This window comes from Phodopus roborovskii, unplaced genomic scaffold (assembly GCF_943737965.1).
Source record: "Phodopus roborovskii unplaced genomic scaffold, PHOROB, whole genome shotgun sequence".
Classification (NCBI taxonomy): Eukaryota; Metazoa; Chordata; class Mammalia; order Rodentia; family Cricetidae; genus Phodopus; species Phodopus roborovskii.
In genome coordinates this window covers 34,668,349-34,956,706 of record NW_026126540.1, presented here as the reverse complement: position 1 = coordinate 34,956,706, position 288,358 = coordinate 34,668,349, and the positions used below count along the sequence as shown (strand labels likewise).

The 288,358-nt window shown below is 38.3% G+C and overlaps 1 protein-coding gene across 3 annotated transcripts; it reads left to right on the top strand.

The window, feature by feature from the left end:
• Positions 1-87,323: 87,323 nt before the first annotated feature.
• On the top strand, positions 87,324-281,031 carry Magi3 (membrane associated guanylate kinase, WW and PDZ domain containing 3). Of its 3 annotated transcripts, XM_051198764.1 has the most exons (22): positions 87,324-87,799; positions 177,654-177,770; positions 197,416-197,535; positions 201,862-202,071; positions 205,642-205,819; positions 211,704-211,783; positions 233,977-234,034; positions 238,262-238,356; positions 240,659-240,847; positions 243,365-243,970; positions 245,643-245,674; positions 247,913-248,069; positions 250,611-250,702; positions 251,749-251,941; positions 254,863-255,039; positions 260,395-260,580; positions 269,026-269,128; positions 269,833-269,959; positions 270,518-270,661; positions 278,032-278,170; positions 278,902-278,992; positions 279,525-279,649. In XM_051198764.1, exons 1-21 carry the CDS (start codon positions 87,478-87,480, stop codon positions 278,949-278,951), a joined length of 3,375 nt encoding a protein of 1,124 aa, XP_051054721.1. In that variant the 5' UTR covers positions 87,324-87,477; the 3' UTR covers positions 278,952-278,992; positions 279,525-279,649. The 3 variants fall into 3 exon arrangements, with proteins under 3 accessions (XP_051054721.1, XP_051054720.1, XP_051054719.1); XM_051198763.1 differs by lacking the exon at positions 278,902-278,992 and having other exon boundaries at positions 243,419-243,970; positions 279,525-281,031; XM_051198762.1 differs by lacking the exon at positions 278,902-278,992 and having other exon boundaries at positions 279,525-281,031.
• Positions 281,032-288,358: the final 7,327 nt, after the last annotated feature.

The following is a 288,358-nucleotide window of genomic DNA, read 5'->3' as shown; positions in this document are numbered from 1 at the left end:
TCAAAACTCCAATACCGAAGCCTTCCTGACATGCCTGTGAGCACAGACTGTGAACTGCAGACATCTGGTGTGGTGACAGGGACTAATGTGCGCTGTGCATTCAGGGCAGGGCACTGACTGACGCATGAACTTTCACGGACTCCCCCAGCTCTAGAGGAAGATGAGAAATGTTCCAAAGGACCCCTCCCTGGAGTCCAGAGAGTATGCAACTGAGTAACTTAAAAGGTGGGAAGTAGCAAGCCTTACCTAAAGTAAGGACTGGGTCAGTGATGGGATCTTTTTCAATTGCAGTTGGATGAAGCTTCAGAACTGTGGGTGAAAAGGTTGCCGTCTGCACACTGGGACCTGAGGGCCAGAACAAAGCAGCCGTAAAATCGTTGAGTCTAGAAAGGGAGACAGAATACAGTAAAGCCTATTCACAGTGGGCCTCCAACTCTCCAAAATACGTGGAGAAATGAAAAACGGTAGAAATAACTCGGAGATGCATTTACTCAAAGTGAAATGAAAATAATAGATTAATATTTTTAAAGTCCTTAAAATACATTAAGACAACCCAAAGAAATAAAAAAAAGGGGGGGGGGAGGCTAGCACTCATTAAAAAAAAAAATGAGAATGTGAACCCTGAGCATCAGATGAAATGAGAGCAGGTGGGTATGAAGTGAGGGTTGGGAAACCCAGGGAAGAAGGACTGTGCAATCGCTGAAGTAAATACTGATAAGACAAACTCCAGACTGGACACATTTAACAGATGGCCAAAGACTTGGAAAACACACTGAGAAAGTCAGAGAATGCTGCCCAGAATAATAGAGAGATTAAAGCTAAAATCTGTCAGCAAGGAAGAGAGGTTGAGCAACTCTAGCTGGAGCAGGAATTCCTGAAAAGGAGGGCAGAGAGCAACAGATAAGATGTTTGTTTGCTCAGAGATGGTGGCTGAGAATGTTCTGGACTTTCAAGACAGAAGTGCACAAGTTGTACAGAAGATGGATGCAGTTTTACACTTTTATGACTCAGCTGTGAGTCTCTGGAACTTCCTTCCCTTCCATTTTTTTTACCCTGGACTTTGCTTTGGCCCTGCTGGCCTCTCCACTAATCCCAGGACAATACAAACCACTCCTACTCAGAAGCATTCAATTTACACTTCCTGTTGGGAATGCCTTTTGTTCTGCAAACACAACACCTCCCATCTTAAAGGGAAGGGGAGATAGTCTATTCTGGAGCATATATGAGTGATCATGGCCCAGGAACACAGGGTTAGTTTGCCTCAAATTCCATGTCCCCACAAGGACACAGTTTCATGAGGTTTTTATAGTTGTACAGAACAAAGAAAACCATAAATCATGGGAAATTTAAAATACATTGGTGTGTACATCTGAGAGGTGGGGTACAGAGAGATGGGGGAAGCTTTGCTATATGCCCCAAATCCTATCTGATATCTTTTTAGCTTTTGGATCGATGGAGACTAGTAGTCTGCTAAGTTAATAGATTCTAAAAAGTTCCTGTCTATTAGTCACAAGATGTTAGCTCCAACACAGAGCTAGGTGAGGAATGGCTGTTCTGGAGGGCTAGAGCAAGCCCAAGATAAGGCAATTAGCCTCTGGGCCTGCAACATTCTAACCTTTCACAGTACTGACTTTCTAACAGCCAATCAGTCTCTGTGGATGCAGTTCCTTTTCAGGAGAATTCTTTCACGTTTTCCACAAGGTAATCTATTTGGCTGTTCTTAGATTTCATATGTTACCTTCTCAGTGAAACCTTCTTCATTAAAAGCAATAAAAATTTGCTTAGGAAATGAATGACTGAATGGTGGATAGACACCCATTGTCCTTTCTTGTACTCACAGCCTTACTCACCCATTCAAACCTGGCACTTATTATAGTGTTGGGCACATAGGTACAGTCCATTTAAAAATCATAAAGTGTGTGTGTGTGTGTGTGTGTGTGTGTGTGTGTGATGGCATGTGTGTGGAGGCTGGAGGACAGCTTTCAGGAGGAGTTGGTTCTCTCCATCGACCATGTGGGTCTTTAACACAGGTAACAGCCAGGCTTGGTGGTAAGCACCTTTACCAACTGAGCACTTCCCATTTAATGTTGTTAAATTCCATGAAGAGTCCTGCCTGTGTCCTTAAAGCTGCCATTATTACGTGTACTTATGAATCAATAACAGATGTACTCAATCTCTTTTCCCAAAAGGTTTATCATTCTTTATAATAGAATAATGAAATCATGGAGTTCTAAAGTTGAAAGAGGAATTTAGAGCCATTAGCTCCATTCTCTGTGTTTTACATATGAAATATGGAGTTCAAGAAAGGTGAGGTGGACACGTGGGCCAAACAGCTGAACAATGTCACAATTAGAGACCAGCCTTTGATTCAGAGTCCAGTATTCATTTTACAATGCTACCCATCTTTATCCGGAGTGCATTACCAGTGAAATTTGGTCATAAATAATTCTCCCAAGGAGCACTCTCCCACCCCTGTGTGCACGCACATTGTTTCCAGGTAACAATGGGTCACCCGACTTGCTTGGAAAAGTCCAGGCTTCCAGGTGCCACTTCATTAAAAATGTCATTTTAACGTGTTTTTATTTCTATGGCTTCTTGTCATTAAGAGCCTATCATTAAAGTAATTAGAAGAGTCTTGCCTGTTAATCAGTCTACATTTCAATAAAACAATTTAAAATTCACAGTCCAAAGCTGTTACCTTATTATTTAAGCATGAGTTCTATTATATAAATTGTCACCACAGCACTGCCAGGCAGTTATTTATAGACAAAAATCTGTTAGCTTTTCCTTGGTAAACCAGTGTCACAAACCAGTGTCACACTATGCTGAAGTTATTGAAGAAATTACATGGAGCCAGGAGATGGGTGGGTTTGGTCCCCATCCTGACCTCCACCTCCCTTCCTACAGTGTCATCAGGCTCTGGGAGATTCCCAAAGCTTCTTTTGGGTGTGATGTACGGCAAGATGGTTGGGCAGGAACACAATTTTTGCAGCAGCAGTGAGAATTCATGTGCTAAATTTTGGGTGTCATGCATACATATATATACACACAGAGAGACATATATATGTGGTGATAGCGAAGAGGTTTTTTGTTTTTTTGTTTTTTTTTTTTTTTTGAAGCTGCTATAATTCTATAATTCAGGCAGACTGCATTCTGCTGGTGGAATGAGTAGGGCTTCAGGCACTCAAAAGCAATGAAAAGGATCATCTCCGAACCAGCTTCTTTCATTGCATTGTTCTGTTTCCTGCAGGCTTGTGTCTCCAGAAGCCTTGGAGTTTCTCTGTGGGGCTTCTCAGACTTCATTCCCTCAGGGGGACCTCAGCTTGACCCAGGAGACAGTCCTGGCTGGAAGTCCTCCAGAGAGCATGTGCAGCCTCTGGAACCAGTCCATAAATTCATCTCATGAGCCCACTGGCCTGGTAACTGCTCACTTTCCTGGTGTTCTACATGCAACAAGCTTATTTCCAGACTTAGGGCACCAATACAGCTAATATTAAAGCCCAAGGTGCCTGGCGGTGGTGGCTCACGCCTTTAATTAATGCAAGCACTCGGGTTCAAGGCCAGTTTGGTCCACAGAATAAGTTCCAGGACAGCCAGGGCTACACAGAGAAACCTTGTCTTGAAAACAGCAATAACAACAATGAACACTACACAATCAAAGGTAATAATTATTTTTAAAATCCCAGCTGGGATTTTTAAGTGTTTGGAATTTTTTTGTTGGTCCATTGGTTTTTAAGATAAGTACTCATATATCCTATACTTGTCTTGAATTTAATACTAGTAGCCAACGATGACCTGAGTTTTTGATCCTCTTACCTCTGCCTCCCAAATGTTGCCATTGCAGGTGTACACCACCACGCCTTGTTTGTGGAGCTCCAATCCAGGGCTTTGTGCCAATTAACCTACATCTTTATCCTCTTTAAGGAGCTTTGAAAGTAATTATAAACTTTTTGATGTCATTGTTGCTCTGCATAAGGGACTTCATGACAAGTGTATGAGTTGGTAGAAATATACAGGGAAATATGGAACATTTGGCATAATTCTGAGATGCCCTAACTTCCATGTCCATATTCCTTTAAATGTGGGCAGACCTGTTTGTGCCGGGCACTGGTGGTGCATGCCTTTAGTCCCAGCACTCAGGAGGCAGAGGCAGGTGGATCTCTGTGAGTTCAAGGCCAGCCTGATCTACAGTGCTAGTTCCAGGACAGGCTCCAAAGCAACATAAAGAAACCCTGTCTCAAAAAACAAAAACAAAAAAAAAAAAAAAAAAAAATGTGGGCAGATCTGTGACTACTGCATGAGTGGGGAGCAAGGGGCACCAGACTAACTTCCATCTTGACAGCAAACTCTCCCTTGATATCCTTGATGAAATAAGCTTCTAATTGGACACAGCAGAGAGCTCAGGGCAGCCTGTGACTCATGGGGAGAAGCTAAGAGCTTGCAAAGAACTTGGAGGTAGACCTCTGCTGAGATTCCGATCCTGGCAGTCTTGGGAAGGAACCAGAGCAGAACACCCAACTAAATTGTGCCTGAATTCCTCACTCATAGATACTTGTGTTGTTTAAGCTACCGCCTTTTTGGTGTCGTGTTAGGGAGCAGCAGGTAAGTAACATGCTCTGACACAAGTGGGGCCAGAGCTCAAAGAAAGAAAGAAGTTACAGAGAGCTGAACAGTTGAGTGTAGTGATCCATGTTCACAAGGCCAATGCTCATGAAGCGGAGGCAAGGGGCACCTAGAGTTTGGGATCAACCTGGCCAAATACCAAGTCCTGTTTGGGCCGGAGATGCACCTTAGCTGTCGAGTGCTTGCCTAGCATATACAAAGCCCAAGGCTCAATCCTTAGCAAGCAAGTGGGGTGGGAGGGGGGGGGAGGATGGGGGGAGGGAGAGATGGAGGAGGAAAGAGAGAGGGCCTAGATTTTAGTTCCTGCTGTGTCACTTAGCATCTGTGGGGCTGGGGAGTTAGTCCCATCTTTTCTCTAAACCTCCGATTCCATGGTTCTAATTTGAAGGTAGTATTTCCTATGTGCTGGAGCTAGTCAGATACATTATTTGCTAGCATGCCTGGTTAAGTGCCATTCCCTTCCTCCGTGTTACACAGACTTCGCGTATTGGTGCCATTAGGACCCTCACTTGAGGCTCTTGCAGCATGCAAGGCTACCAGGCTGGTTTTGCTAGCTGCTTTGTTTCTTTCACTCAGGACTCTCTGGTGTGGGGAGACTGAATGACCTTCTATCTAGTCCTGAAAAGATGTTTAACTCTCTTGGGTATTTTAAATACTCTCCTCTTGCTGCGTGATAGGATTATTTGATTTTTTTTTGGGGGGGGGAGGAGGAGTCTGAATAAAAAAAAAAATAGGGGAATATGGCAATGATGAGTTATTAAAAATGCCTTTTCAACTAAAGAGACATGAAATTCCTTTAGTGACATGAATATTTGACCTCAGGAGAGATTTCCTTATCTGGCCGAGGACACTGAGCTGTCAGTCACACACATGTAGCAATTGTTGCTTTCTCCATCTGCAGGAACACCCTGGGAAGTGTGAGGTTTTTATCTGCCCCTTGGATGCCATGAGTGAGCAGTACATCATTCGCATCTACACTGTAAAGCTTTCTTAGACTCAGGTCAGGACAAGCTAAAAGAAACTAATTTCTATCCAAGTGACCTTTCTTTGTTACGCAGAGAATCAGTGAGATTTTATATTTCAGAGTAGAGTAGATTGGGAGCCTCAGAAAAAAGAGCTGTTTTGAAGCCATAGGACAGATATCTGTATGGCAAGTGGACAAGAGGACTGAGTTGACTCTTTAAAGAAATTGTCCTTAAAGGGGAAGAGTCCTTCTTCCTCGATGCCCCTTTCTTCCCTGCTGTCCTCTCTCCCTGTCTCCCACCCTCCATTAAATAATAATAATAAAAATAATAATAAAAAAGTTTTTCTTTGTAGCCCTGTCTGGTCTACAGTTTATAGATCAGCCTGGTCTCAAACTCACAGAAAGCTACCTGCCTCTGCCACTGTTGTGCCCAAATTCTGAACCCCCAAATCACCAAGAGACCTAATCAGATGTGAAAGCAGAGTCTTTAATTAGTTAATAAGTTAACTGTATTAACTCGGGTCCTCTGTCCATCTGACACAGCAGGTGGAGTAAGAAGGCCCGGGATGGGGGGGGGGGGTACCGTGTGGCAGGGAACTTATTGGGGTAGAGCAAGGGGAGTGTTTGGGGTCAGCAACAGTCTCAGGATTGGTGCACTTCTGTGTTGATTGGTCAACTGTAGCTGCAGCCAGGTTGCTATGGTCTATAGACTTCCCCAGGGTGATTGCTATAGTCTGCATTCCAGAGCCGGCCAGCTAACCCTTGCCACATGGAGGATATCTGGCTTCCTCTGGTGACTGGGGCAAGGTCAGAAGCTCAGCACTTGTTGCCCAGTCAGAGGCCTCCCCCTTGATGGCTGCCAAAGCAGGGGGCTAGATGAGGGTTTGGTCCCTTTACCACCTGGATGCTGAGACTAAAGGTGTGCACCAAGGCATGTGCCGATGCCAGTCCTGCCTTTCCTTTTCTTCATCAAGAGAGCAAAACCCAAACGTGCTCCTGCCATTGCCTTGTGTACATGTGGGGTGGTTGACCTGGATACAAATCCGGACTCCGTTACAGCTCATGTACTTGGGCAAAGAAAGCATTTCACCTCTCAGGGTCTTGATTTTTCTCATCAGTAAAGGTGAAAAAACTAATAATGAACTCAAAGAGTGGATGCAGAAAAATCTAGTGAGATAACACAGGTGAAAAATCCTCATTCAATGACTTTGTTCTCAGTATCTATAGGATAGGATCAGTCAAAGAAGAAAATCCTTTTTGTTTTGTTTTGTTTTTCAGGACAGATTTCTCTGTGTACCTTTGTTTGCCAGACTGGCCTTGAATTCACAGAGATCTGCCTACCTCTGCTTCTAGTACTGGTGTGTACACTGAGATAAAAACGTTTTTCTCTTTTCTATATGTGCTAACTTTTCCTCACGTCTCAGTAATACACTTATCTGACCACTAATATATGGTAATTCTATTCTAAGATGCAGTGGAAGTCAAAGGTTTGCTAATGGTTTCTTTAAGTAGAGGAAATGCCTGCTACTGTTGGCCAGAGAGTCATGTGTGTCAGTTTTTCCGACTCTTGTAGTTATTCCATCAAGGAATGCAGCTCAGAGGGGGCAAATTGCTCAAGACCACACAGCTCATAGAGGTAGGAATCAAACTCAGCTTTCTGAGATAGTTAATTCAAGCCATGGTTGCTTCTGTGACTCCAGCTGCCTCTAGCAATCATCTCTACTGTCAGTGTTTAAGCTACTAACCAGTAGAACCAAAGAAGATGGGAGAAAAAAGTTTGCAACCAGGCCAAGATGCAGCTACAGCTGGGACAGCTAACTCTCAGCCCTGGTTTTGGCTTTAAAGAAAAAAGCTCCTAGTGATGGTGCCCTGTATAACCCAACATGATGGCTGTTGCTGGGCATACAATGCTGAACTCTTTGATTTTGCAGCTTAACAGAGCCCTTCAAAGGCAAGTGGGCCATTACTAGAAAGTGATTGTGTGAACTCCTGTATCCTGTCGATATATGCTTATGAGAAATAATCAATGAGAAAAGAAAGGGCTGTGACGGTGTTGCCTATGGGCACTTTTACTTCTGACAAACCACATGGTTCTTTAGAGCGGTGTGATAAATAAACAGCTTTGTGTAGTTTTATTTTCTTATTTTCCTTTCCAATCACTATGATCCATGAGCCTCCCAAATGCCTATCCCATCCAAAGCATCAGTAATAAATCATAAATATTTATAACATTTAATCATGAAGCATCCAAAGAACTAAAGAAGTGTTACATTATTCAGCAACTCATTAGGCACCCTGCATGCTGATAACCCAGGGCTGAGGCCTGTGAATGGTTTCTCCCATCGCCCATTTTTTCTCCCTTCTATAGGAAAACCATTCCTTAATGTTCACACATGCACCTCCCTTGTAGCAGGTGTGGACCAACGTCAATTAGACAGCATCATCCTTGGTGTTCTAGAAATGTATAATTTAACCATAAACAATAGCAAAGTGCATCCTCTGTGCCATCCCATGATAGAAAGAGAAGGGAAAACCAGAGTGGGGGGTAGAGGTAGAAGAGAGGAAGACAATTACTGAGCCCTCCTGAGAGCCAGGCAATAATGGCTGAAACATCACATTTCCATTATTAATGACTCCGCTACATTTCCATCCCCACATTCCCTTTGTTTTATTACTTCTGAAGGGAGAATATTAGATTTACTATTTAGTCTCTAGGAAACATTAGCAATAAGACCTGCATAAACATGGCACAATGGTCCTTTCAGAGACAGAACCCTTATAATGGGAGTGTTCCAGCAGGATGTGGTGCTCCCCCTACCAGAGAGACACAGAAACAGAGACATTTCTGTTACTAAGTGGATTTTAAAGTTTATCTTACTTTGTATTTAAAGATCCAAGATAGGGTCAGATGGTATGGGTGCACGCCTTTAATCCCAGCACTCGGGAGACAGAGGCAGGCAGATCTCTGTGAGTTCGTGGCCAGCCTGGTCTACAAAGCAAGTTCCAGGACAGTCAGGGCTACACAGAGAAACTGTCTCCATGCCCCACCCCCCAAAAAACAGTAATAAAGATCTGTGATTGGTTTTTAGCACACGGAGTAATGGCTTTCATTGTAACATTATGCATATTTATCAGATACCATTCCTCCTCCCTCTCCCTTGCTGGTTCCTTTTCTCTCTGCCAAATGATTCTCCCTTCGGCTTTCAAGTCACAATCTTCTCCTTTCTACTCTCATGCCCTTCATTTATGTGTGCATTTATACATACACACATTTACATGTCCACACACACTCATGCATGTACATATAAATTTAAATTCAGGTTCTCCGTGTGAAGGAAAACATGTGTCTTTCCACCTACGATCAGGCCCAGTTCCATTTGCTTGCTTTCCAGCAAGTGTCATAATTTCATTCCTCGTCACAGCTGAATAAAATTCCAATGTGTGTGTATCACTTTTCTTCGTCCGTTCGTTTGTTGAGCATCTAACCTGGTTCCCTAGCTTGGCTATTATGACTAATGCAGCAACAAACACGAACATGGCTCTATCTCTGTGGCATGCTGACTCAGTGCTTCACGAGCATGCCTAGCAGCGGTATGTCTGAGTCATATGGTAACTCTATTTTTAGTTCTTTGAGGAACTGACATGCTAATTTCCATGGTGATAAACCAGATCACATGCCCATTAGGTTTTTTTTTTTTTATTATTGTTTATTTTGTTTTTGAGTTTATGTTTCAGATAAGGTCTCTCACTATGCTGCCCAGGATGCACTCTCTAGCCATCTGTCCAGTTTCAGCTTCCTGAGAAGTTTGGGCTACAGTGTATCTACCACTACATGCAGTGGGGATTTGAGTTTTCCATGAGAAAACATAACATCCTCTCAGGAGACAAAATCCAACCCTCTTTTTCCTTCTACACTAGAAATGTAAAGGTTGGAGTACTCATTTTCCTAAGCTCCCTTAGAGTTAGCGTAAGGGTGGCCATGTGACCCAGCTCCGGCCAATGAGATGAGAGAAAGCTCTGTGGAAGACTGGGCAACGTTTTGAGAAAAGGTTGTTTGAAGAAATAGATAAGCTCACTGGAAGTCTTGTGCACTGCTGGTGGGATTGAAAAGTGATGTAGCTTCTTTTCTTTTCTGTTTAAAATTGCATTTATGAATTTAATTTTTATTACTTCTTTCCAGTTTCACGTGTGCACCCTTTGCACACTGTTCACTGTCACCTCCCATGTCCCTACTACTCCTGTATCCCACCCTCCCCTTAAATGTCTATTTCGTTTTGTGACCCACCAAGATTACCTTGGGCCATCTGTGTGACTATCTGTTGAGATTGGTGGATTCAGCAGCAAGCATACAACTAAAGATGGGGATATACCCCCTCTCCCAGAATCTACTGATAGATGATAGTTTAGAGGTAAACTCCATGAGCCCCTTTCATTTCTCTGAATGGTTGGTCTTGTGTTAACCCAGAGCTGGTCACTACAGTTGATGTGAGTTAATTATAGTAGTTTTATGAGTCTAGGGAATGATATTGCACATAGCACTTCAATCTATCTTACATACTTCCCACCCCTCATACTTATTTTTAATTATCTATCTACCTATCTACCTACCTTCCCACCCACCCATCCATCATCCATCGTGTGTATGTGTGAGTGTGTGTGTGTGTGTGTGTAGGTCAGAGAACAGCTTATAATCAGCTCTCTCTTTTCACCATGTGAAATCTGGGGATCAAACTCAAGTTATCAGTGTTCCTGGCAAGCACCTTTGCCTACAGAGCCATCTTACCATTTTTTTTGACAAGTTTGGCAGTTCCTCAAAAACAAACAAACAAAAACAAAACAACAGCAACAAAAAACATGTGGCTGGGAAATTCCTAGCTATATCCAAGTAACTGAAAAACATATTTCTATAAAAAAGCTCAAACATAAATACAGAGCATTATTCTTAATAGCCAAAGAGTGGAAATAGCCCAAATGTCCATACACAAATGGGTTATAGCCATACAATGAATGGTGACAATATTGTGCTAGATGAAGCCAGAGACAGAGCCCACATATTATTTATCTAATTCAACTTATCAACAATGCCAGAATTACCAAAATAGGTAGTAACTCCATAGAAACAAAATACAGACAGTGCCAGAGTTTGTGGATGATGGAGGTGATGGTTACTGACAGCTAATAGGTAGATTTTTATTTGAGGGTAATAGAATTACATAATGTTCATGACTCACTGAAAACCATTGGAATATGTATGTTTAATGAGTGGATTGTGATGGTGTATGGGTTACCTAAAAACAAAACAAAACAAACAAACAAAAAACCAGAGAGACTCAATGGGCATGGGATAAGGCCTCTAGTCTATTGCCCCTCACTATGACCTCTCTCCATCCTGGAATGCAGACTGGAGGACAGGAAGCAGAGAAGGCGCATTATGATCTAGGGAACAAAAGCCATTTGCCAAGGAGAATGAGCAGTTTTCAGACTCCAAGGCCTCTTCCTGTTTAAGATGTTTTAGGTTGTCTGAGTCTGGCATCTTCCTGTTTAAGATGTTGTGGGTTGTCTGAGCCTGGCAGCTGGATGCAATCCTAACTAATATACCTCCCAACTTTGAAATTTTATGAAAAGCCAATTACTGTTAAAATTGAAAAGAATGGAGTTCTGAATTGTAATATCTGGAGAAGTATGAAACATTAGATCAGAAAGTGTCACATATAGAGGGTTCTGCATTTATAGGGCTATTTAGTGATTGTGCTGGAGCAAAAAGTGGCTTATGTCTTAAGTTTATTCTGCTGCAGTATGACACAGTAATGAAATGTGAAATCTATTCAGGCCATCTTTAAGAAAAATACAATAAATATGAGTAAGTCCCACAATTACTATTTCATCAAGCCGTTCTCTGCAGTCATAAATGAAAAGTCTATTTTTGGATTTTTTCCAAAAATGCCTGAAAGAAAATCTCATAATGGTAGATCCTCATTAGGCCTCTAGGTAAGACAGAAGGCATTTTAAAACTGTAATTTGTTAAGTAATAAATAGCCATAATCTGCGTTTAAGGGAAGCCATTATGAATGAAGAAAGCATGAAGTATGCAGACATTTATGGTCTTCTCTGAGATATTAGCAGGTCTCACTGCCACTTTAAAACAAACTTTCTGAAATTTGTACCTACAAATTTTCCATTTAGTTTCACAGGTTTTTACTGTCAGCCCCTTCCCCCTAAAACGAGAAACGGCTGGGTGGATAAAGGTGTTTACTGCTCAAGCCCAATGACTTGAGTTCAGTTCCCAAAACCTACATGAAGGTAGAAGCAGAGAACCAACTCCACAAAGCTGTGCTCTGACCTCCACACATGTGTCATGGCATGTGCCCCCCTACACCAACACACTATGCACCCCTGTGCTCCAACCTCCACACCAACACATTATCCCCCCTACTCTGACCTCCCCACACATTGTGTCATGGCATGTGCCCCCCACACCAACACATTATACCCCTGCACCAAATTTTAAAAATGAATGTCCTGCAGTTACTGATTTTTTTTTTGTACTGCGCCAATGTTATAAAATTCCAGGCTTCTGAATTTTAATGTTGTTAAATGAATTTATAGTAGTTAGATTTACTTGTCAATGCTAGAAAATTGAAATATAGTTTGATTTTCACGCATGATCATTCTTGGATGTACTTCATTCATGTGGAAAGAAGGGTAGTCCCAATGTTTTCCACTCATTAGGCATTTTAAATTACCAAAGATTTTGTTCAAAGACTGAAAAATCAAATTAACCACATAATTGTCTGGCCAAATAACAGACAATTATGGGGTGAATTTTTTTTAATGGAGGTGCATTTAATAATAACACAAATTCAAATGCATAGATTCAGGCACTTGTCTCTTGATAACAATTTGGGAACCAGAAGGAGACAGACTGGCTTGGCTTCTGTTAGTGCCTGTTTCTGTAGCTGTGTAGACGGCTCTTAACCACACTGCTCCTCATGGGTTACATCTTGAGGAATATGCTTCCTAGCTCTTTTCCTTTCAGATCCAATCAATGTATTCTTCTCAGTTGTATAAAGTGTGTGTGTGTGTGTGTGTATACAAAGTGTAGAAATTGAATCGCTGCTTGATGTAATGGATCTAACATATTCATCTTTCGTCTTTCTAACTGTGGAAACAGGGCTCTGGCTTTCTTCTGTAACTTTTTGGATAGTAGTCAATAGAGAGTCCACACTTGATATAAACCTCTAAAACTATAGTCATTAATTTTACAAGGAGCAAAACTCTAATTTCAAAGACTTACACTTGCTATACTTACTACTTTTTATCCCCTATGGAAATACTATGACTGCTCATTAGATTAAATTCTTAGCATTTTGACAACCAACTCTACACAGGTATATGACAGGGAGCCAAAAATGTCAGCTGAGGATATTAGCAAGTCAGGGGCTGGATGTTTTCATTAAGATTGGATTGGCTTTATCAAGCTGATACTAGAAGAGAGAAATATGTCACAGAAGGAATAGCGGAAGCGAGGTAGCTCACCATTTGTGGCAACATGTGAGAGCGTACTTCCTAACTATAGGGAGGGGACATATGGAATTCCTCTAAAGCTTGAAATATTACACTTTTTAGGGAGGAATAAAAGAAAATAAATATGTTTAGCTCTACCGGCGTCCTTGCTGATGAAAATAATTGCAATAATTAGTCACTGCATCAAAAATGCATTGTGGAGAGTCGCTCAGCCGGAACAATTACTTTCTCCATCCACCCCACTGCCCTTTCAAATCTCACAGTCACATTCCACAGTCGTCCCCCACACAGAAAACTGCTACTTCAAGAGATCAGTTGTGACGCATGTTTCTATGCTAAGTTTATAAATATACACAGATGTGGTCACAGGAGAGTCTCGAGGTTCACATCCAAATGCTACGGCTACCTAAAATAGCCATGTTTCTATTACATACTCCTTAATGAGTGTGCTGTGTTTTATGTCTTTATTCTATTGTGGGTTTTTGTAACCGCTCAGAGCTGTGACGATGCCACGAAGAAGACTCCTCCATGCACTGAATATGTGTGCCTTTTCTTGAAACCTAGAAAGCCAGGGACTTCCAGGCTTGTGGTAGGCATCAGATCTGATACCTGAGGACAGAATGCCGCCCCCTTCCCCTTTGCAACCTCCAGGTCTTACACAGCTTAGATCCTGAGTCAAACCTGAGAGATACTAATGACCAATTTCTCCACACTCCTTAGACTGAAAGGTCGATAAAGCGATATTAATGGCATCAAGGATGATAATGGTTACTTTAATGACGAGTCGAACTTTAATATTTTAAAGAAATTACCGTCACGTCGAGGTTATTAAGATGTAGGGCTACATTAAGGAATAGAACTACTATGAACATGTGAAAGAAATCAACTACTCAGAAGGAAAAAAAAAATCATCCTTGGCAAATACCATTTGCTTCCATACTCTTTTCTAATTGGTTAGTGGGCATTATCATGAGCATCAGTTTTTATGAGAAGCCTTCACATAGATGGTCTCCAACCTCATATGTAGCCTACGATGACTTTGAACTTCTGATCCCCCTACGTGGAATTATAGTGCTGGGATTACAAGTGTGCACCACTGTGGCTGGTTTATGCAGTGCTGGGGACTGAACCTAGCACCTCATGAATGCTAAGCAAGCACTCTACTAAACTGAGCTCCACCCTCACCCCAGCCATGGGATATATTATTGCTATTGTGTTCATCATAAAGAACATGATTTTCCTTTTCCTTCCTGGTTAAAACTTATAATTAGTCAACTTTTCTGCCACTTAGCCATTAGGAAAAATCTAGAACTGATGGTGATCTGATTTGGAAAGAGATTTCTTAATATGTTAACTTCAAAGGAACTTTGAACTTTCAGGGCCCAGCCTAGGGTTAATCCAGTAAATAGCACTTAATGTCACGTTCAGGTTTTTTTTATTAAGTCTTTAATGAGCACTCACCCATCACAGTTGCACTCTGAAAGGCACATTTCTCTGTGTCGTTGTTTGCATCTTTTTCTCTGTGTAGTTGCCATGTTTTATGACACCAAAAACCCAGTCTTTCATCTATACATGACTGCATGTACCATCTCTAGTTCATGTGTTGGACCTCTTAGGATCTCATTCCTGGTCATTTCCTTCAAGCCAGGAAGGAACTTTGCCACAGAGATGGTGTGTAAGAGTATGCCTCCCCTACTTATGATTCTCTTGACTTCATCTTCCTCCTCAAGAGGAGAAAGTGAAAGATTCTAGGTCTGGGTTCATGGGGACACTACGGCTGATTGCCTTATTGGGTAAGAGGGTTATCAGAAGAATTATGAATACCATGGACAGATAGGCAGACAGCATGCCAGGGCCTCAGAAGAGAGGTCGGTCTCTCTCGGACAGAGTGGGGGGGGTCCCTTTTTATAGGTCTCAAGTGAAGGGGGAGATTTTATGCCACATAGTTAGTGAGAAGTCCACAGAGCAAGTCTGAAGCCAGGTTGTCTCTGATTCCTGGGTGGCAGCAGGAGGGGACCCTGAATTTCTGGTTTTTTGTTTTGTTTTGTTTTAATTATTATTTCCTATTTTACATATCAATCCCTGGGTCCATACATTTCAAGAGGGACATAGGAGATATGAGGAAGAGGGGCATATGTAGTTGAGGTGTGCCCTTTATAGACGAAAGTAGCTCTCAAAGTCCTGGAGTCTGGCAGCCAGAGCCAGTGAACTTCCTTGGGGGAAAAGACTTCTTTCTGGGATCCAGGCACCTGGGGAATCTCTTATAGATTTAGCTCTCTGGGTAGGAAGCAGGCTGCTTTCTTCATGGAGACTCAGAAAACGGAAATCCACTGCTGGTGGTAGGCATGGTCTGCCAGCCTGTAGCCCTGAACCTGAGAAAAAGAACGGCAGAGACAGGAAGCAATGAAGTTTGGGACTTGGTGTGGAGGCTGCTGGGCTGAGAGCTCCACTCTGCTAGCTTCAAAGGGAGTTCACTTCTTGCATCTCTGAGAAGACATGAGAATGACATCCTTGTTGTGTCTTCTCTCTGGTCACAGTCCCTCTGTACCACATACCTTTTGAAGGTATATATGTGTGGACAAAGATGTAAGTATTGGCCGGAGCATGAGTGCATGAGAAAAAAAAAAAAGATTCCATCTTTCCAATCCTGAGTGAAAGAGCATTTCTAACAACTCAGCTTCTCATACATATGAAAAATCTCTTAGCTAGAAAATACCATCCATTAACTTGCTCAAGGTCCTTTTTTACAAAAACCTTGTGACAATTATTTTCAGAGCTCCGTGTCAGGAAAGATTTGTCTTTCTTGAATAACTGGCCTGTTTTTTTTGTTTTTTGTTTTTTTTTTTTTTTTTCTTACTAATAGATGAAAAATAAGGGAACTCATCACATTTCCCTTTTTACCTTGGTTACTGGGAAGCTTGAGTATAAACGCTACCACTTTTTTCCCTCCTTGTTTTTGCTTACATAGAAATTTCTCCCTCTTGTCCTTTCTTATTTTTCCTAGACTGTATCTGATAAACTCACCAAAATTTGCAAGGTTTAGAGCAAATTAAGAATAACTAAGTATTTACCCACTGTCTATCTTGAAGTTCACATGTGTAGTTTGTGGTGTAGACCATTTGTCTGTTTGTTGTTTTTGTTTTTGTTTTCTTCACATTTCCTGCCCTGCTCAATCTCCACCCTCCCCCCCAGGTGAGAAGAGGAAGGGAAGTTTCCAGTGGGTTTGGGATTCAGAGGGCTCCTGTGAAAGAAAAGCAATACACTTGTTGATACAGGTTTTCTATTCTTGGGTTTTCTTTTCTGTTTTTAGTTTACGGGATAAAAAACACATTTGCTTGATTAAAAATTTCATCAGTAATAACCATGTTACACATCATTTTCTGCACTTGAAACTGGACCCTACTTCTTCCAGTTGGGCACTTGGGGGCTGCCATACTTAACATGTCCATAAGTCTTGATTTTCTGGGATTTTTAGACTTCAAATACTCTGTTTCTATCTGAATGGGGTTGGAGGAAACATTGTACATTTTAGTGATTTGGTTTCCCTAGTTCATCTCATGGAAAGATGAGGACAAAAGTTTCAGGCCAAGCTCTGTTTCCTATTGAGAACTTAGAAAGTTTACTCATCACCTCTTCAAAAAGAGGGAAACCATGCCTGGTCCTGAAAACCTAGCTAAATACTCAGTGCCAGCGACGTGATGGTTACTGGAAGAGAGCCTACAACCACTAACTTACTAACTCAGCACAATCCTTAACAACAATACGTAAACATTTGTCCTTATACCCACAGATAAGTGTGGTCTTCGCTCTTCATCAAGAAAACTTCTCTCTGCACTACACAGAGACTACTACAGAAAACCACAACCAGACAAAATACAGAATGATGGAGCCCAGTCCCAGGGGATGCATCTCCAAACCATAAGGCTCAGGGAACATGGAGGAAGATGGATGATAGATTGCAAGAGCCAGAAGATCATGGTTTACTGTGAGATTGTGTCTCCTACAGTAATGTCAGAAGGCACATCCATAGTCTCACCAACATGACTTGCCTAAACATAAGCTGGACAAGGATGATACCAATGGACAAGGGATACCAAGGGGAAAAGCCCATGAGGCCTGAACCCTACACAAAGAACCATAGGCAACTGAGGAAAGCTGGCAGCAGAAGAGATGGGCTTCCCCAGGGAAGAGCATAGCAATTGGTTCTCCAATACAAAATGGTCAGCTCTGAAAACATATACACAAGTAACATTATACAGAGTAGGTTATATTTAGGAATGCATATGTACATTCATATACATATATACATGTAATAACAATTAATTTTTTAAAAGGCCATGAATTTGAAGAAGACAGTGGAAGCATATATGGGAGGATTTGGAGAAGAGGAAGGGAGAAATGTAATTGTTTTATAGTCTCAAAGAGAAAAACACTGTAGCCATCAGAACCTTACATTTTAAGAGGGGTTTGGAGGACATGAACTACTATAAAAAAATATAGCTGTAACCTGCTGTGGGTTATTATTCTAGTTTCATTTCTGTTGCTATGCTAAAATATAACAAAAGGCAACTTGGGGGAGAAAAGGTTTATTTGGTTTACAATCCCAGGAAAAATAAATGTTTACATGCTTAGCTGCTTGCTTATGCTCAGCTCAACTTCTCCACTCTTTCACAGTTCAGAAGCCTATGCCTAGGGAGTGGTGCTACCCACAGCAGGCTGGGCCTTCCCACAAGCATCCCACAAGCCAACACAGTATAGACAATTGCTCATTGAGACTCTCTTCCTGGGAGAACCTAGATTGTATCAATTGTATCAAGTTGACAAAACTATATCATAAGTGTGCTAGGTAGTAGTAGCATCTTGGTATTCATACCCTGATTGCCAAGATTTTCTTGCCGAGACCATTATTAAGGCACGACCACATTTTTTTCCTTGGATATAGAATTGTTCCAAGGCAAGATGTTTTAGATTGGTAATCACCTTCTTTGTGCTAGTTTGTAGTCAACTCATCCCCAGTAATGATCTTATGATAATTTGGTGTTGGGCCTGGAGAGATGGCTCAGTGGTTAAGAGCACTGGTTGCTCTTCCAGAGGACCCAGATTCAATTCCCAGAACCAACTGTCTGTAACACCAGCTCCAGGGGATCTGATATCAGGAGATGGAGGAGACTTGCATTTTATAGATGGGAAAACCCAGGAGTTCAGAGGTATCCAAGGTTGCATTGCTTGGGAAAGTTAAAACTCCTTCACCAGCATCCTATTCCTCCTAGTTTAAAAAGAACACGGTGATGTTTGTATTATGGCTTGCTGTGCAGCCTAGCCCAGAATGGTTACATAGATTAATCGGTCTTAAGTGATTCAGAAGCACTAAGTAAACATGGGTGTGTATAACAAATGAACAGTCACATACCAAACAGCTTCCAGTCCTACATATATTTGAAGAAGGGTGCTCTAGGAAGAATTTTAAAAGCTAAGCTCCAGAAGTATGAGTTTATGCAACAGTCTTATTAATATTCTAAAAAACTATTTAAAATTGATGAGAACACTACATTGTATCACTAAAAATCCAGAGGAAAGTAATGATTCTTTTTAACTACTGGTGCTGCCCAAATGCTGGGTCCAGGCAGCTCCTAAAAAAGCAAACAGTAAACTGCTTTAGGATTTCTACATAATCGTTAAAGTAAAAAAAGAGTACAAAATACAGAGGGCCGAGACTGCTCAGCGGGCAACCACACAGATCATTGTGGGAGCAAATTCCACATGAGGAATACATTTGGAGGATTTTTCTTTTTAGTCTTTGAATTATCTGAGCCATTGTTTCTGAACTACCTTTTTCAAAAATAAGATATATGCACAGATGCCAACAATTTAAAGAATTGCAATAAAAAAGATATCTAACATCTGGGCCAAGGTGATACACATCTGTAATCTTAGCACTCTGAAGGCTGAGGCCAGGGGATTAAGAGTTCCAAGACAGCCTGGGCTACATAGTCAAGCTCTGCCTCAAAAAAAAACAAAAAAAACAAAAAACAAAAAAAAAAACAAAAAAAAAAAAAAAGATTCCTCATCATTGGTCCTGTTGATACCATGTGTTTTGTTTTGTTTTGTTTTGTTTTTTCTCCAAAACAATAGTCCAATTGATGCTTCTGTTGGTAGAAGCATCAGGGAAAGACCAGCGTCTAGGAAGTGTCCTGATTGCTGATTGGCATGGGCTCACCAAGAATAGTGTGATTTGTGCTGTTTTTCCTTTTCCACTTCTGTCTGTCCGCCTTCATTTCTTGGGGAGTCCTGAACCCATTGCCAAGGAAGCACCCTTAAGTCTCTGAAGAATTTCAGCTTTTTGTCAGCCCCAGTTTGCTTCAGCCTTTATGGAAGAAAAACCCAAGAATTTGCATTGCAAATTCCAGTGGTTTGCATGGTAGAAGGAAGCCCAGACTGCTTTTTGTTAGATAATTAAGAATGGTTTGTATCTTGTACAAACATTCTTCTTGTTCACTAAGAGAAATGTAATGGGATATGCAGATGTGGAATTCCTTCAGTTTAGTAAAACTGTTGAGAACCGGTACTCTGAAACAAGAATGTGAGCCAAAGCAGCCAAACCTGGCACGCTGCTAGTTTTGTATCGGTAAAGTTTTACTGAAATACAATCACACTTTCTTGTGGCTACTTTGCCACTACCACTTTGATAGAGTCTAATCATTGCAACAAAGTCCATACATAGTGTTCTGTGAGCACTAAAATATTTACTCTTGGACTCATTACACAACAGTTTCACTAAACTCTGACCTAGGAGACCCTGGGGTTCTTGCCCTGTCCCCTCTGGGTCACACATTTTGGAACACTTTAGGAATTCCACATCTGCTGCGTGGAACCAAGGGCAAGGTAGAACCAGAGTATTGGTTCTCAACCCTTTAAAACAGTTCCTCATGTTGTGGTGACCCCTAGCCATAAAATTATTTTCAATGTTACTCCATAATTGTAACTACACTACCATTATGAGTCATAATGTAAATCTGTGTTTTCTGATGGTCTTAGATGACCCCTGTGAAAGGGTCAGTGAACACCCCTAAGAGGTCAAGAACCACTGTTCTAGCGTTTAGACCAAACTCTTTCCAATACAGAGCCCCCTTCAGAAGGATTCAGACCATCCTTTATCTGGACAGCTTTTCTTGTATGTTCTACACTGTGTTTCCTTGAAATTCTTACCTTGCCACCACCACCATCTCTAACCTAGACCATGGCTGAAGTATCCTAGCTTGTCTCTCTGGTTCTGCCTTGCCCTTTCTACCATGTGGCAGCCTACCCTCACCCTTGAGTCATTCTTATAAAGTATAAACTCAATCATATCATTCTCTAGTTCCAAGTTTGGCTAGTGTTCAGAATAAACCAAAATGTTTACCTTGATCTTTATGACACTAAACCCTGTCCTTATTGTTTTAAACCTTGTTTCCTGCTACTCTTTGGCCACACAAACTTCTCAGTGTTTTCCAAACAAGTGATGTGTGTTCCCACCTCAGGGCCTTTGCACTGGATTTCACTTCTGCTCCCAGGCATCTGTAAGACTTGCTGTGTCCCTCATTCAGATTTCTGTTTGGCTGTCACCATTTCAGGGAGGCCTCCTCCAACTGCTTTACATGCCACACTCCATGCCTTGTTTTATATATATAATATATATATATGTATATATATATATATTCTGATTTATTTTATTTCATATCATCCAGTGCTATCGTTATAAATATATGTGTGTAATTCTTTTTATCATTTGCTTCCAAAACTGCCAGTTTTACAGCATAAGAATTTATGTGCCTTGTTCATTTGTAGTTCCTATGCCTAGGGCAGCAGCTTGTGTATATCAGGTACTCAATATTTGTTGGACACATGATGAATGTGATTGTTCTTTGCAGCTTCTACAAATACACTCAGTCTTCTGTGTGACAACCCTTCTATTCGCATGGGCAAGCTCTGCTTTCTTCCCAAATTTCGCAGTATGCAGGGGCATGTCACATTCATACGCATGCCATTTCAAATTGTTTCCATAGGTCCTGTGCCCCTTAAGCTTTTATTTTACCTCCACCTGTCCATCATATTACACCTGCTGTGGCCACTCTGTTTCTCTTTAGGGATCTTTATTTTCTGGGGTTTTCCCCAGCCCTAGTAAAAATAAATAAAATATCACACGTATGGATAGTTACTATTCATTTTAGCTGCTCAGCATCTGAGTCCCTCTTTGTGATTGAGGAATCCCGACGTTGTGAGAAGGAGCTCTGCATTCAGCACAGAATCTGAACTCTTCCTATGTGCCCTTTCCCAGCCATCTGTGCAGCAAGAGTGCTGGCGTGTGCTCTGGGCACCATCAACTAGATGCTCTGACTAAACACTACAACAGAAACCACTGTGGCTAAGAAGCAGCCACTGCCCCATGCAGCAGCAAAGAGTGTCTTAGCTTCTCTATTGCTAGGATAAACCACCACTTCCAAAGGCAACTTGTGTAGGAAGAAGGGGCTTACTTTATCTTATAGCTTACAGTTCATCGTGAAGGAAAGTCAGGGCAGGACCTCAAGACAGGGACCTGGAGGCAGGTATTGAAGCAGAGAGCCTAGAGGAACCTACTGACTGGCTTTCTCCTCATAGCTTGTGCAGCCTGCTTTCTTATACAAGCCAGGATCACCTGCCCAGGGCAGCACCACCCTCTAATGTCAAGTATTAACCAAGAAAGTGTCCAGTAGGCTTGCCTACTGGCCAATCTAATGGGGGCATTGTCTCAGTTGAGGTTCCCTCTTCCCAGATGACCCTCACTTATGTTAACACTCAAAAACATATAAATAAATATTTAAAAAACAATAAAACAAAGCAAACTCTAACTAGCACAGGCAGCATTGTCTTTCTGTCCAAGAGGCTGTAAGGCAGAGGTTCTAGAATCCTCAACCTTTACTACCTCACTCTTATCAGAGGACTTTTTTTTTTTTTTTATTAAGTTGATTGTGTGTGCTAGAATGTTAGTTCTTACAGAGCAGAAAACTCTACTTGGGTTATTTAATGTCACAAGCACTGCACAGCACATAGTAGGAGATCAATAAATATTTCTGAGTTGAATGCACACAGATGATTTTTGTTTTAAGGAATCAGGAGGAAGTATGATTTCAGAGTGAACACACATGCTCAGGGTGAGTATGCAAGATGCATTCCCCAGGATTCTGGATATGAGCCTATGGGCGCACACTTTAATATAGGGGAGAATTGTTTATGAGCTAAGGATATGGGGAGGTGGACTCATAGGAATTGATTGAAAGTTTTCTAGAATAGGGTTTGCTTCTTTTCTCATCCTGTGTAATAGATTTTTGGATGTGTAATAGAGTCAGATGCGTAGTAGGAACAGACAATTTTTCAAGGCTAATGATGCAGAGATGCTACTATAATGAAACAAAGAATAGTTAGAAGTATTGACTTTGTTGGTCTCAGCAGTAGGCCTAGTTGGCAGTGTTGGTCTCAGGCAGTTTGGGGTGGTCTCATGTCTTTACTGTTTGTGTGGTCTCAGGATGGCCTCTGGAATACTGTGTTATCTTCCTTCACAGTTGCTGGCTGTTTTCCCTATCCTCTTTTTCTTTGCCTATCTTGCCTACTTCAACTTTCCCCTCAGAGATTCCCTTAATCTTAGGGAATTGAAGAGGGGTAGAAATGTATTTCCACAACTGATTCCAGCTGCTGTTGGACATGTGGACCATCATGGAGAGGAGAATCCCTAGCTGTTTTCAGGGAAGACTAGGGCAGAGCAGGAGTCTCCAAAGTTGGGAATGGGCTGGAAATATTTTAGGACCTTCATTTACCATAGAATTGAAATAGTCGAGACCCAAATATAAAGTGGATAATGATGGCTACCAAGTGCCCCAAGAAGGTAAGAACTGGGTTAACTGGACAAAGTGACTGTTACTGTTATCTAAATGGCACTTAGGTTTGGTAGAGACAATCTTTTTGTCTACATCAGCTTGCTGAAAACTCAAGGTTTTAACCAGTAAAGTTGTGGGGAAGTAAAAGGTTACACTACACTGATAAGATTGTGAATTGTTGCAAACATTTTTACATCTGAGCTCAACTAAAAGGCTGAGAAGCAATTGCTGCAAACCTTTTTAAATCTGAAATTCGATATACTTTAACATGTGGGAATTCATCCCACACAAGTACACTAATTCTAATATGTTCTTTGCAGTATTGTTTATAATAGCAGATTATTATCAAAAGGGAATTAAATGTCAATCTATAGAATCTATAGAGAACTAGTTAAATGTATTTTGATTTTTTATGAACTAGGGATAATATGCATTGACATGGAGAGGTGTCTGAGACCCAGAATAGCCAGATATAAATAGTACCTAGTGCTAGTTCACAGATTCATGAGATTTTTTTTTTTTTTTCAGAAAGATATATTCAAGAAAGTTTCCACGGTGATTGCTCTAGGGGAGGGGGAAGTATTTGTAGTTGGGAGAGGGGAGATTGCATTTTTGTTTGTTTGTTTTGGTTTTTCTAGACAATATTTCTCTATATTACTTTGGAGCCTGTCCTGGAACTAGCTCTGTAGACCAGGCTGGCCTTGAACTCACAGAGATTTGCCTGCCGCTGCCTCCTGAGTGCTGAAACTAAAGGCGTGCGCCACCAACGCCTGGCTGTTTGTTTTTAGTCATGTCTTTCTCTACTATTTGCCTTTTCCTCATATGCAAAGCTATATTTTTTCAACAAAAATAAATAAAATTAGGCATTTTTATTAATGAAGTGTTTTTGTTTTGTTTAGTTGTTTTGGATAATAATATATTACAAGAAATATATTTCAAAATAGATAAGCCCATATTACTCCGTGGCTTTATCAATTGTCAGAATCTTTTTGGAAAGAGATTTGATAGTATGTGACAAAGTATATTCATATTAATTTATTTTGATACTATAAAATTATTTTTTCAGTGTATGAGAGAGAAATGGAGAGAAAGAGAGGCGGAGGCTGTGTGTGGTGTATGCACACTTGCATGGGAGGCTGCACACACCCAGAGGCCATAGGAGGACATAGGTATCTTCCTCTACTGCTGTCTTCCTTGTTCCCTTGAGTCAGGATCTCTCGCTGAACCTGGAGCTGGCCTGGCAGCCAGGAAGTCTCAGCCATCTTCTTCCTCTCTTCCTACCTCCACTCCACACAGTGCTGGAGTTATAGGCTTAGGAAGCCAGGCGTGGCTTTTTTTTCAAGTCACATTTGCATTTATTTATTTATTCATTTATTTATTGGGGGGTGCCCTCCATTTGACAGTCAGAGAATAACCCCTATAAGTTCTCCCTCTGCCGCGTGGCCTTGGGGATCAAATCCAGGTCATCAGGCTTGGCAGCAGATGCTTTACCCGCTGAGCAATCCTGCCAGCCTGTGGTGGTTAATCTTGATTATCCACTTAATTGGATGTAGAATCAGCTGAGACACATGGGCAGGTCACGAGTACATCTCCAGAATGGAAGTGCTGTTCACATCAGAACCCAGCTTCTGGGGCCTTTCAACATGAACTGAAGGTCAGCCGTTCCCAGGAATTCTCCAGGTTTTCAGTGCATACTGGACTACTTAGGCATCCAGCCTCACGGGCTGATCTGTTTCTTGGCTCTTATCTTCTCCAGTGTACAGACAGCCATTGCTGGGCTGCCAGGCCAATCTGATAAACCTGCTTTTGTAATATATATTAATTGTGTTGATTCTGTCTCACCAGAGAACCCTAATACAATTGTCATTTCAAGTGATGGTCACACATATTTTGTCATAAATAACATCATAATATTAATAGGAGAAAGTATCACAGAGGAAAGAATAATCACAACTGTGCTAGAAAATCCGTAGAAAAAAATACCAATGACAAAATGTCATCAGTGGGTAGCAGACTTTTTCTACCTACCCTCACTTCTCACATTTTTCAACGTCTATAAAATAAATGTTTATTATTTTTAGTGGAAAGGTATTCTCTGAAGAAGGAAATGAAATACATTTGGTATGACTTGTTCATAGGCACTTACTCAGGTGCTAAGTTAATCTACCACTTCAATTTCTAAATTAAACACTCACTTATCATTTCTAAAAATTGGCTATAGCATTTCACCAGGAATCAGTCATCAAACTTGTCAATTTTTATTATCCAAAGGCGTTAATTACTCATCATCAAGTGATGTCAATCTTGCCTTCTAAGTAATGATCTACATTACCCTTCTTTCCATCCCCACTGCCCACACGCTCAGCCCCATGCGTCCCTCGCGTTCCATCTTACACTCTGTCCCATGGGATTTACAATGCCCATCTGCATTTTTAATTTGCCTAAATCACTCTGTTACTCTGTTGGCTGCGATCAGACAATGTGAACTTCTCACCTGACCCCACCTCACTTCCGGTCCTAAAAACATACCGACTTTCCCACTTCCCTGGGCTCTCCTGCCACACCACACCCATACACCATTACTTCTTATGGAACTTTCTTCACTGGGTTCTTTTCCACCTTCCTTAATCAGCTCTCGCAGGAGAGCCTGCCCAGGTTTTCCATTGTTATGGTTTGGATATAAGCTATACTCTTAAAAGGCTTGTGCACTGAGTTTTTGGTTCCCAGTGCAACTGGGTTTAGACCTGAGGCTCTGAGGGAGTTTGAGGGTTCTGACTTCATCGGTGAATTAATCCTTTGATTGATTCATAACGTGATGGCATCACTGGGAGGTGTTGGGAGTGCCCTGGGCATACAGAGCTTGTACCTGCTCCCTTCCTGTCTCAGATTCCTGGCTCTAATGGCGTACGATGCTTCGCAACACTGCACACTCATCTGCCAGGCTATTCTGCCTCACTACAGGCCCATAGCAATGGATCAAAGAGCTGAAGCCTTGAAAACTACAGGGCAAGATAAATCTTCCCCCCTTTAAAATAGTTCTTTCCTCTCATGATACACACTTAGATACAGTTTCAAAATCACTTTCCTGAAGCAAATAAACCAATACCACTTGATAGTTTTCAAGGTGTTTGCATATGTAGTGATAACTTTAATCCTCAAGATAGCCTGTCAAACAGGAAGGAAACACAGCATCCCCATTTTATGACTAAAATGAGCCTCACTTAATCTAGAAGGAAACTGCTACATGATACAATACCACATACATATGTGCATGTGCACACAGACACACACACAGACACACACACACACACACACACACACACACACACACACACGGGTTAAACTGGGATCACTGATGAGCTGATGGGAAGGAAGGGAATCTAGCTGACAGAGGGTTGTGAGAACTAGCCTGAAAGATTTTTTAGCCTATGTAAATACCATTTATTGAATTCTCACTCTGTTTCAGATTCCATGCTAGACACTGTAAATTGCCTTACCTAGCAATTAAAACAGCCAGATCTGCCTAGTTTGAATCCCAGATCTACTACTCAATGTCTGGATTTGGGCTTGCTACAGTTTCTCTTTCTGTAATACAAAGCTGAAAAAGGCATTTCCTTCATGCATGGTTCATACTCAGCCTAAGATGGTGTGGTTTTTTTTTTTTTGTTTTTTTGTTTTTTTGTTTGTTTGTTTGTTTGTTTGTTTTTCTTTTTCAACTATGTTAGTTATTTTTATCACACAATCAAGTTGCCCAAGACTACCTACCCATCCTGTAAGTGATAGCCCCAGGCCAAGCTAGTTGGATACTGAAACCTGTGCCCTTTCTACATTCAGAAAAGCCTAATGGCTAAGACAGAAGGAGGGCCCGGAGGTCATAAAGTCATTGGGCAACACTTTCTATTAGCTATCTTGAGCTAGTTGCTTAACTTTGTTTCTCAAAGATAGTTTCAACATCTCAAAATGATCAAACAGGCCAGAGATGGCTCAGGAGAGATGGATCAGCAGGCAAGGCTTTGCTGCTAGAATTAACCAGAATAGCTCCCTGGGAACCACATGGTGGACAGAGAAACTTGAGTCTAGCAAGTTGTCTTCTAATATCTTCACATACACCATAGAATGTACACACACACACACACACACACACACACACACACACACACACACACACAATAAATAAATAAATAAAATAATGATCAATTACAGCATGTTTTATAGTTATGTTATCGACTTATATACAACAAATGGCCTTATACATTAAGTTTGCTTATTGTGCTACCAAGATGCTGAAGGTTTTTGTTCGTTTGTTTTGGTTTTGGTTTTTTGTTTTGATTTGTTTTCTTTTTTGAGACAGAGTCTCTCTATGTAGCTCTGGCTATTCTGGAACTTGCTCTTAGACCAGGCCTGCCTCTGCCTCCCATGTGCTGGTGTTTGCCACCATTCCTGGCCTGGGTACTGAGATCTTGAAGGATGTAATGACCAGAAATATTATGGAGACCCTTTGTGGCAGCTCTGTAGAAGGCCCAAGATTCAGGTACAGACAGAGCTGCCATCACAGCCTGGATGTGGATAGTGTGAGGACCCTGCTGTCTTAACAGAAAGGCAGGAAAGAGAGAGAAGAAAGAAGGAGACAGACCAGTCAGCTCACATGACTGAAATACTTCATCATATAATTTTACTATCTTTAAAGTGTTAGTCACTAGCTCTTAATCATGACACTGATGTCTACTAAGGCTTTGAACTTTTAATCCATGTTACTGATGAAATTAATATAATATAAATGATGGATATTTTCTAACCTTGCTGGAGAAGGGATATCATTACTAATTCAGTTGGTACTTTAAAACTTGTCAACTGCTGTTACAACAACTGTCAGCTGTAAATCCTTGTCTGCCAAGAAGAACCAAGGTATAACAAAAACTCTGTTGAATATAACACTCTTTAATCTACAAGGTCCAAACAAGGCAGAAATGATGCTTAGATATTTGTTAAGACAAGCATGGTATGTACTCATTCATATATGGATATTAGACATAGAGCAAAGGACTACCAGCTTACAACCCACACCTCCAGAGAAGCTAGGAAACAAGGAGGACCCTAAGAGAAACATACATGATCCCCTGGAGAAGGGGAAAGGGACAAGATCTCCTGAGCAAATTGGGAGAAGAGATGGGGGTGGAGTTAGAAAGAGAAGTGAGAAGAGGAGGGGAGAGGGGAACATGAGGGATCAGGAAGACTGAGTCTGGGGAAGATAGAGGAGAGCAAGAAAAGATACCATAATAGAGGGAGCCATTATAGGTTTAAAGAGAAATCTGGCACTAGGGAAATGTCCAGAGATCTACAAGAATGACCCCAACTAACAATCTAAATAATAGTGAAGAAGCCCTTAAATGTCTTTCCCTGATAATGAGATTGATGACTACCTCATATGCCATCTTAGAGCCTTCATCTAGTAGCTGGTGGAAGCAGAAGCAGACACCCACAGTTAAGCACTGAGCCATACTCCTGGAATCCAGTTGGAGGGAGGGAGAAGTGATGAGCAAAGGAGTCAAGACCATGCTGGAGAAACCCACAGAAACAGCTGACCTGAACAAGTGAGAGCACATGGACCCCAGTGGTAAAGCTGGGAAACCAGCATTGGACCAAACTAAGCCATTTGAGCATGGGTGCCTGGGCAGTCTATGCGACCTCTGACAGTGAATCCAGTATTTATCCCTAGTGCACCAATGGACTTTGGGAGCCCATTCCCTGTGGAGGGATACTCTCTCAGCCCAGATTCACAGAGGAGAGCCTAGGCCCTCCCACAAATGATGTGACAGAGTTTAATGATCCCCCAAGTAAGGCCTCACCCTCCCTAGGGAATGGATGGTGGCTGGAATGGGGGGGGGTGTCAGTGTGGGGCATGGGAAGATGGGAGGGAAAGGGAACTGGGATTGATATGTAAAGTAAGATTGTTTCCAAAATAAATAAATAAATAAAAGTTGGTGGCCAAAAACATATTTTAGAGATAGTCATGCCTACTCTCCTTCTTGAAGGTTAGGGGTGGGGGATAGAGACATGAAAATCAGAAGTTCAAAGTCATCCTAAACTACACAGTGAGTTCAAGGCTAATCTAGGATATATGAGATTCTGCCCGTGAGCCCCCACCCCCACAAAGTCATTGTATGAGGTCTTAACTCTGATACAGGGTCTAGCACATGCCAGGTAAGTACTCCAGCACTGAGCAATACCTCCACTTCTACTTTCCTCCCCTGGCTATCAGTCTCCAGCTAGAAATCCTAAGATCATCCTTCCCATCTGCCAGAGTCTGACTCTCAAATTATGGCAAGCTCAGAACAAATGGGCTTTGCTTTTCTCATTTGTTTTATTGTAATGAAAATAATGACAAGACTCTTGGTTTTCAAATATCAACATAAAATACTTTTGTAAAATAGTAGCCATTGTGGAGTATATAAACAAAACTACAGACTTTGCCCACAGACTATTCACACAGAGTAAAGTAGGTGCATGGTGGGTACAGAAAAAGATGTAGAAGTTACATAATACAGTCATATGGCATACCATAGTTCATAAATGAGAATAACATTGTCACTTAAAAAATAGCTAGTGGGCAGTGGTATCAAATATATAATGTCTTAGGCTGGCAAGTGGGGAAGGGTGACTGCAGACAGGACTAATGACCTGAGTTCAATCCCCAGAATTCACATAACAGGAGAGGACTGTGTCCCACAAGTTGTTGTCAAGCTGCCACATGGCCCATCCCTATAGAAAAATAAAAACAACCTTTTTAGTGTGATAAAAAGCATACATATGATTTTTCTTTCCATCCACATCTCTTCTGTCATGAAAGAATTGCTACCGAGTGTTCTCTGTTCCTTTCTCTGTCTGCTTTGGTTCTTTTGTTGCTTCTTTTCTCTTCAGTCAGCTTTATTTAATAAGTCTTTTGCTTTGAGGGGGAAAAATGCATCTCTTCCATCACATACTTCACTAAGCCACAGGATCAGCTACATCATTTGTGCAAAATGAAAATGCAAGGTCTTTAGTTCAGAAGTCGCCAGCAATGTTTAGACAGAGGCAGCTGAGCATAGACCTTCCTGAGATGCTTTTGAGGCCAGGTCACATACCTTTAAAGCCAGGCCTGCCAGCAAAAGGTAACACATCCTCCTCTCCCGTTCTTTGGCTTCTTTTCCCCTGGCATTGCTAAGGAAATAAACTCTGAAAATCACAATTTTTTTCAAAGCAAAAAAAAAAAAAAAAAAAAAAAAAAAATAAGAACAACAACAAAAGCAAAAAACAAAAACAAAACCCCCAAACCCAGAAAAAGAGCAGACCTGTTCTCTGGTCTTTCTATGCCTGCTAACCCCAGTGTGGACTGCAGAGGGACCAGGCCCCGAGAGCAGAGCTCTCCCTCAGTGAAGAGCCTTCAGCAGCATCACTTTCCCAGCTCTCACACTGGAGATCAGAAAGCCCAAGCCTTGGGGACCTCCAGTTGGCTTTTGCAAGAGGCTGGGAGGCCACCCAACAGCAAGACTTAGATGCTCTTTTTAAGTAAGGATAGAAATCTGTTGGTAACAGATAAACATCAGATACTAGAAGTCCATAAACTGGGTTAAATGAATCATTAGACACTCTGTTATTTGCTAAAAAAAATAATAAAAATGTGCATCGAATAGCAAGTGGCCATGAATATTTAATCACAGCTGATGCCTTTTTAATGTGCAGAGTGATGCAGCTGTTATAATGTACAACGAAGATGGGGTGGGGGGTGGGGGGTGGAGACAAGGAGGCTCCCACTGCCTCGTTACTGTGGAGAGTCAGCCTTTTTTCTTTTCTTTTTTAATTAGGAAAAAATGAAGCTATGTTGTTTCATGGTTTCAAAATACCAACCTTCAGCTAATAAGAGTAGATGATGATCCTTCAGTAAATATGATTATCAGACAAAAAAAAAATTCATTATTCATCCTCCTCTGGAATATTTATTGGCATAAAGTTTAGGCAGTACAGATCCACAAAAGACCTGAAACTCTTTCAGAACAAGATTAAACTAGGACTGTTTTCTATAACACTAAAGTGGCATGTAAGATGACTTAACTGTCACAGCCCAAGCACCCTGAACTCCGATGTGACATTTCCACTTTCACAATTGGTGGGACTTGAGTGAAGTGGGGTGATTTAGTACAGTCCTTGCTTCATGCTTCTTTAAGATCTCGACTACTAGAGATCAAGGCATGGATAGGGCAAGCCACAGCCTGGCTTATCTCCCTTCAGCTCCGCTATCACATGGCCTTTGCGTTGGGGGCCACCAGGAACACTTCATGCCAGTGTGTTCCTATTACTCAAGAGCTCTTGATATCTCTTCTCCTTCCTTCAACACTGCTGCCTTAGCAGCATTTATCTCCCCAAACCCATTCACTAAGTGCAGCCTTGCTTTTCCATAAATGTTCGTTAGGCATTATGAATTAATTAAGATGAATCATGGATTTCCTCCATGTAGGTGCCATGTAAATCTGTGAGCCTCATACTAATAGATAAGAAAACTGAGCCTCCAAGAGGTAACGTAACATGTTCAAGGTCACACAGCTGTCACCCCATTTGTTCATGTTCACAAAACTAGGTGATGCCCAGCCAAGATCAAAGAACACAGCTTCTGGGTGCGGTTCTATGGTGTCTTCTATCTAAACAAGTTTTATCTACACATTATTTACTTCCTCGTCACTTTGACAATCCCCAGCAGCAACAACCTAAAGAAGGACTGATTTGTACTCATGGTTTGAGAGGGGCACGGTCCACTCTGGAGGGGAAGGCTTGATGGATGTGATGGAAATATACATCCCAGTGACCACAAAAGAGTTTGGTGGTGGGGATGGGCTGTAAGCTCAATATCTAACTCCCAGTGACATACTTCCTCCAGGTGCTCCCCCCTCCCCTAAACCACAACCAACCAAGATAGCACAGCTAACTGGGAATCAAGTGTTCAACCATGTGAGCTAGTGGGAAACATTTCATGTTCAGACCATAACAGCTGAGTCATAGCTACATGTAAGACATTGTGCTGAAAGACAAGGGGGTGTGAAGAATTGTAAAAACCCTTGCCACCAAGCCTGAGAATCTGAGTTTGACCCCTGATACCCATTGGTAGAAGGACAGAACTCTCACAAGTTGTCCTCTGATGTCCACGTGTGTGCTGTGGCACATGTAAGCCCATTGTGTTTAGTTACAGCCAGGTTCAAATCTGTCTTCAGGACATCCTCATTTCTGCCTCTATGCAAGTTCCTCTAAGCATCCAAAAGAAGAACTTCAATGTAGTGCTGTACAAATAAATAAATGGATGCAACTGAAATTTTTTAAATAAAATAATAGTTTCAAAGGACTGGCAGGGTAAAAGCAGTTACCACATAAGCCTGATGACCTCGGTTTGGTTTTTGGAACTTTGGGTGGAAGAAGAGAATTGGCTCCGAAAAGTTGTCCTCTGACCTCCACACAAGATTAGTGCCCCCTCCTCCTGCCTTCTACCTCACATACCCATAGTAATAATAAAATAAATAGTTTCTAGAACAATCTTCAGCCCTAGGTTCTTCTAATACATTCTGCTTGCTGACACACTATGAAAATAATTTATTTAAAGTCTCTTTGGCATAAAGTATTTTTAGCTATTCTCTATTTTGCACAGAATTACATTCAACTTCCCCTGCAAGGCACTTAAAGGAACTGGTACAGAGGAAAGAGTGAGGATGTCCTAAAGACAGGGATTTGAATGTGGCTGTAACTGGGCGCAAGGGGCTTGCATCTTGGTGAATGCCGAGTGAGACAAAATAAGCACAGCCAAGACATAAAAAAGTGGGTAAAGATTTATTACCTGCAGCAGGCAAGGAGGCCAAGGGAGTCTTTTCCAAACCAACACTCGCCTCCAACAAAGGAAGCATGGGGCTTTCATTCAGAGAACCCATCCACACTCACATGGAGTGGGCCCATTCTTACACATGCGCAGCTTAAGGTCACCGAGATAAAAATGATGGACAGGAATGCTTATGGACATGCTCAGCTTGCACCAGAAAGTTTTAGCTGAAAATGAAACAAAGGCTGCTTTGTGGTATAGTGACCCAGGAACCATCCCTGAAGATGCCTTACTTGGTGGCTAGCAGTGCATTGAACAACTAGTCTTACTTCCTGTGTTCAAATCCCGTGGTCCGTCTGTGTCTCACTTTTCTTACCCATAAACCTAGGAAGTAGTGGGTTTGTTGGAAATACTCAATAAAGTAAATAAAAGGCTCAGCATGTAATGAGTGTGGAGCAGTCCCACTTTACCACCAAACCAATCTAATTTTCTATTCCTCGAACCCTTGACTTTAGCCAAGCTATCTTGTTGCCTACAGACACAGTCACATATTCCTGCAGTCTTAAATGTTCTCCTCAGGCGAGAGTATCCTCCCTGCCCCTCACCCCTCGCCCCCATGACAAAGTTGTAGTCGTCCTTGGATCCCCAGCTGAAGGCCTGCTGCTTCTGCATGGCCTTCCCAAAACCGTTCCCTCCTGTATCCCTGAAGCACTTATTGTCTCATGTCACGGCTTTAATAGACCATGCTGTTATTAAACTTTTCATGCTTGTCTTATCTCCCCAAAGGTGTTATAAGCTTCTTAGGGGGCAAAGATGAGGCCTTCTTCTCCTCTGCACCTCCCACTGAGATGATTGCTGCATGACACCAGTGACAAGTGTTCCATAATTACAGGCAGCGTGTATGAATGAAGGCTGCATCATATTGCATTTTGTTGAATTATACTTGTACACCTGGGGGGGTTGAAATGTGAGAAAATTATACTGCCATTGCTCCTCTCTCTGATGCAGTTTGCCTTTAAAAATATTATCTGTCCAACCTGTTTTGTTTTTATACATACAGTATTTCTTCTCCAATATTTCAACATACCATTTAAAATCTGATCTGAAAATAAAAAGTATTAAAGCATATGTCTCAAGTGGACTGGGGGGGCACCAGCTATGACTAATGTCTTCAATTTATAGTATATCCAATTTGGAGAAAACCATGCTTTTTCATAAGGTTGCATAACTGCTTACAAAAACATTTTCAGCCCTAGGATGTGTTGGGGGAGGGGGTGTTAGCCCTTCACTAAACTAGGAAAAATGTAAAACCCAAGGGCACAGCTTTTCTTGGTATACATCTGCCCTACACAGAGATAGCATTCAAGTGCATGTCCAACTCAATGCCCCCTTCTCATATAATGTGAAATGGAGGGCAGAAAGTCAATTGGCCCATTCTCAGTGAGAGTAGTTCTGGCTAGATGTCCTTATGAACTATGGCGGTATTGCCAACTATTAATCAAGCTTGCCCAGCTATCAGCCTTAAGATTAAAGGGGATGAATGAGAGATGATGTCGTGTATATCCCTATACCTATCTGTTCTGAATTAAATATACAGGCTGGTATGTTACAACTTCCTAATATTTGTTAATGTTCTTCAGAAGTAGAATTGTTTCTCAAATTAATCAGAAATACTAAAACTCCAGTTAATTTGTTGACTATAGGCTTACAAGGAAGTAAAGCAGTTTGCACTGGCGAATACCTGAAGTTTACACTGTGCTTAGTTATCTTTTCCATTGGCATAAATGAGAATGTAACATCTAGGCTAGGGTCAACATGTCAAATGAGTCTGACTTACAAATGAACTAAGGGCTACTCAGTTGGTAAAGAACTGGTCTAGCATACACAAAGCATGAGTCCTACCGAATAAAGCAGGTATGAGTAGTGCATGACTATAATCCCAACACCCAGGAGGTAGAGAAAAGAGGATCGGAAGCTCAAGGTCTCAAGTTGTTGGTTAAGGGAGTCTAAGAGACTCTGAAAACAATATAGGTTATTGCTGTTGCCCTTGGTTGTCTCCCAGAAGTTGAAGATAAATCCCTATTGCTGAAGACACCATGTGTTTCAGACACAGGACTCTGGAGAATAGAGCTGGGTCTGACCTGAAAGCCTCCTCCCTGAGGTGCTATGCAAGTCATCAAGGGAAGAAAGCATTCATTAGTCCTTCCCAGCTGTGGTGACTATGAACCACAACACTGATCAGCACAGCAAGATACCCCTGAAAGGGCAACAGTAGAACGTATGCCTTGGCAGTAACCAACAGTTCTCTAAATGGTCTTTAGGCTTGTTCAACAGGAGGGAAACCGTGCCTGTTACTATAAACCTAGTTAACCATCGCTGGTAGTAAGCCATAGATCGCAGAGGAGAACTTCTTGATGCCACTTTTCTAAAACAATATCATTCTTAACTGCATTCTAACTACTTATGCTTACAGCCACATGTAAGAGTAGCTTGCACCCCACATCAAAGAAGCTTCTTGTCACTGCAGATGGAGACCATTATACAAAGCCATAATTAGTCAGACTACAGAGAACAACTGACTGTGGGGTGCCCAGCCCCAATTAATATATCTATGATATAACCCTACACTCAAGGCATGAGACACATAGCAAAGGATGGAGTAGGGAGAGTGTAAGAGCCAGAGGACCAGGAAGTTTGCTGTAGGACTGAATCGTCTGGATATGACATGTAAGCTGCGCCCATGAATTCACAACAGTATGGTAGCTTAAACAAGACCTGAACAATGACAAAACCAGTTGATATGCCAAGATGGATGGGGAAATTACACAGGACCCCACTCCCTAGATGAAGAGATAAGACAATTAAAGAATGCTGAGACAGAGAGAGAAAAAGAGAATTAGCTTCCCCCAGAGATGAACCCTCTAGTTATCCAATCCCAAGCTGTTAAACCTGAAATATACACATCCAGACAACACCAAATGGATTCAGCAGTTTGCATATATATGTTTATTCACACACACACACACACACACACGTACACACACACACACGTGTGTGTGTGTAACAATAGTTAAAGAATAAGAGGCCATGAATTTGAAAGGTAACCATGAGGGCAATATAGAAGAGGTTGGAAGGAGGATGAGAGGGAAGAAGAAAATTATATATTTTAATTAAATAAAAAAGTTCAAGATCATCCTCAGCTACATAATGAGTTGGCAGCCAGCCTGCAATGTGAGACTGTCTGGGGGGAAAGAAACAAACTGAACAAAGAATGTATAATCTCAATTACACAAAAATAAAACTCTTTAAAATTTATGAACTATAACATTGATAATCCAGGAGAAAGGTTTAAAACTCTCAGTTGCATAACTGTTCAAATTATTTATTCATGTTTTAAGAGTGAAAAAAAAAACATGAAAGTAACCCTTATGGTCTCTGCCAAGCTAGTAAGAACAGATATTAAGTTGTAAACATGTACTTTTTCTTCACTTATAGATTTATTTTGCTACTGAAGTGAGATATGAGAAGTAAGATCTATAAAGTAGAGTTTTTAATCGAAAACACACACAAAAAAAATGTTTGTGCGGACAGGAATGAAACCTGACACTTTAATTACAAGTTCAGTGGAAAGTTTTGGAGTAGACTGTGAGCTTGAACATTATTATGTTGTCATTATGAATTAATGACTGTAAAGGAAATCAGTTTGTAATAGAAATGGTGAATTACATAGAAAACTTACAGAACTGCTGTCTCCTGATAGTCAAGAGTATCCCTCATAATTTACTTGGTTAATAAACCTGAATGGTGGAAATTTATAAAGAGACATAGGTTTTTAAAAATGACATATTAACACTGGCTAGATTGTTCTTAGCAATTCCAATCATGCTCATCATGATATCATTTGAAATATGAAAAAAACTAAAAGTGGGAGTCATAGCTCAGTCATTAAAATCACTACTGCTCTTCCAGAGGACTCAGCTTCAATCCTCAGCATCCACACAGCACATGCAAATACATGAAGGCAAGACAATTATAAATAAAAAATAATGCAATAAAATAAAAATATTAAAAACTAGAAGCAATGTGAGTATGGGAATGCATAAATTATAGTAGATTCAGTTGGTGAGTTAAATACTTATCTAAAAGGATAGGTAAAAATATGTCATAAATTAAAAATATAAAGGATGAAAATTTCCTTTTTTTTTTTTCTTTTTAAGACACGGTTTCTCTGTATAGCAGCTCTGGTAGTTCTGGAACTTGTTCTGTAGACTAAGCTGGCTTCAAACTCACAGAGATCCATCTGCTTCTGCCTCCCAAGTTCTGGGATTAAGGGCCTGTGCCATCACACTCATCAAGGATAAAAATTCTTAATTTTTATATATGTCAATATTTATTTATGCTATGACTACAATCTGGTAAAAGTTGTGCAAGAGAAAGGAGAGACTACACAGAAATGTTATGGAATTTACATTTGTATGGTAAGTATAGAGTTTTCTTTTTTCTTAAATTTTATTTTATGTGTATGAGTATTTTGCCTCCATATATTTATGTGTACCAAATGTATACAGTGCTACAGAGCCCAGGACAAGGTGTTGGATCTGGTTGTGAACCACCATGCAGGTGCTGGGAATTGAACTCAGGTCCTCTGGTAGAACAGCCAGTGCTCTTAACCACTGAGCCATGTCTCCAGTCTCTACTCTCTAAATCTTATACAATGTTTTAAACTCTACGTATAATCTTTCAAAATTAATTTGTATCATTAAAGAACTGTCATGTGTAATGTATTTATTAGTTTGAACTTATAAAATTGCCAATTTTCAACCTCTTTACCAAAATAGTAATATATGGTTCAACCTAATAGTGCCCTCTCATTGTCTACCTTAGGAAATGGATCTGTTGAGAAATAAAATTGCTAATGCCTAGTCTTTCTCTTATTTATTTTTAGCTGTGGAGAGGCTGCTCTTAGCTAATGCCTATTCTTCACAGAATTTTTTGTTGTTGTTGTGCTAGAACCCAAGCAAGGTGAGCAAGCACTCTGAGCTGACCTCCAGTTCCTGTAACTTCTATTCTAAAACATTTCCCAACAGTCTAAGTCTTTTTGGAAATTATCAGAAATCAATTACTTGAAAACCAAGTTTAGAAGCTGGGACTCTAAAGTAATTGATCAAAGATGAAGGGAAGTTTTCCATTTTTTATTAAAAGGAACTCAGTTCGTGAAGACAGTTGTGAGTTAAGATAGAGCCACTGTGATCACATCTTTTTAAGTGAATTTGAAATTAAGTGTCATGTTCATTTTTTAATTATCCTATGGCCAGTATAAAGTAAAACATTCGTAATTTAATAAGTAAATTTGCTTCTAACCTGTTCTGGGAATGACATTTAAATTGCTTCGTACTCTGTGATTACTCAGAGATAATTAGTTCTCTAAATATTACTGTAATGAAAACCATGGGCTTAATGAATCATACAAATTCAAACTGAATCTTTACTGAATCTTTAAGTTCAGCATAAAAATTGTTTAACGACTGGTTAGGATTTGAAAAATTATATAGGGCCAGCCAGGCTACACAGATGTCCACGGGGACTTTTGTATACAAGTCCTAATTAAGAGGAACCAGTCAACCTCTGTTTGAGGTGTGAATAGATATACCCTGCTCTACAGTGGCTTTTGTTAAGTCTTCAACATAATGGATCAGTTTCTGGCTTTCAGCAAAGCAACTTATAATCTTTTACGATATGTTTGGCAATAAACTGTATAAATACTTCTTAAAGGAAGAGACCAAAGCGTTTGAGTGTGTGTGTGTTTGTGTATGTGTATGTGCATGTTTGTGCACACTCGCACATATGTGTTCATGCCCATGCTGTTTGCATTGAGCAGTGTTCTCAGTACATGGTAAGTAACAAAATGTGATAAACAAATGTTTGAGTTGCTTGAGAAACTGATTAAAAACAGAAGTACAAAGAAAGTCCTTGATGAGGAAGCTTTGTGGGTCTTCACCTTGGCTCAGGCCTGTCTCAATGACTTGGACAGAGATGAATGTAGTATACTCAATAAATGCTCTAGGGAGTATAAACCTGGTGGGATAAGCCAATGACATCAAGATATTAAGTCATCTTAGACTTGGAATGAAGAGATGATGCCCATAGGAAGAAACTATATGGCAGTAGATATAAAAAGTCTTCGACTTGAGTTTCTTAAAACATGAGTTGTCAACTGGTGTATTGTTTTTTTATATATAAGATTTTGTTTGCTTCAAGGAGGGCCTTATCAGATATTGTGTCCTTTTCAGTTAGTGAAAGACAAGTGGACCTTGTCTCCTGTGACAGCCACTCTTCCAATGCTTCCTGTTTTCATTAAAACCCCTCCCCCTCAAATGTTCCACCTCACCTTGACCAAGTGTGTGATGCTCATCTCTGAAGACTTGGTTGTATGGTGTCTCCCTTCTTTGCAAGGGAAGAATGCACAGCAGGGATTTCTTTACTGCGACCACTAGGAACATTTAGGCATTAGGCCTAGTTGTCTGTTCAATCAATCATTCATCCATTCAGTAAATGTTGAATGAGAAGCATGTTACCCCTGCACACTGTATTAAGCACTTGGATGCAATGGTAAGCAAAACTGGAAAAAGGTGCCCCTCTCCGAATCCTGCTATAGAAAAAGATCCCCAAAGGAAGTGCACACTGTGTTGAAATCCTTCTAGTTTGAGAGATCAAGGAAGGCATTTGAAAAAGATTACTTGGTAGACAGGCCAAATGCCCAGGTTATACTCAGCAGCTCCATTTAGGATCTTAGGTACATAACTCCACCTGTCTGAACTTCATTTCTTCACCTCTAGAATGAAGGATTCAAACTGGATGTCTTAGGTTTCTATTGCTGTGGTTAAACACCATGATCAAAAGAGTTGCTTAGGATGGAAAGGGCTTATTTCATCTTGCATCATTCAGGGAAGTCAGGGCAAGACCCTGGAGGCAGGAACTAAAGCTGAGGTCATGGAGGAGTCCTATTTACTTGCTTGTTCCCTAAGGTTTACTCTTATACACCTCAGGATCAGCTGTCCAGGGATGGTACCATCTATAATGGGCTGTGCTCTCCAATATCAATCACTAATGAAGAAAATGCACCACAGGCCTGTTCTCAGATAAGGCTAACTTATGTCAGGTTGACGTAATATCTAGTCAGCACACTGGGTGATATATCTAAGTCCTTTCTATTTCTAAAATGGGTTTTGAAAATTGGTGTGGGAAAGATGGATCCACAGTTAAGAGCACTTGCTACTCTTTCAGAGGACCTGAGTTCAGTTCTCAGCATCCACATTGAGCAGCTCCCAACTCCCTATACACCAGCTCCGGGAATCTTATTATCTCTTCTGGCTTCTGTGGCACCAACATGTGTATAGACAGGCAGATAGACACAAATAATAAAACTAAATCTTTTAAAAAGTATTCTTAGTAGCTTTATTGATGCATAGTATACATAGAAATGCATCCATAATAAGTATTCTAACAAAACTGTGCATCCATCATCACATTGTGATTTTAAAACATTTCTACTGTTCCCAAAACTTGTGTCCACTCACAATCACTTGCCTCTATTACCTCCATCCCCAGTCAACAACTGGTCTGCTTTCTAGCTCAATAAATTTGGACATTCATGCAAAGTAGTATCCATATGTGTTCAGATTCTTTCATTGAACATGATGTATTTGAGATTTGGTAACACTGTAAGAGTTATCATTGTTGAATTGTGTATCATACTTTAATTTCCTTTCATCGGTGTATTCTGGCATTCTGCTCCTTAATTCACTAACCATGGAAGGCCACCTGCTCCATTTCCATTTTTTGTTTGTTTGTTTGTTTGTTTTTGCTATAGAGAATACTGATGCTCTGAACCTTTACTCACAAGTCTATGTGAGGACATTTGTCTTCACTTCTCCTTGGTAGATACCTAGGAGTGTGCTTTCTGTGTCATTATGGTACCAGCCCCTGTCTGGTGTGTGTGTGGGGGGGATGTTTCTGTGACTATATGTATGTATGTACACTTGAGTGTGTGTGGGTGCCCATGGAGTTCAGAAGAGGGTGCCTTCTGGACTTGGAGTCATAAGCATTTGTGAGCCACGTGATGTGAATGCTGAGAGCTGAGCTCCATTGCCCTGGAAGAGGCACTGAGCTTTCTCGACAGCCCTCTGCTGTTTGTCTTAACATTGCCATATAAGCTTTGGAGTCAAGTGGTTGGTATTTTGGAAAAAACAGAGTAGAAATTTCTTTTTGTCTAAATATACTTTAATAACATTATTGAGGCATATTTTGTGTATCACTTTAAATTTCTAAATATCCAACTCAACGATTCTTACAGTTAATTCATCAAACAGTACAATCATTATCATAAATCAGTTTTAGGATGCTTTTAATATACCAATAAGATCCCTCAAGCAAATTTAAACTTAACCAATTTCCCCTGACTCTCAATTACTTTCTACCTCTACTTTTGCCTTTTCTGAGTCGTTCATGTAAATAGAACTACATAACATATTAACTTTTCTCTTATAGCTGCCAGGAATTGTAGATAACAGATTTTGAGGCTTACCCACACGGAAACATATATCCATAGTTTGTTATTTTTCATTTATATGTATGTCCGTCCACCAATTATGTGACCACAATGTGTTTCCAGGTTGGGGCTATAGTTAATACTGACACTACAAGCAATCATGTCCAAGTCTGAGTCTTTATATACTTTCATTTCTCTTGGACAAGGTATCTAAGAGTTGAATTATGGGTAATGTAATAAACATGATTTTTTAAAAAGAAGTTGCCAAACTATTTCCCAAAATGGCTTCACCATTTCATATCCCATCAATAATATATGTGGATTTCTGTCCTTTCCAACATTATTTGTTACCTGTACTTTTTATTACAGACATTCTAGTTGATATGAAACAGTATGTCCTTGTGGTTTTAATTTGCATTTCACTAATGAATTCTCCACCTATCACAATATTTTGGGACTTAATTTGTGCAGACCATCTTCAGAGAAACACAGTCACTGTGAGTTAGAGTGTCATGGCTATACCATGCCCACGAGGAAGCGTTCCAGGCCCTCTGTTTGCCCCGTACGTCCTTTCTATCCCTTCTTCTATAATGTTCTCTGATTTGTCCATTTTTTGATGGGCTGTCTGACTCATTGAGTTGTAAACACACACACACACACACACACACACACACATCTGGAGTATAAATCACTTATCAAGAGTTTTTCAAATTCTTTACTTAGTCTATTGCTTGTCCTTTTATTATCAAAGCCCACTAGGTATTTTATGTGGAGTGTGTTGAATCTTCAGAGAAATTATAGTGTTCCCCCCACCTCTGGCAACAAGATTCATTCGTAAGCACTGAACCTGGAGTGAAGATGAGTTAGCTTCCTTTCCTACCACAAGAGGATCGGTGCTCTCCACAGGCTGACAGTGGGATGCAACTGGTAAGGAAAGTACACTGGAGCACAGTAGGAAAGCAGCAGCCATACCTTTTCTTTTATTTTTGAGATTATACTATAATTACATTGTGATGGGTATTTTGAACAAGTTAATAACCAAAGATAGCTATTCTGGTTTCCTTAAAAATTCATTTTTATAGCTTAAATAGTTTACATTCTCTCAAATGCTCAAAAGATCTTCATTGTTCTGGTTACTCTCCATAGACACAATGTTTCTGACAAAATGTAGCTACAGAATTCAATTCAGGGGCTGTGATACATGTGGTATGGGGAAGTCAAAAGTCAATATTCATCATTTCATAGTTTTTGAACACCATACAGCCCTTTATATCATCTACATTGAAAATGAGATATATGGAAAATGAATATTCTTAAAAGCACTGTTGCAGCAAAAGCCATATTTCAAATTGCAGAACATGTTAGGAAGATATGGCAATCAAAACAGCATTGTATGTGTATTTAAAGAATGGAATGTAAACTTTACATATGGACTTTGATGCCATGCTATGGGAGATAGCAATTTTTTTAAAAAAATAAAATAGTGCTGGGAAATTCATATCCACACAAAAAATGACTTTGGACTCATACACTATATACAAAAAAGTCACTCAAAATGGACTTAGGATCTGAGCTGTAAGACTTAAAGCTACAAAAATGCAGAGGGACATATAGGGACAAAGCTTCATGATGCTGGATTTCACAATATTTTTTTATGTGACCTCCAAGGCACAGGCAATGAATTAAAAATGATATATGGACTGACCACAACAAATTTAGAAACTTCAGTATGTGCATGGTAATTATCAGTGGCACAAGGCAATCTACATACAGTGAGAAAATATTTTCAAACCAGAAATCCAAAGAGGTTGATCCAGGCTGTACAAAGAATTGGTGCAACCCAACAACAAAAGACAAAATAACCCATAAATGGGCAGAGAACTTTACAACTTGACATTTCTCCAAAGAAGTTAAGCATGCATATATATATATATATATATATATATATATATATGTGTGTGTGTGTGTGTGTGTGTGTGTGTGTGTGTGTGTGTGTGTGTGGTCACAGGCATGCAAATAAGTGTTCAACATCTCTGCTTGTTAAGGGAATGTAAATCAAAGCCACAATGAACCATCACCTTGAACTCACATGAGAGCCACCATTACAAGAAAATGACAGAAAAAAATTAGTGTTGGTGAGTGTGTGGAGAAATTGGAAACTTGGTATACTATTGATGCAAAATGATGGAGCCATTATGCAATCGGCCATTTTCCAACAAATTAAAAAATTACCATAAGATTTTATAATCACATTTTTGAGTGAGGCTGAAAGCAGAATCAAGAGATGTTGGCACACTCATGTTTATGGCAACATTTTTCATGACAATCAAGAGATGAAAGCAACCTGAGTATCCAGTGATGGGTGAATGCACAATGAAGATATGGTGTGACAGAATCTTATTCAGCCTCAAAACATAAGGACAACGTTTAGTCACACACTGGAAAACATTCTGTTAAATGTTGCAGCACAGATGAAGTATAAGGACATCCTCCTAAGTGAAACAAGTCACAAAAAGATGGCACTGTATGATTCCATTTACATGTAGAATGTAAAGAGGCAGAATTCAGAAATAGAAAGTAGAGAGGTAGTTGCTGGATACTGAGGGTGGGTACAGTAGTATTGAGTTGTTCAATGGATACAGAGTTCTAGTTTTTGCAATTCAAAAACATTCTAGAGATGGTGCTGTGACAATGTGCATATGGTTGACCCCACCTGAACTGTGCACTGAAGAATAGTTAAGATGGAATTTTTAATCTTAGATAATTTTATTTTTCCCAAGAAACAAACATCTTTAAATGTTGGTATTGATTGTTCTCTCACTATTGTCTCTAGAATGATGGAAAAGTCCTCAAAGCTTGGGGAAACTAATGTACAAATCTGAAGAGATCTAATCAGAAGTACCTATTGTACAGAGTTAGCACCTGATTAAGATAGCAAATAAACAACTTTAAAATGGTTTAATGTCATGACTTCGTTTAATTTTTGTCTATTTGAACAATAGCAGTTTGCTTTTTAAAAAATATACTCATAAAATATTGAAAAATTAGTCTCTTTAGCCACAGCCCAAGATTTCACAGATTCTTTTCTATAATGAATTTTATTCTTCATTTTTAAAATTACGTATATGCACATGTGAGTGGCAGGTGCCCTTGGAATCTCAAAGAGGGTGCTAGGTCCCCTGGAGTTGGAGTTACAGGCAATTGTAACTAACCCAATGTGAGTACTGGGAACTGAACTTGGATCCTCTATAAGAACAATGTGTGCTCCTAATGGCTAGGCTGTCTCTCCTTTCTCCTGCTTCTTATTTAAAGATTGTGTGTGCATGCTGTATGTATGCGTACATGTTCATGTGTATGTGTGTCTTCACTAGATCCATGACTGTGTCCATTGTTATAATACCTTTCACTCTCCAAGACTGCTGCAGTTTAAAGTTGTTCTACTTCTTTCACAAATGAGGTCAGAGCTGGGGATCTTCTTTCAACACTCTTCACCTAACATTCTCAGACAAGGTCTTTCCATAAACCCGGAGCTCACTGATTGGCTAGATGTTTTAATCAATGATCTCCAAAGATCACTTTTCCTCTGCCTCCCTAACACTGGGATCAGAGATGTGCACCACCTTACCTGGCTTTTTATGGGAGCACAGGGCCTAAACTCAGGTCCTCATGCTTTCACAGCAAGCACTGTACCAACTGAGCCATCTCCCCAGCCACTATATGAAAGGTTTTAAAGAAATCTTTAGAGAAGTTCAGAACATCACACAGTTTGAAGAAAGAACGCCTCAAGTATTTGGTGACTGCACTCTGCATTTGGATCATTTGCAGCTTTCTTTACCTCCTCGATTTAATTGCAAACACCTTCAACAGAGTGACAGCAAACTAATTAGCAATTCCTTTTCCTCAAAAAAAAAAAAAAAAAAAAAAAAAAAAACTCCTAATCAAGGAAGATAATCATTTTTGATTAAACAACAACCAGAGTTATCAAATGTAGATTTGCAATTGATTACAGAAAAAAATAACATCATAGTGTGTGCTTTTCCTCTTAATAACAGAGAGCATTATTGCCCCTCCACTCAGCTATATTTAGTTTCTTGGATTAATTTAGGCTGATCCATCTCTTTTGATGGTGTGCTCACCAGGGATGCCTATATTATTTCCCAGAAGAAAAATCTCCATGCAAGTAAAATATTCAGATGCAAAAGTATGCACGTGATAAAGAAGAAGCCTGGCAGTTGCCCAAATGTTTTAATAACTTGGGTGCCACCAACATTCTGTTATTCAGGCTTACAAATCTCTTAGGAAGTAATAGGATCAAGGGGAGTAATACTCAGTCCTGAAAGATACAAAGCTGACTGTCTCTAGAAATAACCATCTCATCTTAGAGAAGTTAAAATTTTAATGCATTCTTTTTCATTCATCCAATAAAGGATGGAGCAGGCACCTACTATGTTCCAATCAACATTGGATAAGCTATAGTCCCTGACTTCAGGGAGTCTCCAAGCCAGCCTGGGAGACAAACAAGTTAACGGGCAATTAAAAAGCAGTATGACAAAAAATGGGCAGGTTAGACGTTAAAAGGGGTCTTGATGTTGGGGGACTTAAAGAGGCCTAGATGTATAGGATGAGTTCACCCTAAAGGTGAGGTAAGAAATTGAAAATCATGGTCAGAGTTCCAGGAGGGAGAAAAAGCAAGTTTTGGGAAGGTGCCTAGCATGTTTGAAATAGAAGAGAGAAGAGAAAGTAGCAGGGAAAAACTCTCTTGAAGAACAATGTTCATCTTCTGATTTGCATGCTATTCTAAGAGCAATGCAAATCTACTTAGGATCATTGAAATGATTTCTTAGGAGAAAATATATTATATTTGCTTTCTTCCTTTCCATATGCCTTATTAGTATACTGCATGTCAGATTGTGTGTGCTTAGAAAATGCAGCCAGGTGTGCTGGTGCATGCTTGTAATCCAAGCACTCTGGAGGCTGAGGTAGGATAATTTAAACTCAAAACAAGCCTGGGATTTATAAGAAAAACAAAAAAGAACAGAGAGGAAGGAAGGAGACGCAGTGCATAGGAAGAGTAAGGCAGTTACATATTATTCTCCATCGTTTGGGTTGCACGTCAATTCTCTACAAATAGATACAGGAAGGAGAGTGATGACAGCAGCTCTTGAAGCTTGGTACTGTAACCAAGTTTGAAACTGCCCTTGAAATGAAACAGGAAAAATGACGATAATGCCAACTGTTGGTGTTAAATCTTAATAAGGATAGGACCCAAAACACCATTAAAAGAGTTCCCTTGGACAAATGGCTGGGTGTGTGTCTATGCCAAAGACAAATAGAACAAAGAATCTTTATCCTAAATTACCAATAAATAACTAAATTGTTGTGGGAAAACACAACTTCTAATCCCAGTGACCAGAATGTATTGTCAGAGTAGTGCGACTGCATTTTAGATAACAAAATGGTTAGCCAGTTGCTTTGTAGTCCAGTGCAATGTTTTGGTAAAGAAACATGGCATTTGCTTCAAATACACCTAAATTTAAATCCAGATTCCGGCACTTACTGCCGCTTTTGCCTCTCATTCCTCACGCCTGGTTTCCCCCAGTGCCACTGAGTGAGAAACAAGCTGTCGTCACATCACATTCTACAAGCAGTGGGGCTTAAAAAAAGCAGCTGATGACAGGGATCCTTTGATTATTTAGAGAGATAAATAAGCAGTTCCTTATTTTAGTTGAATAACAACAACAAAATGTCTCAAGTAGAAAACATGAACTTTTTTTTTTTTGGTTTGTTTTTGTTTGTTTTTTGCTGTTGTTTTTGGTTTGGTCTGGTTTTGTTTTCACCCAAATGACAACCATAAAAGTGAGATTTAGATGCCATGGTGGCTGTTTCTGAGGAAGATGGTCTAGAAAAACATTCTGTTAGATTGTTCTATACAAGGACAATGAAAGGAGCTGGTAGAAATAGATAACATATGATGTATGTATGTATGTATGTATGTATGTATGTATGATGTTACAGTGGCTTGAATGAGAAAAGTTACCCACAGATTCATGTGTTTGAACACTGGATCCACTGTTTGGGGAGTTTTAGGCTATGTGGCCTTGTTGGGGGAAGTATGTCACGAGGGCAGACTTTGAGAAGCCTGTTCTCTTTGATTCATGCTTGAGATTAAAAATGTGAGCTCCCATCTTCCTGCACCTTCTGTCATGCCTGCTGAAAGGCTCTAGCAGGCCCAAGCATGGCAAACATGTCACTGATAGGCTTTGCCTTTACCCCATCCCACCCCCACATTCTCCCTACCTTGCTAAACCATTAGATTGCATTCCTAAGCCTAGACACCAAGGCCAGTCCCTTATTTGGTCATGTCCTCCTAAGGCTGACTACCAAGGTCCAGCAATCAAAAGCTCTCTTTTTGTTACTCTAATTAACATGCCCAATCAAAATTAACCAACTCATTTTAACACAGGCTTTCCCCTTTTCCCTTCATAAACTGTCATTTGCCCACGGGTCATGTCTGTCTCCTCTCTATCCAAAGGCAAATACACTTCTCCTTCTATAAACTGCCTTGCCCATGGTGGACAGCAACAGAAAAATAACTAATGCAGATGCATAGATACCAGTGGGGAATATGGCAGGCAACAAGGAACCCCCAGAATGTGTTCTGATGGAAGCCTCTGGCATCCATACACCCAAAGAGTCTGGGATGTTCTGGCCCCTCCCCATCTCTCTCCAAACCCTGCTGCATCTCACAAAGCTCTCACCAAATGATGACCCTCCCCCAGGGATGCTCAAGACCACTCCCACAGGGTATTTAAACTGTCCCCCAGAAAACAGCCGCATAGTTTCCTGTCTCTCTTTCCTGTCTCCTCGGGGGGGGGGGGGAACTGGAAAATCATCCAGGAGCATTGTTTCCATTTAATGTGGTCTTTTTCTAATTCAGTTTGATTTGGTCTAATTTAGATTGTTTCCTTGGTGGAAAGGCTTGTGGGAGTGCAGAAATTTTTCAGTATGTAAGCTCTAGTAGGGCTGCAAGAACAGAGAAAACAGCACATCCATAGTATTATGAAGACAAAGAAGAGAAGAGATTCCAAATTCAATCAAAGGGATGAAAAAATAGTTGTGTGGAGAAAGTTGTATTTGAGATAGTTTTGGGAGATGCAAATATCTAATGAGTGATGAGAAGCACATTTCAAATGAAGGATCATGGACTTCAGAGATGGATGGGGTTCAAATCTAGGTCTGCTATTTCCTAGTCGTGTGACTTAGGAAATTCATGTAACAGATTTCTTCATCTGTGAAAGCAGGATAATAGTTCCTACCTGACACTGTTTTTAGGTTGATACAATACAATGCATGGGATTGAGAAACTGAGAAATTACAGCTATTGCTATACTTACAAGTTTTAGAAAATCCCATCTGGGAAGAACATAGGGTATAAGCTGGTTGAAGAGTATTGTGAGGGGGAAGCCTGGAGTTAAGTGTTGGGCCAGATTATAGGGACCTATAGATGACAGACTAAGAACTGGAACTTTAGTTTTAAGAATTCCCTCTTTCCTTCCCTCTCTCTCCTTTCCTCCTTCCTTCCCCCCCCCCCTCCTTTCGTCTCTTCTTTCTTTTCAATTGGCTTTTTTAGGTCAGATAAGCATGAAATGGTAGACAATGTATTAAAAGGACAGAAAAGGAGATAGAGCTGTGTAGGCTAATAGCCAAGACAGCAGGGGTTAAAGAAAGAGCCATGCCTATCTGTGAGAAGTTTTAGAGGAGACCACACGACCCCTGAGACTGAGGAGAGTTTTCCACACAAAGTAAGACAGTTGTAGCAAAGGGCATTGAAGGTTGAGGGAGGAGGCCAACAGTGCAGACCTGGGCAATGGACACTTTTTCAGGAGTGGCTTGTTTAATTCTGTGCTGTGAAGCAAGAACATTAAAGCTGAGAAGGCTCCTGGAAAACCTCTTAGGCTTCAGACAGAGGCAAGGTTACCATGGTTGACTTCGGTTACTAAAGAAGTTTGTAAGATGTTAAGAGTCTAACCAGCTTCTCTGTGTTTACAAAATTCTTCCTAGAGATGAGTGGTATATGACCTTATGGGTGATATCTTTGCTGACTCTCTTCACTAGCTCCAAGACTGTATTCATTGTTATAATACCTTTCGCTCTCCAAGATTGCTGCAGAGTTTTAAGTTGTTCTACTTCTCTCACAAATGAGGTCAGAAATAGAGGCAACTAAACACCTCAACAACACGAGAAGTTAGAAAAAGCATACCCCCAGGAAAAGCAGGTCAGTGGATAACAGACACCAAGAGGTAATTGATATTTGGTGTAGAATCAGGTCATTTGTGAGAACCCATGTGTGGCCAACAGAAAACAATACTTTGTGAGTTGGCTAACAATTTGCCAGGACATATTAATGATGCAGTGCCCTTGACACTATACACCAGAGACAAAGTGTTCAACCTTGCATTCTGTGTGCACATTGTAGTGACACACATCAGTAGAAATAAACAAGGGGAAAAAGAAAGTGATTTTAGTACATTTTAAATAACAAAAATGATGAGGGTTCTATATGTAGAATGTTTTCCATCCTCAACAGTGTCACTCTGGTAGGCTTCCTTGGCAACTGCTCAGGCAGAAAAGTGTAAAGTTCCTTGTAAGAAAGACTATGGAATGTGGGGCTGGGTGGTAGGGTGTTGGCCTAGCATGTATGAAGCCAAGAGTTCTAGTCCCAGTATATCATAAACTGACCCGTATGTTGAGATTCCAGCCTCAACTTTATAGCAAGTTGGAGGCCAACCTGAGACACAAGATCCTGTCTCAAAGATAAAAGGAACATGGAGCCTATGAAGATCTAGGCCTTCAGTCAAATATAGAGCAAAGGATGCTAGCTTCATAGTGAAGTAAATTTCTCTCTTAAAAGTAATTTTCTTAATTAAAGACACCAACGCAAGTTTATGATGCAGAGGATGTGGAGAAAGGGGAACACTCCTCCACTGCTGGTAGGAATGCAAACTCATACAACCACTTTGGAAATCAGTATGTCCGTTCCTCAGGAAAATGGGAATCAGTCTACCAAAAGATCCAGCAATTCCACTCTTAGGCATATACCCAGAAGATGCACTTTCATACAACAAGGACATCTGTTCAGCTATGTTCATAGCAGCATTATTTGTAATAGCCAGAGCCTGGAAGCAACCGAGATGTCCCTCAACTGAAGAATGGATGGAGAAAATGTGGTACATTTACACAATGGAGTACTACTCAGTGAAAAAAAAAAAAAACAAAAAAAACAAAACAAAAAAACAAAAACCCAACAATGGAATCTTGAAATTCATAGGAAAATGGATGGAACTAGAAGAAACTATCCTGAATGAGATAACACAGTCACAAAAAGGCAAACACGCTATGTACTCACTCATATATGGATTTTAAACATAGAGCAAAAGGTTACCAGTCTACAATCCACACTGCCAGAAAAGGTAGGAAACAAGGACCCTAAGAGAGACATACATGGTCCCCTGGAGAAGGGGAAAGGGACAAGATCTCTTGAGCAAATTGGGAGCATGGGGAGAGGGGAAGAGGAGTTAAGAGAAGAGGACAGGAGAAGGAGCCATTATAGGTTTAAAGAGAAATCTGGCCCTAGGGAAATGTCCAGAGATCTACAAGGATTACCCCAAATAAGAATCTAAGCAATAGTGGAGAAGCTACCTTAAATGCCCTTCTATGACAATGAGATTGATGACTACCTTATATGCCATCTAGAGCCCTCATCCAGTAGCTGATGGAAGCAGAAGCAGACACCCACAGCTAAACACTGAGCTGAACTCCTGGAATCCAGTTGCAGAAAGGGAGGAGTGATGAGCAAAGAGGTCAAATGCTGGAAAAACCCACAGAAACAGCTGACCTGAACAAGGGAGAGCTCATGGACTGCAGTCTGATAGCTGGGAAACCAGCAGAGAACCGACCCAGACCCACTGAACGTGGGTGTCAGTTAGGAGGCCTGGGCAGTCTATGGGTCCTCTGGTAGGGATTCAGTATTTATCCCTATTCAAATGGACGTTGGGAGCCCATTCCATATAAAGGGATACTCTCTCAGCCTAGACACATGGGGGAGGACCTAGGCCCTGTTGCAAATGATCTGACAGACTTTGATGATCCCCCATGGAAGGCCTCACCCTCCCTGGATAGCAGAAAGAGGAAAGGATAGGATGTCAATGGGGAGCAGGGGAGGAGGGGAAGGAGAGGGACCTGGGATTGGCATGTAAAACGAGCTTGTTTCTAATTTAAATTTTTTAAAAAGAAAGAAGAAAAAAAGTAATTTTCTTTTTAGGATTGACCCGAGACCTTGCACATGCCAGGTAAACTCTTAGCTAACTGAGTTATCTTCCAAGCCCAGAAATGTTTTAAATGTAAGGAAGATTACATAGAAATGTACGTTAAAAGTGATTCAAATGTGTGTGTGTGTTTTGCATGTATGCATGTTCACATGTGTAGGAGTTTATGTATGTACAAGTGCACACGAGCAAGCGTAAGTGTGAAGGCCCAAGGCTGTCATCAGGATCTTTCTCCATCTTGGTCTTTGAGGCAGGATCTCACATCTCTCAACTGAACCAAGAGCTCACTGTTTTGGCTAATCTGGCTAGCCAGCTTGCTCCCAAGATTCCCTGTTCTCTGCCTTTTGTGTGTACTAGAGTGGTTACCATACCCTGGCATTTATGTGGGTTCTGGGCACTTGAACTCTGGTCCTAATAGTTGTATGGCAATTGCTTTATCCACTGTGTAATCTTCTCAAACCAACACAAGTGTTGCTTGGTTTTTGTTTTGTTTTGTTTTTGTTTTGAACTAACCTGCCTCCATCTTAGTCATGAGTCTTAGAGTAAAGACAAACCAGGTTCATTTCTGTTCATTATTAAATCTGTTTCTCAAGGATTAAGCTATGTCCCATCTGTAACCTCAACTATAAATGGTTTGTACTGCCTGTTCTACGAAATAGCAATCATGTCTTTGTTTCAAATTGTTGTTATGACCATCTTGCAACCAACCTTTGTTTCAAAAGGTTGTTAGGACTACCCTGTTATGACCACCTTGTTTTGCTGCTCCTGCCTGTTAAATTCTCCATTTGAAAACCCTCTACCCCTGAGCTATGAAAACTCTTACCTTGCACATATCCAATGCTGACTTCTGGAACCCTGCCTTGGAAGGAGGCAGCCTGTGTACACAAAATTTTTAAAAAAGCTTGTTTTAATTAATTGTTTTTTAAAAATTAATTTGGCCATGATGATTTGGGTTAGTGGCCTTTCTTCTCATATCTTTGGGATTAATAATGTATGTGTGTGTTGCTAGCATGTATATATGTAGGCTACATATATGTCTGATGCCTACAGAGGCCAGAAGAGGGTGTTGGATCCCCAGAAACTGGAATTATGGATGGTATGAGCTATCATGTAGGTGCTGGGAATTGAACTAGGGTGCTCTGTGAGAGCAAAAAGTACTCTAAACCCCTGAGACATCACTTCAGTCCCAGAAACAAGCTTTTTGTTTTTTCTTTGTTTAATATAAGGAAACTCATCCACATCTTGTTGAAAACAGCAGCTATTTGGTATTTGTATAACTGGAATATTAAAATATAGAAAGTTCTCTGTATACACTACAGCTATGCAAATATTGCGATTCTCAGAGCCCACCCAGAAGATGGATGGGATGGTGGGGAGGGTATGAAGGAAGGATGGAAACATAGTGTGTCTCTTTCCCCAATCCTGCTTTTCAGAAGTGGCTTCTCTTACCATGTCCTCAATCTTAAGGCTACAGGAGGGACAACAAACAGCCACAGCCTTTCTCTCCCTGCCCCTCCCCCCTCACTGGACAGGAGGAGATCAGGCTCCATCAAATCCTGACATCACCACCAAGACATCCTGCTGTCTGATCTCATTGTTACTGCTCTTCCGGTTTTTTCACAGCATGGTTACACTGAAAGGCACACAACATTTGATTCTGGAATCTAAAGCAAAACAAAGTTTTATGTGGAACACTTCACCTAATGGAAAACTCTAGGAGAATTACAGTTTCCAAATTACAGGCGATACCTGTAATTACTCCAGCTCCAAGATGAACGAGTCTTCCAATAAATAGATTTGATACGAAGAATGTCATGTAGGTGTTAGAATGCATGGTGTTAGAATTTCCCCTTTGGAAGGAACACATAGGTGAACTAATGACATGGGTGTTTGCAAAATCATCACAAGGGTTAAAATCTAAGTGGCACAGTTAAAGTTAAAGGGGTGATAATGAGCAAAAATTGCTTATAGGCTTAGTAAGATTAATGAAGAAATTTTAGTGAGATATGAATTAACCTTCCCAAATTAATAATAATATTATAAATACTGAAGAACAGATAGGCATGGTCATCATGAAACACAGTAGGGACAACTGAACACAGAAATCAAAGGTGGGTGGGGGACATTATGGCATGGTACACTTCTTCTCTTTACTTTTAGGGTAACAATATATCAAGTTCTAAAATGGTTCTTCCCACTCACATTTGAAGGTCAGCAGGCCGAGTTTTTATTTTACTTTTTTAAAAGAACTTGGGATGCTCAGCTATTCTCTCCTAGGTTCATGTAGGCTTCAACCTCATTACACACAATCCAACAAAACATAGCTCTCCCTAGAGGGTAATAACAGCTTAGAGCTCTATATTGCAGTAACAGAAGGACAGAGCTTTTCCTGAGAAAAGCATACGCAGAGACATTACTTGTATTTTAATGGAATCGCAATGCAGTGCAAGTGGATTTTTATTGCCTTGGCTCTTTTGTGGGTATCTGTAAAAAGGAAGATGTATTCTTTAAAAACATTTTAATATGGTACCCTGTTTTCAAATTTTTAAGTTTCCTTTAAGCCTTCCTTTTTGAAATTGCTTTCTCCTATACATTTTTCTTGTCCATTTTGTTCAGTAACATTGTCAACCAAGGGTGACTGGAATGCCAATATAACTTTAGATGGTAGAGATCCACAGTAGATTTGGGTCTGCTCTATGTCAGAAAAACAAAAACAAGGCTTTCTTGTAAGGGAACTTTGGTGAGAAGTTTAGATTTACAGAAAAGTTTGTGAAGGTGATACACGGGGCTCTCATGCTCTTAGTCCATTACTTCTCTTGCTAACTCTTTATTGACTGTGGTAGGTTTGTCACGATCATGATGGTGACCATCATCGTCTTCATGATCATCATCTTCTGCGTGTATGTGCACATACACATACCTGTGGATGCCAAGAGTCAGCTCTGGCTATCTTTTCCTCAATTACTCTCCACCTTTGTTTTCTGAGACAGGCTCTCTCACTGAACTTGGAGCGCATCCATTCAAATAACAGGCTGTCCACTGAGCATCAGGGATCTGCCTGTCTCTGCCCTACCAGCTTTGAGATTACAGGTAAATGCCTGGGTTTTCATGGTGCTGAGGTCCTCATGCTCAGACATTTGGCACTTTAATGACAGAGCCATCTCCACAGCCTCACAATGGTATGCTTATGTAAACTATGAAAATGATGCTGGCACATTACTTAATAACCTCTAGTCCTTTTTTAGCTTTCTTCAGTAATTCCGCCACTGTCCTGATACAGGATTCAGTCTAAAGTAGCACTTTGCACTGAGTTGTCGTTTACCCTAAATCTCTGGCCATGGCTAATTCTCATCCTTCCCTTGTTTCCTCAGGCACTGGCATTTTGTGGAGTGCCCTTCAGTTTGGTGTTTGCTATTCTTCTTCACCATAAAGTCACCAGTTTTTTTCTTTCTAGACTCTCTATTCATTGCAAGTGAGTTTTATAATCCAAGCTACACTTAAGGGAGAGTAGATGGGGTAGTTTACCTTTAAAACGACGTACATGCACAATTTTGAATATATAATAAAGTTCTCATCTTTCATTCAAATTTAGTTCAACGTGCTTTTAGGGTGCCATAAAGAGATATTTTGGAGATTTATGCAGCAACAGTTGTAATCTCTGGATATAGCAGTAGGTATTACCATCATATGGAAAGACACAAACCTTAATCTTTGCAATGATTACAGATACTAGGAGATGGGTTATTGCTACCTTACTTGAGTTGTTATTAAAACGATTGTTTATTTTAAAGCATTTTGTAACAGCTGATGCAATCTCTGGGTGAATTTTTCTTCCGAGACTAAACATGTTATATTACAAATCACACATAAGCTAAAGATTCATCTTCCTGTATCATATGCAAGGGTCACATAACAGTTAAATGCACATCACCAAGAACACTGCTCATCTTAAGAGTCATAGACACACAAATAAATCCCCCCTGCCCTTCTTCCCTCTTTCTATCTCTCCAGTACTGGGGATTGAACCCAGGGACTTGTGTATGTGAGGAAGCATGCTACACTGACCTTTAACCACAGCCTTCTCATTTTTTTTAAAGTTTTTATTTGAAGGCAGGGTCTTGCTAAGTTTCCCAGGTCAACCTTGAACTTGCCATCTTTCCACCTCAGTTTGCTGAATAGCTAGGACCACAGTAGTATGCCACCACTCCTAGCAAATTACTCTCTCTCAGAGATTATGAATGTCCTACTTTGCTTTTCTGTTGCTGTTACAACTACCATGACCGAAAACAATTTGGGGAAGAAAGGGTTTATTTCATTGTACTTTTCCAGGCCATGATCCATCAGTAAGGGAAGTCATTGTAGGAACTCAAGGCAGAAGTTTGAAGCAGACACCATGGAGGACCACTTCATACTGGCTTGCATCCCCCTCCATGCTCCAACAACTTTCTTGTACAACCCAGCCCCACGAGCTCAGCCCTCCTGTATCAGCTACTGACCAAGGAAATGCCCCCACAGACATGCCCACAGGCCAATATGATAGAAATAATTCCTCAATTGAGGATCCTTCTTCCCAGATGACCCTATTTTGAATCAAGCTGATAATAAAAACCAGCCAGTAGAATGCTTTAAGATATTTATATATCTTAAAGACAGCTGACCTCTATTTTACACATACTTTACCCTTTTACATGTAAGAGTAGTTCAGGTTATGATTTTCATTAGAACCTCTACTGTCATGGTGTCTTTAAAAATGTCATTCTCAATTTCTATTTTCTCCTTACTCTGCTAGCTTTCCTTAACCTTTGATTAATATTTTAATTGTCACAGTTTGTATGGTAAGTGACATGAGGAAAATGCATTTTCTTCAGTTTAAAGGAATTATGTGACTATCTCACAAATCTATAATTAAGGTCTTGAATTAGCTACATTTTCCTAAATTGGTAATTTATATCTATCTCTCTTTGTCCTGATCAAATTATAGCATCACAAAGACACAGTTGTGCTAGTTAGAAATGCCTATCAACATAATGACATATTCTTCTTTCATTTTATGTACTGATTTCTGTTTTTTCAACATTCATTGATACCTTACAGCAATGAGCTAGGTGCTGTGGGGAAACAGTGCAAGAGATTTCCAGGAGAGAAGCTCCAAGGAATGTCAAAAGTATTACTGTATGAGGCATAAACTACCAACATAAAGTCAGTACAAATAAGACACAACAGAAATAGAAAGCAGTAAGAAGGTAAAGGTCTTGCACATGCAATGACAAGGCCAGAGACATAAGTTAGAAACATTAACTCACAAGCACTGCATTGGATAGATAATTGTATCAGATGAGAAGGAAGGATGGGTGGAAAGAAGAGAGATGAGGGGCAGAGAAATGTGTAGCAGGTTGTGAAGCAGCAATATGATGAGAAATAGAAACAGAGAAGATGTAATAAAAAAAATAAAGCAACTATGAAAAAGTCAGGCAGTGGTGGCCCATGCCTTTAAATCCAGCACTCGGGAGGTAGAGGCAGGTGGATCTCTGTGAGAAAGGGGCCAGTTTGGTCTCCAGAGTGAGTTCCAGGCCAGCCAGGGCTACACAGAGATATCCTCTCTCCAAAAACAAAAACAAAACAAACAAAAAACCCAACTATGAAAATGAAGCCAGTAGGTATGGCTATTGACTAAACATGAAGAGCAAGGGATAGGAAAGATGCAAATAAAGTTTTGCTGTTTTTAACAAGGCGGTGCTCGAGAAGCACAACTGTGTGGTTTTTATTCTTCATTTACATTCCTTTGCAGCCTCTTTTATAGTGTATTCTGTATGTGCTGAGAGCTAGCCTACTGCCACATTTATCCATCTTGAGGCTTCCCTGTGATTCACTCATCATAGCAGCCTCTATCCCATTCTGGAATAAGTTTCAGTATAAATAAATGAATCTGCATTCATTATGCTTGATTATATAATTGTGCCTCCCTCTCAGCAAATGTCTCAAGGTAGTAAGGGGCTGGCTTCTGTTCACTGCTAAGATCTTGGTTTGGGCTTTCTGAAGGGATGTTTCTGAGCTATCGTGTATTTGCTTTATATTTTACAATATCCATAATAGATCTTAGAGTTTTACAGAAAGCAACTTTCTCATTTTTGTTTATAATTGGGTAAACTAATAACTGTTCTGGTTTTCCTTAAATAAACATTAGTGACATTATTCAGTAAACAAAAAACAAAAAAAAAACTCTGCTAATGCTTGCTCCTTTAGTCTCAAAATTGCCCCTCGTATCTGTGTTAGCAATATATGAAAATTTTAGTAATAATTATAATGGCACAACCACAACAAACACTTACTGATTATCTATTATGTGTTTTTAAAAGATTTATTTATTATGTATACAGTGCTACAGATGATGGTTGTGAGCCACCATGTGGTTGCTGGGAATAGAACTCAGGACCTCTGGAAGAACAGGCAGTGCTCTTAACCTCTGAGCCATCTCTCCAACCCCTTCTATTATGTTTTTAAAATTGTTTTTATGTATATGGATATTTTGTCTGCATGTATGTCAGTGCAGCATGTGTGCACTGTGCCCACCGAGGGCAGAAGAGGGCACCAGATGCCCTGGAATTGGAATCACAGACGATTGTGAGCTGCCATGTGGGTGCTGGGAATGGAACTGTGTCCTCTGGAAGAACAGTCAGTGCTCCTAACCTCTGAGCCATCTCTCCATCCCCAGCATTAACTGTGTTTAAGTTGCTGTGTTGTATCAGTTACATATAACCCTGAGAATAACCTGTGACAATCCCATCTGAAAGATGGGACACTTGCACAAGGCTACACTGTGAGTATGGGAACCAGCCTCAAACTCATCAAGTCTAGTCTCTAAGTCCATGTGCTTGGTAGCTGTATCCTCATTTCCTCCACATGGGGTTTAGACTTGGAAGAATAGAGCCCTGCCATATATCTCTAATTTGCCTGAAGTTAGGGTTACTTCAGTAGAGAAAACAAAAACTTAGTAGCCTATCGGCATTTTCAGAGGCCTAAATCATCAAAATTCTGTAGAAACATAATTCCCTACCCACTAAGACATTTGGTTTGCTAATTTAAAAAATATTCACTTTCCAGAGGAAAAAAAAGAGCTATTTATTTGTATTTAAGCTGAAAGTAGTAAAAAAATTGGGTAGATTTTTTTTGTGTGTGTGCAAGAACAAAACAAAAAGAATACAAGAAGTAGAGGGGCTGGGGAGAAGTCTCTGCTGGTAGAGTTCTTGCCATGCAAGCATGAGGACCTGAGTTCAATTCCCAGAACTCATATTACAAAGTAGACATCTGGGGCTCTCTGGCCAGCTAGCAGTGAGCTCCAGGTTCAGTGAGAGACCCTACCTCAAAACAAGGTGAACAACAACTGAAGAATGATGTCTGGATTGGCTTCTGGCCAACACATGATTGAGCAAGCGTGTGCGTGCGCGCACACACACACACACACACACACACATACGCACACGCACGCACACACACACACACACAGAGGTGTGCGTATGCACACTTAACAGGTAACTCAGGTATTTGCTTATTGCAACAGTCAAATGGAATTCAGGCACAGGGACAACTGGAATGAGGAAGTGAAGGACCAGAAAAGGAAAAGCTCTGCAGAGACACCACTGTTTGTAAGGCTTGTCAAGATAAAACGTTGATAGCTCTCCTCATGGATGCCTATAAGAAGCATAAATCTTTTATTTAATTTCAAACTCTGAAAGGACTGAATTATTTCTGAAGACACTGAAGTCTGGAAATACATTTCATCAAAAACTCACTTGTCAAATACCTTTATAGAGAATATCGTCACAGATCATGTGCTCTGAAGAGATGGTCTGACATATGACAAAGATCCATCAAGTGAGTGAGCCCTGAGTCATTGTCACATCACATGTGCACCCTGCTTGCTTACTGCATACACTGCACTGGGTTTGACAGAGAAATCAAGCAAGCCTGACATGCTTGCATACATGCTAACATGTGTGCCTGTGGGGGGGGGCACATGCATGCATGTGTGCGCACACTGGAACTTCTGTGCATGTACTCATTAGGGACTTTAAGACAAAATGATCTTTCTAGAGGAATAGTGTATGATTAAAAATTTTAAATCAGATTTTTATTTCAATTTAAAAACCCTCACCTATTAAGTTGTCTGATACTTTTGTCCTCTTATTTCTCAAAAGCTAAATAACTTTTTTAAGTACAAATTATATTTTATTAAATGTATCCCTAAATATACCAGTAAATATATGTGTGTGTCCATATATGTGTGTGTATATACACATACATACATTATATATATGTGTGTGTGTATGTGTGTGTGTGTGTACACCCCCATACACATCTGAGTGTGTTAGAGAGAGAGAGACAGAGAGAGAGAGAGAGAAAGAGAGGAGAGAGACACACTTTTCCTGCTTTTGCTTTTGTTGTTGTGAGTCAGGGTCTCATTATGAATCCCTGGCTGACCTGGAACTCGCCATGGAAACCAGCCTGGACTCAGACTCACAGAGATCCTCTTGAGCCACCACGCCCAGCTCTTGCCTTTTTCTCTCAAAGAAAGAAAAGGGGGCGGGGAACCCAAAGCACTGCTCTTGCTTGGCCTCAGCTAGGACAGATCTGCTCAGAGGCATCCATATTCTGCCACTGAACATGAGCATCCCATCGTTGTGAAGGCAGGAATGTCTGCCACAAGCTGCAGAAGGATTTTGCCTCAGGATCATGCTCGCCAGGTCCCCCAATCTGCTCTCAGAGAGGGGCATATGGAGAGGTGGCAGAGTAGAGGCATGTGTGTTTTCAAAATTGCTTCAAATGTGAGAACCAAGGAAAGATAAGGAGCCAGATAAGCATCTCCCAGAGCTTTGTGCTAAGACAGATCTCAAGCTTCCCTGCTCCACGCAGGGATGTGTCTGAAATGAAATGCCAGCAGCCCCAGACCTTCTCTCTCAATCAGAAATCCTAGGCAGTGGAGCCCAACAGGATGCTGCTTATCTGCCCCTCAGATGAAAGTGAAAAGGTTGGAACCACTGGATTAAAGCGCTGGCAGCTGCAGAACCACCTGGGAAGTTTGTTTCCAGTGCAGGTTGAATGGTCTGCCTACACCCAACTCAAGAACTTCTTTCCCCACAAGATTTCCAAGTGATTCTTAGTTCACTAAAGCAATAGTTCAATTGGTCACTTTGTGATGTAAAGGAATAGACTGGGTGTAATGGTGCACACCTGTAATCCCAGCACTCTGGGAGTTGTTGACAGGGGGATCGCCATGATTTCAAAGCCACTCTGGTGCGTGCGTGCGTGCGTGCGTGCGTGCGTGTGTGCGTGTGCGTGTGCGTGTGCGTGTGCGTGTGCGTGTGCGTGTGTGTGTGTGTGTGTAGGTGAAGGATGGGAGGGGAGGAGGGGAGGAGGGAAGGAGAGAGAATTAAAGAGGTAGATCTCAGACAGACTTCTCTGGAGTTAGCTTCATATAAGGGAACACGCTCAGGCCTCAGTCTTGTTTCCCTGCCTCTAAACTCCAACTATTCTGTACACTGCCTGTGTGATGTCCATTATGTCAGTCTCATCATCCTTGTCTGTAAAGGCTCTTAATAATACATAGTCAAATTCCACTTTGACAGGATCCAATAAGATTGGCCACAAATGTTATACTTCGACATTCATCTCCTTTCTTTCTTGTGCTTTTCTCTTCTGAAAGTATCTTCATCTTCCTGTCACATGCTTGGCATTGCCCTCTGTAACTTTAAAATCAGAATTCTCCAATCACTGCTTATTACTCCATACAATGAGCACTGAAGTTATTTGACCTCCCTGTGCCTCTGTTTCCACATCTTTAAAATGGGGATAATGGTAACGTTTACTTCCTAACAGTGAGGATTAACTGAGTTAATATATGTAAAGTACTTTAAAAGGTGTCTAGAACACTTAGAATTGCTGAGAGATTACTTAAAGAGACTCGCAAGTACACTTCTGAGCTCCAGAGAAGCTAAACTTTCCAATAATAAACACATTACTTCTCTTACAAATATTTGCTTACAGTATTGAGGCTTTGAGACACACAGTTCCTGTTGTCATGGAGCACATATCCTAGAGGGAGAGGCAAACATCAGCCACAGCATCACACACATGAGTAGTGCATAATGACCAAGGTGAGCAATGGGCGCCGAAGGCCAGATGGGCTGGGACTCAGGAAGGAAAGAGAGAAGATGGAACAAAGTCAAATATAGCATGGGGAAGTGGGAGGGATTTACCCTGGCTGTTTCTGACTGCTCTGTGAAGATGAGATTCCAAGAGGCAAGCTGGAATACTGGAAAGACCAGTTAGAAGGTTTTATGAAGGTCTTGGCAAGAACCTATAGCAGTTAAGACTAGCACAGAGCAGAGGAAATGGAGCTGCTTAGTTGTGCAAGAAAGGAAGTGGACAGGATTCAAGGAATAATTGAAATGGAAGATGGGAGGACAGGGGATTCAGACAATCCTGAATGAAAGCCCTTCACTGTCTGCAAGGGACCTGGCTGGCTGGAGAGTGGAGTGAGCACAGTGGCACTGGGCATGTTTAGCTCTGTGCCACTGAGAAGGCCAAATGGGACTACAGGGCAGGACAGGTTGCTCTGGGATACAGTGAAGAGATCTGGGCCATAAAAACAAACCAGCTAGTAACAGGCTTGTAGACAGCAACTACTGCCAGGGAAACTGTCTTGGGACCTCACTCTAGATGGCTGGGAGACAGGGGGTGAGCATGCAGACGAGGCTGACAGGCCAGATCATCTGTAGAAATAACCCCCCCCCCCCCCGCTTTAGTTTTCTCCCTTTCCTCTTAGTTTAAGATAGTAGCCTGGTTTCATTATTTCTAGCTTCAAGGAGATTGACAGAACCTAATATACAAGGATCCTTCAGTTAAGACTTTCAGAGTTTTGAGTAAAGGTCCAGATAACAAAGAGAATCTCCACAGTCAGGGAAGAGAGCCTTTAAAGGTTTGGAACTACAGAGGTGAATATCAAAGATTACTTTGTATGTCTTCTGGTGTGTGTTCTAGATTTTGCTCTGTCCTAAAATGGGATGATTAACAATAATAGGTTGTATTTCTCATCAGGCTGGTGGGACAATAGCAAAAATGTCTCAACACTGGATAAAACAAAAAGGTAATATGTTTTTGTTGTTGTTTTATAGGTGTGCCAGTTTGGTTTCTGAAGCTAAGAGAAAAATGTGCTCTGACTTTAATGAAAACAAACCCATCAATACCATCCTCTAACCCACTTCTTTGATTGCCTTGTTTTGAGTTGAGATTATAGACTCATCTTGTTTTATAATTTCCTTTGACTGGGGGCTGTAGAGATAACTCAGCAGGAAGAGCACTGACTGTTCTTGCCTCTAGAAGATCCAGGTTTGGTTTCTAGCACTCACATGATAGGTCACCACTGTCTGTAACTTAGTTCCAGGGGATCTAATACCCTCTCTTGACTTCCACAGGCTTCTGCATCAATTGGTACACATACCTACAGTTAGGCACACATATATATGCATAAAATAAATCAATTAAAAATATTCTCTTCATGCAGTGGTGGTGCTTGCCTTTAGTCCCAGCACTCAGGAGGCAGAGGCAGGCAGATCTCTGTGAGTTTGAGGCCAGCCTTGTTTACAAAGCTACATAGAAAAACTCTGTCTAGAAAAGAAATATTCTCTTAACTGAATGATGATATAAATGATTTTTAATTAACATGTAGTTAAATCATAATAAATTCCCTTTTTGGCATAAATAAATTACATTTAAACTTTAAACAACAGTTTAATACTTCTACTTTTCCATTTCAATAGTTTTTCAGCTCTATTAATGTTCAGAAAACAAATTAACCATTTAAAAATGCATTAAAACTGGATCTAATGGTATATTTTTCTTTTGCCTCAGGCTCCAATCTTAATCAGCATAGTACAGTACTGGTTTTCATTTAAGTTTCTGATATTTTGCTTAACATGCTCATTTTCATTAATTAGATATTTGGAATATTTTATTCAAATTAATTATCATGTTTATTGCATTTTGATAATCACATATGTTTATTGTATTATATGTGTGTATGTTAGGTTAATAAGTGAGTGAGTGCACACATGCTACCATATGCAAATAGAGGCCAGAGGACAACTTGCATTGTGACATGGTCCTGGAGATCAGACTCAGGTCATCAGTTATGACAAGTGCCTCTACTCACTGAGCCATCTTACCTGTGCATTGTTAATTTCATTTTTGGGGGGGGCAACCCCTTAATTTTATATGAGGCAATTGTGTCACTCATCTCATCCTGGCTTTCTTTCTTATTATTATTACTATTTTATTACATTTATTTATTTATTCTGTGTGACACACATGCCCCAGTATGTGTGTGTGGAGGTCCGAGGATAGTGAGAGTGAGTTTTCTCTTATGGGTTCTGGGGACTGAAGTAAGATTGGTAGGCTTGATTGCAAGTGCCTTTGCCCATTGATCAGGTTCAGTGATCCTGGTTTTATTCCTTAAAATGCCTCTTGGTGGACTAAACATCATCCCCACTCTCTGGAGAAGTAGCAAGAGATAAGAGGAGATCCAGGAGAGTACAGGGCCATCTAAGACTTTCCAAAAGAAAGAGAATTAGAGTGTAAACAACACAGAGAAGTCAACTAAAACTAAGACTGGACTGTGCACTTGCCAGATGACCTCAAGGCATTGGAAGCTAATGTGATGGAGGACAGGGCTGATGTGGATTAAGGAGTGAGGTACACACAGGTCAATCAGATCTTTCATTACAGGCAATTCTCTGAAGTGTGACTCTGAAAAAAAGGGGAAGGGCCCTCAGAGACTGCCAATCGACAGTAGAGTCCAGGGAGGTGGCTGCACTTCTACATGATCCTTCACACCAGAGTTCAATACACAGCAGAGCTATGAGGATCATGGGAGTATTGGGTCCTGAAGAGGCTGAGAAGATGTGGGGTCCCAGCTAGTGGTGAAAGGATGGGCTCCAAGTCAGGAGTGTAAGTATCCTGTGCTGCCACATTACCCCCCCCATACATATACACAACATATATAAATAACAGCGATAAGTTTTTTAAAATTAGAGTGGGTGGCAGTTTGATTGGTAGAGTGCTTACCTAGCATGTGTGAGGACCTGGGTTCAGTTTTCAACTTGAGAACAAAATGTTAGCAGGTGAAATAGTGTATAAATAATGAACTTGGAATCTGTTTCCCAGCCAAGGCCAAGTTGTAAGGCACTGTGATGATATTGTTAACTGTCCTGTCACCCTGTCAATAAGATGACTGCACTTCTACATCTTTCTGAAAGGATGCTGTTAGGAGTTTCTGGGTCACAGGAAAAGATTTATGATCATTTCTTAGCTGGTGTGCTCTTTAGTGCTGAAGTGAATGAGAGGTCCCTGCCTTTGCTGTGTTTTCCTTCCTACTTCATTCCACCCTGATGTTCACTCCCTTTATGAGAATTGCCCTTTATAATCTAGAGCTGCAATCCTTATCTTTGCCTCCCCCTCCAACATCGATGTCATGGTGTAGTCAGTCATGGTCTCAACAGGAAACATGGCAAATTCAAATTGGGCTCATTCAAAGGTACATTTACAAAGGATGACTTACAAGGATGTGGGGATAGAGTACCACAGGAGGGAATTGAGAGCCTGTCTTTCACCAGCCCTAAATGTGAGGAATGAAAACAGGCAGAGCCCCCCAGGACCTAGGAGGGAGTATTATGTAGAGTAAGGCCTCACTGGGAAGAAACCAGAGAAGTAAGTACTTGGTCCTTGCTTTCTTCTCTCCCCCCTCTGCTATTGATCCTCTATGAATCAACTCAAGCTGGTGGTGGTGGCATATGCTGAATTCTGAGAGTTTGAGGCCAATCTGGTCTATAGAGCAAGTTCCAGGATAGCCAGGCTACACAGTGAAACCCGTCTCAAACAACAACAACAACAACAAAACCCAAACAACAAAAACTCTCAAAAAAGAAACCAGAAGTCAGGAAAGGTATGGGTGCGGCCTCTCAGATCTGTACTCTTGAGTTGAGGCAGAGAGGAAAGGATGTAAGGTGGGGCTTCAGGGCAAGACAAAAATACATGACACTGTGTCCTGTGAGTAGCTCAAGCTCAACTTTGCAAACCAAAACACACCATCTTCCTACATTATTCATTAGCCTGATCTTCCTCCTGGAGTCCTTAGTTACCTTGGTTACTAATTTCACCACCCTTCTGGGTGATCAGCAACTCTACTCATTCTGTCTTGCTTATGCACACTTGCATATTCACATGTGGAGACTTTGTGCTCCTGGTGACAGGGCCCAGGAACCCCAACTCAGCAAGAGTCTCACCAGAAATACCAGGTAACATTTATTAAGCACCTGTCTATCAAGCACTGAATGGACCATTTCATGTAGATTGTCTCACACTATGAAGTAAACACTGTTAGATACCCATGTTACAAAGTCTAAGAGGAGTCTAACAACCCAATGTCTCTGACATGAGAGCTCTCTCTCTCTCTCTCTCTCTCTCTCTCTCTCTCTCTCTCACACACACACACACACACACATGTTTAAAGTTGAATGAACTGAGCAGAAGCAGGTGGATCTCTGTGAGTTGGAGGCCAGCCTGATCTACAGAGCAAGTTCTACAGAGCAAGTTCTAAGATAGCCAAGGAGGCTGTTATACAGAGAAATCCTGTCTCAAAAAAAAAAAAAAAAAAAAAAAAAAAAAAACTACCTTCTGTGATAGCACAGCATTCTGATTAATGAAAAAAAAAAAAAAAAAAAAAAAAAAAAACAAGTCAAGTGATGGCCATGCAGTAAACAGTAAACAGACTTCCTTCAACATCCTTGAGAATTGGTTCCAGGATCTTAAAGTCACTTATATAAAATGGTAGCTATATTCACATATCTTCCTAATTAAATAAAACCTAATACAATGTAAGTGCTGTAACAGTTGTTACCTTGTATTTCTTAGGGAATAAAGACAAGAAAAAAAAGTACAGTCTAGATGCAATTTGTAAATGTATTTATTCAGTATAGATGCAATTTACTGGGTTGAATCAATGGGTGACTAATGCACAAATACAGAGGGCCTCTGTGATTCAGAAGAGTAAAGCTTGGGCTTGAACTGTGGAATTTTAATGAATGGAATGAGAAAAGATGCCATGCCAGGTGACTACGCCAAGGAACAATTGGAGGATTACAACTTGTTTGTGAACTTGTAGAGAAGACCTTGGCAAAATCAGGCATTCAGACATAATGAGATAAGGCTGAGGAGAACAGAGGGACCCCAGTGATAGATGACCTTGAAATTCAAGAAATGAGAACAGTGCTGAGGGGGGATTAGTTTGCCACTTTAAAAAAAAATGTATGGATCAGACTGGAAATGGAGAATTGTGCCAAGAAGTATATAGATGGCACAGACTAGAAGGAGGCAGTAAAAGTGAGGATTAACATTGGATATGAATACTTCTATGCAAAAGTCACCCACAGCACTGAGACTAATTGCCATGGAGATGACAGGGCTGGATTTCACTTAAAATGCCTTCAGTCTCTAGTTGACAGATGGTCTTACTGTTGACCAAGGAATTGGAGTTAGGTAGGACAGAAAAGGAGAAAAAATAGTCTCAAATGTAGATATATTGAGTTTGATATGAAGGCCTAATTGATGTGCTAGTCACTCAATTCAGCCAGTTTAGAGATTGTGCTGACTAGTGTTCGTCAACATGACACAAACAGAGTCACTTGGGAAGATGAAATCTCAACGGAGGATTGACTCCCTCAGATTGGCCTGTGGGGCATTTTTTTGATTAATGGTTGATATTGACCACCTAGCCCACTGTGGGTGGTACCACTCCTGGGCAAGTGGTCCTGAGTTGAATGAAAAACAAAACAATCCCCTGCACTCCCCCCACAGAAAAAGAAAGAAAAGCAAAACAAAGAAAAAAGAAGCAAGCCAAGCAAGTCATGGAGAACAATGCAGTAAGCATTTCCCTATGACCTCTGTTTCAGATCCTGCCTCCTTCAGGTCCCTGCTTAAGTTCCTGCCCAGCTTCCCTACACGATGACCTGTGATCAGGAAGTATAAGCCAAACAAACCCTTCCTAAGTTGCTTTTGGTCATGCTGTTTATCACAGCAACAGAAAGCAGACTAAACTAGGACAGAGATCCAGACCTAGAGACCAAGAGGCACAATGGTAAAGGTCATAGATCTGCACTGTGCTCCTACTACGGCAGCTTAGCAGAGCTTGTGGAGAATTTTTCTTTCTTCATCTTTTGTCTGTTTTGGTTTTCCTTCTATTCGTTTTCAGTGCATAACCAGACTCTCAGCAAGTCTCATCCTGCTGTGATGTGTGTATGCTGGGGCGGGGAGCAGGGAAACACTCTGGGTATCATAACACACCAGGGTACCGAAGCCTGTGATTGAGGACCAGCACACTGCGCCTCTAATTGATAATATTTTCTGCTTCACAGTAACTGAGCTGAACTGCACAGACTTGGAGGAGTAAATGAAACAAGTGCTTTATGAAACTACAGGCAAACCATTTAAATCTATAACTACTATGCTTATGTTTCCTACTTCCTTGTCTACAGTAGAATGGAAGTGGGATCTGTGAGCTGCACACAGCCATCTCCTTTTATGTTCCCAAACAATGCTGCAAGTGGTATTATATCCTTACTCTGGCTCACAGGAGACTTAAAGGGCTGAGTTGACAAAACAGGAAAACTAAATCATTTATAAGGATGTAAACAACTAGATTTTTTACCACCGCTGCTATACCCCAAATGCCAAAACACAAAACAAGTTCGTAGAAACCAAAATACTGATCTTTTTGCTCAGAGGAACAAAGATTTGAAACGTTAAAACTCTTTTTCAACTGGAAAGAATAACAACTTCTCTGGCTTGCCTATAAAGCTTTGTCATTCCATATATGTATATGATCCAAAACTTAAAATTGTATAACCAAGTACTCCTAAAATTTGACTATTGAAAATATTGCATATTGCTGGGCAGTGGTAATGCGTGCCTTTAATCCCAGCACTCAAGAGGCAGAGGCAGGAGGACCTGTGAATTCAAGTTCAGCCTGGCTGTCTACAGAGAGTTGCAGGACAACCAAACTTCACAGTGAAAACCCATCTCAAAAAACAAACAAAGAAGAAGGGGGGGGGAGGAGGAGAAGAAAATATTGTATAGTATTTGTTAGTTTACCTTAAAGCTTCAGCTAAGAACAAAGACTAAATATTGAGGCAGATAGCTGCAGACATGTTATCTAGGGTATAATAGTCTGGCAGGTCTTGGAATACAACATTTGATTTTCTAAAATATGGTCTGGTAAATTCTTTGTAAATTACCTTGCTCTGAGAACTCAGTTGCTCTGTTCACTTGTGGTTGATGTAACAGAACTCACATACAGAAGATCTGTTGTCCTATAGTTAAAACTAGAACTTTTCATATTCAAAAGTAACTCTACCTAGTCAGTGCATGAGCACACACACACACACACACACACACACACACACACACACACACACAGAGAGAGAGAGAGAGAGAGCACTTCATCAACTTTATACAAATACCATTTATTTTCTTTACATAACTGTTTACTTCCTATGTGCTAGAAATGATTGTTGTAGAGAGGAAGCTTGACAGGCTGGGCGTGCCAATATATACTTGTAACATCAACACTTGGAAGACGGAGGCAGGAGAATCAGGAGTTCAAGATCATTCTCAGATACCTAGTAACTTTGAGTGACATGAGTCCCTCAAAAATCTTAATAAATATTTTGTTGTTCCTGCCACCAATTATCTTACATAATACTAATTTAGCAAGTGCTTTCTAAACAGTAAAGATGTGTTTTAGTTGTTGCTTGAGCAATGACAGTGCAATTGTCAACTGAACATGCTCTGAGTTAGCCAGAATAGTATAATGATGACACTGGACACTTCCTATTCCTGCTTTTTCAAATGAAGGGCTCTGGTATTTCACCCTTAAACAGAGTGATTTCTCTCAGATGTGGTTTTTAGATTCAGAAGATTTTCTATTTTTCTTAAGAAGAGAAGAAGCCCTTAGTGAGTTTAATGCCAGATTGCCCTGATTAAAATTCTGGCTTCTCCTGTCATAGCTGAGTGATCTCCAGCTCCTATCTATTCATCCTTTATTCCTCAGAGTCCTTCCTATAAAAACTAAAGCAATCAATGCTTGCTTCATAAGGTTTCTTGCTAAGAGTAAGAGTTAAACACACATAAGGAATTTAAGGATGATGCTGGACATATGGGGAATGCTCATGCTTTACTTATTATTATATAAACATGCATTCACATTGTAGTATACCAGCTTAGGCTACAATGACAACATATCAGTTTTGGAGACAGCAAAGCAAAGATCAAGATGCTAAATAGGGCCTGATTTTTCTGAGCTTTCTCTTCCTGGCATCCATCCATCACAGTGCCCTCACATGGTGGGAGGAACAAGTGAACTTTGGGATTTCCTTTTAAGGCTACAAATCTTATTTATGAGGGTTCTGCCCTCTTGAGCTAATTGCCTCCCATTCTCACTGAGGAATGAATGGCAATCTCATATGTTCAGTTCCCACCTGTCTACTTTTCTGTTGCTGTTTTGTGCATTATCCCGACGAAAGCAGATTAAGGGAAACATGTGTAAGCTCATGTTTCAAGATCGAGTCTATCATTGTGGGGAAGTCAAGCCAGCTGTGCTTTGAAACAGCTGGTCATACTAAACCCACAGTCAGAAAACAGAAAAAGATGAACGCAGGGATGCTTGTTCTCGGCTCCTTTTCTCCACTTACAAAGTCTAGTATCCCATCCAGGGAATGTCAAAGAATTCACAATGAGGCAGTGTTCCCACTTCAGTGCACAAAATCAAGACAACCTCTTACAGGCATGCCCAAGAGGCCTGCCTCCAAGGTGATTCCAGATTCTGTTGGGTTGACGGTTATCACCAACCATCACAAAGCTGCTTTGCGCATGTGCTTCTCCACGAGAAGCCCTGCCTTCCTTACCACAACCTCAAAGTCGAACCCACTGGAGAGCACATCCCTAAAACAACACACAGCCTTTTCTCTCCACACTCTGGTCATCACTACAGTTGAAAATCACTGAGGCTGTGACAAGGAGGGGGAAAAACATTATCACCTTACTGGTTAAAAAGTCCTTGTTCTCTGGACATTTCTCTAGAGTCAGTTTTCTCTTCAAACTATAATGGCTCCCTCTATTAGGGTATCTCTTTTTTTTTTTTGCTCTCATCTATTCTTCCCCTAACTCAATCTTTCTGGTCCCACATGTTCTCCTTTCTTCCCCTTGTCTTTCTCCTAACTCCATCTCCACTCACTGCACCCCCCCAAACACCCCCCCCCCCCGCTCCCAATATGCTCAGGAGATCTTGTTCCTTTCCCCTTCTGTGAGGGACCTTGTATGAATCTCTTGGGTTCCTCCTTGTATCCTAGTTTCTCTGGCAGTGTGAATTATAGGCTGGTGTTTCTTTGCTTTATGTCTAAAATCCATATATGAGTGAGTACATACCATGTTCCTCTTTTTGTGACTGGGTTATCTCACTCAGTTCTATCCATTTGCCTGTGAATTTCAAGATTCCATTGTTTTTCTCCACTGAGTAGTATTCCATTGTGCAAATGTACCACATCTTCTTTATCCATTCTTCAGTTGAGGGGCATCTAGGTTGCTTCCAAGTTCTTGCTATTACAAATAATGCTGCTATGAACATAGTTGAACAGATGTCTTTGTTTCATGGATGTGGATCATTTGGGCATGTGCCTAAGAGTGGAATTGCTGAGTCCTGTGGTAGACTGATTCCCATTTTCCTGAGGAACCACCATATTGATCTCCAAAATGGCTGTACAAGTTTGCTAATGATATAAGCAACAGTGGAGAGGCTGCCTTAAATGCCCTTCCCTGATAATGAGATTGATAACTAACTTATATGTCATGCTATAACCTTCATGTAATAGCTGTTGGAAACAGAAGCAGACACCCACAGCTAAACACTAAGCCGAACTCCTGAAATCCAGTTGCAGAGAAGGAGGAGTGATAAGAAAAGGAGTCAAGACCTGCAGAGACATCTGACCTGAACAAAGGGGAGCTCATGGCCCCTCAGACTGATAGCTGGGAAATCAGCATTGAACCAACTCAGACCCCCTGAACATGGGTCTCAATTAGAAGGCCTGGGCAGTCTAAGGAAACTCTGACAGTGGAACCAGGGATGTATCCCTGGTACATGAAAGGACTTTGGGAGCACATTCCCCATGGAGGGATACTCTCTTAGCCTAGAAACTGGTGGGACAGAATTTGATGATCCCTCCAAGAAGGCCTCACCCTCCCTGGGGAGTGGGTAGGGAATGGGATGGGAGGGGGGATCGGGGGCATTGGAGGGAGGGTGAAAGAGGGAACTGGGATCGATATGTAAAATAAGAAAAATAATAATAAAATGAAAAAAAAGTCTTTGTTCTTACAGAATGGGATGGAGAAATGGTTCTTCATTTGTTAAGGGCAAGGTAGGAGATAAAACTTTTCTAAAGAGAAAAGAGAAGGTGCTGGATGTCACTTAGCATTTCCTTAGAATTTATGAAAGCAAAATGAGGTTACTAGTATAAAAATTGCTAAAACTCCCCAGTAAGAGCTGGCATGAAATTCTGGTTAAACAATCCCAGAGAAGCTGAACATTTCCTAGATGTGAGAAAGCAACCCCAGAGAAGAATTACCTAGAGGCAAGTTTACATGCTGACAAATGTACTTTATTTTAAAAATAGATTCATTTTAATGTGCCTATATAGTCTTATTTATTTTATACCATTTTAAAATTATTTTTTCCCCAGGATGTTAATGGACACAACCATCTGGATCTCATTCCTGTATAACACATCCTTTTGTTTATACCTTTAAAATACAAGTTTAATGATCACTGAAAAGCAACTATGTACCTTGAGAGATGGGTTGATTCCAGGCCTGTAGCAGGAAATGAAGAGAGCTGGGTATATCTTTCTATGCTGGAGAGCAAGGAAAGTCTCTGGGATGAATAAGTCATGTCAGAAAGACATGGGAAACAGCACTGGCAAGACACACAGATACAGAGACGAAAATCAGGGAAGCAAGGAAAAAGAAAAAAGAAAAAAGAAAAAAAATGGAGTACAGCAGCATCTTGATAATCTTCTACTACAAGAAGTGACAGGTGCACAAAGTTCCTTTTATTATTCTTACTATTTTCTTTTATATTTGTTTGAATTTTTATTACCAAATAAAAAATGTATATGATGTAAGCAATATTTAATGTAAAGCAATATAAATTCATAAATCCTTGATGACATGAGACTGCATAAGTAAAATACAAATAATGGACAATTCTACATCACAGTGATAATCAGCTACTATTAACAGCTTGAGTGCTGCATATACATGATGCATAGACATATATGCAGGCAAAACACTCATACACACACGATGGGGGATGTCCTTTCTGTATATACATTTCTCTTATTGGTTGATGAATAAAACACTGATTGGCCAGTAGCCAGGCGGGAAGAATAGGTGGGACTACCAGACTAGGAGAATTTTGGGAAGAGGGAGACAGAGAGAGGCTGCTGGGAAGATGCCATGCAGCTGCCAAAGAAGTAACAAGCCAGATTATGAGTAAGCCACAGCCTCATGGAAATACATAGTTTAATAGAAATGTGTTAATAATTAAGAATAAGTAAGAAGCCTAAATCATTGGCCAAACAGTTTATAAATAATATAAGTCTCTTTGTATTTATTTGGGCCTGAAGAGTGGTGGGACCAGGTGGAACAGAAACTTCCATCTACACACATAAAATAAAAATAAATAATTGTTGCTGGTTTTCTTGTCCCGCCAGGTCCCACCACCCTTCAGCCCCAAATAAGCACCTAGATGCTATATTCGTTATTAAACTGTTGGCTGATGGTTAGAGCTTCCTATTGGCTAGCTCTGTCTTAATTATTTACCAATTTCTATAAATCTATGTATTTCCACGTGGTCTTGGATTCCTGGAGAAGGGTCCAGACCTACTACTCCTTTGCTGGCTACATGGTATCTCTTTCCAGTCTCCCTCTGCCTACCTTGCCCAGAATTCTCCTCGTCTCCTAGCCCCACCTATCTTCCTGCCTCTACTGGCTAGTGGCCAAACAGTGTTTTATTCATCAACCAATAAGAGAAACATATATATAGAAGGACATTACCCATCAAATAACATTAAAAAAATAACTTTATTCTTTAATATCTCATATCTGCCTTGCCTGAAAAGACCATTTTAGTTACACTGACACACTGTTCTATAATCTCCTAGGCTTTCATAATTAGCAAACCAAGACTGGGCTCCTTCCAACATTCTTTTCATAATTCTATCTACTACCGTCTGTCTCCATGGACTCTTCTGCTGTAGCCACCCTGGATATCCTCAGATTCAATCCAGACTGGTTCTTACAGAAATGTTGTAATTTATAACCCAAATGAACCAAGACCTTTAAATAATATATTTGGGGATTTCAAAGCTTAGAATTCTTGATACAATCAGCAACTTGTCCCAGCACAGGACCTAATTTTTGTGAAAAGGCCAAGCTGTTATATAAGCATTTGCCAAGGTCAGTGAAAAGAAATTAAGAGAACACATTTCAGCCTGTGAGGGATGACTTGGAAACTAAAAGACAGTGGGGGGAGTCTGCCACCACAGGCCACAAGAACTCTGGCCAACAGAAGCACCAATGGCATGCTTCTCCTTCAGTCCAGCCCAGGAACGCTAGCAAAGTTTGGGCTTTGCAACCCTGCAGAATCGGGCGGGGGGGGCGGGGGGGGCGGGGTCCAGCCTCTTGTTTCACTGCACTTGCTTCCATGTCTGGGAAAAGCTGAAATCTTGGTTATAGAAAGTGTACCTCATTGTTTCTAAACTTGAGCAACCCTGTAAGTCTACCAGGTTGGTAATTAGACAGTCTTACAGTTGGAAAGATGCTTAATCACAATTGATGAGCATTTCCCTCTGGTGTTTATTTTTCCTAAAAATCTAAAACTAAGCCAGTTAGACACTCATAATGCAAAACTGAATTCTTGTGATTTCCCAAGCCTCCCTGCCTGCATCTTGGGTATTGATCCATTAGATTCTGCAAAACTTTAAAACAATTTCCTTTGGTACAGACAAACCCCTTAGATCAAAATAAGCATGGGCTAGGACCTACTGTGCAAACCACATCAATCCTAGAAACCCAGGAAATCTCAGATTCATGCTGAAGGAGTTTTTGCTGAAGAACCTGTAGTAGTTAACTCATCATAATGGGCCTTTGTTTTATTTTAGTATTTGATGGATCTAGCTGTACATCCCATGCTGTCCTGAAAATTGCTGTGTAGATTGAATGCATGGTCTTCTTGCCTCAACTTCCCAAATTCTGGAATTACAAGATATGCACTGATGTTTTCACCTTTAGTAGTAGGTCTTGTCTCAGTAATTGGAACTCATCCCTCTATAGCTCAGATGGTGGCATGGTGCCTTTCTATAAGGGAGCTTTTCTCTTTCTTTCCCTTTCATGAGTTTGATCCTGTGTAATGTATATAAGCAGCAAATGAAGTTTAATTTCTTGTGGATATAAACTACCTCCAAGAACTAGAATATTCTTTAGCTTGAACATTACATACACTGAAATTTAGAGGTTGATTTGAGTTGAAATTTAGAACTAATATAATACGTAAGTGAAATTCAGGACTGGTAGAATGGACTTGAGAGTTTTATTTTTGCCATTTGCTATGTACAAAACCTTGGCCAAGGTAGTCAGGGTTTGCACAAACCAAAAACCTTGATGTCATTTCCTCTGCCACTGCCTTTCCCTATTCCCCTCCTTCCTTTTACTCTACTTCCTTCTCTGTTTTGAATGAATTATTTTTATTTTTTAATATAGGACATATACTTATAGAACTTTTATAGCCATCAATTCTCTCCTTTTATCTTTACATGAATTCTGCGGATCAAACTCAGGTTATTAGGTTTTTAGGACAAGCATCTTTACCTGCTAAGCCAACCAGCCCAATAATTCTAATTTTAATAAGTATTTGAGTTGTTTTCAGTTACAGGCTAGTATGAATAATTCTTATGTTGATCTTTGAGATAACATGAGTACATATTCTATTGTGCATATACCCAGGAGAAGAATTAATGAATGATAGACTATACAGAGACTAACTTTAGTAGAAATTGTTAGTTTACTGAAGTGGCCAAACCAATTTCCCTTCTCACAGGCAGTGTTTGGAAACTCCCACATGCCTCCATACTGTTCTTGTTAACACCTAAATCAGGTTGGTCCTTTACATTTTAACTGTTCTGATGCAGTTGTTGATAGACTGCTGTTTAATAGTGTTTTGATTTTTTTTTCTTGTGATAATGACATAAGGAAGGAGACTGGATATGGAGCAAAGATAGTTCTAGTTTTGTCTGACACCATTGTTGTAAGTTTTAAGTAATTAAGTGACCCTTCTAATCTGCTACCAAGAGGACAATGATAACAGCAACTTCCAACATATGAAAATGAAATGATATACTCTAGTAAACATCTCTGAAAGAACTTTGAATGGGAAACATTTGAGCAAATAAGCATTTATGGAACTAATCTAAGCAGGGCAGTTTTCTAGGCCTCCAAGGTAACTCAGTGGCTAAAACAAAGATTCCTGTCCCTGCTGGAATTTTTCTAGTTTTATGTTAACTTGGCATAAGCTATAGTCATCTAAGAAAAGGGAACGTCAATTGAGAAAATGCTGCCACAATGCTGCAGGCAAGCCTGTAGGGAATGTAGGGAATTTTCTTTCTTTTCTTTTCTCCCTCCCCCCTTTTTTTGTATTTATTATTCTCACATACATTACAACCTAATTGCAATTTTCCCTCCTTCCTCTTCTTCCACACCTCTTCTTCAGAAAAGAACAGTCCAACCCAACATAGCATAACAAGTTACAATAGACAAGGCACAAATCCTTATATCAAAGCTGAATGGCAACCCAGTAGGAGGAAAAGGGTCCCAAGAGCAGGCAAAAGGCTCAGAGACACCCCCTGTGATTCGTGTGGGAAGGCTGAGTCCATTATGGATGGGCTGGTGGTCCTTAGTTCGATAAGAAAGCAGGCTGAGCAAGCCATGAGGAGCAAAACAGTAAGCAGCACTCCTTTGTTGTCTCTGCATCAGCCCCTGCCTCCAGATTCCTGCCCTGTTTAAGTTCCTGTCTCAATTTCCTTCAATGATGAAGAGTGCTGTGGAAGCGTAAGACAAATAAACTTTTTCCTCCCCAAGTTGCTTTTGGTGTTTCATCACAGTAATAGTGACCCTAAATAAAACAAGTAGAGACAAACAGGACATAGGAGATGTAGTAAACAAACTGTAAAGTGTGCCATAAAATTCAAATGCCCATGACAGTAACAGAATTAAGGGTACAGAGTTGGGGAGTCTTCACTTTGAAGTAAGAAGGTCAAAATGGAATCCACCGAGACCAGGTTTTTGAGCAGACTTAGAGGTAAAAAGTACACTGGGAAGACACCTGGAAGCAGAGCTCACCAGGCTGTAGAAGGGCTGTCTGGAAAGTTGCAAGAACTGGAAGCAAGTCAGTATAGCAACAGTAGAGTCGATTGCAGGGATGGGAGGTGAGGCTGGTAAAAACTAAGGTTCAAGGGGCTGAGCACATGGGTTCAATCACCAGCTTCGCAGAAACCTGTGTGGTAGGCATGTCAGCACTTGGGAAGCAGAGGAAGGAGGATCAAAGATCAAGGTCATCATACTGGGTAGCTTACTCAACAGAAAATTTTCTTTCTGTTTTAAAAGCTGGAAGTCTGAGATCCAAGATTTCACTTAACCCTTCTTTCTTTCCTTCTTCCCTCCCTTCTTCCCCTCACTCTTTCCTTCCCCCCTTCCTCTCTCCCTCCCTCCCAAGTGTCCTTATCGGGGTTACAATTGCAGCAATGAAACACCATGACCAAAAAGCAAGTTAGGGAGGAGAGAGTTTATTTGGCTCACACTCCAAAGCAAGTTGGGGAGGAGTTTATTTTATGTAGCTTACACTTCCACATTGTAGTCTAACCACTGAAGGAAGCCAGAATAGGAAGTCAAATAAGGCAGGAACCTGGAGGCAGGAGCTGATGCACAGGCATGGAAGGATGCTGTTTATTGACTTGCTCCCCATGACATGCTCAGCCTGATTTCTTACAGAAGCTTCAATCACCAGCCCAGGTGTAGCCTCACCCACCACGGCTAGACTCTCCCCCATCAATCACTAATCAAGAAAATGCCCTACAGGCTTACCCACAGCCCCATTCCATGGAAGTATTTTCTCAATTGAGCCCCCCTCTCAGATGACTCTAGCCTGTGTCAAGTTGACATAAAACTATGCAGCACACCAGGTGATAGGATTTCAGTCTTTCACTAAAACTGAATAGATTCACACTGCATATACATACTCTGTTTGTTGGTTTCTTTCCTCCACTGTGGACATGTAGGCTGACTCCATATCTTGACTCTTAGTAGTAGTACTTTAATAAAAATGGGTGTGCAGGTATCTTTGGCTTTGGTCATAATGACGGGACTAATTTATGTCTCTACCAGCAGTGTGCAGGGTTCTCTTTGCTTCACATCTTGGCCCACACTTACACCTTTCATCTTGCTGATGATAACCATCTTGACAGGTGTAAGGGAGAGCTTGCAGTCTTCATTTGCATGTTCCTAAAGACAGTGATGCTGAGCAATTTTTTTCAATTTATCAATTGGTTGTGTGTATGCTTTTGTTTGGATCCCTCTCCAGTTTTGAATGGAGCCAAATATCCACTTCACTTTGATGTCTTTGTAAGCATCAGATATGCCTTGGGACCCTGTGTTTGAATGGGAATAGTATTTTTCAGCTCCTGTGTTATATTTCCAGTCAGTCTTACTGTGAAATCTGGGAGCACATGTTTGGGGGCACTTCCCTTAAGCTTAGTTGGGTAAGTAAGACATTCTGCTCTGTTGAAGAAAGGAGTCTCATGTGGAGCTTTGTAGTACAATCTGCTAGAGGCACTGCTTATATCTAGTCTGTACTGAAAAAAACAAGGCTCAAGGGTCTGCCATATTCTAATTAGCCAAAGAACCTACAAGATTTCACATAGCAGTGAAGCCCTTTATAAAACAAAGTTCCCAGATCCCTTTATTATTTAAGAAGCACATTCTACTACTTATAACTATATACTCTCCAGATTAGAAGAACAATGCAATGTTTTTGCCAACTTTAGGATCACCCTGTGCTGCTCTCTTAAGACAGTGACTCAGAACCTTGAAATTGCTATTGTGCCTCTGTAAGGGCTCCTGGGTAAACAGATGAGAGGCACCTGAATACATTTAAACTTAGTTACGAACTCTCCCTCAGTTTTTACTTCTAACCTTCTCCTTACTGGGGAGGGACTTATCAACAAAGCAATTATACTCTACAGAGATTCTTACAAAGCACAATTGTAACTTACATACCAGTGTATGAAATTAAAATGAAATTAAAGCTATAACTTTTTTTTTTTTTTTTTTGAGACAGGGTTTCTCTGTATTGCTGTTTCTCTATCCTGGAACAGAGGATCCACCCGCCTTTACCTCCCAAGTGCTGGGATTAAAGGTATGTACTACCAATGCCCAGCTAAAGCTATAACTTCTGATATTTACAGCATCCAACAAATTTCCATATCTATCCTTTCTACCCTGATCCACATCACCATCACTTATTAATGGGTCTTTGTTCTAGATTTTTCTGGAAACATAGAAACAACTGACTTGAACTTGGATCCAGAGTCTTTCCTGTAGTCACAGCACGGATCCCTTATGACACCAGCTGTATGAGAGAGGAGTCCCCACACACCAGCCAAGTAATCAGTTCTGCATGGATTCCAGCCACGTGTTCCCTTAATTCCATTCAACCTTGACACTGTCTTAGTCTGAGTCCTTTCAGGCTGAGGACTCTGCTCTCCTCCACCTGTTATTTGTAAGCTGAAGATAACCACAGGTTTCACCCACACTTCTGACTGATCAGCAGGTAGCTGGAGTTCCCTCAGCTTCCTTCTTACAGAGTCCAGGGGGACATGCTTATTGGTATTAAGGCTTTCCAGAGGCCACAGTGGGAGCAATACACTCGTCAAGGGTTGAGGGAAGGGACCCTGTCTGGGTGTGCCCCCCTCTAGGAACTTCCCCTTGTTCCAGTTCTCTGAACCTTGTCCTGTACAGTTTTATGGAGGTTTCACTGCACACATGTGACTGACATAGGGACACCCAGTCTAGGAAGGTGATTGGCAGAGGCTTACAGGAGTGGGAAAGCCTAGCAAAGCTGTCTGTCCAGATTCCCCTTGGCCTTTTCTGTGCAGCATTCCTTCTTGCTGGGTGTGGGCAAGACTGGGGATTTTATGACCTTGTATTAGACAAGGAGAGTCAGAGAACTAGAGAACTTTATAGCCAGCTCCAAGATGGAAAGGAAGGGGAAATTAGAGCAAATGGCCAAAAACAGTTATGAATGAGGCCCAAAACAAAATGTAAATGTAAGAGTTTTTTTTTTTCTGCTGTTTACTTTTTTTTAACTTGAAAATATGATTGTTGAGTGTTAATTTTGTAGATGACAACATGGTGTTGCCAGTCAAAATTTGGACACATCCATAAAGAGTTTCCAGGATTTATCCTGGGAACAAAAACTATGATTTTTCTGCTCCCTTTAGAGAAGGAAAAGTCAGTTTTTCTGGCCTGCCTCCCCAATGGGACATTTCATTTCTATTGTCTGCCCTGGGGAAGGAGTCATGAACCAGGAACTAAGGAGGATATCATTCTGTCACAGTTGTCTGGCTTCCTGGCTTTAAGTCTCACCCAGCTCCCTTCTCAGCATGGCAACCAGAGGCAGAACAATTGGAAACAATCCAGACCAGATCACAACACTCCTCTCCTCACAGCTCTGAGTAAAACCCACGTTCTTCCTTGTATACTTGAATGCATCTGCAATCTCTGGCCTTCCTGACCTCATTTCCCAATTCTGTCTGCTTTGGAACCATGCTGCGTGCACATTGACTCCATCCCTCCTGTCACATGTGGGACTGTAGGATCTGCAGAATGTCTGGATCTGTGTGGTTGTCTTCCTTGTCATTTGACCTCTGCTCTCTAAGTCATGCTTTCTCAGCCCTTAGGTGGATCCAACCATATCCACCTATTACTGCATCTTCTCTCTTCTGCTTTGTGGATAGCATTTATCATGCCTTGAATTTATCTGGATTATTTACCTGTCTCAGGCTTACTGCCCTTCTTTCTTTTAAAAAGCAGGAACCCTGCCATTGTAGTGGTACACACCTTTAATTCCAGCACTCAGGAGACAGAGACAGGCGGATCTCTGTGAGATCAAGGACAGTCTGGTCTACAAAGTGAGTTCCAGGACAGCTAGGACTATTACCCTGTCTTGAAAACCAAAACCAAAACAAAACATTGTAGTTAAGCTAAAAGTCAAAAGATAGGCGAGGCATGCTGGCATATACCTGTAGTCCCAGCACTTGGGAGGTTGAGCACATATGGTGAGACCCTGTCTTACAAAGTAAGCAGGGTAGAAGGGGAATAACAACTAAAGGCCTGTTAGTATCTTCTATTCCATTCAGTGTTCTTTGTGTTCTGCTTTGTTAGACAAGCTTGTTGTCTGACTGCTTGACGGCCTTCCCTGTTGAAAGCATGAGTTGCTATTGACCTTTAACATGCCTGTGAATTTGGCTTGTATTCGTGTGATCATTTGCAGTTAAGTGTATCTATGTGCTTATGTGGGGAGCATAATACTGATTTTAGACAATAAATTAACTGAAATAAAAATGTCCATATTATTCTATTAGTCTCTGAACACATTTGAGCATTATATCATATAGATGACAAATAAAATTGCTAATCAAACATGAAGATGCAACATTAACACTAGGTTAGGCTAGTGATGGTGGATTATGTTGCATATCATGCAACATAGTGGTGCACACACACACATGCATGCACACCCATACGTAAGTATGGAGGCTGTTTGGTATCTTCTTCTATTGCTTTCCACTATATTTTCACTGATCTGGAGCTCAATGATTTGTCAAGATTAGATGTTGGTCTCAGTCTCTCAAAGCCTGGGCTTATGAACATGTGATGCCTGACTTTTGTTTTCTAGTTGGTGCTTGGACTGAGTATAGATCCTCAATCACTTTACCAATGGTTCCTCTCTACTGCTCCTATATGAACATTTCTAAGGTAGTAATGGTCCTCTTACACCATGCTGGTATGAACAGGATGCCCACAAAGGCCAGAGGAGGATATTAGGTGTCCTGCTCTATCATGCTCTACTTCATTCCCTTGAAACAAGGTCTCATGCTGAACCTGGAGCTTGTGGGTTTTGGGCTAAGCCTGACTGGCCAGCAAGCCCCAGTGATCCTCCTGCCTCTGACCCACACTGCTAGAGTTACAAGCATGGCTATGCACAGCTTTTATGAGGGTATTGGAGATCAGAATTCAGTTGCTCAAGTTCTTACCCAATGAAATAATTTCCCTGGCCCTTCTTCTTTCTCTTCCTTCCTTATTTTTCTTCCTTCTCTGTTTTCTCCTCTCTCTCTCTCTCCCTCTCTGTACTGAAGATTGAACCTAAGACCTCATTCATGCTTGGTAAGTCTCTACTACTGAGCTACATTCCCATGAAGACTTATTATGAAAGTTTGACCTTAATTTAGGCTTGTTCTCACCTAGCTCTTAAAATTTAAATTAACCTGTTTATATTAATCTTTGTTCTGCCACATGGCTCCTTACCTGTCCTCAGTACTGTATGACTGATTTCCTCATCTTCTCCCTGGCAAATCCTGCCTAACTCAATTCTTCCCAGAGTTCCTATCTCTGCCCAGAAGTCCCACCTATCCACTCCTGCCTAACTATTGGCTGTTCAACTCCTTATTAAACAAATTAGAAGGTGCCTTAGGTAGGTGAGGTTAAACAGACACATCTTCATACCATGTATAAGAAGAATATCCTACAGGCCTGTTTACTAAAGATTTTATAGTTCAGAATTTGAACAAACAAGATGCTTATAATAATTGGCAAGAGATGACCACAGTTTTCTCATGTATTTTGCACAGAAGCTATTCATTCTACCATATGCTGTTTTACCTTCTCATCTCCATACTTTTGTTTTCTTGACAGTGTAGCTCAGCCTGGCCTGTAATTCACTATGTAACTCTGATCTTCCTACCCCAGCCTCCCAAATACTGGGATTTAGAGTTGAGAGCTACACAGTTGACTTTGAAGAATATTTTATTATAATTTGTGGCAGAAAGCCGAAGCTTAGCTTATTTTGTACAGAAGGCAGATGTTTATAATACCTGTCTGCTCCAGATGTAATATTTCATATAACTGATGAAGGCTTGCTTTACCATCACAAGGATTCAGGGTTCCCTCAAAGGAATTAGTGAGACTGAAACCACAAGTGAACCCAGAATTCTTTCTACACTTGCCTTGCTTTGTTGCTGAGCCATTATAGCTGGGGACACAATTTGCATAGACTGAGAGGGCCCCGGATATGAAAAAGGAGTAACATTGGATTTATACTTTGTTCTGAAGTTTTCTACTAAATGGGTATTTAACTCTCATTAGAAACAGCATAAACACATGAATAAACTTTTTCACTTTTTGCTAAAACAAAATACTCCCCCCTAAACAAAAAGACAGAAACAAATCAATATACTATATTTGTGGAGGATACTATGGTTTTCTTCCCTAAATACTAATCTCATCCATTTTATTTATTTATTATTTTTATTTTATTTTATTTTATTTTGAGACAAGGGCTTCTCTGTGTAGTCCTGGCTGTACTGGAACTTGCTCTGCAAACCAGGCTGCCTTAAATTTACAGAGATCTGCCTCCCTTTGCCTTCCAAGTGTTGGGATTAAAGGTGTGTGCCACACCACCTGGCTTTTTAATTTAAAAAAAAAAAATATATATATATATATATACATATATGTGTGTGTGTGTGTGTGTGTGTGTGTGTGTGTGTGTGTGTGTAGGTATAGGCATTCATGAATGCAAGTGCCCATGGAGTCCAGAAGAGGGCATCAGATTCCCTGAACTGGAGTTACAGGTACTTTTGAGCTGTCTGCCTTGGGTGCTGGGAACTGAAGTAGGGTAGTCTGCCAGAGTAGTATGCACTCTTAGCTAATGAGACATCCCTCTTCTTCATCCTCACTGAGCCTCTTCAGCTTTGCTCAGCTGTACCTTCTGAGTTCCAGAGGGAATGCTGGATATGTAATTTAATTACCTTCAGCAGAGATTGGCTTATTAAAGACATTTGGTCCTTGTGACCAGTAAGGTAGAGAAGAAGTCCTGTTGGGAAGAACATTTGCGAAAGCAGATAATGAAACATCTTTCCTTCTTAGGACATTGTTGCTTGAGGATGTGATTTGGATCTGATAGCCATCTGGGAACCTAACATGCTTTTCAGTCTATAAATTAGAGATAATCCAGAGAAACTCTGGAAAGTATTAAGTTCAATTGTTTTATTTGCTTTTGTTGGGCCTGGCTTCATATTGTTTGACTTAGTAATATTCCCTCATGAAAAACCATAACTCTTAATCCAACAATTAGGTTTGGGAAAAAATGATAACAAGGGGCCATTTTAGAGAGAAAACCTATGTGACATCTGTGACTATGTAGTAATTTCCAGAAGTGTCCTACCATCAGTAGCTCATGGAGTAGGCAGACTATTCATAGAACAGGGGACAATCAACCCACCTAAGATGGATGGCATTTGCAGAATTGGAAAGGTACCCAATGATGCATTTAGCCTTATCACAAATATTATGATATGGCACAAGACAAAATAACATTTTGTAGAGTGTTTGCATTGTCATCTATGTGGAGTGCTTGACTCAGCTGTGGACATGTCTCTCCACAACTCAGCTAAGCATTGTTGTCATGCCTATTTTGCACATGGGGAAATAGAGGTTAGGTGACAGTAAGGAGCTTCCTAGGAATAAGGAAAGCTGGGAGGTGAGCTTGACTCTGAAGCTCAGGTCCCTAGTCTCTTCAGTTTTCTGCCTGAGAATCAATTTATGGTTAAGACACTCAGCAGATGTTAAGTGACTACTTAAAACAAAGGAAAAAGAAAAAAAGACATGTAGCAGGCAAACATTGTTGGGTGATTACTTAACTATCTCCTCCACCCTCAAAAGTGACCTCTACTTTGTTTGAAGGTGACTCATGGTCACGTTAATGGCATTTCCTTTTGCTAGTGACTGGTTTAAGGTGGCCATGTGACCATTTTTCTAGGCAACCATGGTGGCCACAGACTAGGTAGGATTTTTCTCCTTCATAACATTTGGAGTAACATTTCCTTACCCTCCTCTCTTGCTTCATATAATGACCCCTGAGGATGTGATGTCTGGAGCTGTGGCAACCACTTTGTAATTAAGAGGTGACAGACTTGGAGACTAAAGTTCATGTGGATATGATGGCAAAGAGTAAACACAAAAAAGATCTTCAGTCCTTGATAACAGAGATCTTCCTGTCTAACTAGTCCTGAAACTACCAATACTTAAAACTTCATGCTAAAGATGTGATAAATGACCTCACACTCTAAGCTACAATTTGCCAGATGTTTGCTTTCTTGCTGCCTAAGCCACCCCAAACAGATACAGTTTAGTCAGAGAATTGTGTTTTAGAGTCTCAGCAGAAATAGATGTTAAGGTGATCGTGTTTTTACCCAGGAATTTATTAGCATTAAATAGTTGCTCATGAAACAAATTGAATTTTATCTCAGATGGGGGTTAATCTGAGTAATTCACATGTTGCCTGCGATAAATATTTTCCCCATTGGCTTCCAGATGCTGAGTGTGTAGGGATTCAAAAGCCATATGACTTCCAATCACTTGGTCAGAGGGAGCCTCAGCAGGATGAAGGGCTGCACAATAGAAATCACCTAGTTTCTTTCTTGGGTGACTGACTGCTCAGCAGACTGCAGTCTAGGACTGAAGGTTACAGTTCCCTGTCTGAAAGCCTTTGGTCTGGGTCTAGATAAAGGTCCCTTCTCTGCCTGGCAGGTCCCCTGCCTGAAGTTCCAGGTCTCCCCTTTCCTCGTGGTTTCTTGAGCCCCGCCCACATTTTGTGCTTTTTATTTCCCCAATTCAATTGTGTGAGGGAAATCACTGCAGCTGTTTTAATCTTGGTTCAGCCTGTGAAGTTCCTCAGAATTTAAATAAGGACTATTGAGACAAAGTGTCCCAGTTCAGAGAAAACACTTTCCTAGAAATCCAGGAAGACTACTTGGATGAGGTGGGTTTTTTAAGAACGGAGGGCATTCCAACAGCCAATAAAGGAGGAGAAGAGTTTAAGAAGTGTTCTGAAAAATTGGAATTGGGAGGGATCTGAGGTCTCCTTTGTTCACAGTCACTTCTCCTTCCACCTTCTTTACTGACACGTGAAGCGGAGATCCGGCCAAGGTCAAGCCACCAGGGTCAGGACTTAGCTCTGCAGGCACCAGGCTCGTTTTGAATTCACCTCCTCCCTGCTTTCCACAAGGGATCTGCTTGGCAGGCTCTTCTGTTAAGCTGCAATCTCCTCGAGAGCAGGATCACTGTTTTCTTCATTCTTGGAGCCTGGTGGCTAGTGTAATTAATGATCTTCACTCTCAGCTGGGGATGCTTGTTTCAGACAGGCTGTCTAACTTGCCTGAGATCACACAGCAGTCAAGTGACGGGCTGTATTTTACCCTCCATAGCCGGACTCCGACTCCCTTGCCATAATGGATCGTTCCGGAACATTTGTTGAACGAACGAACGAACGAACGAACGAACCCAAAACGGTCGAATCCCCCGCCTCTAGGCCCGGCAGCTTGGATAGCTCGGGTCTGGGCTCCCAGGCTCGTCGTTCTGCTCCAGGCTCCGAGGCCACGCCCCCTGCCCAGCTGGGCACGCCCCCACCCTGGGGACTTGGGTCCTTCCATCCGCTTGAGTTTCCCTTGGCTCCAGGCCCTGGGCGGAGGGCCTCTCCCGGCCAGGCGACCTGTGCCCGCTCCCAGACCAGCCCTCTCCCTTCCCCTCCCCTTCTCCCTCCCTCACACTCCAAACTTCTTTTTCCCCTCCCTCTCCAAACTTCAGTCATCCTAGTGCCCGCCTCCTCTCCTCAGCGCAGCCAATTAGAATCAGCTGAGGGCACGCCCCCGGCCTACAGAAACCCAATCCCCCGTGCGGAGTCGAGAGCTGGGCGCGTCCTCAGAGCTGGGCTGGTGACGACAGCGCGCCGGGCGCTGCGCTGCGGGAGGGGGCGGGGCCGGGCCGGCGAGGGCGGGGGAGGGGCCAAGCGGGGAGGAGGTTGCGGCGGGTTTGAAAGCGCCAGTTTCCTGGCAGCCGGGGCAGGCGTTGGTCTCGTCGCTCCCGCTCCGCAGCGGCCGCGCTCGAGCGAGCGGGCGACCGAGCTCCGTGCGCGCGTCCCGGACGGAGCTCCGCGTTCCAGCTGCTCCCTCGGCTCCCGCCCCTTCGCCTCAGCCTTTCCCGCCGCGCGGGCGCCGAGCCCCGGCCGTCGGCTCTGACCCCGCCCGGAGACCCCGCCGGCGCCGCCCGCGGGGCGCGCGCTCCCTCCGGCTCTCCTCGGCTGCCCGCGTGAGGGGCGGCCCGCGGCGGCGCGCGGCCGGCGGGCTGAGGCGGGGGGTCAGCGGCGTGGCCCCTCTGGCTGGGCTGTGCGCGGGGCCCGGAGCGGCACCGCGGCCGCCCGCGCGGGGGCTCCCCATGGTGCAGCGGAGGTCGGGATGTCGAAGACGTTGAAGAAGAAGAAGCACTGGCTCAGCAAGGTGCAGGAGTGTGCGGTGTCCTGGGCCGGGCCCCCGGGCGACTTGGGCGCGGAGATCCGCGGCGGCGCCGAGCGCGGCGAGTTTCCCTACCTGGGGCGGCTCCGCGACGAGCCTGGTGGCGGCGGAGGCACCTGCTGCGTGGTCTCGGGCAAGGCGCCCAGTCCGGGCGATGTGCTGCTGGAGGTGAACGGGACGCCGGTCAGTGGGCTCACCAACCGGGACACCCTGGCTGTCATCCGCCACTTCCGCGAGCCCATCCGTCTGAAGACCGTGAAGCCAGGTGCGCTGTCGCCTTGGGGACCCGCGTCCCCTTGGTCCCGACTCCGAGGGGAGGGGGAGGAGGCGGTGCCCGGGTTTCCCATTTTGTGGCTGGTAAAACTGAGCTCGGTTGGACAGCTGTGTAGGCTGTCAGGGAATTGCAACTAGAAGCTGGCTTCCTTAATCCAGCTCGGTCTCCCACCGCAGAGTTTCTATTGGCATTTGTATCTTTTTATTTATTTATTTATTTTATTTTTTGCCTAGAGAAGGCCATCCCTTTTCTGCCCCCCCCCCCTTTGTGGGGAAGGTCCTAGAATGGTAGTCCTTTTTGGAACGGTTCTGTGTCTTCTAACGGGGAGAAAGGGCTTAACTATGGAGACTTGTCGCTGAATCGAGTGCCGAGGTTATCACCGAAAGCTCCAGGGACAGCTCAGCTGGCCCGGTGCGTCGTGCACAACCGCAGACGTCTGGGAGCTGACAATCCAACTCTGTGGGTCTAGGTGGCTCAGGTGTCTGAGTACCAATGAGGTACAACGTGTGGTATGTGGTAGCAAAGCTGTTGTGTAGTCAGGGTTTGGAAGGAAGACCTAGGTGCTCCAACCTAGGAAATGCTTTTGTAAAGCTTTCAGATCTCCAGAATTTCTTGAAGCTTTGGGTAAAAAAAAGAATCCGTGTTGCTCTGGTATCTTTGATGCTCGTAAAATGTGGTGCAAAGCACGTTACGCTTATGGCATACTCACTAGTTGGAAAGCATTGATCAGACTGCGTTCAGTCTGGTCTGGTCGTATGTAGTAAGTTTTCTTACAAATGTGTAAGTGAGAACATTGTTGGCCCTTTCAGTGTTGGTAAAATGTGGTTCTGGCTTCTGAGATAGTTGTAGACAAGAGAATTGTGATTAATTATTGTTATAAGAAATCAAATTGTTTCTACTGAACATGGGGTGTGGGCTAGATTTTGGTCTTTCCCTTTCACTACAAAATGCTAGACATTTCTAGAAAATTTAATATGTTCTCTCTTTTCTTCCTCTTCTTTAGCTCACTTTAGGACTATCTCTTTAGTAGTCCTTGAGCTAATTGCAACTGATGGTTTGAGGCAATATATGTGTATTGTGTGCTTAAGTCTTACTGACTTAAACGAAGGCTCTTTCCTATTCTATCATATCCATTTTATGATTTGTGTTTTTGTGAGTTTTTTTTTCTGTTCATTTTTAGAACTTTGTCAGACTACAAACAACCTTTTTATGGTTTTGAGGATTGTAAGATTCTTAACTCTTCTACAACCACATGTAAAGGGTTGAGGGAAGACTTTTGGAGCTGTATTTTGGCCTGTTGGTTACTGTTTGTAATACTAAAAAGATTATACAGGAAACATTTACTAGCCACTTAGATCACTGGTTCTCAACCTGTAGGTCTTGACCCCTGGGGGTTGTATGAATATAAGCTATACTGCATGTCAGGTATTTACATTATGATTTATAATAGCAAGATTACAGTTATGAAGTAGCAATGAAATAATTTTATGGCTGGGGGTCGCCACAACATGAGCTGTATTTAAAGGGTCACAGCATTAGGAAGGTTGAGAACCACAGACTTAGATAAATAATCCCCATGAGCCAGCAAATGATAAGAACATGTGCATCATTGCTCTGTTTTGTTTTGGTCACTTCGGGCATTACTGAGACAATAACTGTTTAAAAAGCAGCCATAAAGTTGATAGGTTGTTGAGGAAGCTGGTATATTCCAGATCATTGTGGCTCTTTAAAAAGACTAAGAGAGGTGGCTCCTTAATAAATACTAATCTGATTTACATGTTGTACACATTTCAACTTTCACACTAAATTGGGAGAAAATACTTAAGGATTTAGAGAGTTGTTATACACTAGTGTTAGTTAACTATTGATCAGATCTTCTGTGCCCCATAATATAGTCAGCATTTTTGTACTAGTAAAATTTTGCTTTCTTGGCAACCAAAGACCTTGTCCTAATTTAAATATTTAGCCAAAATAAAGGAAATAACAGGTATCAATGGCTGCAACACATCTTATTACTAACAGTTCTGAATGTTATGCTTGCTTTAAAAAATGTGCTCAGCATTGTTAATTTGTAGTGGATACTACTATTTCTGTGTCATTTTAGATTTGAAACTGTTCTAAGCAATTATATAAAATTATAATGAAAAATATTTGTTAGGTAGTATATTAAACGACTTTCTTAAATGGCTTTGCTTAAAAGCAGCATTTGTAATAAAACACCAAGGATTTTGTAGGTTAAACACAAGCTTTAAGCACTAGAAATTAAGAACCTGAAGAGATTATTTGCAGAACTTTGTATTTGGTTAAAAACAGCACAAGTTTATCTCCAGAAGATCCTGGATACTGTATGGTTGTGATTTGTTTAGAAAAGCATGAAAATACAGTGTAAGGTGTTCTAAAGAGAAAGTTGCCCTGCCCCCACTCCCATTTTATCTAAAGTCTGTGAAAGAGATGGATTTTTAATTTAAAGCATTATACAGTAGATATAGCACCTTTGACTGGTAACTGTTCATAAAACTGCGTTCTTGATAGTCATCCAGAAGCTAAGACAGTGACAAAGTAAAATGTGGAAAATGTCATTTCTGTAAGATGTCATGCTGATGAGGAATGATCTCATACTGTCTTCTAGGATGAGCTGGGCTGTAGACATGGCTGCAGCAGCCCTACTTCCTTACTCCAGCATTTTTCCCCCCATTCTGGAGATGCTCAGGGGAGCCCTCCCTGCCAATGCTGTTAATACAGGGATAACTTCTTTCAGATTCTCTTCACTTTTGATTTAGTGTTGTTTATTTTCATTTGTTATAGTTTTTAGTGGTTAATTGAAAAGAGCTCTTTAAAATTTGTATCCTTCTCTGAATTAGGGTTAGTGTTTCAGTGTTAATATAGTACTTAGCAATCAATACTTTAACATTTATAGGTAAATCTTTAGTCCCATGTATTGCTTGGCCCAATTAGTCACCAGTTTCTTAATTATGATTGATGGTTTTTGTTTTTGTTTTGTTACTGTTTTTTTTTTTCAAGAGAAAAGTTGTCATTTGAATTTGAACTTCTGAACTTTGGACCATTGGTGAAACTTTTTATGGTATAGTCCTGTTTCTAACACAAATGACTGTGATTTTACGTTAGGTTATATTCTTAAACAATTTTTATTTGGGTTACTATGATAATTAGTTAATATTGTTCTAAAATTCCCTTAACTGTGAATGTGTAGTGTTTTAGAACACAATAAGTATTTGCTTCTTAGACACCTGTAAATATTTCATCAGTTGTAAATTTCACAAATTTTATTCTAGGTAAAGATTAAGTATTGCATTATAGACTGTAAGTACGTGAAATCATTGTGTGCTGCTTTATTATGCACACAGTACATTGGACTACCTTTACTACAGTATCTAGAGATGCAAATCACAGGAAACATTGTGTTTAATGCAGTTAACTGTGTGTTTAACAACTAATTTGAATCAGTTTGTAGCATGTTAATTAAATTCAGGTAAAAATGGTCACCACTACTCAGGGATTAATTTTGTTAAAATGACTCACCCCTAGAAATAAATTCACTAAAGTGAAGAAGCTTCACTGGATGCTGTAAAATAAGGAATGTGTATGATAATGCAAATAATAAGAACTCTGCTTTACTTCTCAACTCTTGGATCTTTTTGTTAGTTTTTAGTTAGTGGGTAAGTTGGGATATCATTGAATTTTGCTTAAGTGGCTTAATATTCAAACAAGGAGAGAGAGGAGAGAGAGAAAGAGAGAGAGACAGAGACAGAGAGACAGACAGACTTCGGAACTAGAGATTAGGTGAGGCAATCTTTTTGTTGGAGACAGTAACCCTATCTTAGAGTTACCATTGCCCTGATGAAACACCATGGCTAAAGCAACTTGGGAAGGGTAGGGTTTATTTGGCTTACACTTCCAAATCACCTGATTTATTACCTAAGGAAATCTGGTCTGGAACTCAAACAAGGCAGGAACCTGGAGACAGCTGATGCAGAGACCATGGATGAGTGCTGCTTACTGGCTTGATCTTCATGGCTTGCTCAGCCTGCTTTCTTACAGAATCCAAGATGGACATCTCAGGGATTGTACCACCCTCCATGGGCTGGGGCCTCCCCAGTCAATCACCAATTAAGAAAATGCCCTACAGGCTTGCCTACAGCCTGATTTTTATGCAGCTGTTTTCTCAGTTGAGAGTTCCTCAATTGACTGTAGCTTGTGCCAAGTGGACATAAATCTAGTCAACACATTCCCCTTTAGACAGTCTTTCCTAGGTGATTTTTTTTTTTTTTAGAAATTCTTTAATTTCTTGCTGTTTTGTTACAAACACACATTTAATATTTGACCCTTTAATTTTCAGATCACTTTGTTTTGTTTCAGATCATTGCTAAAACTGAATTTCATTGTATTTCTGGAAATACGTGTTATTTTTCCTCTGTGGGGGATACTTTATAAAACTACTTGCTATGATATTTTAGTTGTTTTTAGAAGTTTATTCTCTAATTTATGTAAATTCGTGGTAAACATCAAAATTTGTTTATCTGATTTATAAGGTTAGTGCCTAATCTTTAGGTGAATAATGCCATATAGTGTCTTTAGTCTGTAATCTTCCCAAGTCCATTTGAAAATTTTGTGGGTTCTCAGTATTTTGTGGTTTAAGACTGTTTAGGAGAATAGTTTCTTCCCATCCTCATCCTCCTTTCCTTCTTCCTCTTCCATTCTCTTCCTTCTCTTGACAGGCTTTTTCTTGCTGTGTATCCCTGGCTGGCCTTGAAATTGTGGGAAGTTCTCCTGCCCTAACTCCTGAGAGTAAAAATGTGTGCCTGTGTGCCATAACTTCACTTTTTCTTTCTTTTTTATTAATTTTTTCTTTTCTTTTTTTTTTTTTTTTTTTTTTTTTTTGAGACAGTGTTTCTCTGTGTAGCCCTGGCTACCCTGGAATTCACTCTATAGGCCAGGTTGGCCTCAAACTCAGAGATCTGACTTCCTCTGTCTCCCAAGTGTTGGGATTAAAGTGTTGGGATTAAACAAGGAGAGGAGGAGAGAGAGAAAGAGAGAGAGACCTTAGTTAGGGTTTTATGCCAATTTGACAAAAGTTGGAGTCACTTGGGCAGAGGTAATCTCAGTTGAAAAAAATGCCTCATCAGATTGGCCAGTGGGAAAGCCTGTGGTACATTTTCTTGATTGGAGATTGATGTGGGAGGGCCCAGCTCACTGAGGTCAGTGCCACCTCCAGACTGCTGATCCTGGGCAGTGTAGGAAAGCAAACTGAGCTATCAGGGATGAGCAGACCAGTAAGCAGCACTCCCTTATCACTTCTGCATCAGTTCCTACTCCAGGTTCCTGTCCTGACTTCCCCTCAGTGGTGAATTGTGCTATAGAACTGTAAACTGAAATAACCCCTTCCCTTCTGAAGTTGTTTGGGGTTTTATCATAGCAGCAGAAACCCTAACTAAGACACCTTCTTAATGTCTTGGATTTGCAGTATGAATAGTAACTTATCTACTAAACAATTCTGGTGTTTTACCCTCTTTGTTATTACTGTTTTCTTTTTTTTGTTGTTGTTGTTGTTTTGTTTTTGCAGAGAGTTTTAAACATATAATTATTTTCTTTTCATAAAACTTGGGGCTGGCTATACCTATGCCTATAAAAATTGGATTTTACTGGACATGATATTTATTAAACTAGCTTTATGATTAGAAAATTCATTAAGGGAAGAAAACAAGTTTTTATTAGCAAATACTTTATTTTCTAAACTTAAATAGAATAGCTTTGGTACTTTATTTTCTAAACTTAAATAGAATAGCTTTGATTTTTTTTCCTTTGGATAAAATAACTTTTAAAACTGTGCTTGAATAGATAGAGTAGTTCCAGAGAAATACTGCTGTTTGGACCTAATCATCCAAACTCATTATCCAAACTAATTATGCACAGGAAACTTGTGATAAATGGCTAAGATCTCAGCAGAAGACAAAAAACAAAAACAAAACAGAAAAAAAAAACCCAAGAACAACATAACAAAAAATAAAACTTAATTCACATAGCAACAAGACAGACTGGAAAATAAGAGTCATTAAAGCTTCTCATCTTTTCTTATGGTGTCAAATCACAAAACATGGAGGGACTTTGATATACTCTGTGCTCCTCTCTTTGAGCCATTGCTATAAAGAGAGGGCAGTGGAGTGCAGTGATTGGACAGGGACAGGGACAATATCACTAAAGCAGAAACCAAGAATGGGAGAGAAGTGAGTGTCTCAAAGGAAGGAATGCTAAGCAGACAACATAGGATGTAGCCTCTTTTAAAACACTTAATATCTTCTACTTTGAAGCCCAACAGCTGGACCTAGTTGATATAAAACAAATTTAAAAAACAAACGAAAACCACATATATGCTGTAGAACAAAGCTGAGACTGATTTTTATCAAATATTTTACTCAAATGTTATTGCATTCGATGTTTTTACATCTGAAAACTGCTTTTATATAAAAATTTAGATGTTTGGCTGGTGAGATGGCTCAGCTGGTATAATCGATTACCAACAAGCCTGTGAATTTGATCCCTGGGACCTAAATGGTAGAAAGAGCCAGCTCCCCCTTAAATTGTCCTCTGACAGCTACACACATGTAGTTGGCTTTGTGTACACACACACACACACACACACACACACACACACACACACACACACACACAAAGTAATTAAAGAAACATTATTTTGGGAGTGGAGGGAAGGTTCAATTGTTAAGAGAACTGACTGCTCATCCAGAGGACTTGTGATTGATTCATAGCACCCACATGGCAGCTTTCAAATGTTTGTGACTCCAGTTCCAGGGGTACAGCACCCTCACACAGACATACATGAAGGCAAAACACCAATGCATATAAAATAGAAATAAATTATAAAAGTTATTTTTATGTGGATTAGTGTTTTGTCTGTATGTTTTTCTGTGCACCATGCTGCATGCCTGGTGTTAAAGAGACCAGAAGAGGGTGTCAGATTTCCCCTAGGACTGAAATTATAGAAAGTTATGAGCTGCTATGTGGGTGCTGGGAACTGAATTTGGTTATCAGTGTTCTTAACCACTTAGTACTCTCTCCAGATCTCTGGCCCCCTTTTGAAACAGTACCTCATCATTTAGCCCTGGCTGGCCAGGAACTCACTATGTAGACTAGGTTAGCCTCTAACTGCACCTGGTTTCCTGCAATTAAAAAAAAAATTAAACATTTAGTTGCTTAGAAAATTGAGGTGCTGATGTTTGGATATATTCAATTGAGACATACTGCTTATAAGTGTTCTCACTTAAAAACAAAAATAATAGCAGTGCTTCTTGTTCTAAAGTAGATGGAATACTTTTGAGGATCATTTAATAACTTTGGTAATGAGAAAATGATTGTAAATCTAGTTCAAAAGTGAAGTTTTAAAGGTTTATATTGTTATTCATTTTGAAAATTAAATTCTAAATTTCTTGATGTTTTGCTTTTAAAGCCATGGTCTTTTTAGACACAAATTGAGATAGTATCATTATTGAATTATTTCTAAAGGTTCCTGTACTGGCTAATTTTATGCCAACTGGACACAAACTACAGTTATCTGAAAGACGGAAACTTCAATTGAGAAAATGCCTTTCTAAGGCCTAGCAGTAGGACATTTTCCTAATTAGTGATTGATGGGGAGGACCTAGCCCATTCTCTGTGAGATCATTCCTGGACTGGTGGTCCTGGGTTTTAAGAAAGCAGCCTGAGAAAGCCATGGGGAGCAAGCCAGTAAGCAGCAATCCTCTATGGCTTCTGCATTAGCTCCTGCTTCTAGGTTCCTGCTCTGTTTGAGTTCCTGTCCTGACTTCCGTCAGTGATGAATGGTGATGTGGAAATGTAAGTCCAAAAAACCTTTGCTTCCCAAGTTGCTTCTGGTCATGGTGTTTCATCATGGTTGCAGTAGCAACTGTAAGATAGTTTCCTGATTTTACTTTTTAAAGTATGATCTCATAGAAGTTATACATAGGTGAACCTAACTCCTAACTTAGAAACACTACTTAAATTAATATGTAAAGTGGTACCTTTTAATAACCAAATAGCAATTTGTGACATTGCAGAATAAAATGCGATCTCTTGTCCAATTTACTTTTCCTCTGCTTCTACTGGGAAATGGAGATAACTTCAAGAAAGAGTGGAGAGCCTAAGAGAGGAAGGAATGGGTGCTCACTTTACACGGTTTTTAAAAATTATTTTAATTATATACGGTCTTTAATACTGTTTTATATTCTAATTACAGTATTGCAGCGTTGTTTTCTTCTGCCCTTAGACCTTGTCATGGCATACTAACTGCTATCTGATAGGGTTTATAAATACATAAATGGTGGCATTCATATCTTCCTGTAAAGGAAATAGGAATTGCATCCCTTTATACACAAGGAAACTGAGGTTCAGAGAGATTAAAGTTCTCATAGGGAGGACTATGAACAGGAGCATTGTTACACCTTCCATTTTTATTTACTGGCTAGAGTATTAGTTTATTATGTCTGAATAAAGCTGCTTTTCCCTACAGTTTTGAATTGAGTGGGTGTTAAATATAGTAAAACATTGTGCAAATACTAAAGTAAAAGATTCATTGTTTGATTCTGTTTCTAAAGAAAGTTTGTGATAGTACAGTTTAATTTGTTTAGCTAAACTGAAGAGTTATTCATAAGGATTATTAATCAAATAGGAAATTAGGTTAAATTATTGTTACATTTAGAAGTGAATGGTTTAAGCAGTTACATTGAAAACCTGGATACTTTTAGAGAACCTACTTGAGACAGTTGTATATTTGATACTGGAATTAGTACTTTTCCATATTTCCAGTCCTCATGCTATAAAATTTATTATGTAGGTTATCCTGAGACTGATAATCTAGAAAATGTTAGAATGAACATAGGATTGAATAAGTTTTGAAATTAATAGTCTTTAATAAGTATGCAGACTCTTTTCAAAGTATATTTTGCTTAATAAAACGTATCCAGTCTAGATAGAAGAATTAGTTAATGTATTTGAGCAGACCTCTCCTGCAGGCTGAAAGTACTCACTCTGCATTAAGATGAACCCTTTGAAGAGGCAGTTCAAAGCAGCCTGTGGTGTCATTGCGCCCTGTTCTTTGTGCTGTTAAGTTTTTTGTTTGGGCTTAAAGGTCATCATCACCTGGAAGGAACTACATCAATCCAATCAGTACCCTGGGTCTAAAGATAAAGGAGTTGAATCTTAGCAGTGACAGTGTACTAGAACCCAGATCATCTCATTCCTGTTATTATTTTGGTTTCTGGTATAAGAATTCACATACAAATTTGATGAAAACTTGAGATTCCTTAAGGAATCTGTATTATTTTAGAACTAAGTGTTTTGTGCTAGACCATTTTGTTGAGGCTATCTGTATTCATTAGTGTGGCTAGATGCAGTGGTAACCCAGAAGTTGGAGCACATGAAATAATTTATTGTGTGTCATAAGTTTTCAGGGCATTTTTAGCCTGACATACTGCTGTAGTGACATAACAGTTGAGTATCCAAGTAGTTTTTTTAAAGTTGTTTCAGCATTGAGAAAATTTCTTTTATCAAAGAAATTGTTCATAATGCTTTTAGTCAAATTCCTTCCAGTTACTACTGTGTGTAGACTCTTAATGTTATTTGTTATCCACTTGGCCACACTTGTACTTTTTGCTTCTGAGTAAACAGGGCATATGGTAAGGAAAAGTAAGTTTTCTGGCTGGGAATTTTCAGGGGAGAGTGAGAGGTGAACCATCAGGGTACTTTTGGCTTAAGCTTACTTGTCTATAATGGATAGTGATATAACTGAAAGGAAAGATTGTGCTCCTCGTGGGTGCAGGACTGGCACATAGCTCAGACCATGGAGAGCTGGCTGTATATGAGATCAGAATTTACCTGTGTGAGGCAAAGCTGAAGGTAGGGGGTTGAAGTGGCAGTTCTGGGAAGAATATTCATCAGGTATTATCAATGGGAATGGTGAGACCTTGAATGGTGGTTTGTATGTGAAAGAAAATCTTAACTACAGCTAACAGTTACATACTCCTTTGTAGTGCATGCCAGGGACCAGTACAGGAAACAGAAAGATACAATATAGGAATTTAGCCTTGCTGAAAGGACAGAGGGCTGAACTTGAAGCTGAGCCTCTGATAATTGATTTCCAGGGCGCCTTGCAACCCACCACGAGAGCTGCCACTTCTGCCCGTCAGGTAAATAGCCAATGAGAAGTTGCCTGTGAAAATGGTGGCAAGAAAATACCACTCTAACTATGGTCAAGGAGATCACACAGCCACTACTGCTGTCACCTTCACTACTTGGAGTGGAACATCTAGTCACATTGCGGTGACTTCTTGATGCCTGTGACTGGGTATTTATATGCAGAGCTGAGTATTGTTAATAGCAGAACACTGGGGAGAAGGACCTGTCACACACTCCTTTTCTCAAGGTCAGAATCATTCTAGAGTCATCCTAAAGTTCTTCTAGAGATTCAACTCTATTTGACTTTCTGTACCAGCTTTCATGAAAAAGTTTGGAATTTTATTTTGTTTCTTTATGGTTATGTGCTTTCTTATGAAGATGCTGTATAAATTTGGCTTCAAATTTTTTTTTGGGGGGTGGTAAGGATAAAGTTGAAGATGCTGAAGAAGTAAGGGAGAAATCTGATCCTGTAAATAATTTCCAGAGAGAAGCATTTACGGCTTTTAAGTATTAGTATTTGGTCCACAGTTCAAGTCCTTGTACTTTTGGAGATCACATTAGATCAGGTTACCTTCAGGGTAATATGGTATAGAACTAATACATTTAAATTAGCATGAAATCAAGCTCTTAAGAAATACTACATATATTTTTTTAAGTTTTATGATCATAAGCATCACAAAGTGATTATAGCTCTTTGTACATAGAGTTCCTTTTTCTTTCTGTACACATACCGTAAGCTTCACAGCTTGGAGAGTTGGAGGGTACTGGGTGTTGTAGAACACTGTTGTACCTCCAGCCTGTGCCTTTAGGAATTCTTACAGTTCAGACCACAGATTTGACTCTCTGCAGTTCACAGACTGAGCCTCTCTGCTGTTTTTGATCCGCTGCCTGTTCTCCCTGCTCATCTCTCCAGCTTTGTTTTCTCTTTACTCAGATTGTTTCTCCCACGCTTCTCTGCTTTCCAGAGGAAAAGAAAAACAACTTTGTATAGCTCTCACTAGTCTGTTGAAGTAAGTGCACCTTACCATTGTGAATTGTCAGTCTCTGGGGCCAGGTAGAAACCTCAGGTTCAGGCATTGTCTTTGTTATATTGGTCCTAGCTGAGATATGCATACATAAATACACATTTATATTTTATTTTTGTATTAGAAAATTTCTGGAAGCGAAATTTCAAGGCAGTATTTTGCTTTTATTTGGTACTCTTTATTTTAGTAGATCAGACTAGACTTGTTTCATAAATCTTTCCTTTCAAAAACTTACCTTTTCTGGGTGGTGGTGGTACATGCCTTTAATCCCAGCAGTCGGGAGGCAGAGGCAGATCTCTGAGTTTGAGACCAGCCTGGTCTACAAGAGCTAATTCCAGGACAGCCTCCAAAGCCACAGGGAAACCCTGTCTCGAAAAACAAAACAAATCAAAACAGAAAGGAACATAGAAGCTAGGAGAGTTAAATTGGAGACCCAAACTGGAGATGCTTACACTCAGAATGAAAGGATTCTATTCTAGGATGTTCAAAGCACTTATTCACAGCTAAATATTCTAGTCTACAACAGCCTACAGTCAGTCTACAATAGGTACTAGGCATCTTTATTAGGCCATTTAATTACTTAGACTGGGCTAAAACCTGGAATATCATGGTTATCTATCAATATGACAATTCTTGCATAAAGAAAAAGCTCTGTTTCCTATATAGTTAACAATTTAGCAAATAATCCAAAATAATAGATGACTTCTAGAACAAAAAGAAGACAGGTACATATATGGAGAAAGGTAATAGTCAAGCAATAAAGTAGAACTGATTTAAAAAGTGTGATGATAAAAGACAGGGATAGGAACCATACATACTTTCCTTGCACTTTCTAATACATCCTGGTTCCACTGTCTGAGGTCCTTTAGACTGCTCAGTCCTTCTGGCGGAGACCCATATTCAGGGGGGCCTGAGTCAGTCCCATGCTGGCTTCCCAGCTATCAGTCTAGTGGCCATTAGCTCCTCCTTGTTCAGGTAAGCTGTCTCTATGTGTTTCTGCCGCATGGTCTTGTCCTCTCCATCTGCATCTGGGTTCTAGTTCGACTCAGTGTTTATGTATGGGTGTTTGATCCTGTTTTCAACAGGCATTAGTTGAGGGCTCCATGGAGAAGTTAGTTGTTGATCTTACTCTCTGGGAAGGACATTTATGATAGCCTTTCCACAGAAGCTCAAATTGTTAGTTGGGAGCAGTCTTGTAGTTCTCTAGACCTTTCTTTGTGTTCAATTTTATCTTCAAACCAATATTGGCTCCCTCTTTTATGTTCTCTCTCTCTGTCTCTCTCTCTCTCTCTTTCCTATCTTCTACTCCTAACCAGGCTCAATCTTCCTGGCCAGAAACTGATTTTTAAAGACTTACTTAGATCTGCTTAAGAACAAAATAGCTGTAGCTACCCTTTAGTAATACTAATAAACCAATCGTATACATTATAAACCAAAGTTAACATACTTTATTAAAACAGATTTAAACATGTGATGCTTGTTTATGTCACTTCTATACACGTTAGAGTTAAGAGCATATTGTCTCTTCCATATTCCAATTATTTCATGAAATTTGGTATATGGTTTTCTTTATGAGATTGCATTATTACAAATTTTATTGTTCTAGATCATAGGGAAAACTAACTCCATATAATATTTTTAATAGCTTTATTCTAAATGTTTTACCTGTATTCCTTTTGGCAACATTAGTAATGCTAATAACCAAAGTGAGTGTAATTCAGTTTTTCTGATATTTATTAAAATTTACAGGTATTTTAGATATTTTTTTTAGCCATCTATGTTATTATTTTCCAGATCGGTTAAAATGAACAGATGTATTCATGGGCATCTTCTATGCCTACCCACTAAGCACCTGCTCCTGATAGGGCATGTCTGATTGGTTATTGCAAGAGGTTTGAATCCACTGAGAGGATTTCTCTTTGTTTCCTACCATTTTACTCATAGATTACTTGTGGTGGCTGTGGTCTCCCTGTGCCTTTGTCTTAGATTTTGTCTTTCTGCCACTACATTCTATACTTCAAACTCAGAATAATTCTCTGTACCAGTGAAACTGGTTTGTTCTTAACTCCAGAATAGGCCTTATACTTCTGTTTAAGCTGTAAAACTTTTAGTATTTTAAATTTTTTCTGAATATGTTTTCCCATTCACTTAGTCTCAAATACTTGGAGATTAGTACCAGGCTCTTAAATCTATGCTCTTAAAAAAAGAAGAATATTTTGTCAATGCTTTCTTTCTTGATAACATTCCCCCCCCCCCCATCTACTTTCTTTTCTGAACTCTTCTCACCTCAAACCTAAGGTTCCTTGGTTTCAACCGTTTTTCAATTTCTCTTTCTATTGTTCTGCTATTCAGTTTATATACCTACACACACACACACACACACACACACACACACACATACACACACACACATACATACATACATAAAGGAGCTCTGGTACAGTCTGTTCTGACATGTTTCTAATAACATCAGAATCACCTGGGTCAATGATGGCCAGTGTCCATATACTGTTTTGTCACATGTTGTGCCCAAGCAATATTATTGCCATTTTAGCGATGGACACCAGTTTTAGCCAACATGGCATAATTTCTATTTCAGATTTCCTCAAAGCTGGGCAGTTGTTGGTGAGGATAACCAATTTGGCTTTGACCTTTCTGATCATCTTCAGAGTCTGTTTGTGTATCAGTATGTACTTTCCATGTTTTTTTTTTTTGTTTGTTTGTTAGAAAATAAGATTTTATTTTTCTATGAATATGTCTATTTTTAATTGCATTATTTTTAAATAAATTTTTAGTTAAATTAAAAAACAATCTTATTTTACATACCAAGTACTTTCCACTTTTCATAACAAGTTGGAGCCTAGAGTTGAGTGACTCCAGAGACAAAATTTTTCTTTGTGGCTGCCATCTTCCTGCCTTATGTGCAGTACAGCCCCAAACCAAGATCAGCTGATCATTTGTTATATTGCCTTATATTATTCCTTTTTTTCCCACTTAAATGTATTGACATCTCTTGTAGAAGATAAAATGCAAATTGGTTCAGGAACTATTGTCAACACACACTAGAATTATTCAATGTCTTCCACCACCCTCCATCCTTGACCCAGACAGGGTTACACTGTATATCACAGGTTGCTTGGAACTCTTGATGTTCCTGCTTATGCCTCCCAATAGCTGGGATTACCGGTATGAACCACCATCCACACCTAGCTTCCTATTGTCTTAGTATAGTGCTTGTGCTTGGTTATACAAAGTAAGTACTTGATTAGAATATGTAGAGAGACCTAGTTACTCTTACACAGAGTATTATAGCGAATCATTTAGTAGCTAATGAAATTCTGAAGAATAATGATCAATACATTAAATGTTAGTATTTTAAAGGAAGTGTTCCCAAAGTTTTAAGGTGAATTATACCATAGGAACAATGTGTATTTCTGGTATTTGTCAAAGTTGCATCGTTATTAATTGGGGGAAATTAATATTGGCTGATATAGCTATTATGTAACTGTTGAAATATTTTGTAAAAACGTTTGGCCTAACTAATGTGCTTTGGTTAATTTATTTATTTATTTTTGCAATAAACTCTAACTCATAGTTAAATGTAGGTCATGGGAGATAGCTCAGTTGGTAAGGAAAACATGAGGACTTAAATTTGACCTTCCAGAATCTTTGTTAAAAAAATTCCAGGTGTGGTGGTGTGCTTTTGTAACTTCAGTGTTGGGGAAGTAGAACAGGATGAATTCCTGGGGCTTGCTGGACAGTAAGCTTAGCCTGACTGATGGATTTCTAGGTCAACGAGAGGCACCATCTTTAAAAAAAAAAAAAAAAAAAATATATATATATATATATATATACATGTATATGTGTGTCTGTGTGTTTATATACAAGAATGATACCTGAAATTGTTCTCTGGCTTCCACATGCATACATACATGTACACACAAGTATACCACCACACACATACAAAGTAATATAGAATTTAAGAAGCCTGTTTTTAGCATACTTAAATCATATGCATAATATAAGTAATGTTTATCTTTACTTTTCACAGTGATTTTATTAATGCATAGTTATATGATTATAAGTCTGAATTAAGTTATCTAATCTCCACTCACTATTTTTAAAAATAATTTAATTAAAAAATTATGTATATGTTGTGCTGGAAAGGTAGCACGGCAGTTTAGAGCACTGGCTGTTCTTCCAGAAATGTAGCACGAATTCTAATTGTTCTTAATAATTAAAAACTTGGAGTTAGATTTTGGAGTTAGTGCTGAAGATGAGAAAAGCAAAGCCGTCAGTCACTAGAGAGTTTTTACAGCTACCAGTGCTCAGACCAAAAGGGAGATTCTGTCCTCAGACTGCATCCTAAGACTACTTAGACTGCACTGCTCCTCAGAATGCACTCTCTTGTCTCGCCCTGTTTTATATTTCTGTCTCTGCCCAGCCATATCACTCCTGTCTCCATCTCCTCAGTGTTGGGATTAAAGGTGTATCACTCCAAATTCTAGGATCACCTTTGTGTGAGTTCTTTTTCTCTTTCAGACTGGATCAGTTTCATGTAGCCCAGGATAGCCTTGGATTAACAGAGATTCATTTGCCTCTGTCTCCCAAGTGCTGGGATTAAAGGTGTGTGCCTCCACTCTCTGACTCTGTGGTTAACTAGTGTGGCTAACTTTGCGCTCTGATCTTTAGGCAAGCTTTATTTGTTGTATCATGAACAAAATATCACCACACAGAAGACCTGGGAGTTTGCTTCCCAGCACTCACAGGGTAGTTTATAATCATCTCTAAATCTGGCTCCTGGGGGATCCAACACCCTCTTCTGGGCCCCATGGGAACCAGGCATGTACATAGTGCACATATATGCAGTAGGCAAAACACCTATACATAAAATAATTTATAAAAGTGTACGTGGACACATGTCTGAGTGTGGATTTGTACATGTGAGTGCAGTACTTTGGAGTCGTAGTCTGCAGTGGGTGCTGGGAAATCCTTGCAACAACAATCCATGCTTTTAACTGCTGAACTGTTTTTCTAGCCCTACATTTGATAGTTTTTCATCCTTGTAGATGGGATGAACCTAGTTTTGGAGGGTTGGAAAAATAAACCACTTCTTTTTAGAATACCAGAAATATTCAGAGTTTTAAGCAATTATTTCATTTCAACTAAATATTTATTGAGTTATTACTCTGATAATGTTCTTGGTAAGTGCAAGTAGACTATATGGATAGGATTCCTGATGTCTATGAAGGAGTGAAAGTCTCAGATTATTTTGGACTTGAGTAGGTTGTGAACTGAGGAAGAGGAAAGATGGGATTTTAGACAAGACAAAAAAAAAAAAATTTTGGGAATATCCTAAGAGCAAGATTAGTAACTATCATTGAAGAATGATGGAGGAGTATTAGTTTAGTAATATAATAGTTGTATTAGTTTCCTGTTGCTGCTATAATAATATCACAAATTTGTTTACATGAAAAATTCAAGTTATTATTTTACTGCTTTAGAGGAAAGAAATCTGTATGTATAGACTGGCGTGGCATCACATACCTAGAATGCCAGCATTTGGAAAACAGATGCAGGGCAATTTGCTGTTTAAGCCAATCTTAGCTACCTAGTAAGTTTGAAGCCAACCTGTACTATATGAGACTGCTTCAAAAAAATGAAACAAAGTAGTTTAAATGAATGTGAACTGGTTGTATCCGTTTGGGAGGCTCTAGGGAAGACTCTGGTGTCTTGTTTTCACCCCTGTCCTCAAGCCTCCAAGGTCCCCTGCATTTCTTGGTTTGTGACTTCTTCATCCACTTAAATTACATCACTCTAATCTAGTTGTTCTCAACCTGTGGGTCATGAACCCTTTGGGAGTTTAATGACTATTTCACAGTGGTTGCCTAAGACCATCTGAAAACACAGATATTTACATTATAATTCATAATAGCAAAATTACAGTTCTGAAGTAGCAATGAAAATAATTTTGTGGTTGGGGGTCAACACAATATGAGGAACTGTATTAAAGAATCACAACATTAGGAAGATTGAAAACTACTGTTCTAGACTTTGCTTTCTTCATTTTTTCTGACCTTCAAGGACTCTCATTATATGGAGCCTATAAGGTAAGCTCTCCACCTCCAGTTCCTTAACTTAGTCACATCTATGTGGTTATATTTTGTTTATGGTCTAATAAAACTTGCTTGAAGATCAGATAAGCAAAGCAGCCAAGCACTAGAGAGTTCTTACCTCTACCAAGGCTGGGCACGATGCTGTCCTCAGCATAATTGAAACTGAAGAATACCCAGTACTGACTGAGCTCATGAACTCCTCCTGTCTTATATACGTCTAGTGCTGGGATTAAAGGCATGCACCACCACTGCCTGGCCTCTATGGCTAACTAGTGTGGCTAGCTTTGCTTCACTGATTTTCAGGCAAGCCTTATTAGATCATTAACAATATATCATCTCACACATCTACCAAGCTGCCAGATTCTTGAGATTATAACATGGACATTTGTAGGGCAATATTTTCTAGCCTGCCCCAACAATCATGAGAGACTTGACAATTGGCTTCAAATATTTGAAGGAAGGGCTGACATATGGAAGATGGAAGAAGTACTATACTTTTTCTGTGTGGTCTGAGGGATAGAATTAGAACCAGTGGGTGGAAATTATAGAGAGACAGATTTGTACTCACTTTAAGAGAACTTTGTAACAGAGCTGTGAGGATGGAGTGGGCAGTCTTAGAACACGGCAGCATGTCCTAGACACTGGCAGTGTTGAACAGGGAATGAAAGACCTCTTATGGTTGTCACAGATGGGATGTAATGAACTTAAGACTAACTAGATAGGACTAAGTGAACCTTACACCCTTGCCTGTCCTGAGTTCAAATGCTTCTCTCTACACATCCCAGTGTTGTTAGTATTTGGACATAAAGCATAGCCTTTCCAGAAAGGAATTCAACTTTGACTTTATTGGTTGTCTATTGTTGCCCATTCCCCACGTCAACAAACAAGGCTCAGAGAGAGAGATCTAAAAAAGATAAATAGATTTAGGAACTTACTGCTAAGACTCACTTTTATTTGATAATGTTCTTATTTATTTATTTATTTATTTATTTATTTATTTATTTATTTATTTATTTGATAAAGTTCTTGTAGGTTCAGTCTTTTTGTTTTGTTTCATTTTGTTTTTCCTCCCTCTCAGGTACTGGGATTATGTGTTCTTACCATACCTGGATATTTTTCTTCTCCCCTCTCTCCTCCCCACTCCATTCTTTCTTTCCTTCCTTCTTCTCCCCTCCTTACGTAGCTCCATAGCCCAGGGTGGCCTGAAATTTATACCTTCCTATCTGCCTCCTGAGTAGTAGGGTTACAGGCATAGGAGATCATTCCTTGTTTACTTTAAACATGAGGTGAAAAAAAAAGAAGACTCAAAAAACAAAATGGATGCAATTCCTAAAAAAATATCTGGAAGGGAGTTTAATTATTTTTTTGAGGATTTGTACATGCACACAATATATTTTGATCATATTTACCTCCCACAGTCTTCCTCCAGTTCCTCTGGGATCCCCTTCCATATCCCTTTTCCAAACTTATGTCTCTCTCTATTTCTCTCTCCCTCTCTGTCTCTCTGTCTGTCCCTGTCTCTCTGTCTCATTCTCCCCCCTCTCTGTTTCTGTCTCTCTGTCTCTCTCCCTCCCTCTCTCTCTCTCTCATTTTTAAGATAATCTGCTGAGTCCAGTCACTATTGCTCATATATGCATGGGTATGGGGCCATCCACTGGATCATGGCTGACTTACCAGGGACCACACCCCTAAAGAAAACTGACTCACCACTTGCAGCCACTATTGTCAATGCCTCCTCATGGGAAGGAGTTTGAAAATTTAATTTTACTGTTTTCTAGAGAGAAGATAATTTTTGGAATTCAATATCTGTTGTAATAACTATAAATGAATTTATTTATCTATGTAAAATACTATTTTGCATTTTATAAGCAACCAATTCCAGCCCATCTCAAAGGTTCAATTGGGAAATTTCATCCTTAATAGTTGTTTATTGTAGTACTGTAAGATCAATACCGAATCTCAGGAATACAAGTCAAAAGTCTGCATATTGTTGGAGGGACTTTTAGATTCCTGGGATTCAATGAAGACATCATTGCTTCTGAAAAAACTTGTATGTTTTTTAGATGGCCGTAGTGTATATTTCTTTTCTTACATTTTGAATAACTCTGAAGATTAAAACTTTTGAGAGGACTAATATTGTTTTCTTGGAGAAGTGTTTTTTTTTTTTTTCTTTTCTTTTCTTTTTTGAAACAGAGCTAAACTGAGCATTCTTTCTGGCCAGCTTGGCATAGTATAGCATCATAACATTTATTTACCCCCTCTCCCCCAACAGCAGCAGCAGCAAACAACACAAATCCATAAACAATTATTTATCGTGCTTTTCACTCTTATTTGACTTTGGTATCAGTACACAAAAACTTCCATTATTTATCTGGCTTTCCTCCTTGTATTTCCCCCCTGAATCCTCTCCCCACTACATCAAAATTATAATTTGTAACGAGCCCACTGCCGCATCATATGTTAGGAGTAAGGTTTTTCCACTGGTCTGGTCCCACTGCCACACCAGCCCCAATTAACACACAGAGACACTGTATTAGATATAATTCTGTTGGCCTGTTACTTGTTTCTTATGGGCTAGATCTGTCTTAAGTGTCAACAATTAACCCTATAAAGTCGTATCTGCCTGCTTGACTGTGATAGTTTTAGGGCACTAAGAAGTTGTTTTACACAGCTCCTGGTTTTAAAGAGGCAAATGGTCTAATTTGGTATAATAGAATCTTCAGAAAGTCTAGGCTCTAATGTTTCCTAAAATTTAGGCAATAGAGACTTAAACCTTTGAAGCTGCATATAGAAGTTTAGTGATTGTGCCTTTTCTGAGATGGGGGTCCATAAACTTTTATCCTCTTTCATGTATTATCATTTAAAATATTTTGTATCAAGTTTGTCATAAGCACTATGACCAACTTTCTCAATTTACAATTCTTTGTGTGTGTTTATGTTCCCATGTGTATGTGTTTGCACTTGGATATGTGTGCATTAGAGGTCAACATCAAGTGGTTAAACCCCACCCCCACCCCGCCTTTTTTGAGGGTTTTGCATTTTCCTGGATCTCAGCAGTTAGGCTAAACTTGTTTGCTACCAATCCCTAGGCATGTCCTGCATTCCCCCCAATCCCCAGTGTTGGGATTGATTATATGAGTGCATCACTGTCCCAGACATTTTTATGTAAATTCTAGGGATTGAACCCAGGTTCCTGTGCTTACAACTGAGCTCTTGTTAGTCTCTAGTGTGTAAGTCTTACATATTTGACTTTTTGTTTTATCTGGAGCTTGGAGAATGGATGATAGTTATTACTACTGTAATTAAATAGATCCACATAACATTCTCAAAAATTTAGGGAGGATCTCAGAAGTGGGCACTATCTATACATAGTAAATCAACTATTTGAAATTATGGCCTTGTAATTCGTTATTTGCTCTAAGAAGTATTTCTAGAACATTTTTGTTCTCCTGTTTATACTCTTTCCTTAAAGAAAATTTGTGTGTATTTAGATTTGACTTTTTGTATATGATTTGGCAACTTGGATCCAAGACTGACTTCCTCCTTAGATTACATGTTTGTTTTGTAGTTTTCCCTTCTATCATTAGTGTAATTGACTCTAATGCTGTGGATAAACATAACCAGACTGAATCTCTCTGCCCTTTTATTGTTTGCAAAGAAGGTAGTAATTATTGCTTTTGTGTTTAATTGAAAATTTTAATGATGTTTTTATTATCTATTTATGTCAGTTCTGTCCTTTCACCTGTGTATTGAAGTCAGGTGTGACGGAAATATCCTTACTCTGTGAGCCATCTTACCAGCCCTAGTTGAAATGCTTACTGATACAGCTATATTCACATGTAGATAGAAGAAATAATAAAGATCCCATGTACTTTACTTTTTTTCTTTTCTTTTCTTTCTTTCTTCCTTTTTTTTTTTTTTTTTTTTTTTTTTGTAGTTTTCAACAGTGGTAACTTCTTATAAAACTATATTGTAGTATTACAGAATACTGACCTTGGTACAGTAACCAGTATTATAAAACATTCATAGTTTTGCTTGTATGTGTGTGTTTTTAGTTTTCTTTAGGTTTGTCAAAGTATGGTTCAATTCCATTACTACCACAAAAAGTTCTTCCTGTTAGTCTTTTATAGCCACATAACCCTTTTCATCTCATGTCTTTCCTACTATCATTGACTACCAGCTTGATTTCTTTCCATTTTTAGTATTTTGTAATTTAAACAATGTTATGTAATATTCAATCTTTTTTTTTTAAAGATTTATAATTATGTATATAGTGTTCTGTCTGTATATATGCCTGCAGTCCAAAAGGGGGTGCCAGATCTCATTATAGATGGTTGTGAGCCACCATGTGGTTGCTAGGAATTGAACTCAGGACCTTTGGAAGAGCAGCCAGTGCTCTTAACCTCTGAGCCATCTCTCTAGCCCCTGCAGTATGCAGTCTTTTGGGGTTTATTTTTATATATGGATGTAATTTTTAAAATCATATTTATTTTCTGTTCCCTTCCAGCTTTCTTCCTCTTCTGACACAGGCTCTCTTCTACTTTTGTAGGTTTTAAAAAATTAAAACCTGTATAGCATGAATAATAAAATCTCAAAGACAGATATTAGGGTTGAAGCTGCAGATCAGAGAAACAAAATGGCCTGCCACTAAAGAGTTCTTACCTCTACCAATGCTAAGACCAAAGGGGCGATCCTGTCCTCAGACTGCTCCAGACTGCATTGCTCCTCAGGCTGTCATGAGCTCCTGTTTCCTCCCACCCTATATTCCTCTCTAGTGCTGGAATTAAAGGTGTGAGATCCCAAGTGCTAAGATCACCTTTGTGTGAGCTCTGTTTCTCTTTTAGACTGGATCAATTTTGTGTAGCTCAGGGTGGCCTTGAGCTAACAGATCTGTCTTTGTTTAAAGGTGTGTGCCACCACTGCCTGACCTCTATGGCTAGCTAGTGTTGCTAGCTTTGCACTCTAATCTTCAGGCAAGCTTTATTTGTTAGATCATAAACAAAATATCACAGTCCTATATGAGGGAAGATTTATAGTAGCATTGCTTTTTGCTAGTGGCTACACCACTGAAGAAATGAACATATCTCTCCTTCTCCAAGTAGCATTAACTGATTATAGATACTAAGGGAAGAGAGGGGCTGATAAAGCCTTCGAGCTAACATCATCTGCCTATAAGTTCTGGAGATGGATGAGGCCTCATGGGCCTTGCTATGAAAGGATTTTGGCAGGCCCCATCTTGCATAGGTCTTGTACAGGTATCTCAACTGCCATGATATCAAAAGTGTCATGTTCTAGCGACACTGTTTTACCTACTTCACTCTCTTTTGTCTTCTACAGTGGTCTTCAAGCTATGAAGGGGACAATATATGTCTCATTTGTGGCTAGCATTCCCTTATTTTAAGCATCCCTTTTTCTTAGCACTTAAACCAGTTACAAATCTTTGTAGTAACTACTTACTGACCACAGCAAAAAGGAACTTCTCTGATCACAGGGGACAGAAGCAGTAATATATGGGTGTAAACATAATTATTTAGATGGCAATTGGGTGGATATATTATTATCCATTTATAGGCTTGTTTTTTTTTTTTTTTTTTTAATTCAGCGTAATTTAGGATCCTGCTGAGTGGTTGCATGGGTTGGATCATTCATTTCTTTTCATTGATGAATAGTAGTATTTTTGCTTAGCCATTTACCTGTTGAGAGACATGAATTGGCTCTACTTTATGACTATTATGAGTAAATCTGTGTCTTAGTTACTGTTATATTATTGTGAAGAGACACCATAACCAAGATAGCTTGCATTCTTTTTTTTTTTTGGGTACTGGTCTTTTAAATTGGGACTGTGTTTTATCTTTGTAACATGTCTCCATTATGACTCAAAATTTTTATCAAATTTGTATTTAGAGTTCAAAAATTCACAGTTGAAAAAGTAGATTCATACACTTATATTGGCTCAAACTCTTTTAGTAACTTAAGTCAGTGATTAACTCTTGAACTTAGGTAGGGTTTGAAAATTATTTTATGTTTATGGGTGTTTTTGCTTACTTGTATGTTGGTGCACCATGTGTGCACATTGTCCATAGAAGCCAGAAATGGTGTCAGATCTCCAAGAACTTAGTTATAGACAGTTGTGATCTGCCATGTGGGTGCTGGAAATTGAATGCTGGTTCTCTAGAAGAGCAGCAAGTGCTCTTAACTGCTGAATTATCTCTCTAGTTCCTTAACTTTTTTTTTTCAATTTTGATTCATCTTTATACACATATGTATGTATGTGCAGGTACTTGTAGAAGATAGAGAAGTTGGCTCCTCCTGGAGCTGGTATAGGTAGTTATAAACTGCCTGATGTGGGCGCTGGGATTTGAACTCAGGTCCTCTGAAAGAACAGGAATTGCTATTAACTGCTGAGTCATCTCTCCAGCCCCACTAAGTAGAATGTTAAAAGTTAGAATGATTCAGATTTTAAATTTACTTAGTTTCATTTCAGACACTCTACGTGTAATATGTGTGGTGATAGCATTGGGCTGGTCAGCTTTCTTCTGTTCTATTGTTTCCCCTACCTTTGCCAGCATATATTAATTATTGCAGCTTCATAATAAATGCTAATATTTCTGGTAGTATAAACCTTCTATAATTATTCTTGGCTATCATGTTTTCTATTAATTCTTTGTTTTCATATAAAGTTTAGAATAACCTTGTCAGTGTCTATTAGCAGCTTTCCCTAGAGTTTACTATTGCTTGTACTGTTAGCTGCATGTTTGATAAGAAAAGCAAAGCAAAATTGAAATATTGATGATATCTAATTAGTTAACTTATATCTTAGCTGACTCTGAAATACTAGCCTCATTTTTCTTGAGTTCTTTATTTTCACCCTTTATGGAATTATGAAGTATGAGTTGGCATAGTCTTTCCTGGCCATTTCAAAATATCAGTTATTTAAGATAAAAATGCAAGTCACACAATTTAAACAATATAATGTGGTAATGTGGTGGTTTGAATGAGAATGGCCTCCATTGTCTCATATGTTTGAATAAAGTTTTGGTCCCCAGTGGATGGAGCTGTTTGGAAAGTATTAGGAGGTGTAGCCCTGCCAGGGAGATGTGTCACTAGGGGGCAGGCTTTTAGGTTTCCCAGTGTGCTCTGTCTGCCTTCTGCCTGTGATTGAAGCTGTGAGTTTTGCTCCTGCTACCACCCATGGACTCTAACCATCTGGAATCCTAAGCCCAATCAAATACTTTCTTTTTGTAAGATGAAACAGTAGGAAAGTAACTAATACAAATGGTAAGGAAAAAGTAAATAAATGTGTTTCATTATTTCTTTTAATTCATCACAGAATAGAAGCATAAAAAGGGTATAGAACCAGAGAGGAGGTTGTAACAGCCTCTGATTTTAGAGATAACATTCTATATACTGCCTATACTGTTTAATGCAGAGCCTGACACACAGTACGTGTTCAGATATTTGAATAAGTAAATGGTGTCATTGTACTTAGCAGAACTCTTTGATTAGAAATGGAGCCACTTATAGTTTACAGGCCGTCTTTTACTATAAACTGAGACTTGGTAGAAGTGACTGAGAAATATTTTATGAAGTAATGCTTAGAATTTAGATTTATCCCTTTAGAATGTGAAAAGAGATGTTTGGAGACATAATTACAGCAGTATTGCTGAGTATATTGGTTTAATTCATGAGATATAACTTTAAGGTGAATCACCCAGATTTAAATAATGCACTAGTAAAGCACATCACCTCATGGTTTTTAAGTAATTCTCAAATTGTATTCACACTAGATTAGTTAGCTGGTTGACTGTTTGCTAGACCAGTTAGCTGGTTAACTGTTCACATTAACATAAACATTTTACATTTATTGTCTTTGATTTTATTACCACCTAAGTGAAATGACGTTACATTTTGTTCTGGAATTTTCCCCATTGGAATAGAATGTCTACAACAGTTTTTAAAGCTAGAAAATTGTAAACAAAAACAGAAATAAACTTACTATGAGTTTATGGTATATAGTGAACAGTCAAGAAAACACTAATGTTTTTCTGTCAGTATGGCCGATTGAACCTTTACGTTATAAAATATTTAAAATATGCTTGATTTTTAAAACGTGTATGATAAGAGAAACTAATTGCAAATGAATGAAAGAGTATAAGCATTAATAGGGGTTTGGTTGGGAGAAAAGCTCAGTTGGTTAAGTACTTGCTATAAAAGAATGAGTGCCAGAGTTCATTGCCTGTAACCAACATAAAATTACTTAGTGTGGTAGCATTTTCTTGTAATTCCAGCGCTGGGGAGGCAGGCAGAATAGATTTGTTGGGCTCCCTGGCCAGCCATCCTAGCCTACTTGGTGAGTTCTAGGCTTGTAAGAAACAGAGCTGCTAGAAAGATACACATTTCTACAGATTGTATAGGTTAGGGGTTAGATTGGAATTATATAGGGGAAAGGGCTAGCTCATTTTAAAGGTCTGAAAAACACATACCCTATAGAAGGAGTCAAAGATTGCTCTTTCTAGCCTTGGGTTTGAATAAAAATTTAAAAATTCATAATTTAGGGCCATGTGTATGTTCATTTGGTGTTTGAATAGTCACTGTTTACATGATACATAAAAGTCTAAGCCATTTGGTTCCTAAATGCTTCTGATACTGTATTAGTCAGCATTCTCTAAAGACACAGAGTTTATAGAATGAATAAATTAGAGAGGCTAACAGGCTGTGGTCTGGTAGTCCAACTATGAGACTGGACGTCTCAGCAGTCCACTCTAGTGCTAGGATCCCAGAGGATCCTAGAGAGCTTCTAGTCTTCAGTCTGTTGGAATCTTGAGGAAGTAGGAAATATGTTCTAACACCAATGAAAGAATACCTCAGCAGGGATGGATGGATGGATGGATGGATGGATGGATGGATGGATGGATAGACGATTAGACGGACGGACGGACAGACTTGCCAGAAAGAGTGAGGGCACTTGCCAGAAAGAGTGAGGGCGATCAGGCAAAAATCAAAAGCTTCCTTCTTTCATGTCCATTTATATGGACTGCTACCTCAAATGATCTAATCAAGAAAATCCCTCACAGTCCAGCTGCTTGGATTTTAGTTGATTCCTGATGTAGTCAGGGTGATAACCAAGATTATCCATAATAGGTACCTAGCAAACCAAACTTAGTTGCTACCGATAAGAAAAGGTCTTCATATGGAATTGTTATGTAGGATAAGAACACACAATGATGTCAAGACAGACCACATTGAGAATGGGAACTTTGTAACATGGAACCAAATCCAAAAGACATTTATTGGAACAAAAATGCAGATTATGAGATAGGCATTTTAACTTTATTAAAGGAATAAATGACAAAATTGGAAACCTGTTTCAACAGCCATGTGGCTGTTGGATTGGTCAGGTAGCTTTGAAAATGAACCAAATAGAAACTGTAGAAATGCAAAAAAAAAAAAAAAAAAAAAAAAAAAAACCAACTAACCAAACAAAAACTACCTTTAAACTCAGCACCAATGTTTAATAGCAGGTAGTTACACTGAAAAGAAAACTTACTGGAATGTGATTCTGAATTTGTTAGAAAGACAGCAGCCCAAAAGCAAAGGCCTAGATAATTGTGGAAAGGATAAAACATTGGAGATACATTTCAGAAAGTGATGTGGGGAACAATATTTGAAATGATAAATGGTTTAAAATAAAAAAAAGTAGAATCTTTACATTTTAGAAGCCCAACAAATAAGTATGAGGAAATCTACTCCTCAAAGCATGGTCTTATTTTTATGAACTGTGGCATAGCAGACAGAGGTCTTAAAATAGAAACCTGAAGATAGTGGAATAGTCAAAATGGCCAAAGAATGGCCGACTTAAAATTTTTCTCTAGTAAAAAAACTTTTGAACATGATAGTAGAATAAAGATATTGTACAGTAAAAAAAGTACCTTTACTACCACAAGGCCATTCTTCCTCAAATTTCTTAGAGAGATTTACTTCTGATCTTGAAGTAAGAAGGGGCATAATGATTAAGTATGTGAGTAAATCTGAATGTATATTGATAATATAATATTATTTTATGTGTGTGTTTTGTATACATGTATGCTTTGTACCACATGCAAGCCTATTGCTTAGGGAGACTAGGAGAGAGTGTCAGATGATCTAATCTGCTGCTCTTGCTGGTCTTTTCTTTCAAAGAGATTAAAAATAATGTTCATTTTCATATAGAGCTGTACTCCTGAATCATTAGATAGAACACTATGAATCTGCTGCTACAGTTCATAATATTTGAAAGGATTAACATTTGGTTTATTCTCTCTAAATCCATAGCTATTAGGAAATAACCTTAAACTTAGGGATTTACTTTGCAGAAATAATTTCCTTCTGATGTATGCTATTTGAAAGGAATTTAAAAACCCTGTTACATAAGAGGCTATACAGCATTAATTCCGTGCGTTGATATTTAGTACCCGGGTATACATCAAAATTTAATAAAAAGATATCCCTAATCTTAAAAGTAAAATAATTCATATATAAGAAAACTTGAAAAAATATGAACATTTAGATGATGATAAACTTTTAGTAAAATTCAAATAATATTTGTAGTTATTATTTTGCTGTTTTAATCTTTGTGTAAGTCTGAACTCTAAAATGAATTTTAACTTAGGCTAAAAATTAAATAGACAATTAATCACATTAAAATTGTAGTAGCCAAAAATTGTAGTCTAACAATAATGCCTGTAGCTTCTTATTCTGTCTAGTTCTCCAGAGCATAGTTTTTTTTTTTTTTAAGTTGTGACCACATTAAATCTTTTAAAGATACAAAATTGGAGCATGTGTCTGTTAAGTTTATTGCCTTTCAGTTCTAAAAGCATTGGTTTGTTATTCTGGGTAAATATCCTTTGCCAGCTGGCACAATGTTAAGCTTTATCAGTAGAGGGTGGTCCAGGATGGAAGGGGCTTTTCTTCTATGTTCTGTCCCACCACCTTCCCCCTCCCAGTTAAGTATCTCAGTTAGCAAAGGGTTAAAGAGAGGCAGTGAAGCTTATTATTCCTGAGTCTTGTAGCTTACTTCAGGGGTCCTTGTAAATTCCTCTGGCACCCTACTTTCTCCAGTAGTAATGAATAAAAATGTCTCCAGGCATTGTCCAATGCTCCTCAAGAAATAGAACACATCTTCACTTCTGATGACATTTCTTTCTCTTGCTTTTGTTCTTGTTTTATTTTTTGTTTTGTTTTAGTTAGGGTTTCTATTGCTGTGATAAAACACCATGATGAGAAGCAAGTTGGGAAGCAGAGTTTATTTCAATTCCATTTCTACACCACAGCCTATTATCATGAAGTCAGGGCAGGGATCTGGAAGCCAGAACTAAAGCAAAGGACAAGGGGAAGTAAGTGCTGCTTTCTGACTTGCTTCCTATAGTTTTCTCATCCTGCTTTCTTGTACCATCTATGACCAACTTTCTGAGGATGTCACTGCTCACAGGGGTCTGGGCCCTTCCACACCAACCTAGAAAATGCACCACAGGATTGCCAACAGGTCAATCTTCTCACTTGTGATTCCCTTTTCTCAGATAACTCTAAGCTTGTTTCAAGTTGGCAAAAATAAATCAACCAAAACAAAAATCCTACCTGGACAGTTTTGGAGGTTTTTTCATTATTGTCTTCATTCTTTATGCTCCCTTTTCTTAGCTTCCTCCTAAATGCCATATTCTTCTATCCAGATACTCATTAGCCATCTTCACTCAGTCATTATCGGTTCATAAATGATAAAGAAACTTGCTGTGTTTCTTCTTCCATTTACTGCTATCCTCATTTTGTTTGATGGCAGTTGTGGTTTTCCAGGCCACAGACTTTACTGTAATCCATGACCTGTTTATTTCAAGGCTCACTAACATTCTGTCAGGAAATCCTGTTGGCTCTACCTTTGCAATTAAACTTAGAATCTGACCATTCAGCCCTGTTGTCCTGGCACCATCATTTCTTGGTCAGTTTACTGCAGAAATTCTTGTGTTTTTAATCTGTCATAATAGCATCTAGAGAGACTCTTTTTTTTTTTTTTTTAAAGATTTTTAAATCAAATCATGCCATTCTTATTTTAAGAGCTCTACAGTGACCCCTACATCTAACCTAGAATAATAGCCAATGTACCTAACATATAGTACAGGCTCAAAAAAGAACTGTTGAATTAATGAGGCACTAAACCAAACCTACTCACATTCCCTCCTCATGCTTCATCATGTGGAACTTTATGCTATTGATTGTCTCTCTTTACTATTCTCTTTCAGAGCTACTTCCTCTGATTGATCTGTTTCTTTGTGGCTCACTTTCTCAGTGTCAAAATACTTGACTCCCTTCTTTTTATACTCATCATCTATCAGTTACACCACTGGATAAATTTGTTGTCTCCGGTTTGATTGTTCATAACTGTAGTTTTGGTTATTGTAAATCTTTTATCTTCAATGCAATAGTTTTGATTTATATATTTGTATATTACATATACTTATATAGTTACAGTTTTAGTTGTTATATGGTTCATGTTTTGCCAGGCCTATATATTAAGTCTTCATGATGAAATTCACATCATGTTTTGCTCAGTAGTTTACTCTAGGTTATCACTTCCCCCTGGTAGTCTGTCTTTAAAGTATGTCTTCTATATTTTAAAATTCTAAGTTGAAGTTCTAAATCTTTTCCCTCAAGGAAAATCAGATTTTAGTATTTAGTATAGTGCTAAATATGTAGTGAGTATTTAATAAGCATGTGTTCATAGAATAGCCCCTTTAGCTTTTTGTTCCATTGAATTTCACCCAAAATGATTATTCTTGATTGACTTTCTAATGGCTAAATTAGCTCTTGGCCTTCAGAATAATAAGCGTAACTTTTATTTCCATTATGAACACAGCAATACCAGCTCTGGCTCCTCCCTGTCTTATTCTTAAAATGTTAATAAGCAAATTTAAAGTCTCTATGCCAGAATTTCATTTTGAAAATTTTAAATAAATGTCTTAATTTATAAATTTTATAAATGAAGCTGAGGGCAATTTAGAAAAGTAAGTTACTAACTTTAAAAACTTATTAATATCATTTATTTTTTCATTAGTTCTTTACTCAGCAACTCATTGACAAATTTTTTGAGTTGTTTACTGTATGTGAAAGGAGCTAGTATTACAAAAGGGAACTAAATATAGCTGGTATGTTAAGGTATTTCTTTATTTTATACTTGAATCTTTAAGATTTGAAAAATGTAGAAGTTTGATTATTGACACTTGTCAAGTGGAGAAAAATTGAACAAAGGATAATTGCTCTGATTTTTGACCTTATCTACTCTCCTTTTTAGTCATTCTGTAAAATGTAGCAACTGAGAGTTGAGTATTTGAGGTTGAAAACATAAGAATTTAGATTTTTAATGAATAAAGATTTTTGAGACACTAATAACATGTAGTTATTATTCTAAATATTTAAGACTTATTTGTAGCTGTGAGTTTATGAGAACTAAATTGGTTGTTTGGAAATAATAGTTACTGAAAAACATTCATGTAAATATAATGTCAACATTATATTAGTGAACTATATAAACTCTAATGATAAATTTCTTATAGGATAAATTATTTTGATTATAGATTTAGGAAAGTTAGAGTGTAATAAATAATAGGGAAGAGATGAATATTAATCATTTTCTTATTAATCTCTTCATATTCCACTATGTTATGTAAGAAGTATATTCTTGCCTTCTATATTATACTTCTGGTATAATATACTTCTGGTATAATACAGAAGGCCAAATTAAAATATGAAGACATTAGAGACGTAAAAACAAAAGATTTCTCTAATGGCAAATAGTTTGTAAAAATGATGAAGCAGCTCATATATTTATAAACCTAAATGATCTTTGTTCAGTGTTTTGACTTAAACGAAACTAATAGTTAACCTATAGATCAGTAAGCAGTTTTAAAGTATTCAAAAATCAAAAGATAGGACATTTTTGGATCTAATTTCTTTATTTACTTAAAGTATAAATGTATCAAATAACAAGCTAGGTTAGTAGTTAATGGGAGATGCTAAATGCTGCTTTTTCTCTTGTTATTTTATGCCTTTTTAATAAGTAGACTTTTGTGGGGAGTATGGGTGAAACACTTTGGGAAATACAATTGTAGCTGCACAACTTATAATAAGGTTGTTTTTAAAATTTTGAAAGTCTTCAAGCATTTTAAAAGTCTTTTTAAAGCAGTTTAAAGAAAGTTATTTAAAAGGTTCCTTTCCATTTTATACCACAAGTGTGCCTATACTCAAAAGATCCTTTGAAAAGACAATAGTTATGTATTACTTTGTTTATTTTGACTAGACTAATTAGATTCTTGTTCTAAGCCATCTTTACTCTTAATACATGTGTCTGTGTATCTATACTATAGATATGGAGACCTGAATGTGCACAAGACCTGTTTTCTTTCTTCCCTAAAATAGTCCAGCTTTAAATATCTACGTATCCATCTATACAATTAGTTATGTCTGAATATGACAGTAATAAAGAAGGTCTCATATTAGAATAAAATCAATATTTTTGCAAACATTTTAAGAGTGTTTTAAAATGAAGTAATTAGTGGTGATAATCTTAGAAGCAGATGTTGTTATTATTTTTATTGCTTTGAGTGTGTGTGTCAGTGTGGTTAGTGGTTGACATTAGTGATCTTTCTTGATTGTTTTCCACTTTATGTGTTAAGGAAAGTTTTAAAAATTGAAACCAGGGTTTGTTGATTCTGTTAATCTTGATAGCTTACAGGGAAGAGCCCATCTCTGCTCCTGAGTACTGGGATTATAGGCAGGCAACCATCAACTATCCCGGCTTGGCTTGGCATTCATGCGGGTGCTGGAGTTTGAACTCAGATCCTCATGATTATACTGGGTGCTTTAAACTGGGTGGTGGTGGCTCACACCTTTAATCCTAGCACTTGGGAGGTGGCAACAGCCCAATCTCTCTGAGTCTGAGGCCAGCTTAATCTATAGAGCTAGTTCCAGAATAGCCAGGGTGCACAGAAACTGTCTCGATAAACCAAAAATAGATAAAGAAATAAATGCAAACAAATAAATAAATACAGCAAGCGCTTTAAACCCACTGAGCCATCTCCCTAGCCTCTGAATAGATATGTATATACTTTCTCTCTTATTTTTTCTTGTCTCTACGCTCATGCTTAACCTAGTTTTTACACACTGCTATTTACATTTTAACATGCTTTTCCAGTTTTTTCTTTTCACCTTTCCCTATGGAGCTAAACTTACCCATTAATATTTAAATTAAATATTTAATAATAATAATAAAATTGGAAGTAAGGTGAATTATGTTACTTTTAAGCTGATGACTGATACTTCAATCTTAACTAATTAAACATCTTATTTTTCTGTACCTTTGTTTTCCATTTTTTCTTGTTTGTCACATTAGCTTGTGATTGATTTGTCTTTTTCTTTTTAGATAATCAAGAGGGAAAGATGGTAGAACATAAAAAGGACTATTTAATGATTTTTCATTCAATTTCTATTTGACTGTTTGCCAGTGGCAAAAATAGACCCTTTTATATATTGAATAACATATTAAAATTTAAATATTGTAATTGCTCTTGTAGTTCACAAGAATATAAAATTACTTTTTCCCCTACTTGTATGTTAGACACCATTGTTAATGGTTCAGAAGCTAGAAAAGACTTCACAATTCTTATCCAGTATAACCTTCAGCATTCACTAGCAGTAATTTAATTAAAAAAAAAAACAGTTTCATTATGGTAATTTTATACTTAGATGTTGTTGTACGTACTTTAATTTAGGGCTCTCCTCTACACTCTTCCTTGTACTTCTTGTCTTTCGTCCTCGCTGGTTTCTTTCTTCCTGGGCTAATGGTCCTCCCTCCTGTTTTCATGTCACATTATTCCATTATCCCCTCCCTTAAGATCCTTTCCTCCATTTTTAAGATTTCCTTTCTAGTTTGAACCTCCATCCCCACCTACCCACACACACACCGTGATCAGGGAAACTCTTATAAAGGAAAACATTTATTTGGGATGGCTCACTTATAATTCAGAGATTCAGTCCGCTATCATCATGGTGGAGAGCGTGTGATGTACCGGCAGGCATGGTGCTGGCTACATCTTGATCAGAAGGCAGCAGGAAGTGGATTGTGACACTGAGCAAAGTGTAAGCATATGAGACCTCAAAGCCTGCCCCACAGTGACACTCACACTCTCTCCCAAAATCTCAAATCTAATTTCTTTGAAAGAAAATAGGGTAGTTTTTTTGTTTTTGTTTTTTTTTTTTTTTTTTAAATCTGGCTTATTCTCGTTAACATAACGGCAGTCATTCTTTTTGAAATAAGAACTTTCATAATCTGTTACTTGTCCAACTTTCTGGTCCCTTGTTACTCCCCATTGCTAGTGCCAGCTCTGCATAATTGTAGTTCTGTAAACACACCCACTTTTCTCTTCTGTGCCTTTGCGTGTATTCTACTTTGGGCCGTTATTCTACTGTTGTCTTTTTTCCTTGTCACCTGACAGCTTTCTGAAAGCTGTTTGGAGGTTATTGACAGGGGTCACTTTGTGATACCTTTTCTTTTCTTGTGTTCCTAGTTTCCCATTGTTGCCTCTAAAATTATAGTGCTGGACTGTTTGTTACCTTATATGACTGTAGCTCTGTGAGAATGCAAGTGATCCTACATCACTCTCTTTCTCTGCTTTGGACAGAACATTCAATATTAGACTGGGAAGAGAAAAGGAAACTGAAGTTGTCTTTCACGTGCCAGAGGAGTTAAGTGTAGTTTTCTAGACACAATTGAATATGTTAAGTTGTCCCATTAACTTTCTGAAACATATGATCTTATCATATATTATTGTATATTAGCAATCTTATAGTCAGAAGTCTGAAGTTAAGTTGTTTGTCTAGTAATTAAGTGTTAGAGCTGGGGCATGAATAAAGACAAATTTTGACTTCATAATTTTTAGTTATTTCATTTTTTTATCACATTGGTTTCTTAACTATATAAATTTATATATGTAAAGTATAGTAGTTACAGACCATGAATACAGACATTGTACAGATGTGGATTTAAATTCTAGCTTCCCATTTAGCAATTTTCAGGATCTTAATCTCCATAAATCAGGTTTTCCCTTTAAGTATTGATAGGATTCATATGATTGCTGTCAGAATTAAATGAAGGAATGTATGAGGAAGATCTTATGCTCTTATGCTGAGTTGGGTACATAACATATATGAGTGAGTTGTATCAGGTAAGGATATTTATCAACAATAGACTCGACTAGCATTAACTTTAGGAAAATAATATGTAGTGATAAGTTTTGAGGTGGTCTTCAGTGGTTTACATTTCTGAGAGAGAGAGAGAGAGAGAGAGAGAGAGAGAGAGAGAGAGAGAGCGAAACCTCTCTTTCACATTGTTGTTGGATATCTGTGAAGTTGTGTTAGCCCACTGCTGGAGTGATTGAGGAGGAAGAAATAGTAGGTATTGGCTATGTCTATATCTCTTACTAGAAGGGAAAAGAAAATCTTTTTGAGAAGTTCACCTCATATCTCACTGCTGAAATTGGTTGTGTGGAGCATTGTAGTAATTTAACTATTCTCCTGATTATCTAAGCTTTCATGAAAAATACCAAGGAAGTGGAGAATGTGCTCTCTTCTGGAGGAGAGCTCATAGTTCCATCTTCTAAAGTTAAGGAAATTGTCTTCCTCAGTTACGATGGTGGTGGTCATTTGTGATGAAACAGCCCTAACTGTTATACAGTATATTTATTCATAATCTGAAGCACTAAGAGGGCATTACACATTATTTTAATCCATATCAAGGAAAAGCTAAATCCACTGTGTTTTTATATAATATTTAGGTGCAAACATTTTTGCAATAGATTTTTAAGTATTTTCCTATGTCATTGGCAGTAAATATGCTTAAAATATTATTTGTGCTGTTTCTTCCCCCTCGCATAACAACAAAACCAACTAGATTCCAACTATCACCAGACACAAGGTAACAGAACTTCCGAATATAACTAGAGTTGACTCTAGATTGTTAGTTTGGTGATAAGCACCTTTATTTACCTGCTGAGCCATCTCACAGACCTCATGGTATTAATGCTACTTCTCTTCAAATAGCTCTTATTTGCAACTTCCCTCCATACTGTTTTCAGACACAATAAAAGAGGATCTTCTGTAACTCTTCCTCCTGCTACTCAGATTTCTGTTATTAGCATCTCCCACAATTATACCCTTCTCACCCTGTTGACTTTTGGCTAATTCGAGAGAGAATTTTATTAAATTAAACTGTGGGGTTCTTGCTGCTTTACCAAATGGTTGGGAGGCTATGTTACTCAAATGCTTAAAAAAAAAAAAAAAAAAAAAAAGTAATTCTGGAATGAATTTTAATGCAGAAATGGTGTTATAAAAGATGTTTGGTTTGTGTGCTATTATTACTCTTATAGGTGAATTACATATTCGCTTTGAATCTAACTACCCAAATCTAACTACCTTCATATATATTTTCCCCTAAAGGGAAGTACTTTATGACTTCCTAACAATCTGAAAACAAACATTTGGAATAGAATACATTGTTCAGTGAATGACCTATCTTTAGATTTCACCTTTCTGTGTTTTGATAGGATTCTAGACGAATACCAGTCATACAAAGCAGAAAAGTGAGGTAGCAAGAACACGGACAATTCAATAGTGAAGGACATGGCTAATCTGTTGATTAATTTATCCTTGTATAACTAAAAGTTAAGGACACCAAAAAATTCAGTGTCTTGGCTATAGAATGAAATATATTCTTTTCTGTGGATACTTCATTTTTTTTTTTAACATTAACATTTGGAGATTTCAGTTATTTTCCCATTATGTCTTTACTTAGAGCTTAAAGGTACATATGTAGGGAATAACATCTGATTATTTCATGACTCTTGGTGTATTTCATACTTTGTCAACCAAATGGTTATGCAAATTGCTGTTAATGCCAGATTTTTTAGATCCTTAGATATATTGGATGGCTTTTAGTCATTCATAAACCACTGATAATTTATGCAGTAATAATAGACATGTTTGTAATCAAATTCAGCTCCCAAATATTGAGAAGTATATGTATGTATGTATGTATAGGTGTGTGTGTGTGTGTGTGTGTGATATATATATATATATATATACACATATATATATATATATATATATATGCTTTTATTGTTACAACTTTTTTGTTTTGAGACAGATGAAGAAAAGGAAGAAGATATACTAAGAAGTAGATGTTGTTTGACTAAAATACCCAGCTGTGTACTAACAAAACAAATCTCATGCCATTAGTTAACAGTTCTTTGGCAGTCAGAGACTTATGTAAAAGCAGTGAACACAGCATGGGGATATAAAAATTAAAAATATTTTGTAAACTAAAACATGGGCAATGTCTAGTCTACCATCTGTGCTATTGGAAAATTGGTTTTATAATGAGTAAGTCATACCAAAGTCATGTAAAAAAAAAAAAAAAGACAAATTAGGTAACCTATTAATCTTCATTCTGGAACGTTAGTTCTGGAATGTTAGTGTTAAATATAGTCTCCACAACTTTGACTTAGTAAAACTATTTCAGCAAAATTAATTCTACTTGTGTAGTATAAAAATTGTATACCAGGTTTTTGGTAGTCTTTAGAATAATTTTGCTTTACTCAAGCCTTGTGTGAATTCTTTCAGATCAAATCTATTTAACATTTTTTTTTCTATTGAAATGCTTCTTTGTTTGACTTAGATGAATGACCATTTCACTGTAAAGTATATTATTGTCATGGTCTTCTGTCAGAAGGAACAGTCTTTTTATAGTAAAGGTCTTCCTTGTTTGGATGCATGGTAAATTTAGGGATGTTCTAAGTAGGCTAAAAGTTCAATTTTTAGTATTTGAAACAATCTTCCATTATATTTTTAAAAATTAGGAACCAAAATATAAATATTTCTATACATAAATTGGTTCTATATTAGCTCTTTGCAGATGTTTTGTTTAGAACAGAGGTTTTCCTTGATTATTTATAAATGTTGCAAACTGCAGCATGGGGTTTTCTTTTTTTTTTTTATTATTTTTTATTTAATTTTATATAACAAAGTCCAATTAAATGAAAACAAACATTTATACACAATATTTGGGAATTTGGGCGTCGTTCTTTCCAAACTTCTTCCTGCTGGTAAGGGGCGCTGTCTTGGGGGATTCGAAGAAGATTCAGATATCCTAGCTGTAGTCTGTAGGGCTGTTTTGTCCAGCTGTTTGGAATGTAGGATCAGCTTGTACTCTGTTTCAGGCGGTCTGGTGTGATCAAACCACATTAGTCTGGAAGGAATCCACATCTTTTCATTTTCTGTGGAAACAAAAATAGAAATACTTTTCCCAGCATGGGGTTTTCTTAGAGACCAAAGGAAATGCCTTAAAACTTTATAGAGACAAGAGTCAATATAATTTGTTAGAAAATGAAAATGAAGAACCACGATTAAACCTTTGTGTGCTTTAGAGATTTCAGTCCATGGTTTGTTGGCCCTATGGCATAGGCTTTGTGGCAAAGCAGTACATTCTGGTGGGAATCATGCAGTAGAATGAGACCACTCACCTTTATGGCTGAGGAGTGAAAGAGAGAAAGGTACACCAAAATCTCTGCTCTCTGTGAGAGCACTTCCCTGTAGATGTGAGCACTTCTCACTAGGAACCTCCTAAAGGCTCAACCATCTCCCAGTAGTGTCTTGGACTCTGGGGCCCAAGCCTCTAACATATGGACCTTTAACATATGAGAAGTAATTTTCACTATTAGGGTAGGACCTTCCCTTTTAAGTAGTGTACTAGGGTTACTCTTGTAAAATAATTCCTTTAAATTAGTGCTTGGGAATCGAGTAATTGGGAAGTCTTAATACACTCTTCCCCTTTAACCTTATCATCACTAGTTTTTGTTAACTTGTTAGAGAAAAATTGTCAGATAATCTTTTAAATATGGGGCAGGAGGCCAGGAAAGTGGCTTAGCAGGTAAAGCCACTTGCTGTCAAGTCTGGTGATCTGACTTTGATTTTTGGTATCCACGTGGTAGAAGGAAAGAGCTTACTCTTGTGAGTAATGGCATGAACTCACCCACATATCTCTCTCTCTCTCTCTGCCTCTGTCTCTCTCTCTCTCTCTTTCTCTCTCACACACACACACACATGCAGGAACACACATAAGCACCTACACACTAAAAATAAAAATACTTGGTAGGAAAGGTTGTAATTGACAATTTATATGTGGCAATATGTGTATACATATGTGTATAAAAACAACTTTATTAGCAGGAGTGATTTTTCTGTAAACTAGCATCATGGTTCTGCTGTGATATGATAGCTTAGGAAATCAAAGTAATGTGTTTCTTTGCTCATGTAACCCTAATATCTTATTTATAATGCAATCAAAATTTAGTTTTAGAAATCCTGCATTAATTGTATGAATAATAAGACAGCATGTCAGGTGTTAGTAATATGATATACTAGATTGTAAAAGATAGATGTCCAGTCTGAGCAATAGGGTTGAGAAGATGATCATAATGGGGGTACTGAGTGGACATCACTGTACTATAGTAGATAATGCATCAGTTGTAAATTCCCTCATTCACCAGGAAACAAATCTTTTGTGCTTCAGTGTATTTTGGTGTGTGTATGCGTGTTGGATAAGGTGTTTCAGTATTTAACTTATGTTAAGAAAACACTTGGGAATTTGCTCTATATTTTTCCATTATTGTATCATTATGTAGTTTAAATTTCTAAACCATTGGAAAGGGTATTTATCTAGAACACATCAGGTCCTAGAACTTCCTAATTATTTGAAAATGAAAATTTGAGTTCATTATCAGTGTTCATTATGCCAGTACTTTTTGTTTAGATTAAATTTCTTTTTTATTTATGTGCATTGCTGTCTTGCCTACATGTATGTCCATTTGATGGTATAAGAGCCACTGGAACTTGAGTTACAGACAGCTGTGAGCTACCATGTGAGTGTTGGGAATTGAACCCAAGTCCTCTAGAGAGCAAACACCCAGTTCTCTTAACCGCCGAGCCAACTCTCTAGTCTGCCAGTACTTTTAAAAACCAAAAAGTAGGTTGAATTGTCATTTTCTTTGTATTAAAGAGACCTATCTTTACTCAACCTTATTGTCAGTATTATGTTAGCTTGTAGAATCAATTGAATTATTTTCTATATGGATTAAATGTTTTAACTTTTAGCCTCTGAAAATATCTTTCTCTAGACTTCAAAGAAATGCTTCAGGGGACATATAGCTTTAGGTTTCTTCATATATTCTTTTCTCAGGTTAATTTTGGTATTTCATATTTTTATTAAAGAACATAGGTAAGTTTTTATGATTTTAAAGTGTTTAAATTAAAATTACAGTTTATATGTTTAAAAAAAATCTTCCATATGCAATTACATCACTTTTCTCATTTATGATGCCCTGTAAAGATAACTTCTGAAAAATGTCAGTGAAGTTCATTGCTAGAGCAATGGTATACTTCAGATTTTTTTTTTTTTGTTTGTTTGTTTTTGGTATAAGTGGACAGTATAGTCTCATAGGTCTTTAACTTTGGGGAATAAAGCATGAAGAAGGGGGGGTAATCTCAGGTATGCTGTTGATTACATGTAGTTTTTATTCTTCAGCGTTTTTCTCCTCTGTGTTTGTAGTTGACTTCACTGAAAAAATAAGCAATAGAAATAAATGTGATCCTTATTGCCATGGCAATATGTATGCACACTTTCCTCTGTGTCCACCTACCTCCCATTGGAAATGCCCTAAGTGCTTAAATAAATGAGGCTGGACGGGTAAATAATTCCCTTTTGTTGCTTCTATAGACCTCACTAGAGATTCTAAACTGTTCATTACAGGTGCAAGTCACAGACATACTGACAGAACCAGTTTTGCTTTATAAAGGGCAGAGGGAGGGGCAGAGAGAAGAAAGGAAAAGGAGGGAGTGAGAGAACAAAGTGGGGGAGAGTGGGAGAAAAGAGAGAGAAAGTGGGAACACTGCTAACCACCAAGGTCACAGAATTCTTTCCCGAGCAGTTGAAGTGTAAAATGGTTGATTCCTCTTCTTTTTCTGCAAAAAGTGGATACGGTTTCCTTATTTCTTTCCCTTTGTGCAAAGAAGGAATGGGAAAAACAGGAAGATAAATGAGGTAGAGGTAGCACTAAGAGTGATGATCTTATTCTGGAGACCTACTGTGGTTTTTATGAAATCAAGGTATGTAAACATGGAACATTCTATTTGTGAATAAAGTGTAGTGATGTCTTTGGCATAGATTCATTTTTGAAGCTATAAGGTACCTGCCTGTCTCCTTAATAATTTAAATCTGAAATCTGTTGTGAAAATTGACTTTTCAATAGGATCTCTTTGTAACTACTCCACTAGAAGTTATTTATGTATGTTAATTGTTTTAGGTCAGAAACTGAAAGGTTTTTTTTTTTTTAATTTTTATTTTTTTATTTTATATAACCAAGTCCATTTAAATGAAAACAAACATTTATAGACAATATTTGGGAATTTGGGCATCATTCTTTCCAAACTACTTCCTGCTGATAAGGGGCGCTGTCATGGGGGATTCTAAGAAGATGCAGAAATCCTGGGAAAGTTTTTTTTATTACTTGACTTTTTGACATATGCTGTTAAGAAAAATTTAAAATACTCTTTTTTTTTTTGTTCCCTTTCCTTTTTTATTCTTAAGAGCTTTTTGCAGTGCCTTGTAGGACAGTTCCTAAGAACACAGGTTCATCTTGCAGTGAAAAACCAAAAGTAAAAACAGTGGTTGTTTTGTGTATTTTTCCCCATGTTAACTCACGTAGTATTAAATAAACTCTGAGATGATCTGCCTATTCAATGGAATAGCATAGACAAAAGAGTAAGAAGGTTTAAATATGTTAAAGAGAAACAAGTAAAATACAGTAGAGGAAACCCCAAGATTAGAAAGATTCAGTGAAGACATTTACTCAAGGAAATGAAAAGGCTTTCAGTTCTACATATTTTTCATGTCCCTATACCCAAAGCAATTATGGTAGGTATTCTGACTTCATCATCCATCTAATAAAAATGGAATCAGCACCAGCAAATTGATACATTCTACATCATGCAAAAGTTAGGTTATTGTAAGTAAGCTGTTCTCTGCTATACCACAAAACAAAACAAATAAAACCCTAAGCATATATAAAAATAAAAGTTTTAAGGGGAGATAGACCAACCTAGCCATCAACAACATCTTCAGTTATCTCTTACATATGCATAATAAATAAGTAGAATCAATAATTAATTAGTTAATTGAAGTAAGTAAGGAAGTTGTATACATTCTGTTGTAGTTAACTGCCAACAACCTAGAATCATCTGAGAGAAGTGCTTCACTTGAGGAATTGCCTAGGTCAAATTAGTTTTTGGCATGTTTGTGGGGGAATTATCTTGATTGCTAATTCATGTAGGAGAGCTCAGACTGCTATGGGCAGTACCATTCTATGGACAGGTGGTCCTGGTTTGTATAAGAAAGTTAGCTAAGCATGAACCTGTGTGAGTCAGTAACTGGCATCTTCCACCCTGCTATACTTCCTTGGCTGTGAAGTGAGTTTCTTGGTTGGATGCAATGCTGTGTGGATTCCCAAGCAGGTCTGACTTTGATTTCTGTTAGTGATGGACTATATAACCTGGAACTGTAAGCCAAATAAACCCTTTCCTCCCCTAAGCTGCTCTTAGTGTTATATTATAGCAAGAGAAAGGAAACTAGAATACATACCATAAATATTAAATTTTTAATTTAAATCACATACATACACTATAAATTATCATCACTATTTTTCCCTAAACAATCTACAAGTGTATTTAATTGCTTTCAATTCCATTTTCTATAAAGAACTTTGACATTTTCAAAGTAAACTAAGGATGAAATCCTACTTGATTTTCAGATTTTTTTAAAAAATAATTTTCTTTTTAAATGCTAGATTTACCTTTCCAGAGCTTTCAATGCTTTCTCAAAACATGTATCTTGGTTTTTATAGAAACACTCTTTCTTGGAGCCCATTCCACATAGAGGGATACTCTTTCAGCCTAGACTCTTGGCAGGGGGCGGGGGGTGGGGGGCAGCACTAGGCCCTGCTCCAAGTTTCCCCATGGAATGCCTTATGCTCCCTGGGGAGCAGAAAAGGGATGGGATAGGGGGTCAATGGGGGGGCAGGGGAGGAGGGGAGGGAGAGGGAATTTGGATTGACATGTAAAATAAGATTGTTTTTCAGTTCAAAAATCAAAAAGAAACACCCTTTTTTGAACTCACATTTCATAGTATTTAATTACTTACTAAATTACCTAAGTTACATAGTCTAAGCTAGCATACAGATGATAAGTGAAGATAAATATATATTTTAATTTGAAAATAACATGAAACATTGCTAATGAAACAGCGATTAAACTTAAAGTTTATTTATAGCATATGCCATTATTTAGTATTAAAGGGTACACTTCACTGATACGTGAATAGTGTAAAAACATCTCATCATTATATCAAATGAAAGATATCAAGAACTATAAACTTCTTACTGTTGAGTTTCTATGTTTATAAAATTTTAAAAACATTAGACTAGTTGGTAATGATGATAGATAGCATATCAGGCTTACCATAGGACATGAAAAAGATCATGAGAACAATTTTCTAGAGTGAAATAAATGTTGTAACAGTAGTTTCATACATCGGTCAATCTTAGAGTGATGGCTATATAATTTTGATTTGTGTTAGCTGTCTGTCTTACTACCATGTGTCACATGTCCTGTGAGCTGTACTTTGAGAATGTATCCAGAACTCAGTGATTTCTAATTTCCACTGACATCCCATTGTCTAACTCACCATTGTCTTTTGTTTGGATAAGTGTCTGAACTTGGATTTGGTCTTGTGATGCTGCTTTGTGTGCCATCAGTTAATCAGTACAGTCTGTAGCTCAACTTATTTGATGTCCAACTTAAAATAAAATAGCCCTTAAAATGTATGGGCTGTATTTACAAGATCTATCTAGTTATGCCCTCTGATCCCAGTTTACCCCTGGTTTACATCCCATAATGCACTGCAGCTGCATTGCTTTCCTTGCCTTCCCTTGAATATGCAAGATAGTCCTTTTTCAGGATGATTAGCATTATTCCTTTTTTTCTGTAGATGTCTACATGGCCTGCTTGTTCTATTACCTCTTCACATATTTACTTACTTATTACCTTCTCAGAAGGTTCTGCTCTATTCTGTTTCCCACCTTTTGGGTGCCACCAGACAACCTACTGTGTTTTACTTAGTGCTTACTTGTTTGTTGTCTCTTCCACTCCCTGGTATATAAGTGCCGTGAAGGCAAGAAATTTTGTACTTTCTCACAACCTATTTCATAGTATCTGGTTGTTTTGTGGCAAAAATTTTTCTGAGGAGATACTACATGTTATCCACATGAGATAGGGGGCCTATGATAGGCCAAAGTACGTATATCACCAAAGTCCCTTGGTGAATCAATGAATTTTATTGGGGTTACTTATAGATATATGGCTGAGGAATTACTTACAGGAGCAGAAATGACTCAAAGACAGCTACATCACCAAAGCCCACCCTATTAGCTGAGGTGACCGCTAATAAAAGCTGGGAACCTGGAGTACATTGTGTACCCTGCAGGCAGCTCAACAGGTTGGAGAATGTCCCTTCCAAGTGACTCACTTGGTCCAAACCTCTTCTAGGCAGCTTGCCTGGTTTCTGCTGCTTCCAGGTAGATGTCTGATCTCAAAGTCTAATTTGCAGTTTCCCTGGGTTTTAGAGGGACTTTAGCTTTTCTTGCTTACTCTGGCAGTGAGGGGACCTAGAGAATCTGGTTGTTTCATGGACTTTCTGAAGCTATTTTGAGTTATTTACCTTCCTATTTAAGGAGCTTCCTATAAAGTAGAATGTTTCCATCTTGCAGGAAGCTGTTTTATAGCACTGGTGAACAGTTGTCCAATACATATTTATATGTATTTACATGATGAGTGAAACACATTGATTTGTACTTTATATACAAAGCTAAAAAATCAAACTTACTAAAGAGATAACCTTTTGAAACAAGTAATTATAAAACTTCCACTTTCTGCATTGTGAGTGTATAATCTTCATCCAAAATGTAGTGTTTTAAGGAGGTGATAAAATGGAGAATCAATTTCATACGTGTAACGAGTATGGTTTTCCCGCCTGCCGCCTGGTCTTGTTCTGCCGCCGAGCAAGCCCCACATAACACACTGTATTTGAGACTCTGTATTTGATATTTTACTGTTGGCCAGTTACTACTTTCTTATTGGCTAGCTCTGTCTTAAGTATTAACCCATTTGTGTTAATCTATGTATTTCCATGTGGTCTTCTTACTCGGAGCCGGCTGCCACATACTGCTCTCTCCAGACTCTCCATGTTGACTCCTCCTTACTACTTCCTATTTCCTCCTTGTCTCCTAGTCCCTCCTATCTTCCTTTCCTATTGGCCAACAGTGCTTTATTTATTAACCAGTATGAGAAACATATACAGAATGACATCTCCCATCACATAGGTATTGTGTTCTGTTTCCTTGTTTGAAAAAGAAGTGGGTACAATGATACTTAAAAGTTTGTTTTTGTTTTTTTAACTTTGGAATACCCTTGAACTTGAACCCTTTGTGATTGTAAGATGCTAAGAGACTTTACAGTTATTTCTTTGAGTGAAAATGTTAGTTCCTTTAGTCTTTATTCCTTAAAGAATTCCTATGCCTTTGGGACTCAGAGGTTGACCAGGAGGGGAAAAAAAATGGTGGTAATTCACAGACCTGAATTTATTACAGCAGTTGTGTTGGGATAGAATTAACAGTTTGAAATGACCAAGAATGGCTAGAATGTCACATCCTTTTGATGGCATTTCATGGAAGTTATAGCCCAGAAATTGTTTCAGATTATGAACATAAGCCAGGAGAGAAAGTAGAAAGTGACAAACTGCATTTTAAAGGTGGAAATGTGTTTGCTCTGTAAATGGGCAGGTTTAAAATTTTTAATGACATTTGAAAATGTAGGTGACATGACACAGCTCTTGTCTTCTAAAGGGGGCTCTTGATGAAAAGCAAGGAATCAAAAAAGCTTACCATTTTCATCTGAAATGCAGGGTTTTGTGTGTTAGGTTAGTTGGCTTTAAGTTGGATTAGATTTAAATTTCACCTATTCTTTAATGCTAGCTTTGTATGTTTTTTTTTTTTTTGTGCTGTAAATTCTTGTTTTCTAGTATTAGAAATATAAGTGCTGCTGTTAGTAGGTTTGCTTAATGAAGCATGTTTTATAAACTTGCTTTATAAAATTACTTTTATATGTTTCTTTTTTTAATCAAAGATTTAAAAGAAGAAATGTCTAAGGTATTTTCAGTGCACCATTACTATTTAGATAAAATACCTAGATGTTTGTAATAGGTAACCTACTGATAATTTAAAAAATAATAATGTCGGCAACAGTGATTCACAATTGGTAGACACAACTATAGGATGTGTTTCTGTCTGTCTGTCTGTCTCTCTCTCTCTCTCTCTCTCTCTCTCTGTGTGTGTGTGTGTGTGTGTGTGTGTGTGTCTGTGTCTGTGTTATGATACTGAAGGTTTTCTAGACTTACCTGCTTTTGTTGCGTGTGTTTGCTGAATTGGCTGGCTGTTACGTAGTCATAGATCAAGGGAAGAGAAAGAGTCTGATCAATTTTTTTCTACATTATTTGAACTTTATTTCATTTTTCTGTTGGAACTAAACCAACATTGATATTGAAAGAGATCAAAAATTGGCAGATTTTTCATTTACTTGCTATTTATAAACAGGCTTTTCTTTTGGGAAAGAAAGGAGAGTAAAGACATCATTCTCTCTTTTTAAAACATTATCAATTTCCTATTCAGTCTTTATAAATTAAACAGCAATACTGACATTTAAATCTGAGATTATATGATAGTTAACTCACATGCAGACATCTCTTATTTAGCTAACAGCACTGAGTTAACTGTGGGAGTAGAAGATCACTTGCTATAAGTAACAGTTTTGGCTTTATCCTTAGTAAGGAATATATGGTAATTTTTATGGATTACCCTGTGTCAATTAAATAGCAAATATTGAGCACCCATTTATTTCAAATCTTAGTTCTCAGTTGTAGAAATAATAGTGTTGAATGAGATATTTTCTGTTTTACTATTACATTGTAGCCTGACCTGTTGTACAGATCTGTTATCCCACTTATTTGGGAATTGAGGAAGTAAGATTGAAAATTAAAGGTCAACTTTGAAATTGAAATAGCTAGTGATAAATCTTAATGTGTACCTAGCACATGTGAGGCTTAATTAGGTTCAGACTTAGGGTGGTGATGGTAATTATCTTTCAAAGGGCTCTGATAGTAAACTATGTAGAAAATTGACAAAAATAAGGCAAAAATGAAATTAGAGACACTAAGTGTGGCCCTTTTGCTTGCTATATATTGACTTGGGTCCAGATGGTGACAGGTGAAACTTAGGCTGTAGTTTGGTAGTAAAGCAGTATAACTTGGAAGAGTGTGAAATAGTCAAAAGTGACCTTAAATTATTTGCATATGTAATAAAGTACATAGTGATTTTATTTGCTGTAAGAATAATTTTAAAACTTTATTTAAAATTTCAGTAATTTCAATATAGCTATTTACCTGAGATTAGGAATTATTTTGTTTCACTGTTTCAGAGGTTTCAGTCAGTAGTCTGCTGACTCCATTGAATACATGCTGATAGCAAACTGTAATGACGGAAAGGTATGGTAGATGAACCTGCTTATGAGATTCAGGAAGCAAGACACTAGGAAGGCCTGGGAATAAGGTATACCCTTTGATAGGTATGCCTTCATTGACCTACTTCCTCCAACTAGCTCCAAATGTTACTGATAGTACAGTCTAGGCGAGGCTCTTGGTCTCTTATTCAGAGAATTGCAAGTAGAGCTCACATGGGTCTACAAGAGTAGTGAAGTGAAGCAATAATACAGATTGGAGAGGGTTATATTGTCAATATTGACAGCATGCCCTAGGAGTAAGGTTACCTACTCAGTGAGCTCAGGTTAATGCCAACATTCCTTTTATGAGGTCTAAAGGAAGAAGGGCATTAATATTTTCTACATTGCTAAAAGGCATACTTTGGGTGCTTTTCTTTTTGATTTATGGATGAAATAATATAATCATATGTTCCTTTCCACAATCCATCTAATTTTAAGCACATGGATACTCAATTATGACTAGGCATAAAATGGTGAATAGGGAATTACCTCCGAAATTTCTCTGTGAGGACACATTTTCCTTTACTGCAAATCCCCCCCAATCAGTTCAAGATAAATTTGACCTTTTTGGGTCTCCTACCTGAATACATTGGAATATACTTGAAGAGAAACTGTTAGTTTGGTTGTTGTTGGGGGGACAAAAACTTGTGTTATTTAGAACAGGGTGTATGTTATATGTGTAGTCAGATGCAGGTGTGGGTTCAAGGTTGCCAGGTGTGTTTGAAGAGTAGTGTGCATGTATAGTATCTGCCTTGCTTACCTCTTAGCTTCTACCAGCTCCTGGTAATGCCATGAAATTATTAATTCAGAGCCTTCATAATTCATCTGCTTCGCCAAAAGTCCCACATCTTAATATTGCATTAAGAACAAGGCCTTCATCACTTGAGTTTTGGGGATACTTCGTATCTAGGTTATAATATAAACAGGTCAGGAAGAGATGGCTCAGAGGTTAAAAGTACTTAGAAGACCTGGGTTCTGTTTTCAGCATCCACATGGTGGCTCACAACTGCTTGTAACTACAGTTTCAGAGAACCTGATGCCTTCTTTTGGCCTCTATTAGCACTGCACACATGGCACACAACATGCACTCAGATAATACATGTGCATATAGAAATAAAATAATTTATTTTAAAATCGTAGTAAGCCTTAATTTTAATTCTGTATTGTCTTGGTTTTGAAGACAATACATATACTTTTTAAAAAGTCCATTGACTATAATTAATTGTTCACCCACTAACTATAATCCTGGAACATATACATTGTATAAATAGTTTCCTGATATTAAAACTATATTTATAATAGGTTCTACCTTACTATTACCTGTGATTTTTGCATTTTCATTGTCAAAGGAAGGTGCTTTTGAAAATTTTGGTGTGTAATTTTGTTGAAGAAAAGGTGACTACTTAGAGAAGCACCTTTTTGATTTATGAACGTCAAGTAGAATAATCAAATCATTCCACTAGTTCATTTTACCATCACTGTTCTCTTTTGTCTACTTTTGTATAGACAATTTGTCTTCCACATTTACCCTCAAAGGAACTTTATTGAATGAATTTTGATTTATAAGCCTCATAAAAAGATGAGAGAATGACACAAATATAACCATATTGCTGAATGGCATGATCTGAATTTTTAAAATTAATTTTATTTAAATTAAAAAAAATCTTATATACCAATCCTAGTTCCCTCTACCTCCTTGTCCTGCCATTCCCCCCACCAAACCCCTATCCTAGCCCCCCCATCCACTCCTCAGGTAGCATGAGACCTCCCATGGGGGATCATCAAAGTCTGTCACATCATTTGGGGCAGGACCTAGGCCCTCCTTACCTGTGTATCTGGCTGAGAGAGTATCCCTCCATAGGGAATGAGCTCCCAAAGCCCATTCATGCACTAAGGATAAATACTGGATCCACTGACAGAGGCCCCATGGAATGCCCAGGCCCCCCTACTGACACCCACATTTAAGAGGCCTGTTTTGGTCTTATGCTGGTTCCCCAGCATAAGTCAGGCTGGGGTCTGTGAGCTCCCACTTGCTTAGGTGTTTCCCTAGCATGGTCTTGACCCCTTTGCTCATCACTCCTCTCTCTCAGTAACTGGATTCCAGGAGTTTGGCTTAGTGCTTAACTGTAAATCTCTGCTTCTGCTTCCATCAGCTACTAGATGAAGGCCTATAATGACATTTAAGGTACTCATCAACCTTATTATAGGGGAAGGACATTTAAGGTAGCCTCTCCACTAATGCGTAGATTATTAGTTGGGGTCATCCTTGTGGATCCCTGGAGATTTCCCTAGTGCCAGATTTCTCCTTAAGCCCATAACGGCTCCCTCTATTAAGGTATCTCTTTCCTTGCTTTCCTCCCCCCCCCCCCAGCTTGACCTTCCTGATCCCTCATGTTCTCCTCCCTCTCCTCTTTCTCCTACTTCCCTTCCTCCTTCCCCCTCCCCTAGTGCTCCCAATTTACTCAGGAGATCTTGTCCCTTTTCCCTTCTGGGGAGCGGGGTCCATGTGTGTCTCTCTTATGGTTCTCCTTGTTCCCTAGCTTCTCTGGGGTTGTGGATTATAGGCTGGTTATCCTTTGCTCAGGCACTTAAGAAATTGCTCAATATCCTTAACTATCAAATCAAATGCAAATGCAAAACAACCATGAGATACCGTCTTAAACCTGTCAGAATGGCTAAAATCAAAAACACCAATTACAGTTTGTGCTGGAGAGGATATGGAAAAATGGGAAACACTCCTCCATTGCCGGTGGGAATGCAAATTTGTACAGCCACTTTGGAAATCGGTATGGTGATTTCTGGGAAAATAAGAATCAGTCTACCTCAAGATTCAGCAATTCCAAACTTAGGCATATACTCAAAGGATGCACATGCACACAAGGACATCTGTTCAACTATGTTCATAGCAGCATTATTTGTAAGAGCCAGAACCTGGAAAAAACCTAAATGTCCCTCAACCAAAGAATGAATAAAGAAAATGTGGTACATTTACTGAATGGAGTACTACTCAGTGGGGGGGGGGGGTATGAAATCTTGAAATTTGCAGGCAGAAGAAACCATCCTAAGTGAGGTAACTCAGACACAGAAAAACATGGTATATACTCATAAGTGTATATTGGATCTGAATTTTTATAACAATTATATGGTAAAGTTTTAGTTGAATGGCTAACTGGCTAGAAGTACCATATTTTCTTTCAAAAACTTTAGTGTGTGTGTGTGTGCGTGCGTGCGTGCTTGTGGAGAAGACAGCTCAAGGGAGCTTGTTCTCCCCTTTCACCATGTGGATTCCAGGAATCAAACTCAGGGGAATGCTCAGTGGCAACAGGTTTCTGTCTGTGGAACCATCCTGCTGGTCCCCTATTATCATTTTGTCTTAAAAATGTGTATAGTATATCGTTTCTTAACTTTGAGAAGATTCATCTATAATATTGTCATCTGAAGATTTTGTCTCCCCCAGCCCCTCTTTTCTCCTTTGTTTTGAGCTAGGCTATCAGTTACTACCCAAATTGGTCTGGAATGTAGCACCTCCAGCTAACACCTCCCACCTGGGATTCCATTACTGAGTTGTGCTGATGTGCTTGAGCATTCTCTCTCTTTCTCTCCCTTCCACTCCCCCTTGTTTTCTCATGTTGAATTCTGCTAAGAGTTTTGTCTTTTGCTCATCAGAAACGTAAACACTAAATAGTGGTCTGTTTGTGATTTTATGATGAAAATGTGAAAGTGTGCCATTTTTGTTCCCAGTTGTCTGGGATATAGTTAATGCTTCATGCGAATCAAGCCCGCTATATAGGTTTCTTTATCTTTAGAGGCTTTTTTGAGTTGTTAAAATTGTTTGAACCCTTAGTCTTGTACATGCTAGAAAAGTAACCTACCACTATAACATGAATAATAAAAAACCAGAGACAGATATTGGGGTTCAAGCTAAAGATCAAAAAGCAAAGCAGCCAAGCCATTAAAGAGTTCTCACCTTTCTTTACCAAGGCTGGGTATCCTCAGCATGACTGAAGTCTGAATATCAAATACAGACTGAGTCCCTCTCTAGTCCTGGGATTAAAGGCATGCAACAACCACCACCCAGTTCCTATGGCTGCTAGTGTGGCTCCTGGGATTAAAGGTGTGTATCACCGCTGCTTGACCTCTGTATTCTGATCTTCAGGCAAGTGTTTTTATATTTATCATCACATATATCACTGAGCATTTCCAGTCTTCCTTCCCTCTTTTTAAAAATAAAATTTAAAATCTATTCTTCAAAAATTTCATACATTTATACAATGTTTTGATCATACCCAATCACGGCTACTTCCCTCAAGCTCTCCCAAGTACCTCTAATCCCATCACACTCTCAGATTTATGTCTTTCTGTTTTGCTGTCATTATTTAATATGCCCTCCCTGCTCTCCACTACTGAGTTCAATTAGTGCTGCTCATATCCTCATGGATGTCTGTACATCCACCTGGGAAAGAGCATCCTACCAGCAGCTACATTCCCAAAGGAGAGTGACTGTTCCTCCCTCAGCAGCTGTTAACAGGTAATATCTCTTCTACCAAGGGTGTTGGCCCCTTCACCATTCACTTTGGAATTTTGACTGGTTGTATGTAGGTAATCACAGAAACTAGGAGTAGATAGGTGCAACAGCTCAAATCTGAATCATAACTCTCCTCACCCATCAGCCCTTAACTTTCTGTTCACTCTTCCACAATGTTTTCTGAGCCTTGGATGGATGGCTGCCTCCCCTTTTGAGACAGCACCATTTCAGGTTAGCCTAAATTTCTAGTTATCCAGCATTAGCCACCCTAAAAATGGAATTACAGAGCACCATTGCAACTGGCTAGAATTCTTTTCTATTTCTGTTAAAAAAAAAAAAATTACTAGGAATTTGAAAGAGATTGCCTTAAACATGCAAATAGCTTCTAGTGGTAACATGATCATTATAGCAACATTAATTATTTCAAACCATGAAAGTGAGATTTTTGTTGCGTGTATCTGTGTCATTTTCTATTTCTTCAGTTTTTAGTATATTGATCTTTTTTCACTTTATTAATTCATTCCAAAGTATTAATATTTTAAAAATATTATTGTAAGATTATTTTTGATTTCTGAGATACTTTGTTAGCATATAGGATTATGACTGATTTAAGTGATTTTATATCTTGCAAATTGGTTTTGTTTTTCTGGTGCTGGGGATCAAACAAGGACCTATACTACATAAGTAATAATAATCACATTAGATAATTTTGTAATTTTAAACACATATTCAAAATTTTATAAATGTTTTGATAAAATTCTTTGTTGCTTATCTACCTGTAATTAGGAATCATGCACTTGGGAGGCAGAGGCAGGGGCTTCTCTGTGAGTTCAAGGCCAGCCTGGTCTACAGAGTGAGTTCCATAACAGGCTCCAAAACAATACAGAGAAACCCTGTGTCAAAAAAACAAAACAAAACAAAAAAAAATCACACATTACACTTAGTCATCATGCTATTTTGGCCTCTTTTAAATTAAAAAAAGCTGAGTCTTTTCTTAGAGAGGTGGAAAATCTTGCATGTTGGTATTTTTGAGTCCTAGACAAGTTGTTTTGCAGGATGGCCCTCAATTTATATTTATCTCTTTCCTCATGATTAATTTTGGATTAAGTAGTGGCAAGAACACAACAAGATGTCATGGAATTAGTAGTTTGACTATTGATACAGAATTTTATGATTTAAGGTCAATATGGTTATTAAAAATCACAATTTTAAATGAATTAGTATCTACATGCTAAATGATATGTATAACTATCTTTAAAATATAAAATTGAGGGGCTGGAGAAATGGCTCATTGGTTAAGAGCACTGGCTGCTTTTCCAGAGGGCCTGTGTTCAATTCCTAGCACCCACATGGCAACTTACAATAAAAAATTGTGTGTGTGATATGTATGTATGTATGTATGTATGTATGTATGTATATATGTATGTATATATGTAAGTATATATATGTGTAAATATATATATATATATGTAGAGAGAGAGAGAGAGAAAAAAAAACTACTTTTATACTTTTGTAAGTTCTGTTTCCATGTTATTCAAGGGTCACAACATCTCAGCATATCCATTTACAAGTTTAATTAGGAGCTTCTTTCCTTTGAATTTTGATTACCCGGGCCCTAAATGAAAAAAACTGTATCTTTATGTGCTTTATTCAAACTAATTAATGAGTTTTTTGTAATAATACTTTAAATTAGCTAGGTTTTGTTTACTTTCAGTATGTTTAAAAATATCATTAATTCTTTGAAAATTTCATACAGTGTACTTTGATCATAATCAATCCCCATTTTTTTCCAGATCCACTTTTACCTGTCTACCCCAATGTCATATCCTCTTCAAAAAAAAAAAAAAAAAAGTAACTAATCAACTCCAATTATTTTTAAAATCACTGGTTCCGCGTATCTCCTATTACAGCTTAAATGTATCATTAAAATGACTGTACATTAAAAAACAATCAGAAAGCATCAAAATGGATATATTGGAAAGAATCTTCAGATTTTTGCTATTGCTCTAACTTTTTTGTTTTTGTAGGAATTATTGCTAGAAAATTACCTCATAGCTGGGAGTTGGTAGCACACACTTTTGATCCCAGCACTCAGGAGGCAGAGGCAGGCAAATATCTGTGAGTTCAAGGCCAGCCTGATCTGCAAAGCTAGTTTTAGGACAGGCTCCAAAAACAACACAGAGAAACCCTGTCTCAACTCCCCTCACCCCAAACAAAAGAAAGAAAGGAAGAAAGAAAAGTACCTCATATACTATACTATTTCCATTTACTTTAAGAGATGTGCAACAGTTGGGGCAGGTAATTAGAAACAATGGAAAATTTGTGGACTAAGAAAACCACATTTAATTTGGCAGGATCTAATATAACACTTAGTAGAAGTCCATGTGGTATAGAATTCAAGATGATATTTAGCTTGCAGATTTCCAAAGAATGTAGTGCTTTGTATTTTCATCATCTTCATCTGTTACCCTCTTTTATCCTCCAACATTTTTTGGCTTTTTGAGACACATTAGCTTTGTAGCCCAAGACTGGTCAAGAACCTATGGCCATCCTTCTGTCTTTGTCTTTCAAGTGCTGGAAATACAGGCATTTAAATAATATACTGTGTCTGGCTTGTGCCGTTATTTTTAATACCAGTTTATGATGCATATTTGAACTTCATTAAGTTTATGAATGTAAGTTACAAAAACAACAACTTAATCTGATTAAAATTGCCTTGTTTATATAACATCATTGATTTAACAAATAAGCTGAATAATGCATTCAGGACTAAAGTATGCAGTTGTTATTAGGGATATAAAGTCAGTAATCTCCAGGAGTTTACAAACTAATAAGAGAGAAGGAGATGTAAATAAATATTTATAGCAAACTCTATAAGAAAACATTAAAGAAAATGTAGGAGATGTGAAGTTTGGCTAGGTCTTCCATGTTAAAATTAATCTATGTAATAATTTCACAGATCTAAATAGCTGACATCATTAGACCTTCTCTGATTCATGGTAGTATTTGCCTTTGGTAATTGCCTATGTTATGCATAGAATTCTTAGGTTTTTCTTTAACATGGTAAATAAATACAACTAATGGTTTTGAAGCATTTAGTGGTTGATGACTTTCTGTAAACATTTTAGCTTAGTAGTCTAAAAGAGGAATTATGCTTTGTTACTTTTTCATAATGCATTTTTTTTACTTCCAAATATTCTCAGGTTAAAATTTTTTAAAAATAAGGCAACTATTCTATGTTGACAACTACTTAAATTTAAATTTTGCTGAAATCTGTCTTGCCAAGGATAAGTTTCTAGTCAATATAAGTGATATTTACATCTGTGTCTTTTGTCCCAGGAAAAAAAATCACTAGCTTTATGCTCTGTGAGTTTGAGTTTTCAATTTAGATTTGAGTATAATGTATTGGAGAAATGGCCCAGCAGCTAAGAGTGCATATTGCTCTTATATAAGACCAGAATTTGATTCCCAGCACCCATGTCAGCTAGCTCATGACCACCTATAACTCCAGCTCTAGGGTTCCACATCTCTGGCTTCCATGGGCACCTACACATGCAGCATATACTCTATAGACACACACTCATACATGTGATAAAAATGAAATAAATCTTTAAAAAGAAGAATTGAGTATACCAACAAATAGATTGATCAATGTTTCATTAGTAAACAATCTGTGAGGTTCAACATGCATTTGTTAAATAAGATTATCAAGTGTTAATTAATTAGTATGCAAGTTCACCAACACCAAGGATTTGCAAAGTCTTAGAATTTTATTGAAGAAGTAAACCTGTTTTGATGGAAGAATCATTGATAATTAATGAGTTTCTCACTTTTCTAGTGTTCTGTTTAACTGTGAATTTACCTAATAATTTATTAATATAACCATGATTGTATTCAGAATTTTTATTATTTATTTTTTTACATTGAGCCAATTTCCAATTGGTTAAGTTGTAAAAATGATTAATGATGTTTATGGTTTTCTTAATTTTGCTCAATTTTGGGAAAGCACTGAATACCATTAAAAAAAAAAAAATCTAGTCCTTACTGGAGCAAGTACCATTTTAGTATAAGAACCATTTTTTTTCTTCAGGTTTTTCGAGACAGGGTTTCTGTGTGTAACCCTGGATGTTCTGGAACTCACTCTGTAGTCAGAGATTTGCCTGCCTCTGGATCCCAAACATTGGGATTAAATATTATATTTTCTAGATAAAGCTTTATAATTAGAGCTTAATTGAATCAGATATAGGAAAATATTGCACATTTTTGTATTGTCTAAATTCTGTAAATATGTCTTTGTTGTTATTTGTTCCTTTGAGACAGGGTTTCATTGTGTGTAGCCTTGCCTGGCCTGGAGCTTGCTGTGTAAACCAGACTGTTCTCAAACTCATATAGAGGTCCTTCTGCCTCAACTTCTTCAGTGCTGGGATTAAAGTCATGTGCAGCTGAATGCCCAGCGGTAAATGTGTCTTTCAGTCTTCAACTTCTGTAAATGTCTTTCAGTATTCAACTTTTTTAACTTCTATAATTTCAAAGTATTGCTATTATTATCTAATATATGTGCCACATTTTTTTAAAACAGATCATGAATAGCATTTTAACTATACAAGCAACTTTATATCTGTTGTAGTTGTATGTTCATACATGTGTACAATATTGAAGCGAGTTTGGAGGAGTTTGAATAAGGAGAGACATCACACAGAATGTATCAGTGTATTTGCCAGTCTTCTGCAGAAAAATGACCAAAAAATCTGTGTGGATTTATGTATGTTCCTACACATTTGCATGATCATAGAATACTAGTAGTATGTAACAACACTGAAGATAGGTAAAGAGTGGTTAACATGAGATAAGATGTCACTACAGAAAAACACTAGACTAGAACTTAAGGAGGCCATCAGGTCTCAGGATATCACCTACAGAGGTAATTCAAGTATCCAGGCACGAGACTTAATTAATAAGCCATTATTATTATTATTATTATTATTAATTATTATTGTTATTATTATTATTATTTTGCTGTATATCAACAAGAATTTGGCAGTAGGGTTTATACTTTTTATTTCACTATTGTAGGACATATTAATCTTTGAATATTAAAGCTTTTTATTTGTTCAGTACCACATGTTTATTGTATTACTATAGACCTTATAATAACAAATAAGATGTATAAAAGTTCTCTGCTTTAATGAACCCAAGTATTGTGTTGATCATATACATTCTATGAATAAAATAGAGCATTTTAATGAAGTCAAAAAGTACAGAAATAGGAACAAGAGAAGATGTGATTGTGATAGGGTAGGACATGAAGATTTTCCTATTAGGAGGTGAATTTGACTAGAGAGCTGAAGGAAATGAAGACTCAGAACCTATGGGGAACAAGTATGATCCTATAGAACATGTTAAAAATCTGTGAGCATTGGTTTGTTCTAGAAACTTGAGGAAGACCGGAGTGCTAAGGTATAGGGATGAAAATTATGAATAGTTGAATTTGAAGAGGTAGATGTGGCCCCACCTTGTAGGGTCTTGGTTGGATTAACTTTATTTTGGCTTTCATGAGAAGCCCCTGAAGCATTAGGAACAGGGAAATGTTGTATTCCCTGAAAACTATACTAATTTGCTGTTTGGAAAATTGACTTTAGAGGATATGGAAAAACAAGGAGGACTATCTCACTCTAATATAGACAAGCTATGAAATAGTTTATTAGAATAAACAAGGGAATTGACAAGAGAGGTGTCAGATGTCAGATATATTTCAAAAGTAGATGTGGAACTTAAAAGTCATGAGAGAAAGAATGAATATATTTAAATTAGGCCCAATTTAGAGTCACAGAAAACAAATATTTTGTAATTTGAATATGTTTTAGTATCTTCATTCTACAGAACTCTTTAATTTAGGACACTTAAAAAGAGCAGAAAATTTAAAAGGAATGTTAGTGATTAAGACTTTTCTTTCTTATATACAATCCTAAGACCCTTTTAAACTTTATGAAACCTCTTTTCCCTCCGCTTCAAATAATTGTTTGTTACCACAAATGTTTGGGCTTTTGTATTTTTTTTAGTGCTTACTTTGGTTCTCACACACAAAAAAAATATTTCGTAGCTATGTATAAGTTAATTGTTTTAAGTATTTTAATATGTTAAACATCTCATCTTCAAACAAACCTGTAAGTTGGCAACGACTACTTTTTCAGTTTTGCACATAAGGAGACTACTAGCACCTATGTAACTTCAGATATATAAAGAACCTAGTCTTCTATCCCAGTATAGTATATTATGTTGTTCTCTCCCTTACTTTTGAGGAAATAGCTTCCTCCCTTATTTTTTTGGTTTTGTTTTACACTGTTAAAAATATGCTAAAGGAAGATTTGAGGGACTAGGATGATGCATTGTGATTATGATACATCCTTTCTTTGTACTTTCTACTTTAAATGTTATCTTGATTTTCTTTTCTCAGACCACAAAAATAACCTGAAAATGATAAATTCTGAATATAAACAGTTCTCTCAAATGATGTTTCACATCTAGATAGAACTAAAAATTGTCTTTGGACAGTCTTGATTTTTTTTTCTTCACAAGACTGCCTTTGTATACAAAGTAACCAAATAGCACTTAACACATAGCAGATGTTAAATATTTACTGAGTGAGTGGTGAATGAGTGAAGGAACCTACTTTTCTCTGTAACAAGTTCTTATTTTTTAACCTAATAAGAAGGGCTGGTTTACTCTATGAGAAAGAATATATGACTAAGTGTCCCAGTTAAGAAAGACATCACAGTGAATAAGGAAAAGGCTATCTCTCAGTATTCACATGTCAACTTTATTAAAGAAATCTGTGCCTTTGAAATTATGGACCTTCCTTGGGACCAATAATTCTGTCCAAAATGAGATATTTTGACTGGCCAACTCCTAGTCACATTTTCCCTTAAATGGCTATAGAGAGAGCTTGGGTACCTTAAATTGTATGCATAAAATATTAGTTAATATTTAAGCTTCAAAAAGTTCTGTCTTTAAAAAAAATTAAGATTGTGTTTGTGTGTGTGTGTGTGTGTGAGTGTGTGTCTGTGCTCATGCACACGTGTATGTTTTTTTATGTAGGTCAGGGGACAACTTGTGGGAGCCTGTATTCTCCTCCTTTGTGGGTTCCAAGGATCAAACTCAGTCATCAGACTTGGCAGCAAGTCCATTTACTGGCTGAGCCATATTGCTAATATCAGCTCTCTCTCTTAACTCTATCACATTTGTGAAAATATATAAATCAAAAAGAAAATGAATATGGCATATAAGTGTGGACAGTGTACATTGTAATATTTTTTTGTTAAAGAAAAGAAGATCAAAAGTTTCCACATCAGTGTCTTAATCCCGTTGGTCAAAAGGTTGCAATCCTTGTTTGGCAAGCCTGGCTGGTTTTTTTCCCCCACAGGCTCCAAAGTCCATCGATAAGTAAATATATCCTGAAACTATGACAGCTCACCTCTTTACCTGAACTTGAGAGGGTTGTTATAGTTCCTAGTCAGCCACACTTATTTCTGATAACCTGGGGAGGTGTGAGAAAAATAGAATTAGCTCTACAACCATTCAGAAAGTCAGAAATGAGAGCAGCAGAGTGCTGATAACCCTTACTCCCTTCATCATGGATAAACTGGTAGTGCTTCTGTATTTCCTTAAATGGACATGTGTCACACTTTACTGTATGGAGAAAGTACATTCTTTAGTGGAAGAATGGAGTCAGAACTAGAACTAGACCAAAAGGAAATAACTAAGCTGTATTGATCTGTGCTTGTCCTCCTACATTGCTCCTTCCTGCTGAGAAAATGATTTTTTTCTTTGAGATAACACCCCTCAGGGTCCTTTGTTGGATATTGTCACTGCTATTTCAAAACAGCAAAACAGTTATGCTTAAGTTACATGGGAAAAATATTCTTTCTTGATTTTTTTTCCCCTCCTAAGAATGAGTGGTAAGAAATTATACAAAATGAGTAAATGATGGTATTATTTAGAAATTATTCCATTTTCACATAGGCAACCCTAAGATTAAGCAAGGGAGTCAGTGTGAGGAGGAGTTTTTAAATTATATTGTTTGCATATTTACTAAAATTTTCTGACAAAAAGGGTTTTTATTCTCAAATTACTATTTTGAGGTCTAAATTCTTTCTAATCCCAAAACATCAAAATCACATACAAATTTAAAACTATTTAAGAATATTCACTAGAACTCTAAAATAAGTAATTTCATAGTTTTCATCTTGTTATAAATTCATTTTACTGAAATTAGGATTAAGTTTTCATTTCTCATTACCAGTGAGTACTATTTTCAATAGTGTAGTATAATTTTACTCATACTGTTTCTGTGGCATCAGAATGAGTATTCTGTCATAAAATTAATTTTTAGAAGTTGTCATGTTTTCTGTTACTAAATCTTATTAGAACTATAGTCGGTCTCTTGGTCGGTGACTCCTCTTGCTCTCCCTCCTCCTCTCTCCACTCATGGTCGGGTTTAGTCTGCTAGCTAGCCATGGGCAGCCAGAACTCTTTCCTCTGCCTGATTTCTCCCTTATATACAATAAAACTACTTTCCATACTTGAAACAAGCTATAGTCTCTTTTTTCTCAATATCTGTAAAATGCAGTTTTTTGTTTTTCTGTTTTTTAACCAAGCATTTTAGGGCTTATGGGTAGCTCCATGGGTAAAGTGCTTGCTGCAAAAGCAATGGGGTCCAAGTGAGGATCCCCAGCACCCACATAAAAAGATAAGAGTAGTGGCATGTCTATAACTCTGGTCCTGGTAGAGTGGAAATAGGTAGCATACCAGAGCTTGCTGCTCAGCCAGTCTAGCTGAATTAGTGAGTTCCAGGTGCTGTGAGGAACTTTGTCTTGAAACAGAACGGTGAGCAATAGGATCAGATACCCTGGCCTCCAGAATTATATACACACATATACCACACAGATCCATAAACTATAATCTGTAAATTGTTAGAACTTTATGTTGATGAGGTGCCCCTGTTTATATACCTTTTCACCTACTTAGCTACCTTCTATTAAACTTAACAATGGTTTCCTAAAAGAGATTATTGTAAATTTAAACTTAGACCTGACCACCTTGTTTTCTTTTACATTTGAAATATTGCCCTCATGATATTCAAATGGATTTACTTGGGTAAATGTAGCACATATGGTTGATATATGTTTGGTGTTTTGTTTGATCTTTTCAATATTCTTAAATCTTTTCCTTTTGCTAATAAGTTCACATTTCATCATAACTAAAAATGAGCTTTTGAGTCGACTCCCTAACGTTTTTCCATATCTATACTTTGTTTTTCTTACACACTGTTGCCAAATAGTCATTTTTAAAATTGTGCTGTAAAATCTGTGCTTGTTTGAATTATTGGTATGTTTTGCTTTTGCTTGAATAGAAGATAGTGGTCATTTTACTAATTTGTTGATTGCTTCGAAGCTTGTCATTTAAAGTAGTTGAATGACTTTCTGTACTTAGAACAAATAAAAATTACTAGCTTTAACCTGAGAACATATGGTTTGCTGTTTCATTTTTAGTCATCAACTAAATATATACATTTTCACATTTCTATATAAGTATTTAATATGAATGAATTCCAGTGTTCTGTTCACTATGTGTCATAGGTATATACCTTTCACTTTTATGTTCCTAAGTGATTTTTTTTAAAAGAAGATTTTGATATATGAACTGGCAGATGTCTTCTTTGCCTCCACAAAATAATCACAGGTTGGTTATATATTTTTTTCTTTCTACCATATGCATAAGAAGTTGCCAATCATTGCATGAACATTTATCATATCATTGTACTAAAAAAAAAATGTATTCATGAGGCAGATTTTTCTAACACCCAAAGAAAACTAGTAGCTGAATGTGGTTGACACATACCTACAATCATAGCATTTGGGAGGGTCAAGTAGGAGAGCTGTGAGTTCAAAGCTCTATCTGGGCTGTATGCCAGTTTAAGGTAAATCTAGCTCCGTTCAAAAAAAACTTTTCTCTAAGAAAATAATAAATAAAACCTGTAAGATTCAGGCATTATGCTGCCCTGCCCCTGTCACGTGGCAGAATGCACTCAGGCAGTTCTCTGGTCAGCTCAAGGTTCTGTGAGTAATCTGCATGCAAGTGCAAAGGACCTCTTTAAAAGAAAGACCACTGCCCACTTAGCTCTCTCTTCCCCACTGTTCCCCTGGGGCAGATAGGACTTTTTCCTGTCTCCCTCTACTCTTCCATCCTCTCTCTGTCGCTGTGTCTCTTTACATCATTTTCTTACTTCCCCTCAATAAAACTTTAAATGAGTCACATCTACAGGTCACTGTTCCCCATCTGCCTGCTGTCAATCACCTGCTCAGGGACCTCTATCCTTGCTGTCTCAGCACCAGGGCCCAGGGACCTGCCACCTGCAGTCCCAACCCATTATTCTTTATTCCTAACAAAGCCAAACTAGGTTAGCTTTATTATTTGTCCTCCAAATATTTTAGATCAGTTTTAGGCCTCTAACACACAGGATAAATAATTATAATTGATTATAGATTGCAGATAAAGTAAAAATAAGTTTATGAGAAAATTTTGTATGCTAAGCATATAGAATGCATGTACATCATTTATACAGCTCTGCATTAACATTCTAGGCAACACTGAATGAGTCCTTTATCTGTCCCAATTTCTTTGTACTATTAAAGGAGATCACATAATTGATGGGAGATGTCATTCTGTATGTTTCTCATACTGGTTAATGAATAAAGCACTGTTGGCCAATAGGAAAGGAAGATAGGAGGGACTAGGAGACAAGGAGGAAATAGGAAGTAGGAAGGAGGGTCAAGATGGAGAGATCGGGGAGACCAGACGCCTGCCGCACTCCCCGGTAAGGAGACCATGTGGAAATACATAGAAATGGGTTAATAATTAAGGCAGAGCTAGCTGATACGAAACAAGTAACTGGCCAACATATTATATCAAATACAGAGTCTCTGTGTGTTAATTGGGGCTGGCGGTGGGACAAGACCAGCGGCGGGAGGAAAAACCTTACTCGTTACACATAATCTGAAAGAATTCTCTTTAGCTAGTTATAAATAGATATTAGTTTTATAAAATTTAACTTTTAAAGTTGATTTATGATTATGGGTATTTACACTGTGTGCATACTGTGCTTGAAGAGGCCAGAATTGGGTAGCAGATATCTGTAATTGTAGTTACTGAGCATTCTGAACCACCATGTGTGTGGTGAGAACTAAACCCAGGTCCTCTAAAGAGCAGCCAGTGCTCTTAATCTCTGAGCCATCTCTCCAGCTCATAAAAACTACCTTTTAAGAAAGCATAGAGCTGGGCATTGGTAACACAGGCCTTTAATCCCAGCACTTGGAAGGCAGAGACAAGGGGACCTCTGTGAGTTCGAGGCTAGCCTGGTTTACAGAGCAAGTTCACGGCAGGCTCCAAAACTACAGAGAAATTCTGTCTTGATAAACCAAACAGGAAGGGAGGGAGGGAGAGAGGGAGGGAGGGAGGAAGGGAGGGAGGGAGGGAGAAAGCACATTGAGGCTGACAATGGGTGAATATTTCAGTAGTTTAGACTTGAATTGAGCAAAAAGTTAACTTTCAGAACATTGTCCTCAGCAGCAAGTTAGAATTAAGAGTAGCACAAATGTAGTGAAGTTTAACTACTTTGTTACACCTGCAATGAATCAATTATTAATGTACCGGAGAGGTGGGAATTTATGACTTTTACACTTATTAGCATCATTGTTATTATTTTTTACATCTCTCTGACAAGCCTCTCACATAAATGTTGGAGAAGCTAGACTTCTTGAGTCATATTTCCTGGCCTTGTTTTACATGAATGATACTTTTTTTTTTTTTAATTCCTTAAGGGGAAATCTCAATAACTCTAATTTGGAATTATTTAATGCCCTTCATCTTACATTTAAAATAAAAGAACAATTATTCTTAGGCCAAGACAAAATAGCTAAACATCATGTACATATGTTTGTAGGACTAAAGACACTAGAAGGAATGGCTATATTTTTAGTGTTGAGTTTTAGAAGGGAAATAAAAGTCTACTTGGTGGATGACATGATTCTTAAGATTTTAAAAGCTTGTTTTTATTCTAACAGTAATGTGAAGCATGCCTGCTCTCTTAACTTTCTTTAACTTCAAACCCAAATTCTAAACAGGAAATGTGCCCCCAGGATATGAGAGATGGGACTCATAACACTCAAGTGCAAAGTCTAAAGAACAAAGGAAAATTTCTTCTTTAATAACTTCAGACATCTAGTAATTCTGAGTGTACTAATTATCAGCTTGTAGTTGATGTATTTAAGCATAAAAATTCTGATGTGGATTAAATATGGATTTAAAGAAGATGTTGACTTGGGTCTCTGAATAAAAGCTTCTCCTCTGTTGTACTTCACAGTGGTAAAAATGAAGGTATGGGGCAGAAAAAACAAACAAGCAAATCCTACCACTTAGATTAAAAACCAGAAAAATCATTGTTGTTCTTTTGATGCAACTATTGCCTATGAAACACAAACACAAGACTCAGGGCCCACATGGAGTTTATTGAGGGAAGGGAGAGAAAGGGGGGTAGCTGGTGGCCAGCCGAAAGCAGGGGAGAGAGAGAGAGAAGAAAGAGAAAGACAGAAAGAGAGAGGAGAGAGAGAAGGCCAGAGAGAAAAAAGAGCAAGAGAGAGGGCAAGAGAGAAAGAGCAAGAGAGAGGCCCGCTTTAAAAGGGAAACTTGCCCATCCTTAATGGAGTCCTCTGGCAGCCAGGTAAAGCCATGAATGTCTCGCCCATCATCGGGGGTGGAGTCAGCAGGCTGCTGGTTCCCAACAGTCATTAATTACAGCAAATTCCCCAAAGCTACCAGTGTTTGCTATCTGTTATGATATTTCATTAATCTGAATAATGCTTTAGATGATTTGGGTTTTGTAATATGACATGTACTATATTGGAGTCTGCTCTATAAAGCAGTAATGACATGGCTTGATGTAGAATTTGATTAAGAGAATGAGGACAAGTTTTTTTTTTTTTTTTGAGACAGTGTTTCTCTGTAGCATTGGCTATCCTGGAACTTGTTATGTAGACCAGGCTAACCTAACCTTGAAGTCAGAGAATCTGCCTGCCTCTGCCTCCTGAGTAAAACCTTATACTGCCAGCTACTATCTGTTTTTAATTGTCTAAAATTAGTCAAGAATCCCAATACATTTAAAGAATGAGTTAAATTCTTTAACCAAGTTCAACTTGGTCTTTTAAATATGACAACCAAAGGCGATCTACTTACTGCTACCAGAGTATACAGACCATGCTAATGAATGTGCCAATATTTCGTGTAGTCATGTAATTCTTACCTAGCTCATAAGTAGGTCTGTTTTCATTTACAGATGTGGGAAATGAGGTACAGAGAGATAAAGTAATTACTGAAGACCACCTAGCTAGTAAATAAATGACAGAAGCAGAACCCAAATCAGATTTTGCCTGATTTTGAAGTCTGTGTTCTTAGCCACTTCCATAAGAACAAATTATTTCTTGTGTCAGGGAGTCATGTAAGGTTTGAGTTCTGTCTCCTTTTAAATTAAAAGGCAATTTATGTAGTAATTGTATGATAATGCTGCCTTGTATGGTACTGACTAACATTATTCACAAGTTGAGTTGTGCTTTTATAAGCAAGAAACTTAAACCTAGATTCTATTTTAGACTGGGTAATTCTATTTTCTTGGGGAGGTCTGGGCTGTGTATCAGTGTGTTTGGCAACATCCCTGGCTACTCCTACTACATCAAAATACACTGATAGTTAGCTTAATATGTATGTAGAGTTACAGATGGAAATTTGTCAACATGTGTATCTACATGGGTTAATACACACACACACACACACACACACACACACACACACACACACACCACGAATTCTAATTGGTATAGCACAAAAAAGACCTTCCTGCCCTCCAGAGCTTAAGAGTTTACAATTATCTGTGTTAGCCAAAATGATAGAGTAGGTAACTGAAGGATTCCAGTGGTCAAAGATAGAATTTGAGTAACAAAAATAAGCATAGTAGTAATGTGTTATAATCCACTACATACAATAAATACCCATGCATTCATACTGATGATATGAGTCAAATATATTAATAAGTGATATTAATGGTATCAGCAAATTTCCCATCGAAAAGAATTTTAGATTCCTCATCCTCAAGGGGTGAAACTTACTCTCAACTCGTATGAAGCCAGCAAAGACTTACAGTCTCTCCACTCTGTAGCTTTACAGTGAAGAAATACAGCATGCTTTTACAGACATCTGAAAGCACCAACAGTGATGAATCATACTGCTAGTAGATCCTTTATAGGAAGTGATGATTTTGCTTTAGCAGTCTTAGTCCCCAAACACACTCCCAGTCTCATCATGAAAAAAGCACCAGACAAATCACAGTTGAGGGCATTGTATTCTGTATAGTACCTGATGACTCCTAAACAATTTCAGGATCATCAAAAACAAAGAAGCCCCAAGAAATTGTCAGAAAGCTTAAGTCTAAGATGCTTGCTTAAGCAGACTTAACAACTAAATGGAAGGAATATCATAAATAGGCTCCTGGAACAGAAAAGAGAACTTTAGGTAGAAACACAGAGCTGAGTAAAACATGGACTTCACAATGATATATCATTATTGTTTCAATTGTGACAGATACTCTGTGTGAGTAATATGAGAGAACTGGTACGCAGAATGGGATTTTTTTTTCTTTTTTCTTTTTGTATTACCTTTACAGTTTGAAACTGCCTTAAAATAAACTTATTTCAAAAAAAATAGTCTTAGCAGGCATAGCCATTCATATTTGTAATCCCAGGATCTGGGAAAATGAGCAGGAGGGGCTACAGAGAGAGATCCTGTTTCAAGTATTAAACACAAAAACAAAAACAGACAAACACACACTCAACAACAACAAATTCCACAGTCCTCAAACATCACCAGATATTTCTTGGGGAGTATAGTTTTCTTCAAGTGAGTGAATATTTAGACAATCCACAGAGGAGAAAATGTGTGTGTTTGTGTAGTGTGGATAACATAAATGGAAATGACAAGGACACATAGTTGAGTATAAACTTGTATGTATGTATGTATGTATGTATGTATGTATGTATGTATGTATAGTAGCTGCTTTATATTACTTCATTCATGTCTATGGCTTCTCTGACCACTTAAATATTGGTACTACCAACTCAAAGCCTTTAGGATATTGTAAGTATGAGACTTATACGTCAGTAGAATGAGCATTTTTCTTGCAAAATCTTATCTTCCCTGAATTTTTTGCTCCCTCCCCCCCATAGTTCCTGCTAGACTTGTGTGTCTTTCTAGATAACCTCTACCATAATGTCTGGACTCATTGTAAGCATTTTGACGGCTCAGATGGGATGGACAGGGATTCTGGCATTCAGGAGCCAAAGAATACTGAGTGTTACAGCTCAGATGGAAAGGTATTCTGGCCAAAGAATACCACAGGTTACAGTAAGCATAGCAGCTTACAAACCTGTTTTGCTTTGGCAACAGAGGGTTTCCCCAGCGAAGTTGTTAAGTTGTTACAGTTCCGCTGCAGTTCCCCGGAGAGTGGAGTGTAACAACTTCACTTTGCCAAGGGAAGGTTTCCCTGGTGAAAAGTGTTACAGCCCTGCTTAGTTCACCTCAGGTTTGTCTCTACTCCGTGAAAGGTCTTATCCAAACCTCAATCAAGAGATTTATTGGGAGGGAAGAATCCAGGAAAGAGGCTGCCCAGTGCCAGGGTGGCAGAGGACAGCCTGGGCAGCCCAAATAGCCACAAGCTGAACAGACACAGGGTATATATAGGGATTCTTGGGGGCAGAATTTTTCCAGCGGGGATTTCCAAGGTGGGGATTGATCAAATTTCAATCCCTGAGCTCAGACTGGCTAGATCTTGTGCCCAGGGATTGGTTGGTTTTCTGCACAGCTTTAGGGTCAGATTTTGCTCTGGTTTCAGGCCAGTTTTTTTCACTGGTTCTTTTTAGCCTTTTGGCTCTAATTTTAGGACCAGGTGTATTTCTTTCCCTGGCTCTGATTCCAGGGGCAAAGTGTGTTTCTTTGGCACTGGTTTCAGGGCCAGGGTACATTTCTTTGGTTCTGGTTACAGGACCAAAGTGTGTTCCTTTGGCTCAGCTCAGGGTGTGTTTCTTTGGTTGGCCCTTTTCCCTTACACTCATCTCCCCCTATCTTTCAGTGTCTCTTCCATTTTGTTTCAAGTACTGGATCAAAACCAGGAAATTGATCTTAATGTCTTTTGTCATTGAAACATTTAGTAACCTTTTCCTTCTTTGCCTGTACCAATAACTTTTCTCTGTCACATCTTTCAACTCTAAAATTGGTCATGTCCATCTCTTTGCTCCTAAATTTATCTGGTGGTCTTCTATAATAACACCCATAGTATACTACTTGTATTATTGACCAATCTTGCCCTCTGTACTACTATGAACTCGTGGAGTGCAAAGACCATATCTCTGTGTCCCTAGCTACGATCTATTTATGTTGACTAAATGAGTGGGTGAAATATATTTGTGGCTATAGATTTTATTCATTATGCTTAACTTAATTCTGTTTTTACATTTCTTAGAATATTGTTTTCTAAATTCAGTAATAGTAGCTAAATGTTTTGCCTTTATGTAAGCAATTGCTTTCCTTACAGCATTGCTATTAACCTCATACTCATTACTAGTTGGGAAAGACAATGTAATTAAAATGATATCAGAAAGAAACTACTGCTTTTGTTACATGTCCAGACATGGACAACCATTTAAATCCAAGACATGATGACAGTCTGATTGGATAGAAAAGCATATTAATCAAGGTTAGAAAAACAGTTCTATTTTTTCTGAGCTCACAGATTTATTGTTGTGAAGTTGGTTCAAATATATTTTCCTATAATAGATAAAGTAGGTATTGGATGCTGTATTTCTAAAGGGACTTCAGCTTTAACTAGCTTAACTTAAAAAAATAATTAAGCTAAATGTTATTAATGTTTTAGATAAAACATACTGTGAGACATTGTCTAAAAACTTACTTATAAACAGGAATGTAAAACTCAGGAAGCAGCTAAGTAGTTTGGGAATATTACTATCTCTAAGTTCTATCTCTTTAGAGTGATATGTGAGAGTTGTTTCCCTCATAACTGTGAGCTGTATGTCTTTTCCCAGTAATGGGGAGATGGGCAACAGTGCTTTCTAAAATTACCCTCACTCTGTCTGTGCAAACAGAAACAAAAACCTCAGGAATTTTGGCTTTTACAATGTAATCTTTGAATTCCCGTTTTAGAGGCATGTCTCTTGGGGTTTGTATGAATAGGGGTGTGTGTGTGTGTGTGTGTGTGTGTGTGTGTGTGTGTTTCAAATGTAATTTATTAAGATAATTCTATTCATTTTGGGGTCTAGACCTAGTTCATAGCTTAAGGTATTATTGAATCCTTTTACTTCTTTGTTTTGTGAAGGTTTACATTAACTATTCATTGGGTTGTGATTATAGCAAAATAGTCCAATGTAAAAGAAACAAAACAAGCAACCCCTTCTCCCACAAACCTTAATGATGCCTATTAAGTTTCCCTTTCACTTTTTATGAAAAAAGATAATTTAAAAATAATTTTAGCTGGGCATTGGTGGCTCATGCCTTTAATTTCAGCACTCAGGAGGCAGAGGCAGGTGGATCTCTGTGAGTTTGGGGCCAGCCTGGCCTACAGAGTGAGTTCCAGGACTATCTCCAAAGCAATATAGAGAAACTCTGTCTCAAAAACCAAACCAAACCAAACAAAATTTTAATTATCCTAGCATTGAGTCTATTGTTTTATGTAGCACACTGTGTTCAGAGGTCTCCCAAAACCACTTCCAAGGGTAGTACTTTGTTGAGACAACTCCCAGACAATTCAGTTTAGTCCCTCTCAGAGCTCTGATTTACTATAATAAAAGGAAAGGAACATGATGTAAAATGTGAAGACACCAGGCTATGCTCACTCTGTAATCACATAGGATACCCTCAACTCCTCCAGCATGGAATTGTGGCAGAATGTGTGAAATATATACCAGGAAAGTTCATAGAGACCAAGTGGCTGGGGTTTTTATGGAGGCTGATTACATATGTATCCTAAACCTCACAGAATTTCAGCCTCCCACAGGTATAACAAACAGACCATGTAGTTTGCACAGTTCAGGTATAGTGAGAATTTTCAAAATCAGGAAATAGTGAAAACTGTCCTGTAATCCAAGTTCCCAGAGGTAAGCCAACATCCAATTTGCAAGCAGGTTTTTCTAAGCATAACCATCCAGGTCTTCTGTGTTAAGGCTTTCTGTGCATATGTAGTATAACTTGGATGTTTACAGATAAAGTTTTTTATATAATAATGATGATAACTTTGGAACATGTCAATACATCCATGCTTATTTTATGATGACACATTATAAATGAATAGACCCATGATCAACTCGGATTTTTAACACTTATCTTGTTAACCTTTAGAACTGATACTATTTTTTATTTCTAATAGAAATTTAAAAAGCAGTCTTATCTGGGGTCATCCTTCTGGATTCTTGGAAGTTACCCTAGCACCAGGTTTCTCTTTAACCCCATAGTGGCTCTCTCTATTAAGGTATCTCTTTCATTGCTCTTTGACCATTCAGTTCCCTCATGTTCTCATCCCCTCCTCTCCTCTTTACCACTTTCCCTACCCCCAGTTTACCCAGGAGATCTTATCTAATTTTCCTTCCCAGGGAAGGGTCTTAGGGTCTTAGGGTCTTCCTTGTTACCTAGCTTCTCTGGAGCTGCTGATTGTAGTCTTGTTATCCATTGCTTTACATCTAATATCCACTTATAGTGAAGTCTATATCCCACTTCTAATACTAGATATAAGGATCAGGAAAAACAGATAGGCTGATAGATGTTTATTCAGGGAGAAATAACTTACAACAGAGACAGATGAACACCTGCAGGTTCCTGGTCCCAAGGATGCCTCCGGATGCTCCTCTGTCCCCATGCTGCAAGCAAGAGCAAGCTCTGGCCCCCTCCGCAGACCTAGTTCCCCCAGGTAACTTCTGCCCTTGTCCCCACCCCCAGTGGGCATGGTCAGTGCCACAGGTGCAGACAAAGTGAATATCTACTACACGCCCTAACTTGCATACACCTGTAATCAGATTGGTGAAATATCCCAACTATCATTATAGAGCCTTCATCCAGTAATTGATGGAACCAGATGCAGAGATCCACAACCAAGCACCAGGCCAATCTCTGGTAATCCAGTCAAAGAGAGGGAAGAGGGACTATATGAGCAAGGGAGCAAGATCATAATGGAGAAATCTACAGAGACAGCTGCACCAGCTCATGGAAACTCATGAACTCTAGACTTACAGCTTTGGATCCTCCATGGGACTAAACTAGGACCTCCATATCTGGGAGACAGTTGTGAAGCTTGGATTATTGGAGGGGACCCTGTTACATGAGCTACCTTGTTGGAGCCCATTCCCTATGATGGGATACCATGCTTAGCCTTAATGCATGGGAAGGGACTTGGTTCTGCCCCCAACTTATACTTATCTTTGTTTCATATACTTAAGATATAGAAATGAACCAAGCATGATTCTTGACATGAAGAAGTCCCTGTTCAAGCAAAGATGATAAAAATGTAAATAAGTTAATAAAGGACACATTTTGTTTATCAACTTGTGTTTTATAAGCAGTTTAAAAATGTTTCCTTATGTGATGGTGTATGTGTCTGAGTATTTTCTTGGGACAGATTTCTGTTTTTCCTGTTTTCAGATTTGTGTAGTTCTGTGGTGGAGAAGGAAAAATATACATAATTAATTTTAGCATATGATAAACACTGTTATGATCCTACTACCTACTACTAGAAACATACTAGAAATTGGCTTTAAGAAAAACATTGCCCTTAGTTCTAATCTGAATACCTTGAGTTGTACTCTTATTTTGATGCTTTTATACAAAATTTAACATGAAAAGAAACTTATTAGTATTTCAGCTGTGGGTTGCCTTTTTTATTTAACCATTATTTCTGAAATCACTGCTACTTACCAATTTTGTCTTCTTTCATATGTTTATTTCTCATTTTATGTGATTTATTTAGCATAACTTAGTTTTGAATAATCTTTTAGTCTCCATTGCTTTTGAAGATGGTTGTTTTAGTCTCTCAGCCCAATTCCAGATCTTTTGATCATGTTCACAGCCCCATAGCAAACTACTGGAACAGGGCACCTGACTGAAACTGTGCCTACTCTTTTGTCTTAACCTTTATCCCACAATCCTGCATTGGCATGTAGAATCCTTTGCCTAATTAAATATTTATTCATAGTTATTTGTGAAATTATCTTGTCCCTTTGTTTCCTTTGTAGAGATTACATTTGTTTCCCTCAGCTATACAACTAGCTATGTGTGATTTTGGGCAAATTAGGTGATATTTCATTTCCTCTGATTAATAGATGTATGTAGCACCAACAATAATGTTTATCTAAAAGGGGTCTTCTGAGGATGAAGTGGATTTATCACATATGAATATCTTAGAATGCTACTCAGCAAATCATATTCACTCATTAAACAATACCTATACTTTCACACATTTTAAAAGTTCCAACATGAAAAAATGGTTTGAAAAAGAAGGACAAATGAATTATTTACCCTGGATTTAGAGTTATTTATATTTTTATATTATAGAAACAAAAAAGAAAAATTATTTTTCTTTTTGCTACAATTCTAAGATCTCGTGTGTGTGTGTGTGTGTGTGTGTGCGTGCGCGCGCGTGCGCGCGCGTGTGTGTGTGTGTGTGTGTATAAATAGTAATTAAAATAACATTTCAGTTTTATTTATTGGAACAATATTAAATTATGTTGTTATTGCAATTGTGTCTGATTTAGTTGTTTGTTAGGAACTCTACTTCTGTTCTTTTGTGATTACACTGACCTATATTTATTATAAAAACAATTTATGCTAGGTGATGGTGGTGCATGACCTTAATCCCAGTACTCAGGAGGCAGAGGCAGGAGGATCTCTGTGAGTTTGAGGCCAGCGTGGTCTACAAAGTGAGATCCAGGACAGGCAGGACTGTTACACAGAGAAACTCTTCTTTAGAAACTAAGCAAACAAAACAAGTTTTAATGCTGTCAACTTGACTGTATGTTTTTCTTTTCCTTTTTAATTATTCTTCACTTGGGTCTTACATCCTGACCCTGCTCCCCTTTTCCCCAGATCCACTCCTCCATTGTTTCCCTTCAGAAAAGAGCAGGCCTCCCAGGGGTATAGGCCAGCATAACAAGTTGCAGTAAGACTAGGCACAAACCCACAAATCAAGGCTATACAAGACTACAAGACGTAGGAGGAAAAGGTTCCAAACGCAGGTAAAAGAGTCAGAGACTCTGCTCCCATTGTTAGGAGTCCCACAAGAACACCAAGTTATAAAACATATTTTCCGAGGACCAAGGTCAGACCCATACAGGCTCCCTGATTGTTGCTTCAGACTCTGTGAGCTCCTATGAGCCCTAGCTAGTTGACTCAATAGAGTTATTTTAGTGTATCACAAATTCCTTTTATCTTCTCTCTCTCTTCCTCCTCTCTCTCTAATTTAAAAAAAAAATTGAAAATAAATCACACATACTACAATACTTAGCTCCCGAGAGAAAGGACCTTCACCTACATAAACACAACATCAAAAAATGTAAGTTTTTTGGTCGTATTCAGATTTTTCCAGTTGTTGCAAAAAATGTCCTTTATAAAGTTTTTCTTTTCTTTTCTTTTTTTTTTTCCTACCTGTCTTTACAAGTCCAAAATTCATTGAAGAGTCACTTTTACTTTAGATGTCTTAACTTCTCTGTCTGTTAGTCTTCCTGCGTCCTCCTTTTGGGGTATGTGTGTGTCTTTTTATGACATTGACTTTTAAAGTCTAGGACAATTGCTTTATAAAATGTTCTTTTGAAAGCTGCATGTAGAGATTAGAACCAGTTTTCAGTGGCTGGCTGGGCGCTCCAGCCTTCAGTAGAGAACAGGCAAGAGGGCACCTGCACATCCTTAGACAAGTTGGCCACATCGCTGAGCAACAGTGAACTCAGGAACTAATAAACTCCATTTGTCCTGGAGTTCCTATTTCGTCACAGTCTCTTCAGCAGCCTATTGCTGTTCTCAGTCTTTTCAGAGTCTCTGTAGAAGTAGAGCTCAAGCCTGACTTCCCATACATGATCATGGGAGTTAACTCCCTGGGCCAGTATCCACCACATCAGAACCTTTGAGTGAACTCCCATGTTGCCTGGGATCACAGTGTCCACATAGCACAGAGGAGAATCTGTTATACAGAGTGATGGTAGGCAGGTTGATTAAGGGCTGTTGGTAGCACCAGGGTCAGTTATCACCAGATGTGGCTCCCTGAAGGCTGCTTGGTTCTGGTTAGTAAGGGTCTTGGGAATGAAGCAGTCAGCAGTTGGAGTTGTTCCAGTGGCAGCAAGCTTAAGTATACCTGGTGGCCAGTATTCCTGGAGGATGGTGATGACATCAGCAGGGTTCTTAGTGATAACAATGGCTCAAGCTACTAACAGCAGCTTCTCCCTGGTCCTCTTCAGCTTTATGATGTAGAAACTGTGACATTTCCTTTTGTAAATATACTGTTTCATCTAGAAGTCAAAGTTGGTGACACCTAAGTGGGCTCCTACCACAAGAAATTTGAGGACATCCTCCTTTATTTGTAGGACATTAAGGGCTCCAGACATTGTGTGAGACTTTTAAGTTATAACAATTGTGCCAATGAATGGCTAATGCTGAGAGTGTTTTGCATATGCAGTACAAAGTGGCAGAAGTATGCTGAGTGCCAGTACAGAAACTGTCCTACTTAGTTCATAATCCTAAACCAAAATTCATTTTGTGATTTTTTTTTTAAAAAATGAAACTTAAGTCAAGTCAAACAGTTTCAAAAGTCAAATATTTTAACGTAAAACATTCCCAACATTAAATGTCATCATATTTCTTTAAGACCAGAAAATTTTGTATCTACAATAAAAACACTACAATTTACAACATACAGTAATTTCAAATCTGAGCTGATGTATTTTAGGAAGTATTTGTAGGTGTTGTATGATGTGACATGCACCGTGCAAAGTAAGCATTTTATGTGCTCAAAACCAAGGCTGCCAGGAAAACCCCTGATTTTGTTTGTTTCTGCTATGTACTTTTTATGTATTTTTAAAAACACTTATATTCATTTTGTGACCCACCAGTTAAGAAGCTGGGATGTAGACTGGAGATAGCCAGACACTGGGTTCAGAGCCTAAATGCCACTTAGTAGCATTATAAATTTTGGTAAACAACTAAAAATCTGAAATGGTTCGGCAAAGGCCCATGTGTAGAAGACTTAGCCCCAGATTAGACCATTAGGGGATGCTGGGAGAAGCCTTAGCCCAGTGAAAAGTCTTCTCTAGTGTCTTCATTTTCCTCTCTTTTGCTTCCTAGCAATGATATAAACAGTTTTCCTTTGTCTACTGCTTGCTTCCCTCATGATTAGCTTCTACATGCCCAAAGTAGGACTAACTCCTCTAAAACTGAGCCAAAATAAACTTTGCTTCTTTATAACTTGACTATCTATTTGTTCTAACAGTTGAAAGCTCAATGGCATCTACGCCTTATTCTCTTTATCCATAAAGTGAGAAGAAAAATAATACTTATTTTAGGATTTTAATGCAGAGTAAATTAATACATGAACAGCACATGGAACAGTGCCCAGTACATAATAATACCAATGGTATTGGTTACTAAAATAATTAAATTATAATTGGCTAGTTTTGCTGTTACTAGTTTGATATGTCAGTGAGGAGAAGAAAAAAGTCAGTTTTTTTGAGGGGGGTGGGTGGGAAATATGACTTCACATTTGGATTTGTGTCTTTGAGGGATTTTCCCACATAGAAATATTCAGTAGGGAAAAGAGGTACATTATTTTGAGGATTATTAGGACATAAGTGGTAAGGTGTAAGAGTAGATAAGATCACTCAAAGAACATATTCAGCTTGTATTGTCTTTAAGAACACATTATATAGGTTTAAATCCAAGGTAAAAAGACAAATGCCATATGACCCACTTTAAGAATAAAGTTGATGTAAAAACCTGAAAATCAGGGCCAATAAGATGGCTCAGTAGGTAAAAGTGCTTTCTGACAGCCCTGATGTCTTAAGTTTCATCTTGAGGACCTACATGGTAGAAGGAAAGAACTAATTTCTGCAAGCTGTTTCCTATCTCCAGATAAAAGCTGTGGTACATGCATTTGCACACACACATGCACACAGGTATACACATATGTTGTATTGTGTAGATAAATCTAATAAAAATTTAAAGAATTTGAAAATATAACAGTAGTTTCTAGAGGCTATGAGAAATAATGGGGATGGGAAGAAGTTGGCTTGTGGATACAGTTTTAAACTTAAACCCAAGGAGTCAAGTTTCGATATTCTTACTGTGCAGTAAAATAACAGTTAGCAGTACATTATATATTTTCAAATAGCTGGAAGAATAGATTTTTTTAAATATTCTCACCACAAAGGAATGCTTAATATTTAAGGTCATGGATGTACTGATTAATCTGACTTGACCTTTATACAGTATCCATTAATGAGAGCATTACATAGTGCCCATAAATATGTATAATTACTATAAATTGGTTAAAAATAGAAATGAATAAAAGAAACAGTGAAGACATAAAACTTAGTGTGAAGTGGAAAGTTTAGTCAACCTGATATTCATTCTTGAGTACAAATTCATTTACATTAGTCTGGGTTAAGGTTAAATAGGCAGTCTCATGGAAGATAATATTTGGCCTATTGAGAGAACTGTAGAGAAGATACTTTATTAGCATAAAGAAACATTGCTCACTACTTTCCTTTTTTATGTGTCTGACTGAAATAAATAAAAATGTAAAAAATTGATTCCTAATTGGAAGAATGACAAAGACTTAACAGTATAGAGTTTGAAGTCTTTCTATATAATATGTAACCTGTTAGGTATGTATTGCTAGAATTTACCATTAACTAAGGATTTCTATGTCTTTAATTTCTTCTTCTAAAAATTCAAATATGCCCACCTAGATTCTATATTTACATGAATGTATTTCCCCAAGTAATTTCAAAGTAAATTGCAAATTTAATTTAGCCTGTTTCTATTCATTTTTGCCTTGGGGCTTTTTACCTTTTGTTCATTCTGTATGCCCTACTTTTTTTTTTTTTTTTTTTTTTCTTCCTCTGTGTCTGTTTGGTCCATAATGTCTTCCTGGCATCTCTTTTTCCTTTTTCCTCGAACCTAAATTCCTCTTCCTATTTATTCTTCCTGCCCAGAAGTTCCACCTGTACCTCCTCCTTCAATATTGACCATTCAGCTTTTTCTTAGATCAGTCAGGTGCCTTAGTTAGGCAAGCGACACATATTTACATAATTAAATAAATACAACACATCTTTACATAGTTAAACATTCCACAACATAAACAAATACATCTTTACATAGTTAAAGAAATGTAACACATCTTTGCATAGTTAAATACTCTGCAACAACCACCTCTTTATTCTCCTATTCAAGAACATCTTCACACACAGAAAACACATCCTTTTTTTTCTTTGAGGGAATTACTGATTTTGGACAGCCATTTCCTAAATTCTGTTTGGTTGGCTTTCCTTAGTAGCATTTATCTTGTTTCTTTATCCTTTATAATTTATGTACTCTGCAACATGTATTTAAAGGCTCAGTGCTATATTCAGATTAGACATTTTTGTTAAGAATACATCATGGGGGCTGGAGTGATAGCTTAGTGGTTAAGAGCACTGGCTGCTCCTCCAGAGAACTTGAGTTCCATTTTACATGGTGGCTCAAAACTCTCAGTAACTCCAATTCTAGGAGATCTAACACCCTCTTCTGGCCTCTAGCAGGAAAACATCCATACGCATGAAGTAAAGTAACTTTAAAAAATAATACACCATGGTAATATTGTAAACTTAATATTGTATCAGATCAAGAGTCTGTCTGGTTGTCCCAATGTAAGCTTTATCGTGTTTAATCCTTAGTAAAATATAGTGCATATCTTTCCCTGTTGAGTTTAAGATGTAATCTCTGGGGAATAATTTGATACAAGGATGGTGTTTTATTTTGATACAGAGCCACTTTGAAGCCCATGATAGCCTAGAATTCTATATAACCTAGAAATTTCTTTGTTGCTTTCTCTCTCTGTTGGATTATATGTATGTGCTACCAACTTGAACAATTTGTTTGTGGTGCTGAGGTTTGAATGAAGGACTTTGCAAGTGCTTTACCACTGAGCTGTATTTCCAGGTCATCTCTTTATGGCTTTGGATTATTTCTTTGGAGAATGCTAATTCTGTCCTTCTTTCCATATTGCATGTGTATGATGTGTGTTCATGTAAAGGTCAGAGGACAACTTTGTGGAGTTGGATTTCCTCTTCTACCTTCTTGGGTTTTGAGGTTGAACTAAAATTCTCAGATTTTCACAGCAAGCACTTTACCTACTAAGCCATTATATGTAGTTTTATTTTCTTTAAAATATAAAACATTTGTTATGTGGTTATAGATTCTTTGCCTCTGTTTTCTGTTTTTAGCCTCTGCCTCACTCTTATATGATCTCCATCCTTGATAACTATTTTTTTATTAAGTTATTGTTTAAACTCTCAATGTTTCTGTTTGTTATTATCTAATTATTTTAGGTAACTAAGGATATTACTTAAATAAATAAGCAGAATAGATCCTGCCACATTCAGTGCTTACATTTCTAGTGGCTGAGAAGTCCAAGGTCAAGTGCTAGAGAGTTTTCTTTTTTGTTTTGTTTTGTTTTGGTTTTGGCGGGTGTTGAGGGGTGGGGAGGTATGGGGATGGTGGTTCTTTGTCCTTACAGGTGGAAGGCCAAGGAGCTTTTTTAGGTCTTGCATAAGGGTGCTAATCTCATTTATGGGGGGCACATCATCTCTTAACACTGTTACACTGGGACTTACATTGTAGCTTATAAATTCAGAGGTAGGAGATGGCAGATGCTAACATTTAGTCTCCAGCAGTAACTATAACTGTCCATATTTTCTATACTGGTCTTATTATTTGGCACTTTGTGCCAGCATGCCTATATATGTCAGGTCTGCAGCAGACAATTCAATACATTATTCTTTTATATAACAGTTATTTTCAGCAGTAACTAACTAAAATATAAATTAAATGAACTAAGTAATAAAATATTGTATTGCAAAAATATTGACTTAAATTTTACTTTAGAAAATTAAAGTTTTTAATATACCTTTTTTAAAAAAGTTTAAAGTTTTAAATATATAATATCCAGAAAATGATTGATTAGTGATGAGCATCAATGCTCTTTGATCTGCCAGTTTGGCACTCAAATAAATCTCCTGTTCAAGTTTCTGCTAGTAAGACTGGTGTCTTACTAGCTTTTTGGTCTCTTTTCAAATTTTTGTTCATTTTTCAATGTAAAGCCCATTTCCTTACATTTCTTTGTATTGTTAATACCGTTCTCCAGTTTCCTTGCACGGTTCTTGAAGTAGCAATTTTAAGTCATTTTGTCTTATTTTTCACTACTAAAGGATGATTCTAGCTGTGTACAAATATTTTTGCTTGATTACCTTGTTTAAAACCTCCTACTAGATTTTTGTCAGTTTACCCTTTGTGATCTAGAGATTTCTAGTGTACAACTCTTGTTTTATATCTCTTCTCTGAATTTGTTACTGTATCTAACCACTGGTTTGATATTTGCACATGGTTCGTATTCAACCAGTATTTTAAAAGAACATCCCCAAGTTATCACCTGGCATCTTACTGCTTTCCAAACATCCTTCTTCTTAAATGGAACTTAAAATTCTCATAATTATTCAAATTAGGGGTCTGGATGGATTATTTTATTTTATTTTTGGTTTGGGGAGGTTTTTGGTTTTTTTGTTTTTGTTTCTTATCCTCCCCCCATCTTCTCAACAAATATATTTCTAAATTATTGGGTTATATACATAATGCCATTTTTATCCAAATAAGAACTACATTTTCAGCTATATCATAGATTCCAGAAGACATTAAAAAACAACAACAAAAAACCTTTTTGTTACATAATATGAATTTAAATGTTTAGGAACATAATGAGATTTATGTATCTAGTATTTAATTTAATTATGTGTGTTTAAAACAATTTAGAAATACTACTTTCCTCATGTTTTCTTGCAAAAAAAATCACTTAAGAGTTCTTAGTTCACCCCCCCCCCAATTTGAGGTATTTACATTTTTGGTTGCAAAATTAAATTAACAATATCCCAGTGGGAAGATTTTGAAATAGTTTTACTTATCTCTGTAAATATCAATATTGAATATTAAAAAAAAATAATTTTCAAGTGCTTATTAAACAGTTGTAACAGCAGCAGCTAACACAGGCATCTTCTCACTTTTCTGCTCCCTTCCCCAGCAATTACATGAGCCATCTAATCTTTAAACACTTGGTGTGTGTTCAGGCTAGCATGGCTAGTCTGTGTAATATGTTGTAGTTTTTCAAAATAAAGTATTTATAAGTCATTCTGTAATCTGAGGTTTTATAAGCTTCAACTATAAGATGACCTCATAGTTTTTCAGGATTTACTTTTATTTGTATGTGTATGTCTATGTGAGAATGTGACACTTGTTTGAAGACGCTTGAAGAGGCCTGACCAGGGTGTTGGTAATTGAACTCAGGGGTGGAGAGCAGCAAGTGTTTGTTCTTAATTGTTGTGTGCCCTGTAGATGTTTGTGGCTTGCTCCCTCTATCTTCTCCAATAGCTACCCTTTGAATGTACAGGACTGATCTTGGTATTTCTTTGATTAAGGCTTATCAATGCTATTTTTAATTACTTCTCTCTTTACTAGTTGTTTACCATTAAAAGATGGATTCTCCAGCTTGATAAAGATGAAATGTAGCCCCTTTTTTTTTACCTAGTCATATATATGTGGGATAGAGTGGGAGCTAGAGTCAAGGGCAGATAGATATATTTTAAGATAGGAGTTTCCCTGAATTTTTCTGTCCTTCTGTTGTGGGGAATGGGAGTGATGGTGGATATACATTTGGTTCCCTCTTCAGTAGGATGAGTTAATGGAAAATTCAGGTTATCTTGTAACAGTAATATACCGCTTTAGATTTTTAGACCAACATGTACTATTCCTTTCAGTTGCTTTGATCTGCACTTTTGAAGTAGCTTTGCCAACACAAATCACACTTCCCAGTTAAGAACCTTAGGCCAAAGAAAAATAAGAAGACTTGGCCATTGTCTTCCTCCTTGGTCTTTCCCTCCCCCTATAAGTCATAGAAAACTTGTGGATATCAGTGGAGTCTTCTGTTTTTTACTTAGATTCAGAAAAATGTGCTGGGTTTATAGACTAGAGAGTTGTATATGACCTCTAATGTTGTCTCAAGGTGATGTAAATTATTTTTTACTTTTTGGAGATCTGGTATTTGCATAGATGCCAGTTTTTTGTTTTTGTTTTTTTGGGTTTTTTTTTTTCCCAATTAGCTTTCTAAAAATCTGTTTTTCATTATTTTCCCTCATGCTGAAGAGGTTTTTATTGGTCAGAGTTGTATATATTATCATGCTGCCTAGAAGACTCTCTTCTAACTCTCTAACTCAAGATTTTACATAATTATATTTTAAGTATTATTTAGAAACCTTTATATGTGTTAAAAATAGAGGTTATATATATAGAAATAGGAGATACTTAACATCATTTTATTTATTGAACAAGTTGATTCTTCATGGAGTCAGATTACTTTTGATCTGTAATTTTAAAAAATGTATTACTATTATTGTTGTTGTTATTGGATTTTTGAGACAAGGATTTTTTTGTGTGTAGCCCTGGATGTCCTGGAACTTGCTCTGTAGATCAGGCTAGCCTTGAAGTCTGGGATCTACTTGACTCTGCTTCAGGAGTATTAGGATTAGAGGTGTGTGTCATCATACCCAGCTTGTATACAATTTTATAACCTCTAGCTACTCACTTCAGAAAATTTATAAGGATTAGCATTAGTTGCTGTTTTTAAAAGGTGTCAGAGGGAAAGATCTTGTTGAATTTTTCCCATGGTAGTGGTTAATTAACAGCAGCTTGCTACTGCTTGAACCTAAAAATTGACATTGTTTACAGTTTACTTTTTCAGTTTTCATCTTTTTGGGTTATGACTTCGAATGCATCTGTATTCTACCTCTTGATCCACTGTGGTAATGATATATCAGTAATAGATCTTTTACTTCATGTCTTTGACATTTTGTTGAAGCAGGTAACTTTGATTTGCAAAGATAGCTGAAACAGTTATTCTATTTTCATGGGAATGACAGGGCACAATAGATGGCTTTGTACTCTCCTATCTAAAGGATGAAGCATTAATACTATGACTCAGTTTTTGATGTGCCAACCAGGCATCAGTTATCTGGCATTATGACAGGTTTGTTAATGGTTCCCAATGTGTCAAAGAAAAAAATTGTAAGAAGCCTCAGGATAGCAATTTTAAAATGCTAATAAAAAAAGATAATTAAATCTATGTAATCCCATCAGAAGTTTAAAAGAGAGCCAGTTTCAATTATTACTTTCTTACTGCTGTGTTCTAGTGAAAAGTTTTTATTTTCCTTCAGTATTTCTGAAATACAACTTTTGAAGCAAAAATTGTGATGATTTTAATTTTATAAGTAGAGATTTTATTTTGATAACTTATCAATAAACTGAAGTTTCAGATAAAAGAAAAATGGTTGTTGTTTAACTTAGGAATGCCGAAAATATTTTGGAAATGAGTAACCAAAGGGAAACTTATACAGCTAGTCCTTAACTTCCCACAAATGTCTGTAGGTTTTTGTGACAGTGGTCCACTAGTTCAGGCTTCTTTTTATATTAAGGATCTTTGAATGGCAGTTTTAAAAAGTTCTTTAAAAATAGAAAGCATGTATTACAGTTTGTAAAGGTTTTTTCTTGTTATTACATTTTTCACTATTGAAAATGTACAAGTAGGGGTAGGAGAGATGCCTCAGTGGCTAAGAATACTTACTACTCTTGCAACTGACCCTGGTTTGGTTCCCGGCAGCTCAGGTCCAGAGTGGCTTGCATCTGGTCTGTACCTCTAGTTCCAGGAAATCTGATACCTTCTTCTGATCTCTTCAGTGCACCAGACATGGTGCACATATATGCACTCATACACATAAAATAAATCTCGTTTTAAAAGAGAGAAAATACGAAAGATGTAAAGAACAGTTTTTAAAGTAAAGTTGTTTTTTCCTTTCTTCTTTTAAACAAGATGTAGTGGCTCATACACTTAATCCCAGAATTCTGGAGGTTGAGACAGGAGGATTGTTGTGAGTTTGAGGCATTGTGGAGTATATAGAAAGGTCCCAAAGCTGACCTTGTCTCAAAAATAGAAGGAAGAAAGGGGCTTTTTTTAAAAAAAAAAAAAAAAAAATTCTAAATAACAATTGTCCTGTAATATGTTTTTGACATATTATTAAATGTTTCAGTTCAGTTTTAATGTTCTCTTCCAGCTATGTATTCCTAGCCATCCTGAAATTTGCTGTATAGACCAGGCTGGCCTTAGACTTACAGAGATTCCTTGTCTGTTCCTCCCCAGTGGTGGGATTAATTAAGGGAATACCTAACAAAGCAACTTAATAAGGAAAGGTTTACTTTGAATCATAGTTTGAGAGTTACAGTTCAACATGGCAGGGAAGACTTGGCAATAATAGCTTGAAGCACTGGTTTTGCTGGATTCTCAGGCAGGACCAGAAAAGGAAGGGAGAAGAGATGGAGGGAAAGAGGGGGAGATGCTGATCCTCAGCTTGCTTTTTCTGTCCCTCTTTTTAGTCAGACTAGGACCCTAGCCCATGGGATGTTGCTGCCCACATTCACGATCAACAGTTCCTGACTTAACATGCTTAAGCTCTAGTAAAGGAGGCAGATATGCTCCAGTGTTCTGTGACTAGCACACAAAGAAGGATGAAAACCAGACTCTTATTGTGGACTCCAGTGGGTCTTGGTTTCAAAGAGTAGACCAGTGGTCAGTGTGCAGGGTTTTTGCTCTAACCATATTTTTGTGCACACAACACTGTAAAGTGTCAGAATAGATACAGAACAAACCACTAAGAAAAGTTGTTGGCTGTGGACTTCAGAGTGTTAACAGGCCTGATGTGCTTTCCTCAGAAATGAGAATGTTCATAAAGTTTAGCAACATTGTTTTCTGAGGCACCTCTTTTTCTCTAGAACTCAACCTGGCCATGTGTGAAATTTTTTTCAGAGAAATACTATTATTTGTAAATATGTCAGCAAATAAAACTGAAAAGGTATATAGTATAATGATGGCTTTCATTTATACGTTATTTAAAATGAAGGAATTTCAATGCTTCATTAATATGGAATTGTACAAGTAATTAGCAGTGTCAGACTTCTAAGAATAAATATTTTCACTTTGTTAGAGTTTGGGTTATTTTTCTGATGCTGCTTAAACCAAAGTCTTCTCCAGCTTTATTCTACAAATTTATTACAACAAGCAAGGGCTGAGGAGATAGTTTAATTGGTAAAGTACAGTCATACAACTATGAAGAACGAAGTTCAATCCCCAGCACACATGTGCGTGCTTATAATCCTGGTGATAGAGAGATCTGTGAGGTTTAGTGACCAGCCAGTCTAGTTTACTAGGTTAAGTTTAAAGCCAGTAAGAGACCTTGGGTGAAAAAACAAAGTGGATAGCTCCTGAGGACTAACAAACATCTGAGATTATATGTAATGCACACACACATGTACACGTGTACCTGGGATGGGAAAGAAAGGGAGACAAAAGAACATGTCTAGAAATACTCAAGATATACAGTGGCAGATTCGACTTTAAATTTTGGTGATGCAGAAATAGGTGAAATAGAGCTGATATGCGAATGTTGGCTGCTTCTAAGATTCACAGAGAGTGGATACTCCAATTTTAACATTTACTGTTGCTGTGATGTGTATCATAAATGAAGAATGTGACCTGGTATTGTGCAGAAGATGGCACCATTGCTTCAGCTTGTGCTTGTTTGGTTGGTTTCTTGGTTTCTTTTGTCTGAAACTGTTCATTGGAATAGTACTAAAAACCAATGTGTTGAAAACTGAAATGGCTCAAGAGATTTCAGAGTATTTAATACTTTTCACACATGGGACACGGCAAGAATTTAATTAATTATTTTAAAAGTTCATTATATTCCTGCTTGCCTATAGTGAGGGAGGCCTACTTAGCTATATACATACCAGCTGTAGAACGAATTCTAGTTGGTCTTAATAATAAAAACTCAGAGACAGATACTGGGGTTAAAGCTGAAGATCAGAGAAACAAAAAAGCCAGCCACTAGAAAATTCTTACCTCTACCAATGCTCAGTCTGAATCTAAGACTGCTCCTGACTGCATTGCTCCTCAGACTCACTCAGACTGCAATGAGTTTCCTCCCGCCTTACATTTCTCTCTAGTGCTGAGATTAAAGGCGTGGGATCCCAAGTGCTGAGATCACTTTTGTGTGAGGTCTGTTTCTCTTTTAGGCTGGAACAATTTCATTTGTGTAAGTGTCCTTGATTTTCTAGCTGTCATATTCTACATGCCTAGAAAACCCAAAATCATATGGACAGTGACAAGTTCTGCTGTCAACTCAAGAAGTAACTTGGTCCCTTAGACCAAATCTGCCCGAGCCTCTGTTGAGGTGACTGAACCTGGGAAAACATCCCCTAGATAGCTCTTTCCAGCTCTTTTCAAATGAAAGACTTTTCAAGTGGGTTTTCAGCTTTGTATCCTGGAACCTGCAATGGGTGGAATCTCCTTTTTCTTTCCTACTGTCCAATCACTAAATGTGAGATTGAAAAAAAAAAAATTAACCACTATGCTGCCTTGTCTGTACTTGCCTTCTTAAAATATTTATTTATTTATCCATTTGTTTGTTTTTCAAGACAGAGTTTCTATGTGCAGCCCTGGCTGTTCTGGAACTCATTGTAGGTCAGGCTGGCCTCAACTCACAGAGATCCATCTGCCTCTCCCTTTGGAATGCTGGGATTAAAGGTGTGCACTATCATTACCTTTTTTTTTTTTTTTTTTTTTTTTTTTTTTTGGAAAACAAACAACAAAAACCCTTTAAAGGCATTCATGCTCTTTTTCTGGTCATACTTCAATTTTATACATTTCTACTCTACTCTTTGCTGTAAACCTGGCCAAAACCAACCCCAATACTCATGCTCCATCAGAATGTTATTCTGTTTTCAAATTTCTTCTACCAAATAAATTAGTTTGTTTAGTTTTGAATTCAGCTTCATTCAAGCTTTAAGGATGTGGGCATAATGTGGACAGATTCTTTGCCAAAATATAGCAAGAGTGGTGTGTAGTACTCAGTAGAATTCTTATTCCCATCTGAAACCTCATAAGCCTGGTCTTCCTTGTTGGCATTTTTAATCTGTACTCTGCTCTTCAGGACTCTCAGCAGAATTGTTCTTTACGCTTCTCCCACAGCATTTTAGAACTTCCCTGACCCTCAACTCCAGAGTCTTTCCTGTTCTTCTCCCAAACCAGTTCCAAAGGCCTGTGAACCAAATGGTCAGGTTGATTGTAGCAATGACCCCATTTTTGGGACTAATCTTTTGTGTCACTGCGACTAGAATGTTTGACAGAACCATGGGAGGTTTGATTCATGGTTCCAAAGGATTTTAAGTCTATATGCCAGGGGAGATATATCAAAATTCATAGCAATGAATGAGATAGAGGCACCTCAGATTGTGGAAAACTAGGAAACAGAGCAACCAGAACTATGACCTCCACAGACTCTTCCCCTAGTGGTGTACTTCTTTTAGACAGATCCTTTTTTTTTTTTTCAGGTTCCATAGTCTCCTAAGATAGTGCTACCTGGGAACAAGCACTTTGAAACTTGAGTGCATGGATTTTTTTTTTTTTCATATAATTGAAATTTCAGTTACAGACATTTATCTAGCCAAACTATTTGTCTGATGTATATATTTTTAAGTTTCATACACTTAGTTTTATTATTCATAAAATCAAATCAAAGAATGGTTTCAAAGAGTAATGATTCTTGAAATGTCAATGTTCTGTAGATAACCCATTTTATTAAAGTTTCATTATGTATAAATTCCTGATGGTTACAGTATTTTGTGTTCATTGTCAAAAACAAAAAATAGCAACAACAAAAACAATGATGGAGTTGCTGGAGAGATGGCTCAACACTTAAAAGCATCTACTGCTCATGCGGAGGACTCTAGCTGGTTCCCAGCACCCACGTGGTGGTTCACAACCATCCATAACTCCAGTCCCAGGAGATCTGAGATCCTTTTCTTGCCTCTTCCAGCACCAGGACACTAGTACACATACATACACACAAACAAAATACACATAAGATAAAAACTAACATTATGAGTTTCTAAAAATAGTTACAGATTTTATTTTCAGTTTTAGTGGTGCTAAGCAAGAATTGTACCTTCAACCTCTAGTTGCACATTTTAAATAAAATGCCATTTTTAAATAGAATTGTCTCTCATTGTTTTCTTTGTACTGTTCATCCCAGTTAGACGTTAATGGTAAAAACAGAGTATGATTCCAGTTCTGATAATTGTTGGCATTACTATTTAAACTTAGCCTTTTCTGTACTACCTGGCTTTTATATTTCAAAAGCCCTTAAAATAAGATTTGGATTAATGCCTTTTCCCCTTAAGAAATTCCTCATGCTAGATAATTTGTAATTTAGGACTTTATTGTGGCTTTATCTTTTAATGATCTCTAAGCTAAAAGCCATTACTTTTATAACTTTTCTAGGCTTTAAGCATTTTATAGTTATCTCTAAGTTATGTCATATTCTAAAAGTTAAGAAAAGAAAATTATGTTGTAAGCATAGGAGATTTGTTGCCATTACTCAGCACCTTCCCTTCCCCTATCAGCACTGGAGGCAGGTGCAAGAGCTGGCCCTGAGGTTGTAAGAGCCAGAGAGAGGCGTCCCTGTGTCCCTGCCTCTTATCAGCTACAGCACTTGGGACAGTAGAGTTTGACCAGGGGCTTTGAACCAGACTAATGATTCTTTGTGATGGACATCTAATGTAAAAATGTATGGATAAAGGAGTTTAATGTGTGTCTCACTGAATCCCACTGCAGCTCCCATGACAAGATTTTTTCCCTTTCTTGCTTTTTTTTTTTTTGGGGGGGGGAGGAATGGGTGGCATTGGAAGGCATAATGTGAAAGACCCAAAGTATAAATAAAAAAGAAAATTGAAAAAAGGAAAATTATGAGTTATAAAGTGTTGACTTTTTTAGTTATACCTGTATTACCTTTTATCAGAACTAAATCTTTCCTGAAGATGTTGGAGAACCAAGTTTTGGATATTGGAACCTATGTTATTCTTTTAAATTAAAAAAGAAATAGATACATTCTCTCTTCATTCAAAAAAAACCTATCCAAATATCTCAAACACTTTCGACCATGTAGTTGCAATCCACCAAAGCTTTTGTCTAATATTTACAAAGAACTTGAGATACCATTTACCAAATTGTAAAAGTACTTAATGAATTTATTATCAGGTTGATTTTTGAAAAATGAGTATTGTGCAGTATTGATTATATATTATATATTAGGTTTATCATCTACTCAACAATGAAGACGTGCTGGAGTATACATAAAAAATAAGACAGTATGATTTTGTTTGAATTGGGTTGGGACCCTAAATGCCTAGGGAAAACATCCTTTAAGATAGGGTTGTTTTGTATTCATCACTATAAACATCTTTAGAGTTATTTGTTTTAATCACACTGGTCTCCCTTCCCCCTTCCTTAGTGTCTATTTTTGTTAGGACAAAGAATGGAGTTGTTTTGGTTTGTGTTTATTATTGGGACCCAGGTTATTTCTAAACACACTGATTCCCTGGTTATATTACCTCTTCCTGTATAGGTTCTATGTATTTATATGTAGTAGAAAGGAACAAGAATGATTAGAGATTCAGTGTTATGGAATAGTGGATAAAAGGATAAACTGATCTGTAGTAAGCTTTTGTTATGAAACCTTGTTGGATATATGTTGTTATAGATAAAACACAATGTAGTCAGCTAGTCATTTCTTATGCAGTGAGATAATGTTTTGTCTGAGCATTTATCTTTTCTAATTGTCTAATAAACAATGTTTGCACTGCCTTTTCATTTAAATCAGTCTTTGTTACAAATTTATAGCTTTGAGATTTCTACAATCTTCTGTTTAGTGTTCCTGTTCCCCATTTCCCCATAAATAATAGGAAACATTTGACCGTCTTATTTATTCACTCTGTATTTAGGAATCAACAAGTAGACTGGCTGTTCTGCCTAGTGACAAGTGGAAAGTCCAGGGTTAGGCCCCAGTTGTTTTTCTTTCAAAGAACTGGAGTACACAGCGAATCAGCTAGGGTTAGAGATTGCCAAGGCTGGAACGTGTGGAACCTACTGAATCCTGAGCAAAAGTTTGGATTTCGTTTTCCAGTGCAACAGAACGTCATGAGGTTGGGGACTCTAACACTGACCTCATCTGTTTTACATCTCACTGTGGTGATTGTGTGAGGAGCAGGGAGTAAAGGAACAAATGGATGTTGGTAGAATTCCAGATGGGAAATGGTGGCGGTAGATTAGATTAGATTGGCACTGATGGAAATGGAGAGCAGTGGCATATATGATTGCTGATAGACATGGAAGACAGAGGTGAAAAGGCTTTTACATTTGGGGATTGTTCTTCCAGCTTGTGCTGCTGCTGTTTCCTAAGAGAGGAAACTGGGGGAGATGATGGGAGAGTCTTGTTTGTTCTGTTTGAAATTTGAGGTGCTTATCCAAAATTTCCAGATATGTCATCTGCAATGTATATGAGTGAGGTGGGAGTTGAGTAGAGATAACTTAAGGATGAGCATATCTGAATTTGGAGCTTTTAGGATGTGGTGGTATTTAAAGCCATGAGACTCAATGTTCATCATATTCTCTGCACTGTATGTTCTCCTGTCTCAGAAAACTAGACCCACATTATATTGCAGTCATTTATTTTAATTAGAGTACCTATAACATACTTACTGTCCTGTTATTAGCTAAATGATTTAAAGATATTTGATATCAGTATTTTATATACTTAAATGAATACCTAATACTTATATTTTGTTTTTTTCTTAAGGCAAAGTCATAAATAAAGATTTGCGACACTACCTGAGTCTTCAATTTCAGAAAGGATCAATTGATCACAAACTTCAGCAAGTCATCAGAGATAATCTCTACTTAAGAACCATCCCATGTAAGTACATTATGGCATGAGAGAAATGAGACAGAAATACCTTTACTTAAATATTCTAGAAATAATTTAGTGACTTATGTAAAAAAATTATTTGAGCAAAGGACTTGCTGCCAAGTCTGAGTATGATTTCCCAAACCCACATGGTGGGAGAAGAGAACCAACTCTCACAAGTGTGTCACACACACACACACACACACACCACATACATACACACCACACACACACACCCCAGACACACACACACCACACCCACACCACACACCCACACCCCAGACACATACACACCACACACACACCACACACACACACACACACACACCCCAGACACACACCACACACACACACACCACACACACACACACACACACACACACACACACACACAATATAAAAAGTGTATTTTGTATAAATTGCGAAAACTAAGTTGGAGACAAAGAGTGAAACAAAAGTTGAATGAGAAAATTTTCCTGAAGACTGTTTTTCTTCAGTTTAAGTAGATAAAAATTGAAGATTCCATATTGTGATTTCTGACAAAGTGATGACCACAGTATAAAAATATGTACTTACATGTTCTTTAAAAAAATTAAATGTTTTGTATGCGTATTTGTGTGTGCCACATCCATGCAGTACCATCTAAAGCCAGAAGAGGGCACCAGATCTATTGGGGATAGTATGTGTGTGCTAAGGATCAAACCCTGGTTCTCTAGGAGGACAGCCAAAGCTCTTAACTGCTGAGTCTTTACTGCAGCTCCTATTTACCTGTTCTTAAGTAGATTTTATTCCTAAAAATTTTATTTTTGAAAACCAATGCCTTGTACACTAAAAACAAGTATTTTATTAAAACATTACTACCTATAAAAATCTACTCATTCCCCAGTGAGGGAAGGAAGCATACATTGCCTCTGTGTGTTATTTATTTTGAATTTTTATCTAGCTATTGGTCTTACTATAGAATCTGGATATTGTTGTACTGATTGTTTTGTTTTTAATATATAATGAGAATTCATACATACTAAGTTTTAGCTTTAGTAAGTATGGGTCTGGTGAAGAATAAAAAAATAATAAATAAAAGGCATGTAAAAGCATCACCAGCCTATAATTCACACCACCAGAGGAACTAGGATTCAAGGTGTATTCTAAGAGATTCACATAAAGTCCCTCACAGAAGGGGGAAGGGGCAAGTTCTCCAGAGCACAGGGGAAGTGGGGGGCAGTGAATGGAGAGAGAAGTAGGAGAAAGAGAGGGGGAGGAGAGGAAAACACATGTGACTAGGAGATTGAGTTAGGGTAGGAATAGAAGACAGGAGAGGGAGAGAGAGGGAAAGGAGAGAGAGAGAGAGAGAGAGAGAGAGAGAGAGAGAGAGAGAGAGAGAGAGAGAACGAGAACATAAAGAGGGAGCCATTATTGGTTTGAAGAGAAAACTGAACCTAAAGAAAGGTCTAGAGACCTACAAGACTGCCGCCAACTAACAATTTGAGCAACCGTGGGAAGGCTACCATAAATGCCCTTCCCGGATAGTGAGATCAACAACTAACTTATCCATGGAGCCCTCATCTAGTACCTGTTGGAAACAGAAGCAAACACCCATACCTAAACACTGAGTCGGAACTAGAATCCAGATGCAGAGGGAGAGGACAAGACCGGGTTGCAGAAACACATAGAGAAAGCTGACCTGAAGAGCTAACGGGCCCCCAGACTGATAGCTGGGAAGCCAGCATGGGACTGACTCAGGCTGCCCTGAATATGGGTCTCAGCCAATATGGGTCTCAGCCAGAAGGACTGAGTAGTCTAAGGGACCTCAGACAGTGGAGCCAGGATGTATTCCTGGTGCACAAAAGGACCTTGCAAACACATCCCCCATGGAGGGATACTCCCTTAACCTAGAGACAGGAGAGAAGTCCTAGTCCCTACTTCAAATGACCTGTCATGACCTACATGACTCCACCTGGATGGCATTGCCCTACATGTGGAATTGGGGCGGGGGGGATGGGAGGGGAGGGTGGTCAGGGTGCATGTGAGAGGGCAGAGAGGGAGGAAGGGGGGGAGGGATCGACATGTAAAACAATAAATTTAAAAAATTAAATTAAAAAAATAAAAATGCACATAAAAAGCATCTCTCTCTCTTTGGTCTTAGTTACATTTCTTTTGCTGTGAAGAGACATTATGACAAGGGCAGCTTATGAAAGAAAACTTTTAATTGGGGGCTTGTTTACTGTTTCAGAGAGTTAGTCTATGCCAGTACATAGAGAGAGCATGGCAGCTAGCAGGCAGGCATGACACTGGAGCAGTAGCTGAAAGCTTACACTTTTATCTGAGAGAGAGGGAGAGAAGCAAGCTATCTGAATGGCCTGGGCTTTTGAAACCTCAAACCCACCCCCCTGTAACACACCTTCTAATTCTTCCCAAAAGTTCCACCAGTTGGTGACCAAGCATTGAAATATATGAACCTATGGGTGTCATTCTTATTCAAATTATCAGTTTTCCTTTTCAATATATTTGTAGATTTTTGTGGATACTAGCTTTCATTTTCAAGTTGTTGGTTGCTTTTTTCTTTTGTTTAAAGACCCGTGATTTCACTGAAAACATGTGTATAAGCACTTGACCTAGAATAGACACTCAAGCCATAGCTGCCTCCTCCTCCAGTCTGGGATCACTTGCTTGTCTTCTCACTTCAATCTAACCCAGCTTTTGTGGTGGTTGTTTGAGTCTCTTCTATATTTGAAGTCCACACCCAACTCTTGACTATTTGTCCTCCTAAGTCTTCCAGACTGTAGGATGAAGTTCAGGCTCCTTAATGTGATACAGAATGTTCTTTTATTTTATAAATCTTCTTTACCAGGATCTAGAATTACCACTCTTAATTTGTGTTTACATGATGTGTTATTTTCAATGCTTTTATTCTTAAAGTTTCTGAATTTGTTTTGCAGATAATTCTCAATTTACTCAATAGCCAGTGTGAAATTATTGATATGGTTATTATCTTTAGCCTCTCTGCCTTTTTTATTGTATACCTTCTATATAAGTTGTTTTGCTTTTCAGTTTATTTGGTTTTTCTGTTTAGAAAGGTTTGTATGTCTATTCTAATGATCAGCTTTATATTTTTCTATGATACTCTTTTTATTCCCCATTTAATATGTTTTTGTCCCTATTATTAGTAGTGTGCCTGTTTTTTTGTTTTTTTTTTTTTTTAAATAAAGAGATATTCAGCAAGTCAGAAGACTTATTTTGCCTATTTTCTTCATTCTTACTCTGATCTCCATCCCCAATCCTGGAGCTCACCACATTGCCAAGGTGATCTTGAACTTCTCCTCCTCCTGTCTCCATCTGCTGAGTGCTGGGATTAAAGGCGTGTATTAAAATACTTTTTTTTTAATGTAATGCTGGAAATTAAAGTCAGGGCTGGTACATACTAGGCAAGCATTCTACCAACTAAGCTACATCACCAGCCCATTACACTGCTTTTTGATACTTGAGTTGTGCTTGTATTTTCAAGGCAATTATACTCTCCCTTTATAGTCATCATTTATTCATATTCCTTGGGTAACTACATATTTTTTTATTTATTTTTATTTAATTTTATATAACAAAGTCCAATTAAATGAAAACAAACATTTATACACAATATTTGGGAATTTGGGCGTCGTTCTTTCCAAACTACTTCCTGCTGGTTAGGGGCGCTGTCTTGGGGGATTCGAAGAAGATTCAGATATCCTAGCTGTAGTCTGCAGGGCTGTTTTGTCCAGCTGTTTGGAATGTAGGATCAGCTTGTACTCTGTTTCAGGCGGTCTGGCGTGATCAAACCACATTGGGTAACTACATATTTAATCTTACTACCAATCCCCATGTTTGTTTGTTTGTTTTTTTTTTTTTCAGTAATTTTCCAAAGCTAGTTCTATGCTAGATTTCCCAAGAAAAGTTCTTAGCATTTTGTGGCTTTTTATACTTTGATGTTCATTTGGATAGATATTAAATTTGGGGTCTTATTTTTCCTTGACTATGTTAAGTATAGCAGGAAGTTATCTAGTTGTTGGTATAAAGCCTTGCTTTAAAAGGTTTGCTAGCAATCTGATTTTCATCCTCTCTTAAGTAACTTAGTGTTATGTTTGTTGAACATTTCAGGATAGTATTTTAGTTTATAACCTCACTTTATTGAAACAAACTCATAAATAAAAACATTACACAGCTAGATTAAGGTGGCCGCTCAAACACTTGCCCTGTCCCTAACTTGATATGTTTCAATACCTTGTATGCAATTAGTGTGGTCATCTTATAGTCATGGAGCTTTGCTTAGGATTTTACCCTTTTCACTCTCAATTACAGTTTCATCCAACGATCCTCCACAAACAGGACAAAACACAGCAGAATTGAAACTAGAAAAACAATTGGCTTAACATCCTCTGCTAGGGTTCATATGTCCTTTTGCTTACCTTCCTTCTTTCCTCACCATCTATTACTAACTTTTCTTATTCTTTCTAATTTAAAAATCATTATAAAAAACTTGCAAATAACTCACAAAAATTCATCAGACTCAAAGTCAGTATATCTCAGTAAACTTCTATACAGTTTGAATAGTCATTGGGATGGAAGTTGTGTAGCTTCATATTGGTTTTACACTCTCACTATTGAATATGTTTTCATGCACTTAACCACCACCTAAACCACAAGAGAACAAGAAAGGCTAAATATTAGGGGATGAGGAAGGACTGAATGCAGTACGGGATATCTGTTATAAAAAGCTAATTATGTTTTCTATTTCTAATTTTGTCGTGGATTTTTTTTTTTCAGGATGATGTTTTTAAGTTTCATAGCTTTAGAGTTCTCCTTTTCCCTCGTTCAAATGCACTATAGAAAAATAAAGATGGGTCTTCTGAGACTGTCTCCTTTAGTGTCCTCTGCCTCTTTCATTTGTTGCCTTTTAGTTTGCTATATAATCTCAGATACACATTTCTCCTTGATGTGATATTTTGTACTATAAAGAAGCTACAATCTAAGTAGTTTTGGTTTATTGGGTCTAAGTTGCAGCCTTTCAGAGCTTAATAGGACTTCTTAGCTTACTCACAAATTGAAATGTGTAAGAATTCTGATAATAGGTCAGAGACAATAAAAGTATAAATGAGTCTAAAACTGTATACAGGCATACCAGAATTATACAGAAGACATAAAAAAGAGGAGTTTATTGACTAAAATTTGAGATCATTAGAAGAGAGGGGTTGGGAAGGTTGCATGTTTTGTTAGCAGACAGGTATTCCTGTGGGAGATTCTAGACTATACAATACATGGTTAGGATCATGGTTCCTAAGAGATGAAGAATTGTGCAGTAAGGAGCCCTGTGATATCATTACCTTAACTTTCTGTCTAAAAGCATATTCTGCATCATAGCATCAAGGAGAACAGGGCAAAACATTGCAGGCCTTGAGCAGAGACAACAGAAATCTAGATTCAGAATGTCTAAAGTGTCTGGAGAACTCTGTGGAAACTATAGGGTTAACCATTCCCAGTGCTTACTCTGGGCTTGGAGACATTTGAATTCTAACCAGCCTTAGCAGAGAGACCCAACTTGAATAAAGTTAAATTAAGCAAGCCCTCAAAGGATCAAATGAATGTGCTTGTAACTTATCTGCCAGAAAGAGAGGGAGATTGTTTATGTGACAACCAAATAGAGACACCAAATATTAAAATAAATAAAAATCACTGACATGAAAACAATAGGAAAATATGACCAAGATGACTTCTCAAAATAAAGGTGAGCTGATAGAAAAGTATAGAAATGATATTACCACACAAGGAATTTTAGTGCTTTTAAAACACGTTCAAAAATTAAACCATTAATTGAGCACAGTGAAGAAAAAAATTTAACACACAAAGAAGAAAAACTTAAAATAAAACTCAGTGGACAGATGTGAAAGCAGATTCCAGAGTGCAGAAGTTAAGATCAATGAGTGTAAACACAGTGATATAAACTAGTAAAACTGAAATATAGAGAAGAAAGAAGCTTCAGAGCCAGGGGTTCTGCCCTTGTTGACTGGCTGCCAGACAGATTACCTTTGTCACAAACAGTGAGGTTGGATAAGATATAAGTAACATATGGTGGACATTGAAATGTAGACAGAACTATGCTCTATTCATATTTAGCTGTAAAACTAACAAGCCATAATGGGGAAAGCAGGAAAAACACTTTAAAAATTAGCTAAACTTTTGCTAAATTCTGTGAAAACTAAATTGGTAAATATAAGAAGCTCACAGACTCCAAGCAGAAGAAACTTAATAGAAATCACACCAAGGCATATCATAATCTAATAGCTCAAAACCAGAAACCAAGAGAAAATATAAATGACAGACAGAAAAAAAGAAGATCCATTGCTTGTAAGGGAGCAAAGAATTGCTACATATTTGTCAGCTGGAATAGCAGAAGCCAAAGTCTAATAATTGAAATCTTTAATATGCTAAAAAGAAAAATGTCAACTTATATTTCTCTGTATAACAGAAATACCTTTTAAAAGTTGTTTTGTTTTCTTCAGGCAAAGAAAAAAGTGAAAGAATTTTTCAGCAACAGAATTATTCTAAGATATAGTAAAAGAAATTCTGCAAGTAGAAGTGAAATAATAGCAATCATAGTTTAGGATTTCATATCCTCTTTTAGCAATTTTTAAATTAAAATTTAAAAAATCAATATAATAAATAGAAAAACCAAGGACAGTACTCCATTATCACGACTAATTACTATTTATTAGAACATGCCACCCAACACAGTGAAGTACATACTCGTATCTAGTGGGCATGGAATGCTGTTTAAAACCACAAAAAGAGATTCCGTGATTATAAGAATGTTTACATTATGTAAATTATTAACAGAGTGCAATCTAGAAAATCTCCAGGTATTTGGAAAGTAAGTAATATAAATAACCTGCATATAAAAAAATCACCAGAGAAATAAAAAAAAAGCATACATGGCAACATAGCAGAAACTTATCTACATTGAATCAAACTTTTAGGATAACTAGAGCACCATTTAGATGGAAACATAATACTAAATATTTCTATTAGTAAATTACAAAACTGTCAAATGACACAAACATTTGTCTTAAGAATGAGAAGAAAGGGGGTTGGAGAGATGTTTCAGTGGTTAAGAACATTGACAGCTCTTCACTAGAGATCTTGAGTTCAATTCCCAGCAACCACATGGGGGCTAACAACCATCTATAATGAGATCTTATGCTCTCTTCTGGCATGCAGCCTCTGTGTGTAGATAGAGCACCATATACATAGTAAATCTTAAAAAAAAAAAAAAAAAAAAAAAAAAAAAAAGAAGAAGAAGAAAGAAAGAAAAGAATGGGAAGAAGAAAGAAAAAGAGCAGGGTAAAGCAAACCAAGCCAGGAAGGAAATTAATAGAGGTAAAAACAAAAAAATTAGTGGAATAGAAAATAAAATCAGAGTCAACACTGATTTTTTTTTTCTCACATCAGTATGATTGATGGCTTTGTAGCCAAACTACTCAAGAAAAAGAGAAAGAGTAATAAACGTTAAGGATGAAGTGATGTATCAGTAAGAACCCTCTGTATTTAAGGTGAACGTTGAAGAACATTCTCAGCAAACTACCCCCCACCTCTCTCTCCCCCCACCCCCCACACCCGAGACAGGGTTTTCTGTGTAACAGCCCTGGCTGTCCTGAAACTCACTTTGTAGATCAGGCTGGTCTCGAACTCACAGAAATCCACCTATCTCTGCCTCCCTAGTGCTGGGATTAAAGGTATAAGCCACCACACCCGGTTTCATTCTGAGCAATTTTATACTAAAATTGAACAAATTCTTCAAAAGACAAAACTATTAATATTTACTCTAAAAGATATAAATGGTCCAAATCTTTCTTTTTAAAATAATTTGTAGTTTGTAATTTCATTATTAAAAAAAAAAATCTCAGTACCAGGTAGTAGGTAAATTTCTGTTTCCCCCCCAAAAAAAAATGTAGGAAAAGAAGAAAACAATTCTGTACAACATTTTCTGAAAAATAGAAGGGTGTGTGTGTGTGTGTGTGTGTGTGTGTGTGTGTGTGTGTGTGTGCTTGTACAGTGTTTAATGGCTAAGAATACTTGTTCTTACAGAAGATCCAGGTTTGAGTCCCAGTACTCATGTAGTAGCTCAAAACTGTAACTACAGTTCCAATGGCCTTTTCTGACCTTTGTCAGCAGTAGGCATGGATGTGGTGTATAGATATACTGCAGGCAAAGCACTCATAATATAAAATTAATTAGTAAAGCAATTAATAAAAATAAGGAGCATTTCCAAACTCATTCTGTTATTTGAACATTATTATAATTGAACAAAAACAGAGAAACATTAAACAAAAACAATAGTAGACTCCAAATTTTCATGAAATTTGATCCAAAATATTTAATAATATCTACAAATCAATATATAACTGTATGTAAAAGGATAATGTATTATAAGTAATTAGGGCTTGTTCCAGAAATGTAAGCTTAGTGTATAATTTGAAAATTTATGTTATGACAGAATAGAGAAGAAAAATGGCATCTTAATGTATTTAGAACTTCTTATACTAAAATTTAAATCCACTAATGTTAGACTTTCTCAGAAAACCAGTTTATTGCTCAATGCCTGTTTGTGCCCATCTATTATTTCTTACCCGCCTGTGGTGCTGGAAAATTGCTCTCCCACCCTCTGTTACATTGCTCAGCTTTGTCACTAGAGGGCACAGGAAGGATTCTAGAAAAATAGAGGTTTCTTTTCTTGGCTTCAGTCTAGTTTTTGTCCTTTTGCTCCTCTCGCAGAAAAGATGCCCAGTTAAGTTCAGCAATGCCCTAGCAATCAGCTTCCTGGAATTTAGTGATACCAATGTTGGGCTTCTCAGCATAAACAATACCCTCATAGTAGCTTTCTGTGTCCTACCAGTATTGTGGTGGTTTCTGTGGACCCAGCCACCCTCCTAGATTGATGCATAGCATCTACAAAAGGTTTCTGATAAGTCCAGCCAGTGTTCTAGTTGGTTTTCTATTAACTTCAAAACATGCTTTACTAAAGCACCACCATTGCATAGGCAGCTCGCTGGTGAATCACATCAGTATCCCAGACAGTCAGTTCTTTACTTGTCAGCCTTGACCCACTGAACCAGCACTGTATCCAAGCAATCCAGCAAGACTCTTTACTTTTAAAATTATTTTTAAATCTCAGTTAATTCTTTGTAAATACCGTTAATATTTCTTTAAACCTTCCTTTTTCAAATTACACGTGATTTCTTTTTCCTTTTTCTGGGTCCCTACTGACAAAGAATTGGTACTGATAATGATCCCAGGAGACAGGCTCTCCATGAAGGAACCTTGAGAGCTGTTTCGGTTGTATTTTTGGTCTGGAACCAGTGCTGAGTTCTTTGCAGTAGGGAAGTAGGAGACTTGTAGCTCATGACAGTCTGAGGCATCGCAGTTTAATCATGGTATTTCCTGTAGAAGACTGACAAAATGCCAAACGAATCTAGTGCCTTGGGAGCCCAAAGGGCTGCTGCACTTGGTTGGTGTAACAGTAATAATAGCTACAAATAGTTACAATGTGATATGAGCTGGAGTGTTGCATAGGGAATCCTGTGCTACAGAGAGAAAGTAGTATGCTTTGGTCTAATGTTTTATTATTATGAACTAAGAATATTTTGCTAACTTTTAAATGATCTCTACCCAGTATCAATACTTAATATAGAAAATTTGTTTTAAAATGGAATGAAAGTACAAGTGACAAGTAAATAATTTAAAGCACATGTGGTGGCTAATGTCTGTAATCCCAGCACTTGGGAGGCTAAAGCAAGAGGATGGCAACAAGTTCTGGAAAACATTTTGTAAAATTTGTGAAGATAGTGACATAAACTATGAATTTTTCACTCCCAAAATGAAAGCGTAAAACATATTAAGCATCCATTATATTGTTTGATGTTTGTCTTAGTTAGGGTTCCTATTGCAGCAATGAAACACCATGACTAAAAAGCAAGTTAAGGAAGACAGGGTTTATTTGGCTTACACTTCCACATTGCTGTTCATCACTGAAGGAAGTCAGGACAGGAGCCCGGAAACAGCACCGATGCAGAAGTTGATCAAGCAGCCATGGAGGGGTGAGGCTTACTGACTTGCTTCCCCTGGCTTGCTCAGCCTGCCTTCTTAAATAACCCAGGACCACTCAGCTGAGAGATGGCACCACCCATGATGGGCTAGGCCCTCCCTGTGAATCACTTTACAGCTGGATCTCTTGGAAGCATTTCCTCAACTGAGACTTCTTCCTCTCTGCTGACTCTAGCTTGTATCCAGTTAACACAAAACTAGCTAGTACAATGATCTTTGATTTTAAGTGACAAGTATTCCAGATACAGAAAATTTTTTTTTATTTTATAGTGACATTCTCAGTTAGTTAAAAGATTGTTCAAAGTCTTCATGTTGTACATTAGATTATAGGTTGTATCATAATATTTTTAATTATGAAAATATTTTGTGTGTTTGAGTTTGGTTTTACCTTGAAATTTCTTGTGTTTTTACTTCAAATTATCAGTTTTTAATATTATATAGTTGTGTTCCGTAATATTTACTGCTTCTCTTTGTATTTCTTTTGCCACAGTATCAATGAAAGATTGAACAGAGATGAAAATATTCATAGTGGAACATGCCAGGGGATATTACTGAGTGGTATTCAAATAAATAATCTTCAGATCTCCTAGCAAGGTTAATAGCATTACATCAAGTCCTGTATTGAAACTGCCAATTTAAGGACTTCGTTTTCAAAACCTCTTAGCCTTGGCTGTCCTGGAACTCTTTTGTGTAGACCAGGTTGGCCTCAAACTCAGAAAGAGACCTGCCTGCCCCTGTCTCCCACATGCTGAGATTAAAGGTATGTACCACCACACTCAGCCTAAAACAGAACTTTAATAACCCAATAGACCAAATGGACCTAACATTTATATACAGAATTCTCTACACAAAATATACATCCTCAAACATTTGCAAGCCACACATACAATCAGTAACAAATTTAAAAATTTAAATATATGTGGTATCTCTTCTGACCATAGTGAAATGAAAGTAATAACAGAAGAAAAGCAAAAAAAAAAAAAAAAAAAAAAAACTAAAAATCTGGAAATTAAAATAGTGCACTTTTAACACAGTGGGTAAAAATAGAAATAACAGTGGAATTGAGAACATATCTGAAGATAACGAAGACACTAATAGAGGAGTGACTGCTGATGTGAGAGTTGTGACAGTGCTGGCAATTAGTTACCTAGAAGAAATAGGTAAGTAGCTAGAAACCAAACCCTATCAGGACTGAGTCATAAAGTGGGGGGGGAAAAAAAAGGAACCCGGGCCGTAGAGATACCACAGCCATCTATAATGAGATCTGGCGCCCTCTCCTGGTGTGCAGGCAGAACACCATATGCACAGTAAATAAATCTTAAAAAAAAAATGAAGAAACCTTTAGATATTGGGGAAATTGAAGCTGTAGCCAAAAGCCCTTCAACACTAAGAAGCTTAAATCCTTTATAAATATTGATCCCCCATTCTTAAAACTTAATTCAGTTAAAATGATAGTATGTAATGAATAGGTGGGATTTATGCCTGCGGTATAAATATAGTTTAACCTATGAATCATAAACATCTCAGTTTATACAGAAACAGTACTTACTCACCACAGTAGGAATATAAAGAAAGGTAACTACCTCATTGTAATAAAAGATTATATTTGAAAAGTCTACAATTAACATCAAATCAATAGAGTGAAACTGCAGCACTTTCTTTTCCCTCCCTCTCTCCCTCCTTCTCTCTCTAGTCCCTCCCTCCCTCCCCTCCCTCACTCCCCTCCCCTCCGTCCCTCCCTCCCTCCCTCCTTTTCCCTCAAGACAGGGTTTTCTGTGTGAGAGCTCTGGCTATCTTGGTATCACTTGGTAGACCAGACTAGCCTCAAACTCACAGAGATTCATCTGCTTCTGCCTCTCCAGTACTGGATTAAAGACATGTGCCACCACTGCCCGGCTAACTTTTTCTATAGTATGAGGCAATATGCCAGGGATGTTTACTTGCTGCTAAACTATTCAACTTAGTACTTAGAATTCTAGCCAAAGAACTCAAACAAGAAAAAGAAGTACAGGTCATTCTGCTTGAAAAAGAATTAAGATGACTTTTTTCATAACTGACATGTCAAACATAAGAAGAAATTGAACATGGGTGAATCTTAACCATCATGCCAAACTAAAAAGGCCAGGTCAAGTTAACATATATTCTATGCATAGGAGATTCTATTAAAAGCAAAAGGACTTAGGAAAACTTGGGGCTGATGGTTGCTAAAGCACAATCATTATATTATACTATTAGAATTAGTACATTTCACAAACCTCCATTATTGTATTATTTTATACCATCAATAGTTTGAAAAGAAAAGTTTACACAATATTTGATTGGGCATATATAGCTCAGTGGTCGAGTGCTTGTCTGAAGGCTTGGGTAAGACCGCCACCTGCTCCCCAGAGTAGCATGGTAGCACTGGCTTCAATCCTAGAAATTGGGAAGATGAAGCAGCTCACCCCAAGTTTGAGAACAGCCAGGGATATACTGTGGAATCTTGTCTCAAAAGAAAAAAGAATAAAATTCCTAGAATTACCCTAATCAAGTATAAGATTTCTCTATATGGTAAGAATAAAAAAGAAATCTAAACAAATTGATGGAAATTCCCTTTAAATTTTTCAAAATTACATTTATTCATTTACTTGTGAGGGAGAGCGTATAGGTCAGAGGACAACATGAGGGAGTCAGTTCTCTCTATCATGTAGGTCATTAACTCAAATCTCAGGTTGAAGGCACTTTTACCTGCTGAGTCATTTTGCCAGTCCAATAGAAATTTGTGGTTGTTGAATTTTGAATTATGCCTTCCTTTTGTGAAGCTTATTCTAGAACTAGTAGGGAAAAGCTATGACTAGAAAATAACAGATATATTTGGCATGCTGCATATCAGTTTATCATGAAAATAGAATAATTATAGCATTATAATAATAGAACATAACAGAACGCCTGGTGGCAAATACTCATCTTTACACACGTGCTATGACTGATCAGAAGGGGGATAATGGACTTTTTTAGAAAATCCTGTTGGGTGTCTTTGTAATAAATAGGAAATAAGACTGCTCCTTCCTTTCATAATCTTTTCCTCTCCACACTACAAATCTGTTTCCCTTTACTGAGGAACTAGATATGAGTCTGCCTTCACTGCAGTACTTTCTAAAAAGCATATTGTCTATCTGTATGGGAAGGATTTCTTAACTGGGTACAAAATACATTAGGTCTGGTTTTGTTTTGTTTTGTTGTGAAAAGAAAAATCAGAGGCTTTAGATGACTTATCTACTAAAAGTACATGCTGCACAACCATGAGGACTGGAGCTTGAATCCAAGCACCCATGTAATAAGCCAGGCATCCGGGAATATCTAACTCCAGAACAGATAGGAGTGAGAAGAAGGATGGTCACCAGGCTTGATGGCTTCCAGCCTAGCTAAGGAAACTCAAGCCAGGTTCAGGGAGAGACCCTGCCTCTGAAGAACAGGCAGAGAATGATAAAGGATACATTATCTTCTCATTTGGACTTTGCATCTAAAAACAGGCATTGCACTTGCACATATATGTCCACACATGTCCATCCATACATGTGCATCATACATATGATTGCCCTCCAAGTTAAAAATTAACAAATGGTCTATTTTTAAAACGAAAGAGTAAGTGGAGATACTGCCTTTCTTGCTGTTTGTTTCTCTAATGCAAATTATTTCAGAGATGGTTGGTAAGTGGGTGAATGATAGCAGCGTCACACGTTGTATTAGTTCTTATGCCATTTTTTCCAGTATGCTTAATATCTTATTGTCAAAAAGTAGCAAATAAGTAAACACAACTGAATGCTGTACCTGAGGGGAATATAGTAGAGTCTATGGTGCCCATTTACTTCAGTGTGGTCTCTGTTTTCTGTTTGATCATAATAGTTGCAGAATTTATATCACACAATTTGTTCCATCATTTTGAAAAGAAAATATCTTTCTTATTCTAGTACTTTTTTTTAGCAATTTAGCATTTCTTTTCAACTGTAGTAATATTTTCAATTAGAACTATTTTGCATTTTGTTTGAAGGATTGCGATAGTTTTTGAAAGGTTATCTCTGCCTCAGTTTTCTCTGTAATGTCTATTGGACATATGTACAGAAGAAAATGCTTTCAGAAAATCATATTTCATAGAAATATATCTATGGATGTATTTCATAGGTACGTAATACATATCTAGAAAAGGGATTAAAACAGTTATTTCATGTTTTTTCTACAATATTTACAACTGAGCACATCTTACAATAGATGAATTTTTAAGTCATTCTTAGAGATGAAATGATGGTATATTGTACAGACTCTTAGCTGATTAGATTTGATAATTTATTGTACTATCAAGAACATAAAGAATATAAATTTTAAAAAAGACAGTTCAGTAGCGAAGAATGAAGACTTGAAGAGGTACTTTATAATAGGAAATATAGATGGCTAGTGGTTTAGTTCATTTTCTGTTGCTATAGCAAATTATTGAGACTGGGTTGTTTATAAAGAAAAAGGTTTCATTGGGGAGGGGCTGGCTTTTTGGATTTCTGACTCATTATTTTAGAAGTTCAAGAGCAGTATGCTAGCATTTGCTTGGCTCTTGTAAGAGCTTCATCCTGAAGGGAAAGTGGATATGTGAGCAAAATACACACAAGTTCCAAAAAGTGAGAAGATTAGTTGGGCTTCATATTTTATATTAACTTTAGCTTTAACAGTAACTAATCTACTCTTTGTTTTCTAATATAGAGTTGTTTTCTAATATAGAGTCTCATTTATGTGGCCAGGTTGGCCCTGGGCTCTTAATATCTGTTGTCTCTACCTCCTCTGTCTCCAGATTACAGGCAGGAAACACCATGCTTGGCACATGACAACTAATTCAATTCTTATCTACCTGTCTGTCTGTCTGTTTATATATAGTGTTCTATCTGCATGCATGCATACACACCAGAAGAGGCACCAGATCTCATTGCAGATGGTTGTGAGCCACAATGTGGTTACTGGGAATTGAACTCAGGACCTCTGAAAGAGCAGCCAATGCACTTAACCTCTGAGCCATCTCTCCAGCCCAACTAATTCAATTCTACAGGAATTGTATTAGTCCCTTCATGAGTTTGGAGCCCATGACTAAATTCCCTGGATTTGTTTATTATTATTATTATTATTATTATTATTATTATTATTATTATTATTATTATTATTATAAATATATGTGTGGAGATCAAAGAACAACTTTTGGGAGGTGGTTCTCTCCTGCCACCTTGGAATTTGGGGATCAAATCAAGTCAGCATGCTTGCGTGGAGCCATCTCACTTGACCTAAATCACTTTTTTCCCCTTTGAAAGTTTTAAGCAACATATTCCCCCTTCCTCGCTCTTAATCAGATTTGCTCTCATCTCCTTTCTCTACTCACCCAATTTTGTGTCTTTCTCCCCTTCTATCAAGACCCAATATGTGCTGCCCCAAAATTCTTGGGTATGTGATCTTCCCTGGAGCACTGTCAGCTTACTAGGGTTACACCTTCAAACAGTTACCAATAGCTCCACGGCAAGAGGTGCCCCTTCATGCCCAGCTCCCATCTTCATGCTCAAATTCTGTGTATACTGTTGTAACCATTGTGAGTTTGTATGAGCTGTTGCCCTTTTTTGCCCAGAAGACACTGTTTCTTTGTGTTCATCTACTGCTTCGGCTTTTACACTGTGTTCCACCCCTCTTTGGCAGTGATCCCTGACCCTTGGGAGTAGAGGTATGGTGTGTGTGTGTGTGTGTGTGTGTGTGTGTGTGTGTGTGTGTGTGTGTGTGTGTTCCATTTAGGTGTAAGTATTCTGCAGTCACCTATTTTTTGAACCTTGGCTTGATATGGGTCTCTGGATTTGTCACCATCTTCTACAAATAGAAACTTCTCAGATGAAGGTTGAGAGATGTATTTATTGATCTAAGGGTATAAGAATAAGATATTAGGATTCAGTTTAGTACTTTATCCATCCAGTGAAATAATAGTTGTAGATGCTCCCTTAGAGTCTATGACCTATCTAGCTATAGATTCTTGGCGTGATAATGGTGCCAGATATGGGTTTTCTTTTGTGGAGCAAGACTTAAATGTAATCAGAAAATAGTTGGTTACTCTTATATTGTCCATGCCACTCCTACACCAGTGAGCGTGTCTTGCCAAGCCAGTCATTATTGTATCTCTTAGGATTCATAGTTGACTGTGATTTGTGTTTAATGATCCCATCACCTCTCAACTCTATTACGTTGGGGACCAACCCTTAACTTGAGTTGAGATGAGATAAATCATCTGCAAATTATAGTAACCAATCAGCATATTAAAAGAATGTTTAACCTCCTAATGCAGTAAGTAATGCATTAAATATGTTGTGAAGTGCCTTGAAATACTCAGTTTACTGGCAAAGGTTTTAAAATACGTTAACAAGTGTCCTGTGTGAACATAAGGAGAATTGATAATAGATAATTCTTATCAAATGAAGCTACCAACCAGGCAAAGCACAGTTTCTTAGAAATGTATTATTTAGTTGGTATAGCCAGAAAAATAGGAAGCCAACCTCACAAATATATAAATGGTGGTTACTTTGGGGATGGAAAGAATGAAAGACTTATTGAAGCACATGAAGAACCTTTTGTAGTTTTAGACATTTTTTTGTTTGTTTGGTTGGTTTACTTTTTGAGACAGGGTCTCAGTGTAACTGTGGCTGTCATGAGACTTGGTATGTAGACCTGTCTTGCCTTAATCTCACAGAGAACTACCTGCCTCTGCTGCCCAAAGGCTGAGATCTAAGTTATGTGCCACCACAGTAAGCTAGAAATACTTTTATTTTTATCTGGATTTATTTACATCAATTTCAATTGTTAAAAGGCATATTTTGGTTACCTTTTTGTGTACCTCAAACTAAAAATAAATAAATAAACAAACAAACCATTGGAGTGATATGTTATATCACATGTCCTTAGGTACATGATGGGTGAGATATAATCATTGAGTTAAACAAATAGAGATTAACTTGTCTTATTGAGTGATGAAGCAAACATATGATTGTAATGTGCTGAAGAGAAAATGAGGGGAGAAGGTAGAAACTGAGTAAGTGGAACCCCTTTCTTTGTAAAAAGGAAAAATGTGCTAAGTAACTTGTACACATAAAGTATGTAGAGAGTAACAAGAAACTAAAGACAATTTTTGAGATACTAAAGGCAAAAGGGTAGGCTGGAGAAACCCATAGAAACTGCTGACCTGAATAAGAGGGAGCTTATGGACTCCAGTCTGATAGCTGGGAAACAAGCATAGTAGGACCAACTCAGATTCCCTGAATGTGGTGTTAGGTGGGAGGACTTGGACAGTCTATGGAGCCTCTGGTAGGGGATCAGTATTTATCCCTAGTATACACATGGACCCATTCCACATAGAGGGATTCTCTCTCAGCCTAGACACATGGAGGAGAGCCTGGGCCCTGCTCCAAATGATATGACAGACTTTGAAGACTCCCCAGGGAAAGCCTCACCCTTCCTGGGGAGCAGAAAGGGATTGGATGGGGATTGGTGGGGGGGAACAGGGGAGGATGAGAGGCTGCAGGAACTGTGACTGAATGTAAAACAAGCTTATTTCTAATTTAAATAAAAATTATTTTAAAAAGGATAGATTTTTCAATATGTATGGGAAGAAGTCAGAGTTCATATTAGTAATTTGTGATGAGAATTAGCACTAAAGTCATGCCTGTTTGTAGAAAATACCCTTCTTGTCCAGCAGAAAGATAATGAATCCCAGAAAGGTTAAATTCTTGTTCTAAATCATACCATTAATTAATAATTCCAGAATAAAAGGTAGTTCTTCCTGCCTCTTGGGTTGGTGCTATTTTTATGGTATTATTTATAATTTGGTTTGCTTATGAATTGGAGTTTTATATAGCTGTTATATTGTGTAGCAAAATTCATTTTCCTGTTCTGTTAGCCTTTGCTACATAGCAAAGTGCCTTGAAAATTGTGGCTTAAAATGGCTGTCATGTGTCAATTTGCCATGACTTTCATGAGTTTCCCGGGTTTAGCTGGCATCATTCCTGTGGCAAAATCATTGACAGCTTTAGCTGGGACTTGAGAAGCTGGGATGGCTCTGCCTTTATGACTAGGGGCCTCTTACTGTTTGTTAGCTGGAGTTCTAATTACTCAAGGGTCTAGCCTGTGTTTCTTGCATGGTAATGGGAACATTCCAGGAAGTTGGGAGATAGAAATATAGACTCCTAAACTTGCATGGCATGTTCAACATTAAAGTAGTAAATTTAAAAAATTTTTAGACTGAAGGGAGAAGCTCCACCTCTTAGTGGAAAGAAGTGCAGTTATTGTAGCCATGGATTCTCCCATATTTCATAGCTAATTCTGAGTTTTAAATTTTAACCATTCAACTTCCTAGCAACTTTCTACATATTATAAAGCAAAAAGCTGTTGATTTTTTTGAGACAAGATTTCTCAAAGTAACACCTCTGGCTGCCCTGGAAATCCCTCTGTAGACCAGGCTGGCCTCAAATTCATAGAGATCTACCTGCCTCTGCCTCCCAAGTGCTGGGATTAAAGGTATGCACCACCACCACCTGGCTGATTGAAAGAATCTTACAATGTATTTTATTATATGAGAAATAAAATTTTTGATAATAAAAGTAAATATTATACTAAAAGAAGAAGCTATATTGTATAACTTTTGTATCCTCTAGAATCTAAAACAAAATTGCTATGTTCTTTTAGAAAGACAGGTTTTAAATGATGAAGGAAATTCAGTATAATCACTGTATAGAATGTTTCCATAGTCATTATTTTTCTCAATCTATTATTTTTACCATCATCATAATCATCATCTACTTTGTGGATCTTTTTCACATTTTAGATATTATAAAAAGAGGTAAGTTTGAAGATAGCCTGGTCTACATAGCCAGCCAGAGATATAGAGTGAAACACCATCTTTCCCCACCTCAAAATGTATATACCAAAAATATATACAATCTTTGTTATCTATGCCTTCATAAAGTTGTAAGGGGTGATGAATTTATTCCTGGTGAATTTATCCTTCCGTCTTTCAGTTCAGGAGTTTTAAATAGTGCTGGAAAGATGGCTCAGCGGTTAGAGCAGGTACTGCCCTTGCAGAATACCCAGGTTTGATTCCTAGCACCCACATCAGGCAGCTCACAGCCACCTGTAACTCCAGCTCCAGGGAATCTCCTTTGGGCATCTGCACTCATACACACACACACACACACACACACTCGTGCATGCGCAATTAAAAGTTTAAAAAAAATTAAATAATTGTGTGCCAGGAAATTCTCTGTAGCACTAAACTTTAGGGTTTTTATAGGTTTGAATTTCATGGTTATCTTATTTCCTCCTATATTTATTGTGCTGCTTTGATATTAAGTTGCCTAAAATTTCAGACCTTTATCAGAAACAATGTATTAAATAAATAAGTTGTGTCTTCTTAGACTGAACTTTATAGTACTCTGAATAATTTGTTTTTTTTTAAAAGTACTTTACAATTATATTTTTCTTTTCTCCTTAGGCACTACAAGGGCTCCCAGGGATGGGGAAGTCCCAGGGGTGGACTATAATTTCATTTCTGTTGAACAGTTCAAAGCACTGGAAGAAAGCGGAGCATTGTTAGAAAGTGGAACGTATGATGGTATGTCTCCAGATGTTAAAACTATCTCAAAACTGTCCAGATGACTACAATTATTTCTGAGGGAATTTCATCAGTAAATTTGATTTTTTTTTTTTTTTTTTTTTTTTTTTTTTAAATTTGGGAGGACTATGGACATGGATCAATGGTTGAAAGCACTGGCTACTTCTCCAGAAGGTTTGCTTTTAATTTCCAGCACCTAAATGACAGCTAGCAACTGTCTGAAACTGCAGTTTCAGGGGACCCGATGCCTTCTTTGGGCCTCTGTAGGCACTGCACACATAGATATACCTGAGGCAAACAACTGTACACATAAAGTAAAAATAAATCTTAAGTTATTAGAAAATTGTCCTTTTCATTAGAAGAGTCTTAATTTACCAATTAGGTGGTATTAGACAATAACCAGAAGCATTACATCACATTAAAAAGTTCACTGTGAACAATAAACAAGAAATTAGCCAAACTGGGAAGTTTACATATTTCATAGCAATTCATTGTCATCATCTAAACCCAACGAGTACTTGTTGATGGTTTTCTGTTCATGGACAAAATATAAAGTTTGTGTACTTTGAGAAATTTATATGTACTTTAAACATCTTACAAAAAAAAGAAGTACAGATTGGAGGATAGAGCCAATAATTAATTTTCCCATCTGTTTCCTCTACACTGTTAAATGATTCCATATTATATACTTATTTTTTCTTATCTCGCACACTTTGTACTTGGCAAGCTTATTGACTCCCATAGCACCTTATACTTTTTCAACATTGCTTTGTTCTGCTTCCATGATTGCCTCTTTCCCAAATTCTGTGTAGTCGTGATAAGTCCTTTCTTGCTTGATGCTGTCTTCAGGGTCTAGAGATGATGTTCGATAAATAACCTTGAATGCATCTCATTCATATGTATGTATGTGCATATGTATGCACATTTTTGTTCAGAAAACATATTTTATTTGTTGCCACATCTAGTCATTTCTTCTTCATAGCCACTTTCATGTTTTGTTTTGTTTTTCTTCACTGCTTCCTTTAGGCGCTTTCGATGAGTTAATTACCCTATTGCAGTTGATCTCTCCTCCACCCCCAGTTTCTTGCCTCTGTTCATTCCATCCTGCTACAATGCTGGGCTTCCTCAAGTTTAGCTTTGATCATTCTGGTCATAATCCCTTTCTTATTCAGAACTCTGAGTCATTTACTTCCTGCCTATAAACATAGATCTACCTACATTTTCTAGGTTTAATTCCCATGAGTAATTCATTGATTTTAAAAATCTGTTTGATCATGTTTCATTTATTCAGCAACCACTTGTCAAGTATGTACTATGTTCCAAGTCTTGTAAGCATACTGTGGTGAACAAAATCAAAATGTTACTGCCTTAATGAATACTTTATCTTAGTAGGGAAGGTAGTCAAAACTAAATTAAGTATAAACTGAGGTGCTATGAAGAAACAACATGAAATTTAAAGAAAAATGATAGTCATGTCAGGGAAATGGACAAGCTAATTTGTTTTCACTTTTATTAAAAGAGCTTACCTTTTACGTTTAACCATTCTTATTTGTTTAATACTCATGTTTTTTATATATGCTCTTAGAAAATGTGTATTGTATCTTATGTGCATATTTATTATTTACATATGATCTGTGTTGTCTCATTCCATTCTTGTTTTTACATATTACTGTAGTTTTTAGATTCCTCCATGTTATCATCCTACATTTATATGAATTCATTGATTTAATTTCTCATAGTATGCTATCATTTGAGTATTGCATTTTATTTCTTCATTCTCCTGATGCTAGACCAAAATTTTTTGACTTGTATATTTACTGTGTCTGATGGGGTAGTTTTGAATAGTTTCACAGCAGTGTACAAGGGTTCTTGTTTGATAATTTCACAAACATTGTGGTTCTAGAAGGTAGATCCTGTTTCAAGGAGTGGGGAAAAAGTAAGTATAATTATAGTCAAGCATAGCTGACTTGTGCCTATAATCCCAGCACTTGGGAGATAGAGGCAGGAAAATCAGGAGTTCAAGGCCAGCCTTGGATAAGATCCTGTTCTTAAAAGGAAGAAATTCCAGCATGATAGTGTACACCTTTTAATATTGGACCCAGTACTTGAGAAGCAGGCACAGGGGAGGAGAGGGAGAAGGGAACAGAGGAAGAGACAGATGGATCTCTGAAAGTTAGAGGCCAACCTGGTCTACATAGCAAGTTCTAGGATAGCTGGGGCCACATAGTAAAACCCTGTCTTAAAGTGAGAGATGGTTGGTGAGGGGCAGGGATTCTGCTAAATACAATTTTTAAAAATTAAATCTAATACCCAAAGGGTATCTAAATATACTTATATTTATTTATATGGGTATAAGTAAATGTGTGTATGACATAGATGACTCTAATATGAGCCAGATATTGTTAACTATAATATCATGTTTGAAATATTTAATAGCTCTATAAATGAAAAGCCTTTTCTTTTTTTAATTAAATAAAACTTTTTAGATTAAAAGAAATCTATGAGTGTTTTGCCTGGATGTATGTGTATGTATACTACATTCGTGCCTGGTGCCTATGGAGGTCAGAAGAGAGCGCTGGGTCTCCTGGAGCTGCAGTTATGGATGGTTTTAAGCTACTATATGTGATCTTGTGCTAGAAACCTGGATCTTGTGCAAGAGAAGCAACTGCTTTTAACTGCTGAGCCATCTCCCTATCCCTGGAAAGCCCTTTCTTAAAGAAGGAAACTGCAAAAAATTATTATGACTCCCCCAAATCTGTTTAGTGACTGGTAGCAATTTGTACTCTTCATTTTTTTTCCTATTTTTTTCTTTTACAAGCATGTTAAGTTTTACACAGTTAACTAAGAATTTACAGTAAAATGTTTGTCTGTTGACACTATTGTTCCCTAGAAAACATGCACTTTTATTTCTATTTTGGTTCATCCAATATCCCTGATAGTATGATTGTTGAGCTTTAGAAAGGAAAAATAGCAGGGCATAGTGCAGTGGCACAGGCAGGTGGATCTCTGTGGTTTTGAGAACAGTGTGGTATACATAGTGAGTTTCAGAACAGCCAGGGCCACACAGTGAAGTCCTGTCTATAAAATTAGATAAAGGGCTGGAGAGATGGTTCAGCCGTTAAAGGTTAGGCTCACAACCAGTAAGATAAAATGGAGAAATTGATCCCCCCCCACGACTAAACTCTACTTTTGAAGTATTAAGGCTTTTTAATTTATGGAAAATCTAGTCTGTTTTAATACAAATATTTGTACCCATATCTGTGGCATAACCCACTTCAAATGTGGGTTTGGAAACAAATAATTGAGTTGAGAAGTCTTTTAGTTTGACTTCCTGAATATTGGTAATTGCAACTATAGTCAAACTTCAACAGAATTCACTATAATGTTTCCTCCCCCTAACATGCAGATTAAGGTATACTATGTTGATTCTATATTTGTCTTAGTGTTATGTAGTCTAACATGATTTTTTTCAATCTAGGGGAAAATACCTATTCTCTTCAATTTCCATTATGTCAATGAGTATCTTAATTACCTCATTTTGAGCTGAACAGTTTGACTAAAAGTGTGATATTTTATAAGCACAATAATAAAAGACAAGTGTTTTACTTCTTAACCATTATTTATCTTTTTATAACATTAACATAATGATTGATGTAAAGTCAAAAGGAGTGGGTGCAATAACTGTAGAGACAGCTAAACTTGCTGAGTGTTCTCACATTGTGCCTGCCTGCCCAATGGAAATTGCATGACAAACTGAAAGTTATCTCATTTGTTTTCATTCTTATCTGGACTAGTTACTGCTAATATAAAAATCATGGATCCTCAGTAAAACACTCACCTACCTCTTGCTTTTTTGAGTATATACACCAGTATAGAACTTGATTGCAAACAGCTTATATTTATGTATGAAATAATTCTTAGCTTTGGTATATACCCTCATTTTAGTAAAATAATTCATTATTTGAGTTAATTTTGTTCTTTATCTTTTGTACCTTTCTTTCTTGCATAAGACAATGATTGTTTTATATTTCCAAATTTGGCCCTAGTTCAGAATCCATATAAAACAAGTCTAAGAGGAATAATTGATATCATCAACTTTATGGCTAACTAATAAAATATGTTAGCTAATATGTCAAAGCTATATGAGAAATTATCCCATACTCCCATATTGCTTCCTTTCTCAGGGAGTGCTTTGGCCTCCTTTCAGTAAATGGTAGGTACTTACACAACTTCAGTGTAGGAAACAACAGAGAGATACTCTAAGCTGTATTCATGTAACTCAGTCAGCATTCCTGCTTTCAGCTGCTGTCATTTTGTACACCACAGGAAATTTCTATGGCACTCCCAAGCCTCCAGCAGAGCCTAGTCCTTTCCAGCCAGATCCGGTTGATCAGGTCCTCTTTGACAATGAGTTTGACACAGAATCCCAAAGAAAACGAACTACATCCGTCAGCAAGATGGAAAGGATGGACAGCTCTCTCCCTGAAGAAGAGGATGATGAAGACAAAGAAGCTGTTAATGGCAATGGAAGCGCAGGTTTGTAAACAGATTAACAACTTGATTTCTTTTAGATTGGCTTTTTTTCTTTTTTTCTTTCCTGAGGTTTCTCTGTATTGCTTTGTAGTCTTGTCCTGGAACTAGCTCTGTAGACCAGGCTGGCCTTGAACTCACAGAGATCCATCTGCCTCTGCCTCCCAAGTGCTGGGATTAAAGGCGTGTACCACCAACGCCTGGCCAGATTGGCTTTAATCCTGTAATTGAAATAGTAAAAGTTTTTTTGAAATATATATACAGCAGGTGATAGAATTCTAATTTTCTCAAAAGCTGTGTATAGAACAATGTATTTCTTATTGAGTTTTCTTAACTTTGACAAATTAATAGTAAGATATCATTAATGATATATCATTACCTTGTTGTCTGATGCTGGAATATGAGAATCTTACTGGCATAATTCCTATTTCTTAGGATTAAAATAAAATTGGTTTTATAATAACAGCTTTCAACCCAAAGGACATAGACTTTGGAGGTTTGCCAGAAGAAATTACCTGAACAGTTCTATAGCAATATTTTAAATTTAAATTCTAGAGCCACTCAAAGATAATTTACAAATAAGATTCATATTTTCTTTTGTATCTTTTGCTTGCCTTTCATATTTCTTACTCAATGAAAATAAAAGGTAAGGGGTAAAGAATCTGCCCTGAGTGTCCCAGAATAATTTTTTAATTGCCCAGGAGGTTCAACTGTGGACAGAACTAGGAAGCCAGACGCTCTCAAAGAACTTATGTTAGTGTTAATCATTGTAATTATTCTGTTTGAAACTAGTGTGTAAACTTTATGGAGGCTGGAATTTTTTCTGGTATTTTTTCAATTCTGTATTCACTACATAAGAAGGAAATAAATGCTGATCATATCCCTAGATTTGCAACCCATCTCTATATGATCCTGAAGCATATTCATCTTTCTTTTATCACCTATTAAAATTTTCTTGTATATTGTTTTTGCCTTATATGATCATTGTTTATTTCCCTCTCCAAGTGGTGAGTTCTGTGTATTGTTCTAACTTCTCAATATTTATGTTTAATGAGTTTGCCAGTACATTTATTTGTATGTCAAGACTGAAATTGTGTTTTAAAAGGTTTAGTTGCTGAATTGCATTGAAAGAGTACTATAGATCGTTTAGTTGTTGTTGCTTTTGTCTGTCATACTTATTTTACCCAAATGTAACTCACTTTCAGATTGATTTCTACATTGGGTACCTTTAAATATTTATTACATATTCTGCAAGGAAATTATTCCAGGAATTTCATTCATATGTTCATTCAGCAAATAGTTACTGAACATTTGGTGGCCTACTAATTGGTAGCCATTTGTTCTAATTGCCAGGAGTTGTTGAACAAACAGACCAAAGCTCCTGTTAATGAACTTGACTTTCTGATGAGTCATAACTGGATAAATTTTATGTGTATATATATATATATATATATATATATATATATATATATATATATAAAAACTGTGTCTGATGATGTCAAACAAGACATTCAAGGAGGTAGAAAGAAAATAGAGGTAGTCAACTTGCAATTTTAGATAATGTGACAGAGAAGACTTGAAACAAATGAGTAAACTCCCAAGTATCTGAGAGAAGAGCATTTCTGTAAATTCAAATATCTGCAATGGCAGTAAAGAAGCCAGTGTGTTTGGCCATGGTGTGGCCAAGGTGTTGTATAAGTTTGGAGCAGAGTGATATAAGGTAATAGAATACAGTAGTGACTGGTCACTATTTTAGAGGTCAGTCAGTAATGACAGGGAAGGGATAGTACATGTTACATAGTTCTAGAGGCCATTGAAAGGATTTGGGGTTTTATTTTGAGATGTAAAGTCACAGTTGGTATTTTGAGAAGAAGAGGAATAGGCAACAGGCTTTAATGGGCTCTTCCAGGCTTCTGTATTGAAAATAGGCAGTAGGAAGGAATGGGCATGAATAGGAACAGCAATCAGGAAGTATATAGAAGGATGAAAGTAACCAGTTATATCAGATGCTATTTATGATTCAAATAAGACATGGACTGAGAATTGGTCACTGGATTTGTGTAGGTCATTGATGACCTTGGTAAGTATAGTTCCATTAATGTCAGTTCAAGGTCTTGATAGGGTGGGGTGGCCCATAAAGAAATGGAAGAGTGGGAGTAGTGGCAGCGGATCTAAACTGTGCGAAGGTGGTTTGGCATAGAGTGGAAAGCTCGAGGGCCTTGTCACAGGGGAAGGAAAACTGTCTATTTTTAAAGAATGGAGAAGTGACATATAGGTATATAGGGTCTAATAGTTTGGGAAGATTGGTGGTGTAGAACAGAGAGTGGCTAAAGGCAGGAAAGAGTCAGGTATTGTTTATAGTTGGAGGGTTAGCCTTAGAGGAGGAACATAAACATTCTTCAGTAGTAAGTAATCAGTGGTGCATAAATGGGCTGTGTCTGTTGAATGATGGGACTTTATATAGTTTTCTTGTGCTTGTACTTGCTTTTGTTTTCTCCATGAAATAAGCAATGAGGACATCATAAGGTACAGAATAAGAAAAAAAAAAGTAGGTCCTCCATAATCTATAACTTCATTTTCTCCACTTTCTATTATCCACAACGCAAAAGTGGTCTGAAAATACTACTAGATATAGTAAAGTATTTTGGGAGAGCAAGAGAGAGTATATTTGCATAACTTCTAGAACAGGATATTGTTATTATAACTGTTGTATTTTAGTTATTGCTGTTAATCTGTAAGAAGCAAGATTAATATATTGGTGGCCAGATTTATCCAAAGAGTGACTAGAGCTGAAGTAATATATGGGATGATACCTCATGATATCAGAAGCTTTTCCTCACATTATCTAGATTAAAGATACTGCTTATAAAAAATGTAAAAATGATATAATGTAACATAAGTTCTAGGTGTGTGTTTTAAATGCATTGCTTGTAGACTCCCTAGACAATAACTAAGTCTGCCTACATCATAGAGTTTGGGACTCCAAAAGGATTTTAATATTACCAGTGTTATATTTAACTTTTGAAAATAAAGTATTCTTTAAATATCTGTGTTAAAAGTCTATGAATCTGCTTAGATTCAAATCCTGGCTATGCTGTTTAATGGCTGTGTGACCTGACTAACTTAACTTCTTTGTGGCTTGGTTTCCTCAATCTGTAAAAATATGATAATAATAATAGGGTCACTATGAAGACTATGAGTTAATATATGTTAAGCACTTAAAGTAGAGCTTGCCATATAAAAGGTCTATATAGGTACAGCATGCTGCTATTAAGATTCTTACTGATTGATTCTGGTGTTGGTTTTTGCTGTTTTCCCAGACTAGCATCAGAGGAGTAGAGTTTATTTTAATCAGAAAATGAAAGAAAAAAAAAAAAAACCTGAGTATGTTTACTTCTTTCAAAATTAATAAAGGAATATACACAGAATAGATATGAGAATTTATAATGTATAATTGCATTGTTTTATATATATACATATATACATACATACATACATATATATATATATGCACTTGGCATTTTGTTAAAAAAAATAACTTTACCCTTTATGATGTTTTGTTTCCAACAACTACAGAAGCCAGAGAGATGCATTCTGAGTCATCTGACTGCTGGATGAAGACTGTTCCAAGTTATAACCAAACAAATAGCTCCATGGACTTTAGAAATTATATGATGAGAGATGAGAATCTGGAACCACTGCCTCAAAACTGGGAAATGGCCTACACTGACACAGGAATGATCTATTTCATTGAGTAAGGAAATGTCTGCATTTCTTCCAGCATGCTTGTCACTATGAGGATAAACTGGAATTTTTTTTTAAACCTTAGTTTGATTACCCATTCCAATATCGTAAAAGTTTTGCTTGTTTTTATTTAAAAATATTTTCCAGTTGAGCCTTAATGTAGTTATTTCCCTGAATGACATCTCCCTCTCCCCTCCTTCAACTTATATTAAGTAATATAGTATATTTGGCCTCTGGAGTGTGTATGTGTCTAGGCCACAGGTCAATCTCAGGTGTAATTCTTCTGGTTCTGTCCACTTTGTTTTGAGACAGGGTTTCTCATTAGCCTGGATATCACCGGTTAGGCTATTTTGGCTGACCACTGTCCCAGTGCTGAGAGGACAAATGCACCCCACTGTACCTGGCTTTTCTATGTAGCGTCTGGAGATCGAACTCATGTCCTTACTTTACCTGCTGAGTTGTGTCCCCATCCCTGGTCTCTGTTTTTACAGTATAGAAGGTTTGAGAATAGGTGATGGGAAATCAAAGCAATAAAGAATGTGTTGCTTCACTTAAAAAAAAAGAAAAAAGAAAAGAAAAAGGAAAAACTTTACTTTTAAGTAGATTGCCCAATTTAATGAGCTAGGTGAGGTGGTATACAACTCTAATTCCAGTACTTGGGAGACAGAGACTAGAGGATTTTTGTGAGTCAAAGGACAATCTTGGTCCACATGGCAAGTTCCAGGCTGACCTGGGCTGCATAGTGAAACCCTGTCTCAAGCCAACCAACAAACAAAATGATCATCTTGGGGAGGAGCTACCATTATCTGAACTGGGCGTTTTCAGTCCTAAAGTTTGGAGTTGATGTATTGAGATAATATATTTAAGCAATACAGTAGGAAATATCACTGATCTTTAAAGTCACTGGTATAATAGAAGTACAAATGGGAAACTTTTAGTGGAAAAGTATTAATATAATATTCATAGAGGTACTGATTACCATATAATTAGATCAGCCTAAAATTGAATGTTGTTTTGCTCCAGAGAATGTTATGCAAATCATTATGAAGAATTTTTATATTTCTATACACCTGTAAGTCTAATCTTCAAAGCAGTTTGTTTAGGAATAGAATATCAATGTAGTGAAGTTACAGAATTTAATAATTAAACAACAGTGAAAATATTGAGGTCTTGGTACTACACCCAAAAAATTTCTTTCTTTGTCTCTCTGTCTCTGTCTGTCTTCTGTGTGTATCTCTCTCCCTTCTCCTATCTCTCCCTCCCAAATCCTTTATCATTAATTAAAGGGTAGGGACTTTAGTCTTCTTCCTTAGACAATCTCATGAAATGAGCATTTTGTTTTACTAAGTCAGAGTCTAATGCTTAAAAAACAGACTTTGAAGACATGATCTTTTTTACCACATATAGTACATTCCCATTTATACATTTGTGTAAATATTAGTGTCAATGTGTTCACAAAACAGTACAAATACATATACTCCTGTATGGACAATTGAAGGGGGTTTCAAGTACAGTTTACAACTAGACTCTAAAATATAAGGGGAATTTATAAAAGAATGTCTTTATGGTTAAATATATTAAAGACCTAAACTGTAAGAATTTAAACTAAGGGACTAGAGAGATGATGGCTTGGTGGCTAAGAGTGCTTACTGCATTGCATGGTTTTTTTTATATCCTGGATACTAGTCTGCTGTTTCATGTATATATGATGTATTTTCTCTATGGTGATTGTTTCTTTGCTGTGTAAAAGATCTTAATCTTATGTAATTCAAATTGTCTGTTCTTGAGATTATTCCCAGCACAATGGAACCTTGTTTAAAAAAAATCCTTGCTTATGCCTCTGTCTCATATTTTTTCTCTCATATTTTTCTCTAGAGGTTTCAGTTTGAGATCTGTCTTTTATTCATATTTAATTGATTTTTTGTGGTGAAACATTATTATGGAAATACCCCTTATGTTTAACAGTCTAGAGCTTTTGCTGGACCTCAGAGCCAGACTTAATAATATACCTTGAGGTTACTTAAAAGTTAAGATTGCTGTCCTATTATATCTCTTAACCACTGAGCCAGCCCTACTTCCCTTGCTTGTCCTGGTATATCTCAGCCTGTGCTTTTAATCTTTAAGTGAACAAGTAACAACCAACCTGAGTTGCTTTGAATTTTCCATGTAATCAACTTTTAAAACTTAAATTAATGCATAGCTGGAGTCTTAAATTATATACTCTCCCATGTCCCTGACCTAGAGCTCTGTGTGTGTGTGTGTGTTGTGTGTGTGTGTTGTGTGTGTGTGTTTGTGTGTGTGTGCTTGATATGGTAGTCATCTGTTGAAAGCAAAAATAGGTTGAAAAGCAATCTTATGAAACAAGGATCCACCTTAAGTGCTGGAAACAGCATACAGATATTGCTTGATAGCATTTTGTCATTTGTTATCTGGTTAGAGTCAGTAAAACTTTAATCCTTTGTAAAACTCTGTTCATGATTTCTTTTAAAGTACCCCGTATTCATCCCTCATGTTACACTTTCTTTGCTACTCAATAATTGCACAGCAAAAGCCATTTCTTAGGGAGGCCCCTCTCCCCAACACACAAGGACACATAGATTCACAACACAGCTTTCAGTCTCATACAGATTACAGACAAGAGAGAACATAAGATACAGGAAGAGAGAATTAGAAAATTCAGATCTGTGCTTGCTCTTGATAAAATAATTCCGAGAGAATGTGCTTTTAGTTTCTTTTCTTTAATGAGACACTAATGAATTTTGGATATTTTGAGATTATTAATGTGTTTAATCAGCACAGATTTCTATGTAGGTTGATATAATCTTTGATTCTTCTGCATGAGAAAATCCATTTTGTCAAGTGTTGTATATAACAGAGACATAAACAAGTGTCTATTTATACCAGGTAGGAAGTCAACAACAGACCAAAGGTATGATACCAATTTAGTGCATCAATAAATTGGTTGGCATTCCTTACAGGATACTGGTGAGAGCTTACTTAAAAGTGCAGCCTTCTCCCATCTCTCCCACTGACATCACTTCCCCACAATGACAGACTATATCCCCGAACTGTGCACCAAAATAAAGCTCTCCCCTTTACATTCATTCTTCTTCTGTTTAGATATAGCAGTCATAAAGTTAACTAGTAAATATGGCATGTGTGAAACTTTTATGTATTATGTAGAAAATGAATAATATGCAAAACAGTCTTTCTCTTTACCACTGCCTCTACATTTATATCCTTCGTAATATACCAACTTATACATAATTTTGTGTCTACATTAAGAAAGTGAAAATATATAGTAACACCTCCAAAAATTTGCTTACTGTACTGCAAGAGGACCCAGGTTCAATTCCCAGTACCCTTGTCAGGCAGCTTGCAACCACTTGTATTCTAGTTCCTGGGAGTCTGATGCCCTCTGTCCTCCTTGGGCACTAGGCAGGAATATGGTGAATGTAGACTTACACAGGTACACATTTTACACATACAATAAAAACAAACACATTTTTCAAAAAGAATTGAAACTAAACTACTAAATGAAAATATAGGGAGAAATTCTATGACAATAGATTTAACAAAGACTTCCTGATATAAAGCAACAAAAACAAAGGAGGCTATAAACTTAAAAACTTCCCCATGAAGCAGTCAGTGATTAAAAAGACAAACTATATAATAGGAGAAAAGTTTTGCAACTATGTATTGAATAAAAAGTTTGCGAATCCAAAATACAGGTGAATATTTACTGATAGGGTAACAGTTTTGTTCCTGTAGCTAAGGTGGCAGATTTGTGTTAACTGCTTGTGTTAAAATGTGTAACTATGAGAAAAGACTATTAATGTAAGTCCAGAAGGCTTAGTTAGCTTTTACAGTTTAGGAATGTCCCTGTAGTGAGACCTGTTGCACTGACCACTGGGGTGTGCCTGACCTGTGGGAACTAGGTCTAGGGTCCAGGACCCCAGCTCGCTCTCTTATTTCCTGGTCAGAGACAGAGAGCATCTGGAGGCATCCTTGGAACTGGAACCTGCGGTCATCTGTTTCTGGTGTAAGTGATTTCTCCCTGAATAAACATCCATCAGACAATATTTTGCCCTGGAGTCTTATCTCCCACACTTTATGTCTTCTATGACTGCTTTACAGCCTGGGGAACATTGAGTAAAATCTTAGCAGATTACCTGTGTTTTTTAATTTAGCAGTAACATTGGCATTGGTATACTCAAAGTCAGGCCTTTCTCAAGTAGGAATTTTGAGTTTGGCTTAGGAAGATATTTTTATAGCTTTTTTATTTTTTGTTTTTTCTAACCATTTATGTTCTCCTAGGTTTCTGTGAGTTGTGTTCTCTTTCATTTTACTAAATTTGGTTCCACTGGTTTAAATTTAGGAATATCTCCATGTCAGGATGTATGACACAGATGTTCTAAAATACTCTCATGCTTTCCTATACATAGTATTTAGTATACACTCAAAAAAAATGTCTTTACAATGGTCTGCCAACTAGCATCATACCTGAGAGTAGTTGTAGAGCTCTGCAGGGGCTGGAGAGGAATTAGAAAGGACACAGGAGATGGCTTCTGCTTTGTAACAATTCTTTTCTAAAGTGGAAGAGAACTTGTTTGTATCATTATGTTCATAGGACTTAAGAATAATTGACATTATTTTGCCTTCCTACTTTTTTCCAAAATATTTTCTTTTCTGATATCCCTTTATTGCAGAGACTGTGTGTGTGTGTGTGTGTGTGTGTGTGTGTGTGTGTGTGTGTGTGTGTGTGTGTGTGCGTGCGCGCGCGCGTGCCTGTGTGTCCAGATACATGTGTGTAGGTGCAGGTGTACTGGACATGTGTGTTGCACAAGTGGAAGACTGAGAACAATTTTAGGTATAATCCTTAGCAACACTATCCAAATCTTGAGGCAGGTCTCTCACTGGAACATGGTGCTTGCCAATTAGGCTAGGCTAACCAGCCAGTGAGCCCCCAAACCCAAACCCATCTGTCTCTCCTCTGCAGTGCTGGGGTTACAAGTATGTGGCACCACACCTGGCATTTTTTCAGTAATTCTGAAGATTGAACTTGGGTCCTCATGTTGGCAAAGCAAACACTGACTCTGCTATTTCCTTAGCCCTATTTCAGGGACTTTGAACACTGGTTGTTTTCTCTGTAGTTTAATAGTTTTAGCATTATTGCCTTAATTGGTGACTTGGCCTGAAGCTGACTGTGTTCTATAATGAAATTAAACACATTTTTGGCCTACTTCATAGAAATGAACAATCTTTTCTGTTTTATTCTTTTTTATATTTGTTTCAGGTGATCCATGTTAATGAAAATACAGTTTTATAGAATTGTGTTTAACCAGAGCCATTATTTTTCACTTATATGTTTCAAAACAGCCACTTTAAAACTTGTAAATTTTTTGATTTTAGTTATATCTTAAAGAGCCTCTGTAAAGACAGAAGCTCTGTTTGCTTTTTTTGTTTTCAGCCCCCAGCACTGTTCATACAAATCAGATACTACAAAACAAAACAAAATATTGCAGTACTTTTTAACAAAAGAAATTGCTGCAGAAAGCAAACATGATTTTTAATTCAGCTTTTCAAGCTAGTAATATACAGTCATGTGGCTATGTACCCACCCTTTGAAATGGTTTTGACTACATAAATAAGTTTATCATTCTGTACTTGGCATTCCCCATTGTCAAATTTGTGCCTCCAGCATTACCTTTCCTTTATGGCAATTTCAAGCAATGGATTGAAAACAATAGGATTATTGAGTCTATGGTATACAAATGGAGCCTGTAGTATATAAATGTCCTAATGCCTTATGATTTTTAGTTACTTTGAGCATTTCCTTTTGCGATACTTTTCTCCCTCTTTACTTTTTTCTAATTGTGATCTTTATTCCACAGTCATAATACCAAGACAACCACCTGGTTGGATCCTCGTCTCTGCAAGAAAGCCAAAGCCCCTGAAGACTGTGAAGATGGAGGTAGAGATTCAGAAGCCTTTCATATGAGGGTTATTCTTTTAATCCTTCCTTACTCTTTTTGCTTAGATAATGAGTTTTCCAAAACCCTAAGCAAATATTAATATTCATAAGCATATAAGCATCAGATTGTAGTCATAATTAGCTGATGATAGTAATCATGTTATTATATATAATTTTACAAGAATTTTTTCCTCCTCTAAAAAGAGAAAAATATCTGTGCTGTTTTTTTTAAATGTGTGTCCTAAAGTAGAACTTTTAAAATTATATTCAATAAATTAGTTATAGCTTTATGCAGAGCTTAGGCCACCCTAAAGCTATTTACAAAAGTACAAATAAATCAGTGTAACAAAATAGTTTGATACAAAATAGAATAGTTTGATACAAATAGTTTGATAAGCATTTAGTCACTTGGTTTGCAGTTAATTTGCCAAGAATCAGTTCACTGAGGAGAAAGCATCTTCAACAATGGTGCTGGAGCAAGTTGACATTCTTTGCATAAGGCCCAGGTTTCCATTGCTAGTGCTGCAAAATATATAAATAAAACAGACAGAGCACGCTGGACAAGCAAGCCTCACCTATACCTCATTTTCTATGCAAAAATTAATTTCAGATAAATCCAAAAGCTAACCATATAGCTAAAACTTAAAACTTGTAGAAAAAAACCCACAGGAAAAGTACTCATAAAATGGGGATTGACAGTTTCTATACAAGCTAGAAAAAGTTACACTAGAAGAAAAATTGATTTTTTTGTACTTAATTTTTAAACTTTTTAATGTTCTTTAAAAGACATCACTAAGAAAATTATTAAATCAAGCCAAGCCTGGTTATCACAGTCCTATAATTCTAGCTATTTATGAAGCTGGAGCAGAAGGGATTGCCAGTTTAAAAACAACCTGGGCAACTTAGTGAGACCCTGGCTAAAACTTTGAAAATATATATAAAGGGGCTAGTGTTACAGGTCAGTGGTAGAGCACTTCTGGAACCCTGGTTAAAGGAGATGAGGAAATTAAAAGACTAAGTCCTAGATTTTGAAGTATCTAACAGAGGAATCATAGTAAGGATCTTTAAAGAACTGTTTGAGGATTTAAAAATGTGTGTGTGAGAGAGAGAGAGAGTTGCTTGCATGTATGTCTTGTATATCACCCTCATTCATTGCCTACAGAGGCCAGAACTAGATATACCTGGAACTAGAGCTATAGAAGGTTGTGAGCTACCATGTGGGTTCTGGGAACTGACCCCAGGGTCCTTTGCAAAAGCAGCAAGTGCTCTCACCAGCCAAGCCACTGCTCCATTCCCTATAAAGAATTGATTTATAACTCATTGAGAAGTCAAACAAACCACTTAAAAATTGACGTCATATTTAAATAAACATTTTACCAAAGGTACACATATAGCCAAAATACACATGAAAAAGTTACTGAACGCCATTTATTAGAGTGGTTTGCTATTATAACCCACTAGAATGACTCCAGGAACAAAAAATATAATAATTAGAGAAACAGTAGCTTTCCCACATTGATGTATAGAATGTAAAATGGTACAGTCATTTTGAAAAACCATTTTGTCAGTTTTTAAAAGTTAAATATAAATTTGTCCACCATATGGTTTGGCACTTTCCAAGAGGAATGAAAAGTATGCGTGTGTGTGTGTGTGTGTGTGTGTGTGTGTGTGTGTGTGTGTGTGTGTGTATGTCTTTGTAAAAACTTATAGGCAAGTATTTATAGTAAATACACCCAAAGTGGAAACAACCATTCACATAATGAATATGTAAAATGTAATATAACCCTACAGTGGACTAATACTCAACAATAAAAATAATGTATATGTGAACTGTAATTACATTGTTCAAAGACAAAACAGGTAAGACACAAAAGACCAGACAGCACTATTCTCTATGTAAGAGAGTAACAAAATCTAAGGAAACAGAAAAGATTGGGGTTGCCTTCAGAAGAGGATAAATAGAGACTATTTATGAATTTCCAAAGAGTGACAGAACTCCGTGAGTTGAGTTAGTGACTATAAAATGAGTAAGTTATGAAAAAGATCATTATAATACACCTCCAGTTGACATCTGCTTTCAAAGGAAAAATTAGTTTTGTCTAGTGGAATCTAATGTGGCATATTAAGGGTAGGCCCTATTCCCAGCAGGAAATGGCCAATACAAAACAAATCCAATGGTATTTGTGTAGATATTGTCTTAACATTGCTTGTTTGGGTACTTTTTTTGGGGGGGGGGGTCATACTGGTTTTTTGCTTATATATTATGGTTTCTGATTTTATGTTTTTATGAATTTTGCTTTTGAGTGTTAATGCCTTTGTGTTTCTTGTAGTTTTTTCCCTTTTGTTGAAAATTAAATTTTTTTCACGCATAATATATCCTGATTACAGTTTCCCCTCCCTTTATTCCTACCAGTTCTTCCCCACATCCTTTCCCATCCATATAACATGAAAGATAAAAGACCCAGAGACTGATATTGAGGTTCAAGCATCAAACTAAAGATCAGAGAAGCAAAGCAATCAAGTTGGTAGATCTTACCTCTATCCAGGTGAAATGGCAATCCTGTCTCCACAAATCCTCAGAGGATAAGGCTCTCGGGTCCTGTCTCCTCCTCCTTATATTCCATACTCTGCCCAGCCCAGCCATATCCTCCTGTCTCCACCTCTCTAGTGCTGGGATTAAAGGCTTGTGATCCCAGGTGTTGAGATCACCTTTGTGTGAGCTGTTTCTTTTAGGACTGGATCAATTTGGTGTGGTCATTGTGGCCTTGAGCTAACAGAGATCTGTCTACCTCCTAATCTTGAGTCCTGGGATTAAAGGTGTATACCATCACTGCCTAGCTCTGTGGCTGCTGGAATTAAAGGTGTGAATCACCACTGCCTGATCTCCATAGCTTGGGGCTAGCTTTGCTTTCTGAATCTTCAGGCAAGCTTTAATAAATCATAAATAATATATCACCACACATCCAGATCCATCCCCCTTTTTGTTTCTCATCAGAAAAACAAAAAGCAGGCTCCTAAAAATAATAACAAAATAAATTAAAACATAATAAAATATAATATAATAAAATAAGATAAAACTTACATCAGAATTGGACAAAACAAACAAACAGAAGGAAAGGCGCCCAAGAGAAAACACAAAAAACAGAACCACTTGTTTATACACCTAAGAATCCATAAAACACAAAACTGGAAGCTATGCAAAGGACCTGTAAGGTTAAAAAAAAGAGAGAGAATAAAAAATACATAAATACAATAAAAATAAGAGAAAATAAATAAAGGAGTAAAAGAGAAAGCCCTCACACATTAAAAGATAATGAACCTCCAAAGATGATGTTGAATTCATTCTCTGTTGGCCATCTACTGCTGGGCATGCAGCCTACCTTTGAGAATAGTTTGTTTCTCTAGTGACATTCCCTTGGAAGAAAATAATCTTTTATTTGCAAATGGTTATCAATTGGAAATTGCTACTGAGTTAGGGATGGGCCATGTGTCCACTACTCCTTTCAGCTCTAGGACCCAAATGACTCAGCTGGTAAAGATGGCTTGCCTCCAAACCTGACTACCACTTACATTTCCCCAACCCACATGGTACAAGAAGAGTCGACCACTGAAAGTTGTTCTCTATCATGTGCACTGTGGTATGTGTTTACACATAGACACACACACACACACACACACACACACACACACAACAAGCAAATAAGAACAGTTTAGCAAATGGTTTTTCTGCATTTATTCTAAGAATATATAAATATCTTCAGTAGAAGGGATACAACTAGATATATGTTCTAATATTGCCTGCATATACATATAATTTGGTATCTGACTCTCAATGGTTTTTTTTTTTTTTTTTTTTTTTTTTTTGGTGTTTTGAGACAGGGTTTCTCTGTATTGCTTTGGAGGCTGTCCTGGAACTAGCTCTGTAGACCAGGCTGGCCTTGAACTTACAGAGATCCCCCTGCCTCTGCCTCCAGAGTGCTGGGATTAAAGGCATGTGGCAACACCAATACATTGGTATGCTTTATATAGAGTAGATGTTGAAAAGAAAATAATATTTTGAATGTAGGACTGTACAGTGTAAGATACTGTTTGCCATCCACTGATCATTTAAGATTGTCTAGGAAAACTTCACCAAATCTAAAACTTGTTTTTTCTAACTCAGTCTTCTGAAATTTGAACCCACACTATCTGATGATTTAACAGATGAACATATTTATCTTCTATTCAAATAAAACAATTAGTGTTTTGGCTTAAGTAATTATCTTAAACGTACAACATTAGAATTCTATTCTGCTCTCATCCCACCCATTTCTTGTAAAATGAAAGGACGATTAAGATTGAATTTTTACCAAAGGCATCTTATAAATATATTGAATGTTGAATTCATTTTGGAGCTTAGAGAACAATAATAGAAAATTACCAGCTGAATATATCTTGACTCTGAGAAAGCAGTTGTAATTCATACATTTAAATAAGAAAAATCTCATTTTGAAAAAGAAAAAGGAGAAGGATAAATTCATGGGCATTAGAACCATCCATCTACTTAATATGCCAAAAATAGGGGTTTTTTTGGTTGTTGTTGTTTAGGGAAAATGCATTCATTTCCTATTCCCCAAATAAAGGAATTTCCCTTGGCCTTGATCCTACATCCTTTACATAGTTCTTTTTTTTTTTTTTTTTTTTTTTTTTTTTATAGAGTATTTTTTATTTAATTTTATATAACAAAGTCCAATTAAATGAAAACAAACATTTATACACAATATTTGGGAATTTGGGCGTCGTTCTTTCCAAACTACTTCCTGCTGGTAAGGGGCGCTGTCTTGGGGGATTCGAAGAAGATTCAGATATCCTAGCTGTAGTCTGTAGGGCTGTTTTGTCCAGCTGTTTGGAATGTAGGATCAGCTTGTACTCTGTTTCAGGCGGTCTGGTGTGATCAAACCACATTAGTCTGGAAGGAATCCACATCTTTTCATTTTCTGTGGAAACAAAAATAGAAATACTTTTCCCCAGTAACTTGTTCTCCAACTTAAATTTTGGAGTCAAAGCGTTTTTTTTTTTTTTTATTATTATTATTTTACATGTCGATCCCAGTTCCCTCTCCCTCCCTCCCTCCCCCCAAGCCCTCCCTCCCTCCTTCCCTCCCTTTTACCCTCTCTACCCTCTCCCATGCACTCTAAACACCCTCCCCCTCCCAACCCCCCACCACAATACAATATGTAGGGGAATGCCATCCAGTTGGGGTCATGTAGATCTGACAGGTCCTGTGAAGTAGGGACTAGGGCTTCTCTCCTATCTCTAGAATAAGGCAGTTATCCCTCCATGGGGGATATGTTTGCAAAGTCCTTTTGTGCACCAGGGATACATCCTGGCTCCACTGTCTGAGGTCTCTTAGACTGCTCAGACCTTCTGGCTGAGACCCATATTCAGGGGAGTCCGAGTCAGACCCCTGTTGGCTTCCCAGCTATCAGTCTAGTGGCCCTTAGCTCCTCCTTGTTCAGGTAAGCTGTCTCTATGTACTTCTACCGCATGGTCTTGTCCTCTCCATCTGCTTCTGGGTTCTAGTTTGACTCAGTGTTTATGTATGGGTGTTTGCTCCTGTTTTCAACAGGCATTAGTTGAGGACTCCATGGAGAAGTTAGTTGTTGATCTCACTCTCCGGGAAGGGCATTTATGATAGCCTTTCCACGGAAGCTGAGATTGTTAGTTGGGAGCAGTCTTGTAGTTCCTTTGACCTTTCTTTGTGTTCAACTTTATCTTCAAACCAATATTGGCTCCCTCTTTTATGTTCTCTCTCTCTGTCTCTGTCTCTCTCTCTCTTTCCTATTTTCCATTCCTAACCAGGCTCAATCCTCCTAGTCGCACATGCCTTCCTCTCCTCCCTCTCATTTTCTCCTACTTCTCTCTCCATTAGCTGTCCTCCCCCACTATACCTGAGGTCTGGTGGACTTGTCCCTTCCCAGTTCTGTGAGGGACTTTATATGAATCTCTTAGAATACAACTTGTATCCTAGTTCCTCTGGTGATGTGAATTATAGGCTGGTGATCATTTGATCTAGGTCTAAAATCCATATATGAGTGAGTACATACTGTGTTCCTCTTTTTGTGACTGGGTTACCTCATTCAGGATGGTTTCTTCAAGTGCCATCCACTTGCCTGCGAATTTCAAGATACCATTATTTTTTTCTGCAGAGTAGTATTCCATTGTGTAGATGTGCCACATCTTCATTAACCATTCTTCAATTGAAGGGCATCTAGGTTGCTTCCAGGTTCTTGCTATTACAAATAGTGCTGCTATGAACATAGTTGAACAGATGTCTTTGTTGCATTGATGTGAATCCTTTGGGTATATGCCTAAGAGGGGGATTGCCGGGTCCTGTGGTAAACTAATTCCCATTTTCCTGAGGAACCGCCATACTGATCTCCAAAATGGCTGTATGAGTTTGCACTCCCACCAGCAGTGGAGGAGTGTTCCACTTTCTCCACATCCTCTCCAACATAAGTCATCACTGGTGTTTCTAATTTTAGCCATTCTGGCAGGGGTAAGATGGTATCTCAAAGTTGTTTTGATTTGCATTTCCCTGATAGCTAAGGATGTGGAGCATTTTCTTAAGTGTCTTTCAGCCTTTTTGATTTCCTCCATTGAGAATTCTTTCTTCAGTTCTGTACCCCATTTTTTAATAGGGTTATTTGGTGTTTTGTTGACTAGTTTCTTGAGTTCTTTGTATATTTTGGAGATCAGCCCTTTGTCGGATATAGGATTAGTGAAAATCTTTTCCCAGTCAGTGGGCTGCCGTTTGGTCTTGTCAACTGTGTCCTTTGCCTTACAGAAGCTTCTAAGTTTGAAGAGGTCCCATTTATTAATTGTTTCTTTCAGTGTCTGTGCCCCTGGAGTTATGTTCAAGAAGCGGTCTCCTATACCAATTTGTTCAAGGGTACCTCCTACTTTCTCTTCTAAGAGGTTCAATGTGGCTGGATTGATGTTGAGGTCTTTGATCCATTTGGACTTGAGTTTTGTGCATGGCGACAGACATGGGTCTATCTGCAGTCTTCTACACACCCTCATCCAATTGTGCCAGCACCATTTGTTGAAGATGCTGTCTTTGCCCCATTGTATCATTTTAGCTGTTTTGTCGAAAATCAGGTGTTCATAGGTGCATGGATTAATATCAGGATTTTCAATTCGATTCCATTGGTCTACCTGTCTATTTTTATGCCAATACCAGGCTGTTTTCAGAACTATAGCTCTGTAGTAGAGCTTAAAGTCAGGAATGGTGATGCCTCCTGATGTTCTTTTATTGTATAGGGTTGTTTTGGCTATCCTGGGTCTTTTGTTTTTCCATATAAAGTTAATTATTATCCTTTCAAGGTCGGTGAAGAATTGTGGTGGGATTTTAATGGGGATTGCATTGAATCTGTAGATTGCTTTTGGTAAGATTGCCATTTTTACTATGTTTATCCTACCTATCCAAGAGCATGGGAGGTCTTTCCATTTTCTGGTATCTTCTTTAATTTCTTTCTTTAGAGTCACAAAGTTCTTATTATATAGATCTTTTACTTGTTTGGTAAGCGTTACACCAAGATACTTTATGTTGCTTGTGGCTATTGTAAAGGGTGATGTTTCTCTGATTTCTTTCTCTGCCTCTTTGTCGTCTGAAAAAAATAGGGCTACTGATTTTTTTGAGTTTATCTTGTATCCTGCTAGTTTGCTGAAGGTGTTTATCAGCTGTAGGAGTTCCCTGGTAGAGTTTATTGGGTCGCTTATGTAAACTATCATATCATCTGCGAATAGAGACAGTTTGACTTCTTCCTTTCCAATTTGGATGCCCTTGATCTCCTTTTGTTGTCTTATAGCATTAGCTAGAACTTCTAGTACGATATTGAAGAGATATGGAGAGAGAGGACAGCCTTGTCTTGTTCCTGATTTTAGAGGAATTGGCTTAAGTTTCTCTCCATTCAGTTTGATGTTGGCAGTTGGTTTGCTGTATATTGCTCTTATTATGTTTAGATATGTTCCTGTTATCCCTGACCTCTCTAATACCTTTATCATGAAAGGGTGTTGAATTTTATCGAAGGCTTTTTCTGCATCTAGGGAGATAATCATATGGTTTTTCTTTTTCAGTTTGTTTATATGGTGGATCACATTGATAGATTTTCGTATGTTAAACCATCCCTGCAATCCAGGTATGAAGCCTACTTGATCATGGTGGATGATTTCTCTGATGTATTTTTGAATTCGGTTTGCCATTATTTTATTGAGTATTTTTGCATCGATGTTCATCAGGGATATTGGTCTGTAGTTTTCTTTCTTAGTTGTGTCTTTGTGAGGTTTGGGTACCAAAGTTATTGTGGCCTCATAAAAAGAGATTGGCAATAAACCTTCTGTTTCTATCTTGTGGAACAGTTTGAGGAGTAGTGGTATTAGTTCTTCCTTGAATGTCTGGTAGAATTCTGCACTGAATCCATCTGGCCCTGGACTTTTTTTCGTTGGAAGGCTTTCGATGACTGCTTCTATTTCATTTCGGGTTATAGGTCTATTTAAGTTGTTTGTCTGTTCTTGATTTAATTTTGGTAAGTGATAGTTATCCAGAAACTTGTCCATTTCCTTTGAATTTTCAATTTTTGTGGAATACAGATTTTCGAAGTATGACCTGAAAATTGTCTGGATTTCCTCTGTGTCTGTTGTTATGTTCCCCATTTCATTTCTGATTTTGTTAATTTGCATGTTCTGTCTCTGCTTTTTCGTTAATTTGGATAAAGGTTTATCAATCTTGTTGATTTTCTCAAAAAAACCAACTCTTTGTTGCATTGATTTTTTGTATTGTTTTCCTGGTTTCTATTTTGTTGATTTCAGCCCTCAAGTTGATTATTTCCTGGCGTCTGCTCCTGCGGGGTGAATTCGGTTCTCTCTGTTCTAAGGTTTTCAGTTGCGCTGTTAATTCATTTATGTGACTATCCTCTGTTTTCTTCATATGGGCACTTAGTGCAATGAACTTCCCTCGTAGCACTGCTTTCAAGGTGTCCCATAAGTTCGGGTATGTTGTATCCTCATTCTCGTTGAATATTAGAAAGTCTTTAATTTCTTTCTTTATTTCTTCTTTGACCCAGGAGTGGTGCAATTGCACATTGTTAAGTTTCCATGAGTTTGCAGGTTTTCTGCTATTTGTATTGTTGTTGAATTCCAATTTTAAAGCATGGTGGTCCGATAAGATACAGGGGACTATTTCTATTCTCTTGTATCTGTTGAGGTTTGTTATGTCTCCTAGTATGTGGTCGATTTTAGAGAAGGTTCCATGTGGAGCAGAGAAGAAGGTATATTCTTTTGTCTTTGGATGGAATGTTCTATAGATGTCTGTTAGCCCCAGTTGAGACATAACTTCTATTAATTCTTTTGTTTCTTTGTTGAGTTTCTGATTTGTGGTCCTGTCTAGTGTTGAGAGTGGTGTATTGAAGTCTCCCACTATAAGTGTGTGAGGTTTTATATGAGCTTTGAGTTTTAGTAGTGTTTCTTTTACGAATGTGGGTGGCTTTGTATTAGGGGCATAGATGTTCAGAATTGAGACTTTGTGTTGATGGATTTCTCCTGAGATGAATATGAAATGACCATCTTCATCTCTTTTGACTAGTTTTGGTTTGAAGTCTAGTTTGTTAGATATTAGGATAGCTACGCCTGCTTGCTTCTTATTTCCATTTGATTGGAAAATCTTTTCCCAACCCTTTACCCTGAGGTAATGTCTATCTTTGGAGCTAAGATGTGTTTCTTGTATGCAGCAGAAGGATGGATTCTGTCTTCGTATCCATTCTGTTAATCTGTGTCTTTTTATAGGTGAGTTAAGACCATTAATGTTGAGGGTGAGTAAGGACCATTGATTGTTGATGGTTGTTTGATTTAGGTTTGTTGTTGGCAGTGGTATTGTGAATATATTTGTTCTGCTTCACCCTAGGTTTCTGGTGTAGTTGGATTATCTGTTGCCTACATTTTTGTGGGCGTAGTTACCTTCCTTGGGTTGGAATTTTCCTTCCAATACTTTCTGTAGGGCTGGATTTGTACATACATATTGGGAAAATCTGGTTTTGTCATTGAATATCTTGTTCTCTCCATCTATATTGACTGAGAGTTTTGCTGGATATAGTAGCCTAGGCTGGCATCCGTGTTCTCTTAATACTTTTAGAACATCTATCCAGGACCTTCTGGCCTTGAGGGTTTCCATGGAGAAGTCAGGTGTAATTTTGATAGGTCTGCCTTTATATGTTACCTGTCCTTTTTCCTTCGCTGCTCTTAATATTTTTTTCTTTATTCTGTATGCTAGGTGTTTTGATTATTATATGTCGAGGGGTCTTTTTTCTTTGGTCCAGCCTATTTGGGGTTCGGTATGCTTCTTGTACTTTCATGGGCATGTCCTTCTTCAGATTTGGAAAGTTTTCCTCGATGATTTTGTTGAATATGTTTTCAGCACCTTTGAGCTGGGCTTCCTCACCTTCCTCTATGCCTATTATTCTTAGGTTTGGCCTTTTCATGGTGTCCCACATTTCCTGGATATTGTGTGTTAAGGATTTGTTGGATTTATGGTTTTCTTTGGTCGATGAATCTATTTCTTCTAGTTTATCTTCTGCGCCTGAGATTCTCTCTTCCATCTCTTGAATTCTATTGGTTATGCTTGTGTCCGTGGTTTCCGATTTTTTGCCCAGCTTTTCAATTTCCAGCTTTCCTTCCATTTGTGTTGCCTTTATTTTCTCAATTTCGGTTTTCAAATCTTGAACCGTTTCCTTCACCTGGTTAATTGTTTTTTCTTGGCTTTCTGTACTTTCCTTAAGGAATTTGTTCATTTCTTCCACTTTTTTGTTTGTTTTTTCCTCTATTTCTTTAAGGGATTTTCTCATATCTTCTTTGAGGGCCTCTATCATTTTTATGATGGTGATTTTTAAGTCATACCCTTCTGTTTCCTCTGCTTTGTTGTTGTGTTCCATTCTAGTTGGTGTAGATTCCCTAGATTCTGGTGGTGTCATGTTTGTCTTTCTGTTGTTAGGTGTTCTCTTGTATTGCCTTCTTCCCATAGCTTCTTCCTGTAGGTGTTGGTGGTGTCTCTTCCCTCTCTCTATGGTCCTTCCCAGATGGGCTTATGTGGATCAAAGATTCAATGTCTGTATCTCTGTGTGGTCCAAGCTCTCTAGGAGGCTTCTCTCTGGCCAATAGCCGGGAGAAGAGGACGAGGGCTGGACTGGAACTTGAGAAGTTTTTGCAGGGTAGTGGGATCTCACTGGAAACTGGCGCTCTCCAGCTGAGACCTCGTTCTTTGGCAGGGCCCGGATTTGGGGGTCAAGGATCTTGCCTGCAGGAACTCCAAGTGGACCCGCAGAGATAGGCGGATCTCTGGGAGGGGCCTGGGACTCCAGCAGAGGACTGGAGGCGGGGTCAGGGACCAAGCCAGTGGAAATTACAGGTGGTCCCACGTGGATAGTCAGGTCTCCTTTGTTCGGAGTTGCTCCGAGAGGTCTCCGAAGTAGGGTGGACTGTTGGCTCCACCCTCTGTCCCAGTGCTCAACCAGAGCAGCAGGACCGTAGGTGGGGTAGGGCACAGGGTAGGGGGGGGTAGGCTGGAGGTTGGGATGGGTGGGGGTGTATCAGAGCTCCAAGGGTGCTCTCAAAGGGGACCGGAGACAGGAGCAGTAGGATCAGGGGCCAATCCAGGGAGTTCAGGCGGGGAGGGGGGAAAGAGGTTGAAGGGGACAGGCAGCCCCGATTGGGCCCAGACTCACCTCTGGCCAATAGCCGGCAGAAGAGGACGAGGGCTGGGCTGGAACTTGAGAAGGTTTTGCAGGGTAGTGGGATCTCACTGGAAACTGGCGCTCTCCAGCTGAGACCTCGTTCTTTTGCAGGGGCCCGGATTTGGGGGTCAAGGATCTTGCCTGCAGGAACTCCAAGTGGACCCGCAGAGATAGGCGGATCTCTGGGAGGGGCCTGGGACTCCAGCAGAGGACTGGAGGCGGGGTCAGGGACCAAGCCAGTGGAAATTACAGGTGGTCCCACGTGGATAGTCAGGTCTCCTTTGTTCGGAGTTGCTCCGAGAGGTCTCCAATAGGGTGGACTGTTGGCTCCACCCTCTGTCCCAGTGCTCAACCAGAGCGGCAGGACCGTAGGTGGGGTAGGGCACAGGGTGGGGGGGGTAGGCTGGAGGTTGGGATGGGTGGGGGTGTATCAGAGCTCCAAGGGTGCTCTCAAAGGGGACCGGAGACCCTTTACATAGTTCTTAAACTCTCTTTTTTCACAAGTTGTTTTTGTTTGTTTGTTTGTTTTTGAGGTTATCTCTTATCCAATCATTGTCTCCCAACCCCCACCCCTGCTCCACCAAGACAGGGTTCCTCTTTCCTCTGTTACCCGTGGCTGTCATGGAACTTGTTTTGTAGATCAGGCTGGCCTCAAACTCAAAGATCTGCCTGCTTCTACTTCCCAAGTGCTGGGATTAAAGGCGTGTCCCACCACTTACCTTGCTCTTTTTTCCTTTTTTTTTTTGAGGCAGGATCTCACTGTGTAGCCCTGGCTGGCCTGGAACTAACTCTCTGTGTAGACCAGGTTGGTTTCAAGCTAACAAAGATTTACTTATGTCTACCTCCTGAGTGCTTCAATTAATGCCATATGCCACCATGCCCAGCCTAGAACTGCTTTTCGTAAAATTACTAATAGACTGATGGTCTAGTGTGATAGATTCTTGATAGTTCTTCCTCATAGCTTTACACAACTTTGTTAGTGTAGGCCATGGCTTTTGTCTTAGACCTCTTCCCAGAGACTATATTGTCTATTGTCTATTTCTAAGCTTCGGTTCATTTTTTACATTCTCTGCTTACAGTTTATCCACCACCATAGTTGTTCCCATGGTGACTGCCAAATGATTTTCCTCCTGTATTTATCTGCTGAATCTAGGTTTATGTGCTAGAATCTTTGTAGATACCTCCCTCTATCAGGATGTTTTCAGACCACATAAATGAATACCTATCCTTCTTGCCTTTAACAAATGATAATCCTGTTGTTTACATCAAAAACTGGTTATTCCAAGCTTTTCCTTCATTGTTTCCTTTTTGTTGAAGTTAAGTACTAAGTTCTAGCTTTTAAAAACTTAACCTTTCTTAAATGTCTGCTTGTGCTGGACACAATAGTAAGACATTTTAAATGCTGCTTCTAAGTTTCTCTAAATCTCTCTCTCTCACACACACACACACACACACGCACGCACGCACGCACGCACGCACGCACGCACGCACGCACACACGCATATATATATCAATCCCAGTTCCCTCTCCCGCCCTTCCTCCCTCCTCCTTTCCTTCTCTCCCACCCTCATTTCCTCCCCTCCCCTCCACCCACCCTCCCACCCATGAAGGGTGATGCCCTCTAGGAGGGGTCATCTAAATCTGTCAAGTCATTTGAAGTAGGGACTAGGACTTCTCTCCTGTCTCTAGGTTAAGGGAGTATCTTTCATGGGGGTTGTGCCCCCAAAGTCCTTTTGTGCACCAGGAATACATCCTGGTTCTACTGTCTGAGGTCCCTTAGACTGCTCAGTCTTCTAGCTGAGACCCATGTTTAGGGGTCTGAGTCAGTCCCATGCTGGATTTCCTGCTATCAGTCTGGGGGTCCATTAGCTCCTCCTCGTTCTGGTCAGCTGTGTTTCTGTAGCCTGGTCTTGTCCTCCCTCTCTACATCTGGATTCCAGTTCGGCTCAGTGTTTAGTTGTGGGTGTTTGCTTCTGTTTCCATCAGCTACTAAATGAGGGCTCCATGATGGTGGATAAGTTAGTCATTGATCTCATTATCAGGGAAGGGCATTTATGGTAGCCTTTCCACTGTTGCTCAAATTGTTAGTTGGGGTCAGTCTTATAAGTCTCTGGACATTCTCTAGGTTCAGTTTTCTCTTGAATCCTATAATGGCTCCCTCTTTTATGGTCCCTCTCTCTCTTTCTCTCCCTCTCTCTCTTCTCTACCTCCTTCCCTCTTTCTCTGCTCCTCTCTTCTATTCCTCCCCTGACTCAATCTTCCTAGTCGCACGTGCTTTCCTCTCCTCCCCTTCTCTTTCTCCTAGTTCCCTCTCTACTCGCTGCCCCCACCCCATGTGTTCTGGAGATCTTGTCCTTTCTGTGAGGGACCTTATATGAATCTCTTAGAATCCTCCTTGTATCCTAACTCCTCTGGTGGTATGTATTATAGGCTGGTGATCCTTTGCTCTATGTCTAAAATCCATATATGAGTGAGTACATACCATGTTCCTCTTTTTGTGACTGGGTTACCTAAATCTTATTTTTATACTTTTAGTTCCTACAACCATTTTTGCATATTAATTGTCAACAAGTACTTGATAATATGTTGTAGTAGTTAATCTTTGTGGCCAAGATTATCACAAATTGGATGGATTTGACTTGAGTACTTCTGTGAGGATGTTTCAAGAAAAGTTTAGCTGGACAGGGAAGATCACCCAGAATAAAAGTAGCATCATCAATTGGGTAGAAATCCCAGACTGAATAAAAAGGAGAAAGTGAGCTGAACTCACCGATTCTTGACTTTGGAAGCAACTTGACCAGCTGCTTCACATTCCTGCTGCCGTGCCTTCCCCATCATGATGGCCTCTACCCCTAAATTGTGAGCCAAAACTAATTCTTCCTTCTGGTGATTGCTTTTGTCATAGCAACAAGTAAAGTTATTATACATTTATCATTTTTATACCAGAACTCGAAACTGAGGAATCACCTTGGTCTCCTTTCCCACTCTTTTCTTCCCTAATCTCTACTGTAGTCATTGATCCTATCATTTTGAGTTCCTTATCTCTGTAACCTGCCCATTCTCCTCACTCCTACAACCAATGCCATAGTTCCAACTTTCATAATCTATTACTTAGTCTATTAGCAGTTATCATATTTGTGTGCTGTTATGTCGTTCCATTCTGTTTTTTTCCTGTTACTGATAGTTCATGATCTTTTACAAATATATATTTATAAATACAAATATAAAATCATGTCACAGTCCTGCTTAATCACTCTTATGAAAATAAAAATCACGAGGCTGAGGTGATGACTAAGTGGTTAGGAATGCTTGCTATGAAATAAAGAGGACCTGAGTGTAAATTTCCAACATCCATATAAAAGACAGGCCACATATCCTATCACCCAGTCTTGTAGGTAAGAGATAGGTGGCTTCCTGGGTGCTCACTGGCTAACCAGCCTACCTGAAATGGTGAGCTTTGTATTCAATGAGAGACTTTGTCTCAAAAATTAAGGTAGAAGGCCAAAGAGATGGCTTAGGAGGTAAAAGCCACCAAGCCTGATCACCTGAGTTCAATCCTTGCAGCCCACACGGTGGAAGGTTAGAACCCATTTCTGCAAGTTGTCCTTTGATCATCATACATATTCCTTGGCATGTGTACACATGACGTGAGCACGCATGTGCACACACACACAAATAAATGCAATTAAAAAATAAGGTGGAGGACTCTAGAGGAAGACACCTAATGTCCTCCTTTGCTTTCCACACTCATATGTCCCATGCACATACATCACACGTACCACACAAAAGGAAAAATCAAATTCCTTCATATGGCAATCTAAGATTGTCGTAATTGGCACTTATGAAACTCATCAATCTTTGTACACAATGTTTCCTCCATTCTACTAAATTATCTGTAATTACTGAAAAGGGAAATCATTTTATTTTATTTTACATTTTATTTTATTTTATTTAGCAAAGGAAATATTAAGTAAAAATGTTCCATAAAGACAGGTCAGTTAGGTCTAAGATACATCTTGTATTTATTTATTTTCCTTTTCATATGCTTATAATATTTTAAGCATAGATATATTTTATTATTATTTAAAACAATTTTGAAATGTAAGGATATTTTTATCATATTCTCCTCTCCCTGGTCACAGGTTCTCCCCTCCTCCATACCCATAAAACTATAAGTTCTTTCCCTCCAAACAAGTATATATACAGTCCATTATATATTTATCAATTAAGTACTTCTGAACATGGGTCCTTCCCTGGAGTGGTTGATACACCTAGTGTCATTCCATTGAAGAAAACTCATTTTTCTTCTCCCAGCAGGTATAATAATAGTTCAGTTGTTAATCTTTATCCTAATGTCTCGTTTTTCATTCAATTTTTAAATTAACAAAATACAATAAAACAAAAACTATCACATCATAGTTGGACAAGTCAGACCAACAGAGGGATAAGAGTCAAGAGAAGGCACAAGATTCAAAGACCCACTTGTTCACACAATCAGGAATCGCATAAAAACACTAAACTGGAAATATAGATATACATGGATATATACATGTATATATGCCTGACCTGGTGCAGATGCCTGCAGACCCCATGCATGCTGCTTCAGTCTCTCTGAGTTCATGGGAGCTTTGGTCATGTTGGTTTAGAGGCCTTGTTTCCTTGGTGTCCTTCATCCTCTTTGGCTCTTATACTTTTTCACCTCCCCTTCTACAGGGTTCTCTGAGCCCTGAGGTAAGAGATTTGATTGAGACATCCTGTGTAGAGCTGAGCTTTCCAAGGTCTCTTATTCTCTGCATAATGTTTGGCTGTAGGTTTCTGTATTTGTTCCCATCTGCTGCAGGAGGAAGCTTCTCTGATGAAGGCTGAATAAGACGTTGATCTATGAGCACAGTATATCTTTAGAAGTCATTTTAGTTTTTGTTTTTTTTTTAGACCAGCAGTCTTTTTTACCCTGGGTTTGTGGCTGACTTGGTGTTTACATTTCTCTTTTGGTAGCATGCTGAGTACCTTTCTGTACAAGAGACTCCAGAATGTAGGGGTTAAGGATTTATGTAGGGACCAGTTCAATGTCTCCATGTTCAATTGAGTTGCATAGATGTTGTCTTCCACAATGGGACTGGCAAGGCATCTTCTTTTTTTTCCATTTTTTAAAATTTCATTTGCATTCCAACCACAGTTCTCCCTCCCACCTCTCCTCCCAACCTTCTCACCTCTCTCCTTGCCCACCCCCAGGCCAGTCCTCCTCATGGGTACGAGCTCCCATGAGGAGTCAATATAGTCTGGTACAATAGGTTGGGACAGGGGCTCCTGTCCCATGCATTAAGACTGAGCATGGTATCTCACCATAGGGAATGGGCTCCAATAAGCTAGCTCATGTACCAGGTTTGTATTGTGGTCCTACTGCCAGGGGCCCCATCATTATTCATAATAGCCAGAACCTGGAAACAACCTAGATGTCTCTCAACCAAAGAATGGATAAGGAAAATGTGGTACATTTACACAGTGGAGTACTACTCAGCAGTTTAAAAAAAAAAAAAAAAAAAAAGATGACCTCATGAAATTTTCAGGCAAATGGATAGAACTAGATAAAACCATCCTGAGTGAGGTACACAGACTGAGAAAGACAAACATGGTATCTACTCTTGCGTAAGTGGATATTAGATGTAAAGCAAAGGATAACCAGTCTAAAGTCTACAGCTCCAGAGAAGCTAAGAGGAATAATCACCCTGGGAAGAGAAATTAGATGATATCTACAGAGCAAAATGGATCTGGGTGGGGTGGTAAGTGGGAGGGGAGAGGGCATGAGAACAGGAGAGAATGAGATGGCCTAGGTGAGGAGGGATGCAGTGGAAGAGCAATGAAAGAGATATGTTAATAGAGAGAGCCACTGTAGGCTTAGGGAGAAACCTGGTGCTAGGGTAACTCCACAAGGAGGACCCCGACTAAGACTTCTAGTGATAATATAGAGGATGCCTGAACTGGCACCTCTGTAATCAGATGAATACCCAAACTATCATCATAGAGCCCTCATCCAGTAATTAATGGAACCAGATACAAAGTTCCAAAATCAAGAACCAGGTTGAGCTCGGAACTCAGGAGAAAAGAGGGAAAAGGGAGATCAAGATCATGATGGAGAAATCTACAGAAACGGCTGAACCAAGCCCATGGAAACTCATGAACTCTGGACCTACAACTGTGGAGACTCCAAGGGACTGAACTAGTCCCTCCATATGTGGGAGACAGTTGTGAAGCTTGGAATATCAAAAGGCATTCTTAATACCTCAGTATTCTTTGATCTTTCTAGAATGACTTAGAAAAGGCATTCTTAATACCTCAGTATTCTTTGATCTTTCTAGAATGACTTAGTTGTCTCTGGTCTTTTTGACCACTGAAACATCTCTACATGTTAGCTTTTCTAGTAGGTATGCTCAGAGTTGATGGTATTTCTCTTTACATCCTCTAAACCCTATTTTCATCTTGTCATTTATCTTCTATTTTCCTGTCTAATCAAGAACTGCATTGTGTTCTTAATATTTTTAATTAAAAGGAGGCAGAAGAAAGGAAGAAAAGAGAAGTAAATAGGCGGGATGATATACTAGGAAGTGTGTACAGTCACTAGGCATTTTAATCTATTACCACCTTCATTTTAAAGGGGAAATAACAAACCACTTCTTTATCTGTATTAATCTATCATACAGAGACTGTTAGTGCTATAAGGGGTAATGACTTAAAATTATGGCGAGTAACTCAGAAGACAGATTGCCACATATACTCTTCTAAGGAAGGCTAATTGCTTTAAGTGCTAAAATAGAAAGTCAACTTCCAAGTTCATACTATAATACATTATGTTTATCTCTTATCCTTCTTAAGTATTAATGCACCCTTTATAAAGAGTATAATGATTTTGCTTCATTTCTCCAGCCCTCTCCAAAGACAGAACATAAATCAAGCTACAATTGTAGAAGTCCTCCCTACTCAGCAGTGCTTGGTGTCCTTGCTCTCCCAAGACAGTTTGTAGTCAAGAATGAAACCTTGTCTTGATAATATTATACTTTGGTGATACTGTGTATATTTAAAAATATAATCCAAAAATATCCTACCCATTTAACAGTTACTTGGTGATAAAACCTTATTACTATTAAACTGGTTGTTCTTTGCTTTATAGCTACACAGGATCAAAGAGAACCATAGTGTATCTCATTATTTCATAATTTTTCTGAAGTTTCTACATATTTCATTTTAAAATTAGGGTTCTATAAAGAAACATCAATATATATTATAAAGGAGATTAGCTCAGATGGGCTATAACTCATAGGGACCAGGTAGTCCAACAAAGACTGACTACATGCTGGAGAGGCTGAGAACGTGGTGGTTATTTGTAATCTACAAAGCTGCACATCTCAACTGTCCTTAAGTGGTGCTACAAGCCTAGAAGACCCATGGCAAACCACTGCTCTTCAGTCCATATTTTGGAAGGCCAAGAAGCTGTCTTCCTGTTGGTAAAGAAGGGCAGCAGTAGTGGAGATAGATACTCACCAATCAGAAGGGAAGGCTGGCTGGTGAGCAGCACAGATTTTTTTTCCCCCTTGGATCTATTTGTATCACAGGAAAGTACTGCCCACTGTAGGAGATGAGGGGACCTCTTCTCCCCTTAGTCTCTCCTGAACTTGCCCTCACTTACCTACCCAAAGAAGTATGCCTCTTAAGTGATTCCAGATCATGTCAGTTGACAAGATTAACCATCACACTCTACTTTTTATCTTTTCCACCTCGACATGTTCTTCAAAGGAAAGTCATAAAAATTCACCAGACTAGGAGACCACTAACCAGTTAGTTATGTATAGAATTAAAAAAAAAGAGGTTTGTGAGTGCAAATTTGGGAGGAGTGGGGGTGAATATGATCAAAATAATTCTGTACATGTATGAAATTCTCAATATTAATAAAGATATTTTTAAAAGAGAAAAGAAATGGGGTAATTAAAGAGTTTTTCAAGAGGCTAATAACCTGTTCTCTTTATTCTGAACTTTAATTATAATTTTTGTTTGTCTTTGTTTTTCAAGATGGGGTTTCTCTATGTAGCCTTGGTTGTCCTGGAACTTACTTTCTTGACCAGGCTAACCTTGAATTCATAGAGATCTGCCTGCCTCTGCTTCCCAAGTGCTGAGATTATAGTAAAATAGTTTATCAGTTTATTACCGTGGAATTTTGTTTATGAAGTTAACATTTCATAATTAAATATCAGTGGCATAAAACCTTTTCACATATTCTAAGCCTATTTTCTACTCAATGCACTCCAAAAGAATTAAAAATAAGGAAACTTGGGGCTGGAGAGATGGCTCACTGGTTAAGTGCTCTGGCTGCTCTTCCAGAGAACCAGGGTTCAGTTCCCAGCAACCTCATGGCAGATCACAACTGTTTGTCACTCCATTTCCAGGAGATCTGACACCCTCACACAAATATACATGCAAGCAAAACACAAATTCATATAAAATGGATAAATAGAGAGCACTGGCTGCACTTTCAGAGGACCTAACTTCAATTCCCAGCACTCATGGTGACTCATAACTATCAGTAACTCAACTTCATGGGGATCTGATGACAATTTCTTCTGGTCTTCACAAGTACCAAGCATACATACAGGGAAAAACAAAACAAGACAACAAAACAAAAAAAGAACACCCATATACATAGTAGAACTTTAAAAAAAAATAAAAGGATAGGATATCATAATGCACATCTGTAGATTTTGGGCTTTTTTGTTTTGTTTTGTTTTGTTTTTTACTATATCTTGTCTGGGCTTGGTAGCAAAATCAGGTGGAACCTCAGAGTTCAAGACCAGCCTGGTTACATAATGAGACCCTGTCTCAAAACATGAAAAACAAAGTTTCTTCTTGCTCAGTTCCTATACATAATTGAAAGCACTACAACATCCTTTCCAGTTCAATCCATACATACCTATTAAAATGGTTCTTCAAGAAACTGAACACTCAGGAATACAAAATGGGAAAGAAGAAGATTTTGACAGAGGCAGTGCATGTTGGAAAGGTCAGGTTTGGTTTGGTTTTTTCCAAACTATCAGAAATTTTAATGTGACTTCAGTTTTTCTCACATTTTATTAACTAGACAGTTGGAATTAATAATACATGCCAACACTGTGTACATTATTTGTTACCAAAGCAGATTACAAAGACAAAGATTACACAGGGCATTGGTAATTAGGTTGGTTCTTTCATATGCTCGGCTGAAATCAATATAAGGAAAAGTAGGTCCTTCCTTAGGTTTTTAACAAACTTGAAATGGCAGAAGTCCAAGACTGGGCTGTAGTGAGGTAGTCCTTCTGTAGCACTGACCACGCCCATTGGGGGGTGGAGCGATGGGCGGAGGTGACCTGAGGAAGGAGGTCGGAGGGGGCCAGGAAGGCGCTCTCTTTCTGGCGTGACTCGGACAGGAGAGGATCGGGTTCAATTTCCTGGTGTTCATCTGTCTAGGTTGTAAGTTATTTCTCCCTGAATAAACATCTATTCGGCCTATTTGTTTATCCTGATCCTTATTTACCGCAATACTGGGCTCTTCTGTAAGAAGTAAGTCAGAATATAGTAAATGATGATGCGTAAAAGTAGAAAATATAATAAATAAGCTGCTGCTGCTTGGATTGGACTTATGGGACCATGCGTTTCACATCAGCTTTATCATGCATCGTAAAAGAAGTATAACCAGTATTTTATTACACTAGCTTGTGTTTTTATTTTCTGTATTTGTATGTATGTGTATAGGTGTATTCACATGAGTACAAATGCTCAAGGGGACCAGAGGCATTGGATTCTCTAGAACCAGAGTTACAGTCAGTGGTGAGCCTGATGTGGGTGCTGAGAATGGAATTCAGGTCCTCTACAAGAGCAGTATACTTCCTCTCACCCATCTCTCCAGCCCCCTAATAGCTATTAATTTTGTGTCTTGTATGCAGATTACATTTTTGTACTTTAATGTTAGTTTTTTGTAAGTTGGCTTTTGTTCAATTGGGTGCTCTCTCTCTCTGCCTCTCTTTCTCGTGTGTGTGTGTGTGTGTGTGTGTGTGTGTGTGTGTGTTTTAGGACAGGGTTCTAATAGTTAACCTCAGCTAGTCTAGAATTCACTATGTAGACCAGGCTGGGCTCAAACTTACAGAAATCCACCTGACTCTGCCTCCTGAATGCTAGAATTAAAGGCTTGCACCACCACACACAGCAGAGATCAGCTTTTTTCTAGTATTCTAATTACTTGCTAGGATACACTTGGCTAATGAAGAAGCCACTCAAACAAAAACTATTTTGTTCTCCAAGAAATAAACCCTCAGCTTTCTAACTCTCAAGCATTAATTTAATAAGGTAAATTCACTCACTAATTCTTTTTTTTTTTTTTTTTTTTTTTTTTTTTTTCCTTTTTCTTTACAGAGCTTCCTTATGGCTGGGAGAAAATAGAGGACCCTCAGTATGGAACCTACTATGTTGAGTAAGTTTGTTATTTGAGTTAATAATCTCCCTCCCAGATATTTTCTTTTTGTGTACAGCGCTAGGGAATACTAAATTTGACACCTTATGTTTGAGTGGCCTGATTTTTCTGTTTATTTTAACTAGAGGAAGGAGCATTTTCTGCACTGACTTTGAGGTTTCTAGAAGTTAACTTTGGGTTTCTCAAAGAGGGGAGGCCAGAGTGGTGGCATATGCCTGTATTCACAGGGCTTCAGAGAGTGAGGACGGAGATTATTTGAGTTCAGGGGTTCAAGATGAACCTAGCAATATAGAAAACGCCATCTCAAGTAAAGAAGAGAAAGGAAGATCGAACAAGGAAGAGTAAGAAGGGGAAGATAGTAAAGGAAGTAGGAAAAGAATGTGAAAGACTAATGGCTAGAGAGGCTATCCTTGCTACTACATTCTTTAAAGAGGAAGGCAGTACATGAACCCTGGGTGACTGAATGCCTGTGGTCTCTTCCATCACTACCAGTGTATACTTCCAAAACGTCTTAAGGTCATTGTAATATAATAATCCAAAATTTAGAAGTATATAATTAAAGGTGTGTTCTCTTTTAAAGAGGTCTATAAGGTATAGGATTTGTTCAAGGAGTGGAAGGTTGCTTCTGATGCAGTTGTATAAACAGATAGGAACGGTATATAACAGATGGAAACAGCACACAGGTGCTGTTAGTTGCCACCTTCTCTTCTGAGCTTTCTTTCCCTTTATCAGATTGCCGCATTGTTCGGACCACTAGAATTACTTTATTTCTGGATATTGCAGAGGGGATTTTAACCTAAGGTGTTGATAATGGGAAATTTTATGTCAGAAACCACAATGTTATCTGGAAATTTAGAGGAGTGAGCATCCTCTGTTTTCTCCCAGCCATAAGGGAGCTCTATAAATAAGGAAAAGAATTAATCAGTGAGTGAACTTATTAAACTAAACAATGCTTAAGAATTAGAAAGCTGAGAACTCATTTTTCAGAGAACAGAGTTTAAGTTTGAGTGGCTTTTTCATTGGCCAAGTGTACCTCCTCAGCGGGTAATTAGGACAAAAGAATAAAAGCTGTCATTAACTGTCTTATTTGCAAAAGCAAAATGATATTATTACCAGGAAAAATAGGAAGTTAGAGAATATTCTAATTTTGCTGAGTGGTGGTGGCACACACTTTTAATCCCATTACATCTCTGTGAGTTTGAGGCCAGCTTGGTCTACAAACCAAGTTCCAACACAGCCAGGGCTACACATAGAAACCCTGTCTCAAAAATAAATAAAAAAGTAAAATCTTCTAATTTTATGATTAATTTTCAATACTAGTTGCTATAAATCAATGTCATTTCCTGGAAATTATTCCTAAGATAAGTATCTTTGACCCCCCACTACCCACTGTGGTCTTTAATATGTAGCTTGTTACTACATCTCTGTGGTTAGAGAGATGCTTGAAGTGACTTATTAAAAGCAAGTGTGTATCCAAAGGAAGCAACTTAGAGGCATATGTAGTTGTATAATTTGCCATTTCCAGTGTTTTACTTCCTTTGAAAAGCTTTGCTAATTTTATTTCTATTGTGTTATTTAATATATTGCTCATAATGGTGTAATATGCAAAGTACTCATCAGGTCTTTTGATATTTTTATTTTCCCTAAGGGATGAGTAGTTGAAGGAAGAAACAATGTGTTTTTGTTATTTTTCAAGTCAAAGGTAGATTTGGAGGCCAACTGAAAGGGGTTTGTGCGATTCCTTTTTTCTTTCCCTTGTACTTTAGCCTGTTTAAATTAGGCTTGAATCAAATATTATTTGGCAATGACACCAATGAACATTTCCAAGATAATGATTTTCATTATTACCCATTTCAAGTGAATTTCAATACATGATCAAGAGGTGAAACTCATTTGCCTGTTATAAAATCTTTTGCAGAATGATCTGGTTTCTCTGAAGCAAGGATATGATACTGAAGCAGCTTTAGGGCAAGTCCTAACATGGCCACTCGAAGTTGTCAAAGAGATGTGTGGTTAGAAGTAACAGCAGCACCACAATTGTATTCGATCGTCTCAGAGCAAGCTTGTTTACAGGAGATAATTTATTAGATTAAGAAAAACAGACTGTACTCAAGATGCATATTACAGAATATGGCTTGAGTCCCGGATTAACTGGGTCTGAGTTTCAGCTGTGATAGTCTGCAGTGAGTTTACTGGTGAGATGAAGAGCTATTGCTTGAATGGCTAGTCTTTGGCTCTCCTAGTTTGTCAGACTAGATGGCACTGTGATTACTTTTGGCAGGAATCTTGCAATAGTAACACTAATGGCAGTGGCAGTTTTTCAGGGCTTTTTGTTGTTATGTTTATTTTTAAAAATGAGATTTTGAAATGAATCTTTTAAAAATTTGTTCTAAAATTTAATGGCAGGCCCTCTATAAAATTACTTAATTTTTAAAATGGGAGGAGAGGCATGCCACAACATGCTTGAAAGGTTAGCAGACAGCTCACAGGAGAGCTTTTTTTGTTTCCGTGATGCCAGTCCTAGGGATCAATGCAAGTATCTTTACCAACTGAGCCATCTCAGTAGCCAAGAAATACTTTCATATTGTTCTAGTTGTATTGCATTAAGACTTGTAATACACTTAGGCAACAATCAAAAGGTGTATCTGTTTCCTATCTTATATTCTTCATGAATTTGTTGAGATGCATTTTCTAAATCTAGGTATTAAGCAAAATTATAACATAGATGACATTTAATCATGATTATCTAGCCACCTTTCTGAACTTTTCTGTCAATCTGTAATAGTCTCCTCTCATACTTATGAAGTTCTTTGCTTAGAGGGTGTTCTTACTCCATGTTTAGATAGATAAATCTATTCATCTTAATACGTGCTTATAAATGACAAAGTGAACAACCCTTCACCAGCTACAGCACTCAGGAGAACAGGCCCTGTGCCTCACCTGAGCAGCACAGTAGTAGCGTTGACCCTGTAGATAGGGGTGAGGGTGAGCCGGCCCTGAGGGTGTGAGAGGAGTATAGCTAGTACCACCTCCCTTGTCTAAGGAGTGGTAGAAGGAGTGAGGGAAAGATGCTCTCCCCCACCCCTCCCCCTTACCAGTTCCAGCACCTGGGAAAGTGGACCTTACATCTCACCTTGGCAGCACAGCAGAGCTGACCCTGTTAAAAGGGTTACAGGTGAACTGGCCCCAAGAACATGAGGGAGAGCTGGTCCCGTCCCGCAACTTCTATGTGATAGTTTGGGCAGGAGAGAGATAGATACCCATCACCATCTGTGGCAGTTAGGAGAGCAGGGCCTGAGGTCATAAGAGAGGAAGAGCTGTCCTTGCCCCTCACCAGCTGCAGCACACAGGAGAGTTGTCCCTACACTTCCTCTGGGCAACATAGTTGAGCTGGCCTTGATGGTCCAGGGCTGGGAGAGTCATCCCCAAGGGCATGAAAGCAGAACTGGCCCTGCACCTTGCTCATTGCTTGCCAGGGCAATTCTAGAGAGCTCACCCTGGTGGCAAGAACAAGGGAGAGCTGTCTGGCTGACCAACCCTGCAACTACCAAGGTCTGGAAGCAGCCTTATGAGTTGGCCACTCTGTTGGGATGATGTTCTAGAGTAGTGGTTCTCTACTTGGAAGTCAAACAGCACTTTCCACAGGGGTGGCATACCAGATGTCCTATATCCCAGATGTTCATATCACAATTCACAACAGTGCCAAAATTACAGGTATGAAGTAGCAAAGAAAATAATTGTATGGTTGGGGGGTCACTACAACATGAGTTGTATTGAACTATATTGAAGGGTCATGGCATTAGGAAGGTTGACAACCACTGTTCTAGTGGCTTTACACTCTGATATTTTTTAAGAGTAGCTTGATTTATTTTAAAGAAACTTAGATTCTTCTGCTGTTAATTGCCTTAAAAAAGCAAACAAACAAAACTAGCTGACCAGTTACCAGTTCTTTTGATCGCTGCAGGAAGAGAAATTCCACTGTAGTTTTGTAAACTGTTGTTGGTCTCATTGGCGGGCTTGTGGAGAAGTACTAGCATAAGCTTCCGCACCTTTGACCTCTAGTTATCCTCTGGGCTTCCCACTATCTCTTTCAGCCTTCCTGTGCTCCGTTTCCTAAAGATACATACTCCTTAACCTTTGTGATGGAATAGCATGATGTTTTATTGAAGAAAATAAGTAGAACTCTTTCATCTAAACTTGAGCTGCACATTTCTCTTTATTTTACAGTCACTTGAACCAGAAGACTCAATTTGAGAATCCAGTGGAGGAAGCCAAAAGGAAAAAGCAGATAGGACAGGCTGAAATTCATTCTGCAAAACCAGGTAGAACTTCCCCCCCCCCCCCCCCGCCCCCCCGAGACAGGGTTACTTCTCTGTGGCTTTGGAGGCTGTCCTGGAACTAGCTCTTGTAGACCAGGCTGGTCTCTAACTCACAGAGCTCCACCTGCCTCTGCCTCCCAAGTGCTAGGATTAAAGGTGTGCACCACCACCACCACCCCCACCCCCCGGCTCAGGTAGAACTTATTTGGCCATTCTAATAAAATGTGTATGGCGAGCTAATGAAAGTGAATTTGAACTTTTTATTACTTAATCTTTGAAACTCAACAGAAGTTTTGCCTCTATAAAAGATTTTATATGTATGTATGTATTAATTACAAAATCATGTAAACATTGTAAGACTTCTGAGTTGTTTGTCATGAGTAAATAAAAATATGATATTGTACAAATTTGAGGTTGGGTTTTAAAGATTAGGTTGTTTATTTTTGAAGCCTGGCTCAGTATTAGCTGTTTAGTTCATTATTGCTTCTGAGTTAACTACATAAGTCAAATATATAGATTTAATCTTCAAGGTTCTCCACTATTCTTAATCAGTATTAAGTAAATTTCCCAAATTATATCCCTATACCATGGATTGTGTAGATAGTAGGTGTTGCTCATATAGACTCACTCAGAAGACATTTTAAGTTACATGAAGTTTTTATGCACCTAGTCATACTTTTTTTTTTTTTAAAGCTCTTCAGGAAGTTCTTGGTTGTTATGCTCCTGTCTCCTTCCTTTCTTCCATATGTCTCTGATTATATTGCAAAATACAGTCTGACATACTTCTGTTATCTGTGAGAAAAATAGTTCTTTCTCTAGCTACTCTTCCAAAACATAGGTTTGTTCCTTAAGCTTTGCATGTAGTTTAGCAAACTTTCAGTTTAACAGATACTTTTTGAGCACTCTTCATATGTCTGTTTGTAATTCATAGTCTTGTAGGTAATAGTCATAATATATAGTGAGAAGTGTCATTTAAAATAATGGATAAATTGCTGTCTAAAAGGCTTAAATCTCATCATATAACTTTGATTAAGTTCCCTAAAATCTTTATGCCCGTTTTCTCATCTATGAAGTAATAATAATGCCATCCTCTGGAGATACCTTCCCCTTGAAGGTTTCTTAAGACATGTGCTTATAGTAGTAGTTGCTGTATGGTAATCAATAAATGATATTTGTTATAAATGTTTTAATCATTATAAATGGTATGGAATCACCTTTTATCTGATGAGATTACATTCTAAAACCACTAGTAGATGCCTAAAGTAGTGTATAACATTAAACCTTACATAAGCTTTTTCCTGTATACACATACCTTTGATAAATTTAACCTTTTAAAAATATTTATTTTTTATTTTATGTGTGTGGATGTTTTGCCTGCATGTTTGTCTGTGCACACAGAGGTCAGAAGAGGGTTTTTGGGTCCTTCAGAACTGGAGTTACAGACATTGTGAGCCACCATGTGGGTACTAGGAACCAAACCTGGGTCCTTTCCAAGAGCATTAAGTTCTCTTAAATATTGAGCCATATCTCTAAACTTTTAGCTTTATGGAAACTCTTCCCAATTTCTCTTCGGTATGTTCAAATCATTAGCATCACTACTCTTGAGCCTTGGGGCTATTTTTTTTTTTTTTTAAGTAATACAAGAATTACTTGGATATAGGTAGTGGGAAAACACAAAGTGTTGATCTGAAAATCAAATAGCTACTACACAGCTGTAAGTGGTAGTACACACAGCTGTAAGTGGTAGTACACACAGCTGTAAGTGGTAGTACATACAGATACCTGAATGAAAGGATGATTTGTGTACCAGATAAGTGCCAATGTGGCACAAGGTTTCACCACACTTCTCAGAACAGTATGCAATTTAAAATTTATAATTTATTTCCATTTAATATTTTTAGAATTCATCTGACTGTAAATGACTAAAACTACAAAAAGCAAAACTGAATGGAGGGAGGCTACTATAGTGGAGTATGGGTAAGGGAAAAAAAAAACCTACAGAGAAGGCAGTGAAGTTGAGAGGAAGTGGTTGTTTTACTTTTCTGAAGATGTCAGGAAATCATATTTCGTTTTTTTACTTAAATTCTAACTGTTCTATACCTTCACACTTTCCATGATTTTCTATTCTTCAAGGGTTTGGTTTTAAAGGTTTTCTTTTTTTTTTTTTTTTTTTTTTTTTTTTTTTTTTTTGTTGTTTGCTTTTTTATTTAAGTAATACAAATATTGAAGATTGACTGACTTACTGTAAACAGTTTATTCAATATAATTATTTTTGTTTTCAAATCGGATTCTTACTTTGACCCAGATGTGGAAAGATCTCACTTTACTCGGGATCCATCCCAACTTAAAGGTGTTCTTGTTCGAGCATCACTGAAAAAGAGTACAATGGGATTTGGTTTTACCATTATTGGTGGAGATAGGCCTGATGAATTCCTACAAGTGAAAAATGTGCTAAAAGATGGGCCTGCAGCTCAGGACGGGAAAATTGCACCAGGTAATATGGTTTTCAGAATTACTGGAAGAGTTATAGCAGATGGGTGTGTGTGTGTGTGTGTGTGTGTGTGTGTGTGTGTGTGTGTGTGTGTAGGATAGACTGTGTAATTGAAGCTTGAGATTCTTGTATTAAAATAGTTTATCCCCTAATTAAATACACTGCTAGTTTGAAGGTTGGCTGTTCTAATAATAAGAAACTGATAAATAATATTTTTATTAATGTTTGGTTTTGTATAATTTTAGATAATACTTTGTATGAAACTTAATATTTGATAGTCATCTCAGAAAATAATTGATTATTTGATAATAGAGTACTTTAAAAATTTTTCATAGGTACATGGATGTTTTGCCTGCATGTATGTATGTGTATTATGTATGTGCCTGGTGCCCAAGAAGGCCAGAAGAAGGCATTAGATGCCCTGTGAGTGAAGTTACAGATGTGTGGGTACTGGGAAGCAAACCTGGGTCCTCTGGAAGAGCAGCCAGTACTCTTAACCGCTGAGCCATCTCTCCAGCTCCCTAACATCTGTTTTGAAAAATAGTCCATTGAAATGTTTTTGGTGGTAACAAAAAGTTTTAACCCACTTTCCCCCCTTCCTTGGCCTTATTGTAGTTAGTAAAATTTCAGTACTATGTTAAATATTATAGATACAAACATCACTATTTTTATAAAGTTGGGTTGACCCACTTTTAATTTTCCTAGTCTTTCATTGGTAATTGTTAAATATTTTAATATGGCTGACATAGTTTGTTTCTGAAGACCTTGGAAGAGGTTCAAGACAAATTCCTGGATATTGTGGTGAATTGCACACTGTTTCCCAAAGAGTTTAGTGTTCCACTGGGGTTCCTTATTGAAGAGTTTTCTATGTTTTTCAAAACATCTATTATTTCACATGCTGTTGTAATGTGAGCCTACACTTGGATGAGTCAATTGTTACTGTACTTTCTCATGACAAATATCAAGGTACTTTTAATTGAGTTATAGAATACCTCATATACCTTTCAATGAATTGATAGAAGCTTTAAAAAAGAAAGCCTAAAAATTTAAAGTTATATTTAACGTTTTAAAATTAATGAACTCTAAAGATCTTAATGTTAATAAAAGTTTCCTTTTTAATTTTCAATTTTAATCTTTTCAACATTTGTTCATGAAACACATCACATAGCATAGACAGATATCTATGGTTTCATAATCAGTTTCTCATTTACCTACAACTGTTAGCGAATTTGCAAAAAGACTCAATACTTCTGTAAGACTTTAGGGACTTTTTAGGAACTCCCACTTGGAGGTAAAAGGTTAAAGCTTCGTTAATCTATTTCTGTATTCTCTTAGATTAGAAACAAATTTCTACAAAGTAACATTAAAAAAACTAGTTTATGTATATGGATATTTTGCCTACATGTGTGTCTGTGTATGTTATGAGAGCCTGGTGCATGTGGAACCCAGAAGAGGCCCTGAGAGTGGATTTTCTAAAGGTTGAACGTGGGTCCTCTGGAAGAGCAGCCAGTGCATTTAAGGGGATGAGTCACCTTTCCAGCCCCTACAAAATAACATTTTCAACACCATGCATCCTGGTTTTTGAAGTCTTGGTGCAACAAATTAAAGTAGCTTTATTTGTCATTAACCTTTTAAATAATTAAATGAAATGAAAGTAAATAGTTGAAATAATGATTTTTTTATTTTGTTGTAAAATATTGCCAACTGTTGAAATTATGTAGAATAATTTCTGCAAAGTGAAAATAATATTATTCAAGAGAAAGACAAAATTAAATCTTACAGGAATTAATTCATCTCACCTTTCAGTGTCTTAAAAATACACTCATTGATTATCTTGATTTTGTTGTTGCTGCTGCTTTCTCTATTTGAAACCAGACTCATAATAAATACAGAACTCTACAGAAAAGATCCCTTAGGATGGATTTAAGAGACATTTATGAAAAGCTTGTTTGTACAAGTAGCCAATGGAGTTATTTTCCTTTGTATGCACTAAACACCTACCACACTGAACTGAGTTTTGAATAGTCACTTAGTAATGGCTCAGAAAGTACATAATAACTGCAATAAAACTTGGAGGGTTTTTGCATGATAGACTTGAATTTGAGGTATAACCCTTTGATGTTAAGATAATTAATAATTTGGCATTTAGGAGATATCTCAGTGGTTAAAAAAAAAAGCAATTGCTGCTTTTTCAGAGAAGCCAGATTGTTTGTTCAGTTTCCAGTAGCTTATGGCTACTAGTGTTCCCAGCTCCAGGGAACCCTGTCTTCTGTTGGTCCCTGTACATGCATGACAGAGACAAATAAATGAAAATATTAAAAATTTGTATATATATATATTTTTATAGCAAAGTGATAACAACAAATAGATGTATTAGAAATCTCTTTCAACACTTATAAACAATTAGGGAGTTTCAGAATTCAAATTTAGTTTCTGGTTTTGTTTTGCCTTCCCCCCCCCCAGTAAAACGATTAACTTATTTGGTGGTTTTAATATTTTAACATGATTATATTTTATCAGGTGATGTAATTGTAGACATCAATGGCAACTGTGTCCTTGGTCACACCCATGCAGATGTTGTCCAGATGTTTCAGTTGGTACCTGTCAACCAGTATGTCAACCTTACTTTATGCCGTGGTTATCCACTTCCTGATGACAGTGAAGATCCTGTTGTGGACATTGTTGCTGCTACCCCTGTCATCAATGGACAATCATTAACAAAGGGAGAGACATGCATGAATACTCAGGATTTTAAACCAGGAGCAATGGCTTTGGATCAAAATGGAAAACCAGGCCAGATCTTGACCAGTGACCGTCTCAATGGTCCATCAGATGCAAGTGAACAGAGAACATCCCTGGCATCATCAGGCAGCTCCCAGCCTGAACTAGTGACTATCCCTCTGATTAAAGGCCCCAAAGGCTTTGGGTTTGCAATTGCGGACAGCCCAACTGGACAGAAAGTGAAAATGATATTGGATAGCCAGTGGTGTCAAGGCCTTCAAAAAGGAGATGTCATCAAAGAAATTTACCACCAAAATGTGCAGAATTTAACACATCTCCAAGTGGTAGAAGTACTAAAGCAGTTCCCAGTAGGGGCAGATGTGCCGTTGCTTATCTTAAGAGGAGGTGAGTAACCGTACAAGGGTAACTCCTCATTTCAAGCATTTATATTTGATCATTGCCCTCCCTTCCAGGGCAGGTGTCTTTTATTCGTACATTTCCTTGGCAATTAGTGTGCACTTTTCTTGTGGCTCTGTCTGTGTGTTTCAGCAGCAGCATCTTTTTTTTTGGGGGGGGGGTGGTTCTAGACAGGGTTTCTCTGTATAGCTTTGGAATCTGTTCTGGAACTCCCTCTGTAGATCAGGCTGGACTTGAACTCACAGAGATTTGCCTGCCTCTGCCTCCTGAGTGCTGGGATTAAAGTCATGTGCCACTGCCTGGCTAGCAGCATCTTTTTTTAACTCTGTGTTGGTTATTAGTGGTTTCATTCATGTCGCTTATGAATATAATTTCTTTCCCACAATAGTCTTCTTAAAATACAATTTATGATTTTAATGATTAAAGAAAGTCATAGTACTTTGCTACATCAAATAAAATACTTCTCTTAATTTCATTTTCTCGGTTGATAACAATAATAGAAATTGACTTATTTTTTTATCCAGTGGTGCTTCTTTGTGAACTTGGCATCACACCAGAGATTTGAAATGCTAACATTTCCATGTATGAGTAAAACAGGGAAGTGTTAACCTGTCCTTTGTCTTAAGCTCTATAATAATCTGCCTGTAAATGTTGATTAAATCTCACAGTGCTTGTATGAAAACAATGGAAATTTCATTTTTCAAGGTCATTAACTGACATGAACCATTCCTTGACATTATAAATTGAATTCTAAGGACGAACTACAAAGCTGAATTTCAATAGGCATTCTTAAGCCCATACCAATGAATGACTAGTGTTTAACCTTTCTTCCTTATTTCCCTGACTCTTTATGTTTGAGACACATTTGCTTCTTTGGAGTGTTTTTCATTTCCTTTATCCATATTGCTATCTTTTCCAGGTGATATAATATATTATACTCAGAGTGAGTCATATAAAAAACAATCTTAGTGATGGGGCTGGCAAAGAGAACAGACATCCTGGGCAGCCCTTGTGTGCCTGTCACCTTAGCTCAGAAGTGGCTGGAGACTTCCAGCTTACCTAAGAAAGCCCTGCATCTGCCTCAGAGTAACGGGTGGAGTGAATAGGAGGTATAGGTAGAGGAGGACACCAATGCCTTCTTCTGGCTACCACATGTGCATTTCACTAACAGTCTTGTCTTCTGTGTCATAAAGTAGACAATTGAAAAACCTTTGCAAACATTCTTTTAGTTTGTTTCAGAGGAGCCAGGTAAGAAGTAGCTAAATATTAAAACAGATAGCAAGCTAGTGTACACACACACACACACACACACACACACACACAAATGCAAATATATCTTTAAAAGAAATGTCTTGTGAATGCATTTTCTAATAAATATAACAGAGACCAGGGTTTGATATTTGGTGGGTTGATATCAGTTTACTGCCACTCTGCTTATTGTTTTTGTGATTTAAGGAACCTTAACTATTAAATGATACTAGCATTTATACCTCAGGAATGTTGCAGCGTTGAAGACAATAGATTTTTAATGCCTGACACATAAGTGATAATAAATAGTTTATTATTAGCCTACTGAAAATTGAAGTTTTATTATAGGCATTATTATTTATGGTCTAGGAGTATCTCCTGTTTTTAAATTTTGGTTCTTTTTAAATTTTAGGTCCTCGTTCACCAAGTAAAACTGCCAAAATGGTAAGTACTATGGTCCTCCACTACTTCCCCCATACCCTGAAAGAGGTGCCTTGTTCCCCTCAGGAAGAACAGCTTCTTGCTGTGGGACGGCTGTGAGAAATCAAAGGCATATTGCTCTAGGCTTAGATTAGAAACTCCAAGGAGTTGGTTGAAAACTCCCATAAGGGCTGTGCTAGGTTGGTTAAGGCTTGCTGCTGGAGAACACTAGAAGCCCAGATTACCAGCAGTCCTACTCAGAGTTGTAAGTGGGCCACTGAAGAACCTGTGTAAGCATCCTTTTAGTTCTTTCCAGAGGAGCTAGGTAAGAAGTAGCTAAATGTTGAGAACGATAGCAAGCTATTAGTACATCTTCTTGCTGGTGCCCAAGGAGAAGACATAGTAGCTGGTCATAATTTCATGGGGACTGTAACTACCCAATTTTAAATGATCTCACATTTAAGACTAAGCAAAACTTTTCAAATTGTTGCCTTCTGAGCTAAATCTTATATCAGATGATAAAACTATCAGATCTGAAACAGTGTCTAATTCCTTTGTATAACTGAGAAAGCTATTTAAAGATCTATATGGAGAAAATAGGCATCAAAATGGTGGTGTTAAGTGCTGTTATTGTGAAAGAAACTGTACCAGACCATAGGATACATTTGTGGATACTTACATGGATATAAAGACAATTCTATTTAAAGATGTCAGTTTAAGTAATGGCTTGGCCAATTTGGAATAGAAAAGTGGTTTCTACAAAAAGTCATAGGTTTCTAAAGGAAAGGCCATATGGTATGAAAGATTAATTGCTTCCAACACACAAGTGTACAAAAATACTGTTGAATAGATAAGGGCATGGGATGGAGGGGATCATTTTCAATCTGCTTCCCAGGTGAATGAAGTTCTTTTTGTCCAATTTGTTAAGATCTCACTGTATTTATTTTTACATTTCTTCCCTTCCTCTAGTAGTCATTTTTAGTTCTATATGGATTTCCTTGCAACCATGTGGTCCTAATGCTATGTTGATGGTGGAAGGCTCTGCTGACCTATAGCAATGCTGACAGAATCCTAGAGGATGTAGGGGAAGGGGAGTTGGATCTGTCACCTTCCTGCTATCTCACTGCGTCTAGGTCAGTGAGAGGTCCTCTGTGGCACAACACTTACAACTGATTCACCTTGTAGTACTGCTGCTCCTGCATCCTAGGCAATGATAATTATTATATGGATATGCCTGTGAATCTTCCTCTTAACAAAAATTCAGGATAACAAAGCTGATCTCAAACTCTTCATTTAAAATTGTTGTTAAAGAAATCACTTTGGAGCTAGTGAGATAGCTCAGTGGTTAAAGGTTCTTGCTTTGTCAGCCTGACAACCTGAGTTAGGTCCCAGAATCTCCAGAGGAAGAAGAGAGCTGACTCCCGAAAGTTATCTTCTGACCTCTGTCTGCACACCCCCACTCACATAGATGTCATATGGTAGTAGTAATAATAATAAGTAAAATAAGTAAATAATTTTGTCTGACTAGACTAGGAAAGTTATGTTTGTATTTTGTTTTCCCTTTTCTGTCTGATTACCCAGCATGGGTGCTTTCTTGGATGAATTGTGATTGCCCAGCCGAGGGTTTGCCATACATCTGGGACAGGAGGATTCTTAGAAAGAGTGTTGTCTTAAATGTCTCCACTGCAAATTTAATTTAGTGAGTGAGAGACAGACCTTTTTTCTCTTTATCTCTTTACAAGTATTGTTGCCATCTATTTATTTATCTTCATCTCCAAGTCAATTTGTGTCTTGGTGGTGAAGGAAAGGGTAAGAATATGGCATTGGTGGTGCACAACTTTAATCCCAGCTCTCTGGAGGCAGAGGCAGGTGGATCTCTGTGAGTTCAAGGCTAGCCTGATCTACTCAGAGTGAGTTTTAGGAGAGCTAAGGCTACACAGAGAAAACCTGTCTGGAAAAAAAAAACAAAAAGGAATGCTTAAACAAAAGACTAAATCCCTTTAGTTGAATCATTACACAAATGATTATATATTATATAAATCATTGTATAAATGACTCCTTAAATAATATAAATTAGATACAGTTTAACCAGATAGACATGGCTGTGTAAGTGAATTTGTGGACATACAACCAGTCTTCTGCGACTTTTGCCACCTATACAACTCTACCTAGTTAACATCTCCAGTTCACAGCACAGTTTTATGAAATAACCAACCATCTTATTTTTAAAATACTAAGTAAGGTCCTTTTTTTCCACTTTAGAAAACTGATACAAAGGAAATTTCAGGAAGTTTGGAGGCCATAAATGAGCCAATTCCCCAGCCTATGCCTTTTCCACCCAGCATTATCAGGTCAGGATCCCCGAAATTGGATCCTTCTGAGGTCTACCTGAAATCTAAGACTTTATATGAAGATAAACGTAAGTAATTGGAAATATTTCAGGGGAGTATGTAACAAGATCAATTTGAATTATTTTAAAATGGGAACTCTCTCATCCTTTACATATTGAAAAACTATTCCTTCATTCCTTCATTCCCATTTTAATGTGATTATGAGCTTTTTTTTTTTTCTCGTACATTCAATATTAATTCCTTTTTTTCAAAACCATGAATTAAGTACAAGCTGTCTACCAGATACCATGTTAGGCAAATTGCAACACAATAAATAAATAAATAGGTACCTGTACCCAGAAATCCTGTAAAATCTAAATGGAGCAGATGAATGTGACCAGATAAGTACATATAGTGTAGTGGTACAGTGGCAGTTTGCCAAACTCATAACCCACTGTTGGGGGATAAAATTAGTCCATGTAGCCTAGCAGGGACAGTGATAGAAAAATAAACTGGATAAATTGGGATGCAGAGTAGGAAATAATCAATTCATCAGCATGTATAGTAGGAAATATCAGGTAATGCTTCATATAGGAAGCAAACCTAAGCTTCAAGGATGAGATGTTATGAAGAAGACAAATGGAGGAGCATTTGTATATTGGCTTCCTTGGCCTGTGTTCTGCAATGCAGTGTGGCTGTGATTGGCAAGGAAAACCAGAGGAAGAGAACAACACAGATTGTGAAGAGCACATGAGGAAGTATGGGTACATAAAAGAGAATCACAGAATACTGTAGGGAAAATGGTGCTGGGTTTGTGTGTTAGAAAGATTTTTTCTGACTAAAGGATGGAGGCTGATCAGGTGGTGTGCAAAATAAGAGGAGGAAACCACAGTGGACTTGTTAAAAGAGCCAACTAAAAGGAGAAGAGAAAGTATCGCCTGGTGGTGGTGGTGCATGCCTTTAACCCCAGCACTCAGAAGGCAGAGGCAAGTAAGAGCTCTGTGAGTTTGAGGCCAGCCTGATTTACAGAGTGAGTTCCAGGACAGCCAGAAAACAAAAATGAAAATGGAAGAAAGAAATATCCTTTAACACTAATTTAATTACTGGTGATAAATATTTTCTGAAGTAAAATTTCAGGTTTATTTAGATTTGATTTTTGAAATATTACTTGTTTTTAAGAAATAGTACTGTATCTGTGCTGTACACAAATGGAAATAGTACATGTAACTGACTTCATGTTTGTATAACTAGCTATGCATCTTTATCTTAACGTTTGTTGGCCATGTTCAGAAAGGTGAGAATCAGACCGGTATAAACATAACAAAGCAATAATTTAATTAATAGTTATGTGTAGTACCCCTTTCTTCAGTCTATATATTCATAGTCTGATACATTCTTAACACTGGTAGAAAACACTACGTTGTCATTGGACTCTAATATGAAACAAGTGTGTTTGACTCATGATTCCTCTTTTCTTCTTTAAGTTTAGTTTATCATTCCTGTGTGTGTATGTGTGTATATGTGTATGAGTACATACATGCCACAGATACATGTGGGTGTGGAGGTCAGAGGACAACTTTGTGGAGGTGGCTCTCTTCTTTCAGGGGCCCACTTCTCTGTGCTCCACAGCAAGTGACCCACTAAGCCATCTTGCCAGCCCAACTCATCTAATTCCAATTTTTATTTGGTGGGGTTTTTGGTGTTGTGTGGTTGTTGCTGTTGACAATTGGACCTAGGACCTTGCTCCTCGCTCCTGCTGAGCACACTTTCCACCACTTACACACACATCGCTACTCCAAAAGTCCCTGTGACTCTGGTGGGAAGTATTTATCAAAAGAAGTTGTTTCCAAAGAATTGCTAGGAAATTACTCTATACCATATTTCACTTGCTTTTTATGTAGTTTCCCGGCAGTTTCCCTATTTTTTTCTTTTTAGTAAATGCATATTACTTATAAGTAAAACTAACATTTTCCCAGAGGCAAAGTCTTAGACATGAAATAGATTTCCCTGATTTCATATTCTCATTACTACAACCGCTCCTTGGGGACAGGATTGTGGGGGGGGGGGTACGCCTGGCATGTGGGAAGTGAAACTGGGTTTAAATCTTGGCTCTACCAGTCACTGGAAGATATCAGGTGAGAGTTATTCAGGCCCGGATCATTAAGAAGTATTACATGCCTCTTTATCTTTTTCTTTAAAAATACTAGTATTTTGCACAGATAGGATAAGTAAATAATTCCTGATAAATACTTTTCTTAGGCCAAGTTATTCCCCTAAGAGTAGAAATAAGTCATTTGGGGGCTCTCTTTTCCAAGGATTTAAAGAACATTGCTCAAATGTTAATTTATTATTTGTGCTATCAGTTGGATATGTCTGAACTTTATGTTTAATATTGACTGGACAACATTAGAAGTTATTATCAGTGAAATAATGAGAGTATGGGAGTATGGTAAGTAACCTAATTGGTCTTGACACAGTTTTAACTTTCCTTAAACTCTCACATAAATTTTCATATATCAGTTCTGCGATTATAGATTTTTGAATGCTCTATAGTATTTATCTATTAAATATTGAGTTTTACCTTAATCTATTTAGAATAAATTATAGTTACATATTCTTACTTTCCTTAGCACCAAACACCAAAGATCTGGATGTTTTTCTTCGGAAACAAGAATCAGGGTTTGGCTTCAGGGTGCTGGGAGGAGATGGACCTGACCAGTCTGTAAGTGTAAACTTTGGGATATTGATGCTCCTGGTTTTGTTTGGTTTTTGTTTTGAGTTTGGGGTTTTTGAGAGGGTGTCACACTATGTAGCCTGTCTGACCTGGAACTCCCTAGGTAAACCAAGCTGGCCTGAGAGTCACAGAAATCAGCCTGCAACTGCCTCTCTTTCTGGGATTAAAGGTGTGACCATCACACCCAGCTTGCTGCTCTAGTTAATATTCTTAAGTGGAGATTTGGTAGAATTTAGGTAGTAGTAGTTACTTTTGTTACTGTGATAAAGTACCATGATCAAGGGAAAATTTGTCTGGCATATGATTCCAAAGGAGAGTCTGTAATGACAGGAAGGTGTGGACCAGGTGGCCAAAGTGGGAAGCTAAAAGATCGCATCTCCATCTACATGCAGGAAGTAGAGTGTGAGCTGGAAGTGGGGCGTGGGCATAAATTCTCAGAACCTGCTCCCAGTGATGCTCTTCCTCTTGCAGAGCTCCAAAGGTTCTGTAACTTTCATGAAGGGTGCCATGGCTGAAGGCTCTAACTGCTGGAGAGCAAAATGACCTGGGTCTTTCTACAAGCTGCAGATGACCCTCATCCTCCCTGTTCTCTCAGACATTTTAGGAACAAGAACTGTTTCTTGGCTATAAACCTTAAACTTGTATTGTTGACCATAGTAATGTGGGAGAATCATAGCATGACCATGGTCATTGTCAACAATTGTAGAACATCTTTCTCTTTGTTTTTTTGTTTTGTTTTGTTTTTGAGTTTTGTTTTGATTTGTTTTATTTTATTTATTTATTAGCATTTTGTCACATTGTAATGGTGGAGAACTTGGAGATGCTTTTTAAGTTCTTAAGCAGCTTTATATTTTCTTCCTTGTGTTCAACCCTGAAGATATAGAATTAAATAATACAGTGTGGGTATTTGAAGTACCACTTTGGAGAATATATGCATTCTAAAATACCACTTTTCTGAATGACTTTTTCTAGATGAAGTCTTAAACTGATCTTAGTGGACTGCAAAGATGAACCTATACATTGCTCTCTTACAGATATATATTGGAGCCATTATTCCCCTGGGAGCGGCTGAAAAGGATGGTCGGCTTCGTGCTGCTGATGAATTGATGTGTATTGATGGGATTCCTGTTAAAGGAAAATCACACAAGCAAGTCTTGGACTTAATGACCACTGCTGCTCGAAATGGCCATGTGTTACTAACTGTCAGGAGAAAGATCTTCTATGGAGGTGTGTAAAACTCTTTCAGTACTAAAAAATTAAGATCCACTTGCTTTGGTTTTATAGGGTGTTTTACAATATTCTGCAGTGTGAATGCCAACCCATTTGGGATAACTCAGAGCTCAACAGAAAGCTTTGAAGTGTAAAGGATCCAAAAATATTTTACCAAAGTAAAAATAAATTTTGGGTTGCTACATTGTTATATTATCATATTAGTCCATTTTACCAATATATTACTGTAAATAGGAGTATCAGTTTGAATTTTTTAATAAATATGTCTTCATCATACCAAGATAGTCCCTACCTGAATATGTCAAAAGGCTTGATCATGGTAAAATCCAAAATATTCCTAAGCAGAATGCTTCTTTTAGAAAGTTTTGGTCTAGGGCCGAAAAACAAAAAACAAAACTCAGTAAAGTTCTTGTCCTTAGAAGCATGAAGACCTGAGTTTATTTGACCCCCAGAGCCCCATAAAAAGCCAGACAAGTTGGCATGTACTTAAAATAACAGCCCTGTAAAAAAGCAAGCATGGCAACATGATTTATAATCCTGTTGCTGGGGAGGCAGAGACAGGAAGATCCTCTGTGTTTGCTGGTGACCCAGTCTAGCCTAATTGATGATTACATACAATGTTGTTCTCCAGCCTCTATTTGTGAAAGTGTGTGCACGCACAAACACACACTCACACACACACCCACACACCTGTAGTGATATATTATTTATGATTTATTAAAGTTTGACTGAGGATTCAGAAAGCAAAGTCAGCCACAAGCCATAGAAGCCAGGCACACACCGTCAATCCCAGCAGCCAGAAGCAAGGAGATGGTGGTACACACCTTTATTTAGTCCTAGGACTCAGGAAGGGATAGATGGATCTCTCTGAGTTCAAGGCCACCCAGGGATACATGAGATTGAGTCAGTCAAAAGAGTAACAGATCACACACCTTTAATCCCAGCATTAGAGGTGTATAAAAGATAGAGGGGTCTTCAAGATTTAGTAGAGGCATTCAGCTGAGGAGATGTTCCAGTCTGAGACTTGGTGAGAGCTCATGAAGACAGGATCAGCCCATTCAGCCTGAGGTAGAGGGCTGAGGTAGAAGCTAGCTTTGCTTTACTGATATTCAGCTTAAAGTTTGAACCCCAATATCAATCACTGGGTCATTTAAATATTTTTCATGTTACACCCCCCACACACACACACACACATATACAGTAAAAAAGAAGGTTTTGGTGTAATACAATTTAAGACTTACTGGTGCTTACTACGTATCAGATGCATCACCCTATTACATCTAAGATGTAATTATTGTGATATACAGTCACCCACAGAGAGGTTCACAGATAGTAAATAATGGGTCTAGGATTAAATGCAGAGCCTAGAGTCCAAACCATAACAATAGAATATGAACAGCTCATATAATTTCTTACCAATGCCTTTGTGAGTATTGAATATGACTTTTTTTTCAGCAGTACAACAAAAGAATTGCCTTTCTTTGTAAATAACAGCACACTGGAGATTCATACATATTTTCATGCAATGTTGGTTCACTTTGGTTGTGCTGGAGTCAGAGCATACCTGCATATAATGAAAACTGAGAAGTATTCCAAGGAAAGCCATGGAGTTTTATAGTAATTTGGTGTTGTTAGAGATTGGCTAACACATTCCAATGGGAAAAGAACTCCATTTCTGCTTTCTCAGTAATGACTGGGTGTTGGTATTTTATGTTGAGCTTTTAAAATATACTCATTTAAAAGTATATCTGTGTGCCCATGTCTGTAGGGGAAGGGGAGGCATATGCACAGAGAGTACAACGTTGTTGGTCATTTGTTTTGTTTTCTTTGAGACAGGCTATTTCATTGGCCTGGAACTTTCTGTATATAAATTAGGTGGGTAAGCCCCAAGAATCTGCCTGTCTCTGCCTCTCCAGTATGGCCCAGGCACTTTACTAACTAGCTGTGTTCTCAGAAGCAAAAACATTCTTAACATCGAGCAAATTTAGAGCTTAAAGAGGCCTTATAACTATGTCTTAAACAAATGTAGAATATTGGGGACATTAGTGGTGACTAACCAAATTAGCACACAAATAAGCCTTCTGGGTTTGTTTGTTTTCTCCTTAAAGTCAATTAAAGCTCCCATTTCACTCTCTAGTTCTTGTTTATCCTTGAATAGCAACAAAAGGACATAGGCTAACTACCCTTGCTGCGGATTCCCTATCACTTTATAAGCAGGAGAGGCTGCCATTCACAGGCACAGCTTGTTATCTACGGGGTACTATGATGAACTCTGCTGATCTCATCAATCAGAAAACTTCAGTTCTAAAACGCCTATCTATATAAGAAACATACTGTGCAGATAGCAGGCAGTTTGCGGCAGCATTCTGGAAGCTTTCACCTAGAGACATCTGTGAATATCAATCACCGAGCATTTAAAATTAGTTAATTTTAAAAGGAAGTTTACTGTATCTCTTTTATCATCTACCTTTGTTTAAACTTTATAATCTTCATGGAACTAAAGCAATTCCAAGAATTCGATTTTTGGGTTTGTTTTTACTTTTTTTTTGTTTGTTTGTTTGTGTTACTATTTATTGTATGCATGTTGATGATGTACCTTTACCCACTGAGCTAACTGGCTGGCTCAACAATTCTTTTTAACTATATAATCTCATAGAAATTTTAAAGAAGTTTCTCAAAAGTGAAATAACATTAGGTCATATGTATTTTATCTGTTGTATATTTTAAGTATTTAGGAAGTCAAATATATCCCTAGTTCCTACACTTGTACTTTAACTATGCCCAAGATTCCCAGAGAGGAACATTTCGGTTCTTTATGTTATTAGAAATTAAATTTTCTTTTATTAGTTCAGCACTAAAATACTTACCTAGCAAAAACTATTTTCTGTAAATATTAAAACTGCTGATGTTTATTACAGAGAAACAAGGTGAGGACAGCCCTCAAGCCTTTGCACAGAATGGATCCCCCCGACTGAATCGGGCAGAGCTCCCAGCCAGGCCTGCCCAAGAGGCCTATGATGTTATATTACAGAGAAAAGAAAATGAAGGGTTTGGTTTTGTCATCCTCACCTCTAAAAGCAAGCCACCCCCAGGAGGTAAGGGCTACTGTATCTTGTTGTCTCTCCCTGAATGTCCAGTTTCCCTGAATTTATGAAATGAATTAAGACCCATATACAAATTTTCTTAGAGATATATCTTTTTAATGTAGTGAATCCTCTGTGTGTGTGTGTGTGTGTGTGTGAATCCTTACCTTCAAAATTAGTTCATCTAAACCAAACCTTCCAGCCTTTAGATTTTTCAGGCATCTCAAGTGCCATAAAATAAGTCTCAGTTTTCACCAACATTATACTAAGGAAATATGGAAATTGCCCAGGACCTAACTTTATGACTTTAGAGAATGATACAACTTACATTTTTTTTAAATAATAATTTTTAAGTTTGACAGGCACATATTTTCCAAATTAGAAATGGTAAAAGTAGAAATTAATTAAATTGTGGGAACAGTTGAGAAAAAGTAAAACTGAGAAATAGAAACTCTTGACCTAATTATGCCTTAGTTATTTTATGTTGCTTAGTAACACTTGTATTCCAACTAGAAAGTATTCTTGTTGAACGAAAAGAGGCATCCCTGCCTTTTATATGTATTTTACTGAAAGGTAAAATTTTGTTATAACATTTCAAAATTAATATCCTGAGCCAGTGTTAACAGAATTTTGCATCTGAGATGGATGAATGTATGTATGTATGTATGTATGTATGTATATGTGTGTATATATATGTATATATGTATATATATGTATATATGTATATATATATATATGAAGGAGGTAATCTAGTAAGCATAAGACTGTTATGATTAAGCACATTAGATGTTTGCCTTGTCTTTATGTTCTAAAAAATAAGAATCCTATGATTATGAAATCCAATTGAATATTAGATGAGAACCAGAACAACTGATATTTCTGTGTTATGTTTATCTAATAATTTTTTTCTAAGTCAGATCAATAAAAGTCCATGACTACATAAGAATATTCTATCCTTTGCTAGTGCATTTGATTATATCTTGGGTGGGAGATCCTATTAAACTAAATGGTGACTAAGTCCTTAGTTTTAAAAAAAGTAAAAGAAAAAATTTTCAGGAAACTAACTTGCAAAAATCTTGCTCTATTAATATATACATTTAAAGGTTTCAGCTATTGTGATAGGGTGAGTTATCACTGTGGTGTCAGGGCACTGCTCACTGATACTAGTTCCATTTTCCAAAAGCAGTTGCTATGGTAACACCTGGAACTAGAACTGTCACTGATGCTGTGAAGATGATTATGTGGCCCATGTCAGAAATATGAAAGAAGAGATTATTTTGATGTTGTATTATTGGAAATCAAACTGTTAAAAACAAATAACCATTAAAAATAAACATTGGTTATTTTATCTAATCCCAGACATTCAGGCTAATAAAAGTAGGAAAAGATTTTAGACTATGTGATAAGCCCAAACCATTTTATATTAAAGATACTCTCTTCCTAACCCTGCAGAAAATGAGAATCTAGTGTTCACTGTAAAACAAAACAATATAGGTGAATTCAATAAGAAGTTGTATTTGACCTCTGAATAAGATGGTATCATTAACTTCTTAGGCTTCATAATCAGACAGACAGATTCAAGCCTATTCTGTCTTTAGTAGCAGAGGGACTTATCTTAGGGCAGGTTACTTATCCTACAAGGGCTATGGTTTCCTCTGTAAACTGAGGATGGTGCTAACATACTTGTATCATTTATCGAGTTTGAGGATTGCATGTTGCCTGGCGATGGTGTTCCACGACTTTGATACCAGCATTCTAAGCAGGTGGACCGCTGAGTAAGATAAGGGTCAGCCTTAACTATGGAGCGAGTTTCAGGACAACCATAGCTACACAGAGAAACCGTGTCTGATAAAACAGCAATAATAAAAAAGCATGTAGATGCCTTGTAGAGCCCATGGTAGCTGCAGTGGCTAATGGGGTTAGTACTGCTATTGTTATCATCTTACCTGAAATATCGATTGCTACAGGCTCTGACCTGTTGTTTGAAGGGAGGGGAAGTTGTTTGGGTTTTGAGACAGTATGTTTTAATATTGCCTAGGCTATTCCTGAGCTTCTGAGCATAATCAGCCTTAGATTCCCTGGGACTTTGCAGAATATACAAGTACCCAAAAACCTTCTTTTTAAAGTTTTTATCAATACTTAATAATAAGATATGAAAACACAATTGAAATATAAGATAGAGGCAAAACTAACATGTGGTAGGAAAGGATGTTTGCAGCTCATTAATTATCAGTGTGAACATAAATTAGACCCAGGTGGTTGGTATGTTTTTCATAAGTACTCAAGGCTTTTAGTCAAGATACAAAATCAGAATTGGTAATTTCACTTAACTGCTAGATAATAATCTCACAAATACTGGGTCCTGGAGCATTCCTCCTAGAACACCATTTGTCTCATTCAGAGAGAAGAATCCTGGGGTAAGTATAAATAAAGAGCTTTCATTCACAGAGGCAGAGTAGTAATGCAGTCAGTAACATTTTTCTTCTAGTAAATGTGTCTACTAGTGACACATGTCTCAAAAAAGGAGTTCTAGTAACATGTCTGGTGTCAGTTTTGAAGTTGTAGAATTCCCTGCTGATGACTTCATCTGGGATCAAGAGGTCCTGGTCAGCACCCTCACAGTGAGCCTCAGTGCTGAATGAACATGTGCTTAGCAAAGGCCCCATTGTAGCTGCAGGGAAACGCTCCTTTTGCATTGCCAGTACTTCACAGGTGTTACAGTTACTCTTGTCATTGCTATTCAGTTCTGCTTGCAAAGGTTTATTTGTGAAAAGGACATTTCCAGTTGCTGTGTTTTCTTTTACAGAAGATAAATGTTTAAGAGTGCTAACCTGACCTAAGCAGCTGGATATGCTAGACTGTGAGACAGAGATGAATGTAGATAGATGTGGAAAAGGAGGCTTTATGGCAGATGTCCATAAACTATATACCAACAAAAATAAGGCAAGACTTGCAGCTGTGTGCACTCTGAGGAAATAGCATGCCAAACTTCCCAGCCCATCAGAATGTCCCTTTTAGGTGGGAACGTTTAGGTGGCCTGTTGGTTCTAGTTGCTTTGGGCTTTGGTGGTTCCACTCTAAGTGCCCGGACATTAAGAGTCCACCACTTCCACCCTACATCACCCAGACAAGCTCTGTGGGAGCTGCATGCCACTGTTCTGTTGCTCTGCTCGCACTGTAAGACAGGGAATACTGGGGTTTCAGAGTTAATTCCATTTGATGCTTTCCCAAGTTTGACCAAAACTTCCAGTGTGCCAAAGAGCTGAGTTATTTCTTCTCAGAGGTTTTAGAATGAACACTATGTATGAGTAAATCTTTTCTGAGAAATGCAACTAAGGTATTGCTTTAGGAGATCACAACAGGGCCACGTTTCTGATGTGCCACCTGTTGTACTGTTTAGTGAACTAGTTCAGAATACCTGGTGGAGAACGTGGTCCATACTCCACTGACATTTTTTCCAGTTATTCTATTCATAAGGAAAATGAACTCCTAAGTACTTGATTTCATTCAGTGCTAAAAGGCACTTGTTTCCAACATTAACTGTCCCCATTTAAAAATAAAATCTACTGTTGCATAATTCTAGCAGAGTCAAGGACATAAATCATGACGAAGAATAACTTTCCCGGTCAAAATGGAAGTCTATTGAATAGCTACAGAACACTCGCAGCTATGATTCAGAAATACTAGTAAGGAGTGTTTTACTCCAGAAATTAAACCTAATTCACAGTACCATCTAAAAATACTATCACTATTCATATCAGTTAGTAGTCATGAAGAGCCTACATGTTTGGTAACATTATTGACCTAGGCTAGAAAACTCTCAGAGAATGGAGAAATGTTTCCTAGTACAAATGCTATTTATTGCACAATGGATGATACTCTTTTTTTTTTTTTTGACAAGATGCCCTGAATGCCTGGGGACTTGTCATAAGCTATGACAACATACTGGCCCACCCCTTGTCCATCTGGAAGGCAACCTTATATGCTAAGCAGAGCTGTAATAGAGCTGCACTGCTTGTCTGCCTGTGTGGTTGTCACAGCTTTATGTAATGAGAGCCAAATAGTTTTAACAGCCTCTAATCTCCTATTATAACGTCTGGATTTCAAAATGATCTCAAGACACAATTTTTATACCAATGTGTATATGTGTTGGTAGGATGTGTGTATGTGTATGTGTGTTGGTAGGATGTGTGTATGTGTATGTGGAAGCTAGAGGACAGCTTGTGGTGTCATCATCAGGAAACCAGTTCACTTCTTTTCAAACAGGGTCCCTCACTGGCCTGGAGATTACCAGTTAGACTAGGTTGGCTGGCCAGCTGGCCCTAGGGATCCTACCTGAAGACTGGGATTATAATCATGTACCCTATACCCATTTTTATATAGATTCTGGGAATTGAACTGCAGTCCTCATTTTTGCAAGGCAAGTGCACTTCTAACTGAGCCTTCTTCCCAGCACACAAATTAGTTTTTGTGTAAAAATATGATTCATTTTAGAGATAAGTCATTTATTTCATTGTACCTGGTTTCCTAATCAATTACCAAGTCAAATTTTATAATTTGACACACATTTGTGAAAAGATTCCTCTTGGGAGTCACTGCCTTTCCAGCAAAGCCAGAGGATCTATTTCTAAAATAGCTTTAAAAAAAAAAATGATATAGTCCTGATAGCCAACAGTGGCCTTTAGTTAGGAAAATGAGGATTCTGATATAAAAAGAGGATAAAGACATGGGATTCAGGTGTGGGTGGGAACAGGAAGAGCTCATACAGGAGTGAGAGCTCCAGATTAAGTCTGACAAGATACAGACCTCCCAAAAGAACACAAGGAGGGGAAACCGTCAGGAGTTTGGTGGAAAATTGATGATTCCCGGGGCAAGCGGGAAGAAAGAAACATTAGCAAGTCCTATGCAATATCTGGTGAAAGAGGAGCTGTGAAGATGGCTCAGAGGTTAAAAGCACTTGTTGCTCTTGCAGAGGATCCTGGTTCAGTTCCCAACACCTACATGGCACCACATAGTCATCTGTAATTCTAGTTCCAGGGGATCTGACACCCTCTTCTAAACTCCAGGGAGACCAGGAGTTCTCTCTCACTCTGTCTTTCTCTCTCCCCCTCTTTCCACCTCTCCCTTTTCTCTTTCCAGAACAGTCACTGCCCTAGTAAAGCTTTTTAGGTCAATAAAGTCAGTTGCTTTCAAAAACAGCAACAAAAAAAAAAAAACAAAAACAAAAAAAAAAAAAAAATGGTTTCTAGTAATCGGATGTGGTCAGTGGGGGCTGATTTGGACAGGGTAATGCTATTTAAATAATCATAACAAGTCCACCACTAGCAAGTATTTTAAATAACTGGAAAACTTGGGGTTCTTTCCACAGTTATTCCTCATAAAATTGGCCGAGTCATAGAGGGAAGTCCAGCTGATCGTTGTGGAAAACTTAAAGTGGGAGATCACATCTCTGCGGTGAATGGGCAGTCCATTGTTGACCTATCTCATGATAATATTGTTCAGCTGATCAAAGATGCCGGAGTGACTGTCACACTGACAGTCATTGCTGAAGAAGGTGAGGAAGTAGCCACCCTGCCTTCCCCAAGCTGATTCTCAGTTACTGTTCTGTTGCTGTGAAAGATGTCATGACCAAGGCAATTTAGAAAAGTGCATTTAATTGAGGGCTTGCTTAGGAATGTGTTAAAGGGAAGCACAGTGGCAGGCGGGCAGGCGGGCAGGCGGTGGAGCCATAAGCTGAGGGCTTACACCTGATGCATACTTGCAGGCAGAGTGGGCCTGGTGTGGGGTTTTGGAAGCTGTCTTTCAGTCATTAGGAATTTCTCGTTAGGAAACATTTTGAACCAGTCTGTGTTCTTTGTTTATGAGTTACTAAGTAACTACTATGTAACACTCATCTCACTTGTCCTGATTTTGTGTGATAAAGAGGGGAAGAAAAGAGCAGAGTTATAAAGGTCCATCTTTCATGTAAAATTTCCTCATACCTTGGGAATGTGGCCCAGTGGTGAACGCTTGCCTAATATGCACAAGACCCTGAGTTGGATCCCCAGTACTGCCAAAAGAAGAGAGATAGCAAGTAGGGGTCCCCATACTTTTATGTTCCAGTTTTCCCCTGTTACCCTCAGGTCAGTTTCCAGGTGTTTGTACTCCACCCCTATAGCATCTTGCAGTGTTGTCAAGTCTGGTCTCAGACTCCTGACCTCCAGTGACCCTCCCAACTCAGTTTCCCAGAACTAGAACTTTAGTCACGCCAACACTCCAAGGTGCATTTCTCATGTTTGCCTTTCTTTTTTGTTCCTAGTGAACTACTCTCATGTTTTTACTTTTAAGGTATTATATAAATCTTTCTGTCCAAGATATTGTGGTGGGTATTTATTCATGAATCTTTTTTTTTTTTGAAATATCAATTACTTTTTAGTTTTATATTTTGGTGAATTCAGGATAACTTTATTTTTTTAATTTATTTTATTATTTTACATGTCGATCCCAATTCCCTCTCTCTCCCTCCCTCTTACCCTCTCTGCCCCATCACATGCACCCTGACCACCCTCCCCTCCCATCCCCCACCCCAATCCCACATGTAGGGCAATGCTATCCAGGTGGGGTCATGTAGATCTGTCAGTCATTTGAAGTAGGGACTAGGACTTCTCTCCTGTCTCTAGGTTAAGGGAGTATCCCTCCATGGGGGATGTGTCCACAAGGTCCTTTTGTGCACCAGGAATACATCCTGGCTCCACTGTCTGAGACTGCTCAGTCCTTCTGGCTGAGACCCATATTCAGGGAGTCTGAGTCAGTCCCATGCTGGATTCCCAGCTATCAGTCTGGGGGGCCGTTAGCTCCTCCTTGTTCAGGTCAGATGTCTCTATGTGTTTCTGCAACCTGGTCTTGTTCTCTCCCTCTGCATCTGGATTCTAGTTCGACTCAGTGTTTAGTTATGGGTATTTGCTTCTGTTTCCAACAGGTATTAGATGAGGGCTCCATGATGGTGGATAAGTTAGTTGTTGATCTCACTATCCGGGAAGGGCATTTATGGTAGCCTTCCCACGGTTGCTCAAATTGTCAGTCTTGTAGGTCTCTAGACCTTTCTTTAGGTTCAGTATTCTCTTCAAACCAATAATGGCTCCCTCTTTTATGTGTTCTCTCTCTCTCTCTCTCACCTTCTTTTCTTAACATTTATTTTGTGACTCAAATTGTAAAGCAAAAGTCAGTGCCACCAGAATGACATTGCAGAGTTGTATGTGCATGCAGTGGTACCAAGTGCTGAGGACTGCAAGTTCAAAACTAGCAAACAGTTTTCCCAGTCTCTCAGGCTGGTGTGTGTATAAAATACAGCACAAGTCAAAACACAAAGATTCTATCAAATGGTAAGATGATATTTTTTTGACTACTTACTCTCACTGTCCCTAAATGTGCTACTGCTACTGATCACAGACCATACTTTGAGTGTTCTTGGGATAGTTTGATAGAACAGCCTTTTCTTTCTCTTACTATATTGTTTTTTCAAAGTTATCACTGACAATGTTCTCATTTGTTTGTTTTGAGACAGGTTTTCTCTGTGTAACAGCTCTGGCTGTCCTGGAACTTGCTCTATAGACCAGGCTGGCCTTGAACTGACAGAAATCCACCTGCCTCTGCCTCCTGAGTGCTGGGATTAAAGGCGTGCACCACCACTTGTCAGGCTGGCAAATTTTTCTAAAAGGTTATCCTGAATTACTTGTCTTTCTTAGAGTAAAAGCTACCTTTGACATTTCAGCTCAAGTATTTATGGACAGATGCTTAAGGTAGCCTACATAATGATGTCAGTCACCACTAAGAAGAAATTAAAAAATGGAAGAAAACTTATTCAGTGATTACTTGTCATTCCATTGTACTCTAGATGTTTTTAAACTATGGAAAAATATTCAGGATTCTTTGTTTTACTTAGGAAATAACAGAAAGTCCCCCTTTTGTCTTAAAATTTTCATTTATGGATTGTCTTCCAATGTCTCACTGAATTCAGTATGAAACTTACCAGCTGCCTTGCAATTAATATAACTCTTGAAAGCTGTTTTCAGAAACTGTTCATATCATTCCTCCAGGCTACACGGCCTCTTATGTGATAGCCTGGCTCCTGCTTACCCCAAACCCTTTGCTTTGAATAGGAAAGGGTTGTTACCTTAAAGAACATTGTGTTTCCTCCATCCTTTCATCTTTCCTTTGCAAGGTGTTATTAATATCTGAGCCTACTTTGCCAAAGAAATGACAAGCCAAGTGCCATGTGGCATATAAAAACTCAAACTATAGTCATGACTTGGACCTTTGTCCATCCCTTCCATTGCCTCCAGCCTCCAGCAAACACCCCCTCCCCCACCCCCAATTGATTCCTAATGTTGTGTCAAGCCCTCTTTAAGAGTGGACATAAATTACCACTGCTACCAAGAATGTATACTGAAATGATATGGACATCATTTGGGTCTTTTTCTCCATTTAGTTCTCTGATTATTCCCATTTCTCCACATTCCACTCTCATTTCCCTTCTAGTATGCTTCATGTGTTCATATTCATTTGTGTGTCTTTTAAAGTACACTGTGCTGTGTGTATATTGTCATTAGTGGTTCAGTTGCATAGATAGATGCTACTATGCTATAGATTGCTGTACTGAGGCCTGTTCTCAGAACCAAGGGATTGTTGTTTGTTTTCTAGTATCCAGTCAAAGACTCTAGAATTCCTTATACCCTTTAATTGTCATATCTTCTTTTTTCTTTTAACTGGGCTAAATCCATGTTATAAAACTCATCACAACATGTTCAATTCAGTGCTGTTCTGGAAGGATACTTTGGGTGTGGGGAAGTGTTTCTTTTTCACTTTTAAATTTATCCACAAGGATGTCTAACCATCACCACTAATTTCACATTTATCCAGCCCCCAAAAGAAACTCCATAATTATTATAAATATTTCCCATCCTTCAGCAACTACACATCTACTGTTTGCCAGACATTTCATTTAAGTGGAATCGTTACTATAGATGGAGGCTTTTCTATCCCACCCAGACCTACAGCCACTTTTAAAATAATCACTCAGAGGCTTAATATTAATTACAAACTGTTTGGCTTGTAGTTCAGGCCTATTACTAACTAGCTCTTACAACTTAAATAAACCCATTTCTATTAATCTGTATTTTTCCATGTGGCTTCATGGCATTACCTGTTCTCTAGCACACCGTGTTGCTCTGGTGGCTTGTTGGCATCTTCCTTTCTTCTCCCTTTATCTCTTCTTGGATTTCCTGCCTGGCTCTATGCTATCTTGCTATAGGACAAATCAACTATTTTATTAACCAATGTGAATAAAACATATTCACAGCTTACAAAAGGGTTATCCCACAGCAAATGACTTGTTTGCCTAGTTCCTTTCTCTATCACCCAGGTGGATTAAAGATCTCAGTGCAATAGAATACTTAGTAGAAAACAATGTAAAAATATAATCTCAATGTGAAATAAAAGGATGATGTGTCTCAAAACCCAAAGAGCAAGTAGGTATGTGGCATATGCTTGTAACTTAAGAACTTGGGAGGCAAAGGTAAGAAGACCATTTATTAAGGCTAGCCCTATGCTACATAAGAGAACTGTTTTAAAATAACATGAAACAAAACAAACCTCAAAAGTCCAAGCCATAACATAAAAAAAAAATTATTTGCACAGTGACACACTCCAACAGAAGGTGTAACCCAGACTAGTGTGCCTTCCAACTTCAAGGTCTGGAGTAAAGGTGTGTGTCATCCATCCTCCTCCAACAAAGCTACACCTCCTGATAGTGCTACTTCCTAGGAGCTTAAGGGAATCAAATATTTCATACTACCACAGGAGTCATACTTATTCAAACCACCACAATATCCAAAGGACATTCCTATATAAAAATATTGAGCAAATAATTAAGATTCTCAAAAAAATCACTTTTATTAAAATATATTTTAAAATATACATAACTAGCTTTGAGATAATTTAGATGATTAAATACTGTTATTGCACCTAACAGAATGGAAGAGCTCTTCAATTTTTCAGATTATCTTTTACATTTCTATAGAACATTTGATGAGAACATTCTCTCAACCTATGGTAATATTGGCTACTATAGTTTAATTTGTGAATTTTCTGCTTAATGTCTGACAGTATAGTTTTTCTTTGGTGCTTACATGTAGAAACTCTAGCAAAAGTCTTAATACTCATTAGAAGAAAGATATACTTAATCCACTGATTTACTATTTGGGAAATTTTCAGATAAAATTCAAAGAGGACACAGGCCTGTTTGACATCATGGAATGAACATTTAAGGTTGAGACATAGAATAGCTTCTAATTCACAATAAAACATTGAGAAGTCATATAGCATGTGTGGGTAGAAGATTATCTGTAGTAGAAAATTTTACTTAACTTTGATGAAAACAATAACAAATGTAAATTAAAATGTGAGCAACAGGACTGCAGTGATAGAGGATATGCCTAACATACATGAAATCCTAGATTTAACCCCAGCAGCACATTTAAAAAGAAACACCAACTTAAGGGTGCATTTTGATAACACATAATATCTCATATTAAGAGGAGCTGGGTAGTGGTGATGCACACCTTTAATTCAAGTACTCAGGAGGCAGAGGCAGGCGGATCTCTCTAAGATTAAGGCCAGCCCAGTCTAAAGAGACAGTCAGGATGATAGAGACACCCTATCTCAGGAAGAAAAATTGAAAATGGTCAGCTTTTTAAATTGACTGTCCCATTCTGATGTTATATAATCACCACTCTAATGAAGTTAGGGAAGATAAAATGTATCCAATACATTGTGAGATGATATATTCTCATTTTCTCACAAAAGAGACATACAAAGCGAAAATAATTCAGCAAGGTAACTTCTTTTTGCAGAAAGCACCCTCCAGAACCCAAACTATCCTAGCAAGCACACTAGCCAAAATGGCCTTTTACCCTGATGTAGGTGGTAACTGTCTCATCCTATTTGTGGGAGCTTGACTTTCCAATCTGATATAATTGTCTAATCAGCACAAGGGGAGGGCTTCAGAAAATAAGGGTCCTTGTCTGATTAACTACCTTTAATAGAAAAACATTTCTCACACCTGTGTTGGACTCTTAAAAGATATAACTATCTCCCTGTCATCTTGCTGATAGATATAATTTCCCCATCAGTTTTCATCCCCCAAATAGTAACTATGAATTTATAGTGACAAGGAGAGATTTATTTCAACTCTATAAAGGGCTCTCAAGTTTAGAGACAGGTAAGTAGAAAGTGGCATACCCAGTAAAGTAAAAGTAGAAGGACTAACAGAAATTTCCAGAAGGAACAGGAATTCAAAGATAGGGAGTATGATTTTTATGATCAAAGAGATCATAGTCTAACAGGAAAGGTGTTTGTCCACCTCTTACACAGTAGGATTTCACAGAGAAAGTAACATTTTGAGCAACAAGTGAAATATGAAGGCTTGTGTCCAGGTGACAAACTTGGTGTCTCATACATGACAAAAAGTTTACCTTAAGACCTAAAGCAAGATAGTTGGCCTGTTTCATTGGTAATGTTAAAACTAGAGGCCCAGGAGTCAAGGGAAGTCCAAACTGGTGACAACAGCTATAACTTGCTTAGTTTGTATAATGTTACTTGTATGTATGTTTTTCAGGGATGACCACTGGGTATACTCTTCCCTGGGGAAGACTATTTCTCCCTCTTCTAGAATTTCACAGTTGCCTATAGTTCTTTGTATAGGGTTGAGGCCTCATGAATTTTTCTACAGTTCACTTTGGCATGTCCATTGGTGTCATCCTTATTCAGCTCACATTTGGGCAGCCACATTGGTGAGACATTATGGGTGTAACTTATGACATTCCTAGGAGACACGATCTCACAGCAAACTCTGATCCTCTCGCTCTTACAAACTTTCTGGCTCCTTTCTATAATGTTCCCTGAGCCTTTGGTGCAGGAGTGTTTTATAGATACCTTCACTGGACTGGGCTCCATAGCTGTGCGTTTTGATTGATTATGGTTTTCTATAGCGGTCTCCATCTGTGGCAAAGAAGTCTCCTTATGTGGGTTTAAAGACAAATGCTTTGATTATTGTTAGGGATTATGTTCTTTTAGTAGATTATTAGATGTAGATTTTCCTCCAATAACCATAACTTCACTAGTTATGGTAGTTAGCTAGGTTTCCAATAAGATGGTTTCTCTCTTGTTGAATGGGTCTTACATCCAATTAGAAAGCCATATAGTATATAAACATATGTATGTATACATATGTAGTAAGAAAGAAAAAGGTCATGAATTTGAAAGAATAAGGAGATATATATTGAAGGGAAGGGACAAATGTAATTATAATCTCAAAAAGTTAAAAAAAAACTAAAACTTAGAAAAGAATAAAAAATGCTGGGAATGTAGTTCAGTTCCTAGAATAGTTGCCTAGCTTGCATAAATCTTGGGTTCAAACCCAGTAACACATAAACTGGGTATGGGATCTCAAAAGGTGGTCAGTAGAAGTCAAAGATCAGGGAGCCTGTGCTACATGACATATTGTCTCAAAAACTAAATAAATTTTATTACATATTTTGAAAAGTTAGGAGGTCCAATTTAACCCCTTAAACCCATTAGGAAATTTTGTGACTACTAGACTATAAAAAAGAAACACATCCAATACAAAGGGTTGATAGCCTATTCCACTCCATTTTCTTTCCTGGGATACTTGCCTTTAAAGTCAAGGTCTGGTCCAAGACCTGGTCCCATTCATCCTACATCTAGTGGAGCTTGTATCAGCACAAGCCCCACAGAAAAGCAGGAGCAAAATTGCTCCACCCCAGGCTTCACCATATTCCCTTTCTGTGTTCTTCACTTATCTTCTTGCCTGTGCTTTATAGTTGCAAGACATTCTTGTTTTGTTTTGTTTTTTGAGACAGGGTTTCTCTGCAGCCCTGGCTGTCCTGGAATTCACTCTGTAGACCAGGGTACTCAAACTCAGAGATCTCCCTGCCTCTGCTTCTTGAGTGATCAGATTAAAGGTGTGAGAACCACCATTTCCCAGCATGAGACTTTCTTAAATACAGCTTTGAAGGGAAACAACTTAATCCAAGTCATAGAAATAGAATCCAAGAATAGTGATTTGTAAAGCCCGAAGTTTCTACTCCTTCATACAAATTTTCCTATCATTTCCATCCCTTATCTTTAACAACAGGCTTTCTTTATCTCCATTATTCCCTAAACTTTATCAATTTCTTTATGTTGATCTAATCTAAAATAACCTTCATGTTGAACATTTTTACAAAATATGGTAATTGTTTCTAAATATATACCTGGAGAGAATGCAGTTCTAGGTGAGACGTCATTTTGATGATGATGATGATGATGAATATTCCCTTTTGACTGTCATCTCCCAGAATATCCCCCCCCTCTCTCTCACTCACACACACACACATACACACACACACACACACACACACACACACACACCTGTGCTCTAAAAAACAAAAGCCAGGAAATCTTTATAAACATTTCTCTCAAAACTCTAGGTGACTTTGTGATCGTTGATGCTCAGTGTCAGGCAGAATAATTTCCTGTTAAAATGCAAGTTCCAAGATGTGTATAGTTTGTAGAGCAGCCTCTGTGCTCCAGCATCCTGAGACTTAGCACTGTCAGGAAGGAAAAAACCCTGTGCTCTGGAAATTTAGAGAATGGGCTGAATAGTAGCCATCGGAGCTCTGTCTTCTACATAGATATGACTGAATGTGTGCTGTTCTGATTCCCATGGAATGGAAGAGGGACAAATGGGTGACAATAGGAAATAAGAAATGGCTCCTGCTCTCTTGTCGTTTCCCAGACAGGGAAAGACATTAATGTTCCAATTCTAAGACATAACAGTACAGTTCTGTGAAAGCCCTGAAGCTGGGAACTGTAACCATTATTATCGTTTACTTAAAGATCAACTTTGTCTCCATGCTTTCATGTACAGATTCTGATTTCTGTTGTTTTCTCATTTGAACAGAGCATCACGGTCCACCATCGGGAACAAACTCAGCCAGGCAAAGCCCAGCACTGCAGCACAGGCCCATGGGACAGGCACAGGCCAATCACATACCTGGGGACAGGTGTGGCTATTCTCAGGTTTTGGGTTTTTTCTCATCTCCCTGCTCTTCACTATCCCACTCCCAGGAAGTATTGCATAAGCCAGAAAGCCAAGTCTGAAGGAAAACTGTAGTGTATTTCACTTTCACAGTCCTTTGTAGTGCTGCTCACCCTCTTTCCAGCCTTTATCCCAGGCACAGCAGGGAGTGAGTCAGCCTGACACCAGCAACTGACTCTGCTTCTCTTGGTAATCACTTCAGTAGGGAAGACCTAGCCCCTCTTGAATCAGTCTTCTTGCACTGCCTGACATGTAGGCAGTAATTTGTATATATTTCTTTCCTGTTAATAAAAATATTAGTCATAAAAGAAAAACTAGGTTTCCAGAAATTCAGCATTTCCCCAGGCCTTAGGGCTTCAAGAGGTCCATTTCCCATGGTGACAAGGTCACCATATCTGCTCCAGGTTCAGTTATTTTGAGTGCAGCGTTGAGAGCAACTCCAGGAAGACACCACTGAAGGAAGTGGGGGCAATATTCACAGGCTTCAAGCTACTCTGGAGAGAATGAGCAGTCTTTTTTTTTTTCTAGCAATTCTGGCTCTAAGTAGTCTGTCTGCAGCATCTTGTGAGGATGGAGGGTATCAAAGCTCAGCTTTGAGAAAAGAAAGTCAATCTGCTTTTCTTTTTAGACTGTTTTTCATTTCAGAGCATGACTTGGTTTCTCCCACAGAATTGCCCTAGAAGGTGAAATTGGAAAAGACATCTGCAGTTCCTACAGACATTCGTGGTCTGACCATAAGCACCTCGCACAGCCTGACACTGCAGTGATTTCAGTTGTGGGGAGTCGGCACAATCAGGTAAATCCAGACACCCTGGTGCTGATAGTTTGGGTTGCTGTATCACATTAGTGTGTTTTTTTTTTTTTGCAAATCTGTTTGGGTACATTTGCTTCCAAAATTACTAATTTTTCCAGAGCTACTCATATGGTTGGAATTCACTCCACCATACAAAAGAGTATAAAGGGGAAATTTGAACCTAGGCTAAATATGTACAAGTGTATAATATCGTAGCTAATTAAAGGGAGGAGCTTTTGTTTGCTTATTTTTCAGGGAAATTTATAAAAATCTCCTTAAATTTTTTTTAAAAAAATTATAATTTAAAAAATTTTGTTCTCTGTTTTATTGCACATTGACCAACTAGAAGACCACACAATCTTCAAATGAATTTAATTTGAATTTATAACAATTAAGTTGCAGCCCAAAGTAGCATTCCTTCCTGACAACATAGAATGCATACCAGGAGTATACACTATTTCTCTTAGTATACACTATTTCTCTTAGCCATAAAAGCAGATTCTCTTCAAGATGTAGTGAAAGCAGTGCGTAACAATGTTCTCTCACACTTCTCTCCTTCAGGGCCTCAGCTGTTACCCAGTGGAGCTGGAGAGGGGCCCTCGAGGCTTTGGGTTCAGCCTCCGAGGAGGGAAGGAGTACAATATGGGGCTATTTATCCTTCGCCTTGCTGAAGATGGCCCTGCCATCAAAGACGGCAGAATTCACGTGAGTTGGCTTCTGTTTGCAACCTTTGCTTCTGACTCTAGACTGGAAGCTTCTAAAAATAATTGCTTTAGAGAGAATGCAGAAACCTCCTACATCTAAGAAATGAGTTTTTCCTGAAAGCAGTCACGTGCTGCTCTTGTGCTTTTCTAGCCACCCAGGGTTTCATAGTTTGATGGTTTCTTTGTGTGTCTGTAAGAAAAATTAGTTCTTGTACAGTCAGCATACAGAGCAGATGGATTCATAAATCAAATATACTTCCATCTTATTAAAAGTCTTGAGGACAGCAGGACAAAAAAGACTCTCCAATTTCTTCCAAGACATAATAAGCCCAGGAAATTTTTTCCACTTAGTTCCCTGTAGAGGCAGAAAATCCCATTCTTGCCAAACTTTATAATTATTAGAGAAATCAGAATTCACATCTGTAATATTCTACCATAGGCTTTCCCAACCCTGCAAAGCCAGCATTGTGTAGGGCACTGAATGGCTTATAGACCTGCATTTTTTGTTTTTCTCCTCTTGATGTTAAAGAGGAATTTTAACAACTTTTGACCTTAACTTTTAAAAACTAATTAATTCACTAGTTATCACTAAAATTGTAAGTTCTAGATACTCTCATTACCCAAGAGAACTTTGGGTTTCCTCTATCTGTAGTCAGGCATCAGGGCAAAAGAACCTTTTTAAGTTAGTAATAATAGTAAGACAAGAGTATTCTTAGGCTTAATAATCAGAGTAGCTCAGTTGGTAGTGTGTTTGTTTAATGTAGCCTTGGGTTCAATCCCTAGCAGCACATAAAAACTGAGTGGTGGTGTACAGATGTAATTTAGACAGAAGGGTCATGAGTCATGAGTTCAAGGGCATCCTCAGCTACCACAGCAAGTTTAATGCCAGCATGGGCTACATAAGTAGACCATGTTTCAGAAACAAAAATGGCTTCTGGGTGATTGCAGCTTTGCATTTTCCACATTATTGCTTCATATCCACCATTTGTTTCAAAACCAGTTCTGAGTGTTTGCCTTAATGAAGACTTTACGCCTGGTGTTAAATGAGCTGGTGAGAGGATAGCAATCCTTCTGCAGAATGGCCAGGCATATATGCACAGTCAGAGAGTGACTGACAAAGGTGCTTTAAGATAAGTACAGCTGTACAATTCACCAGGCATTGATGGCGCACACCTTTAGTCCCAGCACTCTGGAGGCAGAGGCAGGCAAATCTCTGTGAGTTCTAGGCAAAATAGAGAGGTCACCTTCCAGTGAAGGAAGTCATAAGTATCTGATCAGTGAATGAGGGACAAAGGGACAAAAACAAAGGATGTTCTCTTGCCTGTATGACCAAAAAAAAAAAAGATAGGTTCAGGTGAGAAAGAATTTGGCAGCTAGCTGCTGTAATTTTTTTTTTCTTTAATTGAAGTACAGGTATCAGTTAGTGTGTGTTTCACAGGCTTTAGATAGTGGCAGGACCCAGACAGAAGTGATGAGTGAAGTTTTGTGGTAGATTAAGTCACTCAAGAGAGATTTAGAGAGCAGCAGGCCATGGGCAGAGCTCTGAGTGGGGCCTACAATTAGTGCATGAGAAAAAGGAAAGCAAGCAGAAAGGGTAGAAATGCAAACCACATACCCGAGCCAGAGGATTTATAAGGAGAAGGGTTAAGTATCATTGGGAGCAGCTGATCAAGAGTTGTTGGGTCCAGCCTGCTTGTTCTCTCACATAGTCCAATGCAGTGAAAAGAGACTCAAGTCTGAGAATCGAGGAAGATGCAAATCAAACCCTTTTTCTACCATTCTGTAGCCATGTAGCCTTAAGCAGCTTCTTTTTGAGCCTCTGTTTAAGATCCATTGCTTTAGAGTTCTCTTTACCTCTCCTCTGCTGAGGGGTTTCCCGTTTCTTCAAGACAGGGTTTCCCTGTGTAGACACGGCTGTCCTGGAACTTGCTTTGTAGACCAGGCTGGCCTCAGATTCAGAGATCTGCATGTCTCTGCCTTCCAGGTGCTGGGATAAAAAGCATGCACCACATTTTTCTTAAAATGTTGGTTTCAAATAGAACCCTCAGATCTACTAATTCCATCATACAAATGAAAGTTAAACAGGTCTCAAGACTGGTAATATGTAGTTCTAAAATACATCAGAAACTTAGTCCCATGACTGAACCTACTTTTATTTTAAAAGATTTTGAAAACAAAAGCAAGTAGACTATTAACTGTTAAATTCAGATCTGTTCTGGTAAGAAAATGTCAGTTTTCAAAGAGGTCTTCTCAACTAACACTCTCCATGATACCATGGGAGGGCCTCCCATCTCTCTGTCTCCCCTTCCCTTACTGGTCTCAGATCAGCAATTCAAGTTAGTACTCTGTACCGTTTAATCCTAGTATCTTCACTTCATACAGTACGTTGAATATTCAGTGGGTAGTTCATAAATGTTTTCCAAAAGGATGTTCTGGGTCAGTTTTTAAATTAAGATTATACTTTATAGATGTTTATAGATAACAAGAGGGTAGACTGGATGGATAAATCTAGATAACTGATCTTTAAAGTTATTTAGTGTATGGACATGTGGAGGGGTACATGTGTGAGGGTATGCATTGCCAAGGTGCACGTCAGAGGACAGCTTGTGAACTTTGGTGCTAGCTTTCCACCATGTGGATCTCTTGTCTGTCAGTCTTGGCAGCAAATACTTTTATCCATCGAAGTACTTCATCAGCTCCTAAATGTTGAATTTTTTAGAAAATTAAATTTGTCCTCAGCTTGTTATTGCTGGGTAGACAGGATTAGTGGTACAGTAACAATGTACTAGTGTAATTCAGAAATCAAGGGAGTATTAGCTCACGGGTCAGAAGGCATTGTGTGTCAGCAGAGGATCTGGAAATTGCCTGGGTCTGAAACTGGTCCTTAAGTCCTAAAGTACAGTTGAGTATGTGCCTAGTATACCTGAATCCTAGGTTCCATCCCAGGCACTGCAAGCAAGGCAGTCAGATTCAGATTCTCGGTCTGTCTTCCAAGCAACATGTATTGTCACTTACACTGCTGTTAGTCTATGAGGGTAGGTAAGTGGCAATACATTTACATTTACAGACTTAAATCTGAGGCTCAGCGCTGAGATTATCTGGGTTGGCTTTCCTCAGAGGACATATCATTTCTTAACAGGTTGTAAGATAATATAATCCACTGCTTTAAAAGACAGTGATTTTCTTAATATTTAATATTTTATATGTGGGAGTGTTTCGCTTGTATAGGTGTCAGATCCTTTGGGACTGGAGTTATAGGTGGTTGTGTGCTAGAGACCAGTGCTCTTAACCTCTCTGCAGCCACAACTGCAAAACATTCTTTCCTCTGTCTTTTCTTCTTCTCCCTGACTTTTGTTTGGAGGGGTCTGTTTTGTTTTGCTGGGGCTGGCTTCAATTGACCACCATGTATTTTCTTTACTACTTCTGTCTGCCTTTCATTTCTTTCTCCTTTCCCTTGACCTCTCTCATGATTTTTCAGTAATACAAAACTTAAGTTGAATGTTCAGCTCTTCAAAAGTAGTTTCATCATTTTATTGACACTTTGTAGTAACTTAAAATCTCAGCAAAAATGTTCACCTATCCTTCCTGAGGAGTGTCTTCTCCTTTGTTTTTAAACAGAGTCCTCATACACAACCCTGTTGTCCTAACTAATGGAAACCTAATGCCACACTTTCTCTTTCCTTCCCATTTTTATTTCAAAGTTAAAGTGACACCAGGTGGCAAGTCTGTTCAATGACAAGTTTTATTTAGATTTTATTTATATTAAAATGTACAGGTTTGTGGCTTAAGACAAAATGTGACTGAAACTGTGACCTAATGAACTAATCGTGCTCACACTGGTTTTCCTTTATTGTGAGAATTATTTATTCAGAGCTACTTTTATCTTTACTTCCTTGAGAAAATAATTCTTTCATCACTTATCAAAGAGGCTTAGATAGTGGCTTTTGTTCCACTTATTCTGAAAAATAAGGATTTTAATTGCCTTTCTTGCTACTTTATATTCTGTAATATTTATTGTCTTACCTCGCTTGTTTGAGTTAATTTCATGCATTTGCCTTAGTCCGTGTTACTCTAACTTCAGTACCTGGAACTGGGGAATATAGAGAGAAGAAATGTAATCCTTACATCTCTGGAGCCTGTCAACTCTCGGTTAGACAGCCTCACTGATGGGGACTTTAGTTTTGAAACAATAAGCATGTGGCAGGGGGACAGAGAAACAAAGCCACTCTGTCCTGATCCTTATTAAACCGAAATATCCTAACACCACTCCCCACTGATAATCTAATTGCTTCCCAAGATCCTAGAGATCAAAACAGCAAAGCAGCCATACCAGTTAGCTACAGAAGCTAGGCACACACATTTAATCCCACAACTCAGGATTAAAGAGGTAGATGGGTCTCTGTTAAAGGCCACACTGACTACACAATTGATCCAGTGCTAAAAGCAACAGCTCAAACAAAGGTAATCTCAGCACCTGGGATCACAAGCCTTTAAGCCCAGCACTAGGGAGATAAAAACAAGAGAATGCTGCTGGGCTGTTTATCCCTTATAAGGAGGAAGAGACAGGAATTAAGAACCCTTTGCCTCTGAGGATTCATGCAGACAGAATTACCATTTCAGCTGGGAATTGGTAAGATCTACTGGCTTGGCTGCCTTGCTTCTCTGATCTGAAGCTTCAGCTTGAACCCCAATATCTGTCTTTTGTGTTACACCCTAACGTAAGGCTTAAGAGGTTAGGGTTCCAACACGTGAATTCTAGGCAATGTTTAAAGCACAATGTCAGATAAATCCACCAGCCGGTCATGTTTCTGATACCCTTCCCACCTCTATTTGTTCAAGAATAAAGCATGTCTTTTTCTCTTCCCAAATATGCAACAGAACACTTTTATTTCTGTTTCATAGTTTATGTGATTATTGTTTTATTGTGTAGAAATGGGTATAATTTATAGTCAAATCTTTATACCAATGCATTTTACAGTAACTTGAAAACTGAAACTTATAGTTGGTGTGTAATGTTTCATAGCACTTACTCTCGAACAAGCCCACGAGGTAGGACTGATGTTTTAATTTAACAGGCGAATAAAATGAGACCACTGACCTAGAAAAAAAAATAAAGCCATGTATGATAGGAACCATATACCTGGACCCCATCTTCCTGTCAGGTCAGGGTTTTGTTTTTATCGCATGTATGTATGTATGTATCACATGTATGCCTGGCTCACAGAGGCCAGAAAGGGTATTAAATCCCCTGGAGCTGATTAAAGGAAGTTGTGAGCTGCCATGTGGGTGCTGGGAATTGAACCCAGGTCCTCTAGAAGAGCAGCCAGTGCTCTAAACTGCTGAGCCACTCCCCAGCCCATCAAATACTTACTGAGTCTCTTCTGTCACATTACTTATGGATTGTTTATGATCTTACAAATATTTGGGATTCTTGTTTTTTTTATTTTCTATAATACCTCATTGTTCATTTTAAAGTTAATATCTTTAGTTGAATGTCACCCACTTCAACATCTTTACTCATGTTCTTACTGTTAAATTTCCCCATAGTTTTTCATTTTCTTTTAAAATATATACTTCTGGTGACACTAGCATTGTGGTATCTTATTCTGTTTGTTTCTTTATGTTTAAGTCACTATATGCAACCCTGCTAATGGTTTTTAATAAGTGTTCATATTAATGTATTCTTGAAGCTTTATAAATTGAATCTTCAAGTATACCATGTATCTTAAAGCCTCATACCAGTACAGGATATGCTGGCAATACAAAGAATGGCCAGTCTCTTGGGAAAGCTTCAGTAATGAGCAATCATCTGCCCCAGCTTCAGTAAACCAAGTCAAGATTATTAGCTTGTTTTGAAAGCACCCTTTACAGTCATTTGGTTGCTGCCTTATGCTGTTATTTAGGTTAATATAGAAATGTCACCTTTTCTACTATTTTAACTTTTGGTAGAGAACTAGTTTTTTAATTACTTTATTTTGCAATACTAGAAACCAGAATTTGAGTCTTTTTTTTATTTCTTTGATATCTTGATAAAGAAATCTAGTATGTGCTGTATTGCTCCCAGTATAATGATACTTTTTCTCATTTGTAATGAATATCTGGGATTACATCCCTAATTGCTCGTGTGTGTGTGTTTGTGTGTATTAATGATTTTTATTTTACATATCAATCCCAGTTTTACCCCCCCTCCCCTCCATAGGGAGGGTGATCCCTTCCAGAAAGGATCATAAAAATCTGTCATTTGGAGTAGGGCCTAGGCCCTCCCTCCTGCCTCTAGGCTAAGGGGAATATCCCTCCATGGGGAATGTGCTACCAAAGTCCTTTCATGCACCAGGGATACACCCACTGTCAGAGGTCCCTTAGACTGCCCAGGCCTTCTGAGACCCATGTTCTGTGTTGGTCCAATGCTGGTTTCCCAGCTATCAGTCTGGGGGTCCATGAGCTCCCCCTTGTTCAGGTCAGCTGTCTGAGTTTCTGTAACCTGGTCTTGACCCCTTTTCTTATCACTCCTTCAACTGGATTCCAGTAGTTCGGCTCAGTGTTTAGCTGAGGGTGTCTGCTTCTGTTTCCATTAGCTACTAGAGGAGGGCTCTATGATAGCATATAAGGTAGTCATCAATCTCATTATCAGGGAAGGGCATTTATGGTTGCCTTTCCACTGTTGCTCAGATTGTTAGTTGGGGTCATCCTTGTAGGTCTCTGAACATTTCTCTAGAGTCAGTTTTCTCTTCAAACCTATTACCCATTTTTCAGTTGAGGGGCATCTAGGTGGCTTCCAGGTTCTTGCTATTACAAATAATGCTGCTATGAACATAGTTGAACAGATGTCTTTGTTGCGTGGATGGGGATCATTTGGGTATATGCGTAAGAGTGGGATTGCCGGGTCCTGTGGTAGACTGATTCCCATTTTCCTGAGGAACTGCCATACTGATTTCCAAAATGGCTGTACAAGTTTGCACTCCCACCAGCAGTGGCCAGCAGTGGAGGAGTGTTCCCCTTTCTCCACATCCTCTCCAGCTTAAGTTATCATTGGTGTTTCTGATTTTAGCCATTCTGACAGGAATGAGAAGGTATCTCAGAGATGTTTTGATTTGCATTTCCTTGATGGCTAAGGATTTGATTCTTGATTAATGCTCAGATAGTGACTGGTAGTCATATAAAACTTTCTCGTGTAGACTTTATAAAGTAAGTAATACTATACATTGTCTTTCCTTATTGCTGTTCTGTCCACCCATTAGCTGTCACCAAGATAGCACTCTGTCCAGGTTGAAGATTTTACAAGAATGAGTTAGCAGAGTTGAAGGGCTCTGTTGACAATGTGGAAATGAAAAATCCTGCTGTTTCATGCAGTTGTATATGTTCCTTGTCCAGGTTGGTGACCAGATTGTGGAAATCAATGGGGAACCCACTCAAGGCATCACACATACTCGAGCAATTGAGCTCATTCAGGCTGGTGGAAATAAAGTCCTCCTCCTGTTGAGGCCAGGCACTGGCTTGATACCTGACCATGGTAAGTAAAACAGCTAGGCACTCATTCTGGGGAGGGGATGGCAGAAGGAAAGGGAATACCCCTTTGGAGGGGGGTGAACATTTTAAAGTCTAATTCAGAAGTGAACAGCAGAACCACTGAAGAAAGTTACTATAATGCAAATGATGTTTCCAAATAGTATAACTGTTGCAGTAGAGTATGTTTTATCTTTATTTCATCTGAAAGCACATGGTGCTTCTCACAGTGCCCGAAAGAAATGAGAACATTAGAGATAAACAGAAGTCTTTAGAATATCCCAGCTTTATCCCCTCCTTGGCTAATTACACACTGCCAATAATTATTTGCTTAAAGTAAGAGAAGTTGGTCTCTCTTAATGAGTGAATGCCAGGACTTATTTTCTAGTCACTTATCAAAATAAGTTGCTATAGCCCCACTACTTGGGGACAGGGAGGTAAATCTAAGGTCATGTCAGTACTCCTGCACTGATGGTAAATGCCCTTGGCTTTATTATGTATTTTGAGCTGTCACAGTGTTTTAAAAATCACTTTGAGAATGCATGATCCCCTGCACAGCTCCCCTCAGAACTTTTGTAGGGTAATGTAGACATCACCTCCTGCGTCCCTTCCAGCTGTGATTCTCTGGCTGTGTTACCTTTCATTATCTGCTCATACAGCACACATTCCCATGACATCTGTGCTAACTGTGCTGATTTGTTTTCACATAGTCCTAGGCTTTTTCTCTTCCTTCTTCAGGTTTGGCTCCTTCCGGTCTGTGCTCCTACGTGAAGCCTGAGCAACATTAAGGCTTTCAGGGCTTTTCTTGGTCTTTCCTTAAAAAGACTTGGTAAATTTGCATGTCTTTTAAATCACTTCTTTCATTTTCTTTTTAATTAAAATGATGCTATTAAATACATCTACTTCTGTCTTCTGCACTTTTTCAGTCTCCTTTTGACATTAAATTTGACAGCCTAACAAGAAAATTATTTACAGTGCCCATAAACCTCATTTGGGTTACCACAGTCTGGTCTTTTTTTACTAGTGATTTTGGCATATTCCTAAGTGAAACATAATAGCTTAATTAGTAAGTTTCTTGGACCAGGTACTTTGGTCAAGTTTTATTATTTGTATCTTATTTGGCTTTATGAATAATTTACAGATTGCTTATCACCTCTTACAGTTACCTGATTGTGTGTGTGTGTGTGTGTGTGTGTGTGTATGCATCTGCCTTCATAGAGAGTGACATATATAAGATATGTAACATTCCTCCGTGGGCTATGCAACCAGTAACATATTCAAATGGCTGTCAAAAGTTCAAAACTCACTGTTCCTATTTATAATTCTTGAGTGTAACTGTGTCCTACTCAATCACTTTTTAGGTGACTGGGATATTAATAGTCCTTCATCCTCCAATGTCATTTATGATGAACAGCCACCACTTGTCCCATCTTCACATTCTGCTTCCATATTTGAAGAGTCTCACTTGTCAGTAACCGAAGACTCTGTGATTAGAGTTCAGATATGTGAAAAGGCAGAAGAAGTAAAGGACACTATACCAGAAAAGAAAAGCACTTTCAATGGCAGCCAGCCTGAAATGGAGCGTCATACTGTTCTCCAGAAAAATGTGAGTAAGAAGGATCCACCCAGTGGTCAAAGGCATGGTGAAAAGAATCTACTAAAAGGAGAAAATGGTGTCACACGAAGAGACAGATCTGCTAGTCCCAAAAAGTCAGCTAATCGACATTCAGAGGAACATTTGGAAAAGATTCCCAGGCACCTAAAAAGTGACCCCAAAGGAAAATCTAGAGATCGGTCACTCAGCCCTAGGAAAGGGGAGACTAAAGGTCAGATCACCACTAAGGCAGGGTCTGGACAAGACCCCTGCAGAAAAGGCAGAGGACGTTCTTCTAGTCCCAAGAAGCAGCATAAGATTGTAGGTACTGACCTGTCAAACACTGAAAGCAGATTACCAGAGATTGGGAGCCAAAGAGCAGCAGGCCATACTAGTGACAGTACTGAACAGCTCCCAGATGGGAAAGAAAAGTCGGGCATCATCATCAAGAAAGATTTGAAGCAGAGTCAACTTGAAAAAATCAGAACAAGGTCTCCAGAGAAAAAGAGCAATAAAGTTGATGAAACATCTCTTCCATCCAAAAAGATTAGCAACCCTGCTAGTAGGGCGGTGTCTGAGAAGGAAAAAGGAAAGAAGCTCAAGCAGGAACCTGAAGAGAAGATGACTTTAGGTAAAGCAGAAGATCACAAAGGGAAAGAACCAGAGGCAACTGGCAAATGCAAGGAGTGTGCTGGGGGCATACCTGAAAACAGCTTTCCAGTCAAAAAGGCTCCCATCACTCCAGGGCCCTGGAGGGTGCCACGTGCAAATAAAATCACTGGCACTGCTGGCATGGCTGACAAGCAGCTGTGACCTTTTGTATAATACAAAGAAAATAAGTTGTAATCTTTCGCTAAAACATAACATTCTTTTAAGGGGGCAGATGTGGTTTTTTTCCCCCCAGAAAGTCTTCAATACCTAAGTGAAGCATCAAGTTAGCCAGGCTGCATGAAGGCTTGGCTGGCTGCCCTTCCTCACACTCAGGAAGGAGCTGCAGCCACGGGTTCATCTGCCATGCCCTGCTCAGGCTGCCTACTCAGCAACGATATGATCTTAGCAGTGTGGTCACAACTCACGTCGTATTCGTGCCAAGTTATCTACTGTATCATGTCTGTTTTATCATTCCCATTCTATTTCCAGTCATGAAACAGTTCGGTTTAGCTTGAAGATGTTTTCAATAGCATGTTGCATGTTTACAGAGAGAAATACTTGAGTCCTTTCAGAGGAAGAAATTGTTAGCTCATCATTAAAGTTGGCATTTGCCGATTTGCATAGCTTCTGACCATCTTAGTTTAAAAATGAAACTTAAACATCACTGCATTACAGGAAAAGTCAAATATTAAAGATTTTTTTTTTATGGCTAAGTAAGGTGTTAAAGATATTCCTTACAATTGAATGGTCAAAATGAGGAAGTACTTACTACCCAGCAGAGTGAACAGCCTCCTGCTAGGTTAGCCAACTCTAATGTAGCTATGGTGTCTCAGATCACCTACTGAAGGGAGAGAAAGCACAGGAGCATGGGAAGTATCATCTGTTTCTCTTTAAAGAAAAACTATTATCTGGATATTTTGATTATTCGTCTCTAATACATAATTGATATATAGATTCCTGTGAGGGACTTAATAATCCACAGAAAGCAACAGCTCCTGTGGCATAGAGGAAAAAGTTTATCTTGGGCAGATGCACAAGTTTTAGGGATTTAGAAGCAGTGCCTGCATTGGATTCCCCCAGCAAGTCAGGACTAATATGGTATACACTGTGTGTGTTAGAACTTTAATTTTTAGCTAACTATTTAAAAACAGGAAAAGCTTTCAGAAGTCTAAGGAAAAAAATGTTTGCTGAAAGTTGGAGACAAGTTTTAACCTCATAAAATAGATCAGGATGTTAATTAGGTTCCCTGAAACAGCATTCAGAAGCATCTATAAACACAGACATAATTCTCAGACCAAAACTGTCTACTTAGGGAGTATTTGAACACTCCTTGTTATTCTGTGAGTCTGACAAACTCTAATGTGACCAACTGTACTGGCCCCTGTAGGTAACACATGCCCACTCAGAATTATATTTAACCCATCTATTATAACTACTTGAATAGAGCAAAATTAGAAGGCTTGATAAATGCTAAGCATTTAGTACCACAGAAATGATTTATTTTCCCTATAGTCCACAATTAAGTGATACAAATCCTATTTTTATTGTTAACTGTGACATAACTTTGATGTCATATGTTGTCAGTCTGATGTGGCTCTTCCTTAAGTAACCTATCACTGTACTGATTATATACAGTCTGTAAACATGACTTAGCCATGTGGCCTTGGAATGCTGAGCAAAATATGGATTGGTTGTAAATGTTTATATATGTACAGTACCTTTATATATATATATATATATACACTTGAGGTTCTGATTAGAGAAAGACCTGTAAATTGCTCGTTATTTTTTATATAGATATTAAAAAAGAAAACAAAAGTTAATGTCTTGCTTTTTTTTTTTAACTATCAGCATCATTTAACATTGCTGTGGAGCTTAGTTCTCATCATGATCTGAATCAGGAAGACATAATAGTGTGCCTTTGCTTGTACTTAAACTTATGGCTTTTATCCACATATGAAATTATTTCATTGCAAAGACAATAGTTTTGCATTAATAATTTGCTGTCGATGCCATTTTTAATGTTCCTTCTCTCCACTACTACAGAAGAGAAGACATTTCATCTCACTGGAATTTAATTATGTTTTACTACACATTTATAGTGGACTAACAGTATAGATTACCTATCATAAGTTCACAGACTTCCAATGGCAATACATATTATTTAAAACCATCTCATTTATTTTTAAACTTACTTTTAGAATTAAGTGTCTGGACTTGATTTCATTTCACTTCATAATGTGTGTGTTTGTATACATACATATACACACAGGCTGTTTAAATCCTACTTCAAAACTGGTTATTTTAATATTCTTCAGAAGAAAAATTCCTATAATTGCATGACCTCATATTTTAAAATAAAGTCAAGTTCCATTTCCAGGCCCACAGTGGAAAAATGGAAATGTTTCAGAGCAAAAGCTGCTGAAAGTAGGAGCTACTACACAGTCCTGCAAACACACTTACTTTGTTACCAGGCTGGACTGCTGCAGTCATTCGCACAGCATTGTCTGCTGACAGCTACAGCTTCCTTACAACTAAGCAGGCTCAACTGCTAGATCAAGAGTCTTAGACCCACAAAGCATTTCTTATTTAATTAAAGGAAACTGGGGAAGCAACATGGCTCAGCAGGTAAGAGCACTTGCCACCAACCCTTCCATTGCCAGGACTCATGGTAGGAGAGAACCAAGTCCACCAAGCTAAAATTAAAAAAATAGTAAAGATATTACTGTTGTGCAGAAATACAAAGCCAAATGCTTTGTAGACATGTGGAAAAATGGAGTTCCACATTTGGTATGTCTATTTCTCACCAAGTTATTGAAGGTACACAAAGAGCTTGTGTAGGGCTCTGCCTAGTGACCTCCACCAAGATGCAGACTGGAGCTTACCCTACTGTATGACCTTAGTACCACAGAGTATCTGCATAGACTGACTGAAATACAGCACAGCAGCCTACTGTGGAGTGGGAATGCATCTGAATAACCAACCGTTTATGTCTTGGCATGCCTCACACCTAAAAGCTACCAATTTTATTAACAGCACCAGAAACGTTTGGGAAGTCCATCATCTTCTGACATATCTACCGACATGACATGCTATCAGTCACTCTAGTATACTGATACAGAAGCTGAACCTGTTCAAAGCTGATTGGTCTCTATGCATATAAGCAACATTAAATATGAGGGGGTATATAAATGCTTAGGAAGAATTTTACCAAGTAGAAAAAGTTTAAATCTCATACATATGGACACAGCCAAATGCTTTTAATTTAGCCTTAAACTCTTCTTTCACAGTCCTGTAGATGTATGTACATTAAACTCAAAAAGAAAAAAACAAATTCACAAACCAAGAAACTTACTTTGTCCTTAGAACTACTAGTTAGCCTGAGTGCCGCCTTATTGTAGCTGTGTGTATTGTGCAGTAAAGGTTACCACTGCAAGTCAGTGTTCAAATTTCATCACTCAGAAGCAGCACCAGTGACTGCAAGAAACAGAAGATTGCATAAATTACTAGACTAGTCCATGTATGTATTAATGAATTCCCAAATCACCATGTATGAGAAAAGACCCATCTGGCCTATTAAGAATATGTAGATATAAATTTTCAAAATGTTGTTTGATTATTTTAAAATAAGTTTAATTCACCTTGCATGGTTTGTTCACCAATGAACAAAAAGCTTGAAACCATAAACTGACACATTTGTGACACCTTGTTATTTAGAATTTCTCTTCCTAAAAAGTGAAGAAAACCATATTCCAGTTAGGCAAGTATATGGTTATTTAGCTTTTCAGAGTTTAGTTTATAGTTGTGACCATAACTTAACATGTCTAGGAGGTTTTAGAGCATATATCCATAGCAGATTTAGGAAGGGTGATTTTTTTTTCCCCAGTTTGGTAGCTATTGCTACAATTAAATGGATGGGTAGTTTAACTTAATCCTATTTTTACATCTTGGTTTTATTTCTCAATAGTGTAATATTACCAAAATCTTATCCCTTTGGGGGGATCAAAGTATAAGTCATTAGATATTACTTGGGGATTGATGAAACACAGATCGCTACACAGGAGGGCTATTCTTCATCCACTGCATGTTTCCTAAGCATCCACTAGGGAATCCAGTACTGTTCTGCTGTTTTCAGGGAGTCATGGTCTAATGGGAAGGAAACACAAGTACACAAAAGATTGTGAAACACGTGAAGGAAGCCGGTCAGCAATAAAACTGATAATTTAACTAGAGTCATGAAAGAGAGCCCCTATCAAGAAGTGAAAGGTGAGAGCTAAAAGTATGTATTCCAAGGCAGAAGAAACACTGGATATGCCTAGGAAGAGAACACTTGGTAAAGGAGATGGTGTGGAGGGAAGAGAAGTAAAGTAAGGGAAAGGAGGTCAAACTGGAAAGGAATGTAGCACTGAGAGAAGGGCCTTGGAGGTGACCACAGGAAACTCCTACAAGGTTTCATATGGATGGTGTGAGAATCTCCATATTTTAACTTCATTCATGCAGCTATGGAAAAATCAACTCTTCAGCTATAATAGAAACCCAACAGACCAGAGCAGCCCCAGTGAGCCTAAAGGAGGCTTAGCTGGTAGCAGTGAAAACCATGTATTAGTTACTTTTCTAAAACTTAAATAAAACAGACACCAAGGCAACCTACAAAGGAAGTTTGAACTTACAGCTCCAGAGTTAAGAGTCCATGGCAGTGGAGCAGAGGCAGCAGGCGGCTGGCTAGAGCCCAAGCTGAGAGCTCACATCTTGAATCACAGGCAGGGAGCAGAGAGCGTAAAATAGAAATTGGTCAGTCAGGGTTTCCATTCTCCAAGCTTGTCTCCAGTGACACACTTCCTCTACTTAGGCCTCACTTCCTAAGCCTCTCCAAAACAGTACCACCAATTGAGGATTATTCAAATGCTTGAAATCTCATTCAAACCACCACAAGGCAGCTGAATCAGCACTATACCATTTATTAAGGTGAGGAAAATATGTCTCTTCTTAAAACTAAAAATAATGGGGAAAGTTTAATGGCAGATGTTAGGTTTTGGACAAGGGCAGCACAGGACAATAGAGTTAAACAAGGAGTATCCCAAGACTGCCTACAAGTAGCCTCTGGGCCGCAATGTAGAAAGAAAGCCACATGAAGCAATCTTGCTATGAGGACTACACAGGAAAGGTAAGCCCGTGAAGGGACCAGCACCAGAAACTGCATTTGCTCAGAGAGGAGGAGAGCTCCAGACACATGCAGAAGGGTAGCCCAGTTTTAGATGAATACTGGTAAAGCAAGCACATGAGAACCCAACCACAATGAACCTCCAAAAGAAGCAAGCAGAGAAAATACTGAAGACCACACAGGGCTGGGACCATACTACCAACTCAGGAAAACCTCTTTCCTCACAAACAGAAGACCAAGTGCAATGCATAGAAAAATGCTGCTTTAGCAGAACTATCCTAAGTCTAGCTACCCCTTCACATCTACATGCTTAACAATAATTCTCGAAATGTCCTGTCTCAAGAAACTGCATTTCAAAATAAAGCTCAATAAGATTACAAAAAAGAATACATGTGTACCATAACACCTCACTCCCAACACTACACATTCACAACCAATAAAAAAATTAACAGGCATGTAAAACAGGAACATGTCCCAAATGAAGAAACAACACAATAAATACTTAAAGGAGAGACATGGAAGGCTTGTTGTTTGTTTTTAAGATTAAATCAAATGTTTACAGTTGAACAATGTACTGGAGAGAGCAGAAATCATAGCACATGCTTGTGATGCTGACAGACGGGGGACCAGGGGCTGGATGGAGGCCAGCCTTGGTTACATAGTACAACTCATCTTATAAAATTAACAGTAATTTGCTGGATGTGTCTGCTAAATTAATGGGGAAACAACAAAAGTCTGAAAAGTATAAACCTCGGTGAACTAAAAGGGATGCTCCAAGCAACCTAATAGACACATGATGGGTTTGAGTTTCAAAAGAAGACAGGTCAGAGGAGAATGCAGAAAAATAATTACTTCTTAATGCCAAAAAGTTTTGTGATCTGATCATATGAAACTATGAGCAATAAACCATAAATTGCTTAAGTATAACAAAGCCCAACGCAAATAATATGAAAACAAATATACCAACACAAATAATTCAATTGCACAAATTCAGTGGTAAAACTAAAATCTTAAAAGCAGCCAAAATTAAACAGCAGATTCATTATTAAAGAGGAACAGAAATTAAAGACTTCTGGTCAGAAACAATGCAATCCAGGAAGCAATAAGACAACTTTTTGTTGCTGTTGAGATAAAGTCTTACTATGTGACCCTGGCTGACCAGGGAGTTTGCTGTGTAGACCAGGCTGGCCTCAAATTCAGAGATCCACCTGCCTCTGCCTCCTGGGGGCTTGGATTAAAGGTGTGCACCACCACCCTAGCATGCAACTACTTTTTACAACCTAAAATCTTATATTCAATCCTTTATATGTAATAAAAGATTTAGAAATACTTCAATAGAATAAGCTTAAATACCTTATCTAAAAATATTTGGATTATCTTCACAATGACAGTAAACTATGGTTTTTGTTCTGTTTTCCTTTTATTTCGTTTTCAAGATGGTGTTTCACTGTGTAGCTTTCACTGTCCTGAAATTCTCTGTAGAACAGGTTGGCCTCAAACTCAGAGACCTGCCTGCCTCTGCCTCGTGAGTGCTGGGATTAATAAAGGCCTATGCCACCACCACCAGTAAACTATAAATGGATTCCAAATGAGACATATTTTGCAAAAGATCTACCACCTTAAAAAACAAAAAACATAACAGGCAAAAACACCAGCAACACTGGATTAGATTAGATTAGAGGGAGAGGAAGCCATAAGTAAAAATGTTCGTTCGTCAAAAGGGCTGGAGATGGCTCAGTGGTTAAGAGCACTGGCTGTTCTTCCAGAGGTCCTGAGTTCAATTCCCAGCAACCACATGGTGGCTCACAACCATCTATAATGAGATCTGGTGTCCAACCATACATGCATGCAGAACACTGTATAATTAATAAATATTGTTTTCAATGTCAAATTAGAGAGGGTGGCAATGGGAACAGAGAAGCACAAAGTGATCAGAAGATAATTATAGCACAAATTCTAATTGTTCCTAATAATAAAACCTCAGAGACAGATAAGAGGATTGAAGCTAAAGATCAGAGAAGCAAAGCGGCCAGCCACTAAAGGGTTCTCCCCTCTACCAATGCTCAGACCAAAGGATGATCCTGTCATTACATTTCTGTCTCCACTACATCTGTCTTCACCAAACCTCCAACTGCACTGAGCTCCTGTTTCCTCCCACCTTATATTCCTCTCTAGTGCTGAGATGAAAGGTGGTGTGGGATCCCAAGTGCTGAGATCACCTTTGTGTGAGCTGTTTCTCTTTTAGACTGGATCAATTTTGTGTAGCTAAGAGTGGCCTTGAATTAACAGCACTCAGTCTATCTGTTTCCCAAGTGCTGGAATTAAAGTTGTGTACCACCACTGTCTGGCCTCTATGGCTAACTAGTGTGGCTAGCTTTGCACTCTGACCTTCAAGCAAGCTTTATTTGTTGTATCATAAACAAAATAGCACCATAGATAATTATGCAGATTTGGTGACTGAACGTAAGGCAGGCAAATGAGCAACAAATAATTCCAACACTGATATAATAGCAGTTGCCTTTGTATATATGTTTACCCGCCTAAAACACAAGCCTTTTACACACTACAAAAATCATCATCCAAGCTAATCCTCAAGGTAAAGTACTCTAATTCACTCTAAAGTTACCAAATGAAAACAGCACCAGCTTTTTATAAACATTGCAAAACTTAATGTTAAATTTGAGACAATTGTTCCTTATGGAAAATGGTCAGCCACTTTCTGTGAGTCTTTGAGGCCTGAGGTGTCTACAGATCAGCTTCTAGAATCACATCCCCTAGGGCTAGAAAGG

Coding starts and splice junctions, on each gene's coding strand:
- Magi3 (XM_051198762.1), top strand. CDS start 87,478: ATGTCGAAGACGTTGAAGAAGAAGAAGCACTGGCTCAGCAAGGTGCAG. Junction 87,800..177,653: donor TCTGAAGACCGTGAAGCCAG/GTGCGCTGTCGC, acceptor TTTTTTCTTAAG/GCAAAGTCATAAATAAAGAT. Junction 248,070..250,610: donor GACTTTATATGAAGATAAAC/GTAAGTAATTGG, acceptor TACTTTCCTTAG/CACCAAACACCAAAGATCTG.